General features: G+C 39.8%; 6 protein-coding genes and 1 non-coding gene across 20 annotated transcripts; 4 read left to right on the forward strand and 3 right to left on the reverse strand.

Annotated features, from left to right (window-relative positions):
- Positions 1-1439: 1439 nt before the first annotated feature.
- Positions 1440-1543, forward strand: LOC126940906 (small nucleolar RNA U13). The gene has a single exon (XR_007720977.1). It is a non-coding gene; the product is annotated as a small nucleolar RNA U13 (small nucleolar RNA).
- Positions 1544-10277: 8734 nt separating this feature from the next.
- Positions 10278-40118, reverse strand: CCDC168 (coiled-coil domain containing 168). Its single transcript, XM_050766653.1, has 4 exons — positions 39605-40118; positions 39448-39481; positions 39315-39357; positions 10278-31260 (listed from the first exon to the last, which is right to left on the reverse strand). The coding sequence occupies exons 1-4, from the start codon at positions 39833-39835 to the stop codon at positions 10359-10361; spliced, it is 21210 nt and encodes a 7069-aa protein (XP_050622610.1). The 5' UTR covers positions 39836-40118; the 3' UTR covers positions 10278-10358.
- A 6839-nt stretch (positions 40119-46957) lies between these two features.
- TEX30 (testis expressed 30) lies at positions 46958-55357 on the reverse strand. 5 transcript variants are annotated; one of them, XM_050766691.1, is made up of 6 exons: positions 55288-55357; positions 50863-50937; positions 50162-50392; positions 49109-49160; positions 48115-48320; positions 46958-47421 (listed from the first exon to the last, which is right to left on the reverse strand). In XM_050766691.1, exons 2-6 carry the CDS (start codon positions 50875-50877, stop codon positions 47242-47244), a joined length of 684 nt encoding a protein of 227 aa, XP_050622648.1. In that variant the 5' UTR covers positions 50878-50937; positions 55288-55357; the 3' UTR covers positions 46958-47241. The 5 variants fall into 5 exon arrangements, with proteins under 5 accessions (XP_050622648.1, XP_050622647.1, XP_050622649.1 ...); XM_050766690.1 differs by lacking the exon at positions 55288-55357 and adding an exon at positions 54503-54639; XM_050766692.1 differs by lacking the exon at positions 55288-55357 and adding an exon at positions 52712-52790.
- Positions 55358-56761: 1404 nt separating this feature from the next.
- On the reverse strand, positions 56762-80109 carry POGLUT2 (protein O-glucosyltransferase 2). 2 transcript variants are annotated; one of them, XM_050766678.1, is made up of 10 exons: positions 79515-80109; positions 77669-77874; positions 74501-74706; positions 74235-74312; positions 72150-72322; positions 71794-72031; positions 69921-70130; positions 68749-68838; positions 67147-67254; positions 56762-57418 (listed from the first exon to the last, which is right to left on the reverse strand). In XM_050766678.1, exons 1-10 carry the CDS (start codon positions 79694-79696, stop codon positions 57299-57301), a joined length of 1611 nt encoding a protein of 536 aa, XP_050622635.1. In that variant the 5' UTR covers positions 79697-80109; the 3' UTR covers positions 56762-57298. The 2 variants fall into 2 exon arrangements, with proteins under 2 accessions (XP_050622635.1, XP_050622636.1); XM_050766679.1 differs by lacking the exon at positions 56762-57418 and adding an exon at positions 65187-65420.
- Positions 80110-80135: 26 nt separating this feature from the next.
- On the forward strand, positions 80136-120392 carry BIVM (basic, immunoglobulin-like variable motif containing). Of its 7 annotated transcripts, none has more exons than XM_050766675.1 (11): positions 80136-80557; positions 85863-86044; positions 87906-88504; positions 96857-96983; positions 101475-101570; positions 102179-102283; positions 102501-102595; positions 110730-110862; positions 113564-113650; positions 117743-117839; positions 118667-120392. In XM_050766675.1, the coding sequence occupies exons 2-11, from the start codon at positions 86016-86018 to the stop codon at positions 118958-118960; spliced, it is 1662 nt and encodes a 553-aa protein (XP_050622632.1). In that variant the 5' UTR covers positions 80136-80557; positions 85863-86015; the 3' UTR covers positions 118961-120392. The 7 variants fall into 7 exon arrangements, with proteins under 7 accessions (XP_050622632.1, XP_050622629.1, XP_050622631.1 ...); XM_050766672.1 differs by lacking the exon at positions 80136-80557 and adding an exon at positions 81507-81771; XM_050766674.1 differs by lacking the exon at positions 80136-80557 and adding an exon at positions 81507-81728.
- Positions 120393-124757: 4365 nt separating this feature from the next.
- On the forward strand, positions 124758-153138 carry ERCC5 (ERCC excision repair 5, endonuclease). The gene is made up of 15 exons (XM_050766670.1): positions 124758-125141; positions 129558-129733; positions 131191-131306; positions 131762-131848; positions 133531-133591; positions 135804-135947; positions 139026-139233; positions 139548-140621; positions 143171-143415; positions 143768-143887; positions 144036-144249; positions 145529-145673; positions 149638-149838; positions 150699-150783; positions 152464-153138. The coding sequence occupies exons 1-15, from the start codon at positions 125054-125056 to the stop codon at positions 153046-153048; spliced, it is 3549 nt and encodes a 1182-aa protein (XP_050622627.1). The 5' UTR covers positions 124758-125053; the 3' UTR covers positions 153049-153138.
- Positions 153139-155578: 2440 nt separating this feature from the next.
- On the forward strand, positions 155579-183697 carry LOC126940647 (putative methyltransferase-like protein 21E). 3 transcript variants are annotated; one of them, XM_050766688.1, is made up of 5 exons: positions 155579-157861; positions 158750-158829; positions 168967-169133; positions 170534-170651; positions 173193-174175. In XM_050766688.1, exons 2-5 carry the CDS (start codon positions 158763-158765, stop codon positions 173594-173596), a joined length of 756 nt encoding a protein of 251 aa, XP_050622645.1. In that variant the 5' UTR covers positions 155579-157861; positions 158750-158762; the 3' UTR covers positions 173597-174175. The 3 variants fall into 3 exon arrangements, with proteins under 3 accessions (XP_050622645.1, XP_050622646.1, XP_050622644.1); XM_050766689.1 differs by lacking the exons at positions 155579-157861; positions 173193-174175 and adding exons at positions 157868-158150; positions 183380-183697; XM_050766687.1 differs by lacking the exon at positions 155579-157861 and adding an exon at positions 157868-158150.
- The last annotated feature ends 104661 nt before the right edge of the window (positions 183698-288358 follow it).

A 288358-nucleotide genomic window follows, 5' to 3' on the forward strand; every position in this document is an offset into this window, starting at 1 on the left:
TTGGGAGGCTGAGGCAGCTGGATTGCTTGAACCCAGGAGTTCAAGAACAGCCTGGGCAACATGGCAAGACATTGTCTCTACAAAAATTAAAATTAGCTGGGCATGGTGGTGTGCACCTGTAGTCCCGGCTACTTGGGAGCCTGAAGTGGGAGGATCACTTCAGCCTGGAAGGTGGAGGCTGCAGTGAGCTGAGATTGCGCCACTGTACTCCAGCCTGGGTGACAGGGCAAGACCTGTCATAGTGTTATGCTTTTATACATATTTAGGGGGAACCCATTTAAGTTGCTAGAAAAGTCATGGGTATGTTCATATGGTGCACAAAAGGAACCAGGAATACATATTTGACAGTGTTTTAGTAAAACCAGTAATAATCTTAAATATGAAATGCATATGAGTCTCAAAATGAAATTAGAAAAAATGGCTTTGGTGGTATGTTCTCCCTGCAGTGAACTGTGAATTCTAGGAAGAAACTGAATGTTACATTGTGTAGCTCTATCACTAGGTTGCTGCAAAGTAACAGAATTGCTCTCCTATGTTTCACCCTCTTTGGAGTTTAAGATGGGACTGGGACTGGCCCACCAATAAAGTAAGGATGAACACACACACACACACACACACACACACACACACACACACACACAGACAATACTTACATACAACTAGCACATGAACCAATACTTCTGACCCTCTGTCCACTCTAACCATCAAGTCAAATTGGGAGAGCTGGTTGGATGATGAGACCAAAGTACCTCTCGCTTCAAAAATGATGTGATTCTTTGGCAAGTCAGTGACTTGCCTGTCTTCGTGTCAGAACATTAATTCTAGGATTTTACTAGGATTCTTCCAAGTATAAGATAAAGAATAAGGTCTTCAGTCCCAGGCTCCCCCATCTGCACATGTACACAGTGGCCTTGGTTTTCTGATGGTCACTGAGACTGCTTTGGTTTCAAGATGCCACTGATAAATTGGTTACAAGAACCAAATTCTGGCTTGTCTGATTCCAAAGCTGTGTTAATTTCATTGCACTAGTATTACAGGTTTTCCAGATCTTTCCTTTGAGTATTTTATCTACGATATATTATTCATATTTTAAATGTTCTTTTAAAATACTATGGTATCTGGTACAAGAAGATAAGTACTCTTTATCATGTTGGATAAAAAGGATAGATAATTATTGGGGAAATAATTAAAGAGAGAATTTTGCACCTATCAAATTTACTCAGAGGTTATCTACCCCGTTTATGTTTTTTGTTTTTGTTTTTGTTTTTACAAAAGATAGGGAGATAGCAATAGCTTCCACCCCTTGAAGACTCTGAAGTGGCCTAATAGAATATTTTAAACAACCTTTCATTTCAAAGTTGACTTTTCGGTATTGACATAAGGCTCAGTGTTTTCAAAATATTTTAAAATTTGAGATTCCTATTTAAAGGTATATTGAGACCCTTTTGTGGTTTATACATGTGACGATTGGGTTTTCACACTCACATATGAGATGTGCCTCCCTCCAACATTGTTATGATGTCAGCACATTACCCATCTGACATGAAGGACAAACAAAAAGGAGGAAAAAAAAGGAAAAAAATTCAACATTATGCAATCAAGTCATGTCCTGTCAACGGGCAAGCAAAACTTGTTTCCATGTGCTGGTCAGTTCTGCTAACCTCTCTGCTCAGTTGGCCAGTCGCCTTTCAGAGATTTGCCATTGTGTTTGTTCACCCTGTTCCAAAATATCCAAGTGTTTATGTACCAGATGTCTGGGCACAGTGATGACTGTATCATCCACATTTAGACTGAGACACTGGTCTATAATACATTCTTTTCAGCACCATTAATTTGGGATGCAGTTAACATTTCAGTTCTATTTGTAAGGATCCATTATTTGTGTTGGTTGTGGATGGAACAGCACATTCTTTGAGCTCCATCTATTTCAGCCACTATTTAGTGTTTTTCAAAGTGCTGTGAGGAGCTCTCTAGCTTCAGTGCAGAAAGAAGAGAGGGTAGAGAGGCAAGCCACAGGGGATCATGCCACTTTCCCTTTACCAGGAATAGTTTTTCTTCGACTTGTGTGCCTGGAGAATATCTCGAGAGGTTCATTTCAAGGATTTTTCTCCTTTTCCCTGTAAATTCCTCTTTTCCTTCCACCACTCAAGGAAGTATCCAGCTTAATTTTACTCCTTCCACAGAAGTGTGTTTTAGGGCTAAAAAGCAAATTCAGCTGTAAAACTTTCTGAATTTTGTTTCAAAATATTACATCCATGAGAGAGCATAAGAGGCTTGTGGTGGAGGCTGATAGCAGAGAAGATTTTCTGATAGAGGCAGAATGTCTGGAGGATGCAGAAGCGAGCATGAGGATCTCCCCTCTGATTAAAAAGAATGCTTTTTTCTTTGTAATCATACTAATTTGAATAAGTCTGAAGACGAGTGGGGCAAGAAGCGTTTGTTTTAAGTAATTTGCACTTAAGAAATTCACTGCACTGTCATCAGAACCTGGCTTGCTTATTAGACAGCATTGCCTGATGTCAAAGACAACATTACAAATTAGGTGTGCCTTAAGAGCTGTCTTTTGGCATATTTCACATTACTGATATGGGTTAGCTGTGTCCCCACCCAAATCTCACCTTGAATTGTAGCTCCCACAATTCTCATGTCTTGTGGGAGGGACCCAGTGGGAGGTAATTGAATCATGGAAGTGGGGCTTTCTCATGCTGTTCTAGTGATAGTGAATAAGTCTCATGAGATCTGATGGTTTTATAAGGGGGAGTTTCCCTGCACAAGTTCTTTCTTCCCTGCCACTATGTAAGACGCGACTTTCGCCTTCCACCATGATTGTGAGGCCTCCCAGTCATGTAAAACTGTGAGATTATTAAACCTCTTTTTCTTTATAAATTACGCAGTCTCAGGTATGTCTTTATCAGCAGCATGAGAACAGACTAATACATTTACTCATGGTGTCATACTCATAGATTCAAGGTTTTTGTTTTGCTTTTATATACTCATACTCTTGAAACTGATAGTAATTGTTGCTTTACATGCTCAAATTGCCATTGCATGGCCATCCCCATGGGTAGGCTTCTTTCCTTTGCTGACCTTTCTGTCCAGCTCAACAAATGTCTCTGGAACAAATAGCCCACAGATATCTCTGGAAGAATCACTGCTCCAAGCAATCATGAGTTCTAGGCCCATTTTGCTCTACCTGGCCCAAGATTAGGTAATTACTATCTCCAAAAAATCCTACTGGTTGCTATTATTAAATGATCGTGCAAAGGACCACGATGTGGACACTAGAAGTGCATATCATTCAAGGGAACTCCTGGGTGTTACCAGATTGTTACAACCAGGGAAGCCAATCTAAGATATTTTAGTGAAAGAAGGGAAGCCTTTTAGAAGGTACGTCATGGTGGTCTTCTCATTTTAACACTTTTATTATTCAATTAATTCCACACCTGTTCGGGGAAAGCATTTTGGAAAGAGAAGAGCTACAGCAAAGGCCCTAGGTGGAGGATATGTGGTGTGTTCAAGGAACAGCAAGGGGGCCAGTGTGGCTAGAAAGCAGTCAGGGAAAAATAAGAACTCAGAAGGTTATCAGAAAGCCAGATTATGTAGGACCGTGGAGGCTGCTGTGAAAACTTCAATGTTTTTCTTTGAGTGAAATAAGGAGTAGCAGAAAGATCTGACTTAAGTTTTAAATATCGCCATGGCTTCTTTGCTGAACAGTGACAGAAGTAGAAGCGAGACCTCAAAGAGGAATTGCACTCATCCATGCAAGACATGATGGTAGCTTGGATCTGGGTCTTCTCCTGAATTAGCTGTGCGATGTGAGAGAAGGAGAAGAGTTCCACAGGAGCCAAAAGGTTTTTTGTTTTGTTTTGTTTTGTTTTTGCTATGACCTGAATGTTTGCGCCACCCCCACCTAATTCATAATTCACATTGAAATCTAATCCTCAATGTGATGGTATTAGTAGGTGACGCTTTTGGGGGTGATGCGGTCATGAGTGTGGTGCCCCCCGAATGAGATCAGTGCCCTATAAAGAGCTGACGAGCTCAGAGTTCTTCCTTTTCACATTCAAGGAGACAGCAAAAAGGTGCCATCTGTGAATCAGAAAGAGTCTCTTCACTGGGCACGGAACTGTGAGAAATAAACTTCTCCAGAACTGTGGGAAATTCATTTCTGTTGTTTATAAGCCATCCAGCTTATGGTCTTTTGTTATAGACTATGTTGTTTCTCTTTACCCTTTATTTTGAAATAATTTTAGACTCACAAGAAGTTGCAAAAACAATATGTACATTTCACCTAGCTTCCCACCCCACCACCCTGTAAAAATGAAATGATAACATCATTTTTTTTTTTTTAGATACACCATCTTGCTCTGTCACCCAGACTAGAATGCAGTGGCTCAATCAAAGCTCACTGCAACCTTGAACTCCTAGGCTCAGCAATCCTCCTGCCTCAACCTTCCAAGTAACTAGAACTATAGGCATGCACCACCATACCCAGCTAAGTTTTTATTTTTTTTTTTGTAAAGATGGGTTCTCACTGAGTGCCCAGGCTGGTTTCAAACTCTTGGCCTTGAGTGACCTTCCTGCCTCAGCCTCCCAAAGTGCTGGGACTACAGGTGTGAGTTACCACACCAGGCCCCATGATAACATCTTACATAATTATAGTAAGTATTCAAACCAGGAGATTGGCCAGGCGCAGAGGCTCACACCTGTAAGGTGTCAACCTCTGCCTCCGGGGTAGCCTGGACTGCAGGTGTGCACCACCAAGCCGGGTAATTTTTGTGTTTTTATTAGAGAAAAACTAGAATTTAGTTTTGTCGGCCAGGCTGGTCTCAAACTCCTGAGCTCAGGCAATCCGCCCACCTAGGCCTCCCAAAGTGCTGGGATTACAGGCACGAGCCACCATCCCTGGCCTGATCTTTGTGGATGCTTTTTACCAGGATAAGGAAGTTCCTCTCTTCCGAGTTTACTAAGTGCTTTTATCATGAATAGGTGTTGAATTTTGTCAAATGCTTTTTCTGCACCACTGGATATCGTGTCGTTTTTCTTTAGCCTGTTATATGATGGATTGGACTGATTTTTGATGAGTCAGCTTTAAATTCTAGGAATAAAACACATTCGTTTGTGTATATTCATTTTTAAATATATTGCTGGGTTCAATATACTAGTATTTTGTTGAAGATGATATGCATCTATACTAATGAGAGATTTTGGTCTGTACTTTTTTTGGTACTTTTTTTTTTTTTTTTTTTTTTGAGGTGGATTCTTGCTCTTGCTCTGTCACCCAGGCTGGAGTGCAGTGGTGCAATCTTGGTTCACTGCAAACTCTGCCTCCTGGGTTCAAGTGATTCTCCTGCCTCAGCCTCCCAAGTAGCTGGAACTACACGTGCACACTACCAAGTCTGGCTAATTTTTTTTTTTCTTTTTTTTTGAGACGGTGTTTTGCTCTTGTTGCCCAGGCTGGAGTGTAATGGCACGATCTCGGCTCACCGGCAACCTCTTCCTCCCAGGTTCAAGTGATTCTCCTGCCTCAGCCTCCCGAGTAGCTGGGATTACAGGCATGCGCCACCATGTCCTGGCTAATTGTTTGTGTTTTTAGTAGAGATGCAGTTTCTCCATGTTGGTCAGGCTGGTCTCGAGCTCCTGACCTCAGGTGATCCACCTGCCTCGGCCTCCCAAAGTGCTGGGATTACAAGGGTGAGCCACCGTGCCCGACCATTTTTGATATGATTTTTGTCTGGTTGTGCTTTCAGAGTAATGCTGACTTCATAAAATGAATTGAGAAATGCTTCCTCTTCGTCTATTTTTTGGAAAAGATTATGTAAAATTAATATTATTTCTTCTTTAAATGTTTGGTAGGATTCTCCAGCGAAATCATCTGGGACTGGTGATTTCTTTTTCAGAAGATTTTAAACTATGAATTTATCCCCTGTTTGCTCAAGGGCAGTGATGGCAATGAGGGCTCTGCCCGTAGTTCCAGCGCTGGGCACAGTAACCAGTGGAGAGAAAAAAAGATGGGATTTATTTGTGATGTTTGTCTGGAGTAAGACAGGTGTTGTCAAAAAGGTTCTGTCCTGCTCAATGCCCCCTTTCCTTGTCGTTTGGCTAAAAAGAGCAGTCTTTTCTTGGGGTGTTTCTTTTGTCTGCTACTTGTATGGTGTTTCCAGATTCTGAGATTCTCCAGTCCAGAATATACAAGTGAAAAAATTAAATAGGAAACTAACCTCCATATCCTTTTTTGAATCCTAAAGTATCTAGCGAATCTTCCATATTTTCTCCACTTTTCAGTCTTCTGCTATTTATTTTATGTGTTTCGTCCAGGGTTTTTAGCTGTAGCTGAAGGAAGAGATATGGTAGAATGTGTTTACTCCTCCTTGTGTGGAACACATACACCCTTGGGTTTTTGACCTGAACAACTGGAAGGATGGATTTACCATCAACCGAGATGGGAAAGACTATGGGTAGAACAGGTTTGCTCACGAAGATCAGCACTCTGGTTTGGTTACGTTAAGTTTGAAATATCCACTATTCAAACGAGTGGGGATATTGAATAGGGCAATCATACATGTCTAGATTTTAGGAGAGAATGTTGAGGTTGGGGATGTACATTTGGGTGTAATCCAGTAGACGGAATGCCTTTAAAACCATGGTACTGAAAAAGATCACCAAAGATGGAGGAAGAAAAAGAAAAAAAAAAACAAATAAAAACCCAGCACATGCAACTGAGATGTAGGAGCCGATGACGGAGGTCTGTGGTATCCTGGAAGCCAACTGAATAAAAATGTTTCAAGAAAAAGGCAGCAATCACCTGTGTCAAATACTGCTAATCAAAAATAGTATTTTGGAATTAGATCTAGCATTGAATTTCGCAAAGTAGAGTCTACTGGAGACTTTGATAAGAAAAGTTTAAGTGGAATGGTGGGAGAAAGAAAGGTTGGAGTGGATTTATGGGACAACAGGAATAGAGGAATTGGATTGCGAGTACAGATAATTCTTTTGAGGACTTTTGTTGCAAAGAGGAGAAAATAAATGGGGAAGGCATTGGCAGGGGAAGAAGTGTTAATGGATGATTTTAATTTTATTTATTTATTGTTTAGATGAAGGAAATAACAGCATGTATGCTCTTGGAAATGATCTGGTAGAGGGTGAAAAAATGCTAATGTAGCAGAGAGAGAGGAGAAATGTTGAAGTGATTCCATGAGTATGAGTGCTCTGGTTTGAATATCTGCGTTCCTCCAAAATTCATATTGAAATTTAATCCCCAATCCAAGAGTATTAAGTGGTGGGGCCTTTAGGAAGCAACTAGGTGAATGGGATTAGTAACCTTAAAAAATAAAATGGCTTGAGGGAGCGTTTTTGGCTGTTTTGACCCTTCCACCGTGTGAACACACAGCAAGAAGCTGCGAGTGAGGAACAGGCCCTCACCAGACACTGAATCCACTGTGTCTAGATCTTGGACTTCCCAGCCTCCAGATCTGTAAGAAATAAATTCTTGTTCTTTAGTAATTATCCAGTGTAAGGCAGTTTGTTATAGCAGCCCTAGTGAACTAAGACAATGAGAAAGAATGAGAATGGCATGTAAATTGAGGCATTGGCTTGAGATGGCTTTGTTCATCCGTGGGCAATAGGTGAAGAGGCAAGTATGTAGGTGAAGATGTGAAGAGAGTCTGTGAAGTCTCTTCTCAGTGAAGTATGAAGCAAGATCATCTGCCTTTGAGTGTGGGTAGAAGGTATTCAAAGTTTGAGAAGAGAAGCAAAGGTATGAAATAGCTAAGAGGGCCAAGTTCTGTTGCTCGTGCCTATAATTCCAGCACTTTCAGAGGCCGAGGCGGACAGGATCATTTGAGGTCAGGAGTTTGAGACCAGACAGGCTAACATGGTGAAACCCTGTATCTACTAAAAATACAAAACAAAAAAACAAAACAAAACAAAAAAATTAGCTGGCAGGCACCTGTAGTCCCAACTACTCGGGAGGCTGAAGCAGGAAAATCACTTGAGCCTGGTAGGCAGAGGTTGCAGTGTGCTGAGATCATGCCATTGTACTCCAGCCTGGGCAACAGAGCAAGACTCTGTCTCAAAATAAATAAATAAATAAAATAAATAAAATAACTAAGAGAGTTGGGGGAGAGAATGGATTATGGGAAGGTACTAAGGCCCACCAGAGTTTTGTCACAAATGTAAAGTGATTCCAATTAGAGTGGCTGTGTGTACGTGGGGTAACCTGGTGGCAGAATGCCATAAATCCAGCTTGAGTCTCTCACTGCTTTCAATTGTCCCCTTCTCTCACTCTTATCACCTCTTATCATCCCATTGTTTTTGGACAAAGTACAGAAAACAAAGCATTGCAACAAATTTGAGGCAGCAGTTCCAAACATGCGCTCTGCAGTGACATGGAGCATTTTTGAGCTGTGAACACAGCGGCATCTGTTGGACACTATATGAATTATTAGCTCAAGAGAGTTCACAGTTTTATAATTGCATGGTACTTACATTCCTTTCCATTACATACTTTCTTTGTCGAGCTGAGTTTTCAGCCATTGCTGAAATAAAAGCAAGTATTGCACAAGAATCAGTGTGGTGTTCCATCCAATTCCAAAGTTTGAGGAGTTATGTCATGCCCAACAGGCACACACATCTCACTCAGTAATTGTGGTTAAGAATGAAATAGTCCAGGCACCGTGGCTCAGGCCTGTAATCCCAGCACTTTGGGAGGCCGAGGCAGGCAGATCACGAGGTCAAGAGATCGAGACCGTCCTGGCCAACATGGTGAAATGCCGTCTCTACTAAAAATACAAAAATTAGCTGGGTGTGGTGGTGCATGCCTGTAGTCCCAGCTACTCGGGAGGCTGAGGCAGGAGAATTGCTTGAACCTGGGAGGCAGAGATTTCAGTGAGCTGAGATCACACCACTGCACTCCAGCCTGGCGACAGATCGGGACTCCATCTCAAAAAAAAAAAAAGATTATGCTTTGTTAATCCAGGTGTGGTATCACACACCTATAATCCCACTTACTTGGCTTAAGCCCAGGAGTTCAAGACCAGCCTGGGCAACATAGTGAGACCTAGTCTCAAAAAAGACAGTTTAAAAAATAGTAAATGTTTGAGTGACAGATACCCTAATTACTCTGATTTGATCATTATACATTGTATGCTTGTATCAAAATATCACATAAACCCCATAAATATGTACAGCCATTTTGTATTCATAAAAATTAAAATTAAAACAAATTAAAGATTGTGCTTTGTTAATTTTTGTTATGTTCAGTATCCAGGACAAGGCATGGTATATGGTAGACTTTGAATTTGTTGCTTACAATATGGAAAATAATAAATTGATGTTATCTGCATAAGCAGATATACTATAAAAACTGAAAAAGCTTGAGCTTCAGGGCCCCAAAGATTTGTAAAAGTAAGATAGGCTTACTGCAATTTTGTTAAAAATATTATTTCCACTTTGACTTACCCTCCATCACGTCTGACTTCAAGTCAGTGAGTATAGGATAGGTTACAAATACTTTGGGGATTAGATTTAGGGAAGTTGAGTTAGGGTGCATTTAGACTGGATGTAGTGGGCTATATATTTGTGTAATTGACATTCACTTTGATATATATTTCTATCAAAGTATAGGAATAGCTTCCAGGAATCCTTCTGCCCACTTTAAAGGACATATCCTAGGTGGTGAAATAAGGGTGCAAAGTCAGGGGCTCCATCCCAACATGAAAGCCTCTCACAGTGTCCAGGACCAAAGGATTGTGCAAAGAGAGGAGAAACGGGTTGAAATGTACAATATGAGAAACTAGTCGGCAGAAAAAGGCTTCTTTTCATCAGGTGTGTACAATTATAAGCGGCTAATCTTTCTCTACAACATCTAGTCAAAAAGGATGTTCCCTTCTGACAAGAATATATTCAAAAGAGCAGAGCATGCACTATCCATTTACTAGTCTTTCTTTTTTGATGGGAATTGCATGACATGGGGTTCGCCAGAGTTTTTGTGTTTGTGCAGTATAAACTCATACGGATACCACAAACAGCAAGGACATCTCTATGTGAAGTCACACATTTTATGCGTCCCAACCTATTGGTTTGCACCTTACCATATCTGATGTATCCGTTTCTGGTGAAGTCTGGTGGTTCCTGATGAAACGGTACGCAAAATTGCCAGAGTCAGCAAAAGTGCCTGGACTTTCTAAATTGTTAATGGTAAATAACAAATTTCAATGTATCACTAGAAGATTGGATTACTTTCTATCTTTATATAAAAACACTTCACGAGGAAGCCATTGGACATTATATGATTTTATTAACAGAATATCACAATAGCGACCAGCTGTCCACTTCAGAGGAGTTTAGCTATGGTAATGTCAGTTGCGAAAAACTGTAGTAAGGGACTCTGAGAGCGACCCCAGCAACTTTTTTGAGGAACTCCATATATTCCAAGAACTTGAAATCTTTGCCACTAGGGGAACTCTGAAGTTTCTTTTCTTTAAGGTTGCAGGGGGAATAGTCCAGCGAATGGTTTTGGGTATAACCTCCAGTGAGTCTGCTGGTACACAGGCAAAAAAAAAGGGCTGGTTTTGTTTTCTTTCAGAATAGAAGTTGATATCGTTGTGATGAGGTTTTGATGTTGATTTATGTTTGCTTTGGAAACAATCCAGTCTTTCTGAGTCATAATCATACACTCTCTTCTTCCTGTCACGTTTCTCTTTATTGTGTGTATAACTGTAATTGTGGTCCCAATGACTGTTGTTCTTCCTAAATAAATCAGATCTGGCCTTCTTTCTTTCTTTGCTTTCTGGGTGCATGTGAGACGTGCCTTGTTTTTTTGCAAGATGTAATTTAATATTTGATTCAGTTAAGGAAGCTAAAGAGTAACTTGTTCTGCTCTTGCTAGTCCATGGAAGTTTCTCTTCACTGAATGACACACTAGATGACCTAGACTGAATTTCCACAGTATTTAATGAACTGTGACACAACCAGTCAGGAGATTTCATTTTGAAAGATGATCTGTATTTCCTGCTTTTGTGGGACTTACAGGAAGGTGATGTAATAATTAAGGTTTCCTTTCTGCACTCTCTAGTACAATGGGAACCTGAATCTTCACTGTAAAATGATTTCAAATCAGTTGTGATTTTGTAGAGATTTTCCAAAGGAATGCCTGTCTGCAATTCAAATAGAATGTTTTCTGATTCCTGACTTAAATAAGTGTTGGCTTCCAGAAACATACATTCCTCACTCTCACTTACTTCAAGACATGAACATTTGTCCAAGTCAGCTGGACTCTCAATATCTGTCTGAATATCAATAAAATCTTCAGAAATCTGAGTTTCATGTGAAACAGCTGAACCAGTAGCATTTTTCTGGGTCCTTAAATCAACAGATTCATGTGCATTCCTTTCTTGAAACCATACGTGATATTGTTTGTTTTTTTCTGGAGTCACACGGAATTCTGACTCTGAAAGAACTTGAGGATCTTTCTTCCTCAGGCCGTGCAGATCACGGTCAGAAGCACACACAAGGGTTGGCTCTGGGAATTTTCCGATGAGTGATGAGTTTTCATGGGGACTTTGCTTTTTGAAAGAAATATGTTGTTCTAACAGTTCTGTATCAATGGAAAGACTACCACTTTCTCCACCAGCATCTACTTTTTTACACATTGCAGTTGTGTTTAACTTATTATGTTTGGGAAGTAAATTTGGCTTAGGGAACGTACTTTCAACAGGAAGCCCTAGGAGAAAACGAAGGTATTTGTATTGTAAATCAAGATCTATTTGATGGAGAGACTTTTCCTCAAAAAGTAACAATATTCTGTTTTGTCGTTTTGGTCCTGTGAAACCAGGATGAATACAGTTAGATAAGGGTTTCTTTCTCTCACGAGCACTGGTCATTGCATAAGATTCTCTTACAATTCTGGGAAAGGCTTTCATTTGTATCTCCAGTGTTTTCACAGAAAAGTGCATGAGGAGTTTGCCTTTTTCTTTTACTGAGTGCTTTTGGAGGGTATGAGGCAATAGCATCTCACTAGCAGAAGTCACTGAAGATGTTCTATTTTCTAGCTTATTAATACTCTGTGGCTTTGTGATTGTCTCCTCACCACCACTTGAAACATCAACAGTCAGTGCCTTCATATTGCTGACAAGAGGGGAATCATTTTGGTATTTATGTTTTGAGTTAGGTTCTATGGTATCAGTCCCTTCTAGAGACATAAAGCTCACTGTTTTATGTCTCGAATAGAACCTCCAACTGTTATCTTTTAAAATAGTCCCTTTTGGATAAAAGTTGAACATTTGTAAAGATTTTCTTGCCATCTCTGGTATCAGATTCAGTTGTATTTCAAGTGCTTTTGACTCTAAATGTTTAGTAAGCTTATTTCTTTCTTTGGGAGTAAACTGTTCTAAAAGGGGTTTGTGCTGCAGTTTGGGATATATTGCTGTTGATATTGTATCTGAACCCTCTGGAAAAGGTGATGACTTCAAGTCGTCGGGCTTATAGGCTTGTATGTTACCCAGTTTATCAGAAGAAACTTTGTCTTGGATCATATTTTTATCCTGGGATTGAGAGATATCTTTGGTTGCTTCACAAATGGGAAGTAAATGTTCTGCATTTGTACTGTCTGCAACTATTTTGACTTCATTACTTTTAACTTGAGGCGGTATGGGCACAGTTCCTGGGAAAGCTTTTTGTTGCTGAACCTTTTGTGTGCTCATATCCCATACTGGTTCACTCTGATCCCTTTGCTTGGGTAACTTTGGATCTTCAAGCATAGATGGACACTCTGTGGGTGTCAGAATGCGTTTTGGAATCTTTTCTTCCTGCTTGATGATACGTAACTCTGGTGTTTTAATGATCCTTGAGACATCATGCCCTGGAACAATCTGTTCTTTTGTTTGTGCCTTTAAGTATTTTTTATTCATTTCACTTCTGAGGTTTGCTTCTGATTTGACATTAGAAAGTTTCTGCATTTGTTGTTTGTCCACTGCAAAGGGCTGGGGATCTTGTGGAACTGTGTTTGTAAAATTCTGTTCCCGTTTTACAATTGTTAAAGTGTCTCTCTTAAACATTTCCTGGAATTTGGTGTTTGGTGATTTTTCCTGGAATTTAGAAAGACAGATTCTCTTTTCTCTTTCTCGGTTTGTCTTAGAGTCAGCATGAGGTGAACGCATCATGGAAATAGAAAGACTTCTGATAAATATTCCTGAGATATCCTTACTCCACGAAACCATGTTCTTTAGCTTAACATCATACTCTAATTTCTTTCTATTGCTTGGTGTACCACGCCCTGTGATAGTAAGCATCTGTGGAATTGGGTGATTCTGGATTTTCATAGTTAAATATTCGCTGCTCAATTCTCTTTTCAGATCTCTTATTGTTAATCTGCCTTTCTGGTCTTTACATTTGGGAGAAGGAGGAACATATGAATCAAATGAATCCAGAACATTTCTTTGAAATAAGTTTTGTAGTTGAATGCTTTGTTTTGCATTAGATGCTTCTAGTTCTTTTTTCTGCTTTTGCTTGGTTAGGTGGCTATTCTCCCTTTCAGTGATGACCTGAGTCTTCATCTGAGATTCCTCTGCCTTTAGAGATGGAGGATGCAGGTGTGCACTACTGCTTGTGTCCATTCTTCCTCTCTTCTTCTCCAGATTGGCAGTCCTGGCCTTGTGCATCTCTGTTTTCTCTTCTTCCAGATGTAAAGCTCTGTTTGCACCTATTTTTAATTTCCCTTCTTTCTGATTCACAGTAGTATCATTGTCCATTTCTATTCTTTTATGCTCTAGATTTATATTGGTGTTTGCGTCTGTTTGATCTTTTTCCTTCAGATCTCCTGATTGAAATGGAAAAGTCCAGGGAGGGAATAGGGACTTTGGAAGCAATTCCAGAACACCTTCCTCTTGTTTTGAAATGAGCAATGCCTGCTCCTTTCCCCCTTTTGCACGGTCAATCTCTGTCATATCCACGTGTATTCCTGGTAGCATCTGTAGGCTGGGGTGTGCTGTTGTTTTCTTGTCCACATCTGTTTCTGATCGTGTCTTCTGCTTTCCACTTTGAAGTGGAAACTTAAGAGAAAGGATAGTGTTTGGCCTGGTCTTGCGTCCACGTTCACACCGTTGGATCACTTGCTTTTTCATGACAATATCTTGTTCTTCTATATTTTGGGGGGCATTCCAACTGATGATGATACTTATTTTTTTGAGTGATCCCTCTGTCTGTGGTGCTAACACTTTGGGAGAAAACATTTTGCTGATTCTTTCATTACTTTGTACATCTTTCCCTGGCTTATCAAATTTACATGAACCTGCAAGTTCTGGAGATAGTTTTGATGAAGTTTCTTGCTGGTGAGCATCTCTCTCTGAAACAGAAAATCCTTTTGAACTTGTAGGGGTGCCAAATGTGACATACAGTTCCTCAGATATTTTCCTTAGCAGTGAGACTGAAACCTTAGGACTGATTTTATGGTTTAAGTTATCCATTATTTCAGTTTCTTGCTGAGTCTTTTTCCCTGTAAAGAGCCGTTCTAGCCTTTTCCCACTTCTTATGGTACCAAACCCTGTGAAATAAATGTCCTCATCCTCTGAATTTAAAACTAACCGATTCAAATCTCCTTCTGACCTGACTCGTGAAGGTTCCTTCCTTTGCTGGATGCTGATCATGAAGTTTGCCGTCCACTGTTGCTCTGCCTCTGGGTGGGGCACATACTGTTCTGTTTGCTTAACAATGTTTTTACCATCACCTTCAACTGAGTCTCTATTTGCTATTTTCTGGGTATTTGAGGGTTCCTGGAGATTTCGCTGTGGACAAGATGATCCTGTAATTCCTGGTGTGTCTTTGTCTATTTTGTTCCCTGAATCCAGATAAAGAGGAGGTGCTGATGATACAGAAAGAAAAGTCCTTGACAGAACCACACATGCTTCATCTTTATCTTTGTGTACTTTTTTCTCCAGTTTGTTAATATTCAACACTAATTCCTTTGCATTAAGGATATGTGACATTGGTGAAATCCTTGGCTCTTGGCAGTGTATCCTGACCCTCATATCTATCCTTTTCACTTCATGCCTGTTTTCTTTCTGTGACCTATGTGGTTTTCCTTTTCTTACATCACCACTCCTTGCCTCTGCATCTGCTGTTTTCTCTGTATCTGGTAATGCTGATGGCATTAGTGGAAGTAAAAAGGATGTCTTACCTCCAAGCCTTTCTTCATCTGCATGCGTAGCTCTCCCCAGTTTAAGGTTAGATGGTAATGGTTTGGAAAGGAGTATGCAGTGTTTTCTTTGAATCATACCTGGTGGTTTATCTTGACCTTCATGTTCCTTTCGTCCTTGCCCTCCAAAGTTCACGTGCAGTTCTGTTCTGTGGAGCATACAGGAACGAGGTGACTTCTTTGACTTCAAAGTTATATCTGTGCCTCTCATGTCGATTATTTTTTCTTGGTTCTTCTCTTCTTTTTGAGGGATATGTTGCTTTTCATTTTTAACATCTTTTGAGATATCACCAACAATGGACTCTCTATGTACAGTCTCCCCTATGTGTGATATTCTCTGCAAAATAGGTCTTTTAAGCCGTAGCATTTCATTATCTAAATGTGTTTCTTTATCCAATTCCAGTTGAGATAGGGTTGGCAATGAAGTGGATTTGGTCAGAACCGCACCTGGTTCAGCTTCACATTCCTGCGTCTTCTCTTCCTGATGTTTGGGGAATATTACGATGTTTACTATCTGCACATCATCCTCTTCCTTGTTCTGCAACACATATTTTCCTTTTTGTAGAAAGATTAAAATACCACTAGCAATTGGCCTTATATATGTGCCTCCCTCAGTATCTGGTGATACCTGGAGTTTTACTAGGGGAAAAGAGGATCTTGTTAATATCGGTATGCTTTCCTCCTGGAACCCAGCACTCATGTTAAGGTGAAGTGGGGAGGATCTAGAAGGACTCTTAGACAACATGACACCTGGCCCACTTTTAACTTTCTGGATCTTTTCCTCCTCTTGCTCTCTAGTTTTCCACTGAAGATCACTTGAACTGTGTGTATGTAAGACAGGCAATTTCTTCGCCTTCAAATACATTTTGTTGGGATCCAGTACACTGGTCATATCCACAACTTTTTCTCTATCCTTCTCTTCTTTCCGTAGCAGGTGTGCTTTTAATTGCTTTACATTACTTGAAAGTTCTCCATGGGTTGCTTCTGGACATGCTATTCTCCCTGCATCTGATGAGTCCTTGGACCATGACTGTGGGAGAGATACTTTTGTAATTCTTACCACGTTCTCTTCTCCTTCTATTGTATCAAACTTAAGATAAGGTGGAGTAAGTAAAGAAGTATTCATGCTTGTCAGACCCGTAACTTGTTTATTTTTATCTTGCTGACTGTTTCTTTTTTGTTCTTTACTTTTCCACTGCAATTTTTCGGTATTGAGTTTCTCTGAGAGTAGTAATTGCTTTGCCTTCAGGTCTGTACATTTGGGGAGCATTTTGTCTTCCGTATCTATTCTGAGTTCACCTTTCTCTTCTTCCTGTGCTATGGGTTGTACTGGTCCTTTTGAGTTGCTTAACGTGTAACCATGCAGTGACTCAGCGTATGCTTTTTTGCCTGAATCTGATGAATCCTGAATCTTGAGTCGTGGGAAACTGAATTGTGTTTTTCCTAATGTGCCTTCCTTTTCATTCCTTCTAGTGTCACAATTCAGGTAAAATGGAGGAGGAGGCAATGAAGGAGAAGGTTTCCTTGGAACCACTCCAGGTTCCTTTTTGCTTTCCTGTACTCCTTCCCCTTGCTCTTCAATATTCAAAGGGCAGTTCTTTCTATTGCATAGAAGTGCAAGTGGGGATGCCTCTGGTTTCAAATGTACCCTTTTGGGGAGTATTCTACCTTCCCTGCCTTCTATTTTTACTCTGTCCTTTGCCTCTTTATATGGCATTTGTTGATTTGCTTTTAGTATTACTTCATTTGAGCTAATACCTTCATTTGAATTTTCACGTCTGCTTTTTCCTGCACCTGATGATATAGGAAGCTTTAGTTGTGAAGGAGAGAATCTATGGTGAGAGAGAGAAGGCATGAACAGATGAATTTTTGTCAGAATCATGTGAGGACATCCTGTCCTGTCCCGCTTCTGTCCTGCTCTCTCTTTCATGCCCCACTGTGGCTCCTTTCTCTTGCTCAGAGGACTGTGCTCAGTGATGCTGAACACTAGTGGAGGTACTGATGTCTTTGCCTCGAAAACAGCATCACTGGGGTGCGTCAGGCCATGCATGGATACTGTTTGTACTCCGTCTTCTTTCTGTGGGAGAAGTTGTTTCCCTTTCTTTACAAGGCTCTCTGTTGGCTTTGTAGGTGCTGTTTGCCCTGAAGGCAATGATTCCTGGATGTCAAGAGGTTGCATAAAGCTTCTTGTTATTCCTGGTTCGCCTTCCTCTTCTTTTATTGAGTCTAACTCAAGGAAAGCTGAAGAAGTGACAGAAGGACAAGTTTTGTTCAGAAGCACAACTATTTCCACCTCACTTTCTTGTGCCTTTTCCCCTTGTTTACTGATGGTCACCTGCAGTTCCTTCGTTTTTAGTATATGGGAAAGGGATGATTTCTCTGCCTTCAGAGCTATGTACTTGAGATGCATTACACTTTTCTCTGAAATATTTGCTTTATCATTTTGGATCTGGGCCATGTATTTTGTTCTTTTTGAATCACCTGTGGTATCATTCAAATACAACAAAGTATATTTTAATTTCCCTGTATCTGATGATTCCATGTGCCATGAGGGTGGAAGAAAAGATCTTGTTACTCCTTGTTCCTCTTTTTGGCCTGCTGTTCCTTTGTCTAATTTACAGTGAGGTAGAGGAGGTATTGTCAGAAACTCATCTAGCTCACTTTTTCTTTCCTGTACATGTCTCAATTTTTCTTTTATGTTTGTTGGTACTTCTCTAGTTTTGGAGCCACTGCTGCCAGGAATATTGAGTGTGTGTGGAAGTGATAATTGCTCTGCCTCAAAAATTGTGCCTTCAGGTTGCATTATATAATCCACACTTACTACTTCTCCTCTATCTGCTTCTTTCTGTGGCTTGTATTCTTGTACTGTTTTTACATCATTTGAGCTATCCACCCCAAATGAGTTTGTATGTGCTATTTTCCCTGCATCAAATGATTTCTGCTGCCTTAGTAGCAAAGCAGCAGATTTTATTATTCCTTGTAAGTCTTTCTCTCCTTCTTTTCTTGTGTTCAATTCATAACGAGTTAGAGAAGACTCAGACGGCAAATATGGGAACAGAACTATTTCCTGTTTACTCTTGTGTCCATCCCTTTTCCCTTGCTCTGTGCCTATTCCATCTGCTTGCTGTTGCCCTTCAACTTCTCCATCCCTTTTCCTTTGCTCCTCACCTTCTCTGTCTTCTTTCCCTTGCTCCTGGCCTTCTCCATCCCTTTTCCCTGGCTCTTTAGGATTCAATAGTAGGTTCTGTGAAAGTGCCTTCTTTCCTTTCAGATCTTTGTCTGTTGGATGCATTAAGTCTTTCTCAGCTGATGTTTTTACTTCATCCTCTTCTTTCTGTTGCATGTAATCTTTTGCTTTTTGTACTTCACTTGTGATATCACCCTCACTAGGCACTCCATTTGCTTTTTTCTCGGTCTCTGATGATTTCTGAGGCCTTAGTTGTGAAATACCAGGTCTGATTATTCCTCGTTGGTCTCTCTCTCCTTCTATTCTTGTGTCCAACTTATAATGGGTTAGAGAAGAATTGGAAGGCAAATATAGGAACAGAACTGTTTCCTGTTCACTCTTGTCTCCGTGCATTTTCCCTTGCTCTATGCCTACTCCATCTGCTTTCTGTTGCTCTTCAACTTTGTGATCCATTTTCCTTTGCTCTGTGTCTTCCCTATCAACCTTTTCTTGTCCTGCACCTCTTCTGTCCTCTTTTCCTTGCTCCTCACCTTCTCTGTCCTCTTTCCCTTGCTCCTGAGCTTCTTGATCCATTTTCCCTGGCTCTTTAGTATTCAGTGGTAGGTCTTGTGAAAGTGCCTTCTTTCCTTTCAGACCTTTGTCTTCTGGATGCATTATGTCTTTCTTAGCAGATATTTTTACTTCATCCTTTTCTTTCTGTTGCATGTAATCTTTTGCCTTTTGTACTTCGATTGTGATATCACCCTTACTGGCCAGTCCATCTGCTTTTTCCCCTGCCTCTGATGATTTTTGGTGTGATAGTTCTGGAAGACAGTATCTTGTTATTTCAGTGACATGCTCTGCTTTTTCTCTCCTTGTTTCCAGTTGTAAATGAGAAGGAGAGGGGATGGAAGCGCAGGCATTCATCAGAAGCACACTTGTTTCACCTTTAATATGTTCTATCTTTTTCTCTTGCTCTTTGATGTCCAACTGAATTCCCTGTGAAACTGATGATTTCATTTTCTTCAAAGGCCTATTTTTTTCCATGTTTTGCCTCTCCTGTTCTTTTTGCAGTGTAGGTTCTAGGGCCTTTTTTACACGGTTTGAGATATTATCAGAAATGCACTTTTCATATGCTATTTTCTCTGTATCTGATGACTCTTGGAGATTTGGTTGTGAAAAAGAGGATCTCATTTTTATTTCCATGGCTTGCTCTCCTTTAATTGTGCCCACTTTAGAGTAAGGCGGAAAAGAGATGGAAGCAAAAGGTTTGTTCCAAATCTCAACTTGTTTATCTTTCTGAATCTTTCCCCCTTTTTCTTTGATGTTCAACACTAATTCTTGGAATACTGAAGGCTGCTTCACCTCAAGAGCCATTCTTTTGGAACGCATGTTTTTTTCCAAAGCCTTTTCCACTCTGTCTTTGTCTTTCTGCGGCATATGTTTTGCTTTTTTGATACTGCTTAAACTATCATCAATTGGCTGCTCACATTTTTCCATTGTATCTGATAATTCCTGGTGTGTTGATAATGAAAGACAGAATTTTGTTATTCTTCTCATGTACACCTCTTTTATTCTGGGATTCCATTCCAAGTGAAGTGGAGAAAGAATAGAAGCACAGAGTTTATTCTGAACTACATTTAGATTACTTTCATCTTCCTGCGTAATTTTCTCTGGTTTTTTATTGCTCCATTGTGGTTCCTTTCCATGCAGTAAATGTTTAAAAGGTGATTTATTTCCTTTCAAAGTGATACATATGAGGCCCATTATGTCTTTCACATCTACTATATTTTCTCTATCTGCCTTCTTTTTCTGTGGAAAACATTTTGATTCTATTACATTACTTAAACTCTCTCTATTAACTGACTCTGCAAATGATACTAGTCTGACATTTGATAATGCCTGGAGCTTTAGTGGTGGAAGGCAGCCCTTTAGAATTCCTAACTTACCTTTACCTGCTTTTGTTCTTGAATTTGAATTACTATGTGATAGAGATGGTAAAGAAGTACACAAGTTTGTCAGTTTCATACTTGATTTACCTTTACCTTCTTGCATCTTGCCCTCTTGTTTTATAATGTCCAACAGCAAAGGAAATTCCTTTATACTGAGTATATGTGGCAGTGATGACTTCCTTGGCTTCAAAATGATGTTAGGGCTTTTTATTCTTTTCACATCCACTGCTTTCACTCTATCCTTCTTCTCTCCCTGTGATATATGTTGTTTTGTCCTTTTAACATTACTTGAAATCACCCCATCAATTGTGTCTTTATTCAATTTGAAGTGAGGTAAAGAAAGAATAGACTCACATATTTTTGCTGCAACCAAATCTAGTTCACTCATTCTATGTTTCACATTGACCGTTTTCTCTGTCACGTTCCACTGCATTTCTAGTCTGTTACTTGGGGCACCACAGTCACTGGTATTGAGTATATGTGAAAATACTGATTTCTTCAGTTTTGAAGTTCTTCTTTTGTGGCATATCACGCCTTTCCTAATAACTTGTTTTATACTATCCTTCTGTCCTTTACTTTCTTGCAAAACAGGCATGGATGCAGAAAGAGAATGTAATGTTACAGGCAGACATACTTCTTTTTGTACCTTTTCATTTGCCTTATGTGTTTCTATCTTCTTCCCAAGTCTTAACTTGGGTGAGCTATTATTTGATATTAAATCAAAGACCTGTACCCCATCTGATGATTTCATTCCTTTTGGAAATAAGACACTTGGATATTTTATAGTTTTATGGTATGATCCTAAGAGCAGCATTGTATCTTCTTTTTTCATCTGCCTTGGAGTACTCAAGGGCATAATCCATTCTAGTCCATTCTTAGTTATAGTGCTTAGTTGATCTTCAGAAAACAAGTCTAGTCCTGGTGTCCGGCTTGATAAATTACCTCCTTCTGATAATGTTTCCTTTTCCTGAGGCATTAAATGTTGCAGGAGACAAGGATACTTTTGAGGGTAAGATATATGCTCCCAAAAGTTCTCATAGGAAATTGGTAGGTACTGGCATTTTTGGCCTGTTTTGAGTAAGGCTTGTCTTTCTTTACTGTTTTGAGTATATCCAACTATGACATCCATTTGTTTTACTGCTCCTCTAGTCTGTGAAATTAAATAGTCATAATGCGGAATATCCATAGCATCTAATTTCTCTTGTTGCATAGATGCATTGAACTGAAATAGATCTGTTTTGGAGTGAGATGCAGGCTTTGGAAGAGCCTCGTATGTACATTTTTCTTCCTCCTCTGCCTGTCTTGGAAAAAGCAAGCCAATTCCTTTTGTATTTGAAGTGTGGTACCCTAAACTATCAACTGCCTTTAATGCTTTCTTTACCTTTGGTGACTTAATCTGAAGTATGTCCGTTAGAGAGTGAGAAACAGATGCTGGAAAAGCTTCGTGTGTACTTTCTTGTAGATGTTCTTTTCTTCTTTTAATATGCAGATTTATTCCTTCTGAACATGGAGGTTGATCCACCAGAATACCTACTTTGTGCGATGCTTTTTCTACCATTGGGCTTAAAACTTTTGAACTCATGATTTCTTCTGCTGAGTCTTCTTTCTTGAGATTTTCAATTTGAAGGTGATGTAATATGCAAGGGAAAATGGATTCCAGAATATTCTCTTTATTCTGATAACAATTACTTAGATGCTTCATCCTCAATGTTTTTGAAAAGTCAATTTTCTGTCTATTTGATTTTAATGTAATATCCAAATTTGATTGCTCTTTTCCCCAGAGATTTTCATTGAAACTTTCAGAGATGGTAACGTTTTCTTTTCTTGTTGTATTCACTGTCTGTTTTAAGTGAAGAGGGTCTTTATTGAGGAAAGATTCAGAATCCAGAATACTTTCAGGAACATGATCTGGATTCACCTGTTCTTTCTGCACTGCAGGCACTTTGTTCTGGACCTCTGAATTCGTATAAAGAAATTTCTGTCCTTTAGAACCTACAAAGATAGCAGTTTCCTTTAATCCTTCTCTTTCCAGTACATGTGAACTATTTTTTCTGTTAATGTACACATCCTCTTCCTCAGCCACCTTTCCCGTGTTTTCTAAATGAAGAGGTTCCATAATGGGGCAGGCCATAGATTCCAGGTTTGTCATAGAAATATCTTCTTGTTTCCGCAATTCTTGCTCCTGGCAAGTCTTTTGTTGAGAAGTATCCAACTCTGTAAAAAATATATTCTGTCCTTTTGAGTTTAGTGGAATATCTAGTCTCTTTGATTCTTCTCTCGTCCATGGAATTGAAACTGAATGTTTGGCAATGCCCACATCTTTTTCCTTTGTTCTTTGTGCAATGAAGAATTCAAGTTCTTCATCTGTTCTAACTCGTGGGGCATCAAAACTACTGTAATTGATTTGTTGTGAACTAATCCTTAACGGTCCAATATAGTATTGGGATATGTCTTCTGAAATGCTTTGGTGTTTTTGTTCCTTTTCTCTAATATCTTGTTCCTGTTTTCTGAGAATGTTGGACATATCAGTACATCCCGACAATGACCTTTGCATTTCTTGTAGTGGTTTCTCCAGCTTTGGCTGTGGAAGAATGCATGCCCTGTCTTTTGACTCGTCTTTCTCCATTTTTACTTTTGTAAGCTTTTTAATGCTAGACACATAGTATCCAGAGTCATAAACAGCCTTTAGAACTCGATGTACTGCATTTTTACTCAGCTGGAATGACTTCTGCTGCTGGATGTTACCTCTCAGTTCTTTTTTATTGCTTGCAGTACCATATTCAAGCAGTTGGGAAACTGGTATTCTCTTCGCCTTCAATTTTATCTGTTTGGTATGCATAGTACTTTCCACATCAGCTGTCTTTGCCTTATCTTTATGTCTTATGATTTTAGGAAAAATAGATGTGTAGGGATTAGGATAACTCCAGAGAGTTCCTGAGACACACAGCTCTTGCTGTTTATTTTGCAGGGCAAGTGTCTTGGGATCTGCCCTTGTTTTCCAGTCTGCAGTTTTAGATTCTTTCTTGTTTTCAATTTGAAGTAGATGTATCTTAGAGAAAAAAACAGATTCTTGATTAAACTCTTCTGCAACATTTATCTTTGCTTCTTCATCTATTAAATCAGCTTCTGTTTTCTCGGGAGTGATGTTCCTAGAACACACTGTATTGATTAAAGATGCTTCTGTTTTGAAAGGACCAGGCTCTCTCATTTGATTTGCTCCAAACTCAGATGGCTGGATATCCTGTGGAGCTGTTTGAAACAAAACCTGTTGTCCATACCCTTCCTTCTCCCTCACTTTTGCTTTGTTTAGGGAATTTCTTGTTTCAGAAGATTGTTTATATATATCCCAGGTACTAGGTGATTGCTCCATATTTATGCATAGTAGATGAGGTACAGAAACATATATAGATTTTAGCTGGGCATTTAACGCAACTTTATTTCTCTCTACTTCTGTCTTCTGGGCTTTAAAGTTCTGTTTCTGTTCCTTATTAATGTTTACAATAGCATAACCTGCAGTATTAAGTGATTGTGAAACTGCTGATTGCTTTGCCTGCAAAGGACTACCTTGGGGACTTGACCTGTCAGCTATTTTAAGGCTGCCATTCTGTCTTTTAATTTCTTCTGAAGCAGGCGAATGCCTGCCAACGGAATCTGGGACAATTGCTGCCAAATTACAGAAAGCTTTTTCTTTGAAAACAGAATGGCCAATGTTCTCTTTATCATATTTATTTGATATGGCATCATCTGTTGCCTCACTGAGTTCTGCACAATTATCTGATTTCTCCATCCTTGGGAGCCCAACTTTGAGACTTTCTTTTCCATTTTTGTTTTTTTCTATTTTTCCATTTTTTTCTGAATTCCCTTTGTAAAACTGACTTTTTGAGATAAAAGGTTCTCCCAAAAGCACATCTTCTGATTTACCAAGATGAGGATCCTTTCTAAGATGTGTATTTGTCATGAAGTTTTCTGCATAGAATGGATCCATTTCTTTAAGATGTTCTTGCTTCTTTTCCCCACTTTCTCTATCATGTAGTTTTGTTCCCTTTACCAAGTTGGAAGTCCTTCTCTTGTCAGAACACCTTGCTATCCCTTCAGCTAGTGACTCTATTTGTGTTGGTTGTGTATGACTTAACCCTGATATTCTCATGTCTATCTCTGTTTGGAATCTGCTTTGCCTTTTAATGTCAGAGGTATCTGGAGTGAAGGAAATGGTATTTGGAAATGTATCAGTCACATTTTCACCTTGCCACATTGCTTTCAGTTTGGTTTTTAAATTGGATTCAAGTTTCTTCCTATGTTTTGTAGTAAAGTGTCTATTGATTTTACGTATCTGTGAAATTGGTGATTTCTTTTCCTTCATAGTTAAACATTTGGGATTCAATATAGTTTTCCTTTCTGATAACTGTATTGTGTTTGTCTGGTTTTTAGAGTCAGATAAAACAGGCATAAAGAAATCTAAAGGACCCAAGGAACTTGCAGCTACATTTTCTTGTACCTCTTCCTTTTCCTCTGTAGTATGACCATCCACATTTTGATGGTGTGTTCTGTTAGACAGAGTGCCCCTTGCTGCTGTATTGAATAAGAGTTTATCAATCATTGATTTGGATGGTGGACTCTTACCATATTCAGTGGCACTGCGTAATGCCTCTCCTATACTTGTGTACCATTGTTTCCCTTTCATCTTGTACTTAAAGTGGTGCTGTTTTTTCTTTCTGTGGTTTTCTGTAGAACATCTTATGATATTAAACAACTGCGAAATTGGTAGTTGCTTTGTCTTCAAAGTTACATGTTTGGGACTCGTTATACTTTTCTTGCCGATAAACTCTAATGTATAGCTCCGACTTTCATATTCAGATGACATGAGACTGGAGAAATCTAAAGGTTTTAAGACTGTTTGTAAGTTTTTTGGATTCCATGCAGTTTTCTCTGAAATAGAACTATCCCATTTCCTTCTAGGATTTTCATCCCAAGGGGTATCATGTGGCATTGAACCAATCTCTGATTTCCCTGTTTTGGGAAATGAAGTCTTTAGACCTACCACACATTTTATTCCTTCTTGCATATGAGGACTTTGTTTCATCATGTAACCAGAAATAGGCTCTAAAACACTTTCTCTAAAGTGTGTTTCTTGCTCTGTTTTTTGCACTATATGAGACAAATTCCAAGAACTTCTGCCTTCAGGACTCTTCGGTTCAGATCTTGATTTGCAAGGGTCAGGGTCTTTCATTTGATATGTACTGAAACTGAGGTGTTGACTATAGCATGGAACTGATTCTGGTAACATTTTTTGAATATTTTTATCTTCTCTTTCATGTTGTACATTCATGTTCATTGCATTGCTAGATTCGCTTTCCATATCAGTCAAATTGACCTTCTGTGCCTCCTCACCATGTGGTGATTTCTGTAACTCCAGGATGGTTGCTCGTAGATCTTTATTAAACTCTGCCTTTCCCCCTTTACCTGAATTGGGCTGTTCCCCCACACCTTTCCTATGAGTTGGTACACCACGTTTTATTGCACCAATTAAAACTTCACTGTTTAGTGGGTCCTCTGATTTTAGAGGAAGAAGTTTTGAATTTAATGTACATACTGTGCCATTTTGAATCCAGAGGCATTTCTTTGTCTCCTCTCCTTGTATTGGCTCTGCAGGCTGAAGTTGTTGTGGGACATCTTGTTTGGTAACAAACAGAATTTTCCTTCTTCCTTGGTTTTCTAATTTGTGAAAGTCAAGATCCTTCCCCTGACCTGAACGGAATATGAAATGTTGCAAGTGCTGTGGAATTACTTTTAACAATGCCTCTGGTTCCCTTTCTTCTTGCTCTTCATCTTGAAGACGGGTTTCTTTAATGTCATGTGAAGTAATACTATCTTCATGTGGAGATGTATCTTGCTTTACTTGAGTAGAACTTAGTCTTTTTTCTCTTAGCATGTCTTTCTCTGTTTCTACCTTGCCATACTTGTTAATGTCAGGTGTCATAGTCAGGAAAGCATATGTTTCATCTGCTCCCTTTTTGCCTTGATGCACTTCTTTCATTTTGGTTGTCAAGTTACAGCTCAGTTCGTTTCTACGGTTTGGACCAGCACTAGCCTTGATATTGAGCATGTATGAAATTGATGGCTTCTTTGCTTTTATAATTCCACATTTGGGATTCACTAAAGTTTTTATGTCTGAAAATTGTTTTAAGTTTCTCTTCCTTTTAGGTGTAGATAAAGCAGGCATGCAGGAATCAAAAATCACTGTCTCTTTCTTTTCACTACCAGCGGCTTGTTCCTTTTGATGGCTAGAATCAGATGAGATACCACCTTCTCTTGCATAAAATATGATTTCATCAACCTTTGCTTCCCCAGACTTTAGAGGTGAAAACCTAACATAACTCTCTACCTTTTCAAATTGAAATTGATCCAGTGTAGGGCATGAAGTAGACTCCAAAATAGTTTGTGTAAAATGTTTTTGTGGTTGTACCTGAATATTTGTATTTCCTGGTTGCTTCAGTTCCTCATCTGATTTGACAAGCTCATTATCCTTCTGACATGCATTGAGTATGAAGCCATGGCTATTCTCCGGAGTCCATAAAACTTTGGGAGGTGGAATCTTACGACCTACAGGGACTTTTATGTCATTTTCTGTTTTGTTGACTTTTGGTAGTTCTTCAGCTTCTGAAGGACCCATTTGGAGACTAGTCTCTGAAGTAGTTTGTTTAAAACCTGTTTGGTGCTGCGTACGTTGTCCATTAATAGGTAGTTCCATTGTTAAACAGTTCAGCACTGGGTCTGATTCAAGATGGATTTCCTTCATTTGACCCACATCAGACCCCAGCTGCTGGCTCAGCTGCGGCGCTGCTTCTAGTAAAACTTTCTGTTCCTCTTCCTCTCCATCTTGCAATTTTTCCTCTCTGTCATGGGATATACTACTCTTAGCAAAGACATCAATGTATGTCTTATCTGCTGTTTCTCCTTGCTTTAATTGAGACGCAGGGAGACAGAACTCTGTCTGCAAACTGCTATGCATTGGAGAGCAAAGGGTATTTACACATTCAGGTACAAATCCTTTAGTTTGATTTAACTTTTTAAACTTAGTCTTAAAGTCTAATTCTGATTTCTTTCTGTGGCTTGTGACACTCACTGTCTCTGAGATTGATGGCTTCACAGCCTTTGTATTTACGCATTTGGCCTTCACTGTGCTTGTTGGGAGAGAAAATGTTACTCTCTTTTTCATCACTTTAGAACAAGATAAAACAGGCATGCAGTAATTGAAAGACTCTAGCGAAGTTGCTGGTAAATCTTTTGGTATTTCTGTCTTTTTTTCTGCAAAACAGTAACCCATTTCTCTTGTATCACTTCCATTACTTGGAACATCATTTTCTCTTGTTTGGTTTAAATGGTCTCCAATCAGCGATTTTCCTGATATTGGAGAAGGCATCTCTGAATCTGCAGTGCATTTGCAGCCTGTTTGTGTTGTTTGAGTACTCTTCACATTCTCAACATGAGATGGTTCCATTATGGGAGACACAACAGACTTCATAATAGTTTCTGTGAATGGGATTGGTTGATGCATTTCTTTGTCTGTTTTAGTCTCCTTAGCTAGATGTGCATCAAGTCCAAGGTTCCAGCTATCATGCAGGACTGCTTTTGGTAGAGTTTCTTTAACACCTTTTACTTCATCTTGCAATTTAGCATCTAGTATGTTTTGGGATTCATTTCCCTTATTAATGAAATATGGATACTTTTCTTCCCTTTCAATTTGGGATTCCTCTTGGACTAGCTTGATATGACTGTGATTCTCTGCATTTAATCTGCTATGCATTCTAGTATTAGGCAAAATAGACATGTGAGGGTAAATAACATTCAGAAGCATACCTGCCACAATTTTATCTTGCAGTATCTGTTTAATTATAATTTCAAAATTGCCTCCCATTTTTTTCCTGTGGTTTGGAGTACCACATATATTGCTATAAGGCATCAGTGAGATTGCTGGTTTCTTTACTTTCATAATTACATATTTGACACTGAGTACACTTTTTGTTTCTGATAATTTTTTTTTAATTTCCTGCCTTTTAAAATATGGTAAAGTAAGCAAGTGGTTATTGAAAGACCCCAGGGCAACTGCAGGTAAGTATCTTTTTACATCTTCCTTTTCTTCTACAATATGACTATCTATTGTCTTTTGGAGGTTTCCACCAAATGGGACACTATTCTCTGTTGTATCAATTAAAAGTTTACCAACTGGCAAGTTCTCTGGTATTGTAAGTGGATTCTTTGGATCTCTGGCACCCTCTCTGTCTGTAGGTCTATCTGTGCTTTGCTTCACCTTCTCAACTTGAAATGGATCCATCATCGGGCATGGACTAGTCTCCAAAATAGTTTGTGTAGAAAGATTTTGTAGTTGGACCTCTTGCTCTTTATTTGGGGCTTTACTACTTCCTGAACTGATCCGCTCCATTTCAAATTTGATGTATTCGGGCTTTTGCTTTAGATGTACGCTGAACCTGAAGCCTTGTGTCAGCTCTGAATTTGCTTCTTTCTCCTGTTCCTTTCTATCACATTTTTGTGGCTTTTTAAATGTAGAGCTCTTATCAATGTATTCTGCATTCTGTGCTTCCTTCTTATCTGGTAATTTCTCTTGCTTTGATGCTGAATGACTGAGCCTTATTATTCTTAATGTATCTGTCTTGGCTTTTAATCTGCTATGTGTTTCTGTATCAGGTAGTTGAGAAATGTTAGTGTAAGCGGCACTGTGAAATGCATCAGACGTTTCTTTATCTTGGTGCATATTTGTTTTGTTACTTCCAGTGTTGCATTCTAGTTCCTCATTTTCATGTAGGTCACTATCTTCTGTAACATTAAGTATCAATGGTGTATTTTCCTTCAGATTTACACTTTCTGCACTCACTTGAATTTTTATGGCTTCTAATTCTTCACTGCTTTTATGCATTTTGCTTCCTAGGGAAATGACCAAATGGACATTTGACAACTCCAGAACAAGTTCCAAAAAATCTTTTTGTTTCTGTGTATTTTCCCTTGGAAAGCACCTTTGCATTTTTGGTGTATGGGTTGGTAACTCCTCTCCATTTGAAAGTTGAAGACAGGAATTCTCTGAACTTTGTAGGTCCTCCTGTATTTTCATTCTATTGTTTGATTCCATTTCGGGAGAGAAAACAAGTTTCTGCATAGGTTTTGATATGGTTTCTTCTAAAGATGTCTTGTGCTTTGGAATATGCAGATCAAATGGTTTTTTACTATTTGGAGCATGAAATTCTGTAATACCAATTCCCTTTGCTTGAGTAATTGAGCCTTTAAGAGATTCTTTACTCTTCCCATTTGTTTCTACTAGTAAACAAGGTGCTTTTAGTTGAACAGTGTTGACCATGAAGGATTGTTCTTGCTGAGGTAACATTTTTGGTGAAATATTTTTTAGTCCTTTGTTTTCTTTGTCATACTCCTTTTCCTTTTTAGTAATACCTGAGATTCCTGTCTCCTCAAGAGGACCTGCATAACTGATTTTCTCTGTATCTGGTGACTTATTTTGCTTCTGCAGAAAATGTCCACATTTTATTAAACTCGGCATGACTTTCAGTAGTTGTTTTCTGGAATAATTTTTAACATAAGGCAGAATAAGCTTGGAAATAGAAATAAGATGCAGAGCTATATCTGATATATCTTTCCTTTCATGTAATTCTTTCTTCTCAGTGTTATTCTTGCATCCTAACTCATTCCTATTTTTTAACGTGTGACATACTGTGATTTGAAATACTTGTGAAGTTGGTGTTTTTTTGGCTTTTAGAGATGGAATGTTAAGACTGAGTTTGCTTTTACTGTCTGGTGTTTTTCTTCTATTTTTCTGCCCTTTAATGGTAGACAAAAGAGGCACTGAGCTATGTACAGAATCCTGGTTTAATTCTGGTGAAACAATTTGTTGCTGGCCTTGTGGTTTTACACTCCTTAGTTGTGGCATATCTTCGGTAACTAAATTTGGATTCAGAGTTAAAACTAGAAATTCAGCATTCTTAAAAATAGTGTCTTGCCTCTTAATTGAATATTTAATCTTGTTTGAATTTATAAACCAAACAGAATGCTGATCCTCACCTAAGTGCTCATCAGACTCCAGGCCCTTTACTGAATATTGTGCCTCAACGATTGATGGAATTTTAACAGAATGTTGGTTCCTATCCAAATCTTGGGACTGGAAGGAGTCTTGTGTGATGCTAGAAAATGGCTTCCTCATCACATCTTCAGGTTGGGCAAAGTTGCTGGCCTTGTTATCAGGCTGGCTGTTAATTGATTCTTGGTTATGATTTATATATTGGGTTTGACTAGTAAATTGGGCTTCATAAAGACATTGATTCTGAAAAGCATTTTGTCCTGGAAAAGAATCCTGTGCTTGGACAGAAATAACCATTCCAACAGAAGGTTGATTCTGATTCAACGGCTCTTGAGATCTTGAGCATTGATAAGTAGTTCTAATCCCTAACTTAGTTTTGGGTTTTGAAGGAATTTGATTTCTCACATTTTCTTCCAGAAGTCTAACTTGATCTCTAGAGAGAAATAAGTGGGCAAGAGGGCAAGGTGCCACATCTGGATCTTCAATTTCTACAGCTAATCTAGAGGCTGAAAAGCTAAGATCAGAAGAAAATTCTGAATTTTTGTTTTTGTTGGTTTTCATCATTGAAAATAATTTCTTGGAGGAAAATTGTATTGTTTCATATTCACTGTCTGGATGCTCTGTATGGCTTAGATACATTTCCTCTACTTCTGAATAAAACAATGGCAAAGATGAGCTGATTCCATTTGAAGATGGCACATGACTTCCACTAGAGTGACTTACTTGATCTTCACTTTCACTAGTACCTGACCGTATTATTTCATGTGAGAATAAAATTTTATCTTCAAAGTTATATTCCTTTTCTTCAGATGTAAGTGATGAAATAATTCTTTTTTCTGAAAAGGTGCCAACTCTGAAATATAAGAAAACAGTGTACAAATGAATACTAGGATATATTTCATATAAGAATTACCTTCCAGATTCAAGAAAATGCAGCATAGTGTATGAAAACAGATCAGTATAGAGATAAATTGGAAAACCATTATCCATAATACAAAACAATTCATTACCTATTTCTTCTCACTTAATAAACTAATTGACTGAAAAAGTGAAGTAAATCAATTATATATCTCAGAGAATATACCTCAGCATCTCTAAAAGTCTATTTTTGACAGGAGTGGGTCAAAGTTGCTGGATTAAGATTATATTCTTTTACAAGGAACATCTTTTCTGTTCTCTATATGAAAGTTTTCACAAAAAGAAAGCATTCTTAAAAAAATAAAAAAACATTCTTATGGAAATGTAATAGGTACAACAGAAGAATACCAATAGTATAAACTAACCGTCTATAGATAAATCCAGATTATGTTAACAGTTCTTTGGGATCAACAGAAAAGCCTACATTTTAGGGAAGCACGTCTCAGTACAATTTTAGGCTGGAGTAGCGATCATGGATGATGTGAACTTCCAACACCCATGTACCTCAAATGATTAGTCTCAGTCTAAGAAGTGCTCAGACCAACAGCATCAGCATCATCTGGTGTGATGGTTAATTTTATTTGTCAATTTGGCTGGGCAGTGATGCCCAGAGATATGGTCAAACATTATTCTGGATGTTTCTCTGAGGGTGTTTTTGATGAGATTAACATTTATATCAGTGAACTGTGAGAAAAGCAGATTGTTCTTCCTAATGTGGGTGGGCATGATCCAATCAGTTAAAGGCCTGGTTAGAACAAAAGACCGATACCTCAACCCCCTGACATACTCCAGCAAGAAGAAATTCTGTCAGCAGACAGCCTTTTGACTTAAACTGCACATTTTAGGCTTGCTAGTCACCATAATTGCTTGAGCCAATTCTTTAAAATATATCTCTTACTCTCTCTCTCTCTCTCTCTCCCTATACACACACACACACACACACACACACACACAACCTACTGGTTCTGTTTCTCTGGAGAACCCTGATAATACACCTGGAAACTTATTTGAAATGCACATTCTTTGGTCCCATCCCAGCACTATGGTATCTGAAGTTTTGAAGGTAGGGTCAAAAAATCTGAGTTTTAATAAGCTCTCCAGCTGATTCTGATACATGATAAATATTGATAGTCACTGTTTGATGGATGAGCAAGCCTAAAATCAAAAACTGAAATTCATATAAACTAGGTGAGATCATTCTAGTAGCTATTTGTTTGGGGAACACAGATTACCTCTTACTTTACTGTAAGTGTGACTTTACTTTTAAATACCCCTCAATCAAAGTAGTGAAGGCAGTATATGAAATCCATCATGATCTACTCAACCGCAAAAAATTATTTGTACTAATTGATTACTTATAGAACTGAGAATTAAAAATGAAATGCTAAGTCTCACAAATGACTGAATGGAGCTCCTCTTGGCCAAGGGGACCCCAAAGAAATCTTGAAAAATGAATTCCTGACCATGATGGGATGGGAGGTCAGACAGGCCTTATTATACCACCTCCCTCCCTCACTACCATTAGGCTTTCTTTCCTAAGGGTAAAAAGGCTTGCACCATCCTTGATATCAACCAATGGCCTGATGCTGCCCCTCACTTCTGCTTTCAGTGAAACAACCAGCTAGCATTCCTTCCTGATAAGAGACCACCAACCACAGAGTGGTTCTGCCCAGTCTAGGAAGGATGTGCAGTGGGGGTTTTCATGTCCCTGGCTTCACCTTTTGATGTCAGAGGGCCAAAAACTCCAGGCTTATATCATGCTAAAGCTGCCATTTTTTGAACATGAGTTCCATGGAGAGGAATGAAGCTCAATTGCTCATGCACACATTTCTCCTTTCATAAATATTCATGATTCCTCCTACAGCTTACTGACTACAAGTATTACCCACCTCATTCAGCATGATTTCCTGTCTTATTCTTCCTGCCCTCCAATGGCCTGTGTCTGGCTTCTGACAGGAGGCTATGCTTCCTAGTCTGTCAGAACGGCTATCCTACAGGCTGCAATCCTTTATGAACACCATCATTCTTTTCAAAACCATCATTCTTCAGTTGACACAATGAAATCTCATTAATCTGGAGTTGGTTAATTAGAATTTGGGGGTATTTTAGGCTATACTAATGATTTTGTTTTTTCATAGATAACACAAAAATATCAGGTAAAATTTAAAATATGTTAGTTTTCAAGTTCTTTCAATTTTTAGAGCACTTATTAACCTCTAATATGTAGGCTATTTTATGGGCTGAATTGTGTTTCTCTAAAATTCATATGTTGAAGTCCTAACCCCAGTATCTCAGAATGTGACCATATTTGTAGACGTGGCCTTTAAATAGGTTATTAAAGTTAAATGAGGTCATATGTGTGGGCCTTAATCCATATTTGGAGATAAGGCCATCAAAATGTGATTAAGTTAACTGATGTCTTTATTTAGAGTGGGGCCCTAATCCAATATGACTGGTACCCTTGTAAGAAGAGGAAATTTGGACACAGAGACACCATGGACATGCACATACAGATAAACGAGCATGTGATGCACATGTGTGTTTACTGCAGCACTATTAACAATAGCAAAGACATGGAAGCAACGCAAATGCCCATCAATGATAGACTGGATAAAGAAAATGTGGCACATATACACCATGGAATACTATGCAGCCATTAAAAAGAATGAGTTCATGCCCTTTGCAGGGACATGGATGAAGCTGGAAACCATCATTCTCAGCAAACTAACACAGGAACAGAAAACCAAACACTGCATGTTCTCACTCCTAAGTGGGAGTTCAACAATGAGAACACATGGACACAAGGAGGGGAACATCATGCAAAGGGGCTTGTCAGGGGGTGAGGGGCAAGGGGAGGGAAAGCATTAGGACAAATATCTAAAGCATGCTGGGCTTAAAACCTAGATGACAGGTTGATAGGTGCAGCAAACCACCATGGCACATGTCTACCTATGTAACAAACCTGCACGTGCTGCACATGTACCCCAGAACTTAAAGTAAAAGAAAAAAAAAAAAGAAAAAGAAAAGAAAAGAAAAGAGCATGTGAGGACATAGCAAGAAACTGCCCATCTGCAAGTCAAGGAGAAACACCTCAGGAAAAACCAAGCCTTTCAGCCTCCAGAACCTTGAGAAAATAAATTTCTGTTCTTTAATGCCACCTAATTTGTGATATGTTGTTATGGCAGCCCCAACAATCTAATACAGACTGTATATACATCTTTGTTATCTGCTCATTACTTTTAGTATGAAATATTTGGTAGTAAAGTCCGTTCTTCAACTAAGACAAAATTTTGGGTTGGATGATCATGATGTCTACTCTCCAACACCTGTTCTACCTCAGATTATTAGGCTCAGTCTAATATAGTAATCCCATTTCTGAGTGATTAGTTTAGGAATGGGCATGATCTAACCCTAACATGAGAAAATGCTGACGCAGGCTGGGCAGGGTGGCTCACGCCTGCTAATCAATCCCAGGTCTTTGGGAGGCCGAAGCAGGTGGATCACTTGACATCAGAGTTTGAAACCAGCCTGGCCAACATGGTGAAACCCCAACTCTACTAAAAATACAAAAAGTAGCCAGGTGTGGTGGCATGGACCTGTAGACCCAGCTACTTGGGAGACTGCGGCAGGAGAGTTGCTTGAACCCAGTAGGTGGAGGTTGCAGTGAGCCGAGATTGTGCCATTGCACTCTAGCCTGGGCAACAGAATGAGACTCCATCTCCAAAAATAAAAACAAAAACAAAAACAAAAAAACCTTGCAGCAAACCATTTCCCAAAATTCAGTAATCCAATGTAAGATCAGCAGTTCGCTTTGCTCACTGAGACTATGCCTGGTCAGCACAGTTCTCTCTAATTTCTCATGTCACTTTCTGACATATAATTTATTTATTATGCTGTCATTTATTGTCTGACCCTTTCTCACCCCCACACACTGTTTTGTTTGCTGATGAGTCTCAAGGGCCTACAGCAATGCCTGACACAGAGTAGGCAATCAGTAAGTATTTGCTGAATGACCATCTCCACCTCCAGGCTTCTGATTGCTAACAACAAACTGACCCAACTCTTTCCTCAATTTCAGTGAGGAGAAAAAATATCCCTCATACACAAACCACTCATAGATGTGACTGATTTTAGTGAAGACTTGGAGGCAGAAGCAGGAGAGAGTTGACTACAGTCATGCAAAGGGCTCCCATTTAAACATTAGGTACGTCTCCCCATTTGTGAGATGTCCTTTGGCCTCTCCCCACCAAGGAATCTTAATTGGCCTTTGAGATTTTAAAAATAACTCCTCATTCTCCTAGGAAAAGAGTGACAGTTCTAGAGCCATGGTAACCAGTACCAGAATCAGTTGTCAATCAATCAATGGCAACCCTATAGTCATAGTAACAAATAAACACCAAGTCTGCTTTTAAACAGTTTTATCTATCAACAATAACTCCCTTCAGGAAATGCACTTCTGAAACCAACCAGTCAGTGACAAGTTTAAGCTTTGAGAGTCAGGTGACTAGTGGCAGACTCTCACTCAAGTATGCATCTATGGATAAGGCCAACCCTAAAACAAACCATTCCCCAAAATCTGATATAAGGTCAGCCGTTTGCTTTGCTTACTGAGACTATACCTGGTCAGCTCGAGTCCCCAGATTTCAGATACTGAGTGGTGGTCTTATCCTTTACGTCACTCAGTCCTAAGCCTCATACCACTACACTTGCAACTCCCTCTATTCTGCTCCCCTATGCCCCCCCGCTACCCCTTTCTCCTTTGTCCTATTTCATAAGCAAGATAAAATCCACTCCATCTCTAATGCAGTACATTTTAACCATTCTGATGCTTAGGTTTCGGCCAATATACCTTTCTATTTCAAAATAATTTATTAAGATGCTGTCCCACTATTTCCAATAGCAAACACATGGAACTAACCCAAATGCTCATCAATGATAGACTGGATAAAGAAAATGTGGTACATATAAACCATGGAATACTATGCAACCATAAAAAGAATGAGATCATGGCCTTTGCAGGGACATGGATGAAGCTAGAAGCCATCATTCTCAGCAAACTAACACAGGAACAGTCAACCAAACACCACATGTTCTCACTCCTAAGTGGGAGCTGAACAATGAGAACACATGGACACAAGGAGGGGAACAACATACACCAGGGCCTTTTCAGGGATGGGGGACGAGGGGAGGAAACTTACAGAACAGGTCAATGGGTGCAGCAAACCACCATGGCACACGTATCCCTATGTAGCAAACCTACACGTTCTGCACATGTATCCTGGTTTTTTTTTGAAGAAATTTTAAAAAATTAAATGAAATAAAATTATTTGAAGGTGTCAATGGTTAAAAATAAAATATGCTGTTCCAAACATAGTTCTTTTCCAAAAAAAGAATTCATATATATAAAATATATATGTGTGTGTGTATATATATACACACACACACATATACACACATATATATACACATATATATATACACACACACACATATATATATATATATTTTTTTTTCCTTTCTAGCTGGAATCTTGCTTTGTCTCCCAGGTTGGAGTGCAGTGGCATGATCTCGTCTCACTGCAACCTCCGCCTCCCAGGTTCAAGCCATTCTCAGCCTCCCGAGTCATTGGGATTACAGGTGCATGCCGCCACACCCGGCTAATTTTTGTATTTTTGGTAGAGATGAGGTTTCACCATGCTGGCCAGGCTGGTTTCAAACTCCTGACCTCAAGTTATCCACCCACCTCCGCCTCCCAAGGTGCTGGGATTACAGGTGTGAGCCACCGTGTTACACATGTTATTTCAACTAATCTTCATGATATTCCTAAGAGGTAATTCTTCTAATCCTTAGTTCGAAAATTAAAAAAAAAAAAAAAAAATGGAGGTATAGTGAGTTTAAGTCCTTAGCCCAAGGCCATGCCATCATTAAGAGGTAGAACTACAGGGCTGGGTGTGGTGGCTCATGCCTGTAATCCCAGTGCTTTGAGAGGCCAAGGCGGGTGGATCACCTGAGGTCAGGGGTTCAAGACCAGCCTGGCCAACATGATGAAACCCCATCTCTACTAGAAATACAAAACATTAGCCAGGTGTGATGGTGGGTGCCTATAATCCCAGCTACTATGGTGGCTGAGGCAGGAGAATCACTTGAACCCAGGAGGCCGAGGTTGCAGTGAGCCGAGGTCGTGCCATTGTTCTCCAGCCTGGGCAACAAGAGCAAAACCCTGCCAAAAAACAAAACAAAACAAAACAAAAAAACAAAGAGGCAGAACTATGATATAAAGCTAGACCTTTTTTAAATTCAAAATTTGTGTTTTTTCACCATAATATGCTGCTGCCATAGGAGCCATATCTTTTCTCTAATCCTTTTCCTTCAACACCACCCTCAACCTCTTCTTCTCAATGAATTTCCCTTAACTCTCCCTAGAAAGATGCCACCCAAGGATAGGATTAACTTCTGTCCAGGCAGGAAGCGAATAATAGGATACAGGGATGGAAAATCTTTAAAGTGTTCTTGATTCTGAAGCTGAAAATCCTTTTTCTTCTCCATGTCTTCTTGTGAATTCCTCTTGCCTGTTAATCCTCTGATTTTGAATTACATGTGAAGCTTGGGCCACCAAGCACACCTAACCCCTGTAATATCTCAAATGCTGACTCTTCTTGGTCTGTCCATTTGGACTTATTCTGATTGCACTACTGACATGCTGTAGCTTGTGCTGGCATTCTTGTTCCCAACCGGCCCTGAAAAGGGTTCTACCTACTCACACCTCCAGATATTGTTACAGCTTCCCAAGACACTCACCTGAGAACTTGAGTTGCTAGTACCCAATACGACAATATAGCAACCAGATTAAAAGAATAAAGTCCTTTTATACCTGACAAAAGAAATTAGATGAACATCAAGTAATCCTCTGATTCACACAGCAACTAATCACACAGTGACTAGTGATCTAGCTGAAACACAAAACTGTGCCACTCTTATGTGTAACCACCACTAGTGGTTATTATCTACAGAATTGAATCCAGGCTTCTTAACATGGTATAGAAAGCCCTTTATGACCTGACTCCTACCTACCTCTTCACATTCGTCTTCCACTACTTCCTGACTCAACCTCAACATTCCAAGCAACTCTGAAATAATAGTAATTTCTTGCACGTTGCTGCTGTTTCTGTTTATGTCCTGGAATGTCTTTCTTACCCTCCTAAACCTGTGTCCTTTTCGGGCTAATGTTCATTAATCCTTTAAAATTCAGCTCCAGCATAACATTCTTCGTGAAGCCATTACCAACGCCCTAGGCTGGCTTAGGCATCTCCTAAATGTTTTAATATTTCTGTCACTGTGTCACCATACCACAAGGCAATTTTCCTGTATGTATACATCTTCTCCACAAGAATATAAGCTTCTTGAGAACAAAGACTATCTTATGGCTTGAATCCCAGTGTTTGTGTCCACTTTATAGTAGATATCTAATAAGTTGAACGGATTTCAATTAAAACAATTAAAATATTGAGAGCAACAAGATTCATCATTATGTCAGTATTTAATCCCTAGTACGGAGATAACTTTACAATTCTGATAACTTCTGATTTTACAAACTCCTTTCATGTCACTCATGCAGCACCTAGCTCAGTGTTTGCTTGGTCCACAGTAAGTGCTAAATAAATATCTTTTCAGTTGAATTGTAAGAACTGGTATATTGGAGAGAGTGTTAGAGTAGGAAAGAAAGTCACTTATCCTCTTCAAGCTTTATTTTCCTCATCTGTAAAAACAATAATAATACTACCTACCTTGAAGGATAATTTCAATAATATACGAAAAGTCCTTAACATAGCTTGGAGCATAGCAACCACTTAAAGTAAATGTTAGATTGAATCGTGACGTTGAACAGCTAGGAAAACCCTTCTTTGAAATTCAGAAGTAAAGGCATTTTGAATAGAACACAACCAACCTATTTAATTTAGCTTCAAAATATATATGTGATATGTCACATACCTTTCTCCTGAAGATGGATTAATAACTGACCAATTCTCTGGAGCTGAGTAGGAATAAAAAAGTCACAGTATCAATGAGAAAAGCTCAGGATGAACAAGTTTTATATTAAAATGTGAAATTGTATAATACTCACCAAATTTCCTGCTTTTCGGGCAACTGTCTTCCCTCTATTTTAATGGAAAAAATTGTTAGAGGAGTAATCTGAGTATCAAAGTTCAAAAATTTTACAAATTATTCTTATGTCTGATTTTGAAAACTAGGGAAAGGGGAAATCAACCATTTGTTCTTACCTCCCGGACATCTGAACTACCCTTTTTAGGAAGTGCGGACTTCTTCCAAAAGGATGCACAAGCTTTCATGAGTATTATTTCAAAAATAATTCCTAGTAAAATTATAAAGAAAATTGCCATCCAATCATTTTGAATAATCCAGGACTCTAGAAATTCCCATAATGTCACAAATGTATTATCTTCCAGTTCACCCCCTACCCCTTTTTTAAAGGAATAATATTGCTTTGACATTTTAATGTAATATGTGAAAGAGACTGGTGTCTCATTCAGAAGTCCTTGATTTCAGAGGCCCTGAATTATAAAAAGTTGGTATGCCCAACTCATAACCATGTGCAACATTTGGCCAGTGCTTCTTGGTGCCTTATCAAGTGTGGCAGTGACTGCTCTGGGCCTAAGTTAAGTGAGGTACGTGTCATAGTGGCTATTTAACTGAGCTCATATCAACTTTAGCAATAATGAAAGTTCATAGGTAAGATATGTACACCGTATAAGTAGTTTTTTACTAAAATTCAAAAAGTTACCTTCTCTTAACTTCATAGAAAGCAACGTAATTCTATCATGGATTGTCACAGCCCTATTATAAACATAGAATAAATTTGGATTGGTAGAAAGCATTTGACATAACCATTTCTATTAACACCAGGAATAGCGTATTTTATGCTTCTTTGTGGTCAGGAAAATATAGTCCTTTCTTAGAATGAATATAGATAGGGTTGACAGGTTTAGCAAATAAAAACATTAGATGCCCAATTTAATTTGAATTTCAGAGAAATGTCAAATAATTTTTTTGGTCTAAGTATATCCCATTGCAACTATGTAGAATGTATGATGACTTGTCTTTTATGGGCCTGATTTTTTTTCTTAAAATAGAACACATTTTATATTTCTTTTTGCTAGCAGGGTCCATTGGCACCATTCCCCTTCAACAGTCTATCGATATGCTGAAAACTACAGTGTCTTTGGAATAACCTCCTGTTGAATTTCCTTTTCACCCTGTCTACAGTGATTTCAAGGAGCTACTTGTGATGTCCTTTCTGATGTCAGAATCAAGGGTGGGGCAGAGGCAGATGTAAGTACAGTACTGCCCACTCTCCTTCAAAGTCTAGTGGGTAGGCCTGGAAGCTAATTGAGAAGTACAATTTTAGTCACAAGTAGACAGGATAGTCTGGACTAGTAATGAAGAATGTTAACACTACCTTGGATTTAGAGTACTCTTCCTTCAAAGGTATAATTAATTAATAGTTCCTTTGCAGATGTAATTCTTTAAGGCTTCACTTTTGTTTTGTTTTTAGTACTTCACTTATCCAAGGTAGGTTAAGCAAAGAAGTATTACTCATTACACTGAAGTATTATTCATTACACTGAAGTAAACTGTTCAGGTCTCTTCTGTCACATCAGTTTAAATAAGTGCAACAAAGATTTATAACTTCAGCTGGGTGAAGTGGCTCATGCCTGTAATCCCAGCACTTTGGAAGGCTGAGGTGGGTGGGTGGCTTGAGCAGGAGTTTGAGACCAGTACTGGGCAACATAGGTGGACCTCTGTCTTTACCAAAAATTTAAAAATTAGCCAGGCATGGTGGTGTGCACCTGCAGTTAGTCCCAGCTACTTGGGAGTCTGAGGTGGGAGGATTGCCTGAGCCTAGGAGGTGAAGGCTGCAGTGAGCCATGATCCCACCACTGCACTCCCATCCTGGACAACAGAGCAAGACACTGTCTCAAAAAAACAAAAAAAAGAAAGAATTATCAGCTCTGTCCCTGAACGTTGGAGATTATGAGATCAGTGACATTCTAAATGTTGGAATTTACAGTCTTCCAGTCTCCTGGACCACAATGTACAGGTATTTATAATCTTTATTTAAGTATAACTCTTATTTTGAATTTTGTCTTTGCAAAGAATCACCCTTTAGAATGCTTGGTAGGTCTTCATTGGCTCTGAAAGAAACTTCAGCAATTCCTCTTGATTTTTCTACAACTATAGTAAAGTACACCTTCCCCGTACTCCCCTCCTCACAAAGACAATTGAGGTGATTTTAGTCTCCTGGGTTTCCCCACAAAATTTAAGCATCTGGGCCGGCTGCAGGGGCTCATGCCTATAATCCCAGCACTTTGGGAGGCCAATGCAGGTGGATCACCTGAGGTCAGGAGTTCAAGACCAGCCTGGCCAACGTGGTGAAACCCCGTCTCTACCTAAAAATACCAAAATTATCTGGGTGTGGTGGCAGGTGCCTGTAATCCCAGCCACTTGGGAGGCTGAGGCAGGAGAATTGTTCAAACCCAGGGAGGTGGAGGTTGCAGTGAACCGAGATCGCGCCATTGCACTCCAGCCCGGGCGACAAGAGTGAAACTCCATCTCGGGGGGGAAAAAAAAAATTAAGCAGCTGGAAAAATAGTTACTCTCGCCTACTTGCAGAAATTCTCTAAATCATTTAATGGTAACTATCTTAAAAGGGATTCATTGTTTCAACATTTTCTTCTCTCTAGTTCCTTAGATCTTTCCAAGCTTTATGGCACTGAATTCCTAATTAGTATTTCACTGAAGAGCTCTTAAAGAACTGAAAAGGAACTGCTGCGTACCACTCCTGCTGATGGCTAGGTTTATATAGGCATAAGTATTATCCGTCTCCAGGGCTTTGTCATGTTTGTTACTTATGTACTTGCTACTAACGAAAGTATAATTATCTGTTTTTCAGCATAAATGCTTCTGTCCCTTGGACTAGAAACCTCCTAGACCAATGTCAAGTGAACAGCACCAAAAGTAAATGCTAAGCAAGATTTACTTGCTTATAGAGTAAAAAGAAAAGGAATACCAGAGAAAGCCTATTACTAACAGTAATAAAAAACAGACACTACAAGAAAACACAAGGAAAATTATATTAGTTTTTTTTTAAACTTCCTATTATATTTACCAATGTTACCATCTTTGAACTATTTTGACATTATGAACTTGGTTTTTGTTCTTAACAGGAAAAAGTCCCAATATTAGATATATAAAATAGCAGCATAAAGCCAGAGATTGTTCAAAATTGTTAGAAATTCTTTCTGTAAATATCTTAGTTTAATACATGTATTGAATAATAATTGTGTAAAGCACTGAACAAGGAACCAAAACGTGCTTTAACACACTTTGTTAAAGTTTTGTTAACATCTTTGTTAACATTTAACAATGATGCGGAAAAAAAATCCCAAACTTGAAGGAATCTGTAATGTAAGTGAGATGGAGATATTAATAACTTAATGAGAAGGTAGAGTTCGGTTAACACAGAAAGGAGGAAGATATTACAGGAGTTTGAGGAGAGATACTTGGTTTGGGGTAATTTCAAGGAAAGCTGCAGAGAGAGGGAAAAAACCTTTTTTCCCCTACTCATTTGGATTTGGTAGCAGGCAAGGATGAACAAAGAAAGTAGGAAGAAGAGTAAAAAATACTTCTTCCATTTTATAAACATTTATATAGTCCATGTTAGCTATAGCATGGTTACAGGTGTGAAGTCTGGGAAAAGAAGGCTAAAATGTTGACAGATCCCTACTGTGGAGCCACCTTCAGAGATCTAACAGTTTTTGAGTTAGAAGTATCAACTGGTGTATCAAAGCAAGGAGACAGTAAAATTGGAAAATCAATTAGGCTACTGCAGTGATAGAAGAGAATTGATAAGGGTCTGAATTAGAGTGATGGTAGTATAAAAAGAAGAGTAAGAGAGTGAAACCCAGGATTTAGTAACTAAAAGAAAGCAAATGGCTGGGTGCGGTGGCTCATGCCTGTAATCCCAGCACTTTGGGAGGCTGAGTTAGACTGCTTGAACCCTGGAGTTCGAGACCAGTCTCAGCAACAAAGCAGGACCCTGTTCTCTACAAAAATATTTGAGACCCTGTCTCTTTAAAAAAACCATAATTTTAAAAAGTAGCCAGGTGCAGTGGCAGGCGCCTGTAGTCCCAGCTACTTGGGAGGCTGAGGCAGGAGGATCTCTTGAGCCCAGGAGTTCAAGGTTGCAGTGAAATATGATAATGCCATTGCATTCCAGTCTTGGTGACAGAGTGAAATTCTGTCTCAAAAAAATAAAACTGGGCCGGGCGCGGTGGCTCGTACCTGTAATCCCAGCACTTTGGGAGGCCAAGGCAGTCGGATCACTTGAGATCAGGAATTCGAGACCAGCCTGGCCAACATGGCGAAACCTGTCTCTACTAAAAATACAAAAATTAGCAGGCGTGGTGGCACACACCTGTAATCCCGGCTACTCAGGAGGCTGAGGCATGAGAATTGCTTGAACCCGGGAGGGGGAGATTGTGCCACTGCACTCCAGTCTCAAAAAAGAACCACCACCAAAAAAACTAAAATAATATTAAAAAAAGCAAATGGATCAAGGAGGGGGATGGAAGAATTAATGGTGACGGAGAAAGGACTTACAGATAATCCCAAATCTGGTTTAAGATGAGGCTTCCCAACGTGGGCACTATTGACAGTTTGGACAGGATTATTTCTTTGTTGTGGCTGCAGTCCTGTGTATTGTAGGATGCTTAGCAACATCCCAATCTTCTACCTACAGAATGCTGGTAGCACCCCAACCCTAGTCATGACAATCAAAAATATTTCCAGACATTGCCAAATATCCCCTAAGACAGGGGTCCCCAACTCCCAGGCTGCAGACCAGTACTAGTCTGTGGCCTACTATGAACCAACAACAGGCAAGCCAGCATTACTGCCTGAGCTCTGCCTCCTGTCACATCAGCTGTGACATTAGATTCTTATAGAAGCAGGGAATCTTATTATGAACTGTGCACATGGGGAATCTATAGGTTGCATGCTTCTTATGAGAATCTAATGACTGATGATCTGGGATGGCACAGTTTCATCCAGAAAACATCCCTACCCCCACCACTCCCACCCCAGTCAGGTGGAAAAATTGTCTTCCATGAAATGGGTCCCTGGTGCCAAAAAGGTTGGGGACCACTGCCCTAAGTGGTAAAGGTCCCCCCTGGGTGGGGAGCATTAGTCTAGGTGAGTGGTTATGAGGCAGGAGAATAGGGTCTGGAGGCAGGGAACCTAAGACCGATTCACCCTGACTTCCTACAACTAAGTTGATAGGAAAATTCCAACTTTCCACCCTTAAGTAACAAAAAGACCAGAGGCTACTCCCTTTGGAAACCCCTTTTCTGTGGAGCAGATGGAAAATTGAAAGTTGGTTGCAAAATTGGTTGCTTTCTGCAACCAGACATTTGCATGGGAGTGTAACTTTGTAACTTCACTTCAGCCTCTAACCAATTGATTTCTGCAACCAATCAGACTGATTGTGGGCCACTGCTTTATTTACATGGGGTGAACACCAAGTAGACAACTGGAAGCCTCTAGGGGGTGTTCACACCCCAGATTCCTTCTCCAGAGCCCTTGAGCCACTGCTTGGGCCCACTGTGGAGTGTACTATCATTTTCAATAAATCTATGCTTTCGTTGCTTCACTCTTTCCTTGCTTTGCTGTGCATTTTGTCCAATTCTTTATTCAAAATATCAAGAACCTGGACAACTTGCAGTCAAGACCCTCTACCAGCAACAGCTATGCCATTAATTAGGGCCTACCAGAAGAGGCGCCCAGAATGGCTCCTTGTCTATAATCTCAAACTTGAAGGGGCTGAACATTTTCCTGCAAGGTGTGGTAAATCTATGGAGGTGAGCAGATGTGACCTCTTCCTAAATGTTCATTTCAGCTGTAGATATATCATTCATATCTTTCTCTAGGAGTTATATGTTCCCCAAATATGGCTATACAGTCCTCAAATGTCAAGCCATTACATCAATAAGGAACAGTAGTTTCTTATAGACAACTCAGGGGAAAATCAACTTTAAATGATCATCTACCTATATTACCCCTGTATCTGATGTAGTATCTTTGGTCATCATATTATGCCTATAGTTTAGTTTTGGAAACACAAATATTGTAAATTGTATAGCCTGGTTAGCAGCCTTTTAAATGTTTTGTTGTACTCTAACATTAAGTAATAAGTTGTCCTTTGTGTTTTCCTTGTCTCATTAGTTTTACTTCTGGTTCACAATACTTATGCTCCTCAGTGACTTAGAGTTGTTAACAGACCAGTGATTCTATCTTCTCGATAGCTTTGCATATTTTTTATGTTTATAATCTTTTGATACTAGTAGTGTTTTAAAATTTCAAATGTTAATTATTGTTTACTCATACAACATTTTTAAAAATTTAGGTTCAGGAAATTACTTAGTCAAAAATATCTATTATACATAGTAACAGGAATTTTATAGTTATACATCACTTTATTCTATAATATGAAAGATTTGGACATTATTACCTAAGTTTCCATTCTTTTGTCATATTTAGAAAAATAATATTTTAAATCTACTGATTCCATCAGGGCAGGAGGAATGAGGGGCCTCAAAAATCTGCAAGCTGCCCAGGCCACTTGAGGCTATTTTAATGGCCTAACATTAAGAGTAGTAGGGAGGATATGCAAAAGATTTACTATAAAGAAACATTTCTTACTGCAAACTTCTATTTAAATTTGACATCAGCCTCATCACCTTTTGTGAATTTTACAGGAAATACAAAAACCATGTTTTTTTATATATATAACTCAATACCATTCAAGCTTGAGATCAGGTGATAGTTGAACTTTCCACGGCAAAATTAAGTGCACCAACTGCCTAGATATAGCAAAGATGTTAGTACCACAAATTTACAATTATTTCTCTCTTTAATCAGAGTGGTCTATTGATTTTACACACTATGTCGTTTTTCTGAGACAGTCTCACTGTCGCCCAGGCTGGAGTCCAGTGGTGCGCTCTAGGCTCACTACAGCCCCCACTGCCTGGGTTCAAGCAATTCTTCCACCTCATCCTTCGAGTAGATGGGATTATAGATGTGTGCCACCACACTTGGCTAATTTTTGTATTTTTAGCAGAGACAGGGTTTTGCCATATTGGCCAGGATGGTCTCAAACTCCTGGCCTCAAGTGATCCTGGCCTCAAGTGATCCGCCCACCTCAGCCTCCCAAAATGCTCAGATTACTGGCATACGCCACCGTGCCCAGCCTCACACACTATGTCGTAAGCTCCAAGTTTTTATTCATCTTTGCAAACCCAATGAGGTTTGCCTGTAATAAGCCTTCAGTGAACACTTCTTGAATTAAAGATCTTTATTTCATTCTAAAAAGTCTTCAGGGTCCCCATATTCGAAACATATGTCCACTCCCATCCCTTCACTGAGATTTATTAAAAGGTGAAGAGAAGTGTGCATTCTATAAATCTGACTAGATTAAACATAATGGTTTGATTTCCTTTTCTGAAGATAACACTGCTCTACAAAATTTTTCAGTTGCGTATCAATAAGACAAAAGCACCTTTGTAACAAAATTCGAATGTTTAATTTTTTTCAAAACTTAACCATACTAATGAAAATAAATTATATGTAGACCACCTTCAATATTTTTACATCATCTTTATACAACTATAACAGTGCTTTTAAAAGACATTTTGTGAAGGACATTAATTTCACATTTAAAACGTGTTTCAAAAATAAGGGAACATTAAAGAACATCAAATTAGTCTGAAATATATCTCACAATGCTGAGAGGCATACTCTTCTTTATCAAATTAACTGTATGTGTATTCAAGATGGCTTTTAACTAATGACCTTTCTTGTCCATTTCAGTAATTTCTTGGATCCAAAACAAAATCTGTGTATTTATTTCTTTGAAAACATCATTTGTCGACCGTCCTTTCACTGCCATGGAATGATTTGCCTTCTCAATCCAGTGGATTTTATGGGGAGCTTGCATTTTCTGTGCCACTTTCTCCAACAAGTTCTAAAGAAAAAAAGAAGAGGATACTAGACTAATGTTCTGTTGATATTTAATAAAAGGTCCTCTCTCCCCACCTATACTGATATTCATTTCCAAGTATTCACTAAATGCTTTCTCACAGACAACTTTCTAGGCAATAGAATGTGTGAGGAAATGTCTGTAAATGTGGCAGTCCACTTCCCTCAGCTGTAGCAATATCAGATCAAGCACTCATGCATCTACTAATAAAATGTTAAATAAATTGGAATAAAAAAAATTTTCCCCAAAAAAAGCTTTTTCCCAAGCAAATTATATGCTCTGGGGAATACAACGTTGTTTCATAATATTGGGCTAATATTTAGTAATGTGTAGATATTGCCAACCCTTTCTCAAGAATCAATTTTATAACAAACAATCTGCCTGAATATTGAAATGATTTAAAAAATCTACAGTGTAGTAATCCCCAAATCAGACGATTCAGATATTAAGCCTTCATTTTCCAAATAAGGGTCATATTTACCAACTCTATTTCCAGGGAGACAAATTTTGTCAGTATACTTATATTTTTAGATTCTCAAAAGCAATGGAGTAACCAGGACACAAAACTAGCATTAGTCAAATTGGCATTTTTAAAAGAGACTGTTGCCAGAAGTATCTTGCTCCCAAGATATTTCTTTCATTCTCTTTCATTCACACAAACATTGAGTTATAATTCACCTTTTCACACATTTCATCTGCTGAGCCTGACACAAACAGTACAGGCTCTTTTAAACGAAAGAGGTCTTCATCTCTGAGTTTATGCTGCTGCTTTGGATGGTGCAGTGGGTAAGAAATACAAATGAGACCCCGAACAAAATCATCACCATCATCTGGCTCAATGTGACACATTACAGAAGCAGCTGCTCTTGAGCCCATTGAACGACCTAAAATCAATTAAAATTAAGTTCAGTTTGAAATATAAACTTTCACATAAAGTAGCAGTGATGGTGTGGCAAATTGAATCTTTTACTGTTCATCATATCTGTTTACCAACAAATTAACTCCAAACGGCATCAATTAACAAGTTGCAATACCAGGCCAGGTATAGTGGCTCACACCTGTAATCGCAGCACTTTGGGAGACCTAGGTAGGCAGACTGCCTGAGGTCAAGAGTTTGAGACCAGCTTGACCAACATGGCAAAACTCTTATCTCTACTAAAAACACAAAAATTAGCTGGGCACGGTGGTGCACACCTATAGTCCCAGCTACTTAGGAGGCTGAGGCAGGAGAATCACTTGAATCCCGGAGGTGGAGGCTCCAGTGAGGAGGTAAAGGCTCCGTCTCAAAAAAAAAAAAAAGAAAAAGAAAAGAAAAAGCTAAAAATTGATCTTAAGTCAAATGCTAAAAAAAAAAAAAAAAAAAAAAAAAAAAAAAAAGGCAATTATTTTTCTGAACACTTAAAAGGACAAGGACAATCACTGTAAAGGAATCATATGCAAGAGGACGATTCAGGGATATGAATAAAAGGAGAGAAGCTCAGCTTATAATACATATACATGAGGTTCAAGTTTGCTCTAAGTATATAAAGTACTTTAATATTAAAAAGGTGACTTACCAAAACAAAAAAAAATCATTAAATTAGCTTCCTATGATCAACTAATTTTAACTCTCCATTACCTATTCCTATATTAAAACAGGTACTTAACAAGTATTCACAAGTATTGCACTTACCTCCAAGAAAAACACCTGCAAGTTTGTATTCTCCTGATGTCTTTAGGTAATTCTAGAAAAATAAAAAAATCATCAGTTCTTCATCTATAAAATATTCCACTGGAAAGACAAGATATATTGTTTCTCATCATTACTGAAATGTACGAAAATCTATACAAAGATAACCAGAAAATCTTAAGGGATTCTTCTTAAAAGAGGTAAGCAGTCCTTCCTCTTCTGGTCATGCCTTCACTATTAAACCACATGTTAGGTAATACAGGCAAATACGTAAGAAAAAAGTCAACCTACCCTTACTAAAATATTTAAGCACTAAACTATTTTTAGAGAATAAATTATTTTTTAAAAAGGCCAGCAAAGGCTTGCAACTAATACCAAATTTGATAATGTTAACATCTAAAGTTCTAAAAAACTTAGTAAGTTTGAAAGCATTTAGATCAGGGGTGTTCAATCTTTTGGTTTCTCAGGGCCACAGTGGAAGAACTGTGTTGGGCCACACATAAAATACACTAACTCTCATGATACCTGATGAGCTTAAAAAAAAAAAAATTGTAAAAAAAAATCTCATAATGTTTTAAGTAAGTTTACAAACTTGTGTTGGGCCACATTCAAAGCTGTCCTGGGTCATATGTGGCCCATGGGTTGGACAAGCTTGATTTAGTGAAACTTTAGTGTTATCCAGGATTTTAAGCAAGGTTTCTAAATAACATATACAGAAAACAGTATCATATTTGTACATGCATAGTATGGTAAATAAAATATTCTAGAATGCCAAAATGATGTGCTAAAGTTACATAATTCCAGTGAGAAAAATCATAAGTAGTTTCCTTGGCAATATCATGGAGGAACATTTATGATGTAAGCATTCATCTCCACGGAAACTGATGACAGAGAAATCTGACCATTAAAAAGCTTTCAGGTACTGCTGAGTTTTCTAAGAATACACTCATTCAAAGATTTTTTAAATTAAACCAGATGACTACTAATAAAATTTATATTACATTTATTAAGGATTTCAAACAGAATTCTGTTATAAGTAAACATAAATTTTCTTACCAAAACTGATTTATATGCCTTAATTCTATGTACAATATTAAGGCCTTTACAGGTAAATCTCAGGCAGAAAAACCCATGGGATGCAAGATGGGATGCCAGTGACATCAAATGAGGAAGATTCATATCTCCTGATGCTCCATGTGTAAGAATTATTCCATATGTTAAGCTCTTGTTAGGTACCAAACAAACAGCATCTAGTAATTTATTTCCAAAAGGTATTTTTAATTTAACCTGGAATTCAAGAGAATAAAGGGATCAAAAATTACTTTCTTGCCTATTAAGACAACTCAACAGCTACATACATGTTGGCTCTGTGAGGCTCATAATTCAAGTCATAGCCTCCAAATAAAAAGTAGTGATATTAATAATAGTATTTAAGTGCTTACTGTGTTGGGTATTATTACAAGTGCTTTATATGTATTAACTTATTCCACCTTTCTAACAATCCTATGAGGCAAGCACTATCATTATCCCCATTTTATACATAAGGCACAGCAGATTAAGTAACTTGCCCAAGGTTATATAGCCGCTAGCTAGGATTTAAACTCAGGGCAGTCTGTTCTAGATTCCTCATTCTTAACCACTTATGCTATACTGCCTCCCACAGTGAAAATTGAAAATAAGATTACTCTGAAGCCATATAATCACAAACAAACAAAAAACCAGGAACCTTGAAGATGCAGAACATACGAAAATATTACCTCTGTATGACTCATTTTCACTGTTGAATAACAAACTTAAAGTGCATTTACATCTGAGAAGCAAAGGACATCTCCCTGAAAAGAAGATTCTGTTGTGAAAGGTGAGTTGGCAGACATGGATATGACACAAAAACTATGAATGAACACATTCAGTAGCTAAAATAAACATTTAGAATTACTTCCCTAAAATCTGGTGTCTTTACATGTACATTTTTCTATGGGCACTCAGAATTGGTTAGAGGGGCAGGTGCAGGGTTGGTAGATGTTATAGAAGATAAAACAAAGGTGATACTTTGACATGGAAACTATAAGGTAATTCATATCAAAGTAGGATGCTGTATCTTGGCAAAAAATGATAATGTAAAAATGTATAAATACACATTTTTGTAAGAATCTTCATTCTAAATGAACTATCCTAATTTTTCAGCATCTTTCCATTAACCCATTTTCTTCATTATTATAGTTCCCAAGCCTACCCATCCACACCTTGTCATGTAACTTCACAGTGCTGCCAGAAGGCAGAGTATATATGTCTTCACCCTGTTTACTTTGGACTTGGCTATGTAACTTGTTTTAAGTAATGGAATGTAGGTAGACATTTCAATGTGTGACTTCTGAGCTTAGGCGTGGCAAACTTCCAGAAGCCCTCTTGAACTTTCACCCTCAGCCACGAGAAAAACATGCTCTAGGTGGTTTTGCATTTTCAGCCTGGGTCTCAAAATGAAGACATATGGAACAGATCTGAACCCAAAACTGAAGTCTGGAGTCCAGACTAGTCTAACCAAGACCTAAACAACAGCTGATCTGAAGATCCATGAGTATGAAATGTAAGCCACTGAAATTTTGGGGTTGTTAGGTAGCATTCCTTCCTATGTTAAGAGCTCTTGTATTGTTTAGGATATTATCAACGTTAGGATCTCCATTACTCACCCATTTTTCCCATTAACATTTATTTATTCATTCATTCAATAGGTAACAGTAACAAGGTTTAAAGTTCAAAAGGTACGAAGAATATGTAGTGAAAAAGTCTCACTCATTCCACTTTTGACTTGCCATCAGATCCCTTCTCCAAAGGTAATCAATATTATCTGCTTCTTACTTATCCTTCCATATAGAACTGTACTTATTTTCACACGAGTGTAAGTTTATTTATAAGATAAATTCCTGGGGAAGGAATCGCTGTGTCAAAGGGTTTGTTCATAATTTTTTACAGAATTTTTTCATAGAACTTCCTGAGGTGAATACATTTCATTTTTGAACAGGTATCATGTGCACACGGTACACTAAAAAACGTAAACAGAAATCAAAGGATTTGTTCATAATTTACAGAATATTTTTTTCATAGGCCTTCCTGAGGTGAAGAATACATTTCATTTTTGAATAGGTATCGTGTGTACATGGTACGTTTTAAAAGACAATGTAAACAGAGGTTTCCTCACACTCTTTCCCCCGGCCACCAAGTTCTTTTCACTTCCTAGAAACCACCATAACCAACGTATTATGTACCTTTCCCCATCTGTGTGTGTGAGCGTGTAGAATTCTCTTATTTCAGCCTGGAGAGCATTAGTCTGATCTGACTGTAAAAGTTTTGGAAGTTGAGTGAGATAAGGGAGATGAAGGACTTCAAGCTTCAGTGTCCCTAACTTCATACATGTAGCCCCATAATTATGCCTGGGTTTCTCAGTTCAAAGATCCTCTGTTTTACTTTCTCAAGAGAATAAGCCTCCATCCAGTCTTCTAACAAGGGGAAAGGCAGTCACCCAACAGCGTGAAATGGGGAAGGGGATCTGGATATCCAATTGCTTCTCAGATTTCACCTAAATCATTTCTTTAAGCTCCTTACACCCACCTTCTGCACCACCACCACCTTCATTCCCAGTACCACAGCTGTCCAGTGCTGCCAGTTTCCGTGCAGTTTGAAGAGTCTGTGGTTAATACAGGGTTTGCTAAGATATTGCCAGCGTTTCCTTTCCTATTCTCCTATTGTTGGAGGTTTGTTTTTGTTTTTAAATCCCCTTAATGTAATTTCAGTGAAACTTCATGAAGGAGTAAATTTAGATGCACGTAAACAATCACTATCTTAACTTAAAATGCTTCACTTTTTTTTTTTTTTTTTTTTTGAGACAGGTTCTCGCTCCGGTGGACAGGCCGGAAAATTCAGTGATGCAATCATAAGTTCACTGCATCCTCGAACTCCTGAGCTCAAGCGATCCTCTCGCCTCAGCCTCTTGAGTAGGTGGGACTATAGACGCTCACCACCACGCCCGCTAATTATTTTAAAATGTTTTTGTAGGGACGAGGGTCTCCCTATGTTTCGCAGGCTGGTCTTGAACTCCCGGGCTCAAGCGATATCCCCTGCCTTGGCCTCCCAAACCGTTAGGAACCCAAGGCGTTTGCCACCTCCCGGTCTGCTTTAGTATTTTTCAGACTTCACGATGCACAGTGTGTTCTTCACGGCTGGTGCACACATGCTGCTTTTCTTCAGAAACACGGAAAATGCCCCATAATACAATCCCCAAGCAATCTGCTCTAGGTCGTCTGGGTGTGTTTTTTTGAGACAGAATCTTGCTCTGTCCGCCAGGCTGGAGTGCAGTGGCGCAATCTCGGCGAACTGCAACCTCCGCCTCCTGGGTTCAAGCGATTCTCCAGCCTCAGCCTCCTGAGTAGCTGGGATTACAGATGGGCGCCACCACGCCCGGCTAATTTTTGTATTTTTAGTAGAGACAGGGTTTCCCCATGTTGGCCAGGCTAGTTTTGAACTCCTGACCTCAGGTGATCCACCCGCCTCGGCCTCCCATCGTGTTGGGATTACAGGCGTGAGCCACCGCGCAGGGCCACTGTCGTCTGGGTTTTCATCTCTGGCTTTAAGTTCAGAGAGGGCAGGGATTCAAGACTGGCCCGGCCTCAGTGCCCTCAATGGCGATGGTGAAGATGACCGGCTAGAGGTGCTGCGCCCACGAAACGCCAGTGGTAGTGGCGTCCGGAGCGCCGGCTCCACGGGCTGGGCGGTCGGCGGAGTTCTAGGACAACTCCTACTCAAAGGGCTGGGCGATCACCTCCAACGCTACAGCCCCTTCAACTTTCAGTTACAAACGTTCGTGCCCTGTTACGTCCACAGCATTACGTTGGCTGTCGTGGGGCAAACAAAAACGTTGAGTCCGAGTCTTACAGCGGGTCGGGTCAACAACCGCAGCAAACATGGAGAGAAAATTCAAAGTGGGTCTCACGGGCGTGCGGGGCTCGGCGGCGCTCGGGCACGGGATCCGTTCCCTCCGCAAATGCGCGCTGCCGGGGCTGCCCCGCCGGCCGCCCCGGACAACCCCTTTCAACTCGGAGGCTGCTTCGAGCCAGTCACCCGGGACTGGCTGACGCGGTCCAGGTTAGCCCCGTCCGGCTCTCCCTGTCCGTACCAACCCCACACTCCGCCCTCCTACCCGGCAAAGCCGACGAAGCCCCCACCGGCTGGTGCCCGCGGGCACCGAACTTAACGGAACGCCTCCCGGCTCGGACCAACCGCGCCTGAGGAGCGACGCCCGCGAGCCTCAAACGCCTCAGGCGGGCCTGCCGGGTGCTCTCCCCGTCTCGTCTCCCAGGAAGCCGCCCCTCAGACGGCGGCGCCAACTGCCACCGCCGCACTTACCCGGGAAGGCAAAAGTGGCCGCGGGCACCCAACCGCCGTCACTCCCTTCAGGGAGCTGACTAGCGCACTCGAAGCGACCGCCTCGCCTGCCCCGCCACAGCAATCGGCTACGACGCACGCGCGCGCAGGCCACGCCCCCGGGTGCGCGGGCCGGGCCGCAGAGCACGTCGGGAGCGTGAGTCTCCCAGCCCGCCACATCCTGGGGCGGTACGCGCGGAGAGGCCGAGCCGGGGGAAGGCGCCAGGGTGGCCGCCGCCTCAGCAGCACTCGGACGGCTGGAAAGTCAGCCCCAGTTTCCGCCTCCCCCAGGATTGCTCCACTCGGAGCTTTTCCTCATCCCAGCCACCACTCCATTCCGAGGCGCCATCAGCTCTGACCAGTCTCTTCCTCACATCCATAGTCAATTCGTTAGTCCCGTTAGGGTCAAACGCTTACACAATCCAACCGCTTCGCACACTTCTACATAGGGTCAAGCCTCCTGTTATCTTTGCGGGGATGACTGTAACGGGATAACGGTCGCTTCGTACCATCTTGCCCCCGCCTGGGCCTTGTCGGCGACGCCGCAGCCACGTGGATGCTGTGGAAGCCTACCCGCGCCCCCCTACCCCGCCAGATCTTCCAAAGGCTCCGCGCTCATCGCCAAAGCCAGCGGCCGGCAGTGGCCTAGGCTGTTGCACGCGATGGGTCCCCCACATCTCCCCTCTCTATCTCCTTTCCCTGGAGATAGCAAACATGGAGAGAAAATTCAAAGTGGGTCAGCCTCTGCTATCCTCACCATCACCCACCAGGCACGAACCCACGACGACGGGCTTTTGTCGTGGCTTCTCCCTCCCAGCGTGGGCCGTGTCTTCTCGGGGTCGGCAGGGTGCGTGGTTTTCACAGCGAGGCCTCTCCTGATCGCCTCCTCGCTCTTCCTGTTCTTCCCTGGTCACCTCACGAGCTATGGATGTGTCTGTCTCCTCACTGCACTATAAGCTCCCAGGTGAAGACAGGGTTGCTTTTTGTAAATTTTTGTTTTCATTGTGAACCTCCTGTGTGTGAATAATGCTCAGAAAAAAAAAAATATATTAAATGAATGACTCTTCCCCAAGCCCAGTGCAGCTGGCACCTGCCCTCTTTTCTGTCACGGTACGTACAAGGAAATACATTCCACAAAACCACATAGTCACTGTCATTTATCACAAGTGTTTTCCCAAATTACAAAGTCTTAATACTTCCTTGTCTCCTAAGTTTTTAGCTGTGTTTTTTAAAAAAGTTTCTTTACATGCCATAAAATTCACTCATTTGAAGTGCACCATTCAATGATTTTCAGTAATTTTAAAACCATTTGCAACCATCACTATAATTTAAGAACATTTCCATTATCCCCCCGAAAAGTATGTGCACTGTTACAGTTGAGGTAGGAGATCAGCAGAACTTGTTTTCCAAGCACTGATCACCACCCGCTGAGCAAAACAAGATCCGGTCAGAACAGGATGTCCTAAAAAAACGTCCAAAACTGCCCTAAAGAAACAGGCCCAAACCAGCTAAAACAAGGATGGCGACCAAAGTGACCTCTAGTGCCCTCACTGCTCATTATACACTAATTATAATATATTAAACATGCTACCACACTTCCACCGGCACCCTGACAGTTTATGAATGCCATGGCAATGCCCAGACCTTACCTTACATAGTTTAAAAAGGGAAGAATCCTCAGTTCCAGAGGAACTCCCCATCCCTTTTCTAGAAAATTCGTGAATAACCCACCCCTTATTTAGCGTACGATGAAGGAGCAGGTATTAAATATAGCTAGCCACTGGCCCGGTGCCCTGACTTATGCCTGTAATCCCAGCACTTTGGGAGACCAAGGTGGGTGGATCACCTGAGGTCAGGAGTTGGAGACCAGCCTGGCCAACATGGTGAAACCCAGCATGTACTAAAAATACAAAAATTAGCCAGGCGTGGTGGCAGGCACCTGTAGTCCCAGCTACTTGGGAGCTGAGGCAGGAGAATTGCTTGAACCCTGGAGGCAGAGGTTGCAAAGCCGAGAAGAGTGCACCACTGCACTCCAGGCTGGGCAAAAGAATGAGACTCCGTCTCTCTCTCTCTCTATATATATCTATCTATATATCGATATAGATATAGATAGCTGTAGATATCTATATATATAGATAGATAGACATATAGCTAGCCAGCAATCCCTGAGTGTTACTCTGCCTGTGGGGTAGCCCTGCTGTGTTTACCAGAAGCAATTTTCCTGTGATTTGTTGCTCTAATGTACTTGCTTTGCTTTCATTTTACTGTCAGTTTGTTCTTGAATTCTTTCCTGTGCAAAGTCAAGAACCCTCTCAGGCTCAGCTCCAGTTTTGGGATTCACTGGCATTACAGCCATTCTCTGTTCCTACCCCTATCCCCGGGCAACCACTAACACACTTTCTGTCTCTCTGGATTTATCTTTTCTGGACAGTTCATATAAATGGAGTCCTACATTGTGTGGTCGTGTGCCTCTACCCTCTTGCACTTAGGATAATGTTTTCAAGGTTTGTCCATGCTGTGACATGCATCAGTACTTTGTACCTTGTTACAACTCATATATTTTTATTGCCAAATAGTATTCAGAATTTTTGAGTATCCATTCACCAGTTGGTAGACATTCGAATTGTTCATACTATTTTGTTATTATGAATTCTGCTGTGCCATTCAGAGAAACAGAAGGCGATGTGACGACAGAAGCAGAGAGATTTGAAGATGCCAAGATGCTGGATGGGAAGATGGAAGAGGGGCCTCAAGAAAAGAAATATAAGGACTGCAGCTCTAGAAGCTGGAAATGGCAAGGAAAAGTTTTCTCCTCTCCGAGACTCCAGAAGGAATCAGCCCTGCTGGTGACCTTGACATGAGCTCTGTGAAACTGGTTTCAGACTCTGACCTCCAAAACTGTGAAAGAATAATTTATGTTGTTTTCAACCATGTAAGTTTGTGGCAATTTATCATCGCAACAATAGGAAACTAATACAAAAGCTTTATTTATGAACCAAAAATTGAATTTCATATATGTTTCACATGTAATGAGATACTCTTCTTTTTATTTTTTTCAGCCACTTAGCAATGTTGAAATCATTCTTAGCTTGCAGGCTGTACAAACACTGGTGGTGGCTCAGATTGGGCCTGTGGGCTATAGTTTGAAATATCCTAAATTAAATATGAGTGCAATTAATTCAGCCATGTATTAAAATAATAATATGTAATAACCCTGGTTTGTGTTTTTTTTAAACCTTGGGGTTTTATAATGTTTCAAAAATTAGAATGCTGTTAATGTAATACATTACAGATTAATGCAGCAAAAACAAAGCCAAATAAAACATGAACATTTCAATAGATGCCTTAAAAACACTTAATAAAATTTAATGCGTTTCCTATTGAAAAAGGAAATAAGTCAGTATTAGATTAGAGACCAGCCTGGCCAACATGGTGAAACCCGGCATCTACTAAAAATACAAAAATTAGCCAGGCGTGGTGGCAGACACCTGTAGTCCCAGCTACTTGGGAGCTGAGGCAGGAGAATTGCTTGAACCCTGGAGGCAGAGGTTGCAAAGCCGAGAAGAGTGCACCACTGCACTCCAGGCTGGGCAACAGAGCGACACTCCATCTCTCTCTCTCTATATATATATGTATATATCTATATCGATCTATATATAGATTGATAGATATAGATATAGATATATAGATATATAGCTAGCCAGCAATCCATGAGTGTTACTCTGCCTGTGGGGTAGCCCTGCTCTGTTTACCAGAAGCAATTTTCCTGTGCTTTGTTGCTCTAATATACTTGCTTTGCACTTAGGATAATGTTTTCAAGGTTTATCCATGCTGCGACATGCATCAGTACTGTTTTAATAGTGGTTGTTTATCATAAACTAGACCAAACATTTTACTCAACATTGAAAAATCTGTAACATCTTTGATGATCCAATCTAAACTAGCCACCACTATCTACCCCACTTTTTTCTCTGTAATACCGTTTTTATTTATGACAATCCATAATTATCTTGTTTAGTTTTTACTTGATAATTTTCATTCTTTTCCAGAATAGACAGCAATTGTTCACTTCTGTATCCTTAGAGCACAGTACAATGTCTAGCACATATTAGGTGCTCAAGATTTGTTGAATGAATTCCCATTTGTAATGCTAACTTTATGTGTCAAGTTGGCTGATCCAGGGTGCCTAGATAAGTGGTCACACATTATTCTGCATGTTTCGATGAGAGTGTTTTGGGATAAGATTACCATTTAAATCAGTGAACTGTGAGTAAAGCACATTGTCCTCTGTAACGTGGCAGGTGGCAGGGGGTGGGCGCTCATCCAGTTAACTGAAGGAGTAAGTAGAACAAAAGACTAGCCTTCCTTGAGCAAGAGGGAATTCTGTCAGCAGACAGCCTTCAGGCTTGAACTGCGATACTAGTTCTCTCCTGGGTCTCCAGCCTAATGGTTTTCGGACTTTAACTGCAGATGTTGGACTTGCTAGCCTCTAAAATTGTGTGAACCAATTTCTTAAAATAAATCTTTATACACGCACGCGCACACACACACACACACCCCTCTATTGGTCATATTTATTTGGAGAATCCTGACTAATGAAATACCATTGCAGTCTGAAAGACAATAAGAATGCTTGTTGTCACCACTATTATTCAACATTATGCTAGAAGTTCCAGCCAATGCAATAAGGATAGAAAATAAATAAGATTATAAATATGGCAAAGAAGATACACTGTCACTTTCAAATATGATTGTGTTTGAGAAAAAACAAGTGAAATGTAGTAGAGCTAATAAAATCGTTCGTTAAGGGGTTGGGTACAGAACATACATAAAAATCTACAGTTTTCGTAGCTACATTAAATAACCAGCTAGTGAGACCCCGTCTCTACAAAAAAACCCAAAAAAACAAAAACATAATCTTTTGAGCATTAAAAGACACTGAAATGAGAGTCTAAGACATGCCATAAAGTAGAACGTATGGAGCATATACCACAAAGTACTAAATCCAGAATATATGTCTATGAATCCAGCAGAAAGTTGAACTACTTAGTAGGAAAATAATTAAAATTTTACAGGAAAGGCAACACAAAAGGCTAATAACCACAAAATGGTCAGCCTCATTAATAATCAGAGAAAAGAAAATTAAAACATGTGTTACCATTGTATACTAATCAGATTGGCAAAAAATTTGTCAGTCTGATAATATCAACTGTTAGCAAGAAAGTAAAGCAACTGCAAATTCTGTACAGCCCTGGAAAGAGCATAAACTGGGACAAACAATTTGGAGTCATTTAACATTATCTAGTGAAATAACAGATGTACATCCCTTATAACCCAGTAATTCCACTTCTAATCAAATGTGGCCAAGAAACATGAATAAGAATGTTCACTGCAGCACTGATTGACATTTCCCCCAAACGGGAGGAATCCAAATGTCCATCTGCAATGGAATGGTAAAATAAAGTGATCATATTTATATGGTGAAGTACTGTCCACATATAAAAAATGAATAAGGCTGGACGCGGTGGCTCACGCCTGTAATCCTAACACTTTGGGAGGCCGAGGCTGGCATAGCACTTGAGTTCAGGAGTTTGAGACCACCTTGGGCAACATGGTGAAACCCTGTCTCTACTAAGAATACAAAAAATTAGCTGGGCAAGGCAGGCACCTGTAATCCCAGCTACTTAGGAGACCGAGGCAGGAGAATCGCTTGAACCTAGGAGGTGGAGGTTGCAGTGAGCCAAGATTGTGCCACTGCACTACAGCCTGAGTGACAGAGTGTGACTCTGTCTCAAAAAAAAAAAAAAAAAAAAAAAAAAAAATAGGCAAGTAACACCAACAGAAATTTGATATGATTCCATTTACATCAATTTCAAAATAGGCAAGAGTAAACTCTGCTGCTTAGGGAGGTGCTATATGTAGGTGGTAAAACTAAAAAGCAAGAAAAAGATTATCACAGCCATCATGTTTGTGGTTACCTGGGAGCAGAGAGGAAATGTGATAAGGGGAGGCACTGTGGTCACCTCTAAGCAATGTTCTATTTCTGAACCCGAGTGGAAATGTCGAAGAAAAACCAGAGCTGGACAATAAAGTGGTAAAAAACAGATGCTATTCAGGACTATTGCAACAGGGGACAAGACATTTCAGTATAGGATTGGGCTCAATTCTGAATACAGCATGGTTAAATGGGCATTTATAGCCAAGGATCAGGGTAGGGAGTCAGTGGATGGAAAATTACCAAGAGGAAATGCATCAGGGTGACAGATAATCTGGTTAAATAGACCAAATGGGATTCTAGCTGAAAACAGGCCAGCATGATCAGACATGACTTGGGGGATGGTAGAGGATGAGGAAGTAGATTAGATACAAAGCGTGGTCACATATGGAGGGTGGGGGATTTTTGTGAAACTGACTTAGCAGGGTTCTTGGTAAAATTGAATGTTATAAGGCAGTGCGCAGATAGGCCTATGACAAGGTTCAGGAGACTGATGAAAGGATAGTGATATGGTTTGGCTGTGTCCCTACCCAAATCTCATCTTGTGGCAGGCCAGGTCTCACTAACACAGGCCTCCATACAACTGTTTCAGTACTGACTGAGTGGTAAATTAAATGTTAAAAGCTAGTGTCCTTATACAAAGGCTGGAATGTAACAACAGCCCACCAAGAATTTTGCCTAGGCCTTTCCTGAACCTTAAAGCATGATTAACCAAGTTTTACTGGGGGCCTGAAGAAACTCCCAAGGCCTCCACAAACAAGTTTATTGGGAGTCTGAAGGAACTCCCTAAACCTCCGTGATTTAGTAGGAGGCAAGATAAGGGTAATCACCCCAGCACCTGGACTCATTTAGATTAAGTATATTTACTGAGGCTCCAGAGGAAGGTCTTCAAGACTCAGAACTTAGTTATAGATTAAAAGAAGTTAATCACTTATGTCTTTAGATGAATGCACACTTAAACATAGACATATAGCTTGGAAGGTACATAGGCTCTGGAAAACTTTGTAATTTTGAGTTGGTCTAGTGATAATTTCCAGGCCTTCTCCCTGTAGCTGGTTACAGAAATAAAAACTCTCTTCCTCCCCAGTTCATCTGCATCTTGTTATTGGGTCACAAGAAATAGTAGCCTGACTCTCAGTTCGGTCAGAGAACAATCTTGAATTGCAGTTTCCATAATCCCCATGTGTCATGGGATGGTCCTAGTGGGAGGTAATTGAATCACGGGGGCAATTACCCCCATGCTGCTGTTCTCATGATAGTGAGTGAGTTCTCACAAGATCTGATGGTTTTATAAGGGGCTTTTCTCCCTTTGTTCAGCACTTCTCCTTCCAGCAGGCATGTGAAGAAGGATGTATTCACTTCCCCTTCTACCATGATTGTAAGTTTCCTGAGGCCTCCCCAGCCCTGTGGAACTGTGAGTCAATTAAACCTTTTTCCCTTATAAATTCCCCAGTCATGGGTATGTCTTTATTAGCAGCGTGAGAATGGACTAATACAGTAAATTGGTACTTCAGAGAGTGAGGTGCTGCTGTAAAGATACCCAAGAACGTGGAAGTGACTTTGGAATTGGGTAATGGGCAGAGGCTGGAACAGTTTGGAGGGTTCAGAAGAAGACAGGAAAACATGGAAAAGTTTGGAACTTCCTAGAGACTTGGAGGGCTTAGAAGACAGAAAGATGTGGGAAAGTCTGGAACTTCCTAGAGACTTGTGGAATGGCTTTGACCAAAATGCTGATCATGATATGGACGATGAAGTCCAGGCTGAGGTGGTCTCAGATGGAGATGAGAAACTTGTTGGGAACTGGAATAAAGATGATGCTTGATGTGCTTTAGCAAAGAGGCTGGCAGCATTTTGCTCCTGCCTTAGAGATCTGTGGAACTTTGAACTTGAGAGAGATGATTTAAGGTATCTGGCAGAAGAAATTTCTACATGGCAAAGCGTTCGAGAGGAAGCAGAGCATAAAAGTTTGGAAAATTTTCAGTTTGATGATGTAATAGAAAAGAAAAACCCATTTTCTGGGGAGAAATCCAAGCTTGCTACAGAAATTTGCATAAATAACAAGGAGTCCAATGTTAATCATGAAGACAATGGAGAAATGTCTCCAGGGCATGTCAGAGACCTTCAAGGCAGCCCCTCCCATCACAGGCCCAGAGGCTTAGGAGGGAAAAATGGTTTTGGGGCCAGGCCCAGGACACCCCTGCTGTGTGCAGCCTAGGGACTTGGTCGCTTGTGTCCCAGCCACTCTAGCTGTGGCTAAAAGGGACCAAGGTACAGCTTGGGCCATGGCTTCAGAGGGTGCAAGCCCCAAGCCTTGGCAGCTTCCATATGGTATTGAGCCTACGGGTATATAGAAGTCAATAATTGAAGTTTGGGAACCTCTGCTTACATTTTAGAGGATGTATGGAAACACCTGGATGTCCAGGTTGGTTTGCTGTGGGGGTGGAGCCCTCACTGCTAGGGCAGTGTGGAAGGGAAATGTGGGGTTGGGCCCCACACAGAGTCCCCACTGGGGTATTGCCAAGTGGAGCTGAAGAGGGGCACTATCCTCCAGACCCAGAATGAGAGATCCACTGACAACTTGCAGCTTGCACCTGGAAAAGCAGCAGACACTCAATACCAGCTGTGGAAGCAGCTGGGGTGAGGGTCTGTGGCCTGCAAAGCCACAGGGGTGGAGCTGCCCAAGGCCGTGGGAGCCCACCTCTTGCATCAGCGTGACCTGGATGTGAGAGATGGAGTCAAAGATTATTTTGGAGCTTTAAGATTTAATTACTGCCTTGTTGGATTTAGAGCTTGCATAAGGCCTATTGCCCCTTGTTTTGGCCAATCTCTCCCATTTGGAATGGGTATATGTACCCAATGCCTGTACCTCCATTGTATCTAGGAAGTAACTAACTTGCGTTTGATTTTACAGGCTCACAGGCGGAAGGGACTTGCCTTGTCTCAGATGAAACTGTGGGCTTGGACTTTTGGGTTAATGCTGAAATGAGTTAAGACTTTGGGGAACTGTTGGGAAGGCATGATTGTGTTTTGAAATGTGAGATGTGAGATTTGGGAGGGGCCAGAGGTGAAATGATATGGTTTGGCTATGTCCCCACCCAAATCTCATCTTGAATTGTAGTTCCCATAATCCCCACATGTTGTGGGAGAGACCTGGTTGGAGGTAATTGATTTATGGGGACAGTTACCTTCATGCTGTTCTTGTGATAGTGAGTGAGTTCTCACAAGATCCGATGGTTTTATAAGGGGCTTTTCCCCCTTGGCTTGGCGCTTCTCCTTGCCACCATGTGAGGAAAGACTTGTGTGCTTCCCCTCCCACCATGATTGCAAGTTTCCTCAGGTCTCGTCAGCCCTGTGGAACTGTGAGTCAATTAAACCTCTTTTCTTTATAAATTACCCAGTCTCAGGTATATCTTTATTAGCAGCGAGAGAACGGATTAATACAGGTGGTCAAGCAAAGAATCTTTGTCAGTGATTACATGGATGTTTTCATATAATTAAATTGCAGATATATGTTTAAATTGCAGATATACATTTTATATTCTTCTGTATGTCTATTTCAAGATTCAAAATATTTTAGAAAAAATTATTTGACTGGAAGATGAATGGAAGAGAGAATATTAGGTAAAGGAATCTGTAAAATATGATATATGGTTCAGTGTTCAGATTTTTAGTTCTTTTTAAGTTCTTTTAACTGCATTTCAAAGTGATTTTCATTCATTCATTTACTCATTGTGTTAAGGCCATTTTTGTGTTGCTACAAAGAAATATCTGAGGCTGGGTAATTTATGAAGAAAAGATATTTATTTTGGTTCATGATTCTGCAGGCTGTATAGGAAGTGTAGTGCCAGCATCTACTTCTGGAGAGGGCTTCAGGAAACTTCCAATCATGGTGGAAGGCAAAGGGGAGCCAGGGTATCATGTGGCAAGAGAGGGAGTAACACAGAGAGAGGGGGAGGTGCCACACCTTTTAAAACCACCAGATTATGTGAATTCACAGTGAGAACTCACTTGTTACTGCAAGGATGGTGTCGGGCCATTCATGAGGGATCCACCCCTAAGATACGAACACCTCCCACCAGGCCCCACCTTCACCACTCAGAATTACATTTCAACATGAGATTTGGAAGGGACAAACATCAAAACTATATCACCCATTAGATATTTATTCAGTCTTTCTAGTTGCTGTCACTCTATTAGACGTTAGGACTACCCAGAAGAAAGGCCTGGTCTCTGAACTCATGGCACTTAAAATCTAGTAAGGGTAAAATATGTACTGAAGGATGTCTAAGCTGGATGAAGAAGAGAGGGCCAAGACATTCCAGGACAAAGGAAAGGCATGGGCCAGGAAGGTAAGGACACAGGCATCGACAGAACTGGGAGAGGACTCGTTCTTCCAGAGGACTGGATTGACATTAGAAAGTGCTGAGAGATTTGACTAAAGACGCAGGTAGAGGCCATATGATGATTGGCCTTGTATGAACTATTAGCTAGAATTAATTTTGGCTGAATACCCACAATAATATGGGCTTAAAAGGAGACAGGGGTTCATTGCTTTGTCATCTAAAACCAGTCTGGGCAGGTGGTTTGGGCTGCTGTGCATCAAGGACCCAGATTCCCTCTGTTTTTACTGCTCCCTGTTCCAAACACAGCTAATAATTAGCACAACATAGGCCTTTAAAATAAAGGTGGTTTTATTATAAAATTCTAAAAATGTACTTTAAAGTACAGTCATGGGAATACTGCATAATAAGTAGAAATGTGTCTTCATACTGCAAACAATCACACAGATATTATATTGTCCATGGAATTAATACTTTAAAAAATTCTTCTTTTTAGTTAAGAAGAGTCTTCAGAGCACCATTATTTTAATAGAAGTTATTTTGCATATCAGAGTTCATCTTTGGTCTGCAATTAAGAAGCAAAATATTTAGAGCTATCAAGAAGTCTTACACAAGTGAAGAAGACTTACACTCATTTGTTAATTATTTTCCTGTAAAGATGAGAGGGAGCCAAGCTGCCGCTAGAGGCTTTTAGGGCTTGGGACTATTTCCAGAGGCCCAGAGTCAGCTAAGGGTAAAATCACATTGTGTTCCATAGCCTACTGATAAGGAACCCAAACATCCGCGGGCTGTACTACTGTAAAGGCCTTGTGTTATGAACAGTAGTGGTGAAAGGTTAGGATAGACAATGAGCGAAACAATAAACAAAGCTACCATTCTGGCCCCTAACTTCTACTAATCAGTGGAAGATACTGGCTGGGTACCTCCTCTCAATCACGTAGATGAAGATAAACAATTGAGCAGAGGTGGAGCAAGGAAGCTGCCTAGTCTCACTTAGAGACCAAGTGAGAAGTGTTCTGATACCTAATCACAGATTGGTGAGGGGGAACCTTTCCATTTGGCAATTCTTGTTTTGTCATTGGTTTTAACTGATTTTTACGGACCTGGAACACTGATAAGAGTTAACAATGATGATGAACTACCTTTGAGGGCCAGTTGGTTAGTGGTAAATGAGTTCTACAAAAAACAAAGACAAAAATAAAACAACCAAAATTCTGATTTGTAGCATGTGCTGATTGTCATGGTGTAAATACTCTTATCAGGCTGATTCCAACCTACCAAAAATTTAACCAGTATGCAAAATTCCCGAATATTTATCAACGGGTGAGCTCATATACGCTGGTTCTGTCACATCACTGGGGCCGGCCCCACCTTAATTCCTTTTATACCTCCTTGAGAGGTAGACATAATAATTGCCAAATCTGCCTTCTTGTCTTTGGTTATAATACCACAATTTTGAACTTGTCCATTCAGAAACATAATTATGTTGCTTAAAATGTCAAGTCAGCATATGTTACACACACACATACACAAACACACAAACACACATATACACTCTATTTTATGCAATTTACATTCCTTCAAACAGAAATCATAATCAAAGCAACAGTCCCCTGCCACACTATGTCTTTATATACAAACACACACAATCACAGTCTGATGATGAGAGATTGGTTTTTGCTTTGCTATAATCCAGCTAGATGATTTTGAGCACAATTCCTTTTTGGGCTCAGTTTTGTTAACCATAAAATGAAGGCATTTACTGGATGACTTCTAAGGTCCTTTTTACCTTAAAAGTCCAGATGTGAACCTGACTTTCATTTTTATCAATGAGATCCTTAAGTAGTGGTATCAACAGAGATGACTTTCAAATGAAGAATTGGAAAACATCAATAATCGTGGTTACATATTTTTCCTTCTCTAAACTGGGATGATGAACTTTGCCAAACTTATCTCATGAGGAGATGAGGGCATCAGATGATACACATGAAAATATTTTTCAGACTGTAAGCATCCATTCAACTAGGGTGTAAGCTGGATCCTCACATTATAAAAGGCTTCCCTCCACTTTGCCAGGGAGCTACCATGTCTTCTCAATTATCTGCATTGTAGCATCCTTTCTTGAGCACTGCTGTCTTCTATACCTATCTCTCTGGCAGACTGAATTGCTTGGAGACCTCGAGAGGAACTCAAATATTTGCTGCCTGATTGAATGACTATAGGAATAAATCTATGTTTGGATCAATGTTAGTTTTTATTCTGACACTGGTCATAAGCTCAGTTCTGGTTACCTTTTTCCTGTGGCAAGTACAAGGGAAGAGGTCATCCTCAGTCTGTGGTTGTACCCTTTTCATGCCCTCTCGGATTTGGGGCTCACTCACTTGTAAATTGGCATATTCCTGTTTAAGCAACAACATAAAAGCATTCTTTATACAACACTTTAGATCCACCCAATGAGACAGGCTAGAATAGATGAAGACTATGATTCGTTTAACTTATGTGTGTCAAACTGTGATCTGCGCAGTCCGTCATATATACTAGTTCTGAACACCAACAGCAGAGCATCTGAGAGGATGAACACTGGCTGCCTCTTCCTAACAGACATCTCTTTATTCTATCCTACATTTCCATGACTTTTTTTTTTTAACCATCTTCTGCCTTACGGTAAAAACAATTTTGCACACAATCTTCCCTAGACTGAGAATGTGAAGACACAGACTTCTGCTTTCCTTATCATGGCTTGCACAAGCCTCCATCATCATCTTCATTTATCATGTGCTTACTCTGAGTACGGCACTGTGCTAAGTACCTATGCTAAATGAATGAACATTGCCCCATGGATGCTTAGAAATTCACATGGTAAATCCCCCGAGTTTATTCATTTTACATGGTTTATCCTACACTTCCCTCCATCAACGGAAGGTTACAAAATGGGAAGGAGCCAGTACAGGCCAGAAATATACCAACTTTGATCTGTAGCAGAGCCTCAGATACGGGGCTCAGTATCTGCAACTGTGAGATAAAAATCTTACTCTAGATCTAGTACTATTATTAGCCAAGAACTTGTTTACTACCTTTTTTTTTTTTTTTTTTTTGAGACAGAATCTCACTCTTGTCACCCAGGCTGGAGTGCAGTGGTGTGATCTTGGCTCACTGCAACTTTTACCTCCTGGTTCAAGTGATTCTCCTGCCTCAGCCTCCCGAGTAGCTGGGATTACAGGTGTGCACCACCATGCCCAGCTAATTTTTGTATTTTTAGTAGAGACGGAGCTTCTCCATGTTGGTCAGGCTGGTATCAAACTCCTGACCTCAGGTGATCCGTCCACCTCAGCCTCCCAAAGTGCTGGGATTACAGGTGTGAGCCACTGCACCCGGCCTACCACCACAATTTAAAAAGAGTCCTTTAAATGGTCAGATATGCCTGATTATAATCTCTAAATGCTTGGGTCCATGGAAATAATTTCCAAGGGAAGTCATGGCTCATATGGAGTCAGCACAAGAGGCCCAAACACACTTGGCACTGTTTAGACAAAGATACGGTGAGGCAGCAGCAATGTAACACAAAGAGAACATACAAATCTATGCACCATAACTGTGTAGGATCAGAGGCCAATTTCTTAGTTAAACATCACATAGTTCTAATATTAATACTTTTCACTTAATATTGTAACATTTTCCATTAGCTAATCTTTGGTTTTCAACTATTTTTATGATTACTTAATATTTGTCTCTCATTTTCATCCACATAAGTATATATATATACTTCTGATACATACATATATATATGTATCTCCCTATAGTAACATATGTTTAGAAATTGTTAAGTAAAATATTATTTGTTTTTAACATGTCTACTTATAAGTTATGTGATAATTTTCTTGGAAAATACTGACCTGGAAAAGTTTGAAATAATAACAGAATATGTCATCGCCCATGAGATTATTTCTTGCAAATTCTTGTCCTGCTTTTGCTATCTTTTTGGCCTACAGGAAGAACAATGATAAAGTCCTGTAATAGAATCCATTTTTCCCATGCAGGCATCTGCAAACTGCTCTTCAGAGTACGTATACATTGAGGCAATTGTGGGAAATAATATCTTTGGGGGTAGTCTCATGTCGTAAAACAGAACATTTAACAGAGTATGTTTGTTTAAATCGGAGGGAGGTTTCTAAGACTTGAAAGTTTGAGAAGTCATGTTGGACATTCTAGAATTAAGCCTCTCTTGGAGAGACAAGGTGTACACCAAGCAAACTAATGACGACTTTGTAAACGCAAGATGAAGCTTAGCACACTGCCTTCACAAATTTCAGCAAACAATTAGCTTAAAGTTTATTGCATTCCATCCCTCTTTATTTATCTATTTATGGCTGCATCTACTTCTGAATCAATCCCTCATTTTAACCTGGAGCCAGTTAGTGACTCCTGCCAGCCTGGCCATCGTATAATTTTCACATTGCTAGTGGAGGTAATGCTTGTGGCTCAGAGCAACCCTACTGAAACAGAAAGTGTAATCAAGGCCACAGTGCAACTTTTTGTTGTTGTTGCTGTTGTTTTTTGAGACAGAGTTTCACTCTTGTTGTCCAGGCTGGAGTGCAATGGTGTGGTCTCAGCTCACTGCAACCTCCGCCTCCCAGGTTCAAGTAATTCGCCTGCCTCAGCCTCCCCAGTAGCTGGGACTACAGACACCCATCACCATGTCCGGCTTATTTTTGTATTTTTAGTAGAGACGGGGTTTTACTATGTTAGCCAGGCTGGTCTCGAACTCCTGACCTCAGGTGATCTGCCTGCCTCAGCCTTCCAAAGTGCTGGGATTATAGGCATGAGCCACCGCACCCCGGTTAGTTTTTTGTTTCACATGCAGAGTGGAGAGTTAATGTAAGATGCAGTGCTCGCTGTGTTCAGCCCAGAGGAACTGCCGTGCCATCCATGAGCAGGCAGCTTCCCATTTACAGGCCAAAGTCTATTACGTGAACATCCTGGATGCTCTCCAGGTACAATACATTTCAAAGGGACCCATGATATTGGGAAACAAGTGGAAATAAGCCTTCAAGGAGACTAACCTTACCTCTTCATCGTGATCTTTTGCCCATTTAAGTTTTTCTAGCAGATCGCTCAGGTTGCTCTTAACTGGAATGTAGTGTTTCCAGGGCTGCAGCTCATTATAAAAATGTTCATAGTAGATGGAGTCCTGCTTCAGGACAACACTGTCACCAACTAGCAAATATGGCAGGCGGTAAGCTGCCACAGTGCCATCGATATTTATTTGATACTTATGCTGCAAAACAATGGTAAAGTCTAAGAACCTCCATTAAATTTCCTTTTCTCCACTCTATTTTCCTTCCCAACCCACAGATAAACCTTTGCAATCCTCAGACACAATTTGGTCAGCTTCCATGCTCTGCCTTTGCCATTTAGTAAGCGTCATTATACAACAGGTTTATCTAGAACTAAATGCTTGATGTGCTCCTAAATTTTACAAAGGAGGATACAAATCTAGTGTTGAAGCAGCCAATAAAATCATACTGTTGTCCTAAGGCTGCAACATAAGGAAGGATAGATTCATTTGTGAGTTTTTGTAATTCTCCTACTACTTTATTGATTGCAAACGTGCCCCTCATGATGGCACATTCTGAGCCATGTTAACCATATTATTTATGTATTTATTTTGAGACAGAGTCTCGCTCTGTCACTCAGGCTGGAGTGTAGTGGCGTGATCTCAGCTCATTGCAACTTCCACCTCCCGGGTTCAAGTGATTCTTGTGCCTCAGCATCCCAAGTCGCTGGGATTATAGGCATGCACCACCACACCCAGCTAATTTTTGTATTTTTAGTAGAGATGGGGTTTCACCATGTTGGCCAGGCTGGTCTCAAACTCCTGACCTCAGGTGATCTACCCGCCTCAGCCTCCCAAAGTGCTGGGATTACAGGCGTGAGCCATCACGCCTGGCTAACCATGTTTTTTAAACACCCAGACATATGTCTTAAAGAAATTAGCAAGCTGTGGAGCAAGAACACCTATGAATAAAAATATTCATAGAACTGTAGTAATCTTTCATCTTTAGTTGCAGAAAATTCAACAGGCAGGAATAAAGCCAAAGCAGGATGCAGCATCCCTCCACTGAGGAAGGATGACTAGTGTCCTGGCACTTTGGTTATAATCATTTCTTTCAAAAATCTTTGGGATATGCATATAGAAAAATACGGACAATTCAACTTCTAACATTCTTTAGGTCAACCTGCCTCAACACAACCTGTCAAAAGAAATCCTGGTCATCTACAGGGCAGACAGAACTCCTTAATCACTTGTCTTCCCACATACAGAAGACAGATGACGACCTTTTCCCCACCTCTCTCTCTACCACGGGGGACTTCAGAAACAGCTCCACGGTCTAAAGAGCAGGGTGCTGCCCACTGCCTTAAAAAGGGAGTTGTTACAAAAAGGACTACTCCCCAGGAAACACAGGGAATCCACATTCTAGACACAGAAAGCAAACCCTAATTCCCAGGCAGAAATTTGGATGGGTTTCAAGTCATTCCCCACCACAAGGCCTGATAAGAAACAAATAGTTTCTATCTTCCTTATTCTGTGGTGATAACATGGCTCTGGGGAAAGTATTTGTAAAATGACTTACATGTAAGTATTATTAAAAACATATTTGGAGGTGACATGTGCTTATCTCAAGGGTTAGCTGGAAAAAAATTACAGCTCTATCCAGGCTCCAAACTCCCTTGATGCACATTTAATGTCAAGACTAGGCAGTGAGGGCAGATCCTGGTTGCCAAAACAGTCCCCAGCACCGCCATGCCTCGATATTCACTCAATTTTGTGCGAACTTCTCCCACCTCTTGTAATTTGCAGGCCTCAATTTCCCTTCCCAAAGCACTATGTACAAATACATTAGAAAAACAAAAAAGATTAGCCACTGATTAAGTCATACCTTGAAGAAATCAAAAAATGAAATGTGTTTCACAATGGGACCATACAGGCTTTCATTGTGTTTAAAGAAGAAAAAGTTGGTGAAAGCAGCGTCTATGAGTTCCGGGTGTTTTCTACTGAGTTTAACCAGCTCGAGTCTCTCTTTGCGGCTGTCTCGCCCTCTCCAGACGGCAGTGGAATTTTTGCTTTCCCAGGGAGGACCCGTGTTAGCTTGCACGGACATCATATCCAGACTTACCCTAGAAAACAAAGTGCAACAGATTTTCCTCCCAAATCATCATGTCACAAAGGTTGTTGAAAAGAACTCACCAAAGAAAGAAAACCAAGGCTCTGGGCCAACCGTGACTTCTCTCTCACCGGCCCATGGTTTCCAGAACAGAATCAGTCAAGTCGTAGGTAGGCATCACGATATCCTTGGAATCTGTGGAGCCACACCAGGAAAAGATTGGATGGATGTTTGCATTGGATTTCTTTTTTTCCAAAGGCCAGTCTCCCAAATTAACAAAGAACTCCATATCTGGCATCTTCACCTAGAAAAAACAAAACAAGAAGCTTATTCACATTTCCTGCATTGGATAATACATTGTATTTATCAATTTAAATTTGAAATTGCATTAATGAAAGGCCAGTGTTACATGTTTTAGGTAATGATAATTACCTTGGTTTGAATAGTAGGCAATTTTTCAGAATATGGTCACATGTATAAGCATTCTACGCTCCCTACGAAAGGGATGAAATGGCAAAAGTAATCTCTGTTCTAATACTGCGAACAGCCTCTAAGATGATCAAAGAGAAGGAGAATTATTGGAAAATAATTTAAAAATTAGCACTTGGGACTCTAACCCTAGTTTCTTGCTAGTGAGCCAATGGTTCCATTTTAAAAAACATACACCAGGTAGGTGGTGGGACCAGGATTTGAACTCAGGAAGCCCAACACCAACAGCAACATAGTAAGTTTCAAGCTATGCTTCCTTCCTTTACTGGCAAATGGCATAAATATGTAAAGAGGATCTGTTTTATCTAGTCACAGAAAATGTTTAGAGTATTTACAAAACAACAGATACATATTTTTAAGGCCAGACCAGCACTGATCAGTCTGAGAAGCATCTTGAGAAACTGAAGTCCTGAAGAACATTCTCATTTTCCCATAGATTGACACAGAGGAGCAAGAGAAGTATGACAGTACTCCGATGTCTTAGTTTAAAGGAGGTTTAATATTGATGCTCTATAACTACCTACATTCAGAATTAACAGACTGTAAGTGCTTTGAAATCTCGAAAAGAAAGGCATTATGATTTTCCATGAGTAGTTTAATCAAGAAATACATGCAAATTATTGAATAAATAAATATTATAAGGGATTATAAATAAATACACATTTGGTAAAAATGTCGGTAGAGTCTTTCACATCCACTATTTTGACATGACTTTCAAACCATTCCACTAGAACCCGACAAAAGCCCATTATTCCAAGGAATGGGATTCAGTACAAGGCAAGTCATCTTTGGACTCAAAGTTAGTTTAGTACCAAAATAATTTTATGATAAGGCATTTTTCTTTCCTCTATAAAATATTGTGTCCCTGCAAAAGATATGCTGAAGTCTTAAACCCCAGTGTCTCAGACTGACCTTATTTGGAAATAGGGTTGTTGCAGATATTAGTTAGGATGAGGTCATACTGGAGTAGGCTGGGCCATTAATCCACTATGCTGTATCCTTATAAGAAGAAGAGACCCAGAGCCATGAGGGGAGAAGCCCACGTGATGACAGAGGCAGAGATGGGAGGATGCAGCTGCAATCCAGGGAACACCAAAGATGGAGGGTCACTGCCAGGAGCCAGGAAGGGGCAGGAAAGGAAAGGATCATCTCAGAGGGAACTGGCCCTCCTGACACTTTAGTTTTTTTTTTTTTGAGACGGGATCTCACTCTGTCACCCAGGCCTTGGGAGTGCAGTGGTGTGATCTCAGCTCATGCAGCCTCGACCTCCTAGGTTCAAGCAATCCTCCTGCCTCAGCTCCCCGTTAGCTGAAACTACTACAGGCTAATTTTTGTATTTTTTTTGTAGAGACAGGGTTTCCCATGTTGCCCAGCCCGGTCTCGAGCTCCTGGGCTCAAGCGATTCACCCGCTTCGGCCTCCTAAAGTGCTAGGATTACAGGAGTGAGCCATGGCACCTGGCTGACACTTGGATTTTGGACATCTGGCCTCCATAACTGCGAGAGAATATATTTCTTTTATTTTAAGTCTTTCAGTTTGTAGCACTTTGTTACGGCAGTCCTAGGAAACAAACGCAGATACTGAAATAACAGAAAGCTTCACAACAGTATTATCATGAGGCTCCAGAAGAGAATACGCTGATAGTGTTAGAATTTGTATTTTGAAAAATTATCCTGTAAAATCTGGGCTTAAATGATCTATTACAGCTAAGAGAAAACATGTACTTACCTTTCTAGTCAAAGAAAGTAGTATGGCATCCATGAAAATTCTAAAACCTACATGTTCACCGTGAGTCTTGATATAAACCTAAAAGAGAATTTACCATTTATTATGTTAGTCTAAAAACACTGGCAGATTTCACTGAGGAAAAGCTTGTCACAATGCTCATTCGAATAATGTTTATAACATGATTTAGCTAATTGTAGCCAAATGTTCAAAACAAGCAAAAAAAAAATCACTAAAACAAACAAGCAAACCTGAATCGCGTGTTGTACCTTGTTATCCTTTAAGGTGTAGTGACACAGGCTCTGCCTCTGTCCAAATCTTTTTGGGATTTCTACTGCAATCTTTTCTGGATCCACAGTAGGGAAATGTGCCAAATCTCTCTGAATCTGAGCAATGGTTTCAGGGCAGTTCATCTCCTGTAGCCAGGCTGCACTATCTTGCAACGGACAGTCACAATTCTCATGGTAAACCGGCCCTATTTACATAAGAATAACAAAGCACAACAGTGATAATTTCACTCAGCATTTGAAACTTGTAATAAGTATCTATAATGTGGCTTCATGAGTTTTGCCTAGTTACATAGGAAGAGCATTTTCATTGAAAACACATTTTAAGAGAATTACAGGCCGGCGAGGTGGGCTCATGTCTGTAATCCCAGCACTTTGGGAGGCTAAGGCAGGAGGACAGCCTGAGCCCAGGAGTTCGGGACCAGCCTGGGCAACACAGGGAGACCCTGTCTCTACAAAAAATAAAAAATTAGCTGGGTGTGGTGGCATGCACCTGTGGTTTCAGCTACTTGGGAGGTTGAGGTGGGAGGATCACTTGAGCCCAGGAGATTGAAGCTGCAGTGAGCCATGTTTGTACTACTCCACCCTGGGCAAGACAGTGAGACCCTGTTTCAAAGAAAAGAAAGAAGTAATACATTTTTACTATATTGGGGCATTGCAAGTCAGTCAGTCTTCTCCTCCGACAGCTCTTCACAGTGAAGTTTTGTGATATATTCATAATAAGGTCTACTTTGCATGAGTTCAAAAGAAAGCAAATAGAGGCCGGGTGCAGTGGCTCACGTCTGTAATACCAGCACTCTGGGAGGCCGAGGTGTGTGGATGACTTGAGGTCAGGAGTTTGAGACCAGCCTGGCCAACATGTTGAAACCCCACCTCTACTAAAAATACAGAAAAGTTTAGCTGGGTATGGTGGTGTGTGCCTGAAATCTCAGCTACTCGGGAGGTTGAGGCATGACAACAGCTTGAACCTGGGAGGTGAATGTTGCAGTGAGTGGAGATTGCGCCACTGCACTGCAGCCTGGGTGAGACTCTGTTTCAAAAAACAAAAGAAAGCCAACAGATACTTAGTTTATGTCTATGGTATATATTACAGCTCATTATTTCTTATGTTTTGTAGACTGAAGAATAACCAAATACTGGTAAAAGGGTATCAGAGGGGCATACCTATTTTAATGAAAGACAAAAGTGATATGATTTAATATTTTGATGGTCTGTTATACAAACAGGTTCTTAAAGTGTCTAAGGTACTTTTCTCAATAAGTAAATCATCAATAACAACGAAAATAAACAAGGAACTGCTATTCTGTTTTTGTTGTTGTTGTTGTTTTTTAGGAATTATTAAGAAGCAAAAGTAGGCTGGGTGCCCTGGCTCATGCTTGTAATCCCAGCACGTTGGGAGGCCGAGGCGGGCGGATCATGAGCTCAGGAGATCGAGACCATACTGGCCAACATAGTGAAACCCCGCCTTTAATAAAAATACAAAAATTAGCTAGGTGGTGTGGTGCGTGCCTGTGGTCCCAGCTATTTGGGAGGCTGAGGCAGGAGAATCGCTTGAACCCAGGAGGCAGAGCTTACAGTGAGCCAAGATTGCGCCACTGCACTCCAGGCTGGCGACAGAGCGAGACACTGTCTCAAAACAAAAAACAAAAAACAAAAAACAGAAGCAAAAGTAGCTGGGTACAGTGGCTCACGCCTGTAATCCTAGTACTTTGGGAGACCAAGGTGGGCAGATCACTTGAGCTCTAGGGTTTGGGACCGGCCTGAGCAGCATGGCAAAACCATGTTTCTACAAAAAATACAAAAATTAGCGGGGCATGGTGGTGAGTGCCTCTAGTCCCAGGTACTCATGCGGCTGAGGTGGGAGGATTGCTTGAATCCAGGAGGTCAAGGCTGCAGTAAGCAGTGATTGCACCACTGCACTCCAGCCTGGGCAACAGAGTGAGTCCCTGTCTCAACAACAACAGCAACAAAAAGAAGCAAAAGTAATTCTCAAAACAGTCCACTTCACTAATTTTATAACAAGTTAATTACAATCTGCATTGAGGTTTTACTGTTATTCCTTTTTATAATTGTCAGATCCCACCTAACCCAGGCAGTGGCTGACAATGGAATATCTTTTTAAGGTTTAGCGGGTGATACTATACCAGGCGGTACTGGCGGAATGTAGGAAATGAGCCTAGACACTCTTAAAAAGTGTTTACCTTTTCTTACTTCTCTGCAGAGTTTACAAAAATTAAAAAAAAAAGTTTACTTTTCTTGCAGTTGTTAAGGGGGGCAAGATTTCCGCCCTTGTATATACACTGCTTCCCTACTGTTTTGTGGTACTGTCGCCTGTAAGAGGGAAGGAGATGGCTCTAGGTAACAAAACTGTATTCTCATCCTATATAAGAAACATCAGAATAGCCAGGCACAGTGGCTCATGCCTGTAATCCCAGCACTTTGGGAGGCCGAGGCAGGCAGATCATGAGGTCAAGAGATGAGACCATTCTGGCCAACATGGTGAAATCCTGTCTCTACTAAAAATACAAAAATTAGCTGGGCATGGTGGTGCGTGCCTGTAGTCCCAGCTACTTGAGAGGCTGAGGCAGGATAATCACTTGAACAAAGAAGGCGGAGCCTGCAGTGAGCCTAGATTGCGCCATTGCACTACAGCCTGGCGACAGAGCAAGACTCCATCTCAAAAAAAACAAAAAAAAAAAAGTCAGAGAATTTCTCTGGGAAAATGGCATTGGAACAATACAAAAAACAACCACCAGTGCCCGCCTTCTCTTTCAAGCTATCTCCCTTTCTGAAGTGATCTACCAAATTTCAATAACATTTATCAGTTACTTAAGTCATATATTTCCAATTAAGAAAGTATCATATATGATGATGCACGCAGCTTGATTATTCTTGCTAATGTATGTCTTCACGGAGTAAATTCTCTACTAATATGTTCCTTGCTCTTAAGCAAATCAGAATTTCCGTTCAAATCTTGTCTTTTACCAGGACTCATAACTTAGCTTTCAAGTAGAAAGCCTTTATTTTTTTTCTTTCAGTAAAAAAAAAAAAAGTATATATATATATATCATGCCAAGTTGTTTTTGTTGATGCAATAACATATATTATTTTATTCGAATACTGCTGGTATAAAATTATATTCCAAATTACCTTTTAAAATATACGGGGATTTGGCCACATGCTGACCTTGGAATTTAACTTCTACCTTCAGATTTTTGTAGCTTGCATACATTCTGTATCTTACTATGAAGGACCCATCTTTTCGGTCTAAAACCTGGACTCCTACTCTAGTGAATTGCTCCTCTGGTGCTGAGACTTTCACCTGGAAGACCTTTTCGCCTGGAGAAGATGTGAATCTGTGATGAAAAGGCGATGGGGAAAATAAACAGATTATTTTAATGAACAAACACACGAAGATTATGCTCTTCAGTCTGGAAAGTTGATTATTCTCCTCCACATTCTTCCTCTAACATATAATTGCCTCTCTTTATCTTACGCTTTTAGTACCAGAATGAATATGATGGATCAAAGATTTAAAAAAAATGAGGATGACAGTGGCCAAGATAACATGAAACAGTTTCATTAAACAATCACAATGGAATATGTTAAGACTACTAGTCTATATAAGCATAGAACATACTCATGCATTCCATATAGAAAAATATTCTTACCAACTTATTTATTTCATGCCATCACATCTGGATATTTGTGATCAAACGGTGGTCCCAAAGATAATGATCTTATTTTGAAAAATCTCTGCCAATGAATCTTTACAATATCAGTATTATAAATCACGCTCAGGCCTGGCACTGTGGCCCATGCCTACTATCCCAGCACTTTGGGAGTCCAAGGCGGGAAGACTGCTTGAGGCCAGGAGTTCGAGATTAGCCTGGGCAACAAGGTGAGATCCTGTCTCTACAAATAATAATAATAATGATAATAATAATAAAATAAATAGCCAGGTGAGGTGGCATGCGCCTGTAGTCCCAGCTACTAGGGAGGCTGAGGTGGGAGGGTAGCTTCAGCCTGGGAGGTTGAGGATACAGTGAGCTGTGATTGCACCACTGCACTCCAGACTGGGCTAGGAAGTGAAACCCTGTCTTAAAAAAAAAATCACGCTCAGCCATGGGCAAAAGCAAAGTAGTAGGTAGTGTATCATCTTTTGCCAAATAACAAAATTTACAAACTGTCTTTCACTTGACAATCTTTTATTCCAGTATTTTTTTCTGTACGAAATACACATGGTCAGCATCCACCAATAATAAAGACAATCATTTCAGAAGTATATGATCATAAAAATAAGTTTTAAGTATGATGTTAAAGTATTAAATTCATTGGAACAAAATATTTGTTACAATCATATAGGAGATTAATACTTCGATACTTTCCTTCTGAACTCTAAAGTTTCAAATAGTACTTCATTTTTTTCAGTTTCAAAACATGCTTACCTGCAGATGTCTCCTTGAAAATTGAGAGCCGCACCAGAGAAAGATGAAGCCCATCAAGTCTCTAACAGCTAGGTTTAAATCCCTTATAACAGCTTATGCGAAAAGTAGTTAGAAACAGTATTTCCAGCAAAGTGGAGGGACTTTGTCTTGCCCTGATAATGTGGGAATCCGAATCAAAATTGCTAGGAGATTATTTTATATGTTATATACAATACATTATATTGCATATATTAAAATTCGGAACAATTTCTACAGCTACAGAGAAAAATTGGTACCCGAATATCCTGGAATTTAAACTGCTGTGGAGAAACGAGTTCTTGGAAAGATCAAAATTGCTAGGAGATTATTTTATATGTTATATACAACACATTATATTGCATATATTATAATTCGGAACAATTTCTACAGCTACAGAGAAAAATTGGTACCCAAATATCCTGGAATTTAAACTGTTGTGGGGAAACGAGTTCTTGGAAAGAAAAAACTTAAAAGGGAGAAACAGATTTAACCGCCATCCAAAATAGGTAAGGAGCCGTTTCTCGACTTACTTATTCCCTGATGTATCCACTGCCTGAATATAGAAATAGCGGGCGGGAAGGACGACGTCTGCTTTTAGCCCGGGTCCCCATATTTCGCTCTTCTCCGGGCTCAGCTGCTTTTCTCCGCCGGTCTCGGCGAGTGCTGGAAGCGTCGCCAGAAAGAAGCAATAAAGTAGCAAAATGCTAAACATTTACAAGACGGACTCTCGAAATGATCCACGGATAAATGAAGAAGTGTAAGAGGTGGACAGAAGCAGCCGAGGCTTCGGCAGGCGCACGCCGGCCGATCGCAGCAGCCAACGCGACTGCAAAGGGTGCCGCCCGGCGTGCAGGGCAGGCGCGCGGGTCTCCGCGGCCCCAGGACAATCAAAGCCCGTGCCCCGCTGCGCCCAGGTGAGGGTCCCCTGCCGTTCTGCTGTTCCGGCCGAGAACCGCGCTGTTCCTCTCTTTCAGGACAATGATGAACTTGAGTTGCTCCTGCCACTGGAGCATCTTTTGGGAGCGAATCCGTCTCAGGTTCCAGCCAAGGTGTAGGGCGAGGGGATTGGCCCGTGCGTCGAGCCAGACTCAGTAAGGCCTTCTCCAAGTGGATGGCGGGGTGGACACGCGTCCCGACGCCCCGGGCTCCCTGGGATATGTAGTTCGCGACAGGACGAGAGGAAATACTGCCAGGTTTTTACCACCTCTCGCCCATTTATTTACTTTTCCGTCACCACTTTCGGGGGACAGATAAACACCACAGATGCCCATCAAAGGGGCGCACGGGTCTGGAGGCGCAGCTCAGGTTTTTGCGTTGGTCACCCTGCCCTCCGCACGTGCAGAGAGCAGGCATAAAGCACCTTGAAAGGAAGGTGCTGTCAATGCTATCCGACGACCTGTCGCCGGGCACCGCAGTCCAGAGCGCTGTCCTCGCGCGCTCCGATGGGACGAGGGACGCCGGCCCCAGGGTAACCGGAGGCGCCTCGCGGGCCGCGCGCTGGATGCTGTGATCCAGGTCCGGAGCCGGGTTCCGCCGCGGCCGCAGCGACCCGACCCCACCGGACAGGCCAGAGGTACCCCGGGGCGGGGGGCAGGGGCCGAGGTGGCGGCCAGCTTTGCGCCCTGAGCGCCTGGCCCTCCGCTGGGCACCTTGGCGCCGCCGGCCCGGCCTGCTGCCACTCTACGCGCAGCCATCTGGGCATTCAAAATTTTTATTTAATTCTATACCAGCCTGGGCTGCCAGGGGTCATCGCCTCTCTGGAGCCCCGTGGCGTCCAGATGGAGGCCACTGCATGGGTGCCCGCTCTCCTGGGAAGGAGTAGGGGGAAAAGCTGGGTCGCAGGGGGATGAGAAGGACCAGGGAGAGAAAGGCCTAGCCCTCTGGTGAATAAAGCTCGATTGGGAGGTGTCCATCTGGATACCGGTGACCCCTATGCTGCCGTCGGTCTCCACGCCACGCTGGGCAGGGTCCGGGAACCAGCGCGCGGCGGCTGTCGCCTTCCCCTGCATGCCCGCACCCGGGCCCGGGCCGCCGCCAGGAGTCACGGGCGCACCGCCCTGGTCAGCTCGGGAGTCGGACCCGGAGCCGCCTCCTCTGCCTACCTCCCTCTTGCCAGCTGCCCCGAAAACCCAGAAGGGCCGGTGGCTCCGCGCCAAGGCGGGCCTGGTCGGGCGCCAGGGCGGGGGGTTTCTTTCGTATTTTCTTTTGTGCAATTGTCATTATTAATGATATCGACTCGTTTACTCAAACACTCGAATCGGAACTCCAGCTCTTAGCCCAGATGCAGCAATTGCCCGCGGGCCGCCTTTAACACCGACAGCGTCCCTGGGCCCGGGGCAAGTATGTTCGAGGCGGTCACCCCCGGGCCTCGGCGCGCTCCCCCTGGTGGAGTGCCTCGTCTTCCGGCCGGTGAGGGAAGGTGGAGGCGGGAGTAGGGGCGAGGAGGCCTCGGCGGCCCTTGGGCGGTGCGGACCGGGGACTCGCGGTCCCCGCGACTCGCGCTGAGGCGCGGGCTGGGGTGGCAGCGGGCAGGGGGCGCAGCAGCGCTCCTTCCTCTCCGCCCGCGTCTCCTCGGCGCGCACTGGTTCTGCGCGGCCGGGGCTTGGCCTGCGCGACTGTCTCCTCAGTCCTGGCGGACTCCGAGCTGGCCGAGCCACGAGCTTGTCAGAGGACGGTGGTGGGAACGCTCCCGGCCTCCCCAGGAGCGCGGGCTGGAGGCTGGCGCCAGGCGCGGAGGACTCCCGGTATCTTTTGACAGGCGGGCGCCTCGGCTCTGGGGACCCGCAGGTCTGAAGGGGAGGAAGGGGCCTGGAGGGCGCGGGAAGACACTGGGTAGGAAGGGTGGCATCAGCTCGGCTGGGGGCTGTGCGCCTCTGGTCTCGCCCTCCGGCACATATTCGACCTTTACGAGGTCACCGGAGTGCCCCTGCTCCTCAGTTGTCTTCTATACAGAATATGGATCAGGGTATTTTGTCATATGAAAAGGCTTTACTGAAGAGGGTTTTAGAGATGTTTGGTTCTCTCATAAACTTGATACTTGAGAATATAGACAGAATATAACCAGAAAAGTCTATAACCTAGGCGATGAAGATTGGCTTTACAAATGGACGTTTATTTTACAGAACACTTCTTTCAGTGACTTTGAACAATCGTGACTCTGGCGGTGCTTTTAACGCTTGCCATTTTATAAATTTTTGCTTTGGATACAAGCAAAACATATTTCTATTGCTTATGACGTGATTTTATGTGTAAGCTATTAGTTGAGCCTGAGGTCCTGCAGTAATTCTTAGTAGTAAATCTTTTTTTTTGTTTTTTGAGACGGAGTTTTGCTCTTATCGCCCAGGCTGGAATGCAATGGCACAATCTCAGCCCACTGCAACCTCCGCCTCTCGCGTTCAAGCGATTCTCTAGCCTTGCCTCCTGAGTAGCTGGGCCTACAGGCATGCGCTACCACGGGCGGCTAATTTTGTATTATTATTATTTTTTTTTTTCCAGTAGAAACGGGTCTCACCATGTTGGCCAGGCTGGCCTCAAACTCCTGAACTCAGATGATCCACCTGCCTCAGCCTCCCAAAGTGCTGGGATTACAGGCATGAGCTACCGTGCCGGCTTAGTAGTAAATCTTAATATAGCAACACCTCACTTGCCTGGAAGAGGGAACCTCAATCAATCAAAATGAGGGCCTACAGGAATGCCTGACATGATGCAAACACTTAAAAGTTATCTGTTGAATGAGACGTCTACAAATGCTAGGCCCTGGGGATACAATAATCTGGAAAACCAGACTTGCAGGATGCAGACGTTGATCATATAAACAGATACGCACAGAATTAAGTGTAAAATTGCCACCTGGTAAGACCTGTGCGAGGAAGGTACTGGAGTCTCTACCCGGTGACCTGGCCTAGTTTGAGAAGCCAAGAACGTTTCCCCTAGAAAGTGACATTTCAGCTGACATTGGAAAGATGAATGGGAATTAACTAAGTAAGGGAGATAGTATTGGGAGAACCAAAAAGTAATGTGGAGCTTGGGGAGTGGGGGAAGGGAATGAGATGGAGCTAACCAGATAAATCTAGGGACCATCAGGAGTTGGCCTTTTGTTGTAAGAGCAGAGGCTTTCAGGCAGAGGAGTTCTGTGATCATATATATGTAGCAAACTTTATTTTCTAATATCTCTGCACAGGTCAGGTTAGAAGTGTCAACTCACTGGGAATGGTTTATAAATAGAGAAACAAAAGGAGTTACAAGATGAGTCAAAACAGTGACAGCTCAGTCTATTAAGTGGAGGGACAAACTGCCTCTCTATATCTCAGTATTGTCTATAATGATTCTGTTATTAGTATTATCAGTAATAAATTGTGCTTAGTGTACTTTAAGAAAGCTAGAATCTGAGCAAAGTACTGAGGATGCAATAATAGAAGCCCCCTTCGCCTCTTCGGGCTCTCACTGTAGTGAGAAAATAGACGTGAGACAGTGTGGAAAGAAAGTAAACACTAGCAGTGTTTGGGTCGTGGGATTTGGGTAATTTCCATTTTCCTGTAATATATTTTGGTACTTTGCATTTTTTTGTAATGTTTTGCTTATAAAATCTATGAATATTACATTTTCAAAGAGAAATTTACATAAATATAGTTTCCAATGAGAATGTTTCATGCCCTTGGATTTTAGTGACAGTCAATATAAAATGCATCCTTATGTTGATGATCTTCATTTTTTTTTGCTAAAACTTCGACCAAAGAGATCATCTTGTTCAGTGACTATTATTTAAAAGCAAACAAACCAAAAACACAAATAAAACCAGACTGTTACTTTTTTCTCTCTTTCCTTTTTTTTTTTTTTTTTTTTTTTGAGACAGAGTCTTGCTTTGTTGCCCAGGCTGGAGTGCAGTGATGTGATCATAGCTCACTGTGCAGCCTGAAACTCCTGGCCTCAAGCGATTGTTTCGCCTCAGCCTCCCAAAGCACAGATATTACAGGTATGAGCCACTGTGCCTGGCCCACACTGTTACAATTTATATTAATTGAGTGCTGTGTTCTATCTTTAGCTTCCAGGAAGCTCATCCCCAACTTTTGTGCTTAAATGCAGCCATTTCCCTTTGCCTGTGTTTTTGATAAGAAATGGCGGGATTGCAGTCCATGGCTGGGGGCATGGTGGCTGGGCATGGTGGCTTGTGCCTGTAATGGCAGCAATTTGGGAGGCTGAGGTGGGAGGATTGCTTGAGGCCAAGAGGTCAAGACCAGCCTAGGCAACATGGCATGACCCAGTTTCTTTAAAAAAAAAAAAAAAAAAAGATTATTCTATATATGTTCCAAATGAGCATACTTTTACAATCCCTGCTGAGCGCAGTGGCTCATGCCTGTAATCCCAGCACTTTGGGAGGCCAAGGCCGGCAGATCACCTGAGGTCAGGAGTTCCAGACCAGCCTGGCCAACATGGTGAAATCCCATCTCTACTAAAAATACAAAAATTAGCCAGGCATGGTGGCACCTGCCTGTAATTCCAGCTACTCCAGAGACTGAGGCAGGAGAATCTCTTAAACCTAGGAGGCAGAGGTTGCAGTGAGCTGAGATCCCGCTATTGCACTACAGCCTGGGCAACAGGGCGAGATTCCATCTCAAAAAAATCAAATCAAATCAAATCAGATCCTTACACTGTCACACAGAGAGATGGTCCCACAGGCAAAATTCCATTCAGTGTGAGGAAGGAAGCTCTGGGAAAGTGGAAGCCAAGTCTGAGATGAGGATATAAAAGGGGCGGTGCCTGGAACATTTCTGTCTCCCCACCAAACTCACTCCAATAACCTTTGCCTATTGCTTCTCGCCCAGACCACATGCTCTTTCATTCCTCACCTCCCACAGCCCACCCCCACGACCCCAATACCACAAATACCTACCTCTCTGTCCACCACACTGATGTAGAGAAAGGCATGAAGATCACAGATGAGAAGTAGAAAATGCTGTTAGGACACCTGCTAAGAATCAGAGCAACTCTGTCTTCCAAAAAGATAAGAGTTTGGTCTGAACAACGCCAGGTACTGAGCTTCCCTCTGCCATTATCATTGCACCACCAGATGAATAAGGAGACAGCATCAGCACTTCCACCTGAGGACCCACTACACCTACTCCAAGATTTTTTTTACCAAAAGAAAGTGAAAGTTTTCAAAGTGAAATCACGGGAGGTTCCACCTTTTGTGGTAATGTTCCTATCCAACTGACCCTCCTGCAAACAACTATAAACTCTGCAGAAATTCTTTTAAAACTGAAGGGTTTTTCTTTTTGTTTTTGTTTGAGACAGGATGGAGTGCAGGTCGCCCAGGCTGGAGTGCAGTGGTGCGATCCTGGCTCACCGCAACCTCCGCCTTCCAGGCTCAAGCAATTCTCCTGCCTCAGCCTCCAGAGTAGCTGGGATTACAGGCACACGTCACTACCGCCTGGCTAATTTTTAAATTTTCAGTCGAGATGGGGTTTTACCATGTTGGCCAGGCTAGTCTCGAACTCCTGACCTCAAATGAGCCACCCGCCTCAGCCTCCCAAAGTGCTGGGATTACAGTCGTGAGCCACCACACCAGGCCTAAAAACTGAAAGGTTGAATAGAGAAAAAGCATGCTTTAAAAGCATTTTTTAAGTAAAGAAAATGGAATTTTGCCTAGCACATGTGGAGTCCTAATATGCAGCTCTGTTTCCTTAAATTCCATGAAAGCCATGCAATACCTTTGCTAGTTTCTCCTCACAGATCAGGATAACCGAGGGGGCTCTTGCGTGAATCATCTTCTATTTCTTGCAGCCTAACTCAGAGGCTTTTGTTGTTCAATATTTGTGTGATGGTTTTGATACTATTTTTTTGTAACCCATGACAGTTATTTTTATTTCTAATTTTTTAAGTAAGCAAATGGGCAGAGATATTAACTGGTAAAAGTTCAACTGATCACCCAGGGTGGATTGAATCTCTCGACTGATGCTCTGTTGCTGGAGCCCTGAGAAACCCACATACCCCGCCTGGGCACCTGCCTGGGGTTGTCTGCTGCGTGACCTGGGATGGTTCAAATCACCAAGGACTTCCTCTGGTATAAATCTTCAGCTTCCTTGCATGCCCTCAGTTGCTATTTAAGCTTTCTGTTTTCTTCCCTAAAGGAATCAGTTTAGACTTGAAATTCAGTTTTTCCTGAAACTGATCAGAAGTTAGTGACACCTTGATTGGATCCATTTTTCTGTCAGGTGATGAATCTTTGAAAAATTTCCTTTCTGTATTCTTTGTTGATTTAAATCTGTGGTCATTATTCATTATGTACCCTATATGCCTATGTACTTAAAAAATCTTGCTAATGCATTATTTTTTAGACAACTTTATGGAGGTAAAATTCACACACTGTATAATTTACCCATTAAGTTATGCAATTCATTGGCTTTTAGTGTATTTACAAAGTTGTGTGTTCATTGCCACAATCATTTATAGAATATTATTATTACAAAAAGAAACTCCATCACCCCCAAACCTCAAGCCCTAGGCAACCATGAATTTACCTTCTGTCCCCATAGATTTGCCTGTTCTGGACATGTTATACAAATAGAATAATACACTATCTGATCCTTTGTGACCATCTTCTTTTACTCACTATAATGTTTTCAGGGTTCATCCATGTTGTACCATGGGTCAGTACTTCATTTCTTTTCATTGCCAAACAATATTCCATTGTATTGATATACCACATTTTATTTATATGTTCATCAATTGATAGACATTTGGGTTGTTTCCATTTTTTTGGTCATTATGAATAATGCTGCTATTAACATTTGTGTGAAGATGTATTTTTCTTGTCTGTCATGGATATATACCTAGGCATGAAATTGCTGGACCATATGGTAACTCTGTTTAATTGTTGGAAGAACTGTTTTCCAAACAGCTGGACCATTTTACATTTCCACTAGCAGTGTATGAGGGTTATGATTTCTCCACATCCTCACCAACACTTTTTCTTACCTTTTTGATTATAGCCATTCTAGTGGGTGTGAGGTGTTATCTCATTGTGGTTTTGATTTGTATTTCCATGATGGCCAATAATACCGAGCATCTTTTCATGTGCTGATACTGAGCATCTTTTTATGTGCTTATTGGCCTTTTATTTTATTTTTATTTTTATTTTATTTTATTTTATTTTTATTTTTGAGACAGTGTCACTTTGTTGCCCAGGCTGGAGTGTAGTGGCGCGATCTCGGCTCACTGCAAACTCTACCTCCCAGGTTCAAGCGATTCTCATCTCTCAGCTTCCCTCGTAGCTGGGACTACAGGCACGTGCCACCATGCCTGGCTAATTTTTGTATTTTTAGAAGAGACAGGGTTTCACCATGTTGGCCAGGCTGTTCTCGAACTCCTGACCCCAAGTGATCCGCCATTCTTGGCCTCCCAAAGTGCTGGATTACAGGCGTGAGGCAGAGGTGGGCGGATCACTTGAGGTCGGGAGTTTGAGAACAGTCTGACCAAGATGGAGAAACCCCATCTCTACTAAAAATGCAAAATTAGCCGGGTGTGGTGGTGCATGCCTGTAATCCCAGCTACTTGGGAGGCTGAGGCAGGAGAAACACTTGAACCCGGGAGGTGGAGGTTGCGGTGAGCCAAGATTGCGCCATTGCACTCCAGCCTGGGCAACAAGAGTGAAACTCCAACTCAAAAAAAAAAAAAAAAAAAAAAAAAAAAAAAAAAAAAAAAAGGGCTATTTGCTTTTTAATTATTTTTTAATTATTTAAAAATAATTTAGTGCATTATTTTAGACTAATTTAAAAAATAAGATAGTGATCATGACTCCAGTCATATAGTAGTTGTAAAATTAATATAGAATGAAGGCATATGTATGCATAAAACTTGCTATGCTTTTTAGTGCTGTTTGTGTATCTGGTGGATTGTTGATCATTCTTTTTCCTTCCTCTTAGGAGCTCATTTTGTGACTCTCAAACTTTTATAGCATGCTGTAAACAATTGTCAAAGTTGTTTATCAAGAAACAGAAAAAGTTGCAAGTTCTTTCTAGTAATAGAAATTTTACACCGCATTCAATGCCTAACGTTGCAGAAACAGAAAGGTCAAATGATTCTGGAAATGGTGAGCACAAATCTGAGAGACAGTCACCTGAAGAGAATCTACAAGGTGCTGTAAAATCTTTCTGCACAAGTGCCTCAGGAGCACCCTTGGGTCCCAAAGGAGATGGTCATTATCCATGGAGTTGTCCAGTGACTCATACTCGGGAAAAAATTTATGCCATCTGTTCGGACTATGCCTTCCTCAACCAGGCGACCTCAGTCTATAAAACTCCAAATCCATCCCGCTCTTCTTGTCTCCCTGATAGTACCTCTTTATCTGCTGGAAATAATTCATCAAGATACATTGGTATCCCGACTAGTACATCGGAAATAATCTACAATGAAGAAAATAGCTTGGAAAACTTATCCAACAGCCTAGGCAAGCTACCTCTTGCATGGGAAATTGATAAATCTGAATTTGATGGGGTGACCACAAATTCAAAATACAAAACAGGTAAGAAGGGAGCCATGAGGTTCATATGTGAAAATAATGAGAAAACAAACACTAAGTGTTGTTTAATCTTGCCATTACACAGTAAAACAAACACTGTGTCTTGTTTAATCTTGCCATTACACATAGTTTCCTTTTATAATACTAAATAATGAACATGGCTATCATCTTGTCTGTCACTGTAGTTTTGGGAAAGTAACCTTGACATAGGGCTTGTAGTTCATTACAGGGTTTCCACTGGAAACTTCAAGCATAACCTTTGTATTAAATTATTTTGAGAGCTTTGAAAATCTAAGAATGTTGTACAATGTTTAGATAAACAGATTATAGCTTAGAAAAGGTTAATAATATGGCTAGAATAACTTAGTACTGTTTCATAGTTTTATAGGCATATGAAGTCACATTTCCTGACCAAACATCTCCTTTTCCTACTATGTAATGTTTTAGCTTTTTTTGGTTAAAATTTTTGAGGCACCCAGCAAAGCCTCCATGTACCAGTGAGTGGGTTGTATACTGCTCAGTTTAAGAGGATGCTGTTTACCTAGGTTGTGCATAACTTTCGCAGTTGCAATGGGGTGGTCCTGTGGCAGATAGAAAGACTTGACACTTCTTTCTTTTGAATTCAAAGTAATACAGGAATTTTATGAGGCAGGTACTGCTACCCCCATTTGTAGGTGAAGAAATGGAGGCTTAGAGGGGATAAATTTCTAGACCGAAGTTGCAGAGTTAATAACACGTCAAACTAGGATTTGTATTTTACTTCTAGGCTTCTTTGATGATTTTGTAAAACCTTAATGCTTCTGCTTGTTCATCTGCAAAATCAACTTGTTTCATAGAATGTTATGTAAATTTGTAATTCTCAAAGGTAGGAAGGGGATTTTGCTTTTTTGTCTAAATTTGTAAGTAATGAGCCTGTAGTTTTCTTTTTGTCTAATGCCTTTGTCCAGTTCTGGAATTAGGGCTATGCAAATCTTTGAAGAAAAGTTGGGAAGTGTTTTTTCCTCCTGTTTTCTGAGGATTTTCAGAGAGATATTAAAATCTCTGTGTATAATTATGGAGTTGTCTTGATTTCTGTTAATTTCTGACGAATTTTAATTTATCCATGTCATTTAAGTTGTCAAATTTGGGGGCTTAAAGTTAATGTTATCCCTCTAACATCTAAGGAATCTTTATTGACAACTCTTTTTGCATCCTAATACTGGTAATTAATTTATTTTCTCTATTTTTAAAAACTGATCAGTCTAGCTAGGAGTTTATCAATTTTGTTCATCTTTTCAAATAACCAGCTTTAGCTTTGTTCATTTTCTCAATTGTTTGTTTTCTATTTCATTGGTTTCTGCTCTTTATTATATCCTTCCTCTGACTTACTTTGGGTTTACTTTGTTCTTCATTTTCTGACTTCTTAAGATGGAAGCATAGATTATTGATTTTAGACTTTCCTATCATAAGCATATAATACCCCGAATTAGTCTTTAAGTACTGCTGTAGCTGCAGCCCACAAATTTGATATGCTTATTATTATTATTTAATTTGAAATATTTTCTAATTTCCTTTGCAATTTATTCTTTGATACATGTATTACTTAGATGTATGCTGTTTAATTTCTAGATATTAATAGTTTTTCTAAATATTGATTTCTAGTTTAGTTCCATTGTGGACAGAGGGCATATGCTCTCAGTCTTTTTAAACTTACTGAGGCTTGTTTTATGACCCAACATATGGTCTATCTTGGTGAATGTACCATGTGCACTTGAAAAGAATGTGCATTCTGCAGTCATTGGGAGTATCTATAAATATTATTTATGTCAAAGTGTCTGAAAGTGTCATTCACATCTTTTGTGTCTCTGCTTAACTTGTGTCTTTTCTATCAATTGCTGAAAGAAGGGTGTTAAAAATCTTCAACTATGATTGTGAAGTTGTCTTTTCTCCATTTAATTTCTTTTTAAAAAACTAATACATGTTTAATAACAGAAAATTTACCATCTTAACCATTTTTACGTGTACAGTTTAGAGGCATTAAGTCCATTTACGTTGTTGTGCAGCCATCATCACCATTCATCTCCAAAATTGTACCCATTAAACAATAAATCCTCATTCCTTCTCTTCACACTCCCTCGAAACCACCATTTTACTTTTTGTCACTGTGAATTTGACTATTCCAGGTACCTTATATAAGTGAAATCATATAGTGTTTGTCTTTTTATGACTGGTTTATTTATAGCTACCCCTGCTGTCTTCTGGGTGCTGTTTGCTTTGGATACCTATTTCCATCCTTTTACTTTCAGCCTATTTGTATCTCCAGATCTAAACTGAGTGTTTCAGAGACAGCATATAGTTAGCTATTTTTTTCTGTTTCTTTTTTTGTGTGTGAACTCACATATACAAAAACATATTTTTTTAAACCCATTCTACCAATCTCTGCATTTTGAGTGGAGAATTTAATCCATTCACATTTAAAGTAATCACTGATAAGGAGAGACTTTTGTCATTTTGCTACTTGTTATCTATATATAAAAACTCTGTTCCTATACTGCTTAATCTCCACCCACTTTCAGTTACTGATGTTATAAAATTACATCTTTGTACATTGTGTGTCTGAAAACATAAACTAATAATTTTTATGTATTAATCTCTTAAATAATGTGGAAAAGAAAATGTGGAGTTACAAACCAAAGTTATTATAATAATAGCTTTTTTATTTTTACTTTTTATTTTGAAATAGGGTCTTGCTCACTTGCCCAGACGGGAATGCAGTAGCACGACTATGGCTTCCTGCAGCCTTGACCTCCTAGACTTAAGCAATCCTCCCACTTCAACCTCCTGAGTAGCTGGGACTACAGGTGCACACCACCACACCTGGCTAATTTTTTAAATTTTTTGTAGAGATAGAGTCTCACTATATTGCCAGGGCTGGTCTTGAACTCCTGGGCTCAAGCAATCCTCCTGCCTCGGCCTTCCAAAGTGCTAGGAATACAGGCATGAGCCACCGCTCCTGGCCTACTACTAGCTTTTAAACTAATAATAATTTTTCAAAAATGTATTAGTCTCATAAATCATATGGCATACAAAAACTGGAGTTGCAAATTAACAAAATAACACTGGCTTTTGTAATTGTTCGTGTATTACCTTCACTCAGGTAAATTTATTTCTTCCCGTGGCTTTGAGGTACTAGCTAATGTCCTTTGATTTCAAACAACAGGAATCCTTTGGCATTCCTTACAGGGCAAGTCTAGTGATAATAAACTCTTTCAGTTTTTGTTTGTCTGGGAATGTCTGAATTTCTTCTTCACTTTTGAAGGACAGTTTTGCTGGATTTAGGAATCTTGTTTGAAATTTTTTTCTTTCAACACTTTGAATATATCAGCCCACTTCCTTCTGACTTCCAGTTTCTGATGAGAAATCTGTTGATATTCTTATTAACAGTCCATTGTATGTGATGAATTGCTTCTCTTGTGGTGCTTTTAAGAGTCTGTCTTTGTCTTTTTGCAATTTTTAAATTTTTTAATTTGAGGCAGAGTTTTGCTCTTATTGCCCAGGTTAGAGTGCAATGGCACGATCTTGGCTCACCACAACCTCCACCTTCCGGGTTCAAGCGATTCTCCTGCCTCAGCCTCCCAAGTAGCTGGGATTACAGGCATGTGCCACCATGCCTGGCTAATTTTCTATTTTTAGTACAGGTGGAGTTTCTCCATGTTGATCAGGCTGGTCTCGAACTCCTGACCTCAGGTGATCTGCCTGCCTCAGCCTCCCAAAGTGCTGGGATTACAGCTGTGAGCCACTACACCCGGCCTTGCAATTTTATTATATCGTATATTGGTGTGGGTCTTTCTAAGTTCATGCTACTTGAAATTTGTTGAGTTTCTTGAATGTTTACATTCATGTTTTTTAAAAACAAATTTGGAAAGTTTTTAGCCATTATTTGTTTGGATAATCTCTCTACCCCTTTTTCAGGGTCTTCTCTTTCTGGAACTTCTGCAATGTGTAGGTTGGTCCACTTTATGGTGTCCCCAGGTCCCTTAAGGTCTGTTCACTTTTCTTCAGACCTTTTTCTTTCTGTTCCTCATACTCAGTTATTTCAGTTTTCCCATCTTCAAGGTCACTAATTTTCTGCCTGCTCAAATCTGCCTTTGAATCACTCTAGTGAGTTTTTCATTTCAGTTATTATATTTTTCAGCCCAATAATTTCTTTTTGGTTTTCTTCTAAGTTTTCTATCTCTTCATTGATATTTCCATGTTCTTCATACATACATCTTTCTTTAGTTCTTTTAGCATCTTTAAGATAGTGGTTTTAAAGTCCTGTCTAGCAAATCTGCCATTTGGTCTTTCCAGAGATGGTTTCTGTTGGTTTATATATTTTTTTGTTTCTTTGAATGGGCCTTATTCTGTTTCTTGTGATTTTTTGTTGCTGTTGGAAACTAGACATTCAAATGTTATTTAATAATGTAGTAACTCTGGAAATCAATACCCCCCTTTCCCAGAGTTTGTTGATTTTAGTTTTTGTTTTTTGATTGCTATAGGCTGTTTCTATGCTGGTAATCAACCTGAGGTATACATTTAAGGGCTTCTCGGGGAAAAGCCCCTGCCTTTCTCTGAGTGTGTACAGTGATTTTCTAAATTTCACTGTATAAGTGATTTCTTCTGAATATACTGTTTTTGAAATGTCTGACTCCCTAAAGGGAAAATGAAGAGAAAAAAAAATAGAACAAAAAAACCACACCAAAGGTGCTGGCCCCTTAAGTCCTCTGGAAGTTGCTTCAGTTGTAGTGGGAGGGGCTTGCAACACTGGAGGGAGAGTTGCAACAATGGCTGACCCCCTGTATCTGTGCTTTCAACATCAGAAGCAGCAGTCAGCAATCAGAACACAGGTTCCCAATTTTAGTAGGACATGGACCTTTTTGCCCACCATGGTTCCCACAAACTGCCTGGAGCTTCTCCAGGAACATGTGCCCAGTTGCCTGGACTTGGGGATAGGTACTTGTACCTTGCTATGTCCTGAAATTGACCAAAATTTGCATTTACTGTTCAGGACTTCCTCTGAAAGTTGCAATCCTTTGAATAGACTCTGGAATTCCAAAATATTTACATCAGACAGGTTCTGCCAGTGCAGTTGTCTAAGTGGGGAGACAGATTCCTGGTGCCTCCTACACTGCACTTAATTCTGTTAATTTTTTAAAAAATGTAATTTGAAGCTCTGTTATTAAGTTCACGCACATTTATGAGATTTATGCCTTCTTCCTGAATTGACCCTTTTATCATTATGAAATATATTTCATTATTCCTGGAAATTTTTCTTGTCTGAAAGTTACTTTGTTTGATATTAATAAAGCTCCTCAGCTTTATTTTGATTATGTTTGCATGGTATATATTTTTCCATCTATTTATTTTAGTTCTAGAATTTACATTTTTATAGCTTCTGTTTCTTATCTGAGATTTGCTATATTTTTCATTTATTACAAGAGCATTTTATCTATGTCATAATGCATAGTTATAATGTCTACTTTAATGTCATATCTGCAAATTTCAAAATCTGGCTAATCTCAGAGTAGGCCTTATCTTTTTTCTTGAGAATAAGTCATATTTTTCAGTTTCCTTATATGTTCTATAATATTTCGTTGTATCCTAGATAGTGGGACTATTATGTTATGGCAACTCTGGTATATTCCTTCAAAGTGTTGATTTTTTTTTTTTTTTTTTTTTGGTTTTGGGTGGCAGTTAATTTGGTTGAACTAAAACTGTAAATTCTGTCTCCTTGGTACAGCTCCAACCATCTCAGTTCAGTTCCTTTAGCTGTGTTGCTTGGGTTTGCTCCGTGCATGCATGGTCCAGGGGTCAGTCCAAGATTTGGGCCAAATTTATACACAGAATTTGGGTCCCCTCTTCTCTGTGGCTGTCTTCTTTGTGGGTTCCCTCTCACCTCACTTTCAGTGATGGTGATTGCACAGGACTCTGTCCTTTGGTTCTTCCAGTAAAAAAAGACAGTGGATTTTCTGCTTTTATTTGCTCTTCTCATACCTTTTTCTAAAAGTCAGTGTGGTGAATACATATATTTGTGTGTGTGTGTGTGTGTGTTTGGTGTTGAGGCTGTGTGTGTGTGCTGTGGGTAGGGTGAGAAATGGAAGAAGGAACTCGGTAATGAGAAGGAGCAGTGGGCGAAGGTTCTTGGAGCTGATGTGATGGGAGGCAGAAGGTGCTCTTTTATGTTCCGATGTCGAACTGAGCTTTCACTTTGATGTGGCTTCTTTCCCTCAAATCGAATCAACTTTTGCCTGTGGGACCTGCTCTTTCTGTGGCAGTGCGGAGATTTTATGAAGTATGCTCATTTGGACCGTATATGCTCATTGATCCCAGGGGCAATCGTAGATTCAGCAAAAAGAGAATGGGGGCAAGGTCATGGAACCCTAGAGGAAAGTGTGAGTACAGACTGTTTGCAGAGCCTATCAAGGTCACACATTTCCATGTTTCATTAGCCTTAAAATTTTAAGTGGCTGGGAAAACTACTTAGGGAATTAAGTCATTATTAGGCAGTAAAGACATCTCAAGAAATGTGAGAAACTCATTCTTCTGTCATCTGACTCTCTAAGAGTCATTTTACCAGTCAAGGAAATTTGGCACAATGAGATTTGGCGCAATTGCTCACCTTTGCCAGTGATGTTCAGCTCTGTGAAAAATGTGTTCTCTGTAAAAACTTAGAGAAAATAATTAAAAGGGTTGAGCACAGTGGCTCACACTTGTAATCTCAGCATTTTGTGAGGCTGAGGCAGGTGGATTGCTTGAGCTCAGGAGTTTGAGACCAACCTGGGCAACATAGTGAGACACCAACTTTATTAAAAATACAAAAATTAGCTGGGCATGGTCACATGCACTTGTGGTCCCAGGTACTCCCAAGGCCGAGTAGGAGGATTGCTTGAGGCCCGGAGACTGAGGTTGCAATGACTGGAGATTGCATCACTGCACTCTTGTCTGGGCAACAGTGCAAGACCTTATCTCAAAACAAACAAACAAACAAAAAGAATAATTAAAAGGAAGGTGAAACATTGTTTCTTGACTTTATAGTCTTATTATTACATTTTTACAGAAATTCCCTGGTAATAATAGTTCCTGAGTTCCAGCTGTTCCTAGGTGCCAAATGGTTTCAGTGTAGAGTATCTTGAAGGAATAAAACCGATCTCTTTCTATGTTTGCTTATTAGGTGCATATGTATATAATCTGTTTTATAATTTATGAATGACTCATAAAAATGAAATATTAGCCTTCAGTTAATTTTTATAACAGAACTGTTGTAAAATAGAATATCTGTGAAAGATTAAAGTATTTGAGCATAGCTATCTGAAATCTTAATAGTATTTTAATTAAATGAGGCTTGGATATTATTTATTGATATTTTACTTTATATACCTTTTTTTACTAGATATTTCACTAACAATTTAGAAATAAAACATATAAAAAGTATAGGGATGGATACCCCATTCTCTATGATGTGGTTATTTCACATTGCATGCTTGTATCAAAACATCTCATGTACCCCATAAGCATGTACACCTACTATGTACTCACAACAATTAAAAAAATTAAAAAGTACAAATTCTCACTCTTACTTTTGGCTCCCCTTTTGTCTAGCTCCCAATTCTCCCTTCCCCAGTAGTAACCACTGTTGTTTGTCTTGAGGGTCTTTTGGAGAATGTATGTGTGTGCATGTATGAGTGTGTGTAGGTACATGCATACATACATGCATATATGCACACAGGAGACTTTGCTTTTCATTCTAGTTTCTGTGCTAAAGTTGCATTTTTGTAATGTACATATGTGCATCATTCTTCATTCATTCTGTTGTCTCTGTAAGCCCAGAGATATTTTTAAACATCACATCATCACATTATTGGATCTGGTGCTTTTACTTTCTTAACAGAGTTGCATTAATTTGGTTTTATTGTTTTATAGAAAGCCTTCATTTTCTGGAAAGTGGTCTAGTTAAATTTTTTACTGTCGATAATTTGATTTTCTAGATGTGGCTAAAGATTTAGTGATTGTGACCGTTTCACCAACTAAGTGACTAGCTCTGGAGTTGGAGTATAAGAATGTGACATGAAATAGAATTCATGGTTGTTTAAATTTGTTTTTATTCTCTCTTTCTGTTTAAGGTAGGGGACTATTATTGAAAATACATGTATTACTTCACTGTGTTTGCAAATATCATTTTTAGAACCGGTGGCAGTTATTTATTTATTGTTATTTTTTCTTTATACTTTCTCAGCAGAATTATTAAGGCAGTTACTTCTGAATTTTGGTGTATAATTTTTGTCATTTCAGTTTACTTCATCTTAAGCATTCTGCTTATTTTATACTCTTGTATTCTAGGCAATGCAAAGAAACAAGTTTCCAAGAGAAAAACTTCAGATAAAAAGGGAAGATATCAGAAGGAATGTCCTCAGCATTCTCCTCTTGAAGATATTAAACAGCGGAAAGTATTAGACCTTAGACGATGGTGACGTTATCAGTTTTTATTTTTTTCATTTTTGAAATATGTAATATATGTTGGCAATAACTTAGCAGTTTACAAATTAATACATTATATGTATCATAAATATTTTTATTTCTAAAATTATTACCAGGATTTCTGAATCTTTAAAGTCTACCACAGATGTTTGAAGTAGATTAATCATGTGCTATGCTGGTCTTTCCCAAACTCGGCTGGTCATTAGAGTCATCTGTGTGACTCCACATAACTGCCATCTAGATTTAACAATGATTAACCTTTTGATGTAGTTACATACTTAGCTTTTCATTGCTGAAGAATTTTCAAGTAAGTGACTGATTTTTATCATATTTAATCTCAAGTTACCTAAGTATGCATCTCTAAAAAATGACTTTTTTCTACTTAACCACAATACTTTTGTCATACCTAATAAGATTAACAATAGTTCCCTAGTGTCTAATTCCCAGGCTAAATTCACATTCCCCAGATTGTTCTGAAAAGGTCTTCACATCTGTTTGTTCAAAGTGCGACCCAGTTGTGAACCACATGTGTGCGTGTCATGACCCATAATTGTCTCAATCTAGGACAGTCTCCACCCCACGTTTCCCCTTTTCTTTTTAAAATTCTGTTTATTTTAATCAACAAATGATAATTGTAAAGATTGACTTATTGAAGAGACTTGGCCAGATATTTTGTAGAATGTCCTACATTCCAGATTTGTTTTTTCCTTTTAGTTTCCTAAATTATTCATCTAACCTCAATATTTCCTGTAAACTGGAAGTTGAATATAAAGACTTGGTTAAATTCCAGTACAACATTTTATGCAAGAACACTGCTTAAGTGGGCCCTCATACTTCAAACGTTTCACATCATAAGTCACATGGTATCTGATTACCTAATCTTAGCAATTCTAAGTGATTACTGGGTTAAGGTGGTGACAGTTGTATTCTACATTGATGAGTTCTTTCTTTCCCGTCTGCTACCCTCAAGTAATCAGTAGGGTGACAGAGTGGCATTAGGTAATAGCCAGGTTCCATCAACTTTTTACGTTATGGGTTTAGCCAAATGTATTGACAACCCAAACCCATTGATGATCCTTGTCTGAATATTTGTTGCAAAATGGTTACATATCAAAATTCCATTTTTTTTTTTTTTTTTTACTTTTATTACCCAGCCTTCTTCTGTAGCTTTCATTGATCAACTGGGGCTATTTGGTTATCTTAAAATACAGTTCCTAGTCTAAGGAAAACAAGTTTAATTCATGACAACTTTTCTGTGTGACTGACTCTGATTGGGGTTTGTAAAATTCCTTTGTATGACATTTTAGAAATATATTTTTATCACTTATTTAATACATATTGGACCCTTTGCTGTAGGCTGAGAAACAGAGATGCACACAACATGGTCTTTGTTTTCCTAAGGTTTACAATCCAGTTGAGGAGAGGGGACTACACAGAAAAATGTGAAATATCTTAGGCAGTTTGTCATGTGATGGGTATGAATCACTAATTAACCATGAAAGGAGGTAATGATCACCAAAATGCTTTACTAAGGTCCTGGGTCTTAAGGGAGGGAATACGAAGTGTTGCAGGGGGTGAAGGGTCTTTGAAAGGATTATAGCAAAGTGTCTCTGGAATGTGGGTAATGAAGAGTAGAGTAGCTTGTCTAAAGGGAGGCTCAGAGAAGCCAAGAAACCTGCCAATGTCACATGGCTAATAAGTAGAAGATCTTGTATTGAAGCTGAAGAGTCAGACTCAACATTCATGCTGTTTCCTTATAACACATGTCATGATCTGTTTCTTAGATATCAGGCTCAATATTAATTTTGTTTTCTGAGTTAAAGATAAGTCATGGATGATTTCTTAACAAAAGGAACTTTTATAACGATAAATTTGAAATAGTTTGTACGGAATAATGGAGAAGAGACATTAAAGTCAAAAACATTCATTTTAGTTTCTTTGAAAAGAAGGCTTTGCTCGTTTGTGCTTCTAATCACTTAGATTTAAGCTTTGTTTCAACAACAAATCTGTGTAACTACATGTTAATAGTATAACATGTGAGGCCATGAAGGCTAGGACTAGGAAGGATAGATGAGAGAAATGCCCTGAAGGGAAAACATCACCAGGAATATAAGCCTGTTTTCCACCGAGACTATTACAACATTAGGTTAGAATGGAAAGTCCCATAGAAGGTAGTAGAATGTTGGTAAACAGTTTAACCTGGTTATAAACAAGACTAGGAAACAAGTTGAGATTGATGAAAAAGTATGAAAAATCTTAAGAGAAATCCCCCTTTCCCTCTGCTTTTAAAAATTCTTTCAGGCCAAATGTAGCGTTATGAGAAAAAATATACACATGCATGTAATACTTTGTTAGTAAATATATGTAAAGATAAATTTTGTAAAATATAAAACACTGTTAATATTGGACTTGAAAAATAATCCCCAAAATTGAACTCTGGCAAAAATATTCACAGCAGAAAAAAAAATCAGTAAATGAATGAGTTGCTTGTGTTTTATCAGCATGGACCATATAGCTTATGATGACAGAGCTGTTAATAATCACTTGTCCACAAAGATCTCTTAGGTTGGAGTTCACATTCATATTTAAACAACTAGGGCAGATTACTTGAATAAGGACATTAGTAAATTGCTCATATGTTTCCAGGGATGGGGGAAAGGGGAAAAAGGGAGTTGTGTTGTTCAATAGGTAAAGAGTTTTGTTTTTGCAAGATGGAAAAGTTCTGTTGCCTAACAATTTGCATATAGTTGACACTACTGACCTGTACACTTAAGAATGGTGTACATGATAAATTTGATGTTGTGTGTTTTTACCACAATTAAAGAACAAAGCAAAACTGAGGGAGGACTCAATAGATTTGACAATGAGGTGTTGAAGATAGCACTTAGTATGTTAAGTGACAGTTATTATCTTTTGTGTGTCATTTTGTGTAGTTGAGTCTACAGATTTAGGGGTCCTGGAGCATGTTCTCACTTATAAGTGGGAGCCGAACAATGTGAACACATGGACACAGGGAGGGAACAACACACATTGAACCCTGTTGGGGGGTGGGAACATGGGAAGGGAGAGCATCAGGAAAAATAGCTAATGCACATGGGGTGTAATACCTAGGTGATGGGTTGATAGATGCAGCAAACCACCATTACACACGTTTATCTATGTAACAAAGCTGCACATCCTGCGAGTGTACCCTGGAACTTAAAAAAAAAAAGATTTAAGGATCATGGTTAACTTGTATGTTTGCCAAAATGCATAGTATATATACATATACAAATGCGTATATGTACACATGCTTATGTCTAATTTTTCATTTTGTGATTAATTTTCAGACAACACTAAAGTTGCTCTTAGTGATGATAGGTCTTGTTTCTTTGTTTCATTGTGGCTGCTTCTTAGCACCTTCTTTAGAAAGCAGTTAGGAGAAGATCATTTGAAAGTCAACGAGTATTGTGGGTTATTGTTAAGCTGATTTAACATTGTCTCCCCCTACAACCATGCTTGACTAGCTTCGCATTTGGCCAGGTGCAGTGGCTCACATCTGTAATCCCAGCACTTTGGGAGGCTGAGGTGGGAGGATCACAAGGTCAAGAGATTGAGACCATCCTGGGCAACATAGTGAAACCATGTTTTTACTAAAAATACAAAAATTAGCCGGTTGTGGTGGCGCATGCCTGTAGTCCCAGCTACTTGGGAGGCTGAAGCAGGAGAATTGCTTGAACCCGGCAGACGGAGGTTGCAGTGAGTCGAGATTGCGCCACTGCACTCCAGCCTGGGCGACAGAGTGAGACTCCATCTCAAAAAAAAAAAAAAAAAAAAAAGCCAACCTATTTCTTCTTAAAGCAGAATAAATAAATAGTCTGTCTCTTTCTCCTTCTGTTCGCATTCACCCCAGTTTCTTCTCTTGAATCTTGACAGTTTGGAAAATTATCTGGATTGCTTAGTGCCACTGAATCATGCCATGGAAGGATTTTGTATTTCATTTTTAAAATTCTCTGTGACAGTAGCACTGCTTCGTGGCTTCTTGCCCGGGGATTTTAGATGGACAAGTGGGTAATAAATGGATGATTTTTAGTTTGGGTTGGAGAATTTCTCTGAGAAGTTGACACGTGGGGGCAATGCTTTGTTTCTCCTGTATTTCTAAAGTTGCAAATAATCATGTATGTAGTTCAACCAGGAGTTTATACCAAACTTTTAATAGGTGATGTCTAAATTTATGTATCATTAATTTTTTTCCCTTTGGTTTAGATAACATCCACTTTAACTGGTAGTTAGTTATACTTAGCTATTTTTATTAAAGCAGGTGATTTATTGTTATTTTATATTTATGACATGATTAATAAGTGAATATGGAAGATTTTACATTGACTTAGGGGATCAAAGTTTTCATTACATTAACACCCTTAATTGCCATGAGTTTTCTATTTGTAGCATGCATATTTTGTATTCATTCAAGTGAAGAAAACAGTTTTTGTTTTCTCAGGTACTGCATAAGCCGACCACAGTATAAGACTTCTTGTGGCATCTCCTCATTAATTTCTTGTTGGAATTTCTTATATAGCACAATGGGAGCTGGAAAGTAAGTATGTCAATTTATCAGTATCCTCAAACTCCAAAGTAATTCGATGTTGCTTTTTCTATAACAGAAAAAATTTTAAGAATAGATTTTTTGTAAATTAAAAAACCCTGCTGTATTTTAGTGTAAGTCTTTTAACTTAAAATATACACATGTATTATTTTCAATAAAATAAAAATGAGCTGGATGCAGTGGTTCACACTTGTAATCTCAGCACTTTGGGAGGCCAAGGCGGGAGTGTTGCTTGAAGCCAAGGAGTTTGAGACCAGCCTGGGCAACAAAGCAAGATCCCATCTCTACAAAGTAAAAAAGTAAAAACAAGTAGCCAGGCACAATGGCATGTACTTGTAGTTCTAGTCTCTTAGGAGACTGAGGCAAGAGGATCACTTGAGCCAAGGAGTTTAAGGCTGCAGTGAGCTATGATCATGCCACTGCACTCCACCCTGGGTCACAGAGTGAGACCTTGTCTCTAAAAAAATAAATAAAATAAAATAATGAAAAATATTACTAAAATTATTTGCAAATCAGACAAACATATTAACATTGAGATAGGTTGTATTTGCATATGACTGGAATTGAAAAATGAAAGGCAATGAATGTTTCTTTTGTAGTCTTCCACCTATTACCCAAGAAGAAGCTTTACATATTCTGGGCTTTCAACCTCCATTTGAAGATATTAGGTTTGGTCCTTTCACGGGAAATACAACACTTATGAGGTATGAAGACCCTCTAAGAGGCAATACCGTGTTTCTAGTTTTGCAAAATGATAATGATGTAGATATGTGTTGATAGCAAAGCATGTATTCAGCTGCTGGGCTTCAACCTCTCATGGGTATACCAACTTTGGGCTATGCCTGGATTTCTTTAGAATTGGAATAATGCCATCTTTGTTGTAGAATTGTTGCCATGAGCAAATCTTCTTGTTATTTTCAGGTGGTTTAGACAAATTAATGACCACTTCCATGTAAAAGGATGCTCTTATGTTCTATATAAGCCTCATGGGAAGAACAAAACAGCAGGAGAAACTGGTAGGTAAACATATAGAAGATTTATACACACACACACGCGCACACACACACGGTTTAGAGTTCATCTCAAAGACTGGCTGTTTAGCTTCCTGGGACATTATGTAAACCCTCAATACAGTCTGTTACTTGCATGTAATCTGTAGGGCACTTTCTAATACGCAGTTTAATATTTTGCCTCTTCTCACCTTTTTATGTAGAACCTTTAGAACTTTAAGGTATATCACAAACACTACTCTAACATATTGTATTGTTTGGGTCCATGGTGTGTGTGTGTGTGTGTGTGCGCGCACATGCTAGTAAAACTCTAAGGAAGCAGCATGGAGTTAGCAGTTTTTCTTCCTGAGAAGGAATGTAAGGATTTGAGAATATTTGATGTTAGACCTGTGTGGTAACATATAATGGCAGGAAAATAGATTGTGAAAGTGACAAAGTTTTGCTATAAAATAGTCTTGGTTATAACAGAAATATTAATGGAGTTGATCTCAAGGATTATTCTAGTTATGTGCTAATTAAATAATTGGTACTATTTAGCAATTTCCATTTTTAAAATATTACAATCTTTTGACTATAAATCAGAAAACTATAATACATTGTTAAAGAAAAAATTATTCTGACACTTGTTAATAGGGTGAGGAAGACTTTATTTAAGACTTGTGAAAGGTGTATTGTAGTAGGGATGAGAGATCAGGCTCAACTCTGAATACAGCAAAGACAGCTGAGACTTTATAGCCAATGGACACAACAAGGGGTTTGGGGGTGGGAAATTACTAAGAGGGGTAAGGGTATGGGGATTCTTGCTAAACTGGTCTAACAGACTTCTTGCTAAAGGCAGGTCAAGGTCTGAGACATCAAGAGTTGGTACGGGAGGCCCGTGAGGAACTTGATTAGATATTAAGAGTTGTGGGTTCTCTCTAAACTGACTTATCAGGATTCACGCTAAAACTGGACACAGAAGTCAAAGGTCCAGGACCGTTTGAGAAGAAGACTCAAGGATTAATCAAGAAGAGAATTGTTATCAATAGAGGGTATATGGTTTACCAAGGTAAAAGACTGAGCACAAAGTCAGATATCTTTCTGTTGACCTATATTGGGGATATCGAGTCGGTTATTGGAGGCAGGCTTGGAGATTACATGTTGGTTTCTACACATACTAGTTTTGTGACCTTGAACAAGTCACTTGCTGAGCCGTGATGTAGACCTTTTATCTTTCTATATTTGTATAGGGTCAGTGTGAGGATAAAAGGAGACATATTTGTAATGTACTCAGCACGCTGTGTTACAGAGTAAGGACTCAGTAAGTGCTAGCATTTATTCCTACTGACTAAATTCTATGCATTCACATGGGGCCTGTCTATCCCTCTGGAAAACACAGCTTTAAATGCTGTGTTGCTATTTATTTCTGTTTCTAGTGAGACTGTAACCACACTACTCTCAGTAGGTGACCAGGCAATGAAAAACTAAGAAAGGATATATTATCCTGTTTCATAATTTTCTCTTCAGCTGTGTCTAGTTTGCTTTTTATACTGTCTACTGAACTTGAGTTTTTTAAAAGAGGTTTTCAATCATTTTTATTCTAAAATATGTAGCTCTTTGAAAAATATGCTTTAAAAAAAATCTCATTCCTTACTCATATTTTCAAATCCTTTTATTTTTTAAATCTATTGAAACTTTTTTCCTCTGTATTTGGTGTAATGTAAGAAATGTGTATATATCCGATTTTGCTGTCTCTTGTTTCTTCTGGATCTTATTTGAGGTGTCTTCGTGTGCCATGAAAAGAAAATGCGTAATCTGGCATTGTCTTGTATAGTTCTTGAATGTTTACTTCCACAAGATGTGCTAAACCTTTTTCTGGTCCAAAAGATTTTCACAGTCATTCTCTAGTTATTAGAAGGTATAATAATGATTCTGTCAATTGTGTTCATTAAAAGTTTTATAAAATGTCTGCCAATGACATTTTACACCCTGTAAACCGAATACATGGCAGTTCAGTGAAAGCAAGTGAAAGGGTGAGGGTATCAAGGCACAGTAATTAGCAACCTGAGCCCGCACCACCATGTGGAGTTCCTGCCCCTCTCTCAGGGATAGCACATGTGTGACCCGGGACCTTTGGATGTAGGGTTGTATAGTGTAGAGAGCATCCACACTCAATCCACAGAATAAATACTAGTAAAGCTTAATTTCTTTTTAAAATATGAGGATCACTATAAATAAATGTTCTGATATTTTGTTTCTGTGCCCCCAAAGGGGGTCATCTTGTATAACCACCTGGATGTGTCAGTACTGAAAATCATTAACCTAGAGGAGCAGTAGTTGGCAAACATTTTTAAATAAAAGGCTTGATAGTAAATATTCTTGGCTTTGAGAGACACATGGTTGTGGGGCAGTCACAGCTGCTTGATACGGCAGCCATAGACAACATGTAAACAAATGGATATGGTGGTGTCCTTGGAAAAACCTTACTGATGGACCTGAAATTTGAATATCACATAATTTTCACATGTCACAAAATATTATTTTTCTTTTGAAATTTAAAAAATTTTATTATTTATTTTTTAGAGATGAGGGTCTCATTCCATCCACTAGGCTGGAAGGCAGTGGCTGTGATCATGGCTCACTGCGGCCTTGAACTCCTAGGCTCAAGTGATCCTTTCCCCTTAGCCTCCCAAGTAGCTAGGACTACAGGTTCATGCCACTGCATCTGGCTAATTTTAAATTTTATTTTTAAATTTTTTTCGATTAAAAAAAATTTTTAGAGATGGGGGCTTACTATGTTGCCCAGGCTAGTCTTGAACTCCTAGTCTTAAGTGATCCTCCTACCTCGGCCTCCCAAAGTGCTGGGATTACAGGCATGAGCTACTGTGCCTGACCCTTTTTTCTTTTGATTTTTAACAACGTAAAAACCATTTTATCTTGCTGCCCATTTCAACACAGGCTGCAGTCTGCAGACTGGATTTACCTGTTGGTGGGACTTTGCCAACCCCTCACCTAGAGGATGAAGCTTAAATTCCTGAGCATGGTGTTTGAGGGACTGGGTTTCGAGTATCCTGCTCCAACCTGCCTCCCCTGGTGTTCAGCCATGCTGGGCTCCTCGCTGTTTCCCTGTTCTTCACAAGGTACAGATCATCCTTAGGCCTATGTGCCTCACCAATGAGATGCCCTGCTGTGGAGCATGTGGAATGTGGGATTTCATATCTTTGTGATTGGATTCCTATGTATTTGTTCATCCTGGACTTCAACATAACAAATGGATATAGTGGTGTCCTGGGAAAACTCGGAGGGGGGGCGGTGGCTTTTTCTTCTGCTTGCCAGGCAGGATTCAATCCCTTCCTCTCCTGGGTTGTCACAGCAGCACGTGTGCCTCTGGTAGAACCTTGATTTCGTTGCGAGGTAATTCTTGGTGCACCATATGGTTTCATGCAGAAAAACTACAGTTACCTTCCTTGACGATCAGGCCAAGTTCTTACTCATTTTTGCATCACAGTGCCTGATACTTAGGTGCTCAATAGGAGTTAATTTAATGAATTCTCAATTGAGGAAATGAGGCAGGAGGAATTCAGGAGATTGGGGTTAGGAAACTTCTAGGAGAGAATTTTGTTGTCCATTCCAAAGCTGGCATTCTTCCTTTGCAAGAGCTCTCTCTTGTGATGTGGAAAGGAAAATGTTTTGTTTTTCCCTTTCTGTAGCTCATCTTTCCTTCTGGCTCCTACCTGCTCTCCCCTCCCCACACTCCCAGACACACACTCACCTGCACCTGTGTGCTAGGTCGGCCCTGCTTTCCATCAGAACCCAGTGCATCCTCCTTCTGTCTTCTGGAGTCTTTCAGTTGACAGTTTTTCAAGTGTTCCTAAGGACGGAAATGAGCCAACTCATTGAATCTGATGTTTTCAACTTGACATCTTAGCAGTGCCTTGAACATTGCCTTTTACATTATAAACAGTAAAATATTAAGACTGTCTCAGAATCACTTCTTAATTGATTCATAGGGTGGCTTTATATCTCTTTTAATGGGGTGTGGACCAAAATGCATGCCTGGGAGTATAGAAATGATCACTGGAGCGAATGTCATACTTACATGTCAGACATAATGGAAAGCTATTACAATGCAGTTCTCAGTCTTGTGTCTCAAGACTGCATTATGAGTAGGGCCCTGGGAGACACCAGAACAAGACTCATAATTCCTTTTACTTGTTTTCTTTTTGTCTGCTGATTATAAGAGGACTTCATTAGAGCAGTTCATGGCTTTTTCTATTAATATCAGCAGTATCTAGATAGAGTGAGAAGATAGATGAAGAGATGGGTCAGTGAAAGTAAAGGAAAAGAGGGGAAGCAGGAAGACCAAGAGAAATTAGAATAAGAGACAAAATCTATCAAAGAAACTCTGGGTATTGAGGATACATCAGCTATATAAATTTAATCAAATTCCCAAAGTAAGAACATATAATTTTTAAATTAATGGAATGGAATAAAACACTAAAAGGGCCATGGAGAGAGTTGACTTAGGAACCACTATTCTGGAATTTTAAAAGATTTTTGATCAACTGTCCTGTCCAACTTTAAGATTTTATACTATGATCTTGCTAGAAATTCTCATTTGTAGATCTTTTGAATATCTGTACTTTATTTATTTTATTTTCCAATAGTCTGGTACCTCCCAAGTTCTTTGTGACTTATTTAAATGTAATGATTTGGTGCATGTGTTAACCAGTTCCCTTAATAATCAGGATGTGTAGCATTGGGTCCCAGTGACTTTTTTTTTTTTTTTTTTAATCTATGTGTTTAAATTTCCTTCAGCATATATTCACACTTTTTCATTGAGGAATGGGATAAACTACCTATTTTCCTTAACTTTTTTTCTTTTATTTTGTTAGGAGGTTGAGGTGGTTACTGTAATTTCTTTGAGTAAGTTTTAATGTATTTTTCAAATTTTATTCCTACTTTCATTTTTTTTCCAGAATATTCGACTTCTTACTGCTTTTCTGTGTGCATTTCTGGAAGCATAATTAATCTGCCTACTCCTCCTGGAATATTTTTGTCTTTACCTTTGCTAATTGGGGGAGCCAATTAAGCCCTGCTTCATCTCTGATATGTTCCTTGACCACCTTAGCCCTGGATTCCTCTAAATCCCTGTAGTACTGATTATTCACACCCATCATTTTCCATTTGCTATGTGCTATGTTTTATTATGTTTCACCTGTTTAATGTGAGTGTCCAGCTCCTTGACCATAGGGACTGTTCTAAGTAGCCCTTACATTCTAGATACGATGCCCACGACATCACGCTACCTTATGAATTCTGATGGTATTCAGGGGGTAGGGTGGTTCATGTGTAAAGCAGACATCTCTTCTGTTCTCTCCCATTGCGGAAGAAAGAGTTGCAGAGATAGGCTTTCTCCTTTCTTTCTGGGATGTTCACTGGTGAAAACCGTTGTCAGTAGCGCTGTTTGTTTAAAAACACTTTTAAATGGATCTTCTCTCTGTGCTTAAATTGTTTTTTAAGCACTGCTAGGCCTGTTTTTCACAATGGGCTTTACGTTTTCCTGGGGACCACGCTGCTGTGATTCAGGGACTCCCCGGTGCTTATTTCCAATGGGCTCTCAGTAACTGTAAATTAAGCACACTAATGGAATAAAAGCGAAGTCCGGGGCTTTTGATAAGACTTAGCTGTTAATATGAGTATTTTTTTCAGAGATGTCACTAGCCACAGTGAAAATTTATTCTAGGAGATGCCAACATTAGGTCTCTGTTCAGATAACTTCAAAGTATGGGTTCACTTAGCCACCAACATTTGTGCCAGGCAAGTCCAGATTCATTTTTTTTAAATCAGCTGCCTTGAAAATTGTATTTATGTTCATGTATTTAGTTTTTTTCTGGGGGTATTGCAGTTCATAACTTTTGCTTATGCCGTGCAGATCATGGGTCTGCATTTGGTGGTGGTTGCTTTGTTGCTTAAGTTTCAGATTTTAAAGATATACTGAAGTACAGACTCAACTTCATTCTGAATTTAGCTTCCCTCAGTAATACATTTGTGTCTTCTCATACACAGAATTACTTTCTTGGACAACTACCTTAATGTATTAAATGCTGTATTTACTGGCTTGGCACGGTGGCTCAGGCCTGTAATCCCAACACTTTGGGAGGCTGAGAGAGGTGGAACATTTGATGTTGGGAATTTCAGACCAGCCTGGTCAACATAGTGAAACCCTGTCTCTACTAAAAATACAGAAATTAGCTGGGCATGGTGGTGAGTGCCTGGAATCCCAATTACTTGGGAGGCTGAAGCATGAGGATCGTTTGAACCCGGGAGGTAGAGTTTACAGTGAGCCGAGATCATGCCACTGCACTCCAGCCTCGGCGACAGAGCAAGACCCTGTTTCAAAAATAAAATAAAATAAAATAAAATAAAATAAAATAAAATAATAAATAAATAAATTTTTAAAAATGCTGTATTTACTATCTTTTATTTCAGAGGGTGATCTTTTTCTGATTTTGGCCTGAAATTGTTGGGTTGTCCCACAGTAGGCCTCTCTATACCATTATACCCTATATTCTATAAACTAGATCATGGGCTGTTCCCTGAGTATATTCCTTCTTCCCCAGTGGTTTTGTTTTCTCCTAATGGTCTTTCCTCTGTCTAGATTGTTGAAATCCTGACACTTCATTAAGTTTCATCTTGAATGCTACTTCTTGACTCCTCAAACCTGATGTGCTGTTTCTCTTTTGAATTCTAGACCCCTTTTGTGGCACTATCTTATTCCACTTTATATAAAAGTTACTTGTTCCATCTTCCCTACTAATAGACTTGAGGGACTGTGCATCACTCCTTGGCTCTCTGCTACAGCCGTGGACCTGCTGTTCTTAGTAGTCTTCAGCTATTTCAGTGGCCAGAAAGTCAATCATTGAAACTATGACTTGGAAGCTTTCATCTGCTTCATCTATTTTTAGGATTTCTAGTTTTAATGGGCTGTTTATGAATAAATAATTTAGCTTCTTCTGGGAGATGCAAGTTAATGAAACCTCAGTTAATGGCTTTGAGTACTAAGTGCTGGTAAAAAGTCATTTCTTATGGTAATACTTTTGAAATTGACCACTATTATAGTTATGGCAAATGTCCAAGGAAGAGTGGATATAAGAGGGTGTGGTGGTACTACTAGCCTGTCTCTGTAAAGATGTTATCTTTGTCACTTGGCTTTTGAAGGCTACTCCTCTAGCCTCCGTAAGTTTTGTGTAAAGATTAAAGTGTGTGTTAGTGTTGTAGAAAAAACGGGGTTCTTATCACACAACAAGGAAAGATTAGGCTCACAAATACTTTGAAGGGTGAGAGGGAACAGAATTTATTGGGTGAAAAGGAAAAACCTCAGCAAGCGAGAAGGGTTCCTGCTAACAGGCCCTCATCTCAAAGATTGAATCCCAGGTTACCACACAGGGACAGGAGAGGACAGGCTCCTCCCCACTGCAAACAGCGGGCACTTCCCGAGGCCCAACCCCATCCTCCCAGCATGCAGACCAGTTGGGGATTCTCCAGGAAGCCCTTTTTACTTGGCTGTCTCATTAGTAGGAGAAGTTTGCATTTTTAGAACTTGTTTATTACCTGGAGTTTTTTTATTCATATACATCAGTAGTCTTTTAAGTTGGGAAGGGCGTACTGCATATATATTAGAACCTCTATATTTTAACCTAATTTTAAATTCCAACTTTTTGTATATCTTTTATAAAGACATTAGTACAGCGGTATATGTATATACTTTACAAATGCATGTGCTAATATTGGGCATGCTTGTTCAGAATTTTAAGTGATAGCTGTGTACAACCAGAAAAGTTGAAACCATTGCTGAATACACTAGGTATCAGGTTTTAGACAAATTAAATTTCATAGACAACTGTGTGTGTTATTAGAAGGTTTTGGTAAGCAAGGACATATTTTAGTTCTTTAGTTTGCTAATGAGCTTATTAAAGAGTAAAACAGAATACATTTATTAACATTTTTTGTACCTATCAATAGCCTCTTGCTTTTCCCCAGCAGTGTCAGTGTGTTCCAAGTAATGTCTTTTCTGTCCTTAAGCCCTTAACCAGTCCTTTGTGTAAAGCGTGGACACTGCTTTATGGGCCTTCAGTTTGTGTTTGTTTGTTTTTAATAGCTTCAGGGGCCCTGTCGAAGTTAACCCGTGGATTGAAAGATGAATCACTGGCTTATATCTATCATTGCCAAAATCATTATTTTTGTCCAATTGGCTTCGAAGCAACCCCTCTTAAAGCTAATAAAGCATTCAGGTAAGCATTGACATGTTTTAGAAAGTGCATTTTAAGAAATATTAAAAAATAGCCGGGCACTGTGGCTGTCGCCTGTAATCCCAGCACTTTGGGAGGCCGAGGTGGGCGGATCACAAGGTCAGGAGATAGAGACCATCCTGGCTAAGACAGTGAAACCCCATGTCTACTAGAAATACAAAAAAAATTTAGCCAGGCGTGGTGGCGCGTGCCTGTAGTCCCAGCTACTTGAGAGGCTGAGGCAGGAGAATGGCATGAACCCGGGAGGCAGAGCTGCAGTGAGCCGAGATTGTGCCACTGTACTCCAGCCTGGGCAACAGAGTGAGACTCCGTCTTAAAAAATAATAATAAACAATAAAAAAATATTAGAAGTCTCTGAAATTGGAAGGCTTGGTGATCTGCTTTCCTGACATTAAGTTAGACTATTCTTTAAGCATTATGACTTATTCTTCTGCAGAACTGCATTTAGTTAATTGTGCTGTTGAAAATATCCATTTAGATACTGTTGTTCAGTCATTATAGGAAAAAGTCATTTGAAAAATCACTTGTTTTTGTCTTAGAGACAGGGTCTCACTCTGTCATTCAGGCTGCAGTGCAGTGGTATAATCATAGCTCACTGCAGCCTCAAACTCCTGGCCTCAAGAGATCCTCCTGCCTCAGCCTCCTGAGTAGCTGGGACTACAGGCATGCACCACCATGCCCAGCTCATTAAATTTATTAATTTGTGTTTTCTATAGAGACAAGGTCTTGCTCTATTGTGCAGGCTGGTCTCAAACTCCTGGTCTCAAGTGGTCCTCTTGCCTGGGCCTCCCAAAGTGCTGGGATTACAGGTGTGAGCCACCACACTCTTCCTGAAAAGTAATTTTTACATTTATTATAAAACAGTTGCAAAGGATTTTACAGACTATGTCTTAGTGCCTCATCCAATGTCCCACATGTACAATGTATTGCAGAATCTAGTGTCAAGAAGATTGTCACAACTGAGTAAATTAAAAAGCGTCTTCTTTTCTTAAAGTGAAGAACATGGAATTTATCTGGGTTCCCCCTTTGTCCTGATTGCAAGGAAGCTCTGAGCCAATTTTTATTTCCAGTGTCAGAAACTACATGACCTTCATGGTTATCTTTCTTTTTTGCCTAATCCAGAGTTTCTGTTTTATTAACTATATAACTTTACTGGTAAACTTCCATCTTTTTGGAAGAGATGATCCCTAAGAAAGAGGTGACTGAGTTTTAATGGTTTTTTTCCTGCTTAGTCACTTTTCCTTATGATGGGTTGAGATAATACCAGGATGGTTCAAATCCAAGGGAGAAGTGTCTTGTTAAGAATTGGTGGGTGAGGTACATTGGTGTAATCCCAGCATTTTGGGAGGCCGAGGCAGGCAGATTGCTCGCACCCAGGAGTTCAAGACCAGCCTGGGCAACACAGTGAGACCCTTTCTGTAAAAAAAAAAAAAAAAAAAAAAAAAAGAATTGGTGAAAACACGAGCCATGAATACTTTGAGCAAAGGGATTGGCTTGGTCATGGGAAAAGGATGGGTTCTTTTTTTTTTTTTTTTTTTTTTTTTTTTTTTTTGAGACAAGGCTTTGCTCTGTTGCCCAGACTGGAGTGCAGTGGTGAGATCATAGCTCACTGCAGCCTCAACCTCCTGGGCTTAAGTGGTCCTCCCACCTCAGCCTCCTGAGTAGCTGGAACTACAGGTACACACCACCACACCTGGCCAATTTTTCTGTTTTTTTTGGAGACAGGGTTTCAGCGTTTCACCATGTTGCCCAGGCTGGTCTTGAACTCCTGGGCTCCAGTGATCTGACCACCTCAGTCTCCCAAAGTGCTCGGATTATAGGCATGAGCCGCCACACCCAGCCAGGATGGGTTATTTGGGGTTGGAGGCCATGTGACCTTGGAGTCCCACTCAAAGGCTCCTCAGGTTTAGGGAAAAGAGGGATGCTGAGACAGGTTGGAATGACCTGGGAGAACCAGGAAGCTGGAAGTTGTGTTTTGTGAATGAGGAGCAAGAGGGAACTCTCTTGTTCTCTCCAAATGCTGAAATGCTTTATTCATCTTTCTGGAGGTGGAATTTCTTGTAAGTGAGGTATACTGTGTGTTTCTTTTATTATTTAATCCTGCATCTTCACCTGATTTCAGACATTTATCAAATATAAATCATGGTTTTAAACCGACTTTGTACCCTTTAAAAGAGAGTTCCTCACTTCTGTCTTCACCTAAGAATCATGTGAGATTTTTTTTAAAAACTATAAAAATCCCCAGCTGTACTCCAGACCTATTCGAATTAGAATGTCCAGGGATGGGATTAGGAAATCAGTGTGTTTAGAGACTCCATTGCTTTAGGCTTTTATTTTTAGGATGCCTTTTGAGATGTCTTGAATTCACAGTGAAAGGAGAAGAGTAGTGGAAAAATGCAGGTAGCATTCCAGGATTTTTTTTTTCTCCTAGAATTTTAGAGGTGGTCTATTAAAACATTTTATAGCCCTAGATTTTGAATAGAGGATTAAGGCTGAAATTTAATTTGTAAGTTCTCTTTAATGGCCTATAGAAATTTACCCTCACCTAAGCTCTAATGTCTGTTCTTGATGAATGAATGCCGTGTTTGAGTACACTTTAGTATGCCTTTTATTAATATATAGTTGAAGCAATATACTCAAGGGAGTAACTATTAAACTTACTGCGAATGTATTTTATGTTTAGCAGGGGACCTCTCTCACCACAGGAAGTTGAATATTGGATCTTAATTGGAGAATCAAGTAGAAAACATCCTGCCATTCACTGTAAAAAGTATGTTGACTTCCCTTTATTTTCTTTAATTGGGGTAACATTTAGAGACAATGAAATGCACAGATCTTAGTTGTATATAATTAGTTTGATAAATGAATGCACCTGTATAATCACCACCCAAATAGGATATGGTACACTTTCATTGCCGTGGAAAATACCCTCACTCTCTACTCGTATCAATTTCCATAGAAAGCCCCTCTTCTGATTTCTGTCACCACAGATTTGCTTTGCCTCTTCTTGAATTCCATGTAAACAGAATCATACAATATTATTTTTGCGTCAATATCTTAAGTAACATATTTGAGATTCCTCTATTGTGTCACGTGTATCAGGAGTTTATTTTTTTTATTGCTGAGTAGTATTCTGTTGCATAAGCATGCTGCAATTTGTTTTCCATTTTCCTGTTGATGGGCATTTGAATTGCTTTGAGGTTTCATCTCTTGTGAGGGAAGCTGTTAGGAACATTCATGTACAAGCCTTGAAACAAATTATATAAAAATTTTAGTGAAATATAATTCACATACCATAAAGTTCACCGCACCCACCATGCATGGTGGCTCATGCCTGTAATCCCAGCACTTTGGGAGACTGAGGTGGGAGGATCGCTTGGGCCCAGGAGTTCAAGACCAACCTGAGCAACATACTGAGACCATTTCACAACCAAAAAAAAAAAAAAAAAAAAAAAAAAAAAAAGAAGCAAGAAGATTGCTTGAGCCTAGGAGATTGAGGCTGCAGTAAGCTGTGATCATACCACTGCACTGCAGTCTCGTCTGGGTGACAGAATGAGATACTGCCTCAAGAAATGGGAAAACATGTACAATTCCACAGATTTTATTATAGTTACAGGGTTCTGCACCAGTCACCACTATCTAATTGCAGAAAATCTTCGTCACTCCAGAAAGAAATCCCATGCCCCTTGGCAGTCACTCCGCATTCCCTGAGCCTTGGCAACCACTGATCTACTTTCTGTCTCTAGGGATTTGCCTATTCTTTTTTGTTTGGTTGGTTTTTTTTTTGAGACAGAGTCTCTTTCTCTTGCTTAGGTTGGAGTGCAGCGGTGTGATGTCAGCTCACCAAACCTTCACCTCCCAGGTTCAAGAGATTCTCCTACCTTAGCCTCCTAGCTGGGATTACAGGCGCCCGCTATCATGCCCAGCTAATTTTTGTATTTTTTGTAGAGACAGGGTTTTGCCATGTTGGCCAGGCTGGTCTCAAACTACTGACCTCAAGTGATCCCCTCGCCTCAGCCTCCCAAAGTGTTGAGATTACAGGCGTGAGCCACTGCACCTGGCTGGGATTTGCCTGTTCTTGACATTTCGTATAAATGGTGACATACAATATGTAACATTTTGTACAGGGCTTCTTTCACTTAATACAGTGTTTTCAGTGTCATCCATGTTTTAGCATGGATTAGAACTTCATTCCTTTATATGGCCAAATCATTTCCTTTGTATGGATAAGTCACTTTTGTCGTACAAGTCTTTTAGAGGACATATGTTTTGTTCTCCTGGAAGATACCTAGGACTAGAATTGCTGATTCATAGTATGGATGTATACTTAAGAAACTGTGAGAAAATTCTCCAAAGTGGTTGTAAACCTTCTGATGAACAGAAGTTCTAATTCTAATTAATTTTAATTAAATTTATTTTATCAATTTTGTTCTTTTATGTGTTTTGTGCCTAATAAGAAATTTTTGCCTACCACAACCTCAAAGATGCTTTCCTGTTTTTTTCTAGAAGCTTTATAGATTTTATGTTTAGATTTCTGATCCATTTCTATTATTATTTTGAGACAGGGTCTCTATCACCCAGGCCAGAGTACAGTGGTGTGATCATGGCTCACTAAAGCCTTGACCTCCTGGGTTCAAGTGATCCTCCCACCTCAGACTCCTGAGTAGCTGAGACCACAGATGTGTGCCCCCATGCCCTACTAATTTAAAAAATTTTTTTGTAGAGATGGAGTCTTGCTGTGTTGCCTAGGCTGGTTTAAAACTCCTGGGCTCAAGTGATCCTGCCTCCTTGGCCTCCCAAAGGGCCGGGATTACAGATGTGAGCCACCATGCCTAGCCTTAATTACCTTTTGTGTGTGGTATGTGGTAGAGCTCAACTCTGATTTTTCCCCCAGTGTTTATCTAGTTATTCTAACACCATTTGTTTACAAAGATTTTCCTTTCCTTATTTAATTTCTTTGGTGCCTCTGCTGAAAACTGTATGTGTGGGCTCTTTCTGGACTCTGTCCTACTAATCTGTCTGTCCTTTTACTGACGTCAGACTCTGAATTGTTTATACTAAATCCTGAAATTAGCTAGCATGAATTTTCTGAATTTTTCTTTTTCTTAAAGATTGTTTTGGCTCTTCTAGGACCTTGGCTTTTCCATAAAAATTTTAGGATTTGTCTTTTTGCTCAAAAGCCTGTTAAGATTTTGATGAGGATAGAATCTATAGAATTCATAATTTCGGCTGGGTGCGGTGGCTCATGCCTGTAATCCCAATACTTAGGTGGGAGGATCACGTCAGCTCAGGATTTCGAGACCAGCCTTGGCAATATGGCGAAACCCCATCTCTACTAAAACTACAAAAATTAGCCAGGCATGGTGGCATGTGCCTGTAGTCTCAGCTACTTGGGAGGCTGAGGCGGGAGGATGAACTGAGCCTGGGAGGTTGAGGCTGCAGTGAGCTGAGATTGCATCACTGTACTCTCCTCCCTCAGTGACAAGGTGAGACCCTGTCTCATAAATAACGAAAGAATTAATAGTTTAGTTTTAGGAGAATTGACATTGTAACAACATAGACTATATCTTTACTTAATTAGAACTTTAATTTCAACTTTTTTTTTTATTTTTCAGTATGGAGTTTTATGTCTTTTGTTAAACATTTTTTCTCAATGTGTTCTTTTACACTGCTGGTGGGAATGTAAAGTAGTACAACCACTATGGCAAACAGTATGGAGATTCCTTAAAGAACTAAAAGTAGCTCTACCATTTGATCCAGCAATCCCACTACTGAGTATCTGCCCAAAGGAAAATAAGTCATATGAAAAAGACACAGGCACACACATGTTTATAGTGACACAATTCTCAATTGCAAAGATGGAGAATCAACCTAAGTACCCATCAACCAATGAGTGGATAAAGAAAATGTGGTATGTATATACCATGGAATACTACTCAGCCATAAAAAGGAATGAAATGATGTCTTTTGCAACAACTTGGATGGAGCTGGAGGCAATTAATTCTAAGTGAAGTAACTCAGAAATGGAAAACCAAATATCATATGTTCTCATTTTAAGTGGGAGCTAAGCTCTGAGGATGCAAAGGCATAAGAATGATATAATGGACTTTGGGGACTCCTGAGGGAAGTCTGGAAGGGGGATGAGGGATAAAAGACTACATATTGGATACAGTGTACACTGCCTGGGTGACGGGTGCACTAAAATCTCTGAAATCACTACCAAAAGACTTATTCATGTAACCAAAACCCAGCTGTACTGCCAAAACAATTGAAGTAAAACAAAAGATATTGCAATAAAAAGTTTTTCCTCAGTGCATTATACTTTTTGATGCTATTGTAAATTGATTTTTAAAAAGTTTCATTTCCTTATTATTTGCTGGTTGAATACAAAATTACAATGGATTTACCTAGGTAGACCTTGAATCTTACATCTTTACCAAATCCTATTAGTTCTAGTAGTTGTTTTGTAATTCCCTTGGATTTTCTGCACAATTGTGTTGTCTGCTAATAGAGACATATTAACTTTACATTATTTTAAAAGTGGACTTGACTGTAATTGAAAAGGAAATATAGCATGTTGCTGCTTTAGCCTGCAGGATGTCATCTAATATGTTGGTATTTATTTATTCTGTAGGAAGAGTAACCAATTGTATACTGAGAACCTTGGCAATGGTTGGATAAACAGAATTGTCATAAAACTAGAAGTTATTACAGTTTAGTAGATGAAACAATGTTGAGATAAGAGAATTACTGCCAGTTATTGCTGTGATAATATTGCGGCAACTTGCTCATGAAAAATTCCATTGCAATGATACTTTGGACTTAAAGAAAATTGTGCTTTATCCTTTCTTCTTAACTATAGATGGGCAGATATTGTTACTGATCTAAACACTCAAAATCCAGAATACCTGGATATCCGGCACTTAGAGAGGGGACTGCAGTATAGAAAAACAAAGAAGGTAAGAAGAACACCATTGTGTTTGAAGGCATTTCCCAGCTGACCAAAATGCAGTGTTTTACTTAGCACTCTTTAGGTTGTAAATAACAGAAACTTATATTTTATAGAGGAGTGAAAATTATTTTAAGGACACAGGGCTGTCTTTAAAACCCTAGGGCAAGGGGTATAACCTGGAGTCATAAAGGAATGGTAGATGGTAGCAGGTATTGGAATGATAGCAAGGGCCAAGTAATTGGTAGTCTGCTTCACTCTTTTGGGGGCTATACATTGTTCTTAGCTCTCCTTTTGTCTGATTACTTTCTTCTTATGATCATCATCTTTCAACTTATTTATCTTTTTTAGATGAACAGTCTAGACTGAGACTGGGCTGTCTTGGGTTCAGTTCCATAGTCTTAGCCCAGCTTGGGCCAGATTAACTGTGGCCTTGTGGCAGAGTCATGTGTACAAACAAGGCTTTGAGGGAGGCTCTAGGGAAATGATATCCCATTGATACAATCTTACTCATAAAACTATATGAAGAATAGGAGAGAGAGGAAGAGGAATGATCTTGGTGTTTGAATTAGGCAGATGGGGAAGTTCTCTAGTATGTGTTGAGAGTAAGTAGTAGAGAGGTACGGGGAGGAAGGTGTTTTGGCTCCAGTGGGCATTGTTATATTTTGTAAAGGCAGCTGTCAGAAAAGGTGCAGGATAAGGTGCTCTGATGATGCCTGGAAGGAAAGTACCATTTTGAGGCAGGTGAAGTAAAAAAGAAACAAGGGAGTTCATAGGGACAAATTAGTACAATTAATTTCCCTTTATTTTCTTCGCCCAACTTTTTTTTCTTCTCAGGTTGGGGGAAATTTGCATTGCATCATAGCATTCCAGAGACTTAACTGGCAAAGATTTGGCCTTTGGAACTTTCCATTTGGAACTATTAGACAAGAATCACAACCTCCAACACATGCCCAGGGAATTTCCAAATCTGAGAGTGAAGACAATATTTCCAAGAAGCAGCATGGGCGTCTGGGCCGGTCTTTCAGTGCTAGTTTCCATCAGGAGTCGGCATGGAAAAAGATGTCTAGTATCCATGAGAGAAGGAACAGTGGTTACCAGGGTTACAGTGATTACGATGGGAATGATTGACTGTGCTTGGTACTGAACAGCTGGCATTATATATGAAACTGCTATACAGAGGACTGTATAAAGACAGTAGAAGATTTTAGTAAGCCTACATTAAATAGGAGCAGATCTTGTGGTATAAAAAATAAACTTGTAGTTCTCCAGATACTAAGCTTGTACATGATTATGATGGGTGATTTCAGATATATAAGCAGATAAGCACAGATTATTGTCCTTTCAAGTTAAGAGTATATAAATAATCTGGACAGAAAATTTCACAAAATTCAATAAAATTACAACTGTTGTCTAAATAAGTCAAACACAAATTCACTTAATAGCATCAAGATTTGAAATACTTAAGCATGAAGTGACTTTTTTAATGACTCGAATCTCTAGATATTTGTTACAGATAGTTTTATTCTCAAGACCAAGATGTAAAGTACCATCTGCCCTTAAAGAAATTGGGGCCATCAATTTCTAGTTTTCACTCATGGTTAACACGCGTTTAAAATTATTTCATGAGTCTAGTAGTTCTTTGATTTATAGCAGGATCTTGCTTGCCTCATTTGTTTCCTGGTTATGTTCTTAGGATTCTGACTAAGAGGCAAAAGAGAAAAGACTCAAGAAACTGATCCTTTCTTTTGGTGCAAATGGATGACTTAGTGCATTGATTCCGATTTTTTGACTTTCTTGAATGGTTTGTAATAATCAAATATTGACAAGAAACTTAGGTCTTGAAAGACTTTTGTAAGTCTAGATGACGTTTGCCTTAGGGATAAAGTAAAAGAACAATTGGCACCTTAAGTTTCTATGCCCAGGGTTATCTGTGACATGAGATCTCCTGATATTTGATTGCTCTCTCAATATGGAGTCGTATGTTGATAACAGTACTGAAGATGCGTAAGAAATGCCCAAGTCACTCAGAGGACAACTACCCATATTCCAGACTCTGAGCTGTTTCCTTTTTTAAAAACCATATAGACAATTAGCTGTTTGAAGTGAGTATTAAATATTTCAGAAGTGTGAATTTCATGTCTTTGAGCTCCTCTAGCTGCTGTCAGTTTTTCTTCTGCTGCCAATCTGTGACTCACAAATGACTAGGATCTCTTGTTCTTTAATTTTAGGGTCTTGTTCCAGGACTCAAATCAGTAACTTGGTGATTACAAGGTGCTGAATATGTTGGTAACCATATCGCAATACACCTCAAGGAAAAGGTTCAGATTTTTATTTTTAAAATATTTTCATTTTTTCTTGAATTTTATATCCATTTGTTCACTCATACATGCCTAGCCTACAGAAGGGGATATATATTATGAAATGGTCATTTTTCTGAAAAGAATATTTTGCTTGAAATGCAAAGAACTGAAAGAGATTTGTAGGTTGTTGATTTTGTTACTTCATACTGGAACTTTTAAAAAGTTTTCATCAAATAAAGTTTTGTTTTCTACTTTTAATTGTATGAATGATTTTAAACCTTTGTTTTAGGTAGAAAGTACCATTATGTCTTTGAAGTACATGATAATTTGTCAATTCTGCTCAACTGGTACATCATAAGAAACCATCTTGTGTCTTTTATTATTAATGAAACAATATGCATTATGACTATAATTTTAGATTTCTAATTTAATAGGAAATAGACAATTTGATTCTTATGTTTGAACCAAATGAAGTTGTCATCTTTGTAGATCAAAAATGGTTGAATATCAGCAATTTCATACAGTTCAACTGAATATTTCAGAGAAGAGGTAGGTAGGAAGAACCAAGAGGAAAGGAGAAAAATGCAAAATAAAATAAGAAATTAAAGGATAGGGTGACACCTAGAAAAAGAGGATGAGTTATTCAAACTATTGACCATAATCAGTTTTTATAAAAGTCTTGATGTGTTCTAAGTTTGGCTTTCCAGTTATTAGGAGCACAATGAGGTTTGAGTTTAGTGAGATTATTTTCCCCGCAGAAGCTGTAAGCAAGAGTTACTGCATACTTGTCTTAGAAGATTAGTAAAATTCCCATCATATTTGATTTGTTGGTCAGCTCTGAGGAATCCCCATAGATACAATGAACATTCAAATACTGGCTCTGCACTTAACAAGCTGTATCACTTGTAGTGATATAGGCAAGTTAAGGTTAATTATTTTTCTGTGCCTACTTCCTCATTAGTAAAGTGGGGTAATAGTATCTACTTTATAAATGATTTTGAAGAATAAGCTAATACATGTAGTGTTTAGAACAGTGCTTTGTAGATAGGAAGTGCTATTTAAGAGTTTGCTATTATCATTCCAAAAGATGTGAATTTTACTATTCAGAGTCTTTAGAGAGAGCCCTTTAGACAGCATCTTAAGGAGCTAATTCCTTTAAAATCTAATATGTACCCCCTTAGTTGCTGTTTCTTCAAAAGAAGATGGAGTCTCGCTTTGTCGCCAAGGCTGGAGTGCAGTGGTGCTCTCTGCAGCCTCTGCCTCCCGGGTTCAAGTGGTTCTCCTGCCTCAGCCTCCTGAATAGCTGGGATTACAGGCATGCACCACCATGCCTGGTTAATTTTTGTATTTTTAGTAGAGACCGGGTTTCACCATGTTGACCAGGCTGGTCTTGAGCTCCCGGCGTCAAGTAATCCGCCTGCCTCGGCCTCACAAATTGCTGGGATTACAGGCATGAGCCACCGTGCCCAGCCTTTGCTTTGGTTTTAAAAGTACTTACAATACTCAAATACCTATGTTGGCTATTTGTTTTTACCCAGCTCATGGGCAGAAAAAAATAAAAGTTTATTTAGATCAAATTCTGCACAGTTCCTTTCCCTCCTACCATTATTGTTAAAGAATTGTGTGGTATCATTAGGCCAAGTTGGTGCAGCAGCTACAATACTTCCCAACTTGTCTTCTCCCAGACTGGAGGGGCTCAGGCAGCTCCTCTAGGATCCATCACATTCTGCATCTCAACTTTACCCATAACACTCCCACCCCTCCTGTACCAGCGATTCACTCAACTAAATGAGACACCATTATCAGGTCAATTCTTAAATAGCTCAACAACAACAACAACAACAACAACAACAAGATGTTGGCGGCATTCCCGTTTTGCTGGCAGAAACTGAGGCTTTCATTGGTGAAGAAACTTGCCTAGGATCACAGTGTCTTAGTTTCTCAGGGCTACCATAACAAAACACCACAGACAGGGTGGCTTCAACAACAGAAATTTATTTTCTCACGGTTCTGGAAACTAGAAGTCCAGGACCAGGCAGGTTTGGTTTCTTCTGAGGCCTGTCTCCTTCACCTGGAGAGGGCCGCCTTCTCACTGTGTCCTCACATGGCCTTTCCTCTGTGCCTGTCATCCCTGGAGTCTCTCCATGTGGACCAATTTCCTCTTCCTACAACGACACCAGTCAGACTGGATTTAGGGCCTATCCTAATGGCCTCATTTCAATTTAATCATTTTTAAATGCCATGTGTTCAGACAGTCACATTCTGAGGTACTCAGGCTTCAACAAATGAATTTTGGAGGACACAATTCAGACCATAACACAATGCAACGTATGTCTCAGATGAGATCTGAATGAATTATCAGCCTAACCTCCAAGCAGATTCTTCCAACAGACTGCAAGGTGCACTGGAGAGCTTTAGACTAGAGGCTTAGGAGGTCATTTAGGCAATATTTACAGAACTGCTAAGTGCCAGGAGTGGGGGATGTAACAGTCAACAAAATCGTTCTTCGTTTCACTAAGTTTACAGTCTACCATGGGGAAGAGACAAATACTGAATAGGCAATTATATTACTCTCAGTAAAATAACAACTGGGAACGGTTTCTGGGGATTACTTTACATATGGAGGAAATGCAAAAAACACTTTGTCAGGATTATTCCTGTAGAAAATTAGTTGTGACTAGGTCAACCAAACATGGCCACTGGGAACCATCTTGTTGGGCATAGAAATAGTTTTGTTAAAAATGGATTTCTCCACAGAGCACGGCGGCTCATGTCTGTAACTCCAGCACTTTGGGAGACTGAGGCAGGAGGATTGTTTGAGACCAGGAGTTTGAGACCAGTTTGGGCAACAAAGCAAGACCCTGTCTCAAAAAAAAAAAAAAAATCAGGGCGTGGTGGAGGGGACCTGTAATCTCAGCTACTTGGGAGGCTGAGGCAGGGGCATCACTTGAGCCAGAGAGGTGGAAGTTGCAGTAAGCTGAGATCGCACTACTGCACTCCATCCTGGGCGACAGAGTGAGACCCTGTCAAAAAAATTAAAATAAATAAATAAATAAATAATCAATTTCCCATATACTTCTGTTATAAAGAAGTCTTAAAAAAAATTGCCCGCTCCCTTAAATCAGCCTTTTCACTGAGTTTAAATTTAGTTCAAATTTGAACAAATATGGATGCTAACACTGTCATTTACTGAGTAGTTACTAGTGCTAAGTGCATTGCATGTAACACCTTGAATCCTTACCTGAAGTCTGCAAGGTTGGTTTTATGCCCTGCTTGCTGATGGGGATACAAATTCTGGAAAATTGTGACTTTAGTAAGACCATAGGGAGGCATGATGGGGGGATTTGAATCTTGGCCTGAGGGTTCCAGAGCTGTGGCCTTTCCTGGGGTTACTCTGTTAATTGATTTCTAGTCATTTCTGATCTACAAGTCGTGGCATTATAAATTTTAGATGCCGAAGAAAACTAAACTATATGTCAAGGATTAAGGCTTGTGAACCCCCAAAATTTGAGACAGGTCTCAATTAATTTAGAAAGTTTATTTTGCCAATGTTAAGGAAGCACACCTGTGACACAGCCTCAGGCAGTCCAGATGACAGGTGCCCAAGGTGGTTGGGGCACAGCTTGGTTTTATACATTTTAGGGAGGCAGGAGACATCAATCAATATATGTAAGTACACTGGTTCCTTCCAGAAAGGTGGGGACAACTCGGAAGCACGAAGGGCTTCCAGGTCACAGGTAGATGAGGGAGGTAATCAGAATATGCGTCTATCTCAGTTAGCAGAGGAATGTCTGACTAGAATGGGAGGCAGGTTTTGCCCTGAGCAGTTCCCAGCTTGACTTTTTCCTTTTGTTCAGTAATGTTGGGACCCCAACATTTTCACAGGCTTTAAATTTTATTACTCTTTGGTTACTACGTGCTAGCATACAAATAAATAGTACAAAACCAAGAAGGCATCCACCTTTCGGTTGTCTCTTCACGTGTAAAACAACATTTAGTGTTAAGTGTCTTCACAACTGGCGGCGCAAAGGTGAGAAACCGATACTAAAAAAGCGCGTAGAAAATCGTCACCTCACAGCCTGGGCAACACAGGGAGATCTCGTTTCTACAAAAATAATTCGCCCAGCATAGTGGTGCGCGCCTGCGGTCCCAGCTACTTGAGAGGCTGAGATGGGAGAATCGCTTGAGCTAGGGCAGCAGGAGTTCCAAGCTGCAGTGAGCTAAGAATGCGACGCTGCACTCCAGTATGGGCGACAGCGTGAGACCACAAAAACAAAAAACAAAAACCCGTTGCCCAACCAAGAAGGTGCTTTTGCACACTGTTTTAATGCTTAACGATTTCAGAATGCCAGCGTGGCGGTAGCAACTCACCAAGAAATCAACACTGGAGCTAAACCTCTCACTTCCGGAGTGCTGCAAGCGCAGAAAATATACGTCGGTACGGAGGCGGGACTTCCGCCCTGCGCGTCGTATTAGACGGAAACCGAGCGGGTCCATTCTTCGTGGGTTTGCGGACCCACCAGCAAAGGCGAACGGTGTCGCAGAGACATCTTCTGGCTGTTTCCGTCGCCTGCGTGGCCCTGTCACCCCGGTCTTCCATTAGAGGCGCAGACGTTTGGGCCTAAGCGCTGGCGAAGCGACGCCCTGCCCCTCCCCACCAACGGCCATTCTCTGGACCTGTCTTTCTTCCGGGAGGCAGTGACAGCAGCTGGGACGTGTTGCAGCCGGAGTCTCTCCCCTGTAATGCGCTCCCGTTAGTGCTTTCCCCCGCCCTGGAAAATCGTGGCTTCTGTATTATTTGCCATCTTTCCTGTGTAGGAGCAGGGAGGGCTTCCTCCCAGGGTCCTAGGCGGCGGTATAGCCCGTCGTAGAAGAATTAGAGTAGAAGTTGTTGGGTCCGCTCTGAGGACTCAGCCGCCTCATGGGGGTCCAGGGGCTCTGGAAGCTGCTGGAGTGCTCTGGGCGTCAGGTCAGCCCCGAGGCACTGGAAGGGAAGATCCTGGCTGTTGGTATCCTTAACGCCGCGTTGGGACTTGGGGTGCAGGGATTCGGGGCTGGATTCCTCGCGGGGCTCTGCCTTGGGCACAGAGTAGCATCTGCAGGATGACGGTCTTGGGTCGGGGTTGGGGTCGCTATAGAATCTCTGTCACTAGGGTTTCTAAGTACAGTCGTACCTCGGTATCCCCGGGGCTTTGGTTCCAGCCCCCCCTCCCCATACCGCGATGTTCAAGTTCCTTCAAGTCCCTTATATAATGGCGTGGTATTTGCATATAAACTATGCACTGCCTCCCGTAATCTTTTAAATCGCTTCTAGATTACTTGTAATACCGAATGCAATGTAAGTGATCTGTAAATAGTTGTTATACTGTATTTTTAAAATTTTTGTAGTTTTTATTGGTATGTTTTATTTATTTATTTTTTTCCACCGCAAATATTTTTGATCCGTGGTAGGTTGAGTGCGGAATCGGGTGATGAGGAGGGCCGCCCAGTCTGCTTTCCCCAGCTTTGCAGTCTTAGCGGCCTGTGCATCCTGGTTTGTCTCTTTGTGGCAGTGCTTTATGTTCCTTTCTGCTTTAATTCTCTCATCTGCAAAGTGGAGGTGGTGATAGTATCTACACACAGGATTGGAATGAGGAATAAATAAATTACCTAAATGAGAGAAGTTTAGCGCGAGTAATACAGTAAATCTTAAAGTTATTATCCCGTCCGGGAGGTCAGTATGGAGAGAAGAGTAGATTTCGACCATTAGTTTTGCTTGAGTCTTGCCCCATTTATGTTTCTTAGAGGAAGGGTAGTGTGGACAGGTGTTTTACCATTTTTTTAAAAATTGACTTTTTAAGGACTGTTGTTTTTGTACATGTTTGGCTGGTTTTGTTTGTCATTGGAATTAAATTCTTTTTGCATTAGCAAAACGTGATACTGTTTTTGAAATTTTGATCTTTTTCTTTGTTACGTAGTCTTTTTTTTTTTTTTTTTTTTTTTTTTTTTTTTTTTTTAGTGTCTATTCTGGCTCAGAATCTGGTGATACCTTACACCAATTTCCTGAATGGGGATCTATGAGTCTAGGGGCTCGTGGGCTTGCGGAAAGAGTCCTGTAAATGATTGCGAGGGGATTGGGACCGGAAATGGAGTGCAAGAGTGTGTGGGCGTTCAGCAAAGAAGTCCGTGACTGCGGAGCCCTAATTCTTCAGTAGGAACACAACTTATAAATAAAACGACATTGATAAGTTTTAAAATATAATGAGATTGTCATCATTTTTTGGAAATGGATAATCTTTGACTACATCTGTACTTGATTTTTGGCTTAAAAGTTTTTATACAGGGTACTTTGAATTGGGGAAAGCCAAAGGGTTTTTTTTTTTTTTTAGAGCACATGCGCTGTTGCTGCCCTCAAGCGGTTCGTCTATATCATTGCAGTCTAAAGATTTTCTCAGAAATAAAGGGTAAAGGTTAGTTTTCAGTGCCAAGAACCCTTAACACTTCAGCAAAGATTTAGATCATTTTATGTAGCAGCCCTTGTGAAGACTTACTAAAGAGGACTGCGGCCAGGCTCAGTGGCTCACGCCTGTCATCCCAGCACTTTGGGAGGTCAAGGCAGGAGGATCATTTGAGCCCAGGGGTTCAAGACAAGCCTGGGCAACATTGTGAACCCCTGTCTCTACACGCAGTCAAAAAATTAGCTGGACGTGGTGACCTGCACCTGTGGTCCCAGCTACACGGACGGCTGAGGCAGGAAGATTGCTTGGGCCCAGGAAGTCAAGGCTGCAGTGAGCAGTGTTCATGCCTGTCTCTTAAAGAGGACTGTGAAAGACATTCTAGTCATAATGACAACCTCATATATTTATAATAACTTCATTTATGTCAAAGGAGAATATCTGATTACTTGTTCTACAATTGATTTTGCTTTATTTCGTTTTCACGGGAATTCAGACACCTGAAATTATTTAGATTTTATTGTGTTGTTTGTTAATGACAAACTTACCCATGATTATACTAGTTTCATAATTTACTCTTGTATCCCTATAATAAATTGTTTGGTCTTTAAACCATCTGTATAGCTTAGTGTCTTATTTATACAGTCTAAATGTCTGTGTCAAATAATGCAGAATTAACAGTTAAACTTTTGTCTCTTACAGATTTTAATGTTTCTAAGATGCATTTAAATGTATTAGCAAGTTATTACATTCTCTTTAGGCTATGTATAGTAATGGGGATTAATTACATTTTAAGTCACCTAACTAAAGAACTAAAGAAACTTATTTTTTGTATTAAAATGTTATTGGTCTTTGGGTCTTATACCTAAAGTGATTTTTGGCTTTGCTGCAGATTTTAACTTTTCTGCCTGCAGGAATTTAATTTTGAGTTTATAAACTTACTGAAATTAGACAAGTCGAATTATACAAATATTTTCAGATTGTCTCATTTTTCATATTTCTTGTTAATAATTTATGTGAATATTTTCAGATAATATAATTTTACATATTTCATCTCTAAGAATTCAAGACAAAATTCTCAACCCTAGCTGAGTGTTGGCACTACCTGTAGTTAATTGAAAAATAAAAAATGAAAGAAGACCTACCTCCGTATCTATGATGTAAAATTTTAGGCCCATGGGGGTTTAATAATCCATATGTTTCAGAAGCTTCATATCCTATTCTAATGGATAGCAGGGGTGAGAGTCAATGATCTGAAACTAGATTTCCTCACTTAACTTAAACTTTAAAGTAGTGGGCCAAGTAGAAACTAATTTAATCCTGTGCAATAGGGAGCTCTATGGCTTTTCCAGACTATACTTGTAGCAAGCAGAAACATCGATCTAATACAAGATAGTTGTACATCAACACCAAGTTCTACTTCTGAGATGTGTCTTTTATCCGACCTCTTCTCATAGTCTCCACCACTACTCTCTGCATTAACTTGGGCTATTTTAACTCATTTTAGAACTGGTTTCCTAATAATCTGTTCTTCACATGTTCATCAAAGTTAATCCTTAAATCACATTCTAGAAACTTCCTGGTGGCTGTATCATCTCCTGCCATTGCTTTTGTCCTGCTGCACTGGCTTCCTGGAGATAGGGACCATCTCTGTTTTGTTCATGGCTGAATTGTTTGGTGCATATCCCTAGGGTCTTGGATATACCTGGCCCATGGTATTGCTAAATATTATGGAAATAAGCATAGCATTAGCTTGCTTTCCACTAGGTGTTTTGTTACATAGTGTTTTGTAAGTTAATTGTTGATGAGCCTACATTTTTTTTTATGTTAGTAAAAGTTAGGCAATGTACATTCATTTCAATACTAAACTGCTCAACTTATTTAATAGCAGATTTTGATTGTGTATAAGAGTCCCTGTGAAAGCGAGTGCAGTGCACAAATTCCCTGGGCAAGCCATGGAGCACAAAGGCTTGGTGTTTTCCCTGCTAGATTATAAACTCCATAGGGCCAATACTGTGTTTTGTTCAGTGCATTGGATATGCCAGTGCATAGAAAAATTGCTGCCACATAATAAAAACAGAAATAACTTGATGGGATTCCTTCAATGTTCTTTCCCTGTGTTAGAAATTTACCTGCAAAAATTAGTATCAGTTCAGGTTTCTTTCTGTTTTTTTTTTTTTTTTTTTTTTTTTTGAGATGGAGTCTCCCATTGTCACCCAGGCTGGAGTGCAGTGGCGCGATCTTGGCTCACTGCAACCTCTGCCTCCTGGGTTCAAGCGATTCTCCTGCCTCAGCCTCCTGAGTAGCTGGGATTACAGGTGCATGCCACCACGCCCGGCTAATTTTTGTATTTTTAGTAGAGACAGGGTTTCACCATGTTGGCCAGATGGTCTTGATCTGTTGACCTCGTGATCCGCCCACCTTGGCCTCCCAAAGTGCTGGGATTACAGGTGTGAGCCACTGCGCCTGGCCCATAATTAGTTTTATAAAAAGACCTGCTGGAAAACTTTTAAACTGATTGTTATATTTTCATTATTATTAACAAGCATTCTATAAATAACTCTCATTATATATCTATGATGATTTTTGAGGATCAATGTCTGGAAGTGGTAAAATCGACTGCAAAGTTTTAAAGTTTTTTTCACTATGAATTGTCAAATCGTCCTCCAGAAAATTTGTGCTAATTCATGAAAATTCTTTAGCAATCACTTGTCTTTTTAAAGAAGCGATTCTTTGCAACGAGACTTCTTAAAAGGATGTGTCTGTCTTTGTATAATTTTAAAATGCAGTATGTGAATAAGGGTAACAAGAGCTTAACTAAAGTTAACTGACTTTAGGTAGATCCCATGAGAGCTAAATGTTTTTCAATTTTAAATGAATAGTGATAAGTATTTAGTGTTCAACATTTGGATAATATCAGTTATTAGGAAATTGAAGTTGTGAGGATGAAGAGAAAAATTCCAGAGATTTTTCCATTAACAATTCTCCCAGATATTAGCATTTGGTTAAACCAAGCACTTAAAGGAGTCCGGGATCACCACGGGAACTCAATAGAAAATGCTCATCTTCTCACTTTGTTTCATCGGCTCTGCAAACTCTTATTTTTTCGAATTCGTCCTGTTTTTGTGTTTGATGGAGACGCTCCACTATTGAAGAAACAGACTTTGGTAAGTGTCATCTAGTTTTCGGTAAGTGTCAAATAATTTTTTTCTTTCTGCATTCTTAGAAAAGTTCACATAAAATTTCTGTTTTCTCTTTAGAATTTTAGAGACAGACTTATTTTGACATATATTTAATTTAATTACATCTACTTTTTTATCTTGAACAATTAATTTTCATTTTAAAAAGTTTTATGAGAGTTCATTGTGGGTACAATGATAAAATTTAACTTTTAAATAAAACTAACCACTAAAAACCTTGCTGTTGAGAGTTTTCCCTTTAGAGGATCTTGTTAGGTGTTCTATATTTATTTCAAGGATGCGGCCATCGCTCAGAACACTGTGGAAACCCTCTTTGGGAAGTGCCTCCCTGAATCTGAGATCAAGTATCCTCCGTGATAGCAAGCCTTCTCTTGAGGGGAATTGGATTTTAGCAGTAAGCAATGTTATGTGGTGCCAAGTGGTGACTAAAGTGGATTATCTAGGAAGGAAATTGACCATGATATAGAAGAATGAGAATGAGTTGCAGCTTTATTGTTCTGGAAGTAGTTTTAAAAAATGTTTTTGGAAAGCTGGACGCAGGAGGATTGCTTGAGCCCAAGTCCAGCCTGGGCAACACAGGGAGACCCCATCTCTAAAAAAATGACATAAAATAATGTTTAAACAGTCCAAATGACAGCACCCATTTGGATATATGACTTTAATTTGTTGAAAATGCCAAAGTAATGGAATGATGACTTTGTAATCATACCAGACAGATACTCTCTAATTAGGTGAGGATATAGGATAAAAGTAAGGCTTTATAAATGCTGGGGGATGTTTGTTGCCTCAGTAACAGTGTCTAGACTTGAATGTTGCAGTTTTCAGTTACCCAAGGCATACTGTAAGTCAGGTACTTTGTGGAAAGATTAGAAAGGAAAAGAGAATATCTTGGTTATTTTTATCTGAAATTTAACTATAAGCACAGGGACTATCCATTTGTCACGACTTGAACATTTCTTACAAGATATTTCTATACATTTTAGAATTTCTTGTGATATATAATCTTGAATATTGAAGGGCAGAATTACATGTAAGTAATGCATGTTTATAAAAAGCAATATTAGAAATTGTTTTTGGTGTCACTGTGACATTTTATCGAATAAATAAATAATTCCTTTTGGGAAGCATTTAAGCTTTCCACTTCTTGGGCATATTAAAGGACATTTAAAAGAAACTGTGAAAGTAAATTAATAGTTTCCCAAATATATTGTATAGTAGCCCATTAAGTAATAGATAGAAACTCTGGGTGTCCTTTATGTAGCAGCAAGCTGAAGATATTCGTTTATATGGCAATTAGGAGGAAATGCTAAAGCAACCGTAGTCTGAAAACTCAGACAAACCAAATTCTATGGGAAATAAATCACAGAAATGTTTCTAGTGGTCTAATATCCTGAAGTGAGATCTTACATCCTTTCTTCTCATAGGCGAAGAGAAGGCAGAGAAAGGACTTAGCGTCCAGTGACTCCAGGAAAACGACAGAGAAGCTTCTGAAAACGTTTTTGAAGAGACAAGCCATCAAAACTGCCTTTAAAAGCAAAAGGCAAGAGGAAAATTACAGTCATGTTAGAGATGAAGTTTTAAAAAAGTGATTTTTGTCTTGAATTCCTGTGACACTCTTTCTCTGTGTAATTTTAACTTTCAACAGAAAATAGAGAATGAAATGAGACAAGTAGGCTGCCATTTGACCTGGTAATTTGGAGTTGGCAATTCTCCATTCTGTGAGAATCAACTTTGCTAATGAGAAAAAACAGCTGTTGTGTTGTGTCATGTACACTTTTTACTTTGATTATGCTCTTCTTGGCTCTGGGTGAGCAGCCCCGCCACGGTTCCTTCCTTTCTCTCGACTGCATTTATTTTCCACAGCAGTGGCCCGAGGGCAGCCAGGTCAGGTCCCTGTTCACCATCCTGAGCAGGGTCTGTGTAATCAGTGGGGGAGTATTATCGACTCAAAATACTATTTCATATAATCTGTTTAAAGATTTGTATACTTTCCAGAGATGAAGCACTACCCAGTCTTACGCAGGTTCGAAGAGAAAACGATATGTATGTTTTGCCTCCTTTACAAGAGGAAGAAAAACACAGGTAAATGTTTAACTCTTTAAGAATATTATTTTAGTCATTGCTACATTCGGACACATTTAAACCTTGATGTGTTATCTACATGATAAGGCATGTGAAAATTTCTTAATGCATCTGAAATAGGCACGATCTGTACCTTTCAGAATATTTTTCAAAGCCTAAAGTTTTTATTTACTATTCTTTGTGTTTTGGTGATTCATGATTCTTATTCCTCTTCATTCTAAAGAACTTCTGCCAGGGCTTTGGATTTAAAATTCTCCAAGGCATGAATTTTAGTTTTCCTTTCACTTTGCTTACACATGCTCTTTCTAGCTGCTTTTCAATCCAATATGGTCTCTCTCACCATGATGCTAAAATACCACAACCCATGACATTCTTGTTGCTACATCTAGCAGATGCTTTGAACTTCTCAGTGTACTCGACTTCTCCGCCCTAAAAACCATGCTGCACTGCCCCACTCCCCTGGTATCTCTCTGGCCCTTTCTGCTTAGCCTCTCTGTGGACTCCACTTCCTCTCTCTCTCTTAATGGTTGGTAGCTTCTGTGTTGGAAGTGAAGGTGGAGAACGAGAAACTCGACAGTTTGCCTTTGTCCCCTGTCCTTCTCTCCACCTCTTCCTTTCCCAGGAGTTCCCAAGAGACAACTTAGCTTTTGAATCAGCGCAGTTCTATTTGTCTCCATTGCTCCCACTGTCCTTTTTTCTCCAGGTTACATTATTCGTTTTTAAACTTCTTTCTGTCTTTGCATTTTTCTTACCCTTTTTGTAATAACTCCACCCACCAAGCCCAATCTCTGTTTTGTGTTATAGTCTGTTTAAAATCCAAATCTGATATTGTAATTTCCTTACTTAAAACACTTTCTAGCTTCTCTTTTCTTTTCCTTTCTTTTCTTTTTTTTTGAGATGGAGTCTCTGTTGCCCAGACTGGAGTGCAGTGGCACAATCTCAGCTCACGGCAACCCCCACCTCCCGGGGTTTAAGTGATTCTCCTGCCTCAGCCTCTGGAGTAGCTGGGATTACAAGCACCTGCCACCACACCTGGAAAATTTTTTATATTTTTAGTAGAGATGAGGTTTCACCATGTTGTCTGGGCTGGTCTCAAATTCCTGACCTCAAGTGATCCACCTGCCTCAGCCTCCCAAAATGCTGGGATTACAGGCGTGAGCCACCACACTCAGCTTAGCTTCTCATTTCTTTAGGATAAAACTTTAACTCCTTAATTACATTTTCCAGTCTTATCCCTTCCTCTCTTCACATCATCCACAAGCAGGCTTTCTTTTCCTTGTTTCTATATGGTTATAAAACTTAGTTCTTTTGCCTGGAACACTTTTCTCCACGAACCTTCCCACTCCCTACAACTAGACTCCTCACTTAACTCGTGGCTAACTCCCACCAGTGTAATTGTCGGGGATCCTGGAAAGCTTTTGTGACTCCTCCTAAATTGGGTGAGGTGAATCCCTATTGCATCTCTAGTGATCTGCCCTTCCCTTGTGGTGGAAGTTATTAGATCCCACTCTAATTGCTTACTTACATGTGCCCCCCACCAGACCATGAGACCAGTAGTGGCACAGATCTTGCTGTTTTATTCACCATTGTAGCTCCTATAATGAGCAGCACCTTGTGTACGAGTATCTTTGTAAGCAGTCATTAAAAATCATAGATACCGTAAAAGTGTGTTTGACTTTCAGTTCAGAAGAGGAAGATGAAAAAGAATGGCAAGAAAGAATGAATCAAAAACAAGCATTACAGGTATTTAGATGATTTTTGAATTCAGAATGTATTCTGTTATTTGAAATGAATGACATGAAAATGAGTATTAGTGAGGTATATGAAACTATGAAAGTTCCTGATGAAAAGTAAAGAGAGATGCCTTTCTGATTGTGCATATATATGTGTACATGTATGTATATAAATACACACTCACCTATACATGTGTATATATATGGAATTTGCCATTATGCACATCTGTGTATTCAAAATAAGCCATTTTTCTTTTACAACCAACCAACCAACCAATAGTAATATGTGCTTACATAAAAAATATAGAAAACATATCATTCGTAAATAACTTGTAGTAACATTTTGATATATTTTCATCCATTCTTTGCCTGCCCCATATAATTGAATAGCCGTGTGTATATTTGTATACATGTATCAAATGTACATATGTACATATATATGTGTACACATATGTGTGTACGTTCTAGTTATCTGTTGCTGTGTAACTTAGTGGTTAAAACATCTTTTGTTTTCATCACCTGTCTGGGTTCCAGGGGTTGATGAGCTCAGCCAGGCAGTTATCTCTGGGGTCTCTTGTGTAGATGCAGCCAGTCTGTAGCTGGGGCTGGAGTGACTAACAAGGCTTCCTTGCTGCCATGGGTGGTGGTTGATGCTGGCTGTCAGCCAGACTTCCGTGCGGCTGGCGCCAGAGCCCTACTTGTGGCCTCTCCATGTGGCCTGGGCTTTCTCCCAGCATGGTGACTGTGTTCTGAGGGTGCCTGGGCTTTCTCCCAGCGTGGTGACTGTGTTCTGAGGGTGGGCATCCCAACGTTCCAAGCAGAGGCCCTGTTGCCTTTCTGACCTAGCTTTGAAAGTTGTGCAGCATCCTTCCCACCACATCCTGTTCCTCAGAAGCTAGTTACTAAGGTCAGCCCCTATGAAAGGGGCAGAGAGTTAGACAAGAAGAATGTCCCACACACATTTTCGTGAATAGCATTTTTTACAAATTGAGATTATACCTTATGTATATATTTTTTTCATAAACATTTTTTCAAGTTTGTTAGTGTCACAGATAGCATTTTTTTGATTCCCAAATTCACTGTTTCTTGTTTGTTCATATTGTTTTGTCATATCAGGTAGAAGACTTCTGAGCGAAAACCTCGAGATCCTTCAGGTTGTGGAGGTGCTGTGCTATTAATGCAGCTAGTGAGAGCAATCTTAGTTAAGACCATGGGCCTCGAGGTCAGAAAGACCTGCGTTTCAATCCAGGCTCCACTGTTCACTAGCTGTGTGATCTTACACAGATTAAATTCTCCAAGGCTTTATTTTTTTTTTGTAAAACGAAATTGATATCAGTGCCTTCCTGATAGGGGTGATGGGAGCATTAGTGAGGGAAGGCACAAGAAACGCTGAGCTCAGTGACAGTTCTGTCCTACGCGTTTGCTGGTTAGTACGTACACATGTAACATACAGACATGCAGGACAGCAGGTTGTATTAGCTTATCTTTTTTACTAATGAAGGATTTTAAAGTACTTTTGGTAATGAGTTACAATTGAGAAAAGTTTTACGCTTTTCCATGTCTCCTGTGAATTTCTTACTTTTAATTTCATTTTTTATGTTATAAGCAAAATAAAACTAATTTAATTACAGGAATTATATATATTGCTTGAATTCTTAAGTCTCATTCTGTCTTGGGTTCTTGCATTTTCTATTCTCTCAGCCTGAAATGCTCTGTCCTTAGGCTCTTTGATATCTTTCAAGTCCCTGCTCACACATCCTCTTTTTAGTGGGGTCTTCTTTATCTGTCAAATGAATCTTTTTTTTCTGTTTTCTTTTCATGTAATCACTCTCATATCAGATAAATATGCTTTATTTTCTTACCATTATCTTGTTCATTTATTTATTTATTTATTGTCTGCCCTCCTCTACTCCTAAGGGCAGGGACCTTATCTGGCACCTTATCCGATCTCACAGTACCTTAGTACCTCGAACAGTGCCTGGTGCCTTAGAGGTACCTGCTGAGTATTTTTTCTTTTGAATGAATTAAAGAGTGAATGGCTACATTCCCTAATTTGCCTACTCACTTTATTGCCTGTCACAGATTATATGCAACTGTGTTTAGCCAAGTGTTGATTATGTAGAACTGTGTTTATTATATAAACATAATACATATCCCTAATGGTGAGTAGAACTAAGTGTACGCAATGTAAATTTCATGGTGCTGTGTTTTTCTCTTTACAGGAAGAGTTCTTTCATAATCCTCAAGCGATAGATATTGAGTCTGAGGACTTCAGCAGCCTGCCCCCTGAAGTAAAGCATGAAATCTTGACTGATATGAAAGAGTTCACCAAGCGCAGAAGAACATTATTTGAAGCAATGCCAGAGGTAAAACGTACAACAGTACATTCATGCTTAGAATTAAGAACTTCAGCAAAACTTTTTATTAGAAAGAAGAGAAAATTGATAAGCAATACTTATATGGTAACTCAGTTAACTGTAAACAGCATTTCTGTATCTCCGAGATTCTAAGAAGCATTGTTTATTTATACGTTTGAGCCTTTAGACATTTACTCTAAGGAGTCTTTCTTGACTTTTGACCCAAGACTTCTCCTGGTCTTTGTTCTCACATCACCCCGTACTGTCACTTTATAGTTCTTAGCTCCAAAACATGCTTATCTTGCCCACCTCTGTATTTTCAGTGCCTAGCTCAGTCTTTTTCACATGGTATGTGTCCAGTGGATGCTTACTGACTCATTTCTTAGGTTAGTTCATAAAAGTTATTGTAGCCTATAATATACATTGTCTATAAAAACTAATAGTTATATAGAATCTAATCACAATGGAAAAATAAGTTCTAAATTGAAATTCCAGGTGTATCTTCCTCTGCTGCATCCCTAGAAATGCCATTGGCTCTCCGCATTCCCTCCTCCTCTTCCTGGACAGTGGGAATGGGGCTTCTTCACCTTGGAACACCTTGTAGCTCGGCAGGCCCAGAAAGCTAGAGTGGAGGTGGTGTGTGGTTGGGTGCTAGCAAATATGTCTCCTGATCATGCTACCATTGATACTTAATTCATGTTACTATTGATGACTCTCTGTCTTAGTTGCCAGTGAGTGAGTTCTTTTTCTCTTTCTATTGCTACTACCTGTTACTTCTACCATAGTTCTCCTTTCACCCACTGTAGGACAGAATAGAAATTTTGCAGCGTCATCGACCTTAGTGCGTAGATGGAGTGTTTTTTATTTTCTACAATTTTTGAATATTGCTTAAATTCATAGCAGAAATACGAAAAAGGAAGGGTAAACTTCTTTTCTCATCACTCCCTGTTTTTTCCACAAAGAGTGTGCAGTAGCAGACACTAAGGTGCACAGAGGTGACATTCTTGGGTCTTTGGATATACAAGGACAGAAGTAAATTGATTTTTATTTCAAGAAAAAAATCCAGGCTCAGTCAGACATTTTATTTCTTGAGTGTGAAAGGTGGCAGCTGAGGAAGTATAATTTTGGTTGTGTAAACAATAATAGGAAGAAATGGGAGAAAGAGAGACAGTCCCTAGTGATTTACTGTTCTGTATTTTCTTTCTGCAACCACGAAGTCTCGGGAAGTGGTGGACTGTAGGGTGGTGTGGAGTAGCAGCTTATTGGATCTGTAATTTTGATAGAGATGTTCTAAGTCATCCACGTTGGGCCTTTGTATCATCTCTACGTCGTGCAAATGTAATATTGGTAACAGTAGTGATGGTAGATAATAGTAGCAGTAGTAATAATCATAATACCATAGTTCCATCTTACTCAGGGTTTTGATTTCTACAGTTTGCAGTGACCTGTGGTAAACTGTGGTCTGAAAATATTAAATGGAAAATTTCAGAGATAAACAATTCATAAGTTTTAAGTTGCACATCATTCTGAGTAGCGTGATGAAATCTCACACCTTCCTGCTTCATCTTGCCTGGAACGTGAATCCTCCCTTTGTCTGGCGTCTCCGTACTGTGGACGCTTCCTTCCTGTTAATCACTGAGTAGCTGTCATGGTAATCAGATTGACTGTCGCGATATTGCAGTGCTTCTCCTCAAGTCACTCTTATTTGACTTAATAATGGCACAGCAGTGCAAGAGTATGATGCTGGCAATTTGAATATGCCAAAGAGAAGCTGTAAAGTGCCTCATTTAAATGAAAAGGTGAAAGTTCTTGAATTAATAAGGAAAGAAAAAAATCGTATGCTGGCTGAGGTTGCTAAGATCTGCATAAAAATGACTTTTCTAGCTGTGAAATTGTGAAGAAGGAAAAAAGAAATTGGTGCTAGTTTTGCTGTCGTACCATAAACTGCAAAAGTCATGACCTCAGTGTGTGATAAGTGCTCAGTTAAGATGGAAAATCCATTAAATTTTCGGGTGGAACACATGAAGAGAAACATGTTCTGATTGATGACAATCAGGTTTGGTTCTGCAGTTTCAGGCATCCTCTGGGGGTCTTGGAACATACCCCAAGGATGACGGGGTTGTCTACTATATTAATAGATTCAATTATAGTAAATCGACATGCTTTTGATCCCAGATCTACCCCTTATTAGCCCTGTGACTCTAGGGAGGTTACCTAACCTATTTAAGTCCTGATTTCTTCATTTATAAAATGGAGGTGATATCTGTTTCATAGGATAATTGTGAGAATAAAATGAGGTATTATATATTATATGTAAAAGCACTTAGAAAAATGTCCTCCATGGGAAATGCCTTATAATGTTAAGTATTACTATTAATAACTGTGATTACTATGATTTATTGTGTCTTTTATGGGATTAGGTTGTGCTGGGCACTTCACTTGCATATTTACCTGCATTCTAGAAGATTGTTAAGCCATAATCAAATGTCATAGTGACTGCTATGCATTACATGCCCAATACCTATTTACTGAATAATGATTAAATCATAAACTGTATTCATGTTTTTTTATTTTTATTTTTTCTTTGAGAGGAAGTCTCGCTCTTGTCCCCCAGGCTGGAGTGCAATGGCGCGATCTTCGCTTACTGTAACCTCTGCCTCCCGGGTTCAAGCGATTCTCCTGCCTCAGTCTTTGGAGTAGCTGGGATTACAGGCGCCTGCCACTACACCCGGCTAACTTTTGTATTTTTAGTAGAGACAGGGTTTTACCATGTTGGCCAGGCTATTCTCGAACTCCTGACCTCAGGTGATCCACCTGCCTCGGCCTCCCAAAGTGCTGGAATTACAGGCATGAGCCACCGCTCCCAGCCATAGTATTCATGATTTTTTTTTGCCCAACTCTTTTGAAGATTATTTTTTTAAAAGGAAGTTGTAGTTTTTCTTGTTATTCAACTTTTATAATATGAAACGACCATCAATGAAAAAAGCCAATTGTTCTTTGTTCCCTGTTGGGGAAAGGGTGGAAATATGGTACTATTATCTGCATTTCATATAAAACAGTACTTTTGTTTGTTTATTTTGCTTTTAGGAGTCCAATGACTTTTCACAGTACCAACTCAAAGGCTTGCTTAAAAAAAACTATCTGAACCAGCACATAGAACATGTCCAAAAGGAAATGAATCAGCAACATTCAGGACACATCCGAAGGCAGTATGAAGATGAAGGGGGCTTTCTGAAGGAGGTAGAGTCAAGGAGAGTGGTCTCTGAAGACACTTCACATTACATCTTGATAAAAGGTATCAGGCACCATCATTTATATATTTACATTAGAAATCCAAGATATATCATCACTCTGAATTCTATAAACTAGCACTCCTGGATAATATTAATGAAATTCTATTTATGTAATAACCGTATACTGCTATTAATGGATTAACTACTATAGTGCCAAACCACTTTAAAATTAGCTAATGAATTAACTTCTAGTTGCTGATTAAATGAAAATGTATATACTTATTTATGAGAACCAGTGTTCTCTTACTCATCTTGCTAGAAGTGTATTGTCACACTGTAAAACTGCATGGTGAGAAGTGTTTTAATTCTTCTTAAGGTATTCAAGCTAAGACAGTTGCAGAAGTGGATTCAGAGTCTCTTCCTTCTTCCAGCAAAATGCACAGCATGTCTTTTGACGTGAAGCCATCTCCATGTGAAAAACTGAAGACGGAGAAAGAGCCTGATGCTACCCCTCCTTCTCCAAGAACTTTACTAGCCATGCAAACTGCCCTGATGGGAAGTAGCTCAGAAGAGGAGCTGGACACTGAGAATCGAAGGCAGTCCCATGAGAGGAATGCACCTGCTGCTGTAGACGAAGGCTCCATATCACCCCGGACTCTTTCAGCTATTCAGAGAGCTCTTGATGATGACGAAGATGTGAAAGTGTGTGCTGGAGATGATGTGCAGATGGGAGGGCCAGGAGCAGAAGAAATGCATATAAACGGCTCCACCGAGAACAGTGATGAAGGACTTAAAGTGAGAGATGGAAAAGGAATGCCGTTTACCGCAACACTCGTGTCATCCAGTGCCAGCTCTGCAGAGGAGCATGGAGCCAGCACTAACGAGGGGAGAGAGCCCACAGACTCAGTTCCAAAAGAACAAATGTCACTTGTTCACGTGGGGACTGAAGCCTTTCCAATAAGTGATGAGTCTATGGTTAAGGACAGAAAAGATCGACTGCCTCTGGAGAGTGCAGTGGTTAGACATAGTGACGCACTTGGACTCCCGAGTGGAAGGGAACTGACACCGGCACCTCCAACTTGTACAAATTCTGTGTCAAAGAATGAAACACATGCTGAAGTGCTTGAGCAACAGAAAGAACTTTGCCCATATGAGAGTAAATTCGATTCCTATGTTCTTTCAAGTGATGATGAAACAAAATGTAAACCAAATTCTGCTTCTGAACTCATTGGCCCTGTCAGTTTGCAAGAAACGAGTAGCACAGTAAGTGTCCCTTCAGAGGCAGTAGGTAATGTAGAAAATGTGGTGTCGTTTAATACTAAAGAGCATGAGAATTTTCTGGACACCATCCAAGAACAGCAGACCACTGAATCTGCAGGCCAGGATTTGATTTCCATTCCGAAGGCCGCGGAACCAATGGAAATTGACTCAGAAGAAAGTGAATCTGATGGTACGTGTCTGTGCTTTTGTAGAAATTTGGAATGGTAGGATTTCACCTCTGTAGGAACTGAGAGATCCTTTTGTGTAGTCCTGTTTTTACTTTTTACAGATAAGGAACAAGAGATGCAGAAAGAAAGGTGAAATGACTTTCCCAGGGACACACAGCTGGTCATGAATCTTGACCTTCCATGTTGCTCTGCTTTTTGTTATCATTTTTAAAGGCATGACATGCCCTAGTTGGGGAAGGTAAAGTTGAGTTTCCCTCTAGTTTTTAAAAACTTTTTATTTTGAAATAATTATGAACTTTAAAAAGTTGGAAGAATATTATAAAATACCGGTTCCTTCATCCAGTACCTCAGTGGCTAGCATGATACCACATTAGCTTATAATTTCTCTTGGTCTCTCTGTGGCCCTCTATATGTATATCACATATCTCCAAATCTGTATACGTATGTATACTGTTGATTCTCATTATTCATATATTCCATATTTGCAAAATTGCCTGCTCACTAAAATTTATTTGTAACTCCAAAATCAGTACTCACTGCAATGTCTTTGTGGTCATTTGTGGACATTTGCAGAGCTGGGGAAAAGCTTGAGTTGCTACACTGTGCTCTGCTGAGGTTAAGCAAGGTGACACTCTGCCTTGTTCCCGTGCTCTGAGATGACCAGAGGGTGGGGACAGTAGGGGATTATGCAATGGAGAGAGAGCAAGAAGCTCCGGCCCCAGGCCAGTTGGACCAGATTTGAATCGCTATTCTGGCACCTGTTAGTGTGGCAGCCTCAGGCAGGTCACTAATTTGCTTCTTGAACTTTGTTTCTTATTTATAAAATGAATCTACTAAGATGGCGGTTTTTTAGGATTGAAGATAATATCTATGAAATATGTTCATATATATGTTATATATGTGTATGTGTGAATATGCACATATATCTGTTTAGGGGCAATGACTCAGTATTGGCTAATTGAGTGTTCACAGAGACTTCATAGATGATAGCCGCTTTGAATAATGAGAGTCAACCACACACACACACACACACACACAAACACACATACACACACACACAATTTGTTCCTGGTATCTGCTAGTTTTCTTCATTCAAAAGTTACTATTTCCCTTTTGTAATTAATAAGTATTTTGTGGGAAAGGAATTTTTGGAGCTATATAAATATGCTGTTCCTGAACAAACTTTCATCCACTTGTTAGCATCCATTGATGTTTACCGGAATAATTTGTTACTACGTTGGTTGCCAAATGATGGTTTTCTAACTCCGTCATTCCTTACATATTATTACTTGACATCCTCCTATGAGGAAGATCTTTTTCTTCTCCCCATTTTTTAAAATTATTTTTAATCAGTGTAGACTCCTGTATTCCTATTTTATTCAGTGAGTTATAATCCAATACTGTCATAATTTACTTTGTTGCTCAAATTGTCACAGCTTTGGCCAGTGGGGACTCCTTCAAATGGCTTTTAGCAGTTTTTTCATTATATTTTGAGCTTTTCCTTACTTTCTGGCCAAGCTGTTCCAGGCATATCTTGTACTTACTCTGCCCTAGTCCTGGAACCAGCCATTTCACCAGGGAGCTCTGGTTCCTTTCGGTGGAGCATGGGGTTTAGACACCGCAAGCTGGATGTGAGTGTGCTTATGGATCCTGAGGTGTAACTGTCTCAGGCCCTTTCAGCAACAGAGCCAGGAAGTATATTTATGTATACATATACATGCACACACACATCTGTATTTATTTTTATATCTATCTGTACTAAAATCCATGAGTTTATACTGATATCTGCAATTCCATGGGGTTCAGTCTAGCCTCCTGCTTCTTTGTAGTATCCCTAACAATGAGAAACATTGCTCCCCTTATCCTCAATATATTTACATCTGCTTATTCTCCCTTGATATGTAACCCTCTCCCCTTCCCACTGGCCTCCTCCTTGGCCCTGCTGTCCTCTTCGCTTCAGCTATGTCCTTGGTGCCAGCACCCAGGTCCTGAGACCCCCCCTCTTCTGTTCCAGTTGTCTCCTTAAACCCAACTGGACAGGCCTTGCCAGCCCTCTCCACCTGCAGGGAAGGAAGGGAACCAATAAATATATTTTAAGGAGAAGGAAAGATAGTAAGAGAGGAGAGAAGGGAAGTGGAAGAGAAAGAACTATTTCTAAGTCACAGCTTTATTCTGTGCTGTGTGAATAGCATAAAAACATTGAGCAACTTCCTTGATTATTTATATACTTTGATAATTCTCCTTTTTGAATTTTTAAAACAATGTCAGTTAACTTAGAACATATTTATATAAAGCGAATATACACATCTTAAGAGAGTTTTCTACTTTCAAAGACAATGCCAGTTTACCTAATTGAAAAGGCTTGAAGTTACAGGCATTTGTGATTACACTTATTTAATAATAATGCTACTATTACATGTATTCTGTTATAGTCTTATCTTTCCTTTTTAGGGTGTAGCATTTTTCAGTTTCCTCCAGAAAGCTCTTGATGATTGCAGGATCATTTTAATGTTTTGTTTGTAGATGAAGTGACCTTTTAATTTTGGTACAGGAAGTTTCATTGAAGTGCAAAGTGTGATTAGTGATGAGGAACTTCAAGCAGAATTGCATGAAACGTCCAAACCTCCCTCAGAACAAGGCGAAGAGGAACTGATAGGAACTAGGGAGGAAGAAGCCCCTGCTGAGCCCGAGAGCCTCCTGAGGGACAACCCTGAGAGGGAGGACGTGGATGGTGAGCCACAGGAAGCTGAGAAAGATGCGGAAGATTCACTCCATGAATGGCAAGATATTAATTTGGTAATACTGTAACATTGTGTTTTCACTTCTTGCTGAGGAAGCCGGGTTAAGTAGGTTTTGAGTTTTAAGGAGTTGCTGGATGAGTATTTATTAGCTATTTGCAGTACATCTTGTGGTTGCTGATGGCTTCGTTTTTGTGTAGGTTACTGGCTGGAATAGACTCCGTTTTCCGTGTGGTTTAGTGAGGGATCTCTAAAGATATTACAGAGTCTTGGTTAGCAATCCAGTGGAGTACTTCCTAAGGAGAAAGAGCTTATTGGTAATTTCAGTCAGACTAAATACAGGCTTTCTGTAACAAATGGACTCATTTGGATTATTAATATAAATCTGTAAATGAAAACACATTTTATAGGAGGAGTTAGAAACTCTGGAGAGCAACCTCTTAGCACAACAGAATTCACTGAAAGCTGAAAAACAGCAGCAAGAACGAATCGCTGCTACTGTCACCGGACAGATGTTCCTGGAAAGCCAGGTGGGTGCAGGCAGCTTGGGCTTCTTTTACCACCTTCCTCAGACCCCGGGGGAATGCACTGCATGAAGAGGGTATGCACTGCGCCTCCTGGTGCTCAGGGCCTGGCGATGCCCTTCCCTGGGGTCACTGTGTACCCCTCACTCTGCAGGAACTCCTGCGCCTGTTCGGCATTCCCTACATCCAGGCTCCCATGGAAGCAGAGGCGCAGTGCGCCATCCTGGACCTGACCGATCAGACTTCCGGAACCATCACTGATGACAGTGATATCTGGCTGTTTGGAGCACGGCATGTCTATAAAAACTTTTTTAATAAAAACAAGTTTGTTGAATATTATCAATATGTGGACTTTCACAATCAATTAGGTAAGACTTCAGAGTCTTTTTGATTACTTTCTGACACTTACCTTCAGAATTTGTCCTAGGAATCTTTTTCTTTCCAAGGAACTAGTTTGATGCATTGATGGAAATCGTAGGTCTGTGCAAATTTTCATATAAGTGATCTTTGGCTTATATAGAGGAATAGGATTTTAAACATTTGAATTAAGGAATTCAAGTCCTAGTATATTTAGGTAGTTAATCATCTGACTTAGTTAAACTTTGACTAGTTATCCGAGATCTCCAGAGTGAACCAAAGATGGTGGAGAGGGGAAGCAGGGAGAGTCACTCCTGCACCTGGGCCTGTATTCGGGTTTCTGGCATTGATCATCTTCTGTTCATCCAGCAAAATATATGTTTGGTGACTCCTATATGCCAGTTGTTCTTAACAAGGGGGAAAGAGCAGAGAGTAAAATAGTAGGAGAAACAGATGATAAGCAGATACATAAATCATAATTTGACAGTTGGTGGTATGTGCTGTATAGAAAAATATAGCAGTAAAGGAGAGGACAGAGTGAACTTCAGGCATTGAGAGTGCAGCTGCTGTTTCAGAGAGAGTTATTGTGAAAGGATTTACTCACGAAACTTCAGGGCAGGGACCTGCAGGAAATAGGAAGCAAGCACTGTAGATAGATACCTTGGGACTAGTGAGTGAAAGGGGCTGAGGCAGAAGCTTGTGGGCTGTGTTCTAGGGAAGCAAGGAGGCCAGTATGAGAGGAAGAGGGAGGAAATGGCAAGGGTTAATGTTAGAGAATAGGAAGATGCTAAAACCCACCAGGGTCTGGTGTGCTAGGGTGTGCAGGCAGATTGAATGTGGGGCGGGAGAAGAATGAAGCTGAGGAGGATTCCAGATACTGAGTGGCTGGTGGAGTGGACCTGCCTTAAGTAAGACAAGGAAGGAGCACAGTGGAGGAGGAGAAACGAAGTGTTCAGGTTTGCATATGATAAATTGGAGATGCTCATTGGATACCCAGTGGAGATGTTGAATTGATAGTTGAATATATGTGACTGTGGTTCATAGAGACCCAGGCTAGACAGCTAACTTCGGGGGTCAGCATATAGAGGGTATTTAAAGCTATGAGAATGGATAAAACTTTAAAAATATTAACAGAATGCCATTGAATAAAATAATTTATTTTCAAATAAGATATTTTTGGTTGTTGGATATAGATATACACACATATATGATTTATATAATAAAATGTTTATAAATATTATATAAGAAATCTTGATAAAATAAAAATTAAAAAATATTGTTACTCTTTAGGATTGGACCGGAATAAGTTAATAAATTTGGCCTATTTGCTTGGAAGTGATTATACCGAAGGAGTACCAACTGTGGGTTGTGTAACCGCCATGGAAATTCTCAATGAATTTCCTGGGCATGGCCTGGAACCTCTCCTAAAATTCTCGTAAGGTCTTTTATTTCTTTAATTCAGATAATTGTGTAAATACCCAAATAAGCAAATGGAAATATTTTTTACAGCATGAACTGTCACAAATCATTGTTCACTGAGAATGCAGCAGGAACTATCGGTTGTTTTCTGTTTTGTAGAGATGATGAAATCAGAGTCAGTTCTTAGCGGTGCTGGGCTTATCCTAGTTCAAGGGTACAAAACCAGTCCTGTGGATTTCACATGTAGAAGTTGCCTTTTCACTCACTGACATATTTACAGAGCAGCTATGATGTGTCAGACACCGTGCTGGCCCTGGGGAGAGGAGAGACGGGTAAGGCATAGGCCTTACCCTCAAGGATTCCCATATTCTTGGAGGTGATGGAGAAGCAAAGGAAATTGTACTTGTCGGTGTGTCCAGTGTCCTGAGAGAGGTCAGCCAGGGAGGGACTTGGAAATATAATGCCAGGAATGTTACATCCAGCACTCCTGTCCTGTTTCTCACCGTATGAATCCTGTGACGTGTTCAGTGGTGAAGTCTTGCTCCATCCAGAACCCAGAGTCGTGCTATACTCGGGGAACATTTTTCATTTTGAAGATTCTGAGATGGCAGGAGTTATGAGTATGTCTGGGAAAGTAGTTTTTTCTTTGTCCTTGATGGCATATTTTTTAAAAAATTGAAATATAGTCACATACCACAAAGTTCACCGATTTTCAGTGTACAGTTCATTGGTTTTTAGTATATTCACAAGATTGTGGTGGCATCTTTTAACCATCACTATGTCGTGAGATGCTGTTTGGTGGTGGCTGATTTAATGATCCTTGAGTGTTCTCTCCAGTTACATATCCTGTGTTTGAAAGATGTTGGGATGCTCTGGTCTGAAGAGTCAGTGATTGGAATCACTGAAATGAACTGTGAAACTATTGTAGTGATTGCAGTCTTCCAGTCGTAGCACACTTACCAATGTGTTGTATTTTATACTGTCTTGATTTATCTTTTTCTGATTTTCTTATTGTTGAGGAAATTTATATACTGGGAATGAGTTATGAGGTAGACATACATCATGGTAGGTAAATAACTTGAAAACCTGCAAATAACTTTATTATACAAATAAAGTAAATGCATCGTAGAAAATTATAAATATGTATTAAAAAGATGATTACACTTTACAATTTATGTAATTTTAGACTTCTCTTCACACATATGGAAGCATATACATTGCATATATATGTATACTCATTTGAGTGTGTGTATTATATTTTTTTACCAGAATGGGATGATGCTCTATACTTTTTATTTTACCTGTAACCCATTTGGTGTTAGAACAGGGCCTATTATCAATGATGATACAGATTTATATCATTTTTAATGGCTCCAAGTAGTCTCTTTTTGGGTCTATTAGGACTAATTTAATCAAATGTCTTTTGTTATTTCTATTTTTAAAAAAGTATTAACAGACATTGATTTGAGTGTCCTTAATCTTTGGGTTCTTATCTAACGATTATTTGAGGATAAGTGAAAATAGTATCTGACTTTTCCATTCGGTTTCTTGATAACTATTGAGAGTGAATTTTTTAATGTTCATAGACGGTTTGCGTTTCTGATTTAGTGAATGACCTGTTTATGCTGTTCCACTTTTCTTTGTGCAGCAGTTTTTGCTCGTTTGTTGCCTGCTGAATCATTTTCTATTTGAGCAGTTTCTGCCTTTGGTCCTTCAGCTCGTTGATGCCAGATAGTAGCAGCCTTCGCCCTGCCTGGCTCAGGACATTTAGGATGAATACATAGTAAAAAGCAGGAAGGATGGTGGGAAACCAGTAAAATCAGAATGTGGCCTCACTTTCTTTTCTGTTCTCCTCTCCTGAGGGCACCCGGCCTGGTGACTCATTCTTAGAGTGGGGCTGCTTTGGGCCTGCTGGTTGAATTCAGCTGTAGTCACATTTGGTTTGGATGACATGGTGTATTCTTCTCTTGAGCTTTAATTTTCAATTTTTCTACCAACATTTACCTTTGGGGAGATTTTACGAAAAATTATGGATTCTCTTGGGGGAAAAAGATCTGAAAATACTGCGCCTAAATTTCTGGATAGCCCCAAAATAGCTGGCATGGCGCAACAGCAGTTCCCCTCCCCTACCCCAAGGCCTTGGACTGAGCATGAATCCTTCAGTTTCATTACAGTTGCCGCCACTCTCCCAGCTTAGCTGATTGACAGACAGACACCTTCCTCCTTTCATCTTTATGTGAAGTGCCAGGCCCTCCTGCTTGAAAGGGTAACCGTAGCTTTGGCTTGATGAGCTCACAAGTGCGCTGATTCTAACTGGCAGTCATGATTACAGTTTCAAAAACGAAAATCTGCAAGTAAAGTAGAGGAGAATTATCGTTATTCTCTCAGTGCACTCCTGGGAAGAGTGTTGTAAAAGTAATGAAGAAAAATTATTTTTTCCTTTTTGCATTTTGTTGCTGTAATACAAGGAAGACCGCAATTAGTCATTTCGTACACTAGATGGCACTCCTGCATCGGTGAGGCGGGCCCTGGCCCCGACAGCAGGTCTGTGTGGGTTCCTAATGCTGTGCTAGCAAGCTTGTGAAGCGGAGGAGCGTCAGCTGCGGGCGTTTTTTCAGGTTCCATTGAGTACATGGATTGGTGAGGATTATGTTAGTAACTTTGATGGCATTTATTTTTTCCTAATTGTATAAATGTTTCTGGTCAACTGTCACCACATTACAAACTACCTTCAGCCTTAGTGGCTTCACACAGCAGTCGTCGCTGATTTTGCTCGTGCCTCTGAAGCTGGCTCAGGCCTCGTGGGGGTGTCTTGTCTCTGTTCCATGTCGGCTAGGACGGCTCAGCTGGGCTAGGACCCCTTCAGATGGCTCGCAGGGCTGATGAGGTGGTGGTGTCAGCCTCGGGGCCTCTCCACCTGGATGGACACTTTGTGAGCTTGGCTTCCTCACAGCGTGTTGGAGCCAAGAGCAGGAGGTCCAGGGGACAGGAAGTGGCGAGGGCCTCCCCTAGGCCCGGCACAGCTCGGGTCACACTGGTCAGCCACAGCCTGCCTGCTCAAGAGGAGGCCACATGGACCACCTTCGTGATGGCAGGATGCTCCAAGAGTGCGATACTGTCTTTATCCCGCCGATTTAGGCTTACAATGGAAAACAATGAAAAATGAATAAAATATAAAGAAGAAAATGAATGGCTGTGTTCTTGTGTAGAATATTGCCTAGCACACAGCCAAGTAATAGTTGTTACTGTTATTTATTTTAAATGTCTGTTTACTTTTCTCATATATGTGTTTTTTTCCAAAACTGGAATCGTACTTTAAAGTTATATTATCTCTGCTTTTATATATATTGATCTGTTTTATATACATATATAAAATATATACAGATATATATGTTTTTAAAGTTTGACATTTTCTTGGCATATTTGCTTTTTATTAAATATTCACATTTTATTAAATATATATATCTGTTTTTAAAATTTAACATTTTCTTGGCATATTTACATTTTATTAAATATTCTTCGATCCATTATTGTATTTGATTTGAGGTAGATAACACAGATACATTACTTCCATTTTACTGCTGAGAAAGAAACCCAGAGAAGTTGTAACTTTTATGGTATAATTATGAGTGTGGGCTCTAGAGGAAGATTGTACCAATTCCAGCTGTGAAATCTGGAGCCAGTTACTTCTTTTTGAGTTCAGTTTCCTCCTCTGTGAGGTGGGGGTAACAATAGGACATGGCTTATGTCATGATTGGGCATGTGAAATATTTAACACAGTGCCAAACACAGAGGAAGCCTTCCATAAATGTTTGCCATCATTATACATTGTGGCTAATCGTACTGAAATTAATAAAATATTCTATATATCATATAATTTGAGTTAGAACTTGAGTTTACATGTTCTAAGTTTAGTTCTTCATCCATAGTGCATGAACTGTAATGTCTTATTGCTGTGTAAGTAATTGTTTCCTTTACAGAGAATGGTGGCATGAAGCTCAAAAAAATCCAAAGATAAGACCTAATCCTCATGACACCAAAGTGAAAAAAAAATTACGGACATTGCAACTCACCCCTGGCTTTCCTAACCCAGCTGTTGCCGAGGCCTACCTCAAACCCGTGGTGGATGACTCGAAGGGATCCTTTCTGTGGGGGAAACCTGATCTCGAAAAAATTAGAGAATATCCTTTACTTCTTAAAAGAGAAGGAAACACCTTGTGAAATATGCGTTTGGTTTAAAACTTACAGAAGAGAAACTTGGATCATTTTTTCTTAATATCCGTTAATCCCATATTCTTAGTATCCAGTTCTCCTTTTCACTCCTTTTTCCCTCTCCTTAGTTGTTGTTTTTTGTTTGTTTGTTTGTTTTAAAGGAACAGTGTATCACTCTGTCACCCAGCCTGGGGTGCAGTGGTGCAGTCATAGCTCACTGCAGCCACCACTTCCTGGGCTCAAAGGATCCTTCTGCCTCAGCCTCCTAAGTAGTGCCAGCCACTGCATCTGGCCCCTCTTTTTAGTTTTAAAGAGGATCTTAGTTTGAATAAGCAGTGATAAGCATTCATAGATACAACTACATACTTAAATATTATTGATTCTGAAAGAAAGAAAGATGACTAATCTTGTCCTTTTTAATACTGGTTTTCCTCTCCGTGTATATTTAAGTAATCATTTGGATAGATGTTTCAAAACTTGCACTAGAATTAATCCAACTACATTTTATTTTTTCTCTCAAAGAAATAGGTAGGATATCTGAAACTTGTTTTTATTCCAGTTAACCTTTTTTCCATAGTCACAAGTCTTTGATGTCCTACAGTGAGAGCTACGTATGTTTTATTTTAGAGAATTGAAAAGAACATAGTGCCAGATGATTATGCCGGAGTAATTTATTTTGTTACTACTTTCTTTTAGCACTCTAATCTTTATAAATACGAAAATCTTAGGAGATACGGGGAATGGAATCAAAAATGGGTTCTTTGGACCTTTTTATTTATCACTTGTTTAAATATGTTTCAAAATATTTATAAGTCTTAACTGCCTGCATATTTTGTCAGCGGTATTTCGGCTGGAACAGAACGAAGACAGATGAATCTCTGTTTCCTGTATTAAAACAACTTGATGCCCAGCAGGTAATCACAGTGGACCCTTCTCCTAAGTTCAGGATGAAGAGTAGGCTGTAGTTGACAGCTGTTAAAGACCAGTTAACTCTTTTATTTTAGGACATAAAGCAGACATTTTGAAATTAGGATAATTTAGATGAGAGAAGAAAAGAAAATAGAAAAATAAAAATTAGACTTTGGCTTCATTTCTTATGATCACTCTTAGGGCTGAACTTTTGAGTCCTTTCAGATTCATTTTTTTTCTTTGAAAAAACCAGTCTAATAATTGATTTCACACTAAGGTGTTTCTGAGTAAATACATTACCCCTTTGGCGTTACTTTCATTTTTTAACGAAAGGAAGTGTTCAATCCAAAGCGATTCTGATCATTTAAGTTTTTATAAGTACTAATATTTTTAAATTCTATAAATTAATCTTGAAAGGTAGAAGAAGTTCAGTCATTATTGTGTATCAGTAGGAGAGGTTTTTATGGGGAAGGAGCCCTTTTGTGTGACCTTCAGTTCCTCTAGGTACCTACTTCTTGCTTTATCTGTGAGTATGTTCCGACTCACGCAAAGCAAGCTTTCGCTCACACTAGAAACAACCCACAAGACGTACATACAAATGAACCACTTAGCAGAAATGAGAGTGTAGCTTTTGAGATAATATATTTAAATTAAACCCGTTTTCATTAGGCTTGGATAATTTTGAAAAGCATGAACAAGACTGAGACAACATTTCTACGAGTTTCTCTTTGTTTTTTGGATGACTGTCTACTGGAAACATTATAAACCAACCGAAAAGCAAAGCTATTTGGCTTAGTGTCTGGTGACTTCTTAATTTCAGATAAATTTTGTTATAATATTTATCTCCCTTTTCATTGTAAAACTTAGTGTTTATTGTTCCAAAATTAGAAAAAGAAGAAAATGAATTAAAACTACTCATTATTTACCTTCTCTAATACAGATGTTAACATTTAGGTTAACAAATTTTCCTACATTTATTTGTGACCATACTAAGTGTAACTTAATATATCTAATCCTCCCCTAACTTATTAGCATATTTTCTTCTATGTATTGCGTAGTTTTCTTAATTCCAGGTGACTAGATTACATATGAAAGGGATTTAAATAATTAGTTCAATCTACTTGTTGGACCTTTAATTTTCAAGTTTTTATAGAATGCTGAACATTAGGCATATAGCTTTACCCATATGTAGCTATTTGTAAAGAGTACCTTCTTAAAAGTGAATTTGCTGAATAAAAGGCATGAATATTTCTTACAGTTGCTAATATATACTGTGAACTTGTGTCTTAAAGGCATTGTATGATGATAATGTTTTTAAAAGAAAGATATAGTAGGACTTAGAAAGAGGCCCCATTAAATTGTGTTCCTCCTGAGGAAGATGAAACATTTAGCTACAGAAAAATATTTAACACTCTTTGAATATCTAGGAAGAGATTTCTCATTTGAGATGTGGACTAAAGACTTAGTTGACAGAGATGGTACAAGTAGTGCTTTAGGTATGATTTAGAAAGTGAAAATTACTATCAGTAATTCATTGGGAGAGAAGTGGGTTTTGGGAGATAATGAATTAATATTCTCTGACATAGTAATCCAATGTGAGTGATCAAGGTTGAGCTTGTTGATTTGGTTCAGAAACTTGACTTACTTGTCTGATTTATTGTTATTATTCTTTTGTTATTTTTTAGACACAGCTCCGAATTGATTCCTTCTTTAGATTAGCACAACAGGAGAAAGAAGATGCTAAACGTATTAAGAGCCAGAGACTAAACAGAGCTGTGACATGTATGCTAAGGAAAGAGAGAGAAGCAGTAGCCAGTGAAATAGAAGCAGTTTCTGTTGCTATGGAGAAAGAATTTGAGATACTTGATGAGGCAAAAGGAAAAACCCAGAAGAGAGGCATAACAAATACATTGGAGGAGTCATCAAGCCTGAAAAGAAAGAGGCTTTCAGATTCTAAAGGAAAGAATACGTGTGGTGGATTTTTGGGGGAGACCTGCCTCTCAGAATCATCGGATGGATCTTCAAGTGAGGATGCTGAAAGTTTAATGAATGTACAAAGGAGAAGAGCGGCGAAAGAGCCAAAAATCAGTGCTTCAGATTCGCAGAACTCAGTGAAGGAAGCTCCTGTGAAGAATGGAGGTGTGACCACCAGCAGCTCTAGTGATGATGACGGAGGGAAAGAGAAGACAGTCCTTGTGACTGCCAGATCTGTGTTTGGGAAGAAAAGAGGGAAACTGAGACGTGCAAGGGGAAGAAAAAGGAAAACCTAATTAAAAAATATGTATCCTGTATAATTAGGTATGACAGCCTTTTGTAATGAATTTGTTGTGAAGGTATAATAAAATTAACTATTTGCATGGGTTTTGTATTTAGTGTGTGGTTCTTAAAAGTACAAATGCTAAATTTGACATTTGTTTTTTAATGTTTTACTTTTCTAGTCTTTTTTAGTTGAATATTTCAAGTATCATTGGATATTATCTTGTGTTCACAGACTTTGTCTTTTCATGTTTTCGTTATCTTACGATGTCTGATCCTTCCTGGCCACATGTAAAAAAATGAAAAAGATTTCTGTTGATCAGCACTCACTCTCAACAGGCATTCCCTCTGACATTCAGACCTAACTGAGAAGAAACATGTGCATGTTCCTTATTCCACGATAGTGGCAGTTTTACACAACTGTTTAGTTCTGCTGCCCATGGCTTTGCATTTTCCCTCAGGTTCCACTTAAAAGCATAGCAGGAGGGAACCTCACTGCTGGAACATATTTGAATATGTTTGCTGTGGTTTCAGCAAATAATTAGGAAACCTAAATGGGGTCCATCATTCCACCTGTGAGCATTAAGTGTATGGGAACCTCTGTACCATTATGTTTGGGTTTTAAACGAGACTTCACTTGTCAGAAGCTGACTTCTGTGTAAATGGATTTGCAGGCTCAGGGCTGGAGTTGAACTGGTGTAGGTGGGTCAGCTTTAGGAGTGGCCTGCAGAGGTTGATTGTTGTTGACACAGTGTTTGTTCAGAGTGGACAGACAAGGTTATTTTAAGACTGCTCCTGCGGAGACCTCTCCCAAGAACAACTCCCAAGCTCCCAGTTGCTTCGAGTTAGGAACGATTGGAGGAGAGTGCTACCAATTACTTAAGCGTGGGTCATCTGCCTTCAGACATGCCTTCCCAGGTCTGTCTTTTTGGCATCTTTAGTATTTCCATCTTTCCTGACTTTTCCCTTCAGCCTTCAAATTGAAAATCTTCACCAATAAAAACAAAATCCAAATAGATAACCTCCAGCAGTCTTTGAACGACTCCTAGATGTGTTGTTGTTTTTTTTTTTTTTTTTTTTTGAGACGGAGTCTCGCTGTGTCGCCCAGGCTGGAGTGCAGTGGCCGGATCTCAGCTCACTGCAAGCTCTGCCTCCCGGGTTTTTACGCCATTCTCCTGCCTCAGCCTCCCGAGTAGCCGGGACTACAGGCGCCCACCACCTTGCCCGGCTAGTTTTTTGTATTTTTTAGTAGAGACGGGGTTTCACCGTGTTAGCCAGGATGGTCTCGAACCCCTGACCTTGTGATCCGCCCATCTCGGCCTCCCAAAGTGCTGGGATTACAGGCTTGAGCCACCGCGCCCGGCCTTAGATGTGTTGTTTTTTAGGCTGTCATTTATGTTGACTTGTCAACCAAACTTCTCCGGTCCTTGAACTACAGCAGCTGCTTTTCTTTGCACATTATTTCCTCCTAATTTCAAATACGTCGTCTGTATCCATCGTTCTTCTCTAGCAGCTTCCTTCTAAAGTCAACAGTGATTTCCACAGAAATAAACTCAAATGGTTTCTTCATGCTTCTTTTCTCTGGAGGAACTTGGAGCAGAACATTTTTGGAGGCAACGGGAGGAAAGAAAAACTTTTTCAGGTTTTTCTCATTTCTCAGAATGACTCGTCACTGGGAGTTTTCTGCATATATGTTTGTAGGTAGGATAACAGTCTTGCTGTTAAACAAATTTAATTTGATGCCTTTAGTAGATATTTACCTTTGTTTTTCACTGCATTAGCTGGGGGAAAGGATAAGCCACTGTAACAAAAGATGCTTATATACAATGGTCCAAATAAGCTAGAACATTACTTCTCTCTTACTCAACAGTCTGGCCAGTCTGAGCTGATGAAGCAGTTGTGCACCACGAGGTCATTCAGTCTTGTGTTCAGCCAAGCCCGAGGGTGCTGTCTTGCCTGAGGGGTCTATTCTGGGTGACTACTTCATCTGCATTGCATCCTGCCAGAAGGGGAAAGAACAAAAGTCCAGGGCAAGCAGAATGTCCTGTGAAGGGTGACTAGAAACATCACTATTCTCTCATTTCGTCAACCTGGACTGAGCATATGGCCACAGCTAGATATGCTCAGAAATGGAATTTCTACCCCATCTATGTGCCTAGGAAGAAGGGGAAATGGATGGTTAGGACCATGATAAACTTGTTATGTAACACTATTTATGTAACAGTTTAATATTATATCTTCTTTTTCTCTTAACCCTGTGACCAAGACATAATGATTTTACAAGGGGAGAAACACGTTTAGAGACATTAACCAGTTTTGCCAAATTCACCCATGTAGTAGGTAAAACTTCTCACCTGAACCGAAATCTCCTAACTCAAAATTCCAGGGTGCTATTTTACCTATATGAAAGAGGTTGCCCATTTAAAATTATCAGCAGCTGGACAAATTTTTTTATTATTCACATCAAGTTGGTGTACCTAGAGCTGATTTAGGTACATAATAAATATGCTTATATTTATATATATGTATAAAGCTTATTTAGCTTATTTCGATTATCTTCCAGCTCATTAATATTTTATTTAGCTTTATACTTGCTGTTAAACCCATATATTGAGTATTTTATTTCATTGATTGCTATTTTTCAGCTCTATTTGACTCTTTTTTTTTTTTTTTCAATTTGACTCATTGTTGTAGATTCCGGTTCTCTGGTGTGCTTCTCCTTGTCATCTGTTTTTGAGCATCTTAATCACAGTTATTTGAAGTCTGTCTAATAACTCCAATATCCAAGTCACCCATGAGTTTATTTCTGTTGTCTGTTTCTTGGTATGCTTGGGTAAGTTTTGACTGAATGTTGGACAGTCTATGTGAAAAATGATAGGTACTCTGTATCTTCCTCTAGAGAAGATTCCAGAGTGTATTTTGACAGGCAGCAGAGGGGAAGATCACCTCAATGCAGCCAGCCAGGACCAAGTAGATTCAAGGCTGGTTTGCAGTTTTTTTCTGTAAGACTCCAGCTTCTAGTTTCCCCTGCATTCCAGGAAAGTCGCTTTCCAGGAGTGCCCTGATGTTTCCTCTTTTGCGCTTGGATCTGCTTTTGCCACTGAATGCTTCAAAAATTCACCTCTTGCCTTAAACAGCTTAATCAGTCAATTCTTCGAGTGAATGATCGGCGGTAAGTGTCAGGCTTCTCTGTCCCTTTTTTCTGGGATCTTGGGCCCACAGTTCTGGCTGTCTTGGCAGCCACAAACACTTTTCTTTTGTCTCCACAGTTCTATGAGATTGTCTGATGCTCTGCTGTTATCCTTACATGCGGTCCTCTCTTTGGCTTCCTCGAGAAATAGCAATGCCTGGAATTCTTGGCGGCCTTGACAGCTCTCTGATACTGTATAACAGAGGCATGTTTTTGTGGGGTGTGTATGTGTTTAAAAATCTGCTTTTCTCATTCCTAATAGAAGCTGAGGTTTGCTATAAGCTGCTTATAGCTGGAGGCAGAGGTCTCTATGTACTTCAGTATAACTGAAGTGATCAGTGTCATCATGTTGGTTAAGATGCTTGATTTAGGGACTCTGCCTCTTATGAGATCTAACAGTGAGGATTGCATGATCTTTCCAAAAAGTCCTTTAAAAAGACAATGGTTTTTGCTCATCATTTATTCTTGTTTTTAAAAAAGCCCAAAAGAGAGAGTATCCTCTGCCCCAAATTAACTGCCTATGAATAGTAGTTTGCATTGTTGAGGATTTTGAACTTTCCAGAATGTTTTTACCTATAATATTCACCCCATAAATATATGTTGTATGACTTTTGTATCAATTTTAAAAGATATTTATATTTTTTTGAGACAGGGTCTTGATCTGCTACCCAGGCAGGAGTTTGGTGGTGTGACCACGGCTCACTGCAGCCTCCATTTCCTGGGCTGAGTGATCCTCCTGCCTTAGCCTCCCAAAGGCTAAGGCACCCTTCTGATAGATCCTTGTTTTATAGATGATGAAACCAAGAAACATACTAAGTAAATGGCTTAAAATCACAATCTAATTATAGGCAGGAATAACTAAAATCAGACTTCCCAACTCCTAACCCTTTCCAATACATTAAAGTGACCTTGATTCATCTGTGTATACATCATGGACCTGTAGTCACGCTCCTAAGTTTAACTTTCCAATATTGCTTGTATCGTTAACTCTGTAACTTTCTATCAAGGATCTTTCCAGTGGCATAGGAAATGTGTATGTCCTCTGAGAGGCACACCTACATGCACTTGGGCAGGTGCACAGGTGGATCTATATTCTCAGCCTGCCCATTCAGTCTGAACAAAAAGGAATCATGATAGTTTGATTCCTGGGTGCAGAGCAATGCTACACACATTCCGGTATGGTTGTTGGAGTCTAAGAACAGTGTTCCCATGCAGATAGGTGACATGAAAAATATGTGGCCTTCATTTCCTAGAATGTTATAGCCATGGAGTCTTAGAATAACTCTTGGCATCCCAATTAAAAGCTGGATCACTTCCTCCAAATAGTCTTCGCTCACTTCCGGGAGTGGGTTGTATTCACCTTTAGCTCTGTTCATGAGACACTCACATGGGATATTCCTAGCCTTCTGTCCCCTTAGTTACGGGCATTCCAGCCTCACTGCTGTATAACCAGAGGCATGGGAGCTGCAGCTGTCAGAATCCTAATCCCTTCTGCTTGGACTCGTTACCAGTGTGTACAGTAGTAAACTGTGTGCTGTGATGCTAGCCTTTCAGTCACTACCAGAGGTGTCAGCAGCAAAAACAAAAATTGTGGATAATACGTTTTAACCTTCTAGAAACTCAGCTAACTCCTTTAGGTAAGTCCAGGCTTTCCATTTAAATATTAGCTTTAAGGCAGACACGTATAATGAAGACGTCTTTCTTTAATGGGAGAGATCTAAATTGGGAGCAAAACATGTGACCACTTTTGCTATCGTTTTAGCTGTGTAGCCTCAATGACATAATTTAACCTTGGCTTTCCTGATTTGCAAACTGTAGGGGAAATAATGTCTTCTAACTTGCTGAAGTATGCTGTAAAAGAAAATGTGGTGGCTGTAAAAAGTACTTTGGGATTCTTGGAAGAAAGGAGTGCTATATTAATTCACGGTACTGTAATAGTTATTTTACCCCAGATTGAGAAGTAAAATATCAAATTGTTGTTTTCCAAAGTTTGAATAACTGTTAAATTTATTCAGACAATCTGCTCTATTCGAGAGGCGTAAATAGTTTCTTCAGTTTTAAATATATCGGCTGTGATAGTATGGACTCCTTAAGGTAGATGCTGCTCAAAAGATTATTTGGCAGTGACTGTTTGACATTGCATACGTGCTAATGATGCATTGATGGTAACAAGAGAGCTTTCAATGTTTTAATCACCTCTTAAATTTTAGGATTGCGATCTTACTAATCAATATGAAGATGATGCCTTTCTTTGTTACAACTGAGGTAGTCTGGTGAAGAATATGTTTTGTTTCTGTAGTAGCTTTTTAAAATTTCTGACTCGGAAGCCTTTGTTCTCATTTTAATTTGTTCTAGATGGTGTTTAGATGGTCTTTCTCAAATCACACTTTGTTAATATATGATATTTTAATATAATTTTGTCTGCTGTATTCGAAGTTAAACTTTATTAAGAAAATATAAAAGCACTCCATACACATTTTGAATTAATTATTACCATTTGATATTTTAATGTATTATCTATCTAGTTTTCAAGAAATAATGAAGAAAACATCAATATATCATCAACCATCATTTCATTACTTGTTGGATTCAGAAGCTCAAGAAGGTAAATCATTTTATGTTATGTAGCTTACCAATTCTAAGAAGACAAATAAGTAATAGAATATAAAGTGTCACCTTTGCAATATTCATTCATGTCTTAAAGGGAGCTGGGACTTTTATCAATGGTGTGTTATGTCTCGGTTTATATTTGTGAGCCCGCAAACATCTTGAATAATGTTTAATGTCTATTACTATAGCATGATCTTGATATGTTAAAGATAATTTTGACAGAATGTATTAGATTTATAGACTTGCTAAGCACGTACAGAGTTTTTGATCTTCAAATAAGGAATACTTTTTTTCTCAAGAGCTCTACACTAAATGTTTGATGTGATTTCTAAGCAAATTTTATTTCAGATAAGAAGCTTGTAAGAAAGATAAAAATAGTTTTATGTAAAAACTATAAGTTTTTACTAGTACTTGGATGAAAGGCGAATTTAGGCTATACAAACATCTATAGCCTGAGTTTATGGTTCCTCTAACTATTAATTAGAGGCAAATACATAATGTAATTTGACCTCTGGATGTAAGGAGATTAAGTTTGAATTCTACTATCAGTGTGGTTATTTGAAATTGAACCATCATTTTTATATAGTCTTAAATATCAAGCTTGACTTTGCATGAGTTATGTAATATAACTGTCCCTGTTGTCTTGAGATCAAAAGTACAGACATACACTCTTGACAGACTAGAAAAATTACCGTATTTTTGTAGAGCAGTTGTAAGATCTAACTATCTTGATTTCTTTTGTTCTCTCCTTATCTGCACACACTGTAGATGTTTTCTGAACACTATAGTCCTGGTTTTTCTGTTTTTGGCCACTCCAGGTGGCTTCTACCTAGGAGAGCACATCTTTAGGCCAAGAGAGCTGGGTGTATGCCCAGTGTTGGCAGCCTACCTTCCTGAAACACAAATAGTTTCACCAAGTGATTCTTGCAAACCTAACCATTTAAGTTGATCACTTAGAGAACCGAGAAATTTAGATGATTTGAATGAAGATGCAATTTCTGTGTGGTTTATGAATAAAATTACAGCATTATCATTACCATTAGTAACAATTCTTGGTTTCAACTGTGTAGAAGATAATTTGGCAAATTACAAAGGAAATGGAAGAAGTTCAAGGTAAGGTTGAGACAGAACTAGCATTACAATGTTTTACAACACAAACAAACACACTCTGTAATTATATAGCCAATTAAAGCTTTAAAAATATGTTCACACACACAGAGCTAAGGGGATTAAGGATGTGTCCTTGGAGCAGATCAGGTGGCATTTGGTTGGAAAGGCATCACCAAGTAGAGGAACACTCAGTTCTGAAGTACTGAAGTATACGGACTTTTCCTGCCCTAACTCTTTTATACTTAGAATCCTGTGCTTGGAAAGGATGGAGCAAACCCATAGCTCAGTGCTCGTATTTCAACACTGGCATGAAGATCCAAGAATTATAGGATGTCACTTATTTATACACAGATTAAAATTAGGGCTATGGTGGGTGCTGATAATTCTTCTATATGTGTTTCTAAGGCTATATTATAATCTAAAGTGTCTAAAACCTTACCCACGTTAACTATTCTAAATATCCTATGTTGCCTGCCTCATGCCAACAGCCTCTCTCCAGCTGTTAGTATATGTAGCAATCTGTTATAGAACAGTAGGGTCACCCGAGGACCTGCAGCCTTGGGGCAGATTCATCCTTGCCCAAGGCTCAACGATTCTGGCTCACAATGACCCTCAAGTCTGTCACGTCTTGGCATCCTACTTACTACCTCTTGTCAGTTTAGGGCCTTCAAGACATAGATGCCAAAATGGGGCTAAGCATGTAAGGGATTTACTTGGGGAAATGTTTGTGGAGGATAAGGAGGAAACAGAAGTAGGGAAGGAGGGTCTTCAGAGCCCAACATGGGTCCAGTGCCCGTGAGAGGAGAGAGAGAAGACAGATTGGGTGAAGAGCCTCCAATTGCAACACAATTCTGAGACAGTCTCAGGTGGGCTGATGAAAATCCCTGAGCAGCAGTTGCCCACTAGAGGGGTGTCCTATATGGAACAGGAACCGGCTGGCTTGAGTAGGCAGCCCCAGGAGGAGCATGCTCTCCCAGGAGCCACAGCTGCAGCAGTGGGCAGTGTTGGGCAACTCTGCTCCTTGTGGCAGGTTCTCTTAATCTCAGTGGCACACCCAGAGTAGTATGTATCTAAAATAATTTTCCTTTGCAGGTTTGCCCCTCCACCTATATTTTCGATCTCAGTCAATGGCAACATCACTCCCCAGGCTACCCAGAAACCTGGAATCATCCTGATCTTCTCCTTTTCCTTCACACCGTTCATCATTACATCTCATTGAGTTTACATTCCTGATATGTTTCCCTACCCCTTGTTCCATTTCCACCATCACTTGCCTTGATTCAGGTCTTCATTATCTCTGCTCCTGACTGCTGTTAACCGCCTTGTAATTGTCTGTCTTGCTCTGGGCCAACTCCCTTTCCTTACCCTCTAGTTCTTTTTCCTACTGTAACCTGCACTGCATCATCTTTTAAATCCACATCTTGTCACATTTGTCTTCTGCTTAAAATTCTTCAGTGCCTCGTTGTTTCTTATAGGATGAAATCAAGACTTCTTAGCATGGCATAATGTGTTTTACCTTGTGCTACTATCTTCATTTATCCTATATTCTGGTTCTCAGGGTTTCCAAAGTTCAGAACTGGTCAGGAGACTTTTTGCCAGTGGGCTTTTGCACATGTCATTTCCTGTGTATGACAGGTCTTCCCTTCTCTTATTTGACAAACTCATAATTAGGAAGTCTCAGATAAGTCTTTCCTGAGCTCTCTGAGAGGTGGAACTTTCTATTTTTGAGTTGCCTACTGAAGCCTCTGTTATAGCACTTTTACTGAACCTGTATTATACAGCACTTGGTCTGCCTTCTAATTCATAGTGCCCAGGTACTTAATAAATGAGTGAATGGATGAATGAATTAGCTATAACATAACCCTATTGGCTGACTTAAATTTGCTCATTGGCAATGATCTTGTATTTCTGATCATCACTCAGTTGACTCCCTTCAGGACTTAATATAATGTTCTGCTCAAGGTATCACATTAAAATTTTTCAGGAGCATCTTCATAAATCTTTGCAGAATTGGATTAATGGGTAATATTGCTTTTATAAACAGTATTGCATTAATATATATGGAAATTTATGTAATTGTATCACTGTTTTAAGAAACCAATCAAACTATAGTCTGAGGCAATATATTTAATATACTAGTTGGAGTACTATAGCACATATAATTACTAATGTGAGAATAATTTATTAACACATTTTAAACATTTTACAAGTAACATGAATCATTAACTTCCAGATAAGACTAATAAATTTCTACATGTTGAATAAAAATAACTCTTGAATATACCAGTCTACTTCAGGTGTCTTCAAAACTCAGATTTGAATGTCAAGTTTGAATGTCAATTGTCGCCCCTAGGGGAGACATACCACCACTTCGAAGGCACACAAGTTCATACTTGACTCCTTGACCCAAGGTTACTGCCTTCATTTAGACACTTGTCAGTTTTCATCTAGATTGTTCCAGTTCTTCTAATTAGCTTGTAAGGTCACCAGTTCTTCAGCTACTGGTGTCAGATGTAGTTCTTAAATATCAAATCTGATCATGTCAATTCCTGTTCTAATAATCTTTATTGACTCCTCCTTACCTTATAGAACAAAGGTCAATGTTGCACATAAATTTAATCCCAACCTACTTCTTCAGGCTTATTTTCTATAGTTCCCCAGCATACACCTTGCATAATGCTGATTATAATCCTTAAAGACACAATCCCAAATGCCATGATCCTGAATGTTGAAATCCCCTTTGAAATACAAAGAACAAAGAACAAATTCCCTCACATCTAACTGAATTCCCAAACCATAATGATAGATTTGGAATTAGGTGCCATCAAAACTTCTAAAGGTGGATTTCAAGGTGTTACCAACAGTTTCTTTTTCCATTCAGTCCAATACATTTGCCGGAAAATTCAGGTGAGTGGATTGCCTGTGGAATATGGTAACACGGAAAACTTCAGTTTAAAACGCATTATTTGTCTGCATTGGCATTCCTTGCAGCTGATGAAATTCTAGGAGCTCTTAATGAATTAAAGCTGAATTTTCCTGATGAAGTCAGCAAAGTTACTGACTCTAAAATAACTATGTGCACGGTAGGATAAGAAAGCACACAGTGATGTTGCTGTTTGATCACCAGTATTGTTTCAGCCTAATATGTGGTCTGTATATGAGTGCATGAGCAATGGATTTCCCTGTACCCAAAACAACATAGAAGCATAATACAGAAGATGGGAAATTTAATAGGAAATGCTCCTGTCAGTGTATATTGAATCAAATTAGAGTTTCAAAAAGAGCAGCCTCATGTAGAAAATCAATGTGAATGTATTCTTCAAGAAGAGCCATGACCTAAAAGAAAAGAAACAGTTACTCATCTCCATGCAAGACTTCAGAATAGAGTTAATGATCGTGGAAGTCGGCCAGCTCTTACAGGCTACCTCCTGTAAGTTGGTAGCCCATAATTTATCCCTGTAATACACGTTTTCCTATGTTGAATTTTCTTTTTAGTTTCTTTGGGAAGGTTTTGTTTTTCTTTTTCCTTTTTTAAAGTTTTTTTTCCTCACCATTTTAAATCATCAGCATTATTTTTTACAACTCATTATGCTGTATGTTTCACCTTTACATTTTCAAAACTAGAGGTATAAATTGTATGAGCTTTTAGAGAGTTCTAATTTGTTTTATGCATTTTTTTGCAAATTTGACTCCATGAAGGTGCATTTTAATAACACTGACTTTGTGTGTAAGCATTGTGTATATATGTAAAAACCTTAAAACTTCCTCAATAAATAAAGGGATGTCCTTTTTCTGCATCTGCATTTGTGAAAGGTAACATTTTTCAAGATCTCAGCTCTTTAGGCAGCTGTATATATGGTGGTGACCCATTGTTGGTATTTAATTTTAATTTTTTCAGCAAGGGGGTCTCACTATGTTGCCCAGGCTGGGCTCTAACAATCCTTCCACCTCGGCTTCCTGAGTAGCAGGGACTACGGGTGTGAGCCACCACATCCAGCTCCATTGTAGGTTTGGATCAGTTTCATCAAAAGACTTAGGTTGGTCATCAGGATATTTCAAGTGACCAAACTATATAAGTGATTTCTTTATGAATACAGTTTGTCTGCTTATAACTGTTATACCCATGTAACTGTGGGTAGCACACCTGAGTGCTTATGATTGCAAAATTATGTATGTTATTGTTGCCAATTTTATTGTATAAAGTAGCCCACGAAGTGTTCTGTTGTATTTTTATGTTTCTAAACTCTTAAAAATGTAAATATGTTTTAAAGAACTTTTAAAATTATTTTTATCAGAATTATGTATTTGGGGTTTTGATCTTTCAGGATTCAACACTGGGGATTATGGCATCAGAAATTGTGTCTTTTGGGATTTTGGCCCAAACCCCTAGCCTTGTACCCTCGCTCTATAGATCTTCTAACAACTCCTGGGCTTAAATATCTCCTCTTTTATGATACTTCTCCTGATTCAACCAACCACTCATGCTTCCATAGCATTTTAGAAAGACTTGTTGTATAGCATTTATCAAGCTATTGACATTTGTTTCGTTGTCTGTCCCTTCCATGATCCCAGTAGCAAACTTGTAGTACAACTAATTCATGTTGTTTTTCCACTTGCATCCTGAGCAATCTCAATAAAAGATACGTTTTCTTTCTTTTGTAAGGACAAAATGTAGCATTGTATGGTCTACTTGATTAGAGTTACAACCTCTATACATTCTTGAAACTAAGAAGACCAGCAGACAGAGAATATTTGTAGAATCTTCTCAGGAATTGGTTTCAACATAAGGGTCCAAGACCTTGGCATTGCTGAGGTTTTCAGAATTGTACCTTTTAAGTTAAGCCTGTGACTATTTACTAATCTGAAAATATCTTTAACTTCTTTTTTTAAAATCTGTAGGCATTTCTAAGAAGCACATGACATTCATCTTTGAATAGAAGATTCATTTGAATGACAGTTTCTTTCATTTAGTAGAGGGGATTTTACTTTAAATTTTGCTGGCAGATTTTCATGACAGCCCTCAAATGGAAGCTTGAATTCACTTGTCATAGCTATTAAAGAGTTTTTTTTTTTTTTTTTTTTTTTTTTTTTTTTTTTTGGGGGGGATGCATTTCTGTGATCTGGCCCTTCCACTTATTATTGCTATTATTGACCTTAAAACTATAGAAGAGAATAATATAGACAAAGCCTCTATTTTTGAAGGCTTGCTGTAATCCAGAATTGAAGTCAATTCATTGTTGAATTTTCCTCTTAAAATCATCCTCATAATGTAGCAGAATCTTGCTACTTTTCACTTTATACTTGAAACCCCTTTAATTCTCAGGAGAACAAGAGCACCTGGTAGATTTTATTCAGCATCACCAAAGACTGAATAGCAGGAAAATGATGTTAAGACTTTTTTTGTATCAAAAGGATTAAAATACATAAGCCCAAGATAGCAACATAATTGCAGTACTCTGCCTTGACTATGTTCTATTTACAATCTATTTTAATATTTGTGTTTTAATATTCAATTCACCAATCAAATAATGTTCTAAAACTATAGTAGATAGCTTTTATCTGAAGGTACAGTTATCAGAAGTTTTCTGCTTCTCATATAGGGAAGCCGATGTACAGAATCTTGGGTAATATTATCTGGTTTTTGTTGTTTGTCCTGGGGGCAAAGTGCTAGATAATGAGGAAAGAATATATGTGGAAAAATTATTCTTCAGAAATGTATATTAAAATTCCGTTGTATGACAATGCTATTAATTTTTGTAGGAATTACTCTTCAAATCTTAAAAACCAGACTATCTACTAATTCACCAATCTTCTCAATATTTGACTCATATTCAACAACTAAATATACATGCAGTTTAAGGGGCCTGTTCTTTGTAAATTATTTGGAGCACAGATTTTTTCCTTTTTATGACAACAAGGCTGCTGTAGGGATGCCTTTATCATAGGGCAGTGCTTTCCATTAGATTCTAGTTTAGAGATTCTTATTATCAACCTTGAAATGGGTGGTGTTATTGTTAGAGCTTAATATTAAACATGTCTTGATTTACATAAAGAATTACCGTTAAAACTATCAATCACCTCAAGGCCGGGTGCGGTGGCTCATGTCTGTAATTCCAGCATTTTGGGAGGCTGAGGTGGGTGGATCAGTTGAGCTCAGGAGTTGGAGACCAGCCTGGGCAACATGGTAAAACCCCATCTCTACTAAAAAAATACAAAAATTAGCCAGGCGTGGTGGCGTGTGGTTGTTGACCCAGCCACTGAGGAGACTGAGGCACGAGAATCACTTGAACTCAGGAGGCAGAGGTTGCAGGGAGCTGGGATTGCGCCACTACACTCCAGTCTGGGTGACAGAGCCAGACTCTGTCAAAACAAAACAAAACAAAAAACAAAACAAAACAAACAAAACCCTCAAAAAACAAAACAACAACAAAAAAAGAAAAAAACTATTACCTCAAAATCTTTAAATAGTAGTTCACACTGGAAAACAGCAACCAATGTTTTAACATGGAAATAATTGTGTGTTTATGTGTATATGTTTGCTTTTAAAGTTTTACACTTTTAGACAAATTATTATTTTTTTCCTTGTCGTAAAGAAATTTCATTTTGATCATCGTTCCTCTAAAAGAATTTTTTATGATTTTATCAGCATGGTACTTACAAAGAGCATATCCCCCTTTAGACAAATTATTTTAGGCAGCCAAGTTTAGTTTATTTGGGTTTCATGCTGTAAATTATGCTAATTTATGAAGGCTACTTGTTGGATGCTTGTAGTATTCATATAATATTTAAATGCAAAAGAGAATATTAATATAAAGCATTATCAATTAAATTTTATTCAACCTGATAATGTTTTCTGTGATACATGACCATCTTAGGTGTATAACTAATTTTGCATTACCATTTATGAGTGATATAGTTGTGCTCTTTTTAAAATGTATATGCAATTAGTAGTGGTTATATTCATTTCATGAAATCTCTTTGAAGGTTCTTTGTTTTAGGAGTGTAAGTAATTTTCAATTATAATATATTCATATATTTTTAAATCTCATTTCCATATGAGATTTATGTAAAGATGGGGTCATTCTTAGAATGAAATAACTCTATTCAGAAGGACACAGTCAAAAGCTAGGAATTCATTTGTTATTCCTCTGTAGTTGTTAGGACAGGAGCACTAATCTGGCCAACTAACCTTTAAAAGAACATGCAAAGTCAAAGATGTCAGGTTGTATCAGTAAATATACAAAGTTTGTATATCAAAGACTGGGACTTTTGAAGATGTTCCTGGGACTTAGTGTACTGTAACATCTATTAATCCCTGATACCTTAGGTGACTTGTCATAGAAGTGCTACATTTACAAGTAGTATGCAAGGAGGCCCAAGAGGACAAATTCAGTTAAAGGTCAAGAAAGCAATTAACGTTCTCTACTTTTCCCTAAAGAACTTCCACAGCAAGTGTTGCCCTCCCCCTGCACCCCCAGTCTTAGCAAGGCAAGTGCATATAGTGAAATAGAAGTTAAAGTTCAAATAAAACACGTTACCAATATTATTTGGTTCTTAGAGCTCTTCCTGAATATGAATGCATACAGTTGTTTAAGGTGAAGTACAGTGAAAAATATTAGAAGAGACGGCTCTTGCTGAAAAATACCAAATTTCAATTTCTTTGTTTCCCCTGCATCTCTGTCAAGGGTCAATGTTTGCAGTAGTGGTAGAGGTGGGTGGTAGGCTGGGCCCTTCCTGTGGGTATGGTTAAATTGGAGTTCTTTTGAGGAGTACATGATTCTGTTTGTATTCTAAACAGGACACACACACACACACACACACACACACGCATGCACCCCAACCCTCTATTTTCTAGTCCTTCAAATTTTGAAAACTCTTGTGTTCACTCAGATCTTTACTTTTTGATGAACGTGTTGAACTCCCCAAAACTGTCCTTATAAGGTGAGTTTCAAGATTTCTGACCTCTCGGTTGCTACGATTTCTCAGTGTCCCTCTAAAGTGGGCCTTCTCTAACTGGATGTACAAGTATAATCTGACTGGTGTAAAATAAAGCCTCTACCTCCCTGATTTTGGAAATTATATTTTTCATGTGGGCTAGGTGCACCGATTTTTTGATGGTCATATTAAACTTTTGACTCATATTGAGCTTGTGGCGAAGTAAATGTATCTATCTGTCCCCACCTGCTACACAGTGCTGCTAAACTCAGGCTGAATATGGTCTCTAGACTTATCTTTGTTAGATTTCACATTGTTAAGGCCAATTCATTGTTATAACTCAAGAAATTTTCCATCACATTTAGTTTTCTATTATACTTGTTGTCGCCATCACATTTATATATTCTGAAAACTTTATAATACTTGTAATGTCATCAGTTAGTCAAACCATTGACAAAACTGTTCATCAAGGCAAAGCTGAGAACACACCATTTATTAGAAATGTCTATCCAAGTGGGCACCAGAGCCAAGAGCGTTGGGAGTACTGTGGAAAAGCACTTTCATCCAATCCAACAATTCTTCATAGGGATGCCAATGTTTGTGTCTGTGGATTTCCAATTTTTCCAAGGGCAGGGACCATGTCTATTTGGCTAGCTACTATATTCCATCACTCAGCACCATGCCTGGGACACAGAACAACCAGGATTGCACTGGGTGGCCAATATGAAGAGGTGGGTTCTTATATTCCATCACCAATCTTTCTCTTAATCTATATGAACTGATTGGTGGCTCTTAAAATACATTGCTTTAAAAAAGTGCATCAATTATTATTTGTTGCCTGTAGCACTGCAGAAGTAGACAGTGGTGATTTCAGCTCCCATAAAAATAATAAAGATGTTGCCACCCTGATGAATGGCAATATTAGTTTGCATTATGAGTCATTTTCAAATAGTTTACCTTATTATTTCTCACCTAAAGCCAATTCAAAAGCTCCTTAGTCTAAGCAGAAATGCTGTATTTCTGTCAAGTTCTTTTCTCTTTTCATGGATTTACTTATACAACTATTACCTTTTTCTTTTCCTTTCAGAGACCAGAGAAGACTATGATGACAAGCAGGTGGTCACAGAGATCATGGCAAGATGTTTTATTCCGACTTCGATAACAACTACTTCCTGGGAAAGTTTTCATTTTATTGGTCATGAGATTCGAATTACTGAGGCCATGGATTGTTACGGTGCTGTTGTTTGGCCATCGGTATAATTTCATACAGAATTTGTTACATTCCAATTATTTTTCCAGCCAGTTTTGTTCGTTATTATGTTCTATTTGGAAGAAGAAAACAGGTTCCATATTCCTTCTTTGTGACCTCAAATAATACTATGTTTTAGAAATCATGTGATTGGGAAATTACTTCTCCCAATTAACTCTATAATTCTATTTTATTTTCTTTTTCTTCTTCTTCTTCTTTTTTTTTTTTTTTGAGACAGAGTCTTGCTCTGTCACCCAGACTGGAGTACAGGGGCATGGTCTCAGCTCACTGCAACCTCTGCCTCCTGGGTTTAAACTGTTCTTCTGCTGCAGCCTCCTGAGTAGCTGGAACTACAGGCGTGCACCACCACGCCAAGCTAATTTTTGTAATTTTAGTAGGAATGGGGTTTCACCATGTTGGCCAGGCTGGTTTCGAACTCCTTGCCTCAAGTAATTCGTCCACCTCTGCCTCCCGAGGTGCTGGGATTACAGGCATGAGCCACCACCCTGGACCTCAATTTTTTTTTTGAGACAAAGTCTCACAATTGTCCCTGAGGCTGGAGTGCAATGGCATGATCTCGGCTCACTGCAACCTCCGCCTCCCAGGTTCCAATGATTCTCCTGCCTCAGCCTCCCAAGTAGCTGGGATTACAGGCGCCTGCCACCATGCCCGGCTAATTTTTGTATTTTTAGTAGAGATGGGGTTTCACCATGTTGGCCAGGCTGGTCTGGAACTCCTGACCTCAGGTGATCCACCTGCCTTGGCCTCCCAAAGTGCTGGGATTACAGGTGTGAGCCACTGTGCCTGGCCACGGGGCCTCAATTAATTGTATTTCTGACTTTATTAAAATTTGTAGGATTAATACAGGGTGTTTACTTCTTCAGTTTTTAAAAGAAGAGTTTAGAGCAGTAAACACTTTCATTTCCCCTTTTATTAGTTCCATTTGAGTTAAACAATTGCAATGAAATCTTTATGAGTCTCACATGTAGAATGTCCTCAAAGACCCTCAATCCTTTACCAACTGTCCCGTGAAGAGTAGTGGACTCACCAACCCACCTGCCCCGATCCCACACACTACTTGGAAATGACTAGTATTATCAGAAGTTGCTTCCTTTAAAAATGATCAAACCTAAGCAACTGAATTCCACTATTTTAGTTCTCTCTCTTTTCCTCTCAGTAATCCCCAAGGAATTTTTCCAACAGAAATGTTGAACCTCTCGGAGGATGCACTTTTGTTGACATTTCTTGGAGTGATGTACAGGTACACACATGAGTACTCTCACATACTCATATATGCATGCATACATATCATAACATTAGCGACATATTTATCCAATAAAGTTTCATTTTACTTTCTGTTATTACTTGACAAGCATCCCTGTTTTCTTTTTTCTAACTTTCATAGGCCCTTGTTCTATGCTATTTCCTGGAAACAAATGCAAAGCAGTATAATATGGTTGACAAAAACGTGATTGAAATTGGAGCTGGAACAGGACTAGTCTCCATTGTGGCAAGTTTACTTGGTAAGCAGATATTTCTGATTGAATAGAGGGAGTGTCAGAGAATTTGATGATCAAATATCATTAGTTGTTTTACTATTCAGTGTACTATGACCTGCACCTATCTGGGACTCCTTAATTGTTTGAATGGGCTTCATCTAGAAACTACAGATTGTAAAGTCTCCTTACCGGTTTCTTTCATAGTTTTCTGCATTAAGTTGTATTAATTCTTCTTGTGGAATACTGTCACAAGCCTCAGATGAGGTGTTCTAACTAAGCGGTGCACGGAAGCATTCTGGTTGCAAGAGGAGAAATGTGAAATACTAGGCAGAGGCAGATCTATTGCTGCTGATTCAGACGCACTTTAAATTTTAGCACCATTTCAGTGTTCCCACGTAGTTGTAGATTCTTTTTGAGTTTTGAAGTGCTATGTTTTTATGAAAAAGCATGTGTTAGAATAGGGAGAGAGTATTAGAAATCACACAAAAATCACACGTCTGCTTCTATTTTTAGGTGTTTGTCCTTGAATTTGTTTTCTCAGTTCATCTCCATTCTTTTATTTTTTCTCTGTCGCTCAGGTGGAGTGCAGTGGTGTGATCTCCACTCCCTGCAACCTCCGCCTCCTGGGTTCAAGCGGTTCTCCTGCCTCAGCCTCCCCGAGTAGCTGGGACTACAGACACGCACCACCATGCCCAGCTAATTTTTTTGTATTTTTAGTAGAGAGAGAGTTTTGCCATGTTGGCCAGGCTGGTTTCGAACCCTTGACCACAGGTGATCCACCCGCCTGGGCCTCCCAAAGTGCTGGGATTACAGGCGTGAGCCACTGTGCCTGACCCACCTCCATTCTTTTTTATTGTTACCCTGAGTTCTCTCACGAGCATCTTTTCCAACTAAGCATGTGATAGTTTTTAATATATGCCTGAGCCTATTTCAGTTCAGTCTTTTTGCTATTGTTATCTATCTCATTGCCTTAGTTTAGCTCCTTCTCTGATGTGTGCTACCCAGATCCATCCTGATTTCCTTGATCTTCAGAAGTGCACACCTGCCACTTTAAAATCTTTAGAGGAATTGAACATTTAGCAATTTACAACTTTCAAATTTGTTTTTATAAGAGTATTTATAAGTCTCTTGGAGTCTTCCCAAATACATTTTTTTTTTAAAGTTGCTGTATCCTGATATTGTTTGCCAAAGTCACTATTCCATTTAGTAAGGATAGGTCAGAGTCACTATTCGATTTATACCTGAAAGCCTGACTTAGGAGCAGAATTTGTGCTTCGGGGAGTCATTGGTTTTATTAAAAAGAACTGGTCCCTTGAGTCCGCTTGTCTAACTTGGAACAAATATTAAAAGATAGAAACTTTGATTAGTCAGTATGCTGAAAGTGGTAGTGTTTATCTCTCTAGGCAAAAAGATATTAGGGGGAGTTTACATTCAATATGGGCAAAGGTGTGTTCCCTACCCTGAGATTTAAAAAAGATTTGTTGAAAATGATAGACCCACCCATAGTAGAATGTAAAGGCTTGTATCTCTGTGAGTGTACCAATGATAGGCATATCTCCCTCCCATTTTAATGTTTTCACAAAATACAATTGATGCCAAGAGACTCGTGATATTGCTGCTGAGGAGTAGCTTCTTATTTGTCTGAGCTGAACTAGACTTCTCTTCCATTTCTGCTTTCTTGTTCTTTACCTGCTCTGTGCTTTTCTGATGCTGCAGATTTGGACAATCTTAGATTTATTTGCAGATTATTTTCAGCCTTTGCTACTGCTCAAAGCTTACTTTAGTGACCAAATTTCTACAAATTTGCTTCTGCCATATTTCTTCCTCAAAAACCCATCACTATTCACTTCTATCCTGGAAATTGTTTACATCCTCTTCTGTGAGCGGTAGCTTTATGAGCACTATACACTTGCTGTGACTAGGTTTTTAGCATCTTTTGATGGGAAGATTTACACTTGTGATGGGCCAAGTTGAAAACCTGGGCATAGCATGGATGTCATCATACTTTTCAGGTAATGCCATGGAAAGGCCTTCTTTCCTCCCTCCACTTCTCACTTGAGCACTTCCTGTTCAACTATAGGATGTCCGATGTTGCATACACTCACTTGGTCTCACACGACTGAGGCTCAGAATTCTTTTAGGGAGGTACCTATTCTTCCATCAATGACTTCTCGTTGTTTCAGTGAGGGTGCCAAATATTTTGACTTTCTCTTTCTCTTGATTATTTTTCTCCTAGTATGTAGTAGATAAATAGCAAACAAAAACAATAGTAACAGCAAAACATACCAGAAAAAAAAAAAAACCAGGAGAACGTAAAAAATGCAGTGGTGCGCAAAAGTACCATGGGTGTCTCTCTGTCTTTTTTTTCTCTTTAAGCAGAGGCATATAGCTGCTTTAGCATCCATTTGAATGGGATTCCCTTTCTGTGTATAGGTACTGACGAGTCTTGTTGTGTGGGGGGATGAACAATTTTGCAGAATTGCAAAGTGCATGTTGGCTTGAAACTCTTGATTGTTCTACCTTATCTCATGAGGGTTACTTTCTCTACTGTCCTTTGCTTCACAGGTGCTCATGTGACGGCCACAGATTTACCCGAATTACTTGGAAACCTGCAATATAATATTTCCCGAAACACCAAAATGAAAAGCAAGCATTTGCCTCAGGTTAAAGAACTCTCCTGGGGAGTAGCTTTAGATACAAACTTCCCCAGGTCTTCTAATAATTTTGACTATATTTTGGCAGCAGATGTGGTCTACGCTCATCCTTTCTTGGAAGAGCTCCTCATTACCTTTGACCATCTGTGCAAAGAAACCACCATCATCCTCTGGGCCATGAAATTCAGGTTGGAGAAGGAAAATAAATTTATAGATAGATTTAAGGAGTTGTTTGACCTGGAGGAAATTTCCAGTTTCCCTAGCCTGAATATTAAGTTGTATAAAGCTGTGAAGAAAAACCGGAGGAGTGTATGACATCCTCAGTGAGGACGTGGAAAGGTTAAGGCAATTTTTAGCAAATAATCACTTGAAAGAAAACCCTGAATAACCTTATGTGCCATTGAGTTTCCCAAGGGCAAATACACACACAGATGCACACACACACACACACACACACACACACACACACACCCCCACTATGAGAATAAAAGACAGTTTCCCAAATTTGCCTCACCCCAGGCAGTAATTTTTCCAGATACTGCATGTGAGTCTGTAGGATTGGGGGTAACTTGTTCCTAGTTTGTCTCCATCAGCACCCAGGCCTGCCTTCTACTCATGCAGTAATAGAAACTCTTGGCAAAGTCACACTGTGCTGTCATTGTCTGCTGTCCTTATTCCTTATATCACCATTTATTATTATTTTAATCAATGGTGCAATTATTATTTTTAATGTATAATCACAAAATGATAGTTTTTAATGATATCTCTTCAGTGAAACTTGTTATTAATTCTTTTAAACATAAGCTTATGATTCTCTCTTTAGAAATAAGGAAATCGACTACAGTGGGATCTGCAAATAAATCTGAACAGGCAGATACATAATGTAATGGTAAATCTCAGACTTTTGTGGTTTCCATTAGTGCTATCTTACAGGTGGTCTATCATCTCTGCCTGGCAGAGTGGACCTCTGATGTAACCTCTGAAATCAGTCAAGCTTGTGGATTTGAGGTCATGGATGAGGACATTTTATTCTGTCCAATGAAAAATGAGTGAACACAAGCAAAAATTGTTGAGATTTTGGAGAAGTTATTGTTTTGTTTTAAGCCAACAATCATTATTTTGTATCACAAAAACAGAAATAAGCATAAACACTTTGGGTTAAAAATATGTATGAAAAGATTTAGGTCTCTGATCTCAGATAATCAGACATATAGCTGGTTTTAAAGTTTAAAGCTCTTCTGATGAACATATATACATCTAGATACTTGAAATACAATATGATTTTTTTTCACATAAACTTTCCTTAGAGTAGAATTTCCTTAGAGTAGAATAAAGTCTGTAGTAATTAAAGTCAGTGCAAAAAGAGCAAAGAATTAGGATTTTGTACTATGTAACTGCCTAGACGACACTGCTTGGCAATTACTCTGCCATGTCCCCAGTAACATTTTTTAGGCTGTTACTGTGCCCTCTGGGTGATACTTTCCTTTCTAGAATTAATCCTTTCTGTTTGGTGAAAGTTTTCTGTCCACTCCAGGTTGAGTATAGTTGAAAAGAATATTTTCTAGAACTCTGATCAGAAAGTCAGGCTACAAATATACTCCAGTGTATTTTATTTTATTTTTTTAGTACATGTGGTTCATAGGACAATCTCTCAATAATTCCCAATATTTACATGGATCTCTGTCATTTTCACAGTCTGTTACTTACATAAAGTCACTTAATCCTCATAACCATTCTAAGAGGTAGAAGCTATGCTATCCCTACTTCACGGATAAAGAAACTGAGGCTGAGATGTCCCCAGGCTACATAGCTGCAGAGTGGTAGTGCTACGACATTCAAGTCCAGGTCTGTACAAGCCCAAATCCTGTATTAACCACTGCACTGTCTTTATATATTTAAAACAAGAATTTTCAAGCTTTTAAAAGCAGGTGAAGTCATTCCTTCAAAAATGAAATAAATATCCAGAAAGATAAGCAAATACATGAGAAAAAAAATGAGACCCGTTCCATTTTAAAACTTGTATTTCCTATGTGAGTAGGTCAGGGTAGGCTTGTTTCGAAGGTGATATTTAGGTGAAGCTGACAGGAGGTAGCAGTGCAGGTGTCTGGGAAAGGGTGTTGCAGGCAGAAGGAACAACCATGCAGGGATCTGGAGGAAGGAGCCAGTCAATCCTGTGGAAATATCAAAGGCCAGTGTGCTTGGCACAGAGCAAGCAGGAGAGGTTGGTGCAGAGTGAGCAAGTATTTAGAGAGGCTACAGGGAGCTAGATCACGTAGGACTGTGTTGCAGGCTGGGTTCTCTAGAAACACACTCTGAGAGGGAATTGGGTGAGCAGATCATTTTTTAGGGAGTGCTGTTGAAATGAAGACCTATGGAAAGGAGTGGAAGGAAGTAGGACAGAAACAGGTCAAACTGCAATGCAGGCCCAGTAACAGTCTGATGTGACCCCCAGACAGAGCACTGGCCTGAGAGTGGCCTCTGGAGTTGCCCTGATTGGAAAGATATGTCTGGGCCTTGATGACCCTGTGTGGCCCAGTCATTGGATATGGGCTGCCCTGGGAAGACTCTGTGACCTTGGGTGAGGTGACTTCAGCTGAGGCAGTCCTGAAGACATTGACCAGCTCCAGCAGCAGGGGTTAGGTCACCCTGAAGAGGATCTGGGTGGCTTATCACAGGGTCCAGCATGACCTTTAGGCCTCAGAAAGAGCTCTGGCTTTTCTTCTGGTAGAATGGAGAATCTGTGAATGGTTTTGTGAGTAGAGGAGTCAAAGAAACTTTCCTCATGTAAGGACCACTCTGGCTGTCATTTTGAGACTAGAATGGGGAGAGATGAGACCAGGGAGAGGCTGCCGCAATCTGAGGTGGCAGCCTGCATTGGGGTGGCGAGAAGTGGCCAGTTCTAGATGTGTTTGGCTGCCAGAGTCAACAGACCTTCCCACCATGTAGAGTGTAGAGTGTGTGGGAGAAAGAGTCAGTGCTGAGTCACTGTGCATAAATTTATAGTCAACAGCTTAGAGATAGTTTGTGAAGCTCCCTCAGGGAACAAAAAGACTAGACAGAGGGTAGAACAAGGACTAGGTCCCGAGTCATTAAGAGATCACATATGGGTGTGTATACTGAGATGATTTTGAAGGTTCTACACGCTCTCCCCAACTCCAGTTATATGCGTATCTGTTGACTTTGAACAACATGAATTTAATACCACAGTGGTTTTTGAACTGATCAGTAGAGTTCCAAGGCTCCTGAACGCTGCCTCTAGAGGTTTCTGGGAGTCTGAGAGTTGGAAATGCAGCAGAAACCTTGGGGTAACAAATGAAAAAATGGCTCCTCTGCTAAGAAAATATTTGAATATCATTACTAAGTTATTTTTAGGTAGAATACATAAGGTGTCCTTTCAAAGACAGCATTAGGACCAAACTAAACATACAGTTCTGTAAAGTTCATCTTTCTCTATGTGCCAATCTGTCAAACGCAGTGTTCCGGATTCATTGTTTTATTCTGTTTATAGCATTCACTCCCAAAGTTTAACACCCACCCACACACACCATGCCCCTCTTTTCCACTTCATTCTATTATCCACTTCATTCTTTTATTCTTTTGTCTTTTTGCTGCAGTTTCTCCATACTTTTTAGATCCAATTTTACAATAATTTAATTTCAAAAGATGTAATTGGAGTAGACCTTTTCTACCTTACTTTTTTTTTTTTTTTTTTTTTAACGACTGGGAATTGATTTGTTAACTTCAATCTAAGGGAGTTATACTGTGAATTTTCGCACCTTTTTATCTGGCTTTTTGACTAGCTAGACTATGTTATTAAAAACCTTGGTCCAATTCTTTCAGTAACTTTCTGGATTTCCAATAGAATGAACTTACTGATTGTCAAGGTTTTAATATAGGTTATTACAGAATAGCTATCACTCCATAGAAGACACCCCAACCTGCAGGAGATTCTCTGCAGCTTAAAATTACACATAGGTAACCATGAGAGTTCTGTTCCCTAGACTGTATCAACTGTCTTTGGAAACTAAGTACTGCACTAAAACCGTCTATCTTGGAATGTAATGATGTATCCTCTTTGATTTGTACCAATTTTTGTCTACCAGAATTTAGAAAAAAAGCTTTTTTTCATTCCATATTCATACTCTGTTCCCTTTCTTTTGGATAAAGAATTGGTGACATTGGGTAACTTCCTAACATATCTGCAGCCAAATAGGAAGCTCACTATTGTGGAAGAAAAAAGCTGAGGAAGCAATAACAGAATGGAGTGTTCCATTTTTTTCGTTAAGGCCTCAGAGTCTAGGAGCTTGGCGTTCTCAGTGGATGCCTGGTCTTTATAGACAGAGACCATGTCTCATTTGTTTAGGTAGCACCATTGCACATGAACAGACACATAATTTCTAAGTATCATTTGGAAATAAAACACATCCACTGAGTGGAATTTAGCTGCAAGAAGAGATTTGCAGGTATTAACTTTGAAAACAAGCTGGGGACCTTGGATCGTAGATATAAAAGAATTAAAGTCAACCATAAGTAAATCAGACAAGTAAGCTTATTGATAAGACTAAAAGAAATGTAATAGACTATGCTTCTTCCTACTTCATTTTAATTTAGTTTTCATGGAAATCTGTAGGTGAAGAAAATAAAAATGGTCAACAATATGTACTTTTAAGGCACATATAAATTATAAGGCGATAACAGGAAATACAGTTGGGAATGGAGCAAGTAAATGATTTGCAAAAGTATTAGTAGGAATACAGGCACAGCAAAATTTAAAAATTATAGGCATTTGTGTTAGTATGTATGTGTGTGGACCCAGTTCCTTCTATCTTCTTTATGAAGCCTGGAAGTGGTTTGCGAATGAGTTCCACACCCAGATATCACTATGTTTGAGTCTGTGATGTGAAATTAAGTCTAGGATATTACCTGCAAGTCCAGTGTCAGTATTTGCTTTGCTTTGAAGTTCCACACAAAATCAAAGACAGTGTTCTGTATAATTATACTGTAGTATTAACGGGATAGTTGTGTCTTAGGTGCCTTGGTTAGCATCAATTAGTTGTGAGGTCATATTAACTCCTTTTTGAAGGATTCCTGAGCTGGACATTTGTGTTTACTCAGGTCGCATATGGCTGTGTAGTATTTAGATTGCTGGGCATACACTGTTGACTGCTTATTCTACTGAACTAACCTTTGGTCTCTATCATGAGCAGTGCTTTCACTCTCATGATAGAGACCTCTGTGTTCTTTGTTTGTTGTCTTTGTTTGTTTCTTTGTTTCTAAGGCAATTGTCTTTTCCTGAAATCCAATCAAGTTGGCATTTACCATCAAGGAATTTCAAGGGATTATTAAAAACAATAACAGATATCCAGGTCAGTTTTGTGATAAATGGTATTAATGGGAAAAACGGAAAAATACTGAATATCTTCTGCCAACCAAGAACACTTTACCAAACCAAAAAATATTGCTTGGTTTTTCAAACAAAGGCACAAAAGAATGAGATTAAAACATGCCATTAAAATATTTTAATAGCTGGGTATTATTTCATGACACTACAAATATAAGTATAAAATTTTTAAAGTGACTTATTTGGCAAATGCTAGATTTTGTAGTTTATGTTTTGAAAATTTCTATATTCTCATTGTCCATAGTCTGCAATGTTTATACTGTTTGTTTTAATTTTAAATTACCTTCACTGGAATTTTTTTTTTAAAATGTTTAGTGTCATTATTTAATTTGGGTGTTCTTATCTAGTGCCATGGTTCAATTTGGGCTTCTTATCTACTTCTGCGTTTTCTTTGTTAGTAGAGTATGAATCTTAATGGCAAAGGTTGTCTCTTTGTCACAAACCATCATAAATAAGCCCAAAGGACAGGCCATAAAAATGTAAGAAATTCTTAGATTAAAAAACATGAGTAATGCTTCTACCTACCTGGCATGCAGAGGTAAAAGTACAGTTGGCAACTGGTAAATTATTAACACTTTTCTACCAAGGACTTCCTCATTCCTTAGTATCTCTGTGATTAATAGATAGTCAATTTAAGAATTAGAAGATGTAAAGCATAATAAAAACATTTTGTAATCATGTATTGGAAAGAAATTAAGGTAACGTTTTGTGCAACATTCAAGGGGTCAGGGGAACAAAGTGCTAGAACTCTTGGGAATAGATTTCATATTTTTTTGAAGAAGTAATTCAAGGAGGATGAAAGGTAATTATAAGTATGCAACTATTAATTAATGCATAATAAATAGTTGAATAAAGAATAATTAATGCAATTCCCTTTTACTTTCCTTGAATTTTAGTTTTTCTTCTTTTGGCAGCCTCTAATGGTTGTCATTCATTCATTTATTTATTCAGTATTTACTGAAAACCCACAATGTGCCAAGCAGAGGCTGCAGACACAATAGTGAACAGGTAGTCAGGGCCAGTCCTCATGGAGACCATGAGCCCAGTGCAGATGGGCAGAGGCAGAACTGGGGATAGCCTGGTAGGGGAAATACATGAAAACCAATCAGTTCTGGGTGTCCTGGCAGTGGGAGCTTAGTGCACAATCAGGGCATAGTGAGGGCTTCTGGGGGAAGGTGTAGCTGGGTGAAGGAGATGGAGGTGAGGGCAGAGAGGAGAGACAGGACATGCTCTAGGCAGAAGGAAGTGTGTGTGCTAAGCTTTGGGGGCAAATAGGAGTGACTTGTTGCGATGACTCGCTGGAAAGATTGTAGCTTCTACGAACCTTTGCTGAAGTAATATCCATTATTAGTGGAATACTCACTGCTTTCAGGACTGTTTTAGAGATTTCCAATGTAGCATCTCACTGAATCATCCTGACAACCCTAGTGGCATTACCCCAATTTATATGTGAAGATATTACGGCTCAGCAGAAATAAGCCTCCTCCCAGGTTACACGTGGGTGGCAGTTGTTGGGACGGGAACCTCTGTCTCTATGGCACCAAAGCTTGTGCTGTTTACAGAGTATGGCCTTGTGTAAGTTTTCCACTCTGAGCCCTGCAAGGAAATCCCAAATTTTAATTTTATTCCCCAGCTAATTTGGAGCTATCCGGTTTCATAAACCTTGTCTTCATTTGCCAGCTGAGCACAAATTAGTTTAAGTGGGCTACTCTTGAGATGAGCCTGCAGAAATGTACTCCTATTCATAGTATGTCTCCAAGAGTAGAATTTTATGAATCCACATATATACCCAGCGAAGACTTCACTAAGTTTTTCTTTGCAAGGAATATGGAGCACATATTAGAACAATTAATTTAAAGGTGTATGTTGATCTTAAAACAACCAATGTGGGAAGCGAAAAAGACCCTATTATATAAAGGAGGTGCCGAGGTGGAAGCAAACGCTATTCTTTTGCTTGGGCAATGGCTCAGGAAGAACGAAATGAATGAAATGTGGGCTGCCCTCTGCTGACTTTTCAGCAGAGAAGGCCAAGGGGGTGGGGATGAACTTTAAAACCTCATATGATCTGTTTGTGGCCATATTCTGTGAACGGTGCTGATGTTTATACGTCTGTTACTAGGCGGGAACTCTCCCTGAATCAGCAGAGTTAAGCCATGGGGTGATGTGAGAACACCAGTTCTTGGAAACCACCTTTTAGCAATCTTTCAACGGGAGGGCCCGCATTGACTCAGGCAGCACAGCCTTCCAATGCCAAAGACCAGGCCAAAGGGACCGAGTGGGAGACTGGAAGGACACCAGTATCTTTGGCAGCAAAGTGCTTGTCTAAGTGGAAATGGCCTTTGGTGCCTGTTAGCCTGAGGTTGACCAGGCACCTATGTCCCTGGAGGGCGATATTGCAGAGTAAGCCGCAAGCCCTGGCCGGAGCCCTCCGACAGGTGACACGATGTAAGCTGATGCAGGAGCAGGGTGGTGGGTGAAGGGGGGAAGGAGGGGTGGCTCGGAGAGCTGCCACAATGTCAGAGGCTGTCCTGTGAGCATAAGGTGAAGAGGACGGTGCTGACTGCCACAGGAGAGCAGAGGCAAGGCAGCCATTGAATGTTCCAGAATGGAGAGAAGGGAAAACGTTGTATTTAAAACTTCTTGTGAGAAATGGTTACCTGGCACAGGCACAACTTCAAAAGCAGCATGGTAGAAATGGAAACCCGAGGGAGAGACCCCAAGGTTATTGAGGAAAGGAATCACAAGTGTTTCTCTCTGATGGTGTCTTTATTGTGCTTATTCCTGGCTGATTTTTGAGCTGACCAGCAGAGCCTGAAGCCTGCTGATTGTCATCTCTACGAAGCAGATGACTGAATACGGAGTGTGATAAATGCAAGAAGTCAAAGCCAACATCCGAAGAAATTTCAGCTGGGATGTTGATGCAATCTCTCTTAAATAAAATGCTTGCTTTGCTTCTCTTTCACGCTCCTACCAAGTAGGTGATATTCTAAGGATTTAGATACCATTACCCTAGAGCTCCGAGAATAAAATTTGAGTATGAAATTACAGATGATCACCACTGGGAGGACCCGGTGATCTGCAAAATGAACTTTTCCTTCTGAATAAATAAGTAAAAATAAAAGAAATGATTTAAGCAAGTGAATTGAATTATAAAAGATGATATGCAAATGCATCAAAAGTGGCAAGGGGTAAATACACAACAGTGTAATGTGATAAACGTGTGGTGTTGTCTTCTTTAATTAGGTATTGTTTCAATTCCGCCCCTTGCCTGCGCGCTTCGCACACATTATGAAATACATTCTCCAAGAAAAGGAGAAATGGGGGCTGTTTTCTAGTTCTTTGAACACTGTACAGGTGTTCGCTGGTGTGTGATGAGGCGGAAGGGGTGATGAGGGAGGAGACGGAAGAGGAGCCAAGTGTAAGGGAATGAAGACAGGGAGCAAGCAGAGAGGACACTGGGGTGGGAAGGGAGATTTTGATTCTTACAGCCTAAGAAGAAATGTCTGATTGTACTTTTCAGATTCCCATTTCTTGTAACCTGGTGGTTCTCAAACCTGAGGGTGCACCCGAATCACCTGGAGGTTTTGTCAAAACACAGGTTGCTGAACCCCAACCCCAGAGTTTCTGATTCAATGATTTGGAATGGGGCCCGAAGATTTGTGTTTCTAAGTTCCTGGTGATGCTGATGCTGCTGGTCTGGGAACAAGACTTTGAGACCCACTGTGTGGCCGTACACTACATCTCCGTCTTAAGAGATCATCCTTTGAGGCTGGGGCATGTTGGTACAAAAGGGAGATGCTTTCACCTACCTGCTCCACTGTATCCTCCACTCACTCCATCGGCTGTGTCTGATGATTCATATCTCTACAGGCACCTCTTTCTGGAAAGAACGCCTTCCCAAGAGGCCTTCCTATGGGTCAATTCCTCTAGGCTCCATCCTTCCCAAGTTCTTGCAAGATTGCATGATACAGGCGATCATTTTTGCATGCACTAAGTATTCTTTTATGTTTATGGGCCACATATGCCCATTTGAGTCTAACACTTTAAGCATAGTTATAGTCTATGAAGTGAAGACGCAGTGAGAAAAATTGTGCAGAGATTATTTGACAGCCAGAGACTAAGGGGATGTTTCTTAAAATTCTAGTTTGGGGACTTTGGATATGAGATGTGTGTAAGCTATTAAAGAACAGAGAGTGACAGTGTTTAATTTTATTGCTACAGTGTGTAATAGCTCCAAATTCAGACAGGCTCTTAATTAAAAATGTGCTCCTAGTCCCAGAGATTGGATTCCCAACCTTTATATGGTCTTCAGAGGTATGATTCTGATATACACGAACAGTGACAATGTTGAGCGTGGGATTTGTGGGGTACAGAGGAGTTTGTAAGGGATGGGGGAACATAGTGGGGGAAGCTCAGTCAGAGTTCTTGATTTCATCAGTGTAGGAGTGTACCTGGGCATGCACCTTGTTTTCACCCACCTTCACCACTTGCTGGATAAGCTAGAAGGTGGTTGGTATTGGTGAGTTGTTTTTTTTTTTCGTTTTTTTGTTTTGTTTTTTGTTTTTTTTGAGATGTGGTCTCGCTCCTACAGCCTTGACCTCCCAGACTCAAGTGATCCTTCCACCTCAGCCACCCCAGTAGCTGGGACTATAGGTGTATGCCACTACACCTGGCTAATTTTTTGTATTTGTTTGTAGAGATGGAGTTTCACCATGTTGTCCAGGCTGGTCTCGAACTCCTGGGTTCAAGCAATCCATTCACTTTGGCCTCCCAAAGTGCTGGAATTACAGACATGGTCCACTGTGCCCAGCCTTGCTTGGTGAGTTTTTTTTTTTTTTTTTGGTCACAAGTGAAATATTCTGGCAGCATGGAGTATAGTATTTTTTTCCTTTCCAAATATGTGATGAATTCAGGGCATATTCTTCCACGAAACTGGTATCATAATACCTCCAACTAGATAATCTCCATTAAGTAATTTGAAAAACTGAAATTCATCATTTTCATTGTACAAAATAATTTTAAAATAAAAGAAATTTAAGAATTTTGGCCGGGCACGGTGGCTCAAGCCTGTAATCCCAGCACTTTGGGAGGCCGAGACGGGCGGATCATGAGGTCAGGAGATCGAGACCATCCTGGCTAACACGGTGAAACCCCGTCTCTACTAAAAATACAAGAAAATTAGCCGGGCGAGGTGGCGGGCGCCTGTAGTCCCAGCTACTCGGGAGGCTGAGGCAGGAGAATGGCGTGAACCCGGGGGAGCGGAGCTTGCAGTGAGCCGAGATCGCGCCACTGCACTCCAGCCTGGGGCACAGAGCAAGACTCCGCGTAAAAAAAAAAAAAAAAAAAAAAAAAAAAAAGGATTTTGACAGTGGAGGTGAAGGGAGGTGTTCATTTTCTCTTTCCCGCTATGAGGGGACAGTCATCACAGTGAAATATACCAGCCTGAAGCAATAGTTCTCAACCTTGGCTCCTGAGCGGAACCCCGTGGGAAGCTTTATGGAAATCCTTTTTCTCTGGTCTGCCTTAATCCATTGAATTTAGAGCCACCAAGAGTGGGGATGGATGTATTTTGGTGCAGAAATCTGTGTTTTTAAAATGCTCTCCACAAGATTTTTGTTGGCCATTTTTTGGGAAATATTGGTGATGTGAATTTGGCTAAATGCCCAGACTCTCTCTCTTTGGCTCTTCCTATACTCTTCATGGCTTGTGATTTACTGAACCACTTATGAATTCAAGTTTTCTCATTGCATGTAATTGCTAAGTAGAGAATTTTCCACATGAAAGACTCCAACTGCGTTGAAACCAACCTCAGCTATATCCTAGGAAACATTTCCCCTAGAGCTCAGTCAATACAGAGTAATTGTTTTTGGAGGAAAGAAAACATACTACCTCACCTCAGTACTAGAATATTAATTGATCTAATCAATAGAAATTGGAATATTCCAATGTTAAACACAAACTACACCCTTTGCCCAATGAGCCACAACACCGCCATTTTCCAAGAACCTGAGTAGTTCAGCCTCACAGAAAAGGGCTCTGCTTTTCACCCAGAAGTGGTCAGGGGTTCTGTAGAAAGGAAGACTCAGTAGGGAGTGACAGTGTTTCAAGCTAAAGTGAAAAGCTGAGAGTGACTGCACAGATCTCCAGGGAGAATACTCCCAGGTTCTCAGTGCTTTCATGGCCGGTCCACTCAGCAACATTAATTATTTCCCCTCTTTGTCTGCACTGGTAAACTGGATGGAGGACAGAACACTAACAACAAAGCCTCACAACGTAAGAAAATAGCTAGATTACATAAAAATAGCTAGATTACATAGGTATGTGTAAAGAGTACACATGTCTCTGTATCATTTCTCATAACAGCACATGAATCTATGACTCTCTCTCGAAATGAAATATTTAAAAAAAGAGTTGTGTGTTCAGATGTATTTACGTATTTGCTTATGGACTGTGCATAAAAAATCTTTTGTGTCCCTCCCTTTCCCCATCCGTCTTCCTCTATGTGTATATGTCTAGTATGTCTTGGGGCATGTAGAAAGTATTCAAATGGTACAGGGAAAAAGCACATTCCAACCTCATGTTGTCGGGATGTGGTAGGCATGATGTCTGATAACAACTGCCCTATATTAAGGGATTTCTTTGAGCCAGGAACTTTGCTGAGTTCTTTATGTTTATTATCCCGAGGATAGGGATTGGGGAGAAATAGGGAATGACTGCAGCTGGGTACAGAGGTTTTGGGGGGGATGATGGAAATGTTCTGGAATTAGTGGTATTGGTTGTGCAATGCTATGAATATACTGAAAACCACTGAATTGTACACTTTAATTACATGGCTTGTATGAATGTGAAAAAAATCCTTACAACAGTCTTGTGAGCTAAACACTATTGTCCCATTTTACTGATGAAGAAATTGAAGCTTATTGAGGTTAAGGGACTTGCCTAGGCCACATCAGGTTTTAAATGTTAGAGGAGGGATTTGAACCTAAGCCTAATATTGAAGTTTATGCTTTCACAGTTTTAGCAATCTGTAAGGTAATGGGGATCATATCTACTGGCATCAAATCAAGTGTTTTTGACTTAATCAGTTGCTTTAGAAGAACCTCTTGGTTCCAGAATGACTCAAAATTCTCATGCAAAAAATGTGTTTAAGTATAATATGTTATGAGTTAACCAAATATACAGACTATTAGGAACCTAGAATTTAAAGCTACCTTAAAGCTTAGGAGTCTAATCTCTTATTTAGTGCAAAAGTATTGGTAGCAGATGGTGAATGGGAATTCTTTCAGGAAAGTGACCCTTATCTTTGACAAAACAGTGAATTCTAATTATGAGAAAGTACTTCCTTATATGGAGCTGAAATCTGCTTACCTCTTATAACCAACAAAAAATAAGCCTTTTTCCATGCAAAACTAACCTTTTCTATGAAATTGCAATGAGAAGAGTATAAGACAGTCTAAGACAGTCTTTTTGTTTTTCTTTTTCCAGGCTAAACATCACTAGTTCTTTTTCAATCATTTGTCATTTGAAGTTACTTTCACAATCTTGATTACACTCTTTGGACATACTCCAATTACTCAATATTGCCTCTTAAATTGTGGTCTCCAAAGCTCGAGGCAATGGTGTAGACGTGATCCGACCAAGACAGGAAGCATGCTTTCTGAACATTCTTAATACCTCAGTAATGGAACGTAGGCATTTCATAGATATGGTAGGAAACAAGAAATGTTCCTTCCAGGAATCTGACTTTAGTTGGTTCATAGGAAATATAGTATTGGAACACATTGGTGTACCAATGTGGATCCACCCAGGATGATTATAATATGTGGGATTTCCCATGGAAATTTTTGCCCTTTGTAAACCCAAAGAGTTATTTGTTTTGTAAGGTCAGAGTCCAATGCTTCACTTTTGGTAACTGATGAACTTACTCAAATCTATGCACAGGCTGAGTAACAGGTAAGAGGGAGTGGTCATCTGCCAGTAGCTGAGAAGTTACAGGTACCCACCTGAATTTGGCTCCTGGATGAAGGGTCAAGAAGGTATATGACCTTCATATGTGGCATTAGGCATTTTTTCTGTGTATGTAGATTCATTTAGGAATTTTCAAAAACCACATTCAATATTTTCTTAAAACCATATGTTTTCTTCAGAAAACTCAAGTTAAGTCATAACAATAAATGTGCTTTGGAACTTTCCTTTTAAAAAGATCTTGCCATTCGACGCAGACTGATCATTTCAAAATAGCACAGAGCCAAAGACAACCATATTGACCTTTAGAGTTGGCATATTTATGTCCACTCTTTATTTGAGTTGAATTTCCTAGATCTGTTTACGTTTCGCTATTGAAACATACATAAACTATAATACTGGTGCAATAATATTACACTTCTCACATTTTTTAAAAGATTAAGAAAAAACTGGTATGCTCCAGTCTCCCTGGTTAGCAGAAGACTATTACGTTGGTCTTATTAGGGCTCTACTCTTCGAATCGTTCAAGAACTTCACAGGCTTGCTCAATCTTGAAAAAAAAATGATGGAGGAGTCTTCATCCAGGGCAGTTAGTACTGTTACTCTCATTCAGGCAGTGCTCTTTGGCTATATGTAGGGCACTGATTCTCCCTGTGGGCAACAGAGATCACCCACTCTGGTTGGGAACCACAGGAGCCCTCACCCATGTTCACAGGACCTGTGTTCAGTGCCTAGCCCCTTGTAGTTACTGATCATAGCTTTATTTCTACTGACAACGTAGTTTCCAAGCAGAGCATAGACTCCCATATCTCTAGAAAAAGATTTTTATTTTTAAAAAAGCTTCTTATTTATTTCTTTGAGATGGAGTCTCGCTCTGTCCCCCAGGCTGGAGTGCAATGGTGCGATCTTGGCTCACTGCAACCTCCGCCTCCTGGGTTCAAGCAATTCTCCTGCCTCAGCCTCCCAAGTATCTGGGGTTACAAGCACTCACCACCGTGCCCAGCTAATTTTTGTATTTTTAGTAGAGATGGGGTTTCACCATATTGGCCAGGCTGGTTTCAAACTTCTCACTCAGGTGATCCGCCCACCTCGGCCTCCCAAAGTGCTGGGATTACAGGTGTGAGCCACCGTGCCCGGCCTAAGATTCTTATTTTTTAACTTTAATTCCTTTTAGAGAAATTATTTCTCTTTCTACATCATCTTACCATATTATCTTGTTTTAAACTTGTCTTTTATGTAAATAGGTGCATGCTAATGTTAAACCTTTAATTTACTTAATTTTCTCACAGTGCTAAATATCGTCAAATGAAAATGGCCACTTAGGTGAAAGATCCTTAATAGAAATAACTTCTCTCCTTTGTCTTGGCCAATATCTGCATGCATGGCATTTGATTTTTTATTAGGAGAGAGGTTGTTGCTATAGTGAATGACCCCCATATTTTTTTTGTTTTCCTTTCCCTTGATAGCAATTTAAAGATGAATTCTCTGTTTTTTTGTGCCTTATCACTTTGATGGTTTCCAGCTTTGTTACTGACTTAAAAAGAGAATTCTGTTGGAATTCTTGTTTTATTCACTAAAGAAATACATAAAGATACTAATAAGCTGATTTGGAATTTTAATAGACCATTATTAGCAATAAAACCAGGCGGCTGTGATTAAATGTCAAGAAATCTGTTGCGTTGGGAGTTAGATCCTGAAAATGTTTTGTGCAGGGCTCAGGAAGAAGAGAAAATTGTTTACCCCTAACAAATGCTGTCCAGGCAGAATTGAGCGGGAAGATGGCCTGGCCTTCTGTTTAGAAAGGCTCTCCGCAGGGTGCTCAGTTTCGTGCCTCTCTTCTGTTTTCTTCAAAGTCTCCATAAGAGAGTTCATTATGAAAAGCCCTTCTTGAAGGTAAAGGCAAAATACCGTTGCCAGGGATAATTCATAAGGGATTTAAATTTGCTCATGCCTCCCATTGCCTTTGGTGTGTTTCAGATAATAAGCAGAAGAGAAAAAAGAACACAGCAGAGTAGATCATGATATCTATTTGATTAGCTGACTTGACAGGTATTACCAAGAAATACAGTAAGAAAAATTAAACGCTTCACTGTGGGTATGATACATGTGAAACAATTGAGCAATTCCGTTTATTTGAGTCACAAACTCAAGTCAACAAAAGCAAAAATAAAGATTCTTTTGTAAGTGCGTTTATTCTGACATATCAATTCTTCAGTGGAGGAATATTTGGAAAACAGGACAAGAATATATAATTTTTACTTGAGAACAGCATAGATGAATTAAAATGACTATGAAATGTTTCCTTATTAAAAAGCTTCCTAGGCCAGCATGGTAGCTCACATCTGTAATCCCAGCAATCTAGGAGGCCAACGTGGGAGGATCACCTGAGCTGAGGAACTTCAAGACCAGCCTGGGCAACCCAGTGAGACCCTGTCTTTACAAAAAATTTAAAAATACTAGTTGCATGTGGTAGTGCATGCCTGTAGTCCCAACTACTTGGGAGGCTGAGGTGGGAGGATGGTTTGAGCCCAGGAGGTCGAGGCAGCAGTGAGCTATGATCATGCAGCTGCATAGCAGCCTGGACAACAGAATAGGACCCTGTCTCAAAAAAAAAAAAAAAAAAAAAAAAAAAAAAAAAAAAAAAAAAAAATCCAGGAATGTTTAAAAGGTTTCTTGACTTTCCTGTGTTTACATTTGTAACATAAACATTGTTAATACTCATTTTATCCTTAATTTCCTGAGATTTCTGAGAGAAAATACAAAGTAAGGACATAGAATAAAACCTTTGCCAGATCTAGTTAGGAAGTAGTAAACATTTGACTAGTTTTGATACAGATTAAAAACCAAATGAAACAGCTTATTGTGTAAAACCATATTTAAGCGGCTTATAACTTTTGAAAAATACTTTCTCCTTTTGGAATTGAGTAAAACTCCTGCACAATAGGGTACTTGTTAACTTCGGTGTAAAACTGAAGAATTTACCTGGTTTTGAGTTTTTAAAAGGCCTGAGGGAAAGCTTGGGAAGATGTGGTTTTCAGGTACATTTTGCAATGGGGAAGTGACTGCTAGCATAGCTGTGTCCATCCATCTGCCCATGCGGTTGAAAGGTGTGCTCCGGATGCCAAAGGCAAAATGAATAATGTACGGGCCTGGATCCCTGAGGCCTGCGGCAGAGGAGGCAAATGTCTGCAAGGCCAAGACGCAGGGAGGGGCCGCTGCTGGCTCAGACCTGCCGTCTCACATTCCTGTGAAATGTGCTTCACCTTTCTATCATTGTTCATTGTCTCTGGACCTTGAGTAGTTTTTCAGTCAAACTTTAATAAGAAAACCAAATGCACACTCTTGTTCTTAGGTGAGATAAAATCAAGATTGCATTTAAAATCTGGAAGTCAGGAGTGAATGAATGTGGAGCTTTATCACTGAAATGATTTTTCATCCTTACTTCCAAGGAAAGCCTTTGCTTTCTCATTCACCAAAGGCACCAAAAACACAACTAGATCTTTGAGAAACGATAATAGTTTAAGGTAATAGTTTCCTTGATCTCTGCGAGGCTCCTCTGTCTTAAAGTATTTTTTGCTATTTTCTGATGCAGACTGGAAACATGCCATTTGTTCTTGCCTTTAAGCATATAATAGTTCAACGTAGTGATGACAATTTTAGGCTATTTTGACGGCCAAGTGTCTCTTTTCTGGAGTTAAAAGTAGAGGTTCTAGTCTTTCAAGAAGCATTTCAACCATTCAGTTGTCCTGGCTGGAAACACCTCCATTATTATCAAGTCCACTTTTCCTTTTAGCTTTTGAATTATTTCATCATCAAGGCTTATCAATTTTACCTCCTAAACTTTGCCCTTAAAATAGCTATCAAACATTCTCCTGACTTTATTTTTCTTCTGCTCCAGCCCATTTCTCACAGTGTTATTAAAAATTATATATATACATATATTTAATTGACAAAGTATATATTTATCATGTATAACATGTTTTGAGATATGTATACTTGTGGAATAGCTAAATCAAGATAATTAACATATGCATTCCCTCACATACTTACCAAGTTATTGTGAGGAGAACACTTAAAATCTACTCTCTCAGCAATTTTCAAGGATACAATACACTATTAGCTACAGTCACCATGTTGTACAATAGATCTCTTGAACTTATTCCTCCTAACTGAAATTTTTCATTGTTTGACCAACAACTTCCATACACTGTCTTTTTACTTTTCTTAAGTCTTTTAATATCATTTGGAAACATTCATTTATGCAAAGCTTCCAGAAGCACACTCAAAGAATGAATGGGGAACGAAAGGGACACTGCTTTGTGGACCAGGTTAATTACATTGTCTTCTTAAACAATCTGATCTTGCCACTGTCCTGGTTAAAACTTGTTTGTGATATCTTGTTGCCTCAGGTTAGAGTCCAAACCTGTATTCTAGGTAGAACACAGGCCCCTGGCCAAATGATGACAGGCCAAGCTCTCTGAGTCTCCATCCTTTTCCTTTCCTTCTCCTTCCACCCTCTCTGCCTCCTTTCCTCTCCACCCCATCCCATTTCCCTATCAACTTGATGCTCAGTTACTTCCTCTCCCTCAAGCCCATCCTTCTTCATCACAGCCATTCTCTGCTTTGCCATCGCTCTCTGAGCCTGGAATACTCATCTCTTTCCTATTTTGGTTTCCTGCTTGCTCTACAAAGACCCAGCTCAAATGTTCCTCCTTATAAATTCCCAGGGCGGGCAGCCTCCTGCTCTGTACTCTCCATGATGTAGTCTAGGATGGCTATTTCACATCTCTTTGTCTTTCTTTATGTGTTCTGATCTCTGCCTGTTCAACTAAACTGAACTTTATGAGGCAGAGTCTATGTTTTTTATTTTGTATACAATTGCCTTGCATTGGGCCTAGCATATCACAGGTGTCAACAAATGTTTGTTGATTGAATAAATGAAAGTGTGTCACTTTTCTGGCTAATGTCATATATTTTTCATTTTGTTCTAGGTCTCCAGCAAAGAGCATCCCTTGAGCTGAATGGAATGAACTCAATTAGTTGCTATAAAGTCTATACCTCTTCTAGCCTTTCAGTGATGATTCATTTATCCATTCTTTCATATAACCCACAGTTGTTGAGCATTTTCTATCAGGTGTTTTACTAGCCATTGAGAATGAAAAGATATCTAGGCCAGATATCACATCAGCTTGTCTTGGAGCCCGTCTAGGAAGGGAAAGGAGCTCCAAAACCAGATTTGCCTCCTTACACAATCTGTGGCAACTGTGAGCCTTCTGGCAGTTCGTTTCTAGGCTTATCTTTCAGTTTCAGCAAAAACTGGGGTGAGCTGAGGGCAGGACCAGTTGACATATCGATCCAGTTATAAACACTTCTGAAAGGTCCTTCCTGGCTTTGGTAATGTCTGGGCTCAGACATCTCTGCAAGGCTGAATTGTTTCTAGGTCAACCATTTTGAGGTTCCTTCCTCCCAAATGAATGGTTAAACACTCACAAAAGAAGTATTTTTTTAAGTAATGCAAGGTGGAAAGTGAATGGCTTTTGTTTAGTTTCAAACCGATTCCTCATCTTAGGAAGACAGAAGAGCACTGATGATATCCTGGTGCTGTCGTTTATTTGTTGTGAATTTGCTAATCAAACGCCCACTCCCTTTTCTATTCCTCTCTGCTCAGCCTTGAGAAGAGTGCTGGCATCTGACTTAAGCGAAAGGGAGGAGCGAGTTTTCTAAGGTGGCAGAATGCCAACATTCCTTTGCCTTCTGTTGTCTTGTGAGTGATGCCAAGTCGTCTGGTGGCTACTTGTAGTAGAGGAAAGGATTATTAATTGTTCCCTGTTAATTCTCTCAAGGATTCTTCAACCCCTTGACTTAAAGTAGCTATGGTAGAGATATTAGAATGACAAACCCAAGGGCACGTAGTAGAATTAATATTCTGCAACGACCAAAGTTTTGCACGGGTCCCAGTTTCCTTGTTTTCACGTCACTCCCGTATCTCTGGTGAAGTGGATAGGATGAATTGATATCGAAGCAAAGCGAAGACAAATGACCATATCCCTTCCTGGCCACGGGGTGACCCAGGTTGCACGGTAATGAGTATAAACAGCGGGCACTCTGAGGCTAAGGAGAGAAAAATGCTGACAGAGCGCTTGCTTTGATTGGATTTATAATATTATTGGGAGAAATGGAAAGCGAGAGGGAGAGAAAGGAAGGGGTGAGGCAATACGGAGTGAGGATGGGGAGACCTATTTACGGCTGTTTCGTGGTCGTAACTCAACTGCTTTGTTTTGCCCACTCAGTGAACTGACCTTCTTCAATCCTCTTGTATGACAGCTGCAGAGAATAAATTCCTCCTTAATCCACCTCCTAGGCCCAGCCAAGGTAGTGGGAACAGAGCAGCTTTGCACAGAACCAATAAGTTCACTTCCCAGAGGCGAAAGGGTAATTTGTCCTGCCTGTTCACTCCATCACTGACCTTGCTGTTCTGCGGGTGCCCAGGGTACCAATTAGTGCTAATTGCTGCCGATGGTGGTGAAAGATTCTGTGACAAGTCTCTGCCGAGAACAGGGCTGACCCCTAACTCATTTCATGTAGAGCATGCCCAAGAGACCAGGTACTTTGGGATAGTACAACAGTATGGATGGGCGGGGAAGAAAGATCATTGGCAAGAGCACAGGCCTGTCTTGCTACAGTCCACTGACAGCTACTGAAAGCCACAATTAATTTTTCCAGAAAGAGGAATTTTGCCATTGCTTCTCCAGATCTTACTTTGATGTGGAAGGATCCAAAAGTATCCCCAAAGTAAGAGTCAATCTAATTATATCTGGAGTGAAAATTCACTGCTTCACTTCTGCCTAGCAAAGCAGCCAGAGATCTTTATGCCCAGTGAAATAAATTTTTAACAGACTTGCTATAATGTGTCAAAGTTTCCTAAATGAAGTTGAGTGAGTAAGCATGGCTTTTAAGATCTTTCAATGTGATGGACAAGAAAATATCCATGTAGAGAAAAGTAGGACTGCTTATTGCAATTAGCCACGTTATTGCACCTGGAAAATCCTCTCCAAGGGGGATCAGTGGTCCAGGCGTCACACATTTAAATTAATATAAAAGAGGTGCTTTGCATTAGCCAGGAAAAAGTTGAGAGTTTTCTGATTTGACCACTGTACTCTTGAAAAAGGTAGTTCATTTCATATCTAAAGTAGCCAGAGCTAGCTTCAACAATTGCCAGCTACCAGTTATAAATAGCTTTCCTTTCTGAAACAAAGCCTCGTCTTTCAAATTGCTACTTTCTTAAGGAAAAAAAAAAAAAAAAAAACCCTGAGATTCTTTCAGCACTCGCCAGCTGTTCCAGATGTTATGATTCCACATCTAGGGCCACGTTCGGAACTAAAAATATATACATGAGCTTGACTTCCAACTTGTTCACTAAAGTAACATCATAAATTATCTTATTTGTCCCTTTGTTATGTTCTAGAAGTGTTCGTAAGTAGTTTTTAAGGGGAGCGAGAATTTGATCCTCATGTTTTCCATGAAACCTCTTATGACAAATAGTAAATTTCACTCACAATGTTGTAACCTAGTCCATTAGAGTGTAGTCCAGACTTCTTTTTACTTATAATGAAAAGTAACAAAATATCCTATTGTTATCATATTCATAAAAACAAGAGAAAATGAATAAATTGAATAACAGATACTTTTGAAAGTGGGACTTAAAATAATTTGATTAGAGACAGATCGTGGTAGTCTGAAAAGACTTCGATGTTTCCAGAGCCCCTGGGATCAAACAGTTCCTACTATGGCCACCAGATGGCCCTATGAGACCAGAGCTTTTCGTGTAGATGCTGGCGGTAGTAGTAGCAGTGGTGGTGGCAGCAACGGTAGTTTCAGGATGGGTTGAGAATCAGGCAGAAAGCAGCAACCGCCCAGCCTTCACGTTGGCTGCATCTCCTCCAACAGTTCTCCATCTCAGACATTAACCAGCTAGTGTGTCATTTTAAAAATGGAACTTGGATGATCACATTTTCTTGCTCAAAACTCTCGAATGGTTTCTCAGTATGTGTAGAATAAACTCCAGACTCCTTACCCTGGTTCACAAAGCCCTACATGATCTGGTACATAGCTATTGTTCTGACCTTGTTGCGACCCACCCTTCCTCTAATCTTTTTTTGAGATGGAGTCTCGCTGTCACCAGGCTGGAGTGCAGTGGCGCGGTCTCGGCTCACTGCAACCTCCACCTCTCAGGCTCAAGCGATTCTCCTGCTTCAGCCTACCGAGTAGCTGGGACTACAGGCATGTGCCGCCACACCCGACTAATTTTTGGATTTTTAGTGGAGACAGGGTTTCACCATGTTGACCATGCCGGTCTGGAATTCCTGACCTCAGGTGATCCGCCTAACTCAGCCTCCTAAAGTGCTGGGATGACAGGCATGAGCCACCGTGCCTGGCTGTCCCCCCTTAATCTTACTCCAGCCACACAGCCTTTTTGTATTTTTATTTATTTATTTTACTTTAAGTTCTGGGATACATGTGCAGAACCTTTTTGTGTTTCTTGAAGGAGCAAATCTCCTTCAGAGCTTGTGCATTAATTGTCTCATTTGCCTGAGATGCTCTTATTCATATCACCAAATGGCTCGGGTCTTATCCTTCAGCCCTCAACTCAACATCCATGTAGAGTAAAACTGTCCAATCTAAAGCATTAACTCAGCTGCTCTCCAATCTATCACTTTAGTTTTCTGACTAAGCCTTAATCGTGATTTCTTTCTTCCCTCCCTTACTTTTTTCCCTTTTTTCCCTTTCTTTTCTCTTTTCCTTTTTTCTTTTTTCCTTTCCTTCCTCCCTCCCTTCCTTTCTCTTCCTCTCTTTCTTTTTTCTCTTTCCTCCTTCCCTTCCTCTCTCCCTCCCTCCCTCCCTCCCTCCCTCGTTCCCTCCCTCCCTCCCTTCCTTCCTTCCTTCCTTCCTTCCTTCCTTCCTTCCTTCCTTCCTTCCTTCCTTCCTTCCTTCCTTCCTTCCTTCCTTCTTTCCTTCCTTCCTTCCTTCCATCTTCCTATTTACTCATCTAATATATGATCCATGTATTATCAGTTTATCTCCACCGGAATGTAAACACCATGAGAGCAGGATTTTAAAAAAAAACTCGTTGTTATTTATCTCATCATCAGGACCATGGTTGTTCTTGTATAAAGAATGAATAAATGGATGTTTGAGATATTTGTAAGTTAAGCATTTATAGTACAAGTATGGTACATCCACAGATTACTAGCATTTGGATAATTTGTAATGGTAAAATTGGTCATAAATTAGTTAAATTTTTTCATTTGCCAAACAGTTACTGAACAGTAACTAAGTGCCAGGCTTTGTGATGGGCACTAGAGATAATCCAGCACTAAAAACTAGCAAGAAAAGTTATGTTCTGAGAGCTCAGGCTCTACACCAAGGCTTTTACATATTATCTCATTTAGTACTTACAACAATATTCTGAAACAAGTGCTTTAATCTCTAATTTCATTTTACAGAGTAATAAACAAATTTAGTCAAGATAAGTAATATACCCAAGATAATATGACTGTTGCATTATAGAACAGGGACTCAACCTCATATGACACAGTCCATCCTGAAGGAATCAACAAAGACAAACAATAGGACTAGACTCCAAGCATGTCTGGCAATAGAAGTATCAGGCAGAGATAACAGCATGATTAAAGACATAAAACAAGTTACCAAAATGTGAACAAGACTATCAGAATAGTCCAGATATATCTAACAACGAACCACATACAATTTCTAGGAAGAATAAAAGAGTAATTGAAATACAAATCTCAGTGGATAAGATAAAGTCTAGCTAGATTTAAAGAGGGTAGTAAACAGATGAAGAGCAAATTCGTGAAGTAGATGATTGATCTAAGGAAATTATCAAGATTACAGCACAGAAAGACTGAGTGCTGGAAATATGTTAAAGAGAAGTTTAGAGATGTGGACAACAGAATTAGAAGGCCCAATATATTTCTAGTAGAAATTCTAGGTGAAAGAAGAGAAAGAAGGGAAAGGCCAATATTTAAGGAGTTTATGGCTAAAACTTTCAGAAAATTGATTAAAGCCATAAATTGACTAAATTTCTTTCTTTTTAAAAAAATTCTATTTTAGGTTCAAGGTACATGCACAGGTTTGTCATATAGGTAAATTGCATATTGTGAGGGTTTGGTATACAAAAATTTCATCACCTATGTAATAAGCATAGCACCTGATAGGTAGTTTTTCAATCCTCACCTTCCTCCCACACTCTACCCTCAAGTAAGCCCTGGTGTGTGCTGTTCCCTGCTTTGCGTCTCTATGTACTCAATGTTTAGCTCCCACTTACAACAAATATGCAGTATTTTGTTTTCTGTTCCTGTGATAGTTTGCTTAGGATAATGACCTCTAACTCCATTCATGTTGCTGCAAAGGACATGATCTCATTCTTTTCTATGGCTACATAGTATTCCATAGTGTATATGTACCACATTTTCTGTACCTAGTCTACCATTGATGGGGATTTAGGATGATTCCACATATTTGCTATTGTGATTAGTGCTGTGATGAATTTGCATGCATGTGTCTTTATGGTAGAATGATTTATATTCCTTTGGGTATATAATCAATAATAGGATTGCTGGGTCAAGTGGTAATTCTGCTTTGAGTTCTTTGAGAAATCATCAAACTGCTTTGCACAGTGGCTGAACTAATTTGCACTCCCACCAGCAGTATAGAGCATTCCCTTTTCACCACAACCCCACTAGCATCTGTTATCTTTTGACTTTTTAATAATAGCCATTATGACTGGTGTGACATGGTATCTCATTGTCATTTTGATGTGCATTTCTCTAATAGTGACACTGAGTATTTTTTCATATGCTTGTTGGCTGTGTATGTCTTCTTTTGAGAAGTATCTGCTCATGTCCTTTGCCCACTTTTTAATGGGGTTGTTTCTTTTCTTGTAATTTTGTTTAAGTTCCTTGTAGATGCTGGATATCAGGCCTTTGTCAGATGGGTAGATTGCAAAAAATTTCTCCCATTCTGTAGGTTGTCTGTGTACTAGCTTCATAGTATCTTTTGCTGTGTAGAAGCTCTTTAGTATAATTAAGTCCCAGCTTCAATTTTTGTGTTTGTTTTGCAATTGCTTTTGGAGTCTTCATCATGAAATCTTTATCAGAGCTTATGTCCAGAATAGTATTTCCTAGATTATCTTCCAGAATTTTTTTTTTTTTTTTTTGAGATGGAGTCTTGCTCTGTTGTCCAGGCTGGAGTGCAGTGGTGCAATCTCGGCTTGCTGCAAGCTCCGCCTCCTTGGTTCACGCCATTCTCCTGCCTCAGTGTCCTCCTGAGTAGCTGGGACTACAGGCGCCCGCCACCATGCCTGGCAAATTATTTTTTGTATTTTTAGTAGAGATGGGGTTTCACCATGTTAGCCAGGATGGTCTCAATCTCCTGATTTTGTGGTCTGCCCGCCTTGGCCTCTCAAAGTCCAGAGTTTTTATAGTTTTAAATTTTTCATTTAAGTCTTTAATTCGTCTTGAGTTGATTTTTGTATATGGTGTGAGGAAGGGTTCTAGTTTCAATCTTTTGCATATAGCTAACCATTTATTCCAGCACCATTTATTGAATAGGGAGTCCTTTCTCCATTGCTTTTTTTGGTCACCTTTGTCAAAAATCAGATGGTTGTAGGTGTGCAGCATTATTTCTGGGCTTTCTATTCTGTTCCATTGGTCTATGTGTTTGTTTTTGTACAAGTATCATGCTATTTTGATTGTGTAGCCTTGCAGTATAGTTTGAAGTTGGGTAATATGATACCTCCAGCTTTGTTCTTTTTGCTTAGGATTACTTTGGCTATTTGAGCTCTTTTTTGGTTCCATATGAATTTTAAGATAGTTTTTTCTACTTCTGTGAAGAATGCCATTGGTAGTTTGATAAGAATAGCATTGAATCTGTAAATTGCTTTGGCAGTATGGCCCTTTTAACAATATTGATTATTCCTATCCATGAACATGGAATGTTTTTCCATTGTTTGTGCCCTCTCTGATTTCTTTGAGCAGGGTTTTGTAATTCTCATTGTAAAGATCCTTTCACTTCCCTGATTAGTTGTACTCCTAGGTTTTTTTTTTTTATGGCTATTGTGAATGGGATTGTGCTCTTGATATGGCTCTCAGCTTGAATGTCATTGGTGTAGGAATCCTACTGATATTTTTACATTGATTTTGTATCGGGAGATTTTGTTGAAGTTGTTTATCAAGTCAAGGAGCTTTTGGATAGAGACTATAGGGTTTTCTAGGTGTAGAATCATATTGCATAAATTGACTAAATTTCATAAATCAGATTAAAAATGCAATGTGTCCTGAGCTGAATAAATAAATCCACACCTAAACACATCTTGATGGAACTTCAGAACGCCACAGGCAAACAGATCTTATAAGCAACCAGAGAAAAAGACGTAGCTCTCCTGCAAAAGAACAACCATTAAACCAAAAGAAGCCTCATCAGCCAAAGTAGATGTTAGAATATAATAGAATAATATTTTCAAAGTGTTGAGGGAAAATCATGGTTAATAAATATTCTATATTTAAACTATATTTCGAGAGGCAAAATAAAAAAAGACACTTAAAGATAAAGACTGAGTTAGTTTGCCACCAACAAAGCTCTTGATTCAAAACGTCCCATGTAAGAGGTGCTTCAGGAAGAAGGAAACTGAACTCAGAAGGAAGGGGTGAGCTGTGAGAATGAAGGTGAATGTGTGGCTCCATGTGTATAAGCATCATCCACATAAAACCATGGAGGCGGTGACTGTGAAGGGTGGCAAAGTCAAGATGGAACTCAATCGCTGCACAAAATAATATATCACATGGGAAGAGGATGTCTGTACTTAAATCACTCTAAAGTCATCTAAGGTTATAGACATTGACAATCTTCAGACTTTAAGTATGTTTTTGACTATGCCGAGGTAATCAAGAAAATCTGAATTTCAGGGTGACTTTGTTTAAAGGATGACTTAGCAATCCAGGCTCCTTCCACTTAGTAAGGCCACTTTGATGCACCCACAGCTGCTATGCATGCTGCTAATAGCGGAGAGAGTGGAAGATTGCAGAGGACATGTGTGGCTAGGCTTAGAAGTGCAGACATCAGGTGTGGCCTCATCCTTTGCCAGGTGCCATTCCCATCATCCCGAACTCATTGCCCTGCTTTTGTGTAATTAGAAATAGGGACAGCTTGTCAAAATACTAAAACACTAAACACTAAAAGAACAGAGGTAGGATCTGTAGCTTGCAAAAAAGTAGAGGAAAGAAAAGGAATAAATAAAACTTGGTGAAATCAATAGAAAGCAAAAAGGAGGAAAAAAGCATAGAAAAAATGAAGAGAAAGTACAAAATAAAATAGCAGAATAAGCACAATAAATAACAATTATGTTAAACTTACCACTTATTATGCAGAGATTATCAGAATAGATTAGAAATTCTTTACAGTCAAAGGCAAAAACTAAAACACAAAGCCAGCTGGATGTAATATGCAAGGAGTAAATCTAAAAAAGATTGAAAAGTAAAGGGAAGAAAAATATATACCAGCTAAATACTAACCAAAGAAAGCTAGTCTAACCATATTCATTGCAACACATCCTTAAGGCAAAAAGCACTGTTAAGGCTGATGAGGGTTACTACATTTGGATTAAAAGGAGTAATTCCAGAGGAATAATTCCGGAGGAAAATGTAAGAATTAAGAAGTCTGAACTTTTAATCACCTAATAATGCAGTTTGTATTTAACCAGCCAAAGTTGTCATCATCACAAGGTAAAATGGACAAATCCCTGTTGTAGTGAGAAAGTTTTTAGTGCATCTGTCAGTGATCAATAAATGAAGCAAAATAAAAATTGGTCAGGCTGTAGTAAATCTGAGCAACACAATTAGTTTACCTGTACGGAACCTTTTCCCAATAGAAAGAATACACATTTAGGAGGATTCTGCCATAACTTTTTCAAGAGATGAAGTGAGCCTCCACCAAAACAACCACAATGAGTTAAAAGCAAAGAACTGGAAAAGTAATAGGATTGGCTATTTACTGAATATGGGAGTTGAGGGGGAAAAGGTGGAATGGAAAATTATTAAGGCCAGCCAGCTGGATTGTGATGCTGTAAACGGTGAGAACAAGAAGGATTGAGGAGGAAGTTTGGGCAGAGGGGAGGATGATGAGTTCAGCGGTGATCTTTTGAGTTGAAAGTGCGTTTTATGGAGAAAGCCGAACATCAGCTCCCCGGGCTGTTCCATTTGAGTAGTCTTCTCTGGCTTTCCATATATGCGTGTTCACAAATAATATTGCTGATTCATCCATATTTAATACATAACTCTTAGTGGAAATGCTACTTGATCAATCAGGTAATACTTAGGGGGCTAATGTTGGAACAGCTAATTTTATTATGCACTATTTATTATTAATTGATTAGGGCTCTTAAGTAGGTAAGAGCTTTTCCTTTCAAGTGGGTTATAGAAGTAACTATTGATTCCTTAAAGCTGATCTATAACATGAAACAGATAATAATAACAATAAGCTATCATTTGTAAGTATGTACAAGCTCTTCCACGTATGCTATTATTATTTTCACAGCGATGCCAGGAGGTAGATAGAATAGGATATATATGATTATACCCATTTTGCAGATGAGGAAATTGAAGGTAAAATCACACAAGTGTATTCTCTGACCTTCAAATCCTGTTGGTTTTATAATTTAGATTTTCCAAGATGGTTGCAGGCTGAAAAGGTTGAAATGAAAAAAAATAGCCACTTCTGTCTTTCTTTGCTGCTTAATTCGGAGTGCTTTGCTCCCCATCTTATCTCTTGCCCCGGGCTTGCTGTTTTGAGGTCTTTATTTCTCAGGAGGCTTTTTTTTTTTTTTTTTTTTAGAAAGAGTCATGTTCTGTCACCCAGGCTGGGGTGCAGTGGCACGATCTCTGCTTGCTGCAACTTCCACCTCCCGGGTTCAAGTGATTCTCCTGCCTCAGCTTCCAAAGGAGCTGGGATCACAGGTATGTGCCACCATGTCTGGCTGATTTTTGTATTTTTAGTAGAGATGAGGTTTTGCCACGTTGGCCAGGCTGGTCTCAAACTCCTGACCTCAAGTGATCTGCCCACCTTGGCCTCCCGAAGTATTGGGATTACAGGCGTGAGCCATCATGCCTGACCTCTTCTGAGACGTTTTGATCCTGGAGCTTGTGGATAGGTTTACACATGTGCAGAGATTTTCACATATGTTTCTATTCACTCCTTTTTTATGCCTTAAAAACAAAACAAAACAAAACAAACCTCAAACCTCCTTTCCTCCTTCCAGTGAGCCTTCCCATGCCATAATGGGTGGAAAGATAAAAGCTACAGTTTCTGGGGGGATTCTGTTCTCTACACTGAACCCTGACCAAGAGTGCCTATGTGATATTTTCTAAAGAAAAACTCGACAACTTTCTTCGATTCTCAGAAGACTCCAGAACCACTGAGGAAAGAGAAAGGAATAGTAACAGGAAGACATGCTTTAAGCAATCGTTAGATTTCTCTTTTGCGTTTCACTCTCCTTTGCGTTTCTCCGTTTTCTCTCTAGGGATTGTAAGTCCAGTTAGAGTTGTATATGACTTGATGACACAGCAGAAGGAGACAGGGGAAGTTTCCAACCTTTTTATTTGGGAACAAACAATACCTACGTACTAAGTTTCTCTATGGTTAAGCTAAAGGAAAATGCCCCTAATGCCCTATACTATTTTTGATATCTCTGGAACGAAATCTATATTATACAAATGCAGCTTCCAAAGGACAGAAGTAATTATACTAGTCCTTACATTTGTTCATTTCTGTATACTTTGGAAAAGTCACTTGCCTTCATTGGAATTAACATAGATGGATTGCTGAGATGACTTGGCTTTCAGCCTCTTTATGCCTGTAGGTCTTAATTCTTCCTCTTCTTTCATTTGAATTTTTTTCTCCTCATCTTTCACTTGCCAAACTCATTCTCATTCTCAAGAATGAGCTAATGTCCCTCCTTTGGGAAGGTAGCTCTTAACTCACCCCTAGTCTGATGTAGTCACTTTCTAGTCTTCCTCTCTAGATTGTGTGCTCCTTAAGCACAAAAGAACGGGTCTTTTGTCTTCAAAAAAAAAAAAAGAAAAGAAAAAAATCTTCTCTAGCACCGAGCATAATGCCTCACATAAAAGGAAATTTATACATACTTTATGTTTTCATATTTGGTGTGAGTAAATATTAGTAGTAAAGTGTGTAATTCTTAAAAGTCTTTTTGAGGCCATACATGTAGCCAACAAGTATATGAAGAAAATATTCAACATCACTAATTGTTAGAAAAATCAAATCAAAACCACAATGAGATACCACCTCACACCGGTCACAATGGCTATTATTAAAAAGTCAAAAATAACAGATGTTGGTGAGGTTACAGAAAAAAGGGAACACTTATACACTGTTGGTGGGAATGCAAATAGTTCAGCCACTGTGGAAAGCAGTTTGGAGAACTCAGAACTACCATTTGACCCAGGAATCCCATCACTGGGTATATACCCAAAGGAATAGAAACCATTCTACAATAAAGACACATGCAGGTATATGGTCATCACAACACTTTCACGGTAGCAAAGACATAGAATCAATCTAGATGTCCATCAACAGTGAACTGAATAAAGAAAATGTGTAAGTATACACCATGGAATACTATGTAGCCACAAAAAAAGAATGAAACCATGTCCTTTGCAGCAACATAAACGCAACTGGAGACCATTATCCTAAATGAATTAATGCGGGGACAGAAAACCAAATACAGGCTTGCACTTCCCTTCCCTCCCCTCCCTTCCCAATGCCACGCAAAGAGAAAAAGGAAACCGAATCCAACATATTCTCACGTATAAATGGGTACTCAACAATGAGTATGTGTGGACATGAAGAAGGGAACAGTAGACACCGAGACTTACTTGAGGGTGGAGGGTGGGAATGGAAAAACGATGTATTGGGTACTATGTTCACTGCCTGAGTGATGAAATCATTTGTACACCAAATACCAGCAACACGCAATTCACCCATTTAACAAATCTGTGCATGTACCTTCTGAACCGGAAAGAAAAGTTGGACCAAAATTTTCTCTCGAATATTTTTGAAAATGCACGCATAAAAATGCATGAATGAGGGAAAGAAAAATGAACTATAGATTTGGCATGCTAGAGATCTGATTGTGTTGATATTGATTGGGAATCCCAACGTGCTCTCTCTATTAACAGTTCAGAAAAACAGTTCCCACTAGTCTCCCTCGCTGCTCTGCCTCTGGCTGGACATTTTTCTTTCTGGGTAAGACCTGAGCACAGAAAACTCTTGTTAGCAATAAAGAATTCCCACTTGCTATTCACTCACATTCATTCCACAAAATTTATTGAGTGCCTGTTAGGTTCTAGACACTATTTTAGGCACTAAAACTCAAGAACAAAACTGAGAAGAAACATCTGTCTTCTCATTGAGTTTACAGTCTAGTGTAAGGAGATCAAAAATTATCCATCAATACAAGAAGTGAAATATGTTAACATTTATGTGTTATAGAAAAAAATCGAGCTGGGTCAGAGGCTTTGGGGTGTCTGGGTGATAGTGGGGTGCTTTCATTTAAAATAGAGTGGGCAGGAGAGGCCCCTTTGAGAAAGCGAGTCTTGAGGGAAGATGTGGGGCGATTTGACCATGAAGACATCTGGGAGAACAGCATTCCCTGCACAGGAATAGTCAAGGCACAGGCCCTACAGCAGCTGCTGGGGCTGGAGCAGGGTGGGCCAGGGTGAGAGGGAGGGAGGAAGGGGGAGAGATTAGAAGGAGGTAGTGAGGGCCTTTGATGGTTTGGCTGTGTCTTCACCCACATCTCATCTTGAACTGTAGCTCCTATAATTCCCACGTGTTGTGGGAGGGACCAGGTGGGAGATAATTGAATCATGGGGGCAGTTTCCTCTCTACTATTCTCATGGTAGTGAATAAGTCTCATGAGATCTGATGGTTTTATAACGGGAAACTCCTTTTGCTTGATTCTCATTTTCTCTCTTGTCTGCCACCATGTAAGACATGCCTTTTGCCTTCTGCCATGATTGTGAGGCCTCTCTTGCCACGTGGAAATTTCAGTTCGTTAAACCTCTTTTTCTTTACAAATTACCCAATCTCGGGTATGTCTTTATCAGCAGCATGAAAATAGACCAATTCAGTCTTTTAGGCCATTGTAAGGAATTTGGCTTCTTTCTCTGAGGGAAGAAGGAAGCCACTGGAGGGCTCTGAGCAGAGGAGGAATATAACTTGGCTCAGCGATTTCAAAGGCTTCCTCTGGCTGCTGTGCTGGAAGTGGATGGGGGGTGAGCAATGGTGGAAGACAGAGGAGGTACTGCAGTGAGCTGGAGAGAGGGGACAGGCAGCAGGGGACCAGTAGCAGGTGGACAGGCTCAGGTCAGAGGCATCTGGGTGAATGGTGCTTTTGACTAATCCTGAATAACTGTGAACTTAAACTGAAGACTCAGGAATCTTTTGAAAGGCTTCTATAAAAGTGTTGATATGGGTAATAATTTGTAAGGTTTTTGGATGACATTGCCTATGCTCCACATAGACTCATATCTTGCTTTTTTTAAAATGTGAGTTTTCTTCCAATAAAAGAGTTGCTATTGATTCAACATCCATACCATAAATTGAAAGTCATCTTGGTTGTATTGTGTGAGCTCTGTGGAAGGAATACTTCCTGGATTTGATCAAGAAACTTCATGTCTGAGTAATTTATTAGAGGATTGTGAAGAAGTGTAGGTGCTAGGGGATAATGTTTAGACTTTTCAAAAAGTTCTGGACAATACTTTGTACTACAGGCTATTGAAGTGTAAGTGTTTGAGTAAGAAATTGTTTAAAAAATAAAAAACCAGTAGTATAAATAAAATTTTTGTTGGGGGGCTCATTAAGAAAATTCTAAACAGCAAGATTCTCAGTGAATTCCACAAGTCTATGGTAAGAGACCCTTTCCAGAGAAACAGGAAATACTTTTCACATGGGTAATATGCTAACAGAACACATTAACCGGAAAGCTGGAACCTACTGAAAATAGTAGTAGATCTTAAAAGTCTGAAATAAATTATTTTTGTGGATACCTTCCTAGTTTGACATAAGAGATGTAAAGACGTGTTTGTATGTAAGCCTTTGAGATTGAACCTTAGGGAAGACCAAGAAGTTTCTATGTGGATAACTCACAGATAAACCTCAAATTCAGATTCCCCTCTCCCTCACTCCAGGCTCTTTATCTTGGAGAATTGCCTCATCCTGTCAGTCTATTGCTCAATCCAGAAGCCATGAATACTTCCGCTTGCCTGTTCCCCTAACAAGTGCACAGCTCAGCTGAGTCTTCTATTCCTCATCTGCTCTACTCCCTCCTTGGTATTTCCACCCCCAGCATCCTGCTTGGGGCTCTGCCATTTCCCTTCTGGAATATTCCCCTGGCCACCTGGCTGGCTTCGTGGCCTCCCTTCCAGCCCCACTCCAGCTTGTCTTCAGATGGTACACCAGGATGAGGGTTCTCACCCACAAATCTAATAATGTCTGTTCCCTTGGAAAACCCCTGCACAGCTTCCCCTCGCCTTCCAGATGAAATCCGAAATCTTTAACGTGGCACACAAAGTCTTTTGTTATCTGGCCCTCGCCTTCGTGCTCTCGATTCCCCTCTTACCACTCCCTTCCTTGAACCCTGGCACTCTCATTGGAACTGTGTGCAGCTCCCTGTGTGCCCTGCTTATCACAGTGAGGGGCTTTGCATCTGTTTAATTTCCTCCTGCAGCACTGGGCTTCCTGCAGGGTTCATTCCTCCTCCTTCTCCTCAGCATCCCAACTTGAGGTCACTGCCCTAGGAAATCCTTTTTTTTTCTGTCTCTGTTTCTACATCAGGTATCATTCTTGTGTGTTCCTGTAGCATTTTGTGTCTATTGCACTTATTTCTTGAATTGTTACCATTGTTGAAAAAATGTTTTAAATCTTAGTCTCCTTAAGCTTTAGTAAGTCTCAGAAATGTGAAACACGCTTAATTGATGTTTGCTAATAAGAACTCAGACCTTCCACTACATATCCTTGTATATGACTATCAAACACATCTCTATTTTCAGGACTTTTTTTTTTTTTTTGAGACGGAGTGTTGCACTGTCGCCTGGGCTGGAGTGCAATGGCGCGATCTCGGCTCACTGCAACCTCCGCCTCCTGGGTTCACGCTATTCTCCTGCCTCAGCCTCCTGAGTAGCTAGGATTACAGGTGCACACCACCACACTTGGCTAATTTTTAGTATTTTTAGTAGAGACGGGGTTTCACTACATTGTCCAGACTGGTCTGGAACTCCCGACCTTGTGATCTGCCCACCTTGGCCTCTGGACTTTCGGTTGGGTCTGCATGTAGAGATCTTATTTCTATGTGGTAGTATTTTAAATAGGGGGCTGAAAGGACAAATGACCTCAGTATCTATGGTGTCGTTTATTGCATTCCACTACCATTCCCATGTTTCTGTTTTTTGCCTTCTCTCATCTTCATTTAGCATGCCAATATTTTATAAAATAGATGATGATACAGAACTTTCAAGTATATATCCCAGGAAAGAAACAAGATGGAACCTGGAGTTGGTCATGAAGAATTCTTGAGAGCCAGTATTCTGAGTTTTTCTTCAGTGACCCAATGTAAATCTCTTTGAAAGAAGAGAGGCAAAGAAGTCTGTTTTTCATTCCATCTCTTCATCTATGTAAATAATTACTATGAGTGTCTAGGCTTTAGGACCAGTGCCATAAAGGCATTTTAAGGTTCAGTTTCACAGACTCATTTCTGACTATCTCAGGACACCATGGGAATGATCTGTGTACTGTGTTGTTCTCTGGAGTGACTTGGCTATGCAGCCCTTTTGCTATGCCACAGCAGCAAAAATCAGGCCTGTTTTATTTAGTTCCTCCTTCTTTCTTCCATTGTTCTCATGTGTTTCAGACCCTCACCAGCTGGTGACTCCCTGTAACCGCCCCCTCCAGCTTCCTTAGGGGTCAACATCCCTATGAGAATGTGAGTCACGGCCACAGTGGCCACTGGATACAGCATTGCTAGAGACAAGTGAAGATCAAGCAAGATGAGGTCAGCACAAGTAGACAGGTACAGTTGTAGAAAGGCCTGGGTGAGCTGTGCTTGGAATGAGACTGGCAAGGCTGATCTGGTGTTAGGCAGAATTCTGGACTTAAAAGTTGACAGCAGGTGGGAGAAAATTTCATTAGGGCTGGACATACTATGAAGAATACATAGAGAAATTACTGGCTTTGATAAGGATCTCTGCAGATAAGACATTTTATCTAGGGCAATTCAGATATATTAAATTGGCCCTACTCCAGGTAGAGACTTATTGGTCTTAAAGGGCTCTCATCAGTTAAGGAGAATCCAGTTTCCTTAAAAGGAAAGGTGTTTCTTCATCTAGTTGTGCTTCTTCAGTAGGTGAACAAGAGGGGGAGTGCAAGTGAAGAAGACGGGCACAAAGCCCGGCTTCCTTGTGGACTTGGGCTTCTCCGGGGAGTGCTTGTTCTCAGGGTTGTGGTTGGATCAGCCCTGGGAGGTAAGGAGAGGAGGAGATCGGTGGAGGGCAGTTTTTTTACTTTTCCCTTTGTTTTGGATTTCCCCCTCTGAGACCAAGTCACCATGTGGTGCCAAAGGGAGAGGTTTAGCCCAGGAACATAGATTTCTCATTTTCCAGTGTCCACAGCTCATCCTGCCCATGTAGCTCTCCTCTGCACTTTCAAATAAAGCTTTCTGAAATGTAATTTTCATTGTATCAAAAGCCTTTAATGACTTCTTATTGTTAATAAATTGCAAATCCCTTAGGCTGACATTCAAGGGCCTTGACTATCTGGCCCCAACCTACTTCATTCTTCCCAAAGCAATCCTCGACTCAGTGAAGCAAGTGTACTGGCTGTTCCTTGAAGACACATGCAGTTCCTATCTTCAGGATTTGTCCATATACTACTATCACCCATCTAGAACACCTCTTCACTCTTCTCCCTTGATGTGAATTTTTAAACACAACTGCTCAAATCCTACCTTTTCCACTCTTGACCCTTCTGAAACCAGTTGGGTTCTTGCCTTTATTTCCACAATGTCTGTGTTTGGTGATCTCTGGTGAGAGTAAATGAGTGAAAAGAAAACAAAATGTTAATACCGAAGACTGTGTTGAAGGACTATGCTTTCCAGAAGTAAGCTGTCGAAACTTCCTCCAAGAGATAAATGCCTTTAAGATATGCATCTCTTACTTTGCCCTCTTGAGTATCAGATATCTTCCTCTCTCAACATGGCACTTGTTTAAAATCCACTGGGGATATTTTTGCATCACTGACTGAACACACTTAGAGGGCTCACGTAGCAGAACATTCTCAGGACACACTCCATGTCTTGAGTCCAGGACATTCTCAGTGACTTGAGGCTATCAGTTTTCTTTCCAAGCATGCAGACACCACTTACGTAATTCTGGCCTGAAGGGTATTTCCAGGACACTTGTCTGCAGACAAGAGCAAGATAATTAGCACATACACAATGGCCCATACAAAAGGGGGACAATTAGGATAAAAGTTGGAATGGTCCAGATTTTAAACTGAAACTGCTAGCTTGAGAAGGACTCAAGGCAAAGGCTCTACGGGGTGTGGGCCAGGAAAAGTGGGTTGGCATGGTGTTAGAAAGTCCCCATGAAAACACGGGATATGATTTATTTTATGCTTTCTTTTTTTGTTCTTTTGTTTTTGAGACGGAGTCTCGCTCTGTCACCAGGCTGGAGTGCAAGTGCAGTGGTACAATCTTGGCTCACTGCAACCTCTGCCTCCCAGGTTCAAGGGATTCTCCTGCCTCAGCCTCCTGAGTAGCTGGGATTGCAGATGCTCACCACCACACCTGGCTAATTTTTGTATTTTTTGTAGAGACAGCGTTTCACCATGTTGGCCAGGCTGGTCTTGAACTTGACCTCAAGTAATCCACCTGCCTTGGCTTCCCGAAGTGCTGAGATTACAGGCATGAATCACTGCGCCTTGCCATAAGGATATGATTTAGCCCCCTAGCATGTTTTCAATGCACACTGGACACTTGCAGATCTCATGTTTGAATGACGGGAATTGACTAACTTTTCAATATGCTAAGATGGGTGGACTTTGGTCAAGGGAGGTCAGGAGCATCCAAGTAGTTGAAAGAGTTCTGAAGTCGTTGTATAACCGCTTGCCTTAATGCAGCAAATGTTCTGTGGATAATATCTTCCTGCTGAGTTACATCAAATGGAAATCGAGCTGTGTATTTTCTTAGCATCTTAGGCCACAGTGCCCTGTGCGTTTAACTCAAAACTCTTTAAGCTATAATGGAACGCCCTTAATGGATCATTTGGCATATGTGGTGATGCTTACATGAAACAAACTTCTAAAAAATTTAAACTAAACCTTTTAGAACTTCCCACTAGGGAGCACAGTTGTGTTGAAAGGCAATATAATTTGTGACATCAGAAGACTCTTGTTAGTCCCTTTAGAAAGTGTTCCTCTTTTCATTTTCCTGACTACATTTTCTTTTTTTTTTTTCAAAAGAAAATAGATTATTTCATTAGATGAAACATTTTAGGATGCATTTGATTTTTCAGGAATCACATACAAGGTAATAGACTGTTCTGGTGATTTCCATACAGCACAAGTTACATACAAGTAATATTTTATTGAGGTTTTCTGGCCCATTATTTTTATAGGTAAAGTTATATTTAGGGAGGGGTAATGGTGTGTCAGGGAAAACGGATGCTGAGACATAATTAACTTACATTTTAAAGAAAGGCAAGTTAGACACTGGTCTTAGCATGTAAGTTGTAACAATTAGAAAGGGATCTTTATTCTAAAATTATTAACTGCAATAATTAACTTTTAATAAACTCTGATTCTGAGATACTATTGGTTGGTATGACTAAATTTAAAGGTCAGCATTTTGTGGTCGCACACATGTATCTATGTATTTATTTTACTATGATACAATTGGTAAAACTCTCTTTTTTTTTTTTTAATTTTGAGTAGAAGTCAGTAGTAGTTTGCAACATAAATCCAAAAGAATTTAGCAAGCAAACTGTTCAGCATGATTCTGTCTTTCTATTTGTATGAGTGAGGTTTGATGACCCTTGGACCACAAAAGTTTCAATTGTAGACAAAGTGCAACCCAGCACACTCCCGTAAACTTTTAAATGATCCAGCCTGATGACCGTAGCTACAATTAGAAAGAATATTATAGTTCATTTTTCATTTGTTTATATATACACAGTAACTTATTTTATATGCAATCTTGATGCATAACTCAGTAATTATGACACAGTTACCCCCAAATATCTGGGCTATCTGAATTAAAAAAATGTTCTTAATAACCTTGTATTTCTTTCTAAAGAACTTGTAAAAAAGAATGATTGCTTTTCAGAGAAGCAAAGGATAATCAGAGAGCCCAGAGTGGGGGAAATCTCTTCTCTTGGCCTTTGCTTGGGACTTATCCATCTGCTGGCTCTGTACTCAACCATCTATTAAAGCAAACGAGCAGACTCATATTCTTTTTCTGTGGAAGAGCTCATTATCTCTCACCTTTAAGATGAAGCTCTAACTTCTTACATAATGCTCAGTGCAGTAATACTGGGGTCAAGACTGGAATTCTTCCTTAAAGCGAGTTATTGGATTATGATTCTATAGTCAGGGACCTCAGTAATCTTTGGCGTATCTTTTTTTTTGTTTGTTTATTTCCTTCAAGCCTGGAATCCAGAGCAGACTTTCTTTGGTAAAGAGATGATGCTTTAATTGCTTCAGCCACTATTTTATTTACCAGGCGCTTAAATAATGCTGACTCTTTGCCAGATGTGTGAAAATGTCTTAGAAATAATTAACTCCTTTAATCCTCACAATGACGCTAAGATAGACTCTGACTCTTTCTATTTCATGAATGAGTAAGTCACACGCCCAAGGTCACAAAGGTAGACAGGAGCAGAGGCAGGATGTGAGCACAGGCATCGGCTCTGGAGTCCATGTCCTTGGCCACAGTCTCCGCTGCCATTAAACCATCCATACAGGTCATCTTCTGGAACCTAAACTCTCACGTGCCCTGGCTGGTGTCTCTAAGCCTGTCTTGGAGGATGCTCAGCATCCTTATGGTTCAGCATCCCCCAAAGAAACCCCACACATTTACATCCCACCACCACCTTCCCTTCTTGCAATCCAGACACAGTGGATGCCTGGATGAGATTTCTCAAACTTTGGTGCCTTTATACTTCTCCTCACTTCACTCTTATGGGAGGTCTTTTCCCTTTTTATTCGTAGGATATTCTCTCAGTGACTTTTCAAGATATAGCTCTTTTGACTATTGCCTCCTTCTGGCAGATTGAAGCACGTGCTTGGTCCACACCACTCCAGCGCTTCCTGTTTGATCGTGGCCCTCTTATGTCAGCTTTCGGCCTGATTTGAGTCCTTTTGGACTGCATCTGGGATTAGGGGCCTGGCTCAATAGGCCCCGGAGCCTGATAATTCTGGGTGGTGAGTGTGGGGCCAAGGTCCCACCCCCTTCCTTAATGAAACCCTATAGAATTTTTAAGAGCTGACCACCTTTTGAGAAATGCTTATTATCATTATATGCTTGACATGCTCCTTCTTAACTGGATCAGCCAATCTGTTGAAATAGCTCTCATAACTATAATAAATTGTCTGGAACTTGAGCTTCAGAATACAGATATATCACTAGAAAGATCTAATTGAGTTTAACTTTTATTTTTTACTATTTTTTTAACCAAGCAGCAGCACTGATGGGTTTAACTTTTAAAGACATACGTATTTACAAGACTCTGACCAAAATGCTAAGAACACATGTGAAACAACACTCCACCAAAACATTACATTGAAAGAATACTAATTTCATATTAAATATGCCTATCATAGCCTCATGAATACACAGTTATTAGTATTTCCATAGGAGCTGAAAATGCTCAATAGTTAAGAGATTCCTCAGCAATTTATTTCTTGTTAGGATTTCTCCAGTAATCTGTAATAGTTTTGGCAAACTGAAATAACAATATATTGCTATAATCACATAAATCTCCAACAGTTCTTTAGTCAGCCTGGTTTTGATATTTGAAAAACAGATATATTATTTTCACATGCAAACTGAGGATAAGAAAATGTCAGAAAAAATCAGTTCTTAAGCCAAGTGTGCATTACAACAAAGTTTTTAATGTTTTAAAACATTCTTAGCTGGGTGTGGTGGTTCATGCCTGTAATCCCAGTGCTTTGGGGGGCCGAGGTGGGTGGATATCTTGAGGTCAGGAGTTTGAAACCAGCCTGGCCAACATGGTGAAACACTGTTTCTACTAAAAATACAAAAAAAAAAAAAAAGCTTGGCATCGTGGCACATGCCTGTAATCCCAGCTACTCGGGAGGCTGAGGCAGGAGAACCGCTTGTACTCGGGAGGTGGAGGTTGCAGTGAGCCGAGATGGCACCATTGCACTCCTGCCTGGGCAACAGAGTGAGACTCCATCTTAGAAAAAAAAATAATAAAGAAAGAAAAAAAATTTCTTACAGTCGGTACCCTTAGGTGCACCTCATGTGACTAATTCCTGCCTCTTTAATATACTATAGCTACCTTTTATTTCTCTGGGAAGTGAAATTTCTTAATAATTGTAAGAAAAGAAAAGGAAATACATATTTTGGGTAAATAAACTACCTGTCTGGAAAATCTTGCTTTAAGTAGAACCAGCACTCGGAATCATTGTCTACATCAAGTACGTTTCAGGACAAACAGAAACAAAAGTGCCGAGAAAAGGGGAGAAACTAGGACATCAACATAAAAAAGTCCTCAGGTGTGTGCTTCAGTGATGTGTATTTGTGTTGTCTCATAGGATGATTTCAGGAGCAGTTGAAATAATAACAAAAGATTCTCTTTCCTTTCATGTGCAGGAAGTATGGGGCAATAGTTTGAGAAAAACTGAAGGAATAATTAAATGATCAACTGCAAAGATATTAGGAATGTTTGAATAGTGTCTGTCAAGAAGTTACCTTGGCTAAAGAGATTTGAGTTTTGTTCTTTACCACTTGTGAAGTGCTGTTAAAGTTAATATATGTTTTTGTCTTTTTCTGAGGTTAAGTGTTTACTTGGGGATTCCAGTGCATTTTGATGTGGAGATGTTTTAAAAGTAACTTGAAAAAAAGCATGAACACATTACTGTAAAGTGAAGTACACTGTTGCCAAGGATGGTTGGCTTTTAATTTTTACCTTGACTCACTTCGCTATTGAATTGAACATAAACTTCTTTTGTCAACAGACGAAATGAAACAAAATGACATCTATATTCTACATGTTTCTTCCCACGAAAAAGAAGCACTCTATTGGTAACTGGTGCAGTCAAAAAGGGATTTGTGTCTTATGTTTCATTTACCGAAGTTCTTGAAAATGAAGTTTCTTTAGGAGCCTTTGTAAATACTCCTCTTCTACATGATAAAGGTTTTCTGTGCAAATTCATAAATTGCTATAGGAGGGAGGTTTAAATCTATTTGCTGGCACTTGTAAATTAGACATTTTGCACACATTGTAAGTGCAGCCGTGCAGGAAACCTCCACTGATCTGAACTTGAATTTATTCTATCCAGTTTTTACCTGGGAGGCTTTGATTTCCAGTGCAATTAATTAAGCAAACAGGAAGGAAGTTGGTACTCTTTATAAAACAAAGGCCCTTACATTGAGGCTTTCACGGGTCTTGTAAGTAGACAGTTCTCCTAAATCCTGCTTCACAGATCTTTTGATTCTCTCCCAAAAGCTTTATCCTATTCCAATTGATACTCATCACCACAGGAGGTTTGCTACTTGCAAATTTCTCTATTGCTGCTTTCATTTCCTCTTTAGTAATAGAGGCAATCAGTTTCTCATTATCCAGAAGATCCAGTTTTGGCATTTTAATTTTAGCCAGAATTTTCATAATCTCTTATCAGCTGCTAACTCTGATGCAAATATCAGTTTGGAGAACAACAACAACAAAAAGAAACTTTTTACGTTATTGCCATCTAATGATAAGATACAGAACCTACTGAACTAAAACTGTGGTCTTTCTGATTTTGATTCTTATTAATATATTTGTTACTCCCGACATTGAGATACTCATTTACAAAATTGAATAGAGATTTATTAAGAAAATCACAATACATAATAATACTCATCTTTAAGATTCATTAGATTTCTGCTTTGGGAATAGAACCACAGCCGTTATTATCAGGATCATGGAGAATATGTTTGGGTCCTAGTAGGAACAAATCAGTGCCCCTCAGTGAGGGTGGTATTGTCCTGAAAGACTACAATATAGTTGGGCCTGACTAGTCTCTGGTAGTTTTGGGCCAATCGTCCTCCCCACCCTAATCATTAGCCCTGTGTGTTTTTGAAGAATTAGAAGTTAGAAGAACTACCATTTAGGAGAACAGAAAAGAACAAATAAAAACTGGAGAAAAAATTCAAGGGCTTTATAATTCATATTAGTAGACACATTTTACAAAAACAAAGAAATGACTTTCTTATTATAAAATATATAGTGCTTCACAAAGAACACTGGAACGCATTCTGTGATTGTAGTCTTTGACATTCATTTGGTATTTAGGGGTCCGGGGTCCAATTTTAAACTTACTTTTTAACATCAATTTGTATAAACATGTTTGAAATTCTATCTGATTTATTTGAGTAAGCTTACTTTTATGTGTGTGTGTGTGTGTGTGTGTGTGTGCGCGCGCGCGCGCGTTTAGAGATGGGGCCTCACTCTTTTGCCCAGGCTAGAGTGCAGTGGTATAATCAGGGCTCACTGTAGCCTTGACCTCTTGGGCTCAGGTGATCCTTCTGCCTCAGCCTCCCAAGTGGCTGGGACCATAGTCACACACCACCATGCCTAGCGGACTTTTAAAGTTTTTTTGTAGAGACAAGGTCTTGCTATGTTGCCTGGGGCTGGACTTGAATTCCTGGGCTTAAGTCATTCTTTTGTCTCGGCCTCCTGAAGTGCTGGGATTGCAGGTGTGAGTGACCACACCTGGCTTACTTATGTTATAATTTCACTGATTTTATTAATTTAATTTGTAAGTGATTCATTTTTTATTTTTTGGACCTGTGTTCCTGATGGTACATCCATCTGCTTTGGGGCAGCATTTCGTAGACTCTGGGAGCTGGGAGTTTCTTTAACCTGCCAGTCTGTCTAGTGGGACAGCAGCCTATGGGCTTGAGGGCTAGACAAGGGGCACTCTAGTGTCCTTGTTGGAATCTTGGACTCTTTCATTAGTTGGAAAGGCAGCACTGGGAGACTGTAGTTATTAGGAAAAGCAGACAGTCTTTCTTGCCCCCTTGAGCTGCAGCTGCTTCATCCTGAGTTAGGAGCACATCACTGTGGCACAAGGAAATGTATTTTACATAAAAGGAGAGAGACAACTACCAGTCAGGTCGCCTTCTGTGTGACTAAGGCTCAAAGCGCCAATTCTTTTAAAATTCTGCTGACTCCTGCTGCAGGCCATCCCGGCTGATCCTCAGCTGAGCTGACAGGGATGTTCATCTGAGAAAGAAGATTCTGATGAGGGTGGGAAGCAGTGGTGCATGGCAGGGTAGGGGGTCCCCAGGGGTTGCGGTCTAGAAGGGTCACGGTGAGTTGTAGAACAGAAGCACTCAGCATAGGTTAATTCAGTACCCACCATGAGAGACACATTGTTGTAGGCATGGCGGATGTTTGTGAATAGCATGTGGTCTTCGCACATTAGAGACCCTTCCTGTGGAAATCTGCATATCCACATGTTGGCAGTGCTACAGAGGGACGATTTCTGCCTGAGGGAGTCAGAGAAGGTGTCTGGTGTAGGTAACTCTGATATGAGGTTTGTGGGGTGAAGGGCTCACCAAGAGAGGAAACACAGGGATGGGAGGGGGTGACAAGAACATTCCTGTTGGAGCTTCACCCCATGGCATGAATCGTGAAGCTCCAAGGTAGGTTTTGTGGAGTGCAGTGGTGACCTGGTGTGTCTGCCGCATAAGGGAGGGGTAGGGAAGGAAAGTGGAAATGTGGACTGGGGTAGTGGGAAGAATCCTCTATCAGTACAAGTAAGTACACATTCTATGTAGATGAAGCAGGACACTTTTACTCAGTGGGATGACGTGATCACATACCTGTTTGGAGAAGCTAGCTCTGTTGGCCCCAGAGTATGGATTGAAACTGGGGAGAGACTGGGGGAGGGGAATGACATAGGCATGTGTATGGCTGATGCAGAGGACCTGAGCTAAGACAGTAATATCCAGTTGAGATGCTGGATTTGAAATAAAATTCAGAGGCAGAAGCAACTGGGCTTAGAAAATGCAGCAAAAAGAGAGTGGCTAACCGTGAGATCTTGAACTTAGGGATCTAGGAGATGGTTTGCCATGAACAAAGGGAATGCAGGCAGGGGACAGGTTGGATTAGTAGGGAGAGATGATTCCAAATGGTGGAGCCCATACTCCAACTCAATGCAAATACAGAAACACTTCTATTTTCAGCATCTGAGCCTCTCCCAGCGTGATCGCCATTACTGACAGAGCCTCAGAAGACTTTTTTCCATGATAGAAGCGTATTTTTTAGAGCAATTTTAGATTTACAGCAACTTATAAAGATAGTATAGCAGTTTTCTATATACTATGCATCTAATTTCTATTATTAAGATCTTAGATCAGTATGGTACATTTGTTACCATTAATGAAACAATCTTGATTTATTATTTTAACTAAAGTCTGCAGTTTATTAAGATGTCCTTAGTTTTTACCTCATGTCCTTTATTTCTGTGCCAGGATCTCATGTAGGATACCACAGTACATTTAGGTATCATGTTTCCTTGGTTGTGACATTTTCTCTAAGTTTCCTTTTTTTTCCTTTCAGAGACAGAGTCTCTCTGTTGTCCATGCTGGAGTGCAGTGGCATGATGTTGGCTCATTGCAGAGTTCAACTTCTGGGCTCCAGCGATCTTCCCACCCACTTCAGCCTCTCAAGTAGCTGGGATTACAGGTGCACACCACCATGTCCAGATGATTTTTGTGTTTTTGGTAGAGATAGGGTCTCACTTTGTTGCCCAGGCTGTTCTTGAATTTCAGGGCTCAAGTGATCCTCCTGCCTTGGCCCCTCAAAGTGCTGAGATTACAGGTGTGAGCCATTGTGCCTGGCCCAAGTTTCTTTGTTCTTGACAACCTTGATAGTTTTGAGAATGCCAGGTCAAACACCATCCCTGAGTTAGGCTTTTCTTATGATTAGACTAGGCTTATAGGTTTTTGGGACAAAGATCACAGAGGTAAAGTACAACTCTCATCACATTATATCAAGGGAGCACACTGTGAATATGACATAACAATTTCTTTTTCCTTTTTTTAGAGACGAGATCTTGCTATGCTGCCCAGACTGGAGTGCAGAGGCTATTCACAGGCATGATCATAGTGTCTTACAGCCTCAAACTCCTGGCATCAAGCAATCCTTCTGTCCCAGCCTCTTAAGTAGCTGGGACTACAGGTACAGGCTTCCATGCCTGGCCATGATTTATAAGTGATATTGACCTTGATTACCTGGCTGAGGTCATGTTTGTCAGGTTTCTCCACTGAAAAGCTACTTTTAAAAAAATTCCTTTTTCATAATGCACTCTTTGGAAAGAAGTCACTATGCGTGGCTCAGAGTTAAGGAGTAGGGATTGACACTCCACCTCCTTGAGGGTGACATATTTACATAAATCACTTGGCATTTTGCACATGAGATTTGTTTTTTCTCCCTCATTCATTAATTTACTCGATCACTTATTTATATCAGTATGGACCCATGGATATTTAATTTGTACTTTGGGTTATGATACAGTACTACTTTATCCTGTTGCTAAATTGCTTGTGCCCTGGCCACTGGGGCTCTTTCAGTTGGCTCCCGTGCCAGCAAGGGGCAGTTGTAAACACATGCTAGGTTGTGTCACCATTGTCTGTGTCAGAGGGAGGGCTGGGATCCATCAGGAGAGCCCTTGAGGTCTGCCTGCAGGAGTCATGGGGAATGGAGAGCAGAGGCTGGTGGGCCCAGAGTTCTGTGTTCAGCAACTCAAAGGTTCTACACATTCTTAAGCAGGAGGGTAACTTTATGAATAGTGTCTTGGATGATTTCTTTGGAAGCTCCATGCATTGTGTAGTTTCACTCATTCATTCATTTAACAAACTTATAAAAATCCTGTTCTATCACCTGCTAGGGAATGAGGGTGGAACATGATGGGGAAAGAGAACTAACACTTACCGAGAACCTACCTGCTACCTGGCATTTTATACACTCAATTCCAATTAATTCTCATAGCAACCCAATGAGTTAGGCATTGCTTTCGACATTTTATAGCTAAGAAACTGAGTTTGCTCTAAGAATAGCCAGTTGCCAGGTACAAAATCTAACTACCCTGCAACTGCTGTCCTATGAGGTAGCACAAGCCAACAATATGAGACATCTGACCAATCCCCAGTTGTTCCAGTGTCTTAGCCCCAGCACCAGAAATGTAAATGAAGAAACTTTCTGATGATTCCAGTCCCTGCCAGCAAACAACTGCAATTGCACAAGAGACCCTGAGCAAGAACTGCCTAGCTGAGCCCAGTCAACACTTAAAACTATGAAAGATAATAAATTGTTTTATTCCACAGAGTTTTGGAGTAGTTTGTAGCAATACAAAACTGATAACTAGCAAACACAGGTGTTTTTTTCCTCTGCACCATCTTCCCTCTGGTAGTGGCTGCTGTTCTGACAAGGATTCTAGATTGAAGCAAAGAACATGGGAAGTCATTACATTTATCTATTGAGGATGCCATGTGGGTCTGGCTTGAGCTGGGTGTTTGTTGATGAGAAGAGGCAGAACTAGGTGCCATCTTAAGAGAACTTGCATTAGAGCAGGACAGAATTTGCATTAGTGCATTGCAGAGGGAAAACGTAGTGAGTTTGTTATCAGATAGTATTGAATTAACAATTGCTTTCTCACTTCCTGGTAGTCTAACCTTGGGCATATTCTTTAACTCTGATTCTCAGTTTCCTTATCTTTACAGTTGGGATGATCTGAGGATAACAACAGATCCAATGAGGCAATAGTAGTAGGTACTCAATAATTGTGTTTCCGTAGTTTTCTAAACATATCTCTATCATAGCACCCGTTGCATTGCATTTGAATGGTTTACTTTCCAGTTTGTCCCCCAAATACTCAAGTCAAGTAGACTCTGAGCTTCCTTAGGAAAGCTTATATTACATATTTTGTATTCTTGCTGATTAGCACAGTATACAGAACAGATATAAATAGCTGCTGAATGAAAGAAGGAATTGATGAATCAGTGAGTAAAGATGAATTGTGGAATGAAAGAAGGATAAAAAATAACTTGAAGGTAACTAGCCTATTTGATTTGGGGTTTGAAGGTAGCATTTGTTAAGAGGGGGAGAACCAAGGTGGAAAGAATTCTAAGAACAATAGAAAGTGGTTGGTAGTAATAGATGTAATACTAGTGTGAGAAAGAGATCTGGCCAAGAAAAAAGTTACAATGGAGTGTTCAGAAGCCCCAGATGAAGGTATTAAGGAAGAAATGGGTGCTGAAGGAGTGGAAGCAGCATTGGAGTCCTCAGGGTTGGCTGGAGATGCCTGTATCCACACATATAGAGTATATGCTTTATCCCCTGAGGAGTTTATTTAGCAGAAGGTGGACATATTAGATTGCATGATACTTAAAGAACACATTTTCTACTCATCCAATCATCAAATATTTACGAATCATCCAATGTATTCTAGCAACTGTGCCCAGCATGGGAACATTGTGCTGATCCAAGCATGTATAATGTTTCCCCCTTATCAAGCATATGTTCAAAAGAGAAGAGAGTCATTGAACAAATTGTCAAGCAAATAAATGTGTAACTATTAATTGAAATACAACTTGTGAAGAGAAAATACAGAGACTGCTCGCTTTTCATCAATTCCATTCTTTCATCTGTCCATCTTTAATCAGAGAATGCTTGAATTTCAGCCAAGAACATGACCAGGCATCTAGCATATTTTGCAACCTGCCCAAGTGACTAAGTTCTGGCCAATGGTAAATAAACAGAATTATTATTATTATTTTTATTATCACTTCTCGAGTGTGCCTCAAAAAGGAATCATGTATATTCTCTTGGTCTTTCCCTGCTTCCTGCTGGCTGGAATATAATAACTGAAACTGCAGCCTTCTACTGCAAGATAGAAACCGTGAGTTAGAGACTGTAGAACTTCCCATATAGTCTTGGACTATGGATTATAATGGGGCAGAGGAATGAATTTTCATCTTATTTAAATCATTGCATCTTTTGATCTATTTGTTATTGCTGTTTAGCCCATATCTTAACTAGGAAAACCACAAAAGAGGGTGTATTTGTTTGCTCAGGTTGCTATAACAGAATACCATAGATTGGATGGTTTAAACAGCAGAAATTTATTGTCTTACATTTCTGGAGGCTGCAAGTCTGAGATCAGGATGCCAACATGGTTGGGTTCTGGTAGGGACTCTCTTTTTGGCTTGTAGACAGCCACTGTCTTGCTGTGTCCTTACATCAGGACCGGGATAAAGAGAAAGAGGGAGAGAGAGAAATAGAGAGAGCAAGAACAAGAGAGCACTCTGGCCTCTTCTTATAAGGGCACTGATTCCATCATAAGGGCCCCACCCTTATGACCTCTTCTAACCCTAATCATCTTTCAAAGCCCCCATCTCCAAACATCGTCACATTGGGGGCTAAGGCTTCAATATACGAATGTTTGCGGGACACAATTCAGTTCATAGTAGAGGGCAAGGAGAGGACCCAGTTTAAACAGGAGTAAAGGGACAGGAATCTCCCATGAGGACGTATATTTGAAGCTGAATGAAGAAGAGTGCTCCAGATAGAAGGAATAGTGTGTATAAAACCCTTGAAGTGGGAAGGAACTTGATATTTTCAAAGAAGTATGAGGGAAAGCAGGTGACAAAGGACCAGGGTAATCCAAAGTGAAACAGGAAGTCACTGATGGATTTTAAGTATGGGTTACTGTAGACTGATTTGCATTTCCAAAAGCTTACTCTCTACTGGGGGTATTGGAAGGAAAAGCAATGGATGAGGGGGTATCACTCAGCCTCACAGAGGGGATGATGGCAACTAGCCCTAGAGCTGTTGTTGGAGCTGGAGAGAAGCGATGAATTTGAATGATATTTTGAAAGTAGAACTAACCGGTCGTTTTAATGGATGGGATGTGTGTCAGGGAGAAGTAAGGAGCTTTCAGGGTGATCCCCAAGTTTTGAGAGGGAGGAGACTAGAGGGCGGAAAAAAATTGGCAGATTAAGACCACATGTCCAGTGTCTTTTGAAGATGTTATATGGAAAAAGAGCACCAAATCCAACATTCAGTACCCACCATTGTCAATTACTAGCCATGCCCTTGGGAATGTCACAATTTTACCAACAAAGAAAAGAAAACAAGGTTTTGAGATTAAGAAACATAAAGTCCGCATTTTGAACTTAAAATTCACAGAAGTAATATGTCGTAGTAGAAAGCATGGGCTGTGAAGACAGGTGTCCAGTTATATCACTTCTTTATTGGATGACCTTGAGGAAGTCACTTAAATTACTAGAACCTCAGTTTTCTCATGTGAAAAAAAAATAGTGGGCTTGTCTTGTGGAATAAAAATGATAATTTCTGTAAAACAATAGCAGACTGTCTGGCATGGTAAGTGCCAAGTAGATATATGCTTAATTGCTCCAAGTAACTTACATTTAGTGTTCAATATGTGTAGAAATCAGATAACTTAATTGTATATTTATATTCTGAAACTCAGAAAGGGGAAGACTGAGAGACAAATACAGGCTGATTTGCCTGGACAACTGCAGTCATTACACTGCTCTCTTTCTCCCCAGGTCTGAATATCCAAACTGGGAGGTGAGTCCCTGAGGGGTATTGGAGTTGGACCCTGTAACTCACTGGTCAACATGTTCTGTTTTACAATTTTCCAGAAGGTAACAGTGATCTTCTGGAAGTTATCAGGCACTAATAGTAAGCTCTGAATGCAACTTCAACAGTTGTCATTATTTTTTAGATTTTTCATTTTAGAAAGTCCATGCAGCTTCCCGGAATTTGGGGGCATTCGCTCAATGTGCTGTGGGGAAGTGGTCTGAGCCTACAGCAAGAACACCACTTTCATAGTTAATAACTAAATAGCCAACAGGGGCACCCACTCAAAGGGGAAACCTGGCCAAGGTATTAGGATTTGTGCTTAGAAAAATGCCTAAGGTATTTCATGGATATTTGATGAAAGTACTTGGTCATCACCATGATTTTAAATTCCAGTGACCTGGAAATTTCAAAGGATGATTTTTTAGAAGTGTTTACTCTTTTTCATCTCAGTGTGTGTTGGATAGTGCAGAATGCATTCCTTCTGTAGAGTTACCCACAGGTGATAGCCTTCTTCTCAGTGTGGCAGAGGGGCCGTTGCGGGAACCCCTGAGGTAGCTGAACATTTATCTGGACCTTGGTGAGAGAGCCTGGCCCCTTGGTACTTTGAAAAGATGTGCAGTTTAGATGGAAACCTTTGGAAGTGCAACACTGGAGAAGTGGTGGGACTTTGCCTCCACGGGTGCAACTTGATCCTATTGGGAAACAAGGATTTGCCTTTTAGAGAGTTTTGCCTCTATCAGATGATTATAATGAGATCCTTCAGCTTCTCCTTAGGCATTACTCTTGCACCTGTTGCTTGTGGGGCTTGAATTTTTAATATGCTAGATACCACTTTATGTCTCATTCCCAGTGCTGGATTTTAGCAACGCACAGGCAGAAAGCCTGACGTTCCACAGCCATATGCTTACATCGTTACTTAAAGAGAAAGATAGAAGGAGTGGAAAACTTTGATATTTGTTATTTTAATTTTTCAAACAAAAGGAGCAGAATGAATTTCCAGAAGTGAGAACAAAACTAAATTGTGCTGAAGAGAAAATCTATTCTTCTATCCTTTGGACTTATCTTTTTTTTTTTTGTACAAGTAGATTATATGCAGGTTAAAATAATTATAAAACTTGGAATTTATCCAGTTGTGTAGTGGGTAATTACAGAGTTGCTTTGTTTAATGATGTGGTATTTTTATAGAAGGACATTTTTAACCTTTGTCACTAGTGCCAAATGGAAGGAGACACAGCCCTTCATAATAAGTATCATAATTCTAATTGCATCTAAAGTTTATTTAGAAGCAATTCATTTTTAAAGACATGTTCCAGTTTATGTACTTTGTTTTTAGTAGGTAAATATTGCTGAAGTAAATTGGTTTGTGGTAACAAAAGTAAAGTAAGAGCAAGTGCTTGTTAATAATCTGTTCCACTATTCATATTTCCAAAGTCCAGCTCTGGCTAACAGAGACACTGCAAATTTCTAAAACACAAGGCAAGGCCCTTATATAATCAAGTGGCTCATTAGAGAAGATCAGAGGATGTCAAAGTACACTTTAAAAATCAGAACTAAAGTATTGTATTTAAAAAGAAGATCAAAGTGGACACCATGTCCGGAGATCCTTTGCATATATTATCCTTCTGTATTATTATCAGAAGTGACTTTCATTGACATTCACTGTAAGTCCATACACGTACTAATGATAGATTAAACAGTTAAACCACCACATTTATTCATTTGACATGATTATTGGGTGACTTATGTGCAAAGTGATGTGAAACCCAATACCGCATATAGTGCCTGTCTTTTGTCTTTGAAATGCTGCTACTGAAGTGGCACTTTCAAAAGAGAAGTCATGACACCTTAAATGTTGTCTTGAGGCCAGGATCATTTAAAATAATTAATAGAAGTGGAAAATGTATTAAAATTTCTAAAGGCTTTAAAATGTGAATTTAACTAAAATCAAACATTTATTGAGCACCTCATGCACAAGGTACAGGGCTAGACAAAGTGGGTTGTGCAAAAAGGAATTAAACGTGGTCTTTGTCCTTGAGAAGCCTTTGGTTTAATGGGGGACAGTATATGCAGATCTATGATATGATAGGAGTTATGAGAAAGTGAGAGACAAGATGCTGCATGATCACAGAGGTGAGAGGATTTGCTCTGTTCAGGAGCAGCAGGAAAGGCTCCGTGTGGAGACTGAGTCAGACCCTGAAGTACAGGTTTCAAAGCATATAATGAGGGAAGAGCCTTCTCCGTGGGTACTACTGTGGACAAAGGATGGAGGTGAGGAAGTGCACTGTGCATTTAAGGAAGCATTTCTGTGTAGCTGTGCTAAATGACCTATGCGGGGGATCGTTGCATGAATGGCAGAAAAGGAAGAGGTTGAGGTGGAAAGTTTCAGTGATCTGAACGTGATGATCTGAGTTTATAGTCTGATATGGTTTGGCTATGTCCCCACACAAATCTCTGTTTTCATGACAGTGAGTGAGTTCTCAGGAGATCTGATCGTTTTATAAGGGACTCTTCCCACTTTGCTCCTCACTCTTCTCTCTCCTGCTGCCATGTGAAGAAGGTCCTTTGCCTTCTACCATGATTGTAAGTTTCCTGAGGCATCCCACAGCCTTGTGGAAGTGTGAGTGAATAAAACCTCTTTCCTTTATAAATTATCCAGTCTTGTAATATTTTTATAGCAGTGTGAGAATGGACTAATACATAATCCTTCTACTTATTAACCATATGCATTTGGGTGTCATTTACCTTTTGGAACCTTAGTTTTCTCATATCTAAAAGGATGTACTTAATTTCTGGCTGGATGGTTAGAATAAGCTAGCTTGCACTGCAATAACAAACAAACTCTGAAATCTCAGGGACTTAAAACAATAAAAATGGAATGTTTTCTAACATCAGAGTTTAATTTGGTTTCTAGGGGTGGGAGCTCTGCTGCAGCATGAGTTTTGAGCGCTTCATCTTGAGATGCCTTTGTCTCCCACACAGGTCTCCACATTCACCACCAGAGGGGAAGAAAGAGGGAAAGAGTGTGGGCAGTCTTTTAGGGAGCAGGTGTAGAAGTGCATTAAGTCTGTTCACACTCCATAGACAAGAACCAGTCCCATGGTTCCACCTAGATGTCAGGGGCTTAGAAATCGAGCCTTTGGTGTGCCCAGGAGGAAAATGAAGTGCGTTGGGATACACATGACAGTACTCTGCGAATCTCCAATGTTACTGTGAAAATAATTCATAGGGCACTGGGTCTGAAATAGTATGTATGAAAGGACTAGGGCAATGCAAGTCACTCCTGTCATGTTAGTTTCTTAAGACTGGAAATAGATAGGGGCCAGCATATCAGGGAGCTTCAATTGTTATCAATTAGAGAATTTATAATTTACTCCCTAGGTTGTGGGATTAAAAGCTTTTGAAGAGGGGAGTTGAAAAAAATTTTGCTTGAGGAAGATTGGGCAACTACCTATAGGCCTGGAGGGTCCCGGGGAAAACTGTAGACAACGGTCTTTTGTGGTTGTTGAGGGGCTATAGAGCCTGGATGAAAGCCAAAGCCAAGGTTCTGGAAAGGCAGGCAGGGAAGTAGGAGGATGGCAGTAGACTGAGATATTTTATTCATCTTTATATCCACAGTATCTTCCATAGAAGCAGTACCTTCACATGCGGTAAATAAATGTTGCTGAATGAATCAATAATGACTTAATGAATGGATGAGGAAATGAATTCTGTTTTGCAGAACAGTTAATTTTGCATTTGACTTTCTCTCCATATAGATGATAAATCCTTCGAGGTTGGGAATCTTTTTTTTTTTCATCATGAAAGGTCATGATATGGGGCTAATATGCACAAATAATTTATGGCTCTGGGTGGCAGTGAGTCCTCATGCATGCAAATCGGGGAAGAGAAATTTGCAGCTGGGGATTATCCTGGCGACGCCAAGACTAACAAACAATGGAGGGGCAAAGCCCATGGACCTGGGGAGACCGAATCAGTGCGAGATGGGAAAAGAAAACTGGCCTATGCAGTTTACATCTTTTATTGATTTCAGCATAAGTTCCTCACTCAGCAGCATGACATTTTAAATAACAAAGTATTCCTTTGTTAAAATCCAGAGGATTATATGAAATAAACACTACTTCATATGAGAAACTCAGAGTTGAAATAAATGAAAATTGTAAAACCCTATCCATGATTTTACCAAAGAGAAGATAATTTTGTTTTTCAACTTAAATGTAAAATCTATGTAAACAGAATGTTATCTATGTTTGCTGTACTGTAGTGTTTCACTCCATATAATCCTCAGGATTTTAGTAATTTAGTTATTGCTTCTGATAAATCATTTAAACATTTTTGTATTTTCTCTGTTTCTCTAATAAACTTTTTTAGTCATCTGAATCAGCTGGATTGGTGGTAAAGAATTTCATAGAAATCAGCAAACGTGCTCAAAATCATACAATATAGTTATCAAATCAATTATAAGGTGAAACATTCATTTATTCATTTACTAGACATTGACTGAATATCTTCTATATGATAACATAGTGGTGGCTGGGGGATTCAATGGTGAAGTAACGATAGATTAGAATCCTTTTTTTTCCAAAACATTGGAGAGCCAGTGCGTTGAATCTCTGCCATTCAACAGGCTGAAGCAGATGACGGCAAACTCTTCCAAATATTTTTGGCCAGTGGAGCTTTTCAATCAATCCTCCCTTCAACTTTAAGGAAACAATATTTGCTTTTTATTTTAGTGTGTGCTTGTAACAATAATTAAGCCATTGTTTCAGCTATAAAATGGCTAACAATCAAAGGGCTATCAACTTTGCCCTGCTTGACTTCCTAATTCTTTTTGTTTTACAGTTAAGAAAAACTTGTCTAGGTATTTTCAACATATATATATATAATATATATTAATGCAGATATAATACATATATTGTTATATATAATATATATATTTCCATATTAAAGTGATATGTGTGCAATACTATATTTTCAATGACCTAGAGTGCAATAAGACTCCGAGGGCATTCTTCAGCAAAGTAAATAATGTCTGAATTATACAGGGTAAACCTCCAAACTTCTGTGTTCTATTGTACTATACACACATATGTGTGTGTGTGTGTGTGTGTGTATGTGTGTGCGTGTATGTGTATATATATATTTCAGTATTATGAAAATTGTTCTTACAACAACTTAGTTAACTAGAGGTTAGGTGTATGAGTTAACATGTTCCTGTGTAATTAATGAAATGATTTATTACTTTGCAGGTCATTGGAGCAGAGAACAGATGCATGCAAAAGCCTCTGCAGAATTTTACTTCCTTTAGGTGATCAAGGCTAGGATCACAGGATCCTAACCATGTAGATATATTTTCAAAGCAAATCCAGCTAAAGATTAATTTTACTCATTTGTAATTTTATTTGTTTGTTTATAATAATGCTATAGTGATTTTTAAACAGACTAGACAGACATTACTCATATCGGGAGGAGCAGAACAATGGTTCTGGGAAATGTTAATCAGGGTTCCCCAAACAAAGGATATCTGATCAGATTAGCTGGGGCTAGCTAGACTGTGTGCTACAGTTCCCATTGGGTGATTCGAAATATTTATTGACGTTTTAAAGTATCCAGAAGGGCTTCAGTAAAAAAAGTATCGAACTTTGCTTGCCGTTAACAAACTAACTTAATTGTGCAAGGAAAGTCTATTTTTCTTGGCACACGATTAACGCTGCATTGCAAGGAAAACTACAAAATGTTTCTTTGACAGCTGTTTGGGAAGTACTGCATTAGCTAATGTAGACTATGCTTAATGCTCTTCAAAATTTTCACTCAAAATGAACCCTAAGTCTAAACTGAATACATCGGTTTAGTTTCACAGCTGTCTGCGAAGTCTTTGGCAATGATCTGGTCATCCTGTTCTACTTGAATTTTCCTAAATGTGTCATGAGGGGATACCGCCATGCCCTGCTATGTGCTTTTCTCTTTGTCTTCTAGAATGTCCTTATGGCTAACTTACACAAAGCCTGTATGTCTCAGCTCAAGTGGGACCTGGAAAAGAGCTCCCTGACCTCCTCTAAATGTCAAGAACTGTGTTATTTTACCCCACTTTTGAGCTAACACTTAAGCCTGCCACTGACTCACGGATGCTGATAGAAGATACAACTCTCCTGGGTGAGAGACAAAGAACTTTTTCCTTCCTGCAGAGCAAGTGGCATGCAGTGAATGCTGGTGTCGGTTCCTTTCGCCTCCCAAGTCTCACGGGGCCACACAGGGGGGTCCTGGAGGTTTAATTACATTAATTAATTAATTAATTTATGTATTTTTATTTTATTTTATTTTTTAAATTTTAAGCTCTGGGATACATGTGCAGAACATGCAGGTTTGTTACATAGGTATACACATGCCATGGTGGTTTCCTGGATCTGTCAACCTGTCATCTAGGTTTTAAGCCCCACATGCATTAGGTATTTGTCTAAATGCTATCGCTCCCCTTGCCCTGCCACCTGCTGACAGGCCCCAGTGTATGATATTTCCCTCCCTGTGTCCATGTGTTCTCATTGTTCAACTCCCACTTATGAGTGAGAACATGTGGTGTTTGGTTATTTGTTTCTGTGTTAGTTTACTGAGGATGATAGTTTCCAGCTTCATCCATGTCCCTGTAAAGGATGTGATCTCATTCGGGGTCCCGGATGTTGTATGTGTATTTGAGAAACCCTCAGCTTAGGGGACTCCAATATTTGGTAATAAACGAGATGCAAGCAAACCTACCTAAGTTTTGCCCAGGAGGGAGACATTTTCTTTCTTTCTTTTTTTTTTTTTTGACAGATTTTTGCTCTTGTCATCCAGGCTGGAGTGCAATGGCACAATCTCAGCTCACTGCAACCTCTGCCTCCTCAGTTCAAGCAATTCTCCTGCCTCAGCCTCTCAAATATCTGGGATTACTGGCACCCTCCACCACGCCTGGCTAATTTTTGTATTGTTTTAGTAGAGATGGGTTTTCACCATGTTAGCCAGGCTGATCTGGAACTTCTGACCTCAGGCGATCCACCCACCTTGGCCTCCCAAAATGCTCGGATTACAAGTGTGAGCCACCGCGCCCTGCCTGGAGACACTATCTTTATTGTACTGTATAGCATTCTTCCCTCTGCTCCAGAAGAGACACTTCCTATCTTTCCACTGTTCATGTACATTTTTGAAAAGAGAAAAAAGGTTGTCATGCCTCTGCTCAGAAGACGCATGAAAATGAGAAGGACTCACGGAGAACTGTCTCTCAAGATGAAAATCCTAGTCACCACTTAGTACTCTTCCATGAATTACCCCAACCACCAGTACAATCCCATGATTCTGGTCTTTCTTGAACCGCTCTAAATGGTGCTTTTCTGGTGGGGATGTGCTTTTCTTTCTGCTTTTATTGCAGCCAGCTGAATAACAGACAGAGTAGGCGTTTGGCAAAGTTGATGAGATACAAGGTGGTGTTTTTGAATGTTTTCTGAAGCCATCTTCAAGTGCATTTCCCCAGTTACCTAAGGAGAACGGAGAGAGGAATGGAATAAGCAGGATTTCACTAAAAGGATCAAATGGTTTTAGTAATTCACGGAGGAAATCTTCCTTTCTTACAGAAGCACCAGTGCCACAGAAGCGTTGGTGGAGGCAGCAGGACTCAGTGACCTGCAACTGTTAAGGCGGGGAGAGACCACACTCACCAGAGAGCTGGCAGCCACACAGGAGCATCGAGGAAGGCAATGACAACCAACCATCGTATCAGGGATGAAACAGGGCCTGGCAGGCTGCTGCGACACAGAGCAGCAGATAGGAAGACTATAGACCATGCAGCATCTGCTCAGGAGTTTTCTGGTCACAAAGATACGAAGAGGAAGAGAAAGGAGGATGTGGGAAGGAACAGAGATGGATTATACATTGGGGGAACCCAAGTCAACAAATAAACAAATAAATAATATGCAAGTGAATGAATGCACAAATGCATAAATAACATTTTGCAGGAAGAGTTGGGGTGTGGGGGAATGGGTGGATTGGAGGATAAGCAGGGGTCTCAGTCCAGTAGCTGTTTGTCATGGGTCCATGAAGCGATGGGTGGGGAAATTGGGACTGTGTGTTTAGAAACTGTTGCAGCAATTTGACAGATGCTTCCTTTTTTTGAGACAGATAATTTTTTTTTTTATTATTATTATACTTTAAATTCTAGGGTACATGTGCACAACGTGCAGGTTTGTTACATATGTATACATGTGCCATGTTGGTGTGCTGCACCCATTAACTCGTCATTTACATTAGGTATATCTCCTAATGCTGTCCCTCCCGCTTCCCCTAACCCCACGACAGGCCCCAGTGTGTGAAGTTCCCCATCCTGTGTCCAAGTGATCTCATTGTTCAGTTCCCACCTATGAGTGAGAACATGTGATGTTTGGTTTTCTGTCCTTGTGATAGTTTGCTCAGAATGATGGTTTCCAGCTTCATCCATGTCCCTACAAAGCACATGAACCCATCCATTTTTATGGCTGCATAGTATTCCATGGTGTATATGTGCCACATTTTCTTAATCCAGTCTATTATTGATGGACATTCGGGTTGGTTCCAAGTCTTTGCTATTGTGAATAATGCCACAATAAACATACATGTGCATGTGTCTTTATAGCAGCAGGATTTATAATCCTTTGGGTATATACCCAGGATTGGGATTGCTGGGTCAAATGGTATTTCTAGTTCTAGATCCTTGAGGATTCACCACACTGTCTTCCACAATAGTTGAACTAGTTCACAGTCCCACCAACAGTGTAAAAGTGTTCCTATTTCTCCACATCCTCTCCAGCGCCTGTTGTTTCCTGACTTTTTGATGGTCACCATTCTAACTGGTGTGAGATGGTATCTCATTTTGGTTTTGATTTGCATGTCTTTGATGGCCAGTGATGATGAGCATTTTTTTATGTGTCTATTGGCTGCATAAATGTCTTCTTTTGAGAAGTGTCTGTTCGTATCCTTCATCCACTTTTTGATGGGGTTGTTTGATTTTTTCTTGTAAATTTCTTTAAGTTCTTTGTAGATTCTGGATATTAGCCCTTTGTCAGATGGTTAGATTGCAAAAATGTTCTCCCATTCTGTAGGTTTCCTGTTCACTCTGATGGTAGTTTCTTTTGCTGTGCAGAAGCTCTTTAGTTTAATTAGATCCCGTTTGTCTATTTTGGCTTTTGTTGCCATTGCTTTTGGTGTTTCAGATATGAAGCCCTTGCCCATGCCTATGTCCTGAATGATATTGCCTAGGTTTTCTTCCAGGGTTTTTATGGTTTTAGTTCTAACATTTAAGTCTTTAATCCATCTTGAATTAATTTTTGTATAAGGTGTAAGGAAGGGATCCAGTTTTCTTTCTACATATTGCTAGACAGTTTTCCCATCACCATTTATTAAATAGGGAATGCTTTCCCCATTTCTTGTTTCTGTCAGATTTGTCAAAGATCAGGTGGCTGTAGATGTGTGGTATTATTTCTGAGGACTCTGTTTGTTCCATTGGTCTATATCTCTGTTTTGGTACCAGTACCATGCTGTTTTGGTTACTGTAGCCTTGTAGTATAGTTAAAGTCAAGTAGCGTGATGCCTCCAGCTTTGTTCTTTTGGCTTAGGATTGTCTTGGCAATGTGGGGTCTTTTTTGGTTCCATATAAACTTTAAAGTAGTTTTTCCAATTCTGTGAAGAAACTCATTGGTAGCTTGATGGGGATGGTGTTGAATCTATAAATTACCTTGGGCAATATGGCCGTTTTCACAGTATTGATTCTTCCTATCCATGAGCATGGAATATTCTTCCATTTGTTTGTGTCCTCTTTTATTTCATTGAGCAGTGATTTGTAGTTCTCCTTGAAGAGGTCCTTCACATCCCTTGTAAGTTGGATTCCTAGATATTTTATTCTCTTTGAAGCAATTGTGAATGGGAGTTCACTCATGATTTGGCTCTCGGTCTGTTATTGGTGTATAAGAATGCTTGTGATGTTTGCACATTGATTTTGTATCCTGAGACTTTACTGAATTTGCTTATCAGCTTAAGCAGATTTTGAGCTGAGATGATGGGGTTTTCTAAATAGACAATCATGTCATCTGCAAACAGGGACAATTTGACTTTCTCTTTTCCTAATTGAATACCCTTTATTTCTTTCTCCTGCCTGATTGCCCTGGCCAGAACTTCCAACTCTATGTTGAAAAGGAGTGGTGAGAGAGAGCATCCCTGTCTTGTGCCAGTTTTCAGAGGGAATGCTTCCAGTTTTTGCCCATTCAGTATGATATTGGCTGTGGATTTGTCATAAATAGCTCTTATTATTTTGAGATGAGTCCCATTAATACCTAATTTATTGAGAGTTTTTAGCATGAAGGGCTGTTGAATTTTGTTGAAGGCCTTTTCTGCATCTCTTGAGATAATTGTGTGGTTTTTGTCTTTGGTTCTGTTTATATGATGGATTACATTTATTGATTTGTGTATGTTGAACCAGCCTTGCATCTCAGGGATGAAACCCACTTGATCATGGTGAATGAGCTTTTTGACGTGCTGCTGGATTCAGCTTGCCAGTATTTTGTTTAGGATTTTTGCGTCAATGTTCATCAGGTATATTGGTCTAAAATTCTCTTTTTTTGTTGTGTCTCTGCCGGGCTTTGGTATCAGGATGATGCTGGCCTCGTAAAATGAATTGGGGAGGATTCCCTCTTTTTCTATTGATTGGAATAGTTTCAGAAGGAATGGTACCAGCTCCTCTTTGTACCTCTGGTAGAATTCGGCTGTGAATCTGTCTGCTCCTGGACTTTTTTTATTGGTAAACTATTAATTATTGCCTCAATTTCAGAGCCTGTTATTGGTCTATTCAGGGATTTAACTTCTTCCTTGTTTAGTCTTGGGAGGGTGTATATGTCCAGGAATTTATCTATTTCTTCTAGATTTTCTAGTTTATTTGTGTAGAGGTGTTTATAGTATTCTCTGATGGTAGTTTGTATTTCTGTGGGATCGGTGGTGATATCCCCTTTATCATTTTTTATTGCATCTATTTGATTCTTCTCTCTTTTCTTCTTTATTAGTCTTGCTAGTGGTCTATCAATTTAGTTGATCTTTTCAAAAAACCAGCTCCTGGATTCAGTGACTTTTTAAAGGGTTTTTGCATCTCTATCTCCTTCAGTTCTGCTCTGATCTTAGTTGTTTCTTGCCTTCTGCTAGCTTTCGAATGTGTTTGCTCTTGCTTCTCTAGTTCTTTTAATTGTGATGTTAGGCTGTCAATTTTAAATCTCTCCTGCTTTCTCTTGTGGGCGTTTAGTGCTACAAATTTTGCTCTACACACTGCTTTAAATGTGTCACAGAGATTCTGGTATGTTGTGTCTTTGTTCTCATTGGTTTCAAAGAACATCTTTATTTCTGCCTTCATTTTGTTATGTACCCAGTAGTCATTCAGGAGCAGGTTGTTCAGTTTTGATGTAGTTGAGCAGTTTTGAGTGAGTTTCTTAATCCTGAGTTCTAGTTTGATTACACTGTGGTCTGAGAGACAGTTTGTTATAATTTCTGTTCTCTTACGTTTGCAGAGGAGTGCTTTACTTCCAACTATGTGGTCAATTTTGGAATAAGTGTGATGCAGTGCTGAGAAGAATGTATATTCTGTTGATTTAGGGTGGAAAGTTCTGTAGATGTCTATTAGGTCTGCTTGGTGCAGAGATGAGTTCAATTCCTGGATATCCTTGTTAACTTTCTGTCTTGTTGATCTGTCTAATGTTGACAGTGGTGTGTTAAAGTCTCCCATTATTATTGTTTGGGAATCTAAGTCTCTTTTTAGGTCTCTAAGGATCTGCTTTATGAATCTGGGTGCTCCTGTATTGGGTGCATGTATATTTAGGATAGTTAGCTCTTCCTGTTGAATTGATCCCTTTACCATTATGTAATGGCCTTCTTTGTCTCTTCTGTTCTTCATTTAAACTCTGTTTTATCAGAGACTAGGATTGCAACCCCTGCTTTTTTTTGTTTTCCATTTGCTTGGTAGATCTTCCTCCATCCCTTTATTTTGAGCCTATGTGTGTCTCTGCACATGAGATGGGTCTCCTGAATACAGCACACTGATGGGTCTTGACTCTTTATCCAATTTCCCAGTCTGTGTCTTTTAATTGGAGTATTTAGCCCATTTACATTTAAAGTTAATATTGTTATATGTGAATTTGATCATGTCATTATGATGTTAGCTGGTTGTTTTGCTCATTAGTTGATGCAGTTTCTTCCTAGCATTGACGGTCTTTACAATTCAGCATATTTTTGCAGTGGCTGATAATTTCCATGTTTAGTGCTTCCTTCTGGTGGTGACAAAATCTCTCAGCATTTGATTGTCTGTAAAGGATTTTATTTCTCCTTCACTTATGAAGCTTAGTTTGGCTGGATATGAAATTCTGGGTTGAAAATTCTTTTCTTTAAGAATGTTGAGTTTTGGTCCCCACTCTCTTCTGTCTTGTAGAGTTTCTGCTGAGAGATCCGCTGTTAGTCTGATGGGCTTCCCTTTGTGGGTAACCCGACCTTTCTCTCTGGCTACCCTTAACATTTTTTCTTTCATTTTAACTTTGGTGAATCTGGGAATTATGTGTCTTGCAGTTGCTCTTCTCGAGGAGTATCTTTGTGGTGTTCTCTGTATTTCCTGAATTTGAATGTTGGCCTGCCTTGCTAGGTTGGGGAAGTTCTCCTGGATAATACCTGAAGAGTGCTTTCCAACTTGGTTCTATTCTCCCCGTCACTTTCAGGTACACCAGTGAGATGTAGATTTGGTTTTTTCACATAGTCCCATATTTCTTGGAGGCTTTGTTCCTTTCTTTTTAGCCTTTTATCTCTAAATTTCTCTTCTCACTTCATTGCATTCATTTGATCTTCAATCACTGATACCCTTTCTTCCAGTTGATCAAATCTGCTACTGAAGCTTGTGTATGCGTCATGTAGTTTTCGTGCCATGGTTTTCAGCTCCATCAGGTCATTTAAGGTCTTTTCTACACTGTTTATTCTAGTTAGCCATTTGGCTAATCTTTTTTCAAGGTTTTTAGCTTCTTTGTGATGGCTTCGAACATCCTTCTTTAGCTCGGAGAAGTTTATTATTACTGATCATCTGAAACCTTCTTCTCTCACCTTGTCAAATCATTCTTCATCCAGCTTTGTTCTGTTGCTGATGAGGAGCTGCATTCCTTTGGAGGAGAAGAGGTGTTCTGATTTGTAGAATTTTCAGTTTTTCTGCTCTTGTTTCTCCCTATCTTTGTGGTTTTATCTACCTTTGGTTTTGGTGATGGTGACATACAGATGGGGTTTTAGTGTGGATGTCCTTTCTGTTTGTTAGTTTTCCTTCTAACAGTCAGGACCCTCAGCTGCAGGTCTGTTGGAGTTTGCTGGAGGTCTACTCTAGACCCTGTTTGCCTGGGTATTACCAGCGGAGGCTGCAGAACAGCAAATATTGCAGAAGGGCAAATGTTGCTGTCTGATTGTTCCTCTGGAAGCTTTGTCTCAGAGGGGCACCCAGTCCTATAAGGTGTCAGTTGGCCCCTACTGGGAGGTGCCTCCCAGTTAGACTCCTCTGGGGTCAGGGACCCACTTGAGGAGGTAGTCTGTCCATTCTCATATCTCAAATTGCAAACTGGGAGAACCACTACTCTCTTCAAAGTTGTCAGACAGGGACGTTTAAGTCTGCAGAAGTTTCCGCTGCCTTTTGTTCAGCTATGCCCTGCCCCCAAAGGTGGAGTCTACAGAGGCAGGCAGGCCTCCTTGTGCTGCGGTGGGCTCCACCCAGTTCAAGCTTCCTGGTTGCTTTGCTTACCAACCCAAGCCTCAGCAATGGCGGGTGCCCCTCCCCGAGTCTTGCTGCTGCCTTGCAGTTCGATCTCAGACTGCTGTGCTAGTAATGAGGGAGGCTCCATGGGCATGGGACCCTCTGAGCCAGGCAGAGGATATAATCTCCTGGTGTGTCATTTGCTAAGACTGTTGGAAAAGCACAGTATTAGGGTGGGAGTGACCCAATTTTCCAGGTGCCCTCTGTCACAGCTTTCCTTGGCTAGGAAAGGGAATTCCCCAACCCCTTGCCCTTCCCAGGTAAGGCGATTCCTCGCCCTGCTTCAGCTCACGCTCAGTGGGCTGCACCCACTGTCCGACAAGCCTCAGTGAGATGAACCCAGTACCTCAGTTGGAAATGCAGAAACCACTTATCTTATGTGTCACTCGTGCTGGGAGATGTAGACTGGAGCTGTTCCTATTTGGCCATCTCGGATATGATGAATTTCATAGAAGTAAAATTTGAAATTCAGGGAGGACAACTTGAAGAGATGTCTAGCAGGCAGTTTAAGTAGGATGAGAAAGCAGAGTTAGATATGGAGATATGGGAGTGTGGTGGCTTGATTGCTGTAATGACACCCAATATTGGTGCAGTTTGATGGGGCCTTCCTACATTGACCCTGGGCTTGTCTGTGTGGCTTGCTTTGCCAATGGGACAGCAGCATCTGTGAGGCGAGTGGAGACTTGAAAATGTCGAAGATGTACATTGGGTTTACTATCTAAGTGCTTTTAGAACCTTGAGCAGCCAGGGGAACACACTCAGCCTAGCTGGGTAGATGACAACAAATACATGGCCTAGTTGCCTTTGTGGTCTCAGCTGACAGCCAGACAATCCCCAGAAGCAGGGCTCCCCATGAGACTGGCAACTCACTGCAAACGCATGAGTAAGCCCAGCCCAGCCTACCAGAAGAATTGCATAGCTGATCCCATTCAATGTTTCTGACCCATAGAATTCTGAGCTAAAAAGATCATTGTTATTTTAAGCCACCATGTTTTGGGGTGACTTGTCATGAAGCAATAAGTCATTGATGCAGAAAGCCATTGCATTAATGGAGTAGTTGCAGACTTTGCAGATTTGAGAGTGCATGAAATCACAAAGAAATATTAAGATTTGAATGATTTATTTTATTGAGTTTCTTTTATATAATTTTATTTTTAAAACAATCCCCAACTCAGCAAAGTTGCAAGGACAGTAAAAAGAACCTCTTCTTCTCTTTCTTCTTCCTTTCCTCCTTTCCCTCCTCCTCCTCTTTCTTCTTTCTGAATCATTTAATGCCCATCATTTCCAAATACAACCATCAAAGTCAAGAAATTAACACTGATGCATTACTAACATCTAATATTCAGGTCCCACTCAAACTCTCCTGTTGGCCCAATAATACCTGCTAGAGAAAAAAACAATCCAATTCCAAATTATATCTTGCTTTCAGTTGTCTTCATGTCTTTATGTTCTCCTTCATTCTGGGATCATTTTCCAGCATTTTCTTTGACTTTTATAACCTCGAAGAGACTTACTAATCAGTAGCAGCATTTTGAATAGTAATATCCAAAACGAACGCCAATAATATTTCCTAGGCTCTAAAGAAGAGCTACACCACAGTCTAATTGTTATCAAAAGAAATTCAAATATTGCCCAGAGCCCAATTACAGGGAAAAATGATTTTAGGTTTATTATCTCCATGCCACCCCTGTCCACTTTCCAACGGGTCATAGATTTAGTGAAAGGTCATCTTGCATTCCCCCAGTGACCCCAGAGAGATCCCACCTTCGATCTGGGATCTTTCCCATTTCTCCACCCTAGGTACACACAGATGGAAAAGAACACTGGGGCGTCAATGATGGGTGGAAAGCTAAGCTACTTTGCTAGGTGGTTTTAGAGGACAAACAATCTTCAGATTTCAGGAAATGGTGATTTTTTGTTTTTTTGTAAATATTTCTTGAAGTAAATAGTCTCCAGAAAGGGAGGTAGCAGAATGGCATTGATCAGGGAAGTGTTTTTCCCTTTAACTTTTGGGGGCAGTTATTACCTCTGGCTTTTGTCCCATGTCTTGCCTGAATGGCTGTTGTCTTACTGACTTTGCTGGTATAATCTATCTGTATTTTCAGGTACCTCATTAAACATTTTTGGGTTGCTGACACAACACTTTTATTATTGAATATTTAGTAATGTTTTATAGGATCAGATTAAGGATTGAAAATGGTCTCACTGTCTCCTTGTCTGATCAAGGAACAAGTGCAAGGATGGCAAGAATGTGCTGGGAATAAGATGGTTTACATGAATCTTTGTGCTTCTTCAGAAATTATCGGCTAGTTTCAGCAGACACTATGGACCTTATCACCTGGAGGGAGTTCTGTACACTACAAAAGAAAGAGTAGAGTGAATATGAGTGTGTGTGTGTGTGTGTGTGTGTGTGTGTGAGAGAGAGAGAGAGAGAGAGAGAGACAGAGAGAGACAGAGAGAGGTTTGTTTGCGGGTTTGTATTTTCCCAATAGCATTTACTTGATGGCAGTTTACTATACTTATTATGTTCTTATGATCACTCCAAACTTCTTTTCATTTTCATTTTTTTTATTCTTCTCTCAGTTTAAATTAATACAAGTGAGAGAATTTGAGATAGTTAATTTACAGTTAATGACTACATCTTGAAACATAGCCCACTCTTCTTTGTATATGTAATGGTTACGTTTCAGTAATTCCATTTAGGAATTTGTGAGGCAAAGGTAGAAATTTACTGTGTGTTTAGTCACAAGATAAATACACAGTTTTCAGTCTTCTTCAATATCTTCTAACGGCAGTCACTTTCCTCTAATGGTAACTCACAGAAAACCAATAACATCCCCAATAAAAGGGTTAATGATATTTGATTATCCTCTGGGGCCCTTAGATTCTGCTGAGTCTCTTCTCAGGTCTGGGGAAATATGATTAGTGGTGAAGTCAAGGCAGAGCATCTTGCCGCTGATGGACTCACTCTGTTTCTGCTCAGGGAAGATGGCCAGGGCTGTGGCTCCTTCCAGAACCCATCTGAGAGTCAGTTTTAATCTATTCCTATCAAACTAGGATGTGACCAAAGGCAGGATGTCCTGGTCAAGAAAGCCCAGTGAATAACAACATCCAGCTTGCAATTGTTCAAGGATGCCAAACATTTTGAAAGCTGAGTTCATGGGAGATTGCCCCCTTTTGTATTAAAATTCGGTGTGGGGGTGGGTCAATTAAAGCCCGCTGAAGAGATAGTTCAGAAGTTCTTTACCAACTTCACAGGTAAGATACCTCCCTCCACCCTCTAACACAAAAGGGCAATAACTGAACAAAAAAAGAGCTGTGTCTATCTAAAAGGTTTTTAGAATAAATGAAACATAATTGACTCCATTACTTTTCCCTGTTTTTAACTGTATAGAGCAATATTTCTCAGACTTTAATGTGCACCAAGTTACCTGGGGATCTTGTTAAACTGCAGCTTGTTACCCCAGTAAGTCTGGGAGGAGGCCCAAGGTCCTGCATTTCTAACAAGCTCCCGGGTGAGGTTGATGCCATGAACCGCACTTGAAGTAGGAGCAGCTACTGTAGGCATCCTCAAAGGATGGATCAGCAGCATCACATCAGCATCATAGATAAGTTTCTAACATTAAAAAAAAAAAAACTTTTTAGAAAGGCAAATTTCCGGGTGCCAGCCCGGGATCACTATAGCAGGTGGAATGGTCCCTCAAAGATGTCCATCCCCCAATCCCTGGATTCTGCAACTGTATTACATGCAACAGGAACTTGGCAGAAAATTAAAGTTTCTAAACTTTTAAGGTAGAAAGTTTATTCCTGATTGTTCAGTGGGCCCAATCTAATCACAGCAAATCCTTAAAAGCAGAGAACTTTCCCTGGCTGGTGTCAGAGAGGTGCAGCAGAGGTGTCAAGAAAATTCAAAGTGTGAGTGGAACCATGCTTGCTGGATAGGCCACAGGGAGAGCATGAGAAGGAATGGAGACGGACTCTAGCCTCCAGCCATTCACCAGCAGCCAGCAAGGAACAGGAACCTCAGTCCTATAACTGCAAGGAATCGAATTCAGGCAGTGACCTGAATGACCTTGAAAGCAGGTTCCCCCCCACAACCTTCAGAATGGAACACAGGCCTGCCAGATGTGGTGGCTCACACCTGTAATCCCGGCACTTTGTGAGGCTGAGGTGGGAGGATTGCTTGAAGCCAGGAGTTTGAGACCAGCCTGGGCACATGCAAAACCCCACTCTAAAAAAAATACAAAAACTAGCCAGGCTTCGTGATGTGCACCTGTAGTCCTAGCTACTCGGAAGGCTGAGGTGGGAGGATTGCTAATGCCCAGAAGTTCAAGGTTAAGGTGAGCTACGATTGTGCTGCTGCACTCCAGCCTGGGCAACAGAGTGAGATCCTGTATCTATTAAAAAGTAATAAAGAATAGAACACAAGGCCAGGTATGGTGGTTCAAACTTGTAATCCCAGCACTTTGGGAGACTGAGGTGTGAGGATTATTGAATCCAGGAGTTTAAGACCAGCGTGGGCAACATAGCAAAACTCTGCTTCTACAAAAAAAAAAAAATACAAAAATTAGTGGGATGTGGTGACATGCACCGTAGTCTCAGCTACTTGGGAGGCTGAAGTGGGAGGATTGCTGGAGCCTGGGAGGTTAAGGCTGCAGTGAGCTGTGATTGTGCCACTGCACTTTAGCTGGGGCAACACAGTGAGACCCTGTCTCAAAGAAAAAAAAAAAGAGAAAAATATGTAACCCAGACCTGCTGACACCTTAATTTCTGCCTGTGAGACTCCGTGCAGAACATCCAGTTGAATTGTGCTGTACCTGAACTTCTGACCTACAGATCTGGGAGATAACACGTTTATGTGTTTTTAACCCACTAACTTTGTGGTAAGTAGTTGCAGCAGCAATAGGAAACTAATATTCTACCTGATGAGAAACTTGGAGTGCAGGGCTCAGCAGTCTGTTTTAACAAGCTCTGCAGGTCATTCCCATGCACTCTGTAGAAAGATCCTGCTTTGCAGTCCAAAATCAATGAGGTGCCGCCACTTAATAGCTGTTGTTTTTGTAGCACTGGCCAATCTTCCTAACATTCTTAATCTTGAGTTTTTTTTTTTCATCTATAAAATGGGATTAATAAAACAAAGGGTTAGTAACAAACCTTTAGTCAGAATCTCTGGTGGAATATTTAACAGTTCTTATTATAGCAGGCCCTCCAGTGTTACCTTCCTTCCACACTTTACCTCCATGGACACACTAAATACTAACAGTATTGATTCTGATGTCAGTTTTCAGAGGATTAGGTCTTGAAACTTGACCTTAATGCTCATTGTGTAAATATGAGCTGGACAGGAAAAACAGGTCTAATTTATAAGTAATTGCCCTGCTCAGCTTAATTGCTATTCTTCAAAGAGAGAACAATGAGTATGTGTCCTTTGCTTTTAGAAAAACATTCAACACTATTCAAATCTGGATACAGAACATTTGGTTCTAAATGTGACCTTTTAATCATAGCAAGAGTATAAGCTGGTTCTTCACATCCCACGATCTTTGCGGTGGGACTACAAAAGCTAAGATATATTTATATTCTGCACCTTCTTAGGAGTCAATGTGCTAATTCAAATTTGTTTGTTTACTGGAGTGCTCTAATAAACATTAATTTTTAAAATTTCAAGTGCATTTTTTTTTCACTTGTGTCCATCTCTGAGCTAAAAATATTTACTCATTCTCTCTTCTTTAGCCACTCTGCAGGGTGCACTGCTTCCTCAGATGATTATGTATTCTTCTCCTCCATGATCTCTACAGCCTTTCCTTTCTGACCATCAATCACTGTGGGATGAAACTGGTTGATCAGGTTTATTTTGCAAATGATGCAGTTTGCAAAGTCCCAGGTTCATAGTCATTTCCCATTGCTGTCTAGACCGTACTAAAACTCTCAATCAATCAACACTTCCAGATTAATTTTTCCCTCTGTGAAATAAAAAAAATTAAGAGTTAAATTAGGCTTCCTGGCTTATGTATTTATTAATCAATCAGCCTTCCACATAATACTAAATTAATGTTTATGGTACAATATCTGCATACCGATTTCTATGTCTGCCAGCCCTAAAATAGTGCGGCACTGAAGCAAGATTCTATCTGCTGTGAACATTTTTATAATGAGCTGCAGCCCTAGAAACATTGAAACTCATTTAAAAAGTGACCTGAATAATCTCTCAGAGAAAATTAAATGGGTGAAAGATCATGAATAAGAAGTAAATATATATTTAAACAGCATCAGGATGCCATCTATTCTTTACTGTGCTGGCCTTGCTTTTACTAGCATAAAACTGTATCTAGGTAATTCAGAAAGGAATTGTGGTGGGGTGTCGGAGGGTTGTTCTATGACTTACAGATGCTCTTTATTCACATATATATATAGTGCAAATCTCCCATATCCAGATCATATTTCTTCTTTGACTGTGCACTAAGTGTTCTTAGTGTCCAGAGAACGATACTATTTTTTTATGTCTAACAAGATTTGCTTTTCTCCAACAATGGTGTCTAGAATAGAGGTTAGTTACCTAGAGTGTGGTCCTGGGACCAGCATCATTGACATCACCTGGGAGCTTGTTAGAACTGCTGAATCTCTCAGATTCCATCACTTCTGAGTCAGAATCTGCTTTTAACAAAATCCTAGGCAATTGATATGTTCATTAAAGTGGGAGAATCACTGGAGTAAAAAACTGGCTGGGAGAGGGGAATGTGGGAACTATGGGGGATGTGATGAATAGAGGTGGCGAGAGACAATATTGAATCGAAATGTGCTTCTTGCCTGCTCACCATTGAGTGGAGAAGGGTTGGAGAGGCATCGCTTGCTCTCCCTTGCCTTTTTATCCTGGAGTTCAGTAGGATGCATGTGTTAAAAGACTGAGTAGATTTGAGGGCATAGTTTATAATTACACACTGACTGTCCATATGGCTTGCATTCTAAAATGCAGTGTCTTCAGATTTTTACTGTGACCTTAAGTGAGAAGCAGTGTAGGGTAGTGGAAAAACCCAAGGGTTTTAACTCTAACTCTGATAATATGTCAACCATTTATTTATAAAATTGGCAAAATAGACATGCCCATCACAGATGGATTACATGAGATAATGCCTAGGAAGCTCAAACTTCAGTGACCAGAGCAAAGTAGTTATCTACAAAGTGTGTCTTTGCTACTTTTTTTCCTTCTGATCATTCACTGGTCCATCCATCTGCCCATCCCATACCTATTGCTGCATCGATATAAATATAGTGCATAAATCTATCTATCTATCTATCTATCTATCTATCTATCTATCATCTATCTATCCATTCTCATACTGCTAAGAAGATACCTGAGATTGGGTAATTTATAAGGAAAAGAAGTTTAATTGGCTCGTGGTTCTACAGGCTGTGCAGGAAGCATGGCAGTGTCTGCTTCTTGGGAGGCCTCAGGAAACTTAAACTCATGGTGGCAGGGAAAGGGGAAGCAGGCAGTTCTTAATGGCAGGGGCAGGAGGAAGTGGGACAGGGAGATTCTACACACTTTTCAACAGCTAGATCTCATGACAACTCACTGTCACAAGAACAGCACTCAGGGGAAATCCACCCCCATGATCCAATCACCTCCCACCAGGCCCCACCTCCAACACTGGGGATTACAATTCGACATGAGATTTGGGTGGGGACGCAGATCCAAATCATATCAGTCAGTCAATCCATCCATCTACCTACCTACCTACCTACCTACATACCTTCCTTCCTTCCTTCGTACCTACCTACCTACCTAGTAGATTTGTCTTTCTTTCTACATTGTTTTTCTGTCTTCTGATATCAGTAATGATTTTTTGTCTTCCAATCAGGTATGCCACTACCAGTATCTCCACTCACTCCCTTTTCCACCTACTCAGGTGAAGACATTGAGGGAAGTCAAAGAGCTTAGGAAGAAGGGTTCCAAACAGCTGAGCTTGCAAGGTATTGAATGCTATCGGGTTAATATCATGTATACATTATGTCCAGCTTCATGAGCTTCTATCCTTTTCCCTCCTAAAAGATGGGTGGCACTTCCCAGGACCAATCTTATTTCTTCCAACGTGTTCTTATGACACCGATATGGATCAGATGAGGCCATGCACATTTCTCTCCAGCTGGCTTCCTGGTCCCTGCATATGTTTGTTATAGGGTTGGATACTCCCACCAATCCTGGTGAGGAGGGTGAGACTCAGTTAGATTTTGTTGGAATTTAAGCTTTGAATACAACCTTGACAATACTGGAATCTCAGTTCCCACCTCTCTACTGGGATGTGTGGGGAGGGATGAGGAGGGCATGTACCTTGTGCTTGTGTTTTCACAGGGGTGGCTCTTGAGCCCAAGTATCTTCAGGTAATTGGTATCAAGGATCCTGACATTGAGAGAATGAAATTTTGATACTGAAACTGATCCTTCAATATGAACTGGAATTATTCCCCGCTGAGCCGAACTGCTGCTCATTTATCTCGTACGTGAAAAAAATCTGCTCTAGCATATGGTTTCACCTTTTATTGAAAAAAAAGGAGTCGTTTTAATTGCTAGTTAAGACTGCTGGGTTACTTTAATTTGCGGGCTTTTTATTAACTGTGGTCTATTTCATTTAAAGCAGCAATAAATGAGATTTGGTGTTAGCCTCCCAATTATTAAATTTCACAGGCACTGTTAGAAGACTCGAGGTCACCCTTTTGAGAGTCTGAGCCATTTGCATTTAAGAATTTAGCATACTTGAACTGAGGGCAGAGTTTGGACACATAGTAGGTTCTTAATACACGTTTGAAAAGTTGAAAAAGTAGATGTGCACAAGTTTGTCTCCATTTCCCTTTGATACTCTTGTTCCCACCCTCTAAGGGTAGAATATACTTTCCCTTCGTTGTATCTCTCAAATGGAAACATGTGGCAACCATTGCTTAAAATATCTGCCGCACGTATTGAAAGCTGTACATTTGCTTATTGAGGGTTAATCTGACTAATTTATTTACTTTTACTTGATGAAGGCAGGCACGAGGAGGAGCTACTCAAATATTAATAGCATGGCTATTATGAACAGAGATTGAATGACAGTTTTTAGTTTGGGGAATGGAAGTCCCATTCAACAGACTTAGAAGAGAGACAACATGCTTTGATGGAAAGAATTCTTGAAAATGGTATTTATTTTTTTGAAATTTAGAAGTAGAACTTTTTGTTTTAAATAAAGTTTTTATTTTAAAATAGCTTTGGACATACAGAAAAGTCGTAACAATGGTACGGAGAATTCCCTTACATCTCTCATCCAATGTCCCCCATTGTAAGCATCCTATATCACCACAATACATTTGCCACAAGTAAGGAACAAGTATAGGTACATTATTCCTAATGAAGCTCAATACTATATTCTGATTCCATCAGTTTCTCCCAAATGTCCTTTCTCCATTCCTGGACCCCATCCAGAAACCACTTACATTTAGTTATCATGACTCCTTAGCCTTCTGCAATATCTGACGGCTTCTTAGACTTTCCTTGTCCTTGATTACCTTGATGGTTTTGAGGAGTGCTGGTCAGAAACTTGTATTCTTATCACAATTCTACTCATCATTGAATTGTGACCTTGAGCAAGTCACTTATCTCTCTAGATCTCAATGAGTTTACCTGCAAAATGTGAGGCTGGAGATGATAATATTGTTTAAGTTCCATTGCGTTCTCAAACTCTCATTCCTTTTCATATTACAGGCAGGTATCAGAACCTGAAGTGTCATGTTTTTTAAAAAATATTTTTATTAAGATGGGGTGTCACCACATTGCCCAGGCTAGCTTCTACCTCCTGGGCTCAAGCAATCCTCCCACCTCAGCCTCCTGAGTAGCTGGAATTACAGGCACATGCCACCATGCTGAGCTCTGTTTTGGTTTTATCTCTAACTTGCTGTTGAACTCTGGCTGGATATTCTAGGTTTCCAAACTGTAGTTCTGTGAGGAATATTCCAGTGTTTTAGCCTTCAAATGGTTAATTTGCCATATTAAAAAATATTATGGGAATCTTAAATGTGTTGTACCTACGTGTCTCTTGGCTACTGTAAGAGACAGAACATAGCTTACCTCCTTTTGATGACTCAGACATTAACTGGACATCAGACATTAAACTGACATGTTTGAATGTTTGTGCGCCCTTGGCGTCATGGAGGTGTCTCAGCCCATTCACCTCAATCAAGGACACAGGATTGTTGTAGTGTTTTGTTTCTTTCATCTTGTCCTTTGCTGTCAGTTGTCACTTCTTATGCTGTTGGTTACCAGAAGAATACAGGTAACTAAACTTCAAGTCAGTAACCTGAAATTTGTACATCATACTAAGCTCACGGCCTCTGGCTCAAGGGTGACTCTATTTGTTTTTCTTCAGAGCAAAGTGCATTAACTTCTTGACAACAATTTTCTTTGCAGCTTTCAGGCCTTTTTAACTGATTTACATGGTTGATAGCAATGACTTGAATGTCTAGAGTTGCCAGAAATCTAATTCATGTGATCTAAGTTGAAGCTGGGGAGGAGTTGTTATATATGAATGTATGCAAATACATATTCAGTGATATATCATGTTTGGTGTATAAAAGAACTACGTTTAAAACATCTTTATCATCCCATACAGTACTTAGCACAGTGTGCTATATGTAAGTAGACAATAATAAATGTTAAAATGCAATCTGAACTTCATCGTGTGGGTTGTAAATCCCAATTCACAAGGATTTGATGGTCACTTAAAATGTGTATGTATTAAAAAGGCATGTATATAATCTCTCGAGATTCCTCAGGCCTCCTTGGATTGTGGGTACACGAATGGGGCACTTTAACAGGAGCAATCCAAATTTCACCTGTCCCATGATGCTCACAGAGAACTTTAAATACTTAGAAATTCCCCAGGTGTGCTTAGACGTGTGCTTGTCACCGCCAGATGTGAACACAATCCCCCAGCTTTAACAAGGCAGCCTCTGGGTTTGGCTGTGTTTGCAGATCGCTCCCATCTCTGGTAGCATGTGATGCACTGGAGCCCAGGGCGATGGGATGTGCATGACGTTTTATTGTGGAGCAGAGGGAGGGACTGCTCCCTTTCCTCTGTCTCCCTCTTCCCCCATCTTTATTATTATTATTTAATATTGACGGGGGAAAAGGGTATTACCCTAAACTGTGTGTTTTTAGTGAAACAGCTTTTCTGGTTCCCCTCCCCTCTCCCTCACACATACTCTCCGTCTCTTTCTACAGGCCTTAGTCAGGTGTTTACTGTGGGGTAAATTGGGAGACAAAGCCGAATAATGGAACCCTTTGTGCTCAGAACCTTCCGACATTGAGACACCGAGGCTTTCCTCCCAGCTCACGCTCATTCTGCCTGTATTCTTTTTCTTTTGGTGGGATCTATAAGAGGCAGTTCCTTCGCACCTCTTCCAGATGTGCTTCTGATGGGCTCACTCTGTGAATTCACTGGATATGCCTACGTATTTGTGACTACCAGCCTAGGCTCCTGCTGGGACCCCAAATATACAGAATCTCCAACTTGCTGGATATTGTACACTTCATGTAGGAGCATACACTTCATGTGTGTACAGCAGGTTACCTATGCTCAATATGGGCAACTTTTGGCAATTCCAGGTTTGAGGAACAGTTTAGATATAATTCGGGCCTTATTTTACCTTTGTTATTTCATGCCATGGTGTCCACCTCATGACTTAACTCCTTTACCAATAGAAAGGCAGAGCAAATGCAGAAAACAGCTTAAATACCATTTTAGCAAGGAGTATGGTGAAGGAAGAGAGTAAAAGGATTAAATTGAATGAAATGTTTGAAATCAGTGATAGATTTCAATTATACATAGACTTCTTTCCTCTGAGCACCAGGTTAACAGCAGATTGTGTGTATGTGCAAGTATATCTCCACGTACACACCAATTCCCAAATAGAACATGGTCTTTTCATTCTACTTGTGATATGGCTGGGAGATCAAAGACTAACTCCTGTTGCTTTTTTTATTTCTCAGTATCTGTTGAGAAAGTGCCTCTGTTATGTTTCCAGTTTGTAGAATAGATCCTGTAGAATTTTAAAAGTAAGGCAAAATGTTAGTGGAAAAGATGGATGTGTGTGTGTGTGTGTGTGTTCTATTTTCCACAGCTGTCACCTGCTTTGCAAAGATGTTCTTAAAAGGTACAGAGAAATCCAAGGCATTGCCCATGATACACTTAGGCCTTTAGCCTTGAACCATACTCAGAATGACCTTCTCAAATCCAGTAAACAGTAGCTCTGTGACTATTTTATTACATGCTGTGATGCTCACAGGTGTAAGTAGTTACCCTGAACTTTGGCCCCTTTTTGGTTTTTGAAGTTATGAATCAGTGAACTTGAAGTGACTTGTAGAGAGGAAACCTGCCTTAACCTCCTCCTAAATGGCTTCCCTTTGCACAGTGTCCTGAACAAAAGTGAAAACATATTCTACAAAGTCGTTATATTTTTGATCTAACTAGTGGAGAAGAAAAGAGGTTAAAAAAATGAAATTCAGGCCGGGCGCGGTGGCTCAAGCCTGTAATCCCAGCACTTTGGGAGGCCGAGACGGGCGGATCACGAGGTCAGGAGATCGAGAGACGATCCCGGCTAACACGGTGAAACCCCGTCTCTACTAAAAAATACAAAAAAATAGCCGGGCGAGGTGGCGGGCGCCTGTAGTCCCAGCTACTCGGGAGGCTGAGGCAGGAGAATGGCGTGAACCCGGGAGGCGGAGCTTGCAGTGAGCTGAGATCCGGCCACTGCACTCCAGCCTGGGCGACAGAGCAAGACTCCGTCTCAAAAAAAAAAAAAAAAAAAAAAAAAAAAGAAATTCAGAGGACTCATATTTTTATAGATATAAACCTTTTTCTTTCCAACTTTTATTGTAGGTTAAAGGGATACACGTACAGGTTTTTTACATGGGTAAATTGCATGTGGCTGGAGTTTGGTGTACAGATAATTTTGTCACTCAGTTAATCAGTATAATAGCTTTCTCAATTCTCACCCTCCTCCCACCTTCTACCCTCAAGTAGGCACTGGTATCTTTTGTTCCCTTCTTTGTGTCCTCAGATAGACATTTCAAAAATTCTTATAAAAACATTAGGTTGTGGCTGGGCGCGGTGGCTCATGCCTATAATCTCAGCACCTTTTGGGAGGCCAAGGTGGGTGGATCACCTGAGGTTGGGAGTTCAAGACCAGCCTGACCAACATGGAGAAACCCCGACTCTACTAAAAACACAAAATTAGCCAGGCGTGGTGGCACATGCCTGTAATCCCAGCTCATCGGGAGGCTGAGGCAGGAGAATCACTTGAACCTGGGAGGCGGAGGTTGCGGTGAGCCGAGATCATGCCATTGGACTCCAGCCTGGGCAATGAGCGATACTCTGTCTCAAAAAAAAAAAAAAAAAAAAAAAATAGGTTTTTGCGATGGTTCATAGTTCCCTAAAAATATCACCCTGAAAATGTTTGATTTTCGTGGAGCTTTATCAAGCACTCATCAATCAACCAACAAGCCAATCAGTTAATCAATAAGTACATATTTTTGAGTGCCTATTATATGTCCAGGATTTTGTTAATGAATGAATAAGTAAATTTACTTACTGGGCAAATATTTATTAATTTCCTTCTTTGTATAAATAAGGCACAACTAGGTATTTCCAACACTACAAAGAACATATAGTTTCAAGAAACTCAGTTTATTAAGGGAGACAGAATGTGAACGCAGGGTTTACATACTATGTAACAAGTATAGTCATAGAAGTATTTTCAGGGTAGTGAGATTCACTCATTATTCATTCAATTACTCACTTGCTCATTCATTCAACTTTGGCTTATGTTCTAGACAATGTGTTAGGGTCTGGAAACAGCAGTGTTAGACAAGACAGAAAACTAGCCACTGCCCTCATGGAGCTTATATTTTCATGGAGAAGGGAACGAAACGAACAAATAAGTAAATGCATTATATAAATAAATGCATTTAAGAAAAGTAAATAACATGAAATTGTGATAAGTACCATGAAGGAAAGCAGGCGGATGCATGAGAAAGTATAGCAAATGTCCTTAGAGATACTTGGAAATAAGCAACTAACCAAAATAACTTTGCTTTTAGTTGCCAAGTATTCATATGTGAGGTCATGTGTGCAGCTCTGAGTGGGGCCACCATCTGAAAGAATATCAAGACCCATTACAACTGCACAGAACTGGGCTGGGTAGTGGGACAGGAGCTGGTGCAGGAATCAGTAGATCTGGTCTTCAGTCTTGGCTTGGATATTAATGACCTTAAGATATCGCTGAACACTTCTGGGTGTCAATTTTCTCACTTGTAGATCAACTACAAGTTCATCTACAAATTGGGCTGGGGGATCTGTAAAGCCCTATCTAACAATGAAATTCTGCGTTCCCAGTAGGATAGATGTTTCCTCAGCCTTTTACAGAGGGGCTAAGTTTTACATTGAGACAAAATATGTACATATGCTTGGCAAGTCTTAGTGCACTATACACTACAATCACTGAAGGAATTAGGCTAGACAGATTCACATGCACATGCCCAGGCCTCATCGGTATGGGATTTGGAAGCAGAGGTAGCTCATCAAAGGCACCCCTGCTCCAAAGACCGTGTGCCTTACACAGTTCCTAGTTCTGCCTTCTCCATACAACCTAGCCTTCTCAACCTCTCACTTTTGCATTTTGATCATTGGCACAAATTTTAGTTCTGTTGAACCACCCATGGCTTCCCACAGCGTTGGGAAGTATGGAGTTATATGACACCAGTCATACAACTCCAAAGACCATGTGCCTTACAGCGTTCCTGGGTCTGCCCGCTTTTAAAGATTTGATGGACGAATCACCTGTGCACCTTATCCCACTTACGCATTTACCTAATCGGAGAAAAACAACAATAGACTTCCAGAGCGGGAGTAGAAAGAGGCAAAGGAAATGGTGGACAAAGGCTCCAGGTGTGCTGGTTGGGCACTGAACCCAAAATTCAAATTCTTGGGTTCCCGTCTAGGCTTGCCACTTTCCAGCCTTGACTCACTGGACAAGATACACTGGGCAAGATAGCCTGGCGTTCTTACCATCCTCACATAAGTAAGTGGTAGAAGTCCTGAATTAGTGGCATTCTGACTTCCTCTTTAGCATCAGATACTCCTTCCAAACAAACCAGGCATGAAATTCCAGCATGCCTGACAGAAAAAACAAGGAGCCACACTGGTGGAAGGAAAGGTTGAAGACCTGTGGCCATGCTAACTGGCTCTTTCCCTCTCACTCCTAAAGCATTCTTGAGGCAGGAAATCAGGACTTCTGGAAATCCAGTTTGGAAGTCCTTGGGCTAAAGAGCATCTGCATTGATGACAATCTGGTGATATCTCCATGCATGGTCCTTTGAAGTCCCCTTATTGGTCACCAATACACCCACTGACTTTTTCCCTGCTTGTGCTAACTTACTACGTAAAAGGACACGGGTGAATAAAAGAATCTTTCTCCCTCGGTTTCTGAGGTTTGGTGGCTTGGAGTACTGGAGAACTCAACTGCAGGTTCCCGCCTTACTGCTTCCATATTCCAGCCACTCTTCTTTAAGTGAATGCTGGCTGGCATTTAGGGCAATCTGGAGGGTTAATTAGAGCCCACCATGGCGATTTAATCCTGCATTAGGTAAAGACGCTGTACAGACTGTGGAACACTTGACTTATGCAAATATGACCTTACACAGATTGTTCTATGAAGCCCATAATAACATTTTAGACATGGAAATTTTCACTGTGGGCAGAAACACAAAGTTCTGTGTGGCTGATTGCCGGGAAGCCAGAGTGCTGGGCAGGCAGGGCCATACAAGGGGAGGGCCTTCGGACTTTGCTTTCAGGTTGCTCTGTTTTCCTATGGATTTTTTGCTAGGCTACGTGTGCTATTTCAGTATTGTTTGTGTTGTTACTCCATTTATTGCATTCTAACTGCGACTGAATAAACCAGGTAATAGCAAGGGGTACATTAGAAGAAAAAAAATCAAAGTTTAAAGGTTCTTAAAAATGCCAAAGCCTTTATTCCATTGTATGTGGATTTTATTTGGCTACTTCAACACTGAAAGGTATTTTGAGCAAAAGCGCAAGCATAATAGAGCACATAATATTTTCTGCACATGGTACAATGCTTAAGAGTCTAGGTTTTGGAGCTAGACAGATGGATTCTGGGTTTTGTCTCCTCTTCGCTATGTGCTGTTATCAGGTTGCTTACTGTCTTCCAGCTCAGTTTATCTTCTGTAAAGTGGGTGTGATGACACTGGAGTCTGGTAAGATTTTCCTAAAGATTAAATGAGATAATACATGTCATGTGCCTAGCTTTTGGTCTGGTACTTACAAAATCATACAACTCACAATTAAATTTCATTTTTGCATTGTTGGTAACATTTACATTTCATAAATAGCACCTGCTGTGATAGCACTATGGTTTTTTTTTTGAGTACTTACAAAAGCAGGATCTAAATGAAAAGTTAGCAATAATGCAGATAAAGGATGAAATTTAAAAATGTATACTATGTACTCAAATGATAATTCAAACAAAGAAGACAGAGAGGGAAAGTAAAATGCTTATAATGCAATGCTGTGGGAAGCCATGGGTGGTTCAATAGATTTAAAATTTGTGCCAATGTTCAAAATGTAAAAGTGAGAGTTTGAGAAGGCTAGTGCAGTCATAAAAGCCATAAAATTATCCTAAAATGTTATGAATAATTATAAGGAGAACCTGGTATGGCACATAGCAACTTTTTATTGTGAATTAAATTGGGCTGTTTTAGGGAATGATGTCAAAAAGGGGCAGACAATAAACTGTCAGTATTAAAGACCACGTAAGCTAGTCATGCATTACTTCTCCTAAAGGGTTCATGTGTTGGCTAAAGCTAGTACTGGCACTGGTCTATCATTTAGAACATCCACGTGGACTCAAAGGCCTTGGCAAGCTTGCAAATGTGTGTATGTTTGAGCCAAATGTGCTTTGCAAGACAGTGGGAGCAGCATGGGTGGAAAAAGTGAGTAGATCTGGGTCTCTATGAGGAAACCCAGGACTAGACCATGCTTTTATCTTTCGAGATCTTTGGCAATAGAATAACCATCAGTCCTAATGGCTTAGTGTTGCCTGAGGCTCTCTTTCCATTGCGTGAATTTATATTTTATCTTCTTGACTTTCAGTTGCTGATAGGTTCTCCCTGACTGACTCCTTACATTCCTGTTTGGCCTGCATTTACTTGGAGTACACCTGTATCCCATTGAGAGGGAGCTTCTTAGGCTGCTAAATTGAAAGCTTCATTTATTTACTTTTTCTTTTCTAGAAGTTGGACTGGCAAGGCCTCTGAAGTGGTGAGTTGACTCTGCCTAGGCTGCTTGTTCTTCAGTCTCAGAACATCCTTAGCCACAGGTCATCTTTAAGAACGATTTACGGCCGGGCGCGGTGGCTCACGCCTGTAATCCCAGCACTTTGGGAGGCCGAGGCGGGCGGATCACAAGGTCAGGAGATCGAGACCACGGTGAAACCCCGTCTCTACTAAAAATACAAAAAATTAGCCGGGGGCGGTTGTGGGCGCCTGTAGTCCCAGCTACTCGGGAGGCTGAGGCAGGAGAATGGCGTGAACCCGGGAGGCGGAGCTTGCAGTGAGCCGAGATCGCGCCACTGCACTCCAGCCTGGGCGACAGAGCGAGACTCCGTCTCAAAAAAAAAAAAGAACGATTTACTTATTTCATCATGCTGAAAAAGAACACTTAACATGAGATGGACCCGTTTGACACATAGGTGCAATATTGCAAAGTAGATCTCTAGAGCTTGTACTTGCTGAGCAGCAGGTGTTCACCTTTATAACTGTTGGAACTTTACACTTGTGGAACAGTAACTCTCTGTTTCCCTTTCCTGTAGTTTCTGGCAACTGCCATTTTACTTTCTGTTTCTATGAGTTTGACTATTTCAGATCCCCCCCACGTAAGTGGAATCACTCAGGATTCGTTCTTCTGTTGCCACAGATAAACTTGCATCCACTGATGCTGCCTTGGATGACCTGGGATTTTTTTTTTTTTTTTGTTTTTTGACAGAGTTTTGCTCTGTCACCCAGGCTGGCATGCAATGGCACAATCTCGGCTCATTGCAACCTCCGCCTTCCGGCTATAAGCGATTCTCCTGCCTCAGCCTCCCAAGTAGCTGGTATTACAGGCACGCACCAACACGCCTGGCTAATTTTTATATTTTTAGTAGAGACAGGGTTTCGTCATGTTGGCCAGGGTGGTCTCGAACTCCTGACCTCAGGTGATCCACCTGCCTCAGCCTCCCAAAGTCCTGGGATTACAGGCGTGAGCCACCGCGCCTGGCCGCATCACCTGGGATTTTAATCTTCCAGCCTAGCACAGTGCCTGGATTGTAGGAGGCATTCAACACGTACTCTTTGAGAGAGATCTTATTTAGAGTCATTGAATTAAAAGGTTTATTTGGGCCGGGTGTGGTGGCTCACACCTGTAATCCCAGCTCTTTGGGAGTCTGAGGTGGGTGGATCACCATAGGTCAGGAGTTTGAGACCAGCCTGGCCAACATGGAGAAACCCTGTCTCCACTAAAAATACAAAAATTAGCTGGGCATGTTGGTTGGTGCTTATAATCCCAGTTACTCAGGAGGCTGAGGCAGGAAAATCGCTTGAACCCAGGAGGCGGAGGTTGCAGTGAGTGAAGGTTGCGCCACTGCACTCCAGCCTGGGTGACATAGCGATATTCCATCTCAAAATAAATAAATAAATAAATAAATAAATAAAAACTTTATTTACTTTTTGCCAAATAATTAATTTTTGTATTCTTTGGATGCATGGAAGAAAAGGATTGTGGCCAAATACACATGTTTACCAATACAATCAATTTATCGCTAAGTGCTAAAGAGTAAAAAATTACAGATGTGACAATAATAACAACAACATTCATCCTTTGTGCGTTTCCTGCCTGCCAGCCCCGGTGCTAAGCTTCATGTTCATTTAATCCTCACAAGAATCCTGGAAGGTATGTATTAGAATCTCCATTTTGTAGATGAGTAGCAGTATTTTAAAGTTTGGGGAATAGCCCGGAAGGTCACAATATTGTTGGAACTGAGCTCATGCACTGGAGATTATGGAATGATTTGATCAATGTTACTCTGCTTCCTTCACTGTCTCCAAGCTCTGACGGAAAAAGCAGCAGACCATCTTAGTCATCACCTGGACAAGCTTTTCTTTTTTTCTTTTTGTTGTTTTATTTCAATAGCTTTTGGGGTCCATGTGTTTTTTTTTTGTTATATGGATGAATTATATAATGGTGAAATGTGAGATTTTAGTGAACTCATCACCTGAGTAGTGTACATTGTACCTAATGTGTGGTTTTTATCCTTAGCCCTCTTCCCACCCTCTCCTTTCTGAGTCTCTAAAGTCCATGATACCACTCTGTTTGTCTCTGCATACTCATAGTTTAGCTCCCACTTGTGAGAGCTAAATGAGAACATATGGTTTTTGGTTTTCCATTCCTGTGTTACTTCACTTAGAATAATGGCCTCCAGCTCCATCGAGTTGCTGCAAAAGACATTATTTCATTCCTTTTAAAGGCTGAGTAGTATTCCGTGCTGTATATATGCCACATTTTCTTCATACACTCATGAGTCGATGGACATTTAGGTTGGTTCCACATTTTTGGGCAAGCTTTTCTTTCATAACGTAGATCTATTTTGTCATTTACTTTTGGTTTTACCATTCAGGGTGACAGAGGTATTTTAGATACTCTGATTATGTTAAAGAATAAACCCCGAGGCAGGTGTTTATTGAAATGAATTTAGTTTATCCAGACATATTCCTGGTTCTTAAGTATGTTTCCTTGTTCAAGTTCAACCATTTCAGTTTGGTTTCCTGCTAAACTTGGAGGAATCAAGTATTCTCTTAGAGTAAGAATTTTGCTTCTTGTCACTGAACTGATGAACTTGAGTGCCCCGTGAGACATAAATTGCCAACATGCATCCTGGCATCCTGGAGTGATGTTTAAAGGGGAGTGGTAAGACTGTTCTAGAGTAGTTTCATAGTTTCAGTGGAAATGTCTTTCTCTCTCTCTCCTCCACTCTCTCGCTATCATGTTTTCTCTCTCTCTACGTTGTATGTTGAGGAGCATCAATCCCATTAGTAAGAAAACTCAATTGCACTGAAAACAGCTGTGGTCAGAATAACTCCAAGGAACCATTCTTCAAAACCCACCGCTGCATGTCAAACCCCAGACTCCACGAACAGGGCAGAAGTTTGATCTTAAATTATTTGAATTTACCCTGTATTCTCCAGCTGTAAATAAATAAAAAGCTCCTTTCTTCCTAAGTTTAAATCAGAACTGTTACTAATTTAAACAATTTGCTCAAGCTAATTTGCGGTCATTAATTTCATGCAGATTTTTAGTGCTTTGTAAAAATTACCCATGAAGAAAATCCACAGACAGATATTCTGGGTAAGTGCAGAGACATTAGGTTTCAAACAGTTGGCTTGGGCATAGGCACACCTTTTAATTACACTGAACTTATGATGGGTCAACATTTCAAGGTTTATCTGAATTGTGCGTTACCTTGAGCACTGTCATCACATTCAGGGCAATCACTGACCTTGAAGGAAGAGAGTTAATAATGAATAGCAATTCAGCAATTGGCCATGTCACAAAATAACTGGGGAGACTGGGGTGGGGGGGGGGTGGAGAGAGAGAGAGAGAGAGAGAGAGAGACACAGAGAGAGACAGAGACAGAGAGTGAGTTAAAAACATAAAGCTAATGATTCCTTGGGCTTTATGTTCTTTTTCCAAGGTACAATGAACATGCACTCAGCCATCCATGTTTTCTTTCCAACTTCCCTCCAGCTGTATTTAGGAACCCTGTCTCTGGCTGTGTCTTTTGTTTTGTGCCCTACACTGGCTTGTATGGGAATGAAACTTGCCAGCTTTTCCCCTGTGTGCGTGAGCGAATGAGTATTGGTTAAATTGATTTTACCCTCATCACATTAGGATTACGCTCCGAGAAGTGTGAGTTAGTTGCATCACAACTCAGAAACTCAACTCTTAAAAACTCATAATATAATTTTTCCTCTTTTTCTTTTTAAAAATTCCTTAAAAACCTCTCCTTACTTTCTCTAGGATGAGGAAATCATCCTTAACATAGAAAGATAATTATTCCACATTATTATTATTTTAATATTCTTTTCCTCATCTTCTTTGTGATGGTACCACATTTTTTTTTTAAAGCACAAAACAATTCTTTTTCAGCCTCGCGCTGGTACGGAGACGCACTTCTTGTTAAGACTATCGGTTACAAAGCACGGTCTTAAATAAAGTACCCTGTCTCTGGAAAGTGAGCCCCCAAGCATGGACTGAGTGGGCTGGGCAATGCAGGCAAAGTGGAGGCACAGATCACCTGTGCAGCCCAGGTGTGGTCTCTTCCAGGCAGCCCCTACATACTGTCCTGTCTCTGTCCTTCTGTCCACTGAAAAGTGCCTGTGAGAGCTCACTGAATTCCAGCCTCACCTCCCTGACAGGGCATCTCCGAACAGAGACTTGTAAGAATTCCTGCCAAGTAAGCTGCAGAATGCAAAGTGGTATATGAATATGTAATAGCAGCCATTATCGGTTGATCCCCCTGTCTTTGGAAAGAATCATTTCATTCATTGTGGAGAGAAGGAGGGGCAATTTGAAATGGCCTGAGGTAAGTGGCATTTCATATATTGCCAATCAAATTAACCTTGAACCTTTCTCTGCTACTTAGAATTCCTGTTCTTTTTCTTCTTTCCCCATCATTGAGAATTAAGATGATGTGTATAAAACCACTTTTATCACTGCAATATTGCACTTCATCTTGCCTTCCTTCCCGAGGGAGGAGGGAGACGAAGAGTTCTGTGCATCAATCAAACTGACTGAGACTTACAGTGGGGAAAAGTGAGACTCTGTCACTGAATGCAGGATGTCTCAGCTGCAACCCAGTAATTGCTTCTCCCAAACTCCCCTTCCCTCCAGCGCTGGATTCACAAATGCAGCTTGATCTGAGTCGGGCAGCATGAGCCTTAGATCAGAGCTGCCAAACATGCACTTATAAAATTTCACAGGAGTGTGGATCTGAGACTCTTTCATTTCCTGGTTCTCACACGTGGAATTTGAATCTTTGATAGAGTAGGTCTCTTTGGAGCTCCTGGCTGATTTTCTCTTTATCTGAGCAGAAAGCAGCCATTGTATAAATGTGTGTGGTAGGAGGCTATTTAATCTGTGCATTTTGTAAACGAGTATTTAATAATCATGTACCTTTTCAATAAAATCATAGGTACACTCACATACACACACATGCTGTGAATATAGACATTTTTCTTTCTTAACTCTATCTCCCCAGATACATTGAACAAATAAGAAATCTACCCTTTTCAGACAGGCCATGTCTTATTCCTAAATAGTCATTCTGCTAGTTAGAATGACTATTTTATTTCAATCGTGCTCTCCATGTTCTAACCCCCATAACTTTATTTATGCTGTTCCCACCTGGACTGCCTGTCCCTCCCTCTCAACATTTCTACCATGTACGTAACCTTATTATATAACCTCAAGACGACATAATTTTAATTCTATCCACTGTTAGTTCTTTGTCTTATACCTGCCTTAACGGAAGTGATTTCTTTCTCTTTTAAAACCTTAATACACTTGGTAGCTATTTCATGGTACTTACTACATCATATTTGGTACTACATCTATGCGGTTCTTATTTTCCCTATTCTCCGAAATGTTATGATCTGTGTAGGCAAGAGCTGTGCTTGATATTCATGTGTTTTGCACCTAGTGGCAGAAGGATTCCAGAAGGTTTACAAAAGTTTACAGAAAATAAAGGAAATTAAAAACAAATGAGAAAAATGAGGCCAACAAGTTTTCTTTGTAGCTGGACAGTATCTGGAACAGTGCCCTTTAAGCAGAAGCGTGGGGTACTGTGAGTCCCCCAGGTGGAGGTGGTCTCCAAGCTTCTCTAGTCAGCAGGCAGTGGAGCTCCTGGTCAGCAGCTGGAGTTTCCTCAAGTGCACCCAAGCTTGGACAGTAGATTTTGTCACTTTGTATCTATAGTTCACCCAATTTATATTAATAGTTATGCCTGAGCAAATACATATAATATACATTAAATAATACACTTTTATCTCTAGGATCTGTGCCCAGTGAGGTAGAATGAAGTCGGATCCATGAGACAAAATGAGAAAGTGAGTCTTGGTCTTGGTATTGGATAAAGTACGCTGGCAAGCAAGAGCCGATTCTTGTTTGGGGGATGCTTTGGGCAAATATGTAAAGGCAGCACCAGAAATAAATTGTGGTATGTGTGGAGAGAGAGATAGAGATAGAGGAGATAGAGAGAGAGAGAGAGAGAGAGAGGGGAAGAGAGAGAGAGAGAAACTCTCTTTTAGCTGGAGTAGAAGGGTCAAGTTGAACGTTGCTGATGACAGTACACTTGTTGGCTACTCTTACCAAGACTGAGGAATACCAGAATGAAGGAAGTAGAAGGAAAGTTTTCTTTAAGGTTATACATGTATTTATTATGTCATTGTTATTTCCCTCTAAATAGTAATAAACTAAAAATCACGGTGACCCTACAATTGGTTGTCCAAGCTGGAATATTTCTGAGAGTGGAAGGTGACACTGTCATTGATTCAGGGTGGCAGGCACAGGCCAGCCCTTTCTGTGGCAGCCGGGATGTCCAGTCACCTTCTTGGAAGTGATTGTCATTTCTGTAGAAGTGATCAAAAGACCAATGTGACAACCGGATTTTTTTTAATACTGAAAATAGTTTAGGTTTATCTTTAGTTGTTCACTGAGAAGTCTTTTTTTTTTTTTTTTTTTTTTTTTTTTAACACAGCCTTACAGAACGGACGGTCAGGATCTTCCTCCATATATTAGATGCTCTTTCCTACAGTGTTTTCTAGACAACCACAGGATGGTCGAATTCCCTCACAGAGTGCTATGGATTTCCTCTGCATCTTTTTCTCCCTCTTGACTTCCCTCTTGACTTAGCCAGGACTTCTGTCGTCGTAGCTTGCCACATTTCCATTTGGGGGAAGTTGCATTAGGATAAGAATTGCTTTAAACTATGGCTGTGCTGTTGATGACCTTCTTCGGCCAGTTAAAATTCAGCAGGGATTGAGGTGATGTTGATTAAACAAACCAAGATGTCAGATGTGGGGAGAACCTAGTTTCACTACTCATAAAAAAATTCATAACAACATTGCATTACAATCCATTAGTTTGGTTTGGATATAATATGCTATTAAGAGTGACAAGGTGAATGGCAGGTATGCCTAATTTGAAAGAAGGTAAAGTTCTCCCTATTCCCCCTAAAGCTTCATTCACACTGACAAAGAGAAATACAGAGTTGTTTATCTAGAAAATCCAGGCTGAAAGCGTTCACTACCAAAGACTAAAATTATACTGTCTTGAATGACCTCTATTGATGACTAACATTGATTAAATTCTTTGAATTATTGCCTAAATCTTTATTTCATTTTTCTAGTGTAGAAAATAATGTAGAGGTGCTCTATAATCGAATGCCTGACAGTCTGAATAACATTCTTCAAAGGGCTTCCAGTCTTTTAAAATGTTATCCCCATTTTGGGAGCAGAGTGGGAACAATAGTAGTCAAAAGTCTAAGGATGTACTTTGGAAACTAAGACTATGACACTTTTTTTTTTTTTTTTTACTTTATTAGCATTGTGAACAGAATGATATTATCTTAACATCAGAAAACCAGATGGGAGTGACTGGAACTCAGGAACTCACTGTTTTTTTGTTGTCTTGTTTGCTTGGGAAAGGGAAGGGAGCCAGCTGATTTGATGTCTTATATGTCAAGAATGCATAATCATCCACACATAAATAAAAGTTTTACAGTATCTAATAATCTGTAAATGAATACCGATTTACAATGAAAACAATTATCCCTGTACAAAATGTCTCAATACGTTTATTATGGTTGCTTCAGATCAAGGATCAGATCTGATAGTGTAAGAGTTGGGTATGATTTGTCTTCTCGGGCTCTTCCTTCCTGAATCTGAGCTCCACCAGGCACTGAACATTGGCTCATAATAGACATACTAGAAATATGTCAAAGGCAGCAGAGAGAAGGGCTTTGACAGCCTTTCCTTTTACCAGTGGCAAAGACAAGGGCTGGCAGGAAGGATCCTTCCCTTTACGCAATTACGTCTTGGGAGCTCCAGCAAAGCATAGTGATTTTTGTACTTTCATTTTTAAAAGCCAAAATGCTCTGAACATTTCATGCTCAATTCATAATCCATTTTCACATTTTCCATTACTCAGAGGAAACTGGAGGCCTGGGCTTTAGATACAAATAATCAAAAATACTTATTCACTTTTCATATGCGGCCGTTGATGCTTCGTTAATACTGTACAAAGCAAATTCGAGAAGGCACCACTAAGGAGAGTGGAAATGGTCTAGGAGATGATGTCAGCTCACAAACAATGTGAAAAAGAAAAGTTTCCGTTTTCAGTTGGGGGAAAACTTGGCAAGGACTTTATTATCTGGTTAGGAACTAGTCATCTCTTGATTTCCATGCCCCTACTTTCAATTCTGTATCAGCTTTGTACAAGGACCAACACCAAAATGGTTATATTTTAATTCCTCTTACCTAATGAGCTTGTAAATTGGATACATTAGTTATTATACCCTGGGCACTTTTCTCCTTTCGTGAAAGTTATGAAGGGATAAGACACTTTTTATATGGTCTTTTGCTTCTACAGTCACATAGATCTTTTTTTGTGTGTTTTTTTTGTTTGTTTGTTTGTTTTTTCAGATGGAGTCTCGCTCTATCTCTCACGCTGGAGTGTAGTAGCGTGATCTTGGCTCACTGCAACCTCCATCTCCCAGATTCAAGCAATTCTCCTGCCTCAGCCTCCCAAGTAACTGGGACTACAGGCGCTCGCCACCATGCCTGGCTAATTTTTTGTATTTTTATTAGAGATGGGGTTTCACCATGCTGGCCGGGATGGTCTCGAACTCCTGACCTCGTGATCCACCCGCTTCGGCCTCCCAAAGTGCTGGGATTACAGGCGTGAGCCACTACACCAGGCCAGTCATATAGAACTTTTAACTAATATCATAACAATAAACACAAATAGGATTTCAATCAAGGAAATAAACTTTAATTTGAAATCTGGGTGCTCATTTTCTCGATAAATATTTATCACATTTTAAAAAAATGCACCTAGTTCCTCTGATGAGATAGCAAGAGGAAAAATTTGGGACCATTTCCTCAAGGAGCTTAACTTCCAATAAGACAGAACATTTTGCAAGTCATACATGCCACTATAATAGAGATATGAAATTCTACGAGAGAGATACAGTTTAACCTTACGTGATTTTAGTCACTATTTCTACCCAGGTGAGCTAGGGGTGATCCATGGAGGAGGAGACACTTAATCTGACAGTTAAATTGTACTTAGGATTTAGATATTTGAAAATGAGTCAGTTTATGTAGTATTTACGTATTAGCTAGTTATTATTACTGTTAGTTGTCTATTGCTGCATAACAAGTTACCTCCCAAACACAGTGACTCAAAACAATAAACAGTTATTATTTTGCAGTTTCCATAGGGCAGGAACTTGGGAATAGCTCAGCCGGGGGTTCTGCTCAGGGTTCTCGTGAGGTTGCAGTCAAGTTCTTGGCCAGTGGTCATCTGAAGGCCTGAAGGGGGATGGAGGATCTGCTTCCAAATGGCTTGCTCTTATGGCTCCTGGCAGGAGGCCTCAATTCTTTGCTGGCTCTTGCCAAGCGGGCTCTGTGGGCAACCATGTGGGTCTCTCCATAGGCTTGCCTGAGTGTCCTCATGACTTGGCAGCTGGCTTCTCCCAGAGCCAGCAGTGAGAGAGAGAAAGAGAAAGAGAGAATGGCAGCAAGCACACAAATAATACGGAGGAGGCAGCATCTAGGTTTGAGGGCATTTTCATCACGTCTGCTTCATTCTATTCATTAGAAATGAGTCACTAAGTCCATCCCACATTCAAGAGGAGGGCAACTAGGTCCCACCTCTAAAAAGAAGAGATATCAGAGAATTCATGGACATGTTTCTAGAACCTTTGCAATGGGGCTGGGGAAGACGGGGGAAGATCATTCAACTTCGGGGAGGGGCTGGTCATGGCAAAGATTGACACTTGGAGATAAGTGCAGGATGTGCTGGGTAATTCAGTTTTCAGAGCTTCAGGCTGAGATAATAGTGGAAAAGAAGACAGGAAACACAGAGAGAAGGAATTTAGACTCTATAAAGAAGGGCTGGGAACAGTGTAAGGCTTTTGAGCAGGGTGGAGGGAGGCATAGTCACAGTTATATTTTAGGGCTTAATCTAGCAGCAGGAAGAATCTAACTTTGGGAATTTGGAGACAGCAAAAGAGGGGGCCCTTTAGGAGGCTACCATGGTCAGTAGGGAACGGAGCTGGAAAGAGATAGTTGGAGAATGGCTTCCAAACAAACACTGCTCTTCTTCTTTCCAACTCTACATAGTACAAATAGCTATAAAGATGAATACATTTTTATGTGTCTGACCCAACTGTTAATGGAATCTGCCTGTGTTTTAGATGCTGTGCCTTATGGAGCTCTTACTAGGCTGGTGAGCTGAGCTGTAAGCTTGATGCACGGCAGCAGTCCTTTCTGTGCTGATTGAGTGCAGTTTGTCCCTTGGATGGCAATTGCACAGAATGCCCACAGGGTACATTTCTAATTGAGTGTGTCTCTTAACTGTAGGAAAAGCCCGGTGTTATTGCTCGAATAAAACCATCCTAAATTGGAATTGTTCATAGCAAAATTGCCACCCTTTTCTTTCTTAGTTCCCAATATCTCCATTACCGAGAATGACATTATTCTTCTACAAGCACTTAAAGTGTTCATTTACTCACTGTGTATATTCATGCCTTTTCATTTGCAATGTAGAAGCTTCCTGAGCTTCATGAAGCTGTCCATTCCCATCATACTGGCAACACAGGCCACTAAAAAGCCAGGGGCATGGCCAGAGTCAGAATTCCAACACGGACTTCTTGACCTCCCCATTGTTTCTGTAGGAAATCTGATAACTCCAGGCTGTAGGATTTATTTTTTCTCTCTTCTGAATTTATATGAATTCATGAGTCTCTAAGAGTTTAGCATGTAACCATTTTCCTAATTGTGGGTTGAGCATGGATTGATTTTCGCATCAACTTGACTGCAAGCTCACAGAATGTGTGGGCCAGTATCTTGTGCATTCTTTTAACTGCAGGTGGGGGGATGGATTATGCCCAGTGCATTAAGGGAACTTACTGCATTCCCAGGTGAAGAGCACCATTTAGATGAGACTGGTCCCCTTTATTATATTATCCCATCCTCCACACAAGTGTTTTATTCTTTCTCTTCGTACTTCTGAATCCCACCTGTGGTGGAAGCCAGGATGATGATGTATAGCGCCTGCCCACTCCTCTCTTTATGTGGGCTGCCTTTTTGACCCTATGTAAGGGCTAGATGAAAACTTTAAGTGGCCTTTAATTTCCCCAATGTTCATTTGCATCCAATTAATCCAATTTACCTGTGGATAAATTTAAGTCATAATGACGTGATGTTTTGTGAATATTTACGATCCTGAATGTATTAGGTTGTTTCTCTACATTGTTAATATTGCCCAGGACTTAATGCAGTGTGATTCATTACCCATTTAATAGTGCCTCCAGTAACGTCTGAGATGGTTCTTAGGGTGTGCACCAAGGTTTAGTAATGGAGGGATACCTTTTTTTTTAATATTACTTTTTTGTTGCTGCTTACTATCAGTGAAATATCCTGACGCCCTCGGAATATCTTCCAACTCCTGGAATATCAGTAAATACAAATTGGAGGTGAGGGGATTATGATCTAGGCATACCTTTCTGCCTAGGTAATTTTACAGGTAATTTGTACAGTTTTTGGAAAACCATGAATAACAGTTGTACTCTGAGGGGATCAAAGAACCTTCTAGCCAACTCTTTCATTTTTCCTATGAGAAGAATTGTCTTGCAGAGATGTGGAGTGGTTTCTCAAGGGTGCAGGGCCAATTCCTAGGAGAACATCCATGACTTATATACTAAGTTTTCTGGATGCAGTGCTCTGTCCAATAAAAACACACAGAAGAACCCGTTGCTTCTCAGAAAAATCCCTCCAGCCCTCCTCTCCCTAAATCTAACAATCTAATACCAAATGAAACCAAGATAAGAAATCTGTACTTGCTAATTTCTTTTTCTTTTATCTTCCAAGTCATCAGCTTCCGTAGAAGTGGTGGAACAGTATTATCTTATTGTAATTCAAATAGCAAATATCAATGACCATTTGCTAAGTAATCTTATGCAAAATAAATTATCAGATGGACATAGTGACTCACACCTGTAATCCCAGCACCTTGGGAGGCTGAGGCAGGTGGATCACTTGAGGTCAGGAGTTTGAGACCAGCTTGGCCAACATGGTGAAACCCCATCTCTACTAAAAATACAAAATTAGCCAGGCTTGGTAGAGAGCACCTGTAATCCCAGCTACTCAGGAGGCTGAGGCACGAGAATCACTTGAGCCCTGGAAGCGGATGTTGCTGCAGTGAGCCGAGATTCCACCAAAACTGCACTCCAGCCTGGGACCCCGTCTCAAAAAAAAAAAAAAGAAGAGATTACCTTACACTAATATAGAGGGGAGTAATAAACACAAGCACTTCAATTATCAGAAACATGGGAATACCTTTCAGGTATAAATGCACACAATTGGTTTTCAAAAGGTGAGTATTATATTTTGGAGTATGTTGATATCATAACAACATTGTTTTTTAAAAAGTTAATTCTAGAGGTAGTAGAAAAATCTTTATAGGAATTTGGGCTTTGAGAACATTTTGGAAGGAGGAGAAAAAGGAGGAGGAGGAGGAGGAGAAGAAGAAAAAGGAGGATGAAGATATGGAGGGTATTTGAATGAGGCAAAGGTGGAAGACAAGTATTTCTCGATGTTCAGAGCCACAAGTGGACAGTCATGTAGTGTTATTTGGGTTATTTATAAATAATAATGTAACAATATACATTATTTTATAATGCTTTAATAGTGACCATGGTGATGTAAGATTGGAATGGGTTTATCCGAGAAGGTGGGCAGTAAGTTGAATGTGGTACACAGAGGATTGGAGATGGCTATACTGGCTGATAGTTGAGATGGAAATTCCTGAAATAGAAACTAATAAGATTGACCATTCTTGTTTAATAAGGGGCAAGCAGATGCTCTAGGAGTGGAAATTCTTGCAGGCTAGAGGGATATGAGTTACACAGTACCAGTGGCAGGCAAAAAAGACTATCCCAGTATTGTGAAGAGATACCATGGACTTCAAAGTCAGCAAAGTCGAATATTGCTGAAATCAGGGTTTCAGTTGTGTTAAGGCCTGCTAGTGACCGCATCTACCTCTCTAGTCCCCAAAAGAGTGCTGGCACATAGTAGGTCCTGAAAAATACTTATAGAATACATAGACTAGGCATTTGTGGCTGCATCAGGAAGAATCAGAGAAATCTGATACTATTATGGAGGAGGAAGAGTAAAATTTTCCAATAAGAACAAATACAAAGTCAAAGGAGAGTCTTCATTTGAAGGTTGTCAAGATGACAGATTTAACTGTATTTCCCCAGGAGCTCACGGTGTTGGAGGGCAATGGGATTGGAGCCTGAATAGAAAACATCTGGGGATGTGAGGCGTGCCCTCAAGCAGTCATGTTTCCTTTTAGTGTTGGTTCTGGAACTCATTTAGATACTTTGACATTTTTGTGCTTCCGTAGTGTTAGAGTCAAAGACCTTGAGGTTCTCTGAAGATTCATTTCCTATGATGCGGCAATCTCTAGCACAGTGTTCACATTCCAAGAAGTGCTTAATATTTAACGTGCTCTGACTTCCTTAATCACCTTTCAATATCAGAATCCTGTGCTTTATCAGATAAGCCTTTTTAGCCTATGGCAGGTGATATTGTTTCATCCAATCACAAGGCGTTCAACTCGGATGATGTTGTCTTCAGTGCTGAATCAGGATCTTTCACCAAATTCACGTGTCCTGTCCCTTGCCCACTAAGGAAGTTGCAGAAAAGTTGCGAGGTGAATATTGATTTACTATCTCATCCTGAAATTCTGTGATTCAGTCTCTGATAGAGTGGAAGTGGGTCATGTTCTATGGCTAGCTATATAACATTAGAATGTGGCTTTTTGGAGATATTTTTAGCCTCCTAAAAAAACCTCATGAAATACTCTGCTTTAAAAAATGTTCTAAGTAATGTGAAAAACAGATATTACCACTCTATCCTTGATTCTTAGCCTATTACTGGATATGTCCCCTGGGGCGGGGTAGAGGAGGGGGTCAGGAATGGAGTTGAGCTCGATTTCTGTTATTCACATTATTGAGTAAAAAAATTGTGCTTTTAACATTTTGTCACGTTCATTTTTATGCAACTGCATTAATACAGAAGCATTAAAATGATTTTGTCAAATTGTCTATGTCAGCGTGTTCTGCTTCATCTCTGGAAAAAGACAGAGACTTTGAAAAAGAGCTTCTTAGAGAAGAAGCTTAGGATATGAAAGGTTCTGGGACAAGTCTCTAATTTTTGCTATATTTTATGGAGATACTATGGATTTCTTTGATCCAGGAATTCATATTCTTACTACAGTTCATTTGATCACCAGGATGGTCATGTGCTATTTATTCAGTCTTGAGCTAGATTGGTTTCCCTGTCATAAGCAGTTTAGAATACCCACAGGTATCACTTCCTCTATTGCAGAAAGTTTTGAACTGATCAATGACCTAGCTACATAAAGGAAACGATGCTGCATTAGCAACAAAGCATGTCCTCCAGTGTCTTACTGGGATTGGTCTATCAGGTGAGTGTGGTTAACAGCACAGTATGACATGTTTACATGATCATGGTGCTCTTAAAAATACTATCTAATTTAATGTTGGTGGAGCTACTGTAGTGAGCAGTGAGATCTCTCCACTCAAAACATCTATGCTTGTTAAATTTCACTAATGAAGAATTTCAGATCATTGATCAGTTTTCATTTGTAAATAAAACCTGAACTATATCTGATGAATACAAAATGATAATCATCATAGTTAGTGTGTTTTATTGCCATTATACATATATAAGAAAGTTGGCAGTGCTTTAATATATCTATTCCATCACTTAAGTTTTTTTCTTTTTTCTTTTTTTTGAGACAGAGCCTTCTCTGTCTCCAGGCTGGAGTGCAGGGGTGTGATCTCGGCTCACTCTGCCTCCCAGGTTCAAGCGATTCTCCTGCCTCAGTCTCCCAAGTAGCAGGGACTACAGGCATACACCACTACACCTGGCTAATTTTTGTATTGTTAGTAGAGACGGGGTTTCACCATGTTGGCCAGGATGGTCTCGATTCTTGACCTCACCATCACTTCAAGTCTTTAAAGGCCAGGCTTCCACCAAGGTAGGTTACTCTGACTCTTGTCCTACCAACAGACAGTTATCTGGTGAAATCCCCAAGTGGAGGCTTTGCTGAATCAGAGCCCTGGTTCATTGTTTAGGCCTAGCCCAACAGAGACAATCATAGTTTACACTCTAAACTGGAACTTTGGCTTGCCTCCCTTAAGGAGAAATAGCCTCTGATTTTCCAAAGCAGATGTTCACTTTAATCCAGGGGCAAATGCTGGATTAGGGAAGGTCAGGCAGTTTAGTCTTTCTGTGCTGAAAGACTGGACCTTCCCTAGTCCAGTCCGAAATTCTTCATTAGTGAAATTTAACAAACATAGATGTTGTGAGTGAAGAGGTCTCACTGCTCAATACAGTGACTCCATCAGTATTAAATTAGATAGTATTTGTAAGAGCACTATGATTATGTGCATCCATCACTGCGAATGATGACTCAGTATGATGTTGATGGGATCCTGTGGCAGTTCCCTGGCACAGAGAAGCCCTGCATTTGATTTCTGGTATTGTAAGTTACAACACAGAGGAGTACTTTTCAGGAAACCATATTGTCAAGCCCTATTCTCAGCTAGATTTGTGTTTCTGGGGCAAGGTTAGAACTGAATCAACTTCCAGAGATTGGAAGAATACTTTTTTTAAAAAAAATTTTATTTTAGATTTAGGGGTACGTGTGTAGGTTTGTTGTATAGGTAAACTCATGTCACAAGGGTTTGTTATGCAGATTATTTCATTACCCAGGTATTAAGCCTAGTACCCAACAGTTATACTTCCTGACCCTTTCCCTCCTCCCATCTTCCATCCTCTACCCTCCGATAGGCCTCAGTGTGTATTGTTCCCCTGTATACATCCATGTGTTCTCATCATATAGCTCCCACTTTTAAGTGAGAACATGTGGTATTTGATTTTATGTTCTTGTGTTAGTTTGCTAAGATTAATGGCCTCCAGCTCCATCTGTGTTCCTGCAAAGAACATGATCTCATTCTTTTTTATGGCTGCATAGTATTCCATGGTATATATGTACCACATTTTCTTTATCCAACCTGCCACAATGGGCATTTTTTAATGTTGAGAAAACTTTGGGAAAATGTTCAACAACAAGTAAATTTCCTTTGGACATATTCAATATTTAAGTGCTATTTTTGCCATAAGAGTCTCATAAGGTTGTATAAAAGATTGTAAGAGACTTTGAAATCAAGCGGGTGTCTTGATCTACCCTCCGTCTGAGTTTCTCTGCTTGTATTTGCCTTTGACTAAGTGTATTAGTCTGTTCTCACACTGCTGTAAAGAACTGCCTGAGACTGAGTAATTTATAAAGGAAAGAGGTTTAATTGACTTACAGTTGTGGAGGGCTGGGGAGGTCTCAGGAAACTTACAATCATGGCAGAAGGGGAAGCAAACACATCCTTTTGGGTGGGGACACAGCCAAACCATATCACTAAGATTCTTTACAAATCTTTGGAGATGAAAGTTAACTTATAGAAAACTGATAAAGATGCAGATAAAAATTCCTTTCAAGAGAAATACAAACTGTGTTCAGTGTAATTAATTAATTCATTCATTATTGTCCCTGTGAATATTGACAGTTCTGCAATTTTTTTTTTCTTTTTTTTTCAGACAGAGACATATGGTCTCTGTCACCTAGGATGGGACACAGTGGTGATAGTAGCTCACTGTAGCCTCAAACTCTTGGGCTCAAGTGATCCTCCTGTTTTAGCCTCTTGAGTAGCTGGGACTACAGACACCTAATGACAGGCCTGGCTAATTTTATTTTCATTTTTATTGTAGAGATTGGGTCTTGTGATGTTTCCCAGGCTGGTGTTGAACTCCTGGCCTCAAGCAATACCCCCACCTTGGTCTCTCAAAGCGCTGGGATAACAAGTATGAGAGTCACTCAAACCCAGCTAAGTCTTACACTTTTTATAAATTCATTTCAGCATTACTTTTTTGACTAAATGTATGTCTGGTTTCTAATATTTCAGTGACATGAGTTCTTTATATATTCTGGATAAAAGTTCTTTGCCATATATATGATTTTCAGGATATCCTAGTCTGTGGCTTGTCATTTCACTTCCTTAATAACATCATTTTAAGTGCAAATAATTTTAATTTTGATGAAGTCTATTTTACTATTTTTGGGTGTCACATCTAAGAACTCTTTGTCTAACTGAAAGTCATAAAGACTTTATTCTATTGTTTAAAAGTTTTCTAATTTTAGCCCTTATATGTAGGTCTATGATCCATTTAGAGTGAATTATTATGTATGGTGTGAGGTAGTGATCTAAATTTAAATCCATGTTGCATATGGATATCTAATTGTCCCAGAACTATTTGTTGAAAAGACTATCCATTTCCCATTGAATTGGCTTGACACCTTTGTCAAAAATCAATTGGCCATAAATATAAGGATCTATTTCTGGACTCTCACTTCTGTTCCACTGATCCATTAGTATATACTGATAGGCTAATATCAGATAACTTTAGATATATTGGTATGTTAGTCTTTAGCCAAGATAGGCATTACCAATTAGTAACTGATTCTAAGATTTGTGACACTGTCCTTCTGGAATATGCACTGAAGAGCTTTTGGATTTTTGTTTTTCTTTTAAACAGCAAAAAGAAATCTCTGTAAGCTTTCCTTCCTCATATCTTCACTCTCTCTGACATTTTCTTAATTCAATATATGTATACATACATTTAAAAAAAAAAGAGATATAGACATTTACCATTGGAAAACATTTTGATTCGGGTTCTGTAAAATGACAAGGGATTGATTCAGCAGTTAAGGTTGCCCTAACCCGTTTAAACATCTGATATTCTGGGAGGTCTTAGGTGACTGAAGATTGAGATTAGAATCTCTGGTTCAGTTAGGTTTTCTTTTTAAATTGTTCATACTTTTTTTTCATTGTATTTATATTTTCCCTCAAGTTTTCCCTCAAGTTTTGAATGCTTGCCTTCCCTTCCCTTAAGGCAAATTCCTGGAATTTGAAATGCTGAATTCAAGAAGGATAAACATTTCATTATGTCAAAGTGATAAAAATAAGCATTTATTTTTCTAACTCAAGTGAGCCAGTATTATAAAAAGTAAAGGAATAGCTATGGGATATTAAAGAGTGTAATGCAACTGATGTTGTACATATTAATTATTAATTGCATTATATACAAAATCTAGTATATGATCATAATCTAATGAAATTGATGTAATATACATTTTAGTGTCTTAATGTTTATGTTTACATTGCTTTCTAAACCAAAGCACATTCTTTTAAGTGGAATGAGTTTTAGTTGATAAAATCCAGTAAGGCTTGAATTTATTTCATCAACTTTTTGTAACTATCTTTCTCATTAATTCATTCAACTACTTTTCATTAGGTAGAGACTGTGTTTTGTGTACATTCCAAGAGGCTGGGCTACAGCTATGCATACAGCCAAGACTCTGCACTCATGGAACTAACGTCCTAGCAGGGAAGACAGACAACAGTAACAATTATATGTAAAATAGTGATAATGGCTATGAGAATATCCAAAGCAAGGTAAGTGAGAGAGTGTGATGAAATAGTAGTGGTTGTAGGTGGATACAACCTTCTTAAGGAGGTGTATCCTTAAGAAGTGTAAGTCCTTCTTAAGGAGGATTTGAGAGGAGACTTAGATGAATTGAGGGTGAGCTGGGTAAATATCTTGGAGAAGAATATTGCAGTTAACGTAAGCAAGTAGTTGGATATGAGGTACAGAGATTTCTAGGCAGCTATGTATCATGTATGTCTTTGTAGTAGGTCATGGTCAAAAATGTGAATTTTATTCTGAGAAGATAGAAAGCCACAGAGGATTTGGTGGGCTAAAGAGTGACACAATCTTATTTGTGCTTTTAAAAGTTTCTCTGGGGCTGGGCGCAGTGGCTCATGCCTGTAATCCGAGCACTTTGGGAGGTAAAGGCAGGTGGATCACTTGAGGACAAGAGTTCAAGACCAGCCTGGCCCAAATGACAAAACCCTGGCTCTACTAAAAATTAAAAAATTAGCCGGACTTGGTGGTGCGCACCTGTAATTCCAGTTACTTAGGAAGCTGATGCAGGAGAATCACCTGAACCCAGCAGGTGGCGGTTGCAGTGATCCAAGATCATGCCACTGCACTCCAGCCTGGGCAACAGAGTGAGACTATGTCTCAAAAAAAAAAAAAAAAAAAAGGTTTTTCTGGGAACTATGTATCGTTTTATCTGAAGGTAGACAAGAATGGAGCAAGAAGTGTAGTTAGGAGGCTACTTATTAATATTTCACAGTCTGGGTGAGAATAGTTGGTATCTTGGACTAGGATGGTAGGGGCAGAAGTGATAACGAAAGGATGGAGTTTGGTTAGGTTTTGTCTTTGTCTTCTCAGGCTGCTATAACAAAAATAGTGTAGACTTAGTGGCTTATGAACAACAGAAATTTGTTTCTTACAGTTCTGGAGGCTGGGGAGTCTAACATCAAGACACCAGCAGATTCTATATCTGGTGAGGGACCACTTATAGGCAGCTGTCTTCTTACTCTAGCCTCACATGGCAGAGGGGATCAGGAGTCCCTCTCTAGCTTCTTTTATAAGGCACTGATCCCACTCATGAGGGTACCTCTCCAATAACCTAATCACCTTCCAAAGCCCCCACCTTCTAGTTTCACCATCTTGGAGGTTAGGATTTCAACATACGAATTTTGTGGAGAACAAACATTCAAACCATAGGAGATTTTTAAGGCAGAGCCAACAGGATTTGCTAGAGTATTAAATATGGAGTGTGAGGATAGGATAGTAGACTTTTGGCCTAAACAACTCTGGGCATGTTGACACAGTGTCCTGAGATGTGAAAGATGGAGGAGGATATTTGGAGGCAAAGGTGAAGAGGCAAGGAGTTTTGTTGTGAATATGCACAGTCGGAGATCATTTTCTCATCCTGCTGAAGAGAAAATCCAGTATAATAATGTTCTCAGGAGAAGCCAATGTTTTGTCTCTAGAGCATTTTATTTATTTATTTATTTATTTATTTTTTATTATTATACTTTCTAGGGTACATGTGTACAACGTGCAAGTTTGTTACATATGTATACATGTGCCATATTGGTGTGCTGCACCCATCAACTCGTCAGCACCCATCAACTCATCATTTACATCAGTTATAACTCCCAATGCCATCCCTCCCCACTCCCCCTTCCCCATAATGGGCCCCGTTGTGTGATGTTGCCCTTCCAGAGTCCAAGTGATCTCATTGTTCAATTCCCACCTATGAGTGAGAACATGCGGTGTTTGGTTTTCTGTTTTTGCGATAGTTTGCTGAGAATGATGGTTTGCAGCTGCATCCATGTCCCTACAAAGGACATGAACTCATCCTTTTTTATGGCTGCATAGTATTCCATGGTGTATATGTGCCACATTTTCTTAATCCAGTCTGTCACTGATGGACATTTGGGTTGATTCCAAGTTGTTGCTATTGTGAATAGTGCTGCAATAAACATACATGTGCATGTGTCTTTATAGCAGCATGATTTATAATCCTTTGGGCATATACCCAGTAATGGGATGGCTGGGTCATATGGTACTTCTAGTTCTACATCCTTGAGGAATCGCCATACTGTTTTCCATAATGGTTGAACTAGTTTACAATCCCATCAACAGTATAAAAGTGTTCCTATTTCTCCACATCCTAAGTCAAAAGAACAAAACTGGAGGCATTATGCTACCTGACTTCAAACTATACTACAAGGCTACAGTAACCAAAACAGCATGGTACTGGTATCAAAACAGAGATATAGACCAATGGAACAGAACAGACCCCTTAGAAATAATACCACACATCTACAGCCATCTGATCTTTGACAAACTTGAGAAAAACAAGAAATGGGGGAAGGATTCCCAATTGAATAAATGGTGCTGGGAAAATTGGCTAGCCATAAGTAGAAAGCTGAAACTGGATCCTTTCCTTAATCCTTATACAAAAATTAATTCAAGATGGATTAGAGACTTAAATGTTAGACCTAATACCATAAAAACCCTAGAAGAAAACCTAGGTAATACCATTCAGGACATAGGCATGGGTAAGGACTTCGTGTCTAAAACACCAAAAGCAACAGCAACAAAAGCCAAAATTGACAAATGGGATCTAATTAAACTAAAGAGCTTCTGCACAGCAAAAGAAACTACCATCAGAGTGAACAGGCAACCTACAGAATGGGAGAAAATTTTTACAATCTACTCATCTGACAAAGGGCTAATATCCAGAACCTACAAAGAACTCAAACAAATTTACAAGAAAAAAACAAACAACCCCATCAAAAAGTGGGCAAAGGATATGAACAGACTTGTCTCTAGAGCTTTTGTAGAATTACTCAATGGCATAATTCTATTCTCAACAAATTGTTTATCCTGGATAAACCCAAAATGTAGTTTATTCTATTTTAAAAATTAGTACACATTTTATCCTCTAAAATTACAGGCTCATTTGTTTATTGGACAGGGCTTTTATTGACTTTTCCTCAGGGTTTGATTTTGTAGGTTTTGGTCTAAACTGCATGAACTGCATAAATATAAACCCATAGTCATATTTAAACAGGCTAAGGAATCCTGTCTGATAGAAATGCAATTTTATTTTTGTGTTAAAAAATGCTTTCTAGTGCCTTTTAAATTAGCTTCTTAAAGAGTATATACTACTTTTCATCCCAGATTTAAAAAATTGTAGTGAGATATACATGATGTAATATTTATCATTTTAATCACTCATAATTTTACAATTCAGTGTTATTAAATACATTCATAGTGTTGCCTAAGCAACAGCACTGTCTATATCCAAGAGTTTTTCATCATTCCCATTCAAAACTCTACACATTAAATAACACTTCTCCTTTTCCCCATCCCCTGGCCCCTGGTAACCTTCATTCTACTTTCTGTTTATTATTTTTTATTTAAAAAGTTTCATTTATAATAATAATTACATATGTTTATGGGGTAGAGTGTGAGGTATTAATATATGCACACATTGTATAATAAGCAAATCAGGGTAGGTAGTATGTCAGTCATCTCAAACCTTTGTCATTTCTTTGTGGTAATAACTTTTGAGATCCTCTTTCCTAGCTGTCTTGAAATACACAATACATTGTTGTTAGCTATAGTTATCCGTCTATGTAATACAACACTGGAACTTATTCTTTCTTATTTTTAACTTATTTTTTAGCCACTGAACAATCCCCCTCATTACTACCTCTCTGCTTTCTGCCCCAGCCTCTAGTAATCACTGTTTTACTCTCTATGTCTGTGAACTCAACTTTCTAAGAGTCCACATGAATTAGATCATATGGTATTTATCTTGCTGTGTCTGGTTTATTTTACTTAATACAATGTCCTCCAGGTTCATCCATATTGCCACAAATGACAGGATTTCATTCTTTTTTATAGCCAAATACTATTCCATTTTTTATATGTACCACATTTTCTGTATCCATTCATCAGTTGATGAACTATTTGGTTGATTCAATCTCTTGGCTATTGTGAGTGGTGCTTCACTAGGACTGCAGATATCTTTTCAATGTATCAATTCCTTTGGATTTAAATTTCTTTGGATATATATCCATTAGTGGAATTACAGGATTAAATGGTAGGTAGCTCTATTTTTACCTTTTTAAGGCGTCTCCATACTGTTTTTTTATAATGGCTGTACTAATTTACATTCCCACCAGCAGTGTGTAAGAGTTCCCCAGAATTTGTTTTTGATAATATGAGCATATAACACTTTTGAGTAAGCTGGTTAATGTCCAGCTTTCCCCTTTAGAAGACAGAAAACCTTGCAAGGTATTAAGCTTGTATTATTTTGAACTGAGAGTGCCCCAAAAAGTCAGATAATGACCATAATTATTGCTAGGAGGGCTACATATCAATATTCTAAAACCACAGTTACTCTTCTGTGGACACATTCTCCAATATTTAATTAGTTCTCAAAAAATTACAAGTATTTCATCTACTGAAATGTTCACTTTATAGCTTCTATAAATCTGTTTTTGCATTGCTATAAAGAACTACCTGAGACTGGGTAATTTATAAAGAAAAGAGGTTTAATTGGCTCTTGGTTCTGTGGGGTGTACAGGCTTCTGCCTCTGGAGAGGCCTCAGGAAACTTATAATCATGGCAGAAGGTGAAGGGGAAGCAGGCACATATTCATATGTCCAGCAGGAGAAAGAGAGAGAGCAAAGGGGGAAGTGCTACACACTTTCAAACAAGCAGATCTCATGAGAACTCACTCACTATCATGAGAACAGCAAGAGGGAAATCCACTCCCATTATCCAATCACCTCCCACCAGATCCCTGCCCCAACATTGGGGATTACAATTTGATATGAAATTTTGGTGGAGACACACAGCAAAATTACATCATTCCACCTCAGCCCCTCCAAAATCTCATATCCTTCTCACATTTCGAAACACAATCATGCCTCCCAACAGTCACCTAAAGTCTTAACTCTTCTAGCATTAACTCAAAAGTCCAAGTTCACTCTCCTCTGAGACAAGGCATGTTCCTTCTGCCTATGAACCTGTAAAATTAAAAATAAGTTAGTTTCTTCCAAGATACAATAAGGGTACAGGCATTAGGTAAATGCTCCCATTTCAAAATGGAGAAATTGGCCCAAACAAGGGACTACAGGCCCCACACAAGTCTAAAACCCAGCAGGACAGTCATTAAATCTTAAAGATTCAAAATAGTCTCCTTTGATTCCATGACTCACATATCCAGGCCACACTAATGCAAGGAGTGGGCTCCCTAGGCCTTGGGCAGATCTGCCCTCTGGCTCTGCAGGACTCAGCTCCCGTGGCTTCTCTCAAGGGCTAGTGTTGAGTGCCTGCAGCTTTTTCAGGTGCATGGTGCAAGATGTTGGTGGATCTACTATTCTGGGGTCTGGAGGATGGTGGCCCTCTTCTTACAGCTCCACTAAGCAGTTCGCCAGTGGGGACTCTGTGTAGGGGCTCCAACCCCACATTTCCCCTCCATACTGCCCTAATAGAGGTTATCCATGAGGGCTCTACCACATAGCCTACTTTGCCTGGACATACAGGCATTTCCATACATTCTTTGAAATCTAGGCGGACACTCCCAAGCCTCAGCTCTTGCCCTCTATGCACCTGCAGGCTTAACACCACGTAGAACCCTTGGCAGTCTCTGACTTGCACCCTCTGGAGCAGTGGTCGGAGACTTACCTGGGGCCCTGTTAGCCATGGCTGGAGCTGGCGTGGCTGGGACACAGGGCACCATGTCCCAAGGCTGCACAGAGCAGCTGGGCCCTGGACCTGGCCCACAAAACCATTTTCCTCTCCCAGGGCTCCAGGCCTGTAATGGGAGGGGCTGCCTCAATGGTCTCTGAAATGCCTTGGAGGCATTTTTTTTCCTCGTTTTCTTGGCAGTTAACATTTAGCTCCTCTTTATTTGTGCAAATTTTTGCAGCAGGCTTGAATTCTTCCGCAGAAAATGGGTTTTTCTTTTCTACTACATGGTCAGGCCATAAATTGTTTGAACTTTAATGCTCTGCTTCTCTTTTAAATATGAGTTCCAATTTCAGATCATCTCTTTGTGAACACATATGAGTGTACACTGTTAGAAGCAACCAGACTAGCTCTTAAATGCTTTGCTGCTTAGAAATTTCTTCTACCAGATATCTTAAATCTTTTCTGACATTCAAAGTTCCATCGATCTCTAGAGCAGAAATTTCTTTTATGAGATATCTTAAATCTTCTCTTACATTAAAAGTTCCATAGATCTCTAGAGCAGGGGCACAATGCCACCAGTCTCTTTGCTAAAGTATAGAGTGACCTTTACTCCAGTTCCCAATAAATTTCTTATCTCCATCTGAGACCACATTCGGTTGGACTTTACTGTTCATGTCACTATCAGTGTTTTGATTACAACCAATTGACAAGCCTCTAAAAAGTTCCAAATCTTCCCTCATCTTCCTATCTTCTTCTGATGCCTCCAAATTGTTCCAACCTCTGCCCATTACCCAGTTACAAAGCTGCTTCCACATTTTAAGGTGTTTTTATAGTAATGTCCCACTTCTCTGGTACCAATTTTCTATATTAGTCCATTCTTACATTGTTGTAAATAACAACCCGAGACTCTGTAATTTATAAAGAAAAGAGGTTTAATTCACTTATGTTTCTGTGGGTTTTATAGACTTCTGCTTCTGGAGAGGCCTCAGGAAAATTACAATCATGGTGGAAGGTGAAGGGGAAGCAGGCACATCTTTACATGCCTGGCAGGAGAAAGAGTGAGAGCAAAGGGAGAAGTGCTACATACTTTCTAACAAGCAGATCTCATGAGAACTCACTATCATGAGAACAGCGAGGGGGAATCTGCCTTCATTATTCAATCACCTCCCACCAGGGCCCTTCTTCAACATTGGGGATTACGGTTCAACATGAGATCTGGGTGGGGACACAGTGCCAAACCATATCATAGCTTCTTTAGGATGGTGCATAGTATTACTTCTAATGAAGGTGTCCTATGTGTGCATTGTTGACATTTTCTTTGAGCAAGTTAAGTTATATTTACATCCACTTTAAAAGTTTACTAGGCTTTTGTGAACATAAGTAGAGGAGTAGAACTCTGGGTTCTTGGAGGTTCATTTGTTTTTACGATTCACACTACTTTAAGGAGACTCTTAGTTTTACCTACAGTTATGCCTGGCCTTATCTTCTTAGAAGGAAGCCATGCTTTCCTGTCAAGCATGAATATTCAATAAGCTCCACAGTTTCCAGAAGAGCTATCAGTTTTACCCCCAGCATGATTGTTAAGGCACATAGGTTTATGTCTTAAGAACAACACAGACTATCTTAATACAGTTGTCATGTAATTTTTTTTTTTTTTTAAGTAGGGTCTTATTCTTTCTCCCAGGCTGGAGTGCAGTGGCCTGATCACAGCTCACTGCAGCCTTGACCTCCTGGGCTCCAGCAATCCTCCTGCCTCAGTCTCCTGAGTAGCTGGGACTACAGGTACGCACCACCCCACCTAGATGATGTTTTTGATTTTTAGTAGACATGAGGTCTTATTATATTGCCCAGACTGGTCTCGAACTCCTGAGGTCAAGTGATCCTCCTGCCTTGGCCTCCCAAAGTGCTGTGATTAGAGGTGTGAGCCACTGCACTTGGCGTTTTTTTAGAAACTCTGTTGAGGGGATTTTTGAAGAATATGCAGTCCATCAGTTCCTTCTGATATGCTAAAATCCACCAGGTTAAGTCACATCAGCAGAGAGCTGGGTGCCCAAACCTCCTAGTAGTGGGTCTCTGCCAAACTGCTTACAGCAATTTTGGCATGATAATCATAGCCCATATTGATGGCTAATATACATTTGAAACTTACAGTTATGTCAGCTGTAAGGATGTAGTTGAAAATCTTGTTAAATATAACACAAAACCTATTCCATGTCCCCTATGTTTTTTCTAGCTCCCCGTAGCCAAAATTGTTCCCTAATTTCTCAGGAGATGGAACAGATCCCCAGACTACAATCTGCCTTCATTCAAATCTGCAGTTCTCTAACTCTATTAATTAAGAACTTATTTTTCCTCAGAGATTCTCTCTTCTGTTATTTATTGATGTGGATTTTCCCTTTCATTTTGTTGTACTTAGAGGGTAAAGGGGTAATTTATTATTTTTCTTTACTTCAAAGATTCATACAAAAATAGACTGTATCTTCTCAGTTATCATTAACTATGTCTTGGCTAAATTGGTAAGTTGTTTTTTTGTTGTCGTGGTTGTTTTAATTTTCATTTGTTTGATTTACTACTGAGGTTAATTTTTTCAAGTATTTATAAACTATTCTATGTCCTCATTTGTGAACGTCATGTTTGTGAGCCATTTACATACTGGATTCTCAGTGTCTTATTATATTATACAACTTCATCATGTATCAAAGACATAATCTTTGGTTTGTATACATATATATTTGTACTTTGGCTTATATTTGTATATCTTATATTTATATAATTATCATATATACATATAATTATGTAATTATATAAATATAAGCCTTATAAATTGGCTTATATCTTGAGAAACAGAGGGCTTACATTTTCATGCAGTAAAATCCATCTATCTCTTTCTTTTGTGATTTCTTCCATTGCCTTCTTGCTAGTTACCATTTAATGCAATTTAAAAAAATTACTTCTTGTGGGTTTGGACATGGTCGTATAATTTTTACAAGTCTTGTTTCATAAACAGGCATAGTAGTGTATTATGCATTTTGTGCTTAGGGCACAAAAATACATAATAAATATTTGTTGCTATATTGATAAATGATACTTGATTAATCTATGGAGTTTATATTTCCCCCAAAGTTATGCTGAAAAATTTTAACAGGAATACATAATATTCATTTGCATGAGCATTTCCTTTTGGACACTTACAGAGAATTCAAATAAAGTCATGCTTTTGGACATTAGCAGAAAACTACACCCTTATCATTATTCTTGATTGAATAAGGAAGAAACTCTTTATTATATATTTCAATTTGCCTGGCTTACCAAAAATCCTGTCTTATGCGTGCCGAGGCTCTTGAGTCCAGCTTTACTACATGAAGCATCTGGCAGAGAAATAGGAAAGAATTAAATTGTAACATGATTTCACATCTAGTGAATATGTTTCTATCAATTTTTTTGGTGCATGACTGTGAGGTTGTTGAATCAGTTAGTATTGCATTTGGGGTCCCAAAAGACTAACTCCTGGTGAGGAGGAAAATTCTAAAGTTAGATGGAAGGCTCAAGTCTTAACAGAACCGTGATTCACAGGGGGAGGTGGGGCAGGAAGGAACCAATCACTAAGAAGCAAGCGGCAGAGAAGGAAAAAATGTATTTTGCAATGAAAAACAATCACAGCATTGTTGTTTTTCTTTATCCCAGTGTACCACTTTAAATGCAAAGGAATGGCAGTTTTCCAGAAATTAGTGTCCCTACTTTTTGCCACATCTTAATAAAGGAGGGTAAGCTGATATACATATTTTGACAAATATAAACGTATGGCAAAATCTATATGTCATCTCCCCCAATACTGATTAGTTGATCATAATAACCTCTACTGATTAGTTGAACGTAATAACTTTAATGGAAAAGGCGTTCCATTAAAAAACTTCGGGAGTTGCTATGGGTATCCTTCTTGCCCTTGGCTTCTCCAGTGATGTACAATCCCACACCTCCTACCAGCTGCCCTCCCTTCTTCATACCTGCCAATGCAATGGTGCAAAAAGGCATTCCCAGAGTCATCCTGTTGACCCCGGTGGGGCTAATTCCCTTAAGTACCTTATATCTTGAGTTTCGTGCTCACATTCTTGCTAGCTTTTGAATGGCTTCCTGCTTCCAGAGGTCACCCTAACTGGAAATTGGCTTTTGGTTTTCTTCTGTGGTCTCAGGGACACTCATGTGACGTCCTCTTTTTTGAGTCTTCCCCATCATGGTTATGACAGGGAAGAGCGACGGGGTTTTCTTAACACCTCACCGCTGCGCAGCCTCTGTTCCTATGCTGTCCTGTAGCTCTGCCTCCCATCTGCAGTTGGGAATTGTTTCCACACTGTTCAAGGGTAAAGGAGACATTCTGGATTTTAAAATCAGGGGTCAGTTGCCCTTACATCTTGTTCTAGTGTCCAGACAACTGTAGCCCCGGGCAGCTGCAGCAAGCTGGACCATACAGTTCATGACAAAGGGAGGCTTCTTTTCTAGAGCTTTGAGTTGCCAACATGTGAGTATGGTCAAGCAGCCCACACATATCAGGTGGATACCTTTCCAGAGGTGGCTTCTGTGCTGGGCTGAAGAGTGTCCCCCAGGACTCATGTCCACCTGGAATCTGTGAATATGACCCTATTGGGAAACCAGTCTTTGTAGATGTAATCAAGGTAAGATGAGGTCATACTGGCTTAGGGTGAGCACTAAATCTAGTAAGACAGGTGTCCTGATAAGCAGAGGGAAATATGAACATGGAGACAGGGAGACAGGGAGAATGCCATGTACAATGCGGACAGAGATTGGGAGTGATGCATCTGCAAACCAATGAAAACCAAGAGTTGCTGGCAGCACCAGAAACTGGAAGAGGTAGGGAAGGAATCTCCCCCAGAGGCTTTACAAGTAGTGAGGTCATGCTGACATCTTCATTTTAGACTTCCAGCTTCCCGAACTGTGGAGAATAAAGTTCTGTGGTTTAAAGCCCCTTTGTGGTAATTTGTATAACAGGGAATTAATAGAGTGTGATTCAGCAGATGCTTATCTGGAAAAATATGATTATTAATTTCTGAAGGTAACAAAAGTCATCCATAGAATTATCACACATGGTTCCAGGGTAGCCCCTAGGAAGGGGGCTGCAGTGTGAGGTGAATGATTGTCATCTGTTCCCTTACTTTGGCCCACTTAAGGCGATTGGATATTTATGGCCATATGGGTTTCTGCTGGCCCCATCTTAGGGCAAATTGGCGATGCTGGGTTATATACAATCTGTGTCCAGCTTAAGGGCCTGTCATAAAGAAATCTGATGTCCTAAACACCTGTTGAATATTGCTAATCTGGGCTTTATCTCTGACCTGTCCTTGTTTATGTATAGCTGAATATTAGTTTATGTCTGTATTCCCTCCCTGTATTTTTTCTCTTTCATCACATCTTAGTATAGAACTGGTCTACCTTTGCATCTTCTTGCCCCAGGAAAATTTTGTCGCAGTGTGGAAAGCAGAAGTTGTCTGTAAAACTTCCCATTCTTTCTTTTATCTTTGTTTCTGAAAGCCCAAGTTTCAAGGGGAAGGAATGTCTTATAGAAAGCAGCATGGTGACTGGGAAGAAACATGACCAGAGAGAAATTTTCCTTAAAGTCAAATAAATTCCCCAAGTCTGGTGGGTGGACAGGGCCAGGAGAGCAGCAGAAATGTTCCTGGTTCTTCTGAGCAGCCTCCTGAGAATGGTGACAAGAAGCTCCTGGGTGCATCCTGCCAGAGAGAACTCAGGAAGCACCTCTGAATAGGTCCTTGCCCCATGCAAGCACAGAAGCTGCAGACGCTTGTTGCAGAAATGAAAGGAACATCTCAGCTGTACCCAGTATGATGGATGACCAGTGGCCGGAGGGACTCTAACATCCTGGCACTGTGTGGGACACTGAACCATGGAATAGCCCTGGATTAATGTGGAGGTCCCAAGAATGCATCCTGTTTCCTGCCAATAGGGAAGAAGGTAGGATCACAATTACAACTAAACTGATTTATAGAAAATAAAGATATGTGGCATTTTTTGCTCATTTGAGTTTGTAGCCTAAGATTCAGCCCCTCTCTCTTCTTCTAGTGGAAACTGATACCAAGAAGGTGCACTTTGTCTGCGGGATTCATTGGTCACAGTAGATCCATTCTCCAATGAGCTCTTTCACCTCCACAGATGTGGTCACCAGGCTTCCAGCAGCAGACTCTGTTGGTCTTTTGATGTTGGAGGGCACTTTTTGAGGCCTCCAACATTTGTACTTATGGTTTACCACCCAACATCCACAAACCAATGGTCTTCAAAACATGCAAAATGGGTACTGACAAATTTCTACTTTGATTACATCTTTTAATTTATTTATTCATTTTATTATTATTGAGACAGAGTCTTGCTCTGTCATCCAGGCTGGAGAGCAGTGGTGCAATCTCGACTCATGGCAACCTTCATCTCCTGGGTTCAAGTGATTCTCATGCCTCAGCCTCCCGAGTAGCTGGGATTACAGGCATATGCCACCATGCCCAGCTAAGTCTACTCTGGTTACATCTTTTAACACCTACCTGTCCACTACAAAATCACATTTTAGCTGCACCTACTGCACTTAGAATGCTGCTTTGGCCTTACATCCCATTCCTCCTCTCTACTCCACAACCCTATGCTGAAAGGCAGCCAGTATCTAAGTGAAATACAGGTGTCTTAGAAGGAACCTGAGATCCATAATGGGAAGGCCCCAGATAAAAAGTGGGCCAGGGCATCAAATTGTGCCTGGTTCTCCTCTCAGTACATCCACTCTGCCTGCCTCTGCCAGAAGTTTCAGAGTGTTCTCTGGGATTCTTCAAAGTGAGGGAGGAGAACATCCCTGTGGACTTTGGAACCCAATTGCCCATCTTGTTGACTCTATCTTTCTTTACCTGATGGATCATGACCTTATCCTTTACCTTGACTCTGGTGATTTGCTTAATGAGAAAGAGAACAAGTGGTACAGGAAGCACTGTACTGCCAGGAATGTAGCCTGGGCAGTCTAACGTGAAGACTACTTCTCATGGATGGGATTAGGAGTCCCTCGAGGATCTCTCCCAAGTCTTACAGAAACCCAGACTGCGTTTTGCTGTGTAATTGTGGAGCGGGATGGGGTGGTATTTGAAGAAGCATTCCCTAATGGCAATTTCTTTTACCCCAGTCTTCATTGAAGGCGCGGTACACAAAGGCAATTTTTTCATTTTGTGTCCTGAACACATACAATTGCTGATATTTCCTGTATCACTACACTTTGGATGTCATTCATTTATTCATCAAATGTCTGCCCTCTTACGTACCAGGCACTTTTGTAGGCCATGGGGAAGCATTAGTAAAAACTGTAAATATTGTCTTAATCCCTTCCTTATGGATTTGACCTATTTGAACAATTTCTTATTTTCTGAGGCCATCTTATCCAGATTTGTTTCTTCCCTTTCTCTTTGCACATACAGGGCTAGCTTCTGAGACCCCATCTTGGGCTAGACCTTTTGTCTTGGTTCCAGAAGGAACATTTGACAATATCCTAAAACATATTTGAGTAAATAGTACATGTAGGTATGCACAGGGTGTGATTTTTGCTCTGGTTTTGGAACGAATCGAGAGTCTAAATTGTGCTACATAATTAATTTTGTTCTGGAGAAGAATGCTTTGGTGAAGACAAGGACTTACAGGAGGATCCTTGCTGAAAAGTTAACAAAGGCTTCCTCTGTCGAAGCCAGAGAGCCAAAGCCACGAATTCTGTCCTCCTCAGCACGTCTGCCACCTTCGCACTTAGATGATTTATGTAAAAGCCTTTTGTTGTTTCTCATAATATCATAGCACTTTAAGCTCAAAAAGAAAAAGGGAAAGAATAACAAGGATAATTCTTGGTGAGGCAGTGGGAACACCCAGCCTGCCTGCTCAACCTTTACCCCAAATGAGATTTTTTTTTTCTTTTAAATAAAGGGTATGTACTTTCCCAGTCTTTCAACAGAAAAAAAAAAAATATGAGTGTTCCCTTGGGTACACTTTCTGTTAGGAAAGCAAATAACGGAAGGAGACCTCTGATTCAAGAAAAGATTTCATAAATATTTCCCAGAAAGACCTGCCTTACTGAGAAGACAGAACAAAAATGGGAAATTCTGAAGTGAAGGCAAACATTGTCTGCTGAGTGTTCTTGCAGAAACATCTGTCTCAGCTCAGCCTGTGTTTGGCAGTTCTTTTCTGTCCTGCAGAATGGAGATTCCTAAATACCACTTGGGATGGTTGAGAGGCTTTTCTATGCTTCTTTTCCATCATCCCTAGGATCTAAATCCTGCCTGATAAGCACATTTTATTTTCACTCAACAATTATTTATTGAGCAACTACTGTCTTCCAGGTTAGTGTATTTGTGAATTTCTAAGGCAAGCCTTTTTTCTCATTATGGTTTATGGGCAGATATAACGTGAATGTGGAAATAGTGCAGATGTTTAAAACTGAATTACCAAACCTGAGATAAGAGGGTTGTTAAGTATCAAATGGACACTTTGTTCAACAGCCTGCCAAAATCCTTGGGGTGAACAATATGACTAGACCTAAGTGCTGATATACACTGAAGAAAGAACATTGTATCAAATGCAGCCAAAACAGTTGATCAGGGAGTACACTTCGCATTTTCCAAAGGAGTCAGTTATTAATGTGTAGTGATCAGCATTTCTCTAGTACCATGGTTGATATTTTCTAACGCATCTGTTGTGAGGTGTGCTAATTTCCTGTAGGGTCAAGAGCATGCTATAGAATTTGTAGGTGGTCATGTGGAGACAGTTTACTTCAAGACAGGTGTCAAGAGCAAGTTGAAATATTGCTTAAGTACTCATGTATTGATTTGTCTGTATCTGTTCTTTAATTGTCTGAGATTCCCTGCGTAAGAAGAAGTTCTAAAGCTACAGTTGGTGGATATTAAGAGGATGCAGGTGACTGGTAGCATTCCTGGGTCTTGAGAGTGTCTGAGCTTGTGTGAGGGACATTACTTGGCTTTTTCTGCCACTGTGAACGGGTCTCAGAAGGTCTGGGGTCTGAAGGCTTCTGATCCAATGGGATTCATTCTTCCTTCTCCTGCTAACGCTGATTGAAGAGTGCTTGGAAGTTACCAACCTGCAGAAAGTCTTGAAGGGGCAGAACTAGGTGAAGAATTTGGGAGTGGATTCTTGCTCTCCCTATACCTCCTTATTTATCTCTGTTCCTACAGAGATAAGTGTATAAAATGACAGGAAGCATCGTTTTCTTCACCTTTCCTTATGACACGATGCGCTAAAGGGATTCTTAACGTATGAGTCATGTTGGCCAATGATCTTTAGTCTAAAAGATCATAACCTGATAAGCGGGCAAATTATTGTTCAATTTGGACTTCGTGTTTTGGATTAATGATCATGTGTGCAAATCAATCAACTTATTTTCTTTCCAGGGAGGAATGTATAATATTAAGTGCCTATGGGATGAAATGTGTGGGAAGCAACATAAGTGATGGAGCAAAAATCCATGGGCCCCAAACAGCACCACTTCTCTCTCTGTGCCCCTGCTTCTGCCCTGCCCGGGCCAGGGCCTTCTGACAGTGATAAGAAAGGGATAAGATGGTCTTGTCACTGGCAAGTAGCCAAACTAAAAGTGAACTGAGTGATGAGAAAGACCAGGGCCAGCAACTGCTTTACAGCAATAACCTCATGCAATTAAAGGCCTTCATAGAAGTTTCAGTTTTAAAGTCCATTCCTGTATTCCAGTACTTCTGTAACCTGCAGAAAAATGATACATGCTTATATAAAAAGAGAAAGATGGGTGTGGTAAGGAAAGCCTGACATAGGAATCAGAAAATCTGTGTTTTAGTCCCACTTTTGTTATGTACTGTATGTTCTTAGGGAAGTCACATCAGCTCCATGAGCTCCAGTATTCTTCTCTGTAACATGAAGATAACATCCATTTACAGAACTTTTGTAAGCATTAAATATGTGCGCACTGCTTTGTAAGATAGAACGTCCTCAAAATCTTAGACATTCTATGTTCAATAACAATAATAATAGTAAAACCTGATTAAGAGCATCTTTGAGGCAGATATGGTCTTCCTGAGCAATCAATCTCCTTGTTCTCTTAGGCTGCCGACTTGTTTAGACCAAACATAAACACCAACACTCACTTCTTGAGAAGTTTAATCTCAACCTATCAGCCTTGTGAAAACCTCAATTGAATACTGATGTCA

The sequence above is a fragment of the Macaca thibetana genome, chromosome 17 (assembly GCF_024542745.1).
Source record: "Macaca thibetana thibetana isolate TM-01 chromosome 17, ASM2454274v1, whole genome shotgun sequence".
In the NCBI taxonomy this organism is placed as follows: Eukaryota; Metazoa; Chordata; class Mammalia; order Primates; family Cercopithecidae; genus Macaca; species Macaca thibetana.

What these genes read in the sequence shown, in the direction of transcription:
- CCDC168 (XM_050766653.1), bottom strand. Translation starts at nt 39,835, where the DNA reads ATGTCAAAGCAATATTATTCCTTTAAAAAAGGGGTAGGGGGTGAACTG. An exon ending in CCCGAAAAGCAGGAAATTTG is followed by an intron (nt 39,358 to 39,447) that starts GTGAGTATTATA and finishes ATTCCTACTCAG; the next exon opens with CTCCAGAGAATTGGTCAGTT. An exon ending in AATCCATCTTCAGGAGAAAG is followed by an intron (nt 31,261 to 39,314) that starts GTATGTGACATA and finishes CTTATATTTCAG; the next exon opens with AGTTGGCACCTTTTCAGAAA.
- TEX30 (XM_050766691.1), bottom strand. An exon ending in AGGCATATAAATCAGTTTTG is followed by an intron (nt 49,161 to 50,161) that starts GTAAGAAAATTT and finishes TTATTTTTCTAG; the next exon opens with AATTACCTAAAGACATCAGG. An exon ending in TGCAGGTGTTTTTCTTGGAG is followed by an intron (nt 48,321 to 49,108) that starts GTAAGTGCAATA and finishes AATTGATTTTAG; the next exon opens with GTCGTTCAATGGGCTCAAGA.
- POGLUT2 (XM_050766678.1), bottom strand. Translation starts at nt 79,696, where the DNA reads ATGTTTAGCATTTTGCTACTTTATTGCTTCTTTCTGGCGACGCTTCCA. An exon ending in ATCCCCGTATATTTTAAAAG is followed by an intron (nt 74,707 to 77,668) that starts GTAATTTGGAAT and finishes TTATGTAAATAG; the next exon opens with GGCCGGTTTACCATGAGAAT. An exon ending in GTTCTGGAAACCATGGGCCG is followed by an intron (nt 72,032 to 72,149) that starts GTGAGAGAGAAG and finishes TTTGTTTTCTAG; the next exon opens with GGTAAGTCTGGATATGATGT.
- BIVM (XM_050766675.1), top strand. Translation starts at nt 86,016, where the DNA reads ATGGTTCAAATCACCAAGGACTTCCTCTG. An exon ending in CAAAACAGCAGGAGAAACTG is followed by an intron (nt 102,596 to 110,729) that starts GTAGGTAAACAT and finishes TGTTTTTAATAG; the next exon opens with CTTCAGGGGCCCTGTCGAAG. An exon ending in CCTGCCATTCACTGTAAAAA is followed by an intron (nt 113,651 to 117,742) that starts GTATGTTGACTT and finishes TCTTAACTATAG; the next exon opens with ATGGGCAGATATTGTTACTG.
- ERCC5 (XM_050766670.1), top strand. Translation starts at nt 125,054, where the DNA reads ATGGGGGTCCAGGGGCTCTGGAAGCTGCTGGAGTGCTCTGGGCGTCAG. An exon ending in ACATTACATCTTGATAAAAG is followed by an intron (nt 139,234 to 139,547) that starts GTATCAGGCACC and finishes ATTCTTCTTAAG; the next exon opens with GTATTCAAGCTAAGACAGTT. An exon ending in AACAACTTGATGCCCAGCAG is followed by an intron (nt 150,784 to 152,463) that starts GTAATCACAGTG and finishes GTTATTTTTTAG; the next exon opens with ACACAGCTCCGAATTGATTC.
- LOC126940647 (XM_050766688.1), top strand. Translation starts at nt 158,763, where the DNA reads ATGAAGAAAACATCAATATATCATCAACCATCATTTCATTACTTGTTG. An exon ending in GGATTCAGAAGCTCAAGAAG is followed by an intron (nt 158,830 to 168,966) that starts GTAAATCATTTT and finishes TTTTCCTTTCAG; the next exon opens with AGACCAGAGAAGACTATGAT. An exon ending in CATTGTGGCAAGTTTACTTG is followed by an intron (nt 170,652 to 173,192) that starts GTAAGCAGATAT and finishes TTTGCTTCACAG; the next exon opens with GTGCTCATGTGACGGCCACA.